The 280,878-nt window shown below is 45.3% G+C and overlaps 2 protein-coding genes across 2 annotated transcripts; both read right to left on the reverse strand.

Annotated features, from left to right (window-relative positions):
- Positions 1–3,226: 3,226 nt before the first annotated feature.
- Positions 3,227–209,418, reverse strand: XKR6 (XK related 6). Its single transcript, XM_054061314.1, has 3 exons — positions 208,677–209,418; positions 26,824–27,020; positions 3,227–4,526 (listed from the first exon to the last, which is right to left on the reverse strand). Exons 1-3 carry the CDS (start codon positions 209,369–209,371, stop codon positions 3,562–3,564), a joined length of 1,857 nt encoding a protein of 618 aa, XP_053917289.1. The 5' UTR covers positions 209,372–209,418; the 3' UTR covers positions 3,227–3,561.
- Positions 209,419–244,828: 35,410 nt separating this feature from the next.
- Positions 244,829–246,361, reverse strand: LOC128851825 (cygnin-like). The gene is made up of 2 exons (XM_054063589.1): positions 246,173–246,361; positions 244,829–245,056 (listed from the first exon to the last, which is right to left on the reverse strand). Exons 1-2 carry the CDS (start codon positions 246,228–246,230, stop codon positions 244,920–244,922), a joined length of 195 nt encoding a protein of 64 aa, XP_053919564.1. The 5' UTR covers positions 246,231–246,361; the 3' UTR covers positions 244,829–244,919.
- Between the last annotated feature and the right edge of the window lie 34,517 nt (positions 246,362–280,878).

The following is a 280,878-nucleotide window of genomic DNA, read 5'->3' on the forward strand; positions in this document are numbered from 1 at the left end:
GTGGTAGAGCACGTGCTTTATGTTAAGGCTATAATGGAGTCCTTGAAAGAGAAATAGTTCTTTTGGGTTGACACAGGCTCTCACTGGAAATCTTCCACTAAAACAAGATGCCAGCGGATATCATTCAAAGAAAAGACTAATAGCGGAGGCAGAATTTTTATGTAACTAAGCATAATGAAATAGTCTTAACACACAGTAGATGCACCTGCCTTCATTGTTATCCATACTATGAGCCACGAAGGAGGACTTTGGAGCACGGGTGTGTCAAGCCCTTAGTTAAGCTGGTTTGGCTGTGAGAAATTAGCACTGTATTGAGAGGTAAGGTCACTTCTAGAGTGTTTTGCCCCTCCGCCCCTTAACAGGACAGAGAGGACAGCTGTTGGTGTGGTGGTCTGGAGTAAGAGTCCCGTTCCTGAGGGCAGGCAGGCTGCAGATGCTCATGAGAGGCAACACTGAAGGGTCTCCTCCTCAACGTCTGGTGAGTGTGCCTTGGCTTGTTGACTCATTTCACTGTTCTGGTGCAAAGCAGCAGGATCTGGTTGTTCAGTGGGGCCAGGGAGTGGGATCGCATCTCCGAAACAGTCCTCAAGGTTGACAAGGTTCTCATGGTGCTTTTGAAAATGAGGATGCTATCTCTTGGAGGAGAGGTCTCTGAGGAACAGCAGGGTTGTTTGTTATCCATTCCTTCCTCAATGCTTACGCCAGTGAAATGCAGGTGTGTAGAGGACAAGTCTTCATGGAAGGACCAAGGAACGTCTTTACACAGGCCACAAGTCTCAGGGATCTGGATCAAAATAAATCTATGCTACTACTAAAGATAAGTCAAAAGAAAGTCCTGGGAGGAGAAATGCAGGTCTGTTGCAAGAGGATGGGCACCTCTGTGCTTTTATGACTCAGTAACTGGGGGCAGTAAGTTCACTTCACAAATTACCTCTTTTTATGAAGACAGCATACTGATTAGGGAAGAAACAGGGCAAAATGTTAGTAGGAAATTTGACAAAGGTCTGGTTATGGGACACAGAAAATGGAGAAGGGAAATGAAAGCTTTATACAAATTTATGTCTGTTTATATGTGTATGTATTTATGTGCATGGTAAACATGGGTTTGGGAATTTAGACAGTGGATGACAAGACAAAATCGCTCCCTTTGCATGAAAATGTGACCATCATATTTGTTGCAATAAGAGCTCAGCAACATTTGCCTGAAATAGAGTTTGACTGGGAATTACAGTACCAGTGACAATTTGGCTTCTTAGAAATTTTGCCGTGTGTCTATAGTTTGGCGTGAATTGAGTCCTGCCCTCCTTAAAAGGGACAGACACCAGTTAAATGTTTTAAATGAAACAACTAGAGAAACACCAACATTTTCTCAGAACACTGCAAAGGACCACTGACTGAAAAAAATGTTTCTCTTCAGGTATATTCAGGCGAAGAAAGCATTCAGCTTCTTTTAAACTGTTATATAAAATTGGTAACTAGTTTCTTTTAAGACTATTATAATTAAAAACCCCAACCAATTCCTCAAATTAAAAAAAAAATCATAATCATAATTAAAAATATCCCCCCCATGCTGATCTTCTTTTCAGAACAGGTCAGCATGGGAGTTTCGCACCCTAGACAGTTACAGTATTTCTGGAATAAAAAATTGCAATTGCACACAGAAAATACTACAGCATTGACTTAAAAAGATCTCATGTTGTTGATTTTTTTTCCCCTCGCAAGTAAAGGGACGGTGGGATTGAAAAGATGCCCTGAAACGGGAATATTCCTTTAAAGGAGCAATACTCTTAAAAAGGAAAAGGGTGTTAGATAGAGGCAAACCCGTGATTTAACTCGAAACAAAGAGATTCCAGCACTGAAACAGAATTCGAGCGATGTGAATGTTCAGACACCGAGCGGGTTATTTGGAAATGTCAAGAAAACCACACAGCCCTCAGCAGGTGACCGTCTAGGCTCATCAGAGGCGGCAGCATCTCCTTGCGGTGAGAAGGCTAAGCTAAACCATGATGCTTTCACTATGCTCTGAATTTCCTCTGGTGGTGTTTCTCGCCATGTACTTACAGTAGAGGGTGACACAAGACAGTTTTTATCAGCAGTTCCCCACATGTACCAAGTTGAAAAATTCTCAGCTATATCACAACAACAACATCAACAAAAATACAAAGCACCAAATCATCTCAAGACGTGAGTCAGTTTACAGGTTATTACCGTGTGAAGAAGTTTGTTGGTTGTTTTGTTGTTGTTTGTTTGGTTGTTTTTTTAATCTCAATTTTCATGTTTTGTTTTCCTTTAAACAAAACAAAGCAAAACAAAACAAAAATCAAACCCCCCCCAAACCCCTAAATGGAACGAAGGATGCTTTACAACCACTTTAAGGCTCGCACTGAATGAGACATGACAGGTCTTAACACGAGATTACAAATAATACATGTATGCCTTTCACAGCCTTAAAATGATACAGCAGGTCAAATTATTTTGCCAGTCACTGATCAAGTATTGTGCCTTTAAATTGACTCGCTTTTTGCTACTATGCTGAGTTTTATTATTACTGAAATAGTTATTAGAGATGTGAAAATGTAGTTTAGTATCATGTTTTTGGTATATAATTTCAATGTTTGGCAGATTTCTTCTGCCAAAAAACATCAAGGTGGCAGGCCTTATTCTGGGCTCAGGGGGTTGTTATCTACTCCACTGAAGACAGTGGTGCTTTAGCGTGTGCAATTGTTCGAAACAAGATCAGATACTGTATAACTGTATTCACCTGGTGCAAACCGACCATTACGCACGGCCCATTTGCACGAGGAAAATGGTTACACGGTGGGATCGCATTTATAACACGACTAGGTCAAGGCTCACAGCCTTGGCCAAATGGTGTTATAGATCCATTGGCAAATTGAGTTACAGTCCTGATTTTGTCTTTCAACTGTTGGAAAAATAAAACGCCACTGAGGATGTCTTGGCTTTGCTTTCTTATCTTTAGACATTTTTGGGGTTTTTCTGCTAAATCCAATCAGAGCAATGAGATTTTTTTTCATACGTTTCTCTCTTTTTGTTGTTGTTGTTAATTTTTTTATTTTCTTTTTTTTTAATTTTTTTTTTTTTTATTTTAAGTTTTGTTTTTCAGTTGGGTTTTTTTCCTGGCATATAATCATCAAAGAGTTTTGCATGAGAAAGGTGACAGTACTTAATGAAACTCAGCACCTAAGGGCATAAGGCAGTTGTAGGTTTGTTTGTTTGTTTTTTTTTATTTTTCAATCAGCACCAATCCCATAAATAATGTTCTACACTTGGTGTACGGTATAAAACTGATGTGGAGATGCCTCCTTCTCCACCTGTGAATCCTAGGTGTGGAAGTTGAAATACTGTTTCTTGTGTGTAAAAAACAAAAGAAAAGTTTTTCTTTTTGTTTTTACTTACAAAACATAGAGAATATCTTTTTTTTTTTTTATACATACAGCAACCAGAAAGAAAGCTTATCTGAAGGTTTGTGTTTGTTTCATGATCTGTGTTTACCGTAAACAAAAATAAGGTCCCCTCTTTTACTTTTGCTTTAAGGAGCTTTTAAAGTGAAGATTCATATTGTAGCAACTCATATAAGAGAGGTCCATCTCTATACCTAATACCTACAGCTGTGGGGGTGACATACTGGAGGATGTTGATAGTTCTTCTTAACCTCCTGTCTACAAAATGAGCATCCCATGCAGGGTATCTTTTTCTTGGGATGTCAATTTTAATGAGAGGCCCCTCAGGGGGGTAGGGTCTCCCAGATGGAGTAGATGGTACCATTGCTCTCACCTGGAAAACGGGCAAGCAAGTGTCAGCTGTGAGTTCCTCCTGTTGCTCCGTGACCGCTCTGGTGGGCGTAGCCTGGGCCCCCCGGTACCCAGGGGTTTGGGGTGCCATGGGCTCAACATCGGGGGGCAAAGGAATGCCCCAGAGCAGCTCGGCGCAACAGGAGCTGACAAGGATCTTAGCTCTTGGCCCCATGGGATGCAGCACACCATAATATAACAGCATCAAAGCTATCCCAGCAGCAAAGCTAAGAAAGACACAACACAGTGCTGGCACGGCATATGAGTCAGTAGTGTCAGGATCTCTGTAAAAATACCAAAGGAGCGTCAAGGCAGCGTTCTCCGTCAGGACTACCGTGTAATACGCAAACATTCTGTATCGAGTCCGCCCTTCCTTGACATTAAACCAGCAGAAAATGTACACAATCCCTACCACCATGTTGAAGAGGATCTCCTCCCACTTAGACATGCAGAAATCTGTCCCACCATGGATGATCCAGAAAGCCATGGCACACCAGTGGACCACTACAAAGATCCCAAAGTAGAGCTGGAAGATGGAAGCAAAGAGAGCAAAAGAAATAACTCGGGATGAGATGGTGAAGAGGCGCCAGAAGAGATGGATGAGGGCCCCTCTGTAGCTCATACTCTTCTTGTCGTCCCTAGAGTCCCGAAGAAGCTTGTGATAGGAGGCTAGCACCCAAGCCAGGGACATCAGGGAGGCCACAGAGGACACACCTGCCGGAAGACACACAGATCCACCGAGTTAGACAGGAGGTTTGGTTGAAAACATCATCTGATCACTAAATTATTGCAGGGGGAGGCTCAGTAGCCCAAAGGTTCAACTCACGTCAGGTTGTCCTTACAGTCTAGAGGAGAGAAATACAGAAATGTCAGTGTGGGAATTGGAAATGATGCTGTATTCAGGAGAAGCATGGCATAGCACACTATGTTTATCTTCATGGCTCTGCCGCCCCATCCCAGCTCTTCTCTTCTTACAGGGAACAGCTTCTCTCCCCATCCTGATTAGATCCACATTTCAGAATTTGAAATCCACATTCCATTTAAACACTGCAGACTAAGTATGAAGGTAGAAAGTAGTCTGTCTTGGAGTGCACCATTGCAAGAGTAGGACACCTATATTCCTTGTAACTCCATGGATCTTTCTTATTCTAAAACACTTTCAAACAAGCGACATTCACATTGACATGTACTTGATTCTGCCTTAATCCTTGTTTGCATTCACCTCTGGAAAAAAATAGGCTGCTGGTCAGTTTTTTTGTCACCCTGTAGTCCCGTGCAGATGATACATACAGGGCATGTTACATACAGGGGACGATACATACAGGGGACATTAAGGCTCATCAATATCCTCCAAATGGTCCTGAAACAAAGAATCCAATCCCTCCAGCAACTCCCCTGCCCTGTTTCCAGCATGGACTGAAGATCTTTGTGAGAGGCAGCTTATCTCCAGCCTTGTTTTCTGGACAGATCAGAGATCCAAGTCACAGACATGTCTCATCCTAGTCCTGGTGGGACACCCTAGAGGTACCTTGGATCTGATCCATCCCCCTTCTTTGTCTGGGACTGACGAAGGAGCCATTGCCAGCATGGAGCTCTGCCCAGTGCAGTCAGACTTTGCGGCACTACTCCCACATGTGAGGGCATTGCCTGTGTTGGGGTCACACTCAGTTCCCAGCTCATTCCCTTGTGCCCTGGCATGGGGCAGGCACACCATGATATTCCGAATGGGAGCCTGCCCCATCACAACCAACAATTAAACTATTCATTTGCTCCAATGGATTAAATAGCGCCCTGCCGCACTTCAGGACCTTGGGAAAATACAGTATCATTGATTATTGTGAGGGTAAACTGAATGACTCATTGAGCAAAGCAACACAATAAAAATTAATTAAAACATTCCTAGGAAAAGAGAAGGCCACTGACATCTCATTCTTTGCTCCCACTGCTGCTCACTGGACAACTGCTCTACAGGTGAGGGAGCAGCTGATGGACTAAGATCTATGTTTGAAAAGCTAAATAATTTGGTAGCTAGACTTTAATTGGGCCTTTGCCAAAGATTTATCTGGGAGCATTACCTATAAAATCTAAAAGAAAAATGCTAATGTTTTCAAGCAAAACAAACAATACCCCCCCCCTCCATCCCTCGAAGTCCAGCTCTATTTTTCTTTAACTTCTTTAAGAAAACCCAAGGAACAGCTTGCTGCAGCTGCTCAGGGTTAAAAACCTAAAATGTTTGAAAATTTCTTCTCTTTTTTTTTGTTCTTACTTTTTTCTCTGACCACAAGGACTTGGCTCCCATAGGGATGGAAGGAAGATTCACAAGCTCTTAAGACCTCACTCTAGAGACTTTCATAGAATCATAGAATCGTTATGGTTGGAAAAGACCTCTAAGATCATCAAGTCCAACTGTCAGCCTAACACCACTGTGCCTACTAAACCATGTCCCAAAGTGCCACGTCTACACATTTTTTGAACCCCTCCAGGGATGGGGACTCCACCACTGCGCTGGGCAGCCTCTTGTAATGCTTCACCACTCCTCAGGTAAAGAATTTTTTTCTTATATCCAATCTAAACCTCCCCTGCTACAACTTGAGGCTGCTTCCTCTCGTGCTATCACTTGTTACTTGTGGGAAGAGACCAGCATGCCCCTCACTCTAACCTCCCTTTCAGATGGTCGTAGAGAGCAATAAGGTCTCTTGACAGCCTTCTCTTTGCCAGGCTAAACAACCCCAGTTCCCTCAGCTGCTTCTCATAAGACTTGTTCTCCAGACCCTTCACCAGCTTTGCTGTCCTCTGGATGTGCTCCAGCAGCTCAATTTTTATCTTCTTTGTTTTGAGGAGTCCACTTCACAGTGCGGTGAGGTCAGATTTCCCCTTTTCCAGCCTAGCTATGTCTGGAGGAAAGGTGATGGAAAAGGTGGCCAGGAATAATGGCAGACACCCATCTCTGTCCCTCACTGAAAGTCTCCCAGCCTGCAGGTCCGCTAAAATTATGCCTTTCCACCAGCCTTCAAGTCTCTCTCTGAATACCTTGCCTTTGGGCTCACACGTACATTAGCAGTTCAGACTGAATTTTGAAAAACAACAAACCACAAACCAGAAAGATCAGTGGCCTTATCAATGGCAGAAGCTTTAGGCCACCAGCTTTAAGAAAACCACAAATTCCCTCTAGGTCTAAGTCCTCATTAGCAAAAAACTTGCATATAGGACTCTAATGCACGGAAAATTCTGAAATAACCTAAGCCCCAAACAGATAGAGATCAGATTTATCTTTGACCTACCACATCATAGAATATTTTGGGTTGTAAGGGATCTAAAAGTTCATCCAGTTTCAACCACCCTGACATGGGCAGGGACACCTTCCACTGCATCAGGTTGCTCAAAGCCTTATCCAGCCTGGCCTTTAACACCTCCAGGGACGAGGCATCCATGACTTAACTGGGCAACCTGTGCCAGTGCCTCACCATCCTCACAGGAAAACATTTATTCCTCACGTCTAATCTAAATGTCCCTTCTTTCAGCTTAAAAGTGTTGCCTCTTGTTCTATTCCTGCACTCCCTGGTAAACAACCCCTCCTCAGCTTACCTGTAGGCCCCCTTTAAGTACTGGAAGGCTGCTCTAAAGTCTCCCTGGAGCTTTCTCTTCTCTAGGTTAATCAATCCCAACCCTCTCAGCCTGTTTCATACGGGAGGTGCTCCAGCCCCCCGATCATCTTTGTGGTCTCCTCTGGACTCGCTCTAACTGCTCCATGTCCTTTCTGTGCTGAGGACTCCAGAACTGAAGGCAGGACTCCAGGTGAGGTCTCATGAAAGTGGAGTAGAGGAGAATCACTTTCCTTGCCCTGCTTGTCACATTTCTTTGGGTGCAGCCCAGGATACGGTGGCTTTCAGGGCTGTGTTATATTTTTGGTATACATAATAGTTTTGGAAGTCCGAGTAATGTCACAGTTCTTATGGTAAGTGATGCTATACCTGTAGGTATTGTGCCTGATGCAACATCTTCTAGCTATTCAGTTTAAAAACTTTCCATGATTAACATAAAAAAAAAAAAAGTCATGTATTGTGGTATTTTAGTACTTCTATACTAGAAACTTGTATGGTTTTAGTGATACCTGTATATGGAAACTCAAGCAGCACCAGGCCACGAGAGACAGATGTGTCACACTGGCTTAAAAATGTTTCTGTTGGGTTCATTTATTCTACAATAGAGAGAGGAATAAAATACACGAGAAACAAAAACCTGCTATACCTATGAAGGCTTTTCCCACTGAAACATTTTCAGTGCAGAAACCTACATTAATCACAGCCTTTGCTGTAAATTGGACAGAGCTGGCTGAGGGGTATGTGTGTTGAGTCACTTGTATTGCACAGTACCATGCCTGCTGATAGTCATCTGAACATCTCCTCAAGTCAACAGAGAGAGACAGACACCCCCAGAACGTGATTCACCCTGTCCTAAGATCCATGTGTGGGATAAGGGGTGGGGGGGTTGACTCATCCTGCCAAAGTGTCTTTATCCATCCTTTGACAGGGGAGTGCAGGGACAGTCAGGCAGGATGAGTCCTACACTTACAAAACAGTTTGTTGTCTCCTCATTCGCACTGAGATCTGAGGGGGGATATGAGGTATCTCTAGACATCTTGCCATACTCCTGCTGTTGTTTAAAAATTCACAACTCTGTGCTGAATGCGAATTTTGGCATCCTAGTGACGAGCAGGATGTGGACCTGGGAGTAAGGGGGGCTGTGATCAGTAGGTGCATATCAACGGTAGCCATGGAGCAATATAAAGACTTCTCTGGTATGTCTTACTTTGTTGCAATAGGAATTATTCCCTGGGTATTTCATTCTAGTGGAAGGTGCCCCCTGCGGCGGGGGTGGAAGTTGGAGCTGGATGATCTTTGAGGTCCCTTCCAATACAAACTATTCTATGATTTTATGATACAGACCTAAATGACAAAGCATGCCTTGGCTTTTGTAACTGTGACCATGAGTTCCCATCTCTGCTTGTTACTTCTAGCCTGTGACATCTTCATACATCTTCATAGGCTGTGGGATAAACTGTTTCTTTCTCTTCCACTTTTTCCAAGCCTTATTTCTAAGCAACTAGAGACACCTGTCCAATTATAACTAGAATAAAAACTTCTGGCAACTTGGATCACATGGGAAGTATGTTTATATCTTGATTTTGACTTTTTCACATGGTGACTGATGCACCTTCATCTAGCACGAGTGGATTTCAACTCCCTTACAAGGTTTGTTTATCAAAGGGTTGGGGATGGTTTAAAACTGAAGTCACTTCAACAAGCCCACTCCCACTCCTCCCACTTTGTGCTTAGTCTTGGGAGTGGAAAATACTCAGCATGCACTGCCATACCTCTGTGGGCATTCTCAAGCCAGAAGGACACCAGCTCCCATGGGTCTGGAAGCCCTGGGGTTGCATCCATGGGATCTGTAACCCACCTGCCTGTAACAAGTGAAACTGTCATAGACTGAGGTTATCTTCATACTCTCCACACTGAGCTGTACAACAGCCCTTGAACTCCTCTTATCACCTGATAAAAGCAATGAGTGACTCACAGGCTGTAGTCAGCACCATTGAGGAGTCAAGCCCATGTGTCCTGAATGACACATCGCAAGTATTAGTCCCCCAAATCCCTTTAGTAATGTTCCCTGAAGTCCTTACGATGAGACATCTCCTAACTTACACTCAGTATGGTGAGGGAGAGCTTTATTATGTCCCTACTTGACAAGAGGAAGCACTAAGATTTGAAGGATTTATTCAAGGTTTCATATAAAATCCATGCTAAAGCAGGGAATATATCTCTTTTACATCACAGTGCACCTTGCTTTTCATACAGGATTGAGCTCCTACTATAGAGACTCACCTCGAGGTGTCCATGGGTGAGTGATATCTCTTACTTTACTTGATGGAGAATTAAATCTTACAGCAACCCTCACAGACAGGAATCCAGCAACATTTGAGATGCTATAGGATGTTACAAACCTCCATGTGGCGCTGGCAGATGTGACAAACTCACATACAGAAGACAAGAACATTTTTAAGACAAGAACATTTTTAAGCTGGGAGCTGGAGTGGAAAGGGTACTCAGGTCATCTCAAATGGCACTAGGCAAAAGTCAAGCAAATTGTTTCCTGAGTCATTACAGCTTGTGGAGATAGATGTGTACTGAGGCGGTTGTTTAGACCCTGTCGCTGTATCGTCTATATCTCCACTGAGCATAATGGAAGCTTAGACACCCCCCATCATGTGGAAATGCCTTCATCAAAGATACCTTTGTTTAGATGTCTGAATCTGGAACTGAAATAGTCCATCATATTAAACTGCTTTGATGATGACTTCTTGGCTTAGTAATTCTTTCTCAGGGGGACTTAACACCCTTCAGTGGTAAACAGACATGGCACAAAGACTGAGAAAGCATCTATGTCAAAGGCTAAACTTTCTGAGAAGACTGTTGGACCAAGGAATAGAATCTCTGAGAAAGGGAAACAAGAGTCATTGCTTGGGATCATGAAAACATCATGTTCCCCTCACCACAATAAGGCCCCTCACCACAAGAAGGATGTTGAGGGTCTGGAGCGTGTCCAGAGAAGAGCAACGAAGCTGGTGAGGGGGCTGGAGAACAAGTTTTACGAGGAGCAGCTGAGAGAGCTGGGGTTGTGTAGCCTGGAGAAGAGGAGGCTGAGGAGAGACCTTATTGCTCTCTACAACTACCTGAAAGGAGGTTGTGGAGAGGAGGGAGCTGGCCTCTTCTCCCAAGTGACTGAGGACAGGACAAGAGGGAATGGCCTCAAGCTCTGCCAGGAGACGTTCAGGCTGGACATCAGGAAAAAATTTTTCACAGAAAGGGTCATTGGGCACTGGAACAGGCTGCCCAGGGAGGTGGTTGACTCACCTTCCTTGGAGGTGTTTAAAGGATGGGTGGATGAGGTGCTGAGGGGCATGGTTTAGGAATTGATAGGAATGGTTAGACTCGATGATCCAGTGGGTCCTTTCCAACCTGGTGATTCTATGAGTGGACTAGAGTATAATGCAGGTAGCGATCTGATACTGGAGGAGAGCAGCATGAACCACTCCGAGTTCAAGGGATGCTCCTGGAGCCTTGCTGGGGACAGGTTGATTTTCAGCCTATTTCTGTTTTCATCCTCTAGTTCATATTGATGGCCTAAGAAAAGGCCATCTCAGAAACATAATGAGGGTCATTGAAAAGCCCACTTCCAGAAGAGAGAATCTAAACAATGACCCCCCTTAAATTGCCATTTCTGGAATCATAGAATGGTTTGGTTCAGAAGGAACCTTAAAGATCATCCAGTTCCAACCCGCCCTGCCATGAGCAGGGACACCTTCGGCTGGATCAGGTTGCTCAAAGTCCCATCCAGCCTGGCATTTAACACCTCCAGGGACAGAGCATCTACTGCTTCTCAGGGCAACCTGCGCCAGTGCCTCACAGGAGAATTTTTTTTCCTAATATATAATTTAAATCTCCCCAGGAATAAAAACAGTGCATGGAAAGCCAAAGCCATCCAAGCCTATCTGGCCCATTCATGCTCTGCAGTTACACATCATTTTACAACCAGCCTAATAAAAACTTTGTAGACAAATCATACACACACAAAAGAATATTTAAAATGAACGATGTATCTATTTTTTCCCTTACTCACAGTGTTGTTCAGCTGAGGAGAGTGGATTTTCACTAAGGACATGTACAGTTTCCATCACGAATCCAGCTGCAAGTTATTGGCTGTAAGTAATCTGAACGCACTTAGTGTACCACAGTCCTTAAGTATTTACTATGGTGCCTGCCCCTTTAAACTGTAAAATGATGCCTTAACGGTGCTCTATTTCTTTTTTGACAGTAATTCTCTGAAGATTCTACTAAAACAAAATGGGGAGATACCAACATTCCTCCTGGGTGAGCTGGACAGCAAATACTCAGTGCAACGTGAAACCTTCCATCAGCCCCTGTACAAAAGCAGTGCTTGCTTAATGCCAAGTGCCACATCTCAGTTCCTCCCCGTCATTCGCTAGCTGCTCAGGCCTCTGTGCTGTGAACCCTGTTATTGTGTTTTCCCCTTGGGGTGGCACGTTCCTCCCTGAAGCTCAGTATGAATCTAGAGGCAGGCTTTCATTTTGATGCACACAGAGCAAAAATTCACTGATATACAAAAGAGAACAAGCTGGATTCTGCTTTTGTAACAACATTGCCTGAAAATTGCTCCCCCTTCCTTTGTAGTCTGTTTTTATTTATTTGCACCAGAGTAAAAGGGGTAAGAATTAGACCCCAGTTCTGTTTTCATTTGGTCCTACTGGAGTTTAATGCTTCCCTTTTTCTTTCCTTTCAGAGGTGGGAATTGGTTTTGTCTTCTTTCTTTCATTCTCCCTCTTCATTTTTCACTTTGAACATGGAAAAATACAGATCATTACCTGTATATAAATAATAAAAAGGCTGTACAGACTGCTTTGACCTTCATTTTCCCCATAGGACTTTAGGACACTTCCTCAACCAGTTTCTCCAGCGTGCCACAGTCCATTATGGCAGATCAGCATATGGTGAACATCACTCATAAGTGAACTTATGGTGAACATCACTCATAAGTGTAACCAAGGAATGGCCTGTTCATGTCTATGTGACACCTCTGTACTCCACTCAGAGCAGGAGTGACCAATGGTGAGAAACCAGAGCCTGATATTGGGAAGAGATGTGACTTGAATATTTCTGCTTGTTACACCGGTGTCCTGTCCTTCACTCTTTTCTCATGAAAAATGCTTTAGTTTCATTGGGCAAGCAGTGCGTTTCAAATCCTGAGCACCTGTAGCTTCCTAGCTGTTCAGAGAACTTCTTCCAAGGAACACCACAGCCCAATTCTCCCCAAGATCTGACTCCCACAGGACACAGCCTCACTAGTCTATAAGAAACAGAAAACTGCTGATGATTGTTTCAAAAAGGCAGGTGGCAAAGGTAAGTTACTCATCTAAAGGACCAATCTCCAAGTAGATCTGGACAACAGGAATAGCGTCTTCTACCACAGAATCCCACTGGGTCTTGCTTGCTTTAAGTATCTATACAGGGCAGTCCATGTTCAAGGTAGCACAGGGAGGGCCTTCCACATTAGACCAAAGGAACATCCATGTTCCCAAATGTTTTATTATGAGCACGCAAAAGTCTGTAGCAAGGCAACTTCAGAACAGCTTGCTCACATGGAGAGATGCCCTCCCACCCCTTGCCAGTTAAAGGCTGTCTCACACCCTTAAATGTGAATGCTTCCTAAAACCTTTTCTTTTTGCTCAATTAAGATGTCCTCGGTGACCCTAGAAACGCTGGATCTCTTTTTAGTTCCCCTACAGCCTTTGCTTTGGCACTGCCTTGAAGAACTGAGGTCCACAGGTTCATTCTGGATTCCATTTCAAAAAGACTTGCTTTTTTCCCTTTTCATCCTGCTGCCTTTCAGTTCTCCCCAAAGCCCCCTTTTCTCTACCTCGAGAAGGGATGACTGGCCACATTCGCCTGAACTATGCTCTCATTATCTCGGCTGCTTCTGTCACGTTTTCTCCTATTCATCTCCTCTGTGAACTCAGGAGATGCCGAACTGGCTCAGGCCCTGGGGCCACCCGCTCTTATATCTTCTCCTGGATGCAAGCCAATGACTGATCCTTCTGCAGAAGGCACAAGCACCCTAGGCCAAGCAGAAAAGGGATAATCTGTCCTCTATTTTGGATTGTCTTTAAATACCCTCAGTGAAGTGTCAAATCCCCTGTTGAAAATGTTGGCTATCCCTCACCGCATAAGGACTGGCAAAGCTTCCCCTGGTCTTCCTTGCATCATGTGCCTCAAGGTAATCCCACTCAAGGAGACCTGTCTGAGGCATGGGATGAGTTGCCCTCTGGAGGTGCCTCTCTGTCCCTCCATTGACTCCATCTCGTGTATGCATGATCAAACTGAAAAGAGAAAACTAGTGAAAGTGGGTAAGATGAAAAGTACCATAGATAACAATGGTTTAGTGTCCACCAAATCCTTACAAGAGCTCACAGGGGAGCCCAGAGTCCCAGCAAGGTAAGAAGAGAAGAAAGGCAGCTTGAGAAACCTGTTCCTGGCTCCAAGATCAGCAGAATAGCTGGCATTGACTTCTGCAGAGTAGAAGTTGCTAGATCCAACATAACATGGGCAAATTCAAGTGATGCAACACAACAATTTTATTCCACTGAAGGCCAAGGAAGGGGGTTGGACTAGATGGCCTTAAAGGTTCTTTTCAACCCAAATCATTCTATTATTCTATTAAAACAACCCCCTAAACAATGACAGAAGGGTGCTGTGACCAGTCAGAGGACATATTTAACTTGCATTTCTCTGAACAGCCAGACAAGGTTATTGCCATCCTCAAGAAAGTGGCAGCAGAAAGTCACTATCCCCCTGCTACATCAGTGAGAAGAAGGCTGACTCCGACACACATATATGCACACAGCCCGCACAAGCATCTAAGGTCACTATTTACTTTCTATGATTGCCTTGCCCTGTTCTTAGGATGCTGATAGCAGGTATCCCAGGTTTTACCTATTTATGTAGGCAAAAAGCTGCTGACATCCACTCCAAAGCTTAAACATATCTGGCAGCACTTTCCTGAAGCTGAAATCTCAGTCCTTAAAAACCTCATCTCACTTAGCTAACTGAGATCTTTGATCTTGTATAGTAGCTCGCCACCAAATAACCACTCATAACAGTAGAGAGAAGGGAACCCAGGAATCCAGGCCTTGAGAGACCCTGGGTCACTGTGGTGGCATCTGAAGCAGCAAACGAGAAACAGAGCCAGAACGACTCACCGACCTTGAGCCCAGCTGGCACAGCCTACCATGGCCATACTATTAAGCTCTCACAGTAGTTGTATCAAATCTGCCTTTTGGGAACAGTTCCTGGACTATATGAACCTATTTTCCTCATGCTCTGAAAACTTTGGGAAAGGGTGAGCTGGCCAAAACTGTACCAGAGACCATGTTAACAGAAACACTTGAGTGCCATCACTGTTTGCATTACAGATACAGAGATAAACCATGCACAGTCCTCTGCTTATCACAAACTTGATCATATAATCCCCTTCATCACTTTAAAAATAATGTGAAAGATCTGCAGTTCAACTCATGGAGGTGAAGCCTCTCATATTGCCAGATATTCCAGACTGGGCTTTTGGACAGAGCAAATTAGCTCAGGTGGCTGTTGTGTCGAGCCCAGGTGGCTCTGGGGAGTCAGTCATTGCAGCTAGAGCTTAGGCAAGGCATAATTCAGCAGTGTAGACAGCTTTATGCTAGCAAAATGTTATTTTGGTAGTATAGGTTAATCCTCCTAGAAATCTGGTCTCAGTTATGCTCTCAAAGCTATGCCTGAGGAAAATGACTCAATTACTACAGCTAGATGGGCAAACCTTGCCTTACAGAGAAAACCCCTCCTCTGAAGGTCTTTCCAGCTGGTAGAGTCTTTGACGGAAGTCTACCGGTAGAGTTAAAGGAAAATAACTTCAAAATCATACTTTTCAGGGGCAGTAATGCACAGTAGGTGTCCAAGCCCACTCAGGAACCTGGGCTGAGACTGGTCAATAGTTTCAGTCCTAAAGAATCTGCAGGCAATCATGGAGGAAAGGAAGGACATTCAACAAGACTAATCTTTCCTTTTCAGTCCCTTTTTGGTGTGACATTATTATGACATTATTATCACATGCAGCTATTTATTTTGAAATTATTCCTCCAATTTGAAACTTCCCCTAAATGCTAAGAAAATCTAAAGAAAGGAATTCACTGTCCCCCTCTGACCAAAAGCAAGTTCCACTTCAGTAGATGCTATTTTGTGGGTGTTAATACAAAACAGTTCTTTCCTTCGTGAATTTTGGCCAGTAAATCAGAAATCTCATTAAATTTGCTGCTGGTTTTTGATGTTGGTGTGGGGCTACATTTGACTGTTTCCAACTAGAATAGCTGCTATTACCACTTAAATCGGGGGTTGTGTAGCCTGGTAAACCACCCCCCTGCACTGAGGACTCAGGCTATCTTATGCAAGTGCAAATATCTCTCTAGGAACTTCCCTGGTGCATCCTTCCCCAGTGCATCCTCCAAAAGGTGTGCTGAAACTTATGTGGAGTGTCTCAAGGTTCTTTGAGATGCTCAGCACCAACAGCTATGTGCATCCCTGTTTTCTAAAGCCACACATACAGGAAAGAGAGACAGTTGGTCTGAGCCCGGTCTAAATTTATCCAGGTGCCAATCACCTGGGATAAATCTGCAGTGGAAATACGCTGGGAGAGTGCAGCCAGGGTTTTCTGGGCATAGTTTAGGGTGTTTGGAAATAGAGCACGAGAACTCTTATACATGTCTATTTTTGTCAAAGGTTTAATGAATTGCTGCTCTATTCAGAGTGAGATACCTTCTGCACAGTCATCACTGTAATTACAAGACTTCAGCTAAATTCCTGTTAATCCGAATGCCTTTAATCATTGTGTCAGAATCACACTGAAAAAGAACCCCATCTGAATCCCCAAAAGTCAACAGCCACAGAGAAGAGGATTTGAAGCTCCTTAGGAGACCCCAAAAGATTCCCCTTGCAATGCTCCATCAGTACATCCTGACAACACCTCCAGCAAGAACAGGTTTTAAATCATGCATGTAGAGCCAAATCCCCCTTTGTAGGCAATGTTACAGAAACCTGGTTCAACCAGAAAGTAACACAGCCAGCCAATAAGTGTACAAGTATCTCTACAGACTTCCATTGCTTTTTCTTGGTGCACTCTTTGGTTCTTCTTGTGCTCACTTGCTTTTGACCTCAGTTCAGAAATCAGAGTAGCTTGAGCAGAGCCTTTTATTCACATGGCCATCAGTGTGGCCCAGATGCATCCAAATCCTACCAGGCACCTGAGATGGAAGAAAAATCAACCTAATCTACCTTTATAGTTAATATGGAGAGCTAAGCATCACCATTAGCATGGACCTACTATGGATTTCTAGAGACTAAAGTCACCCAGTTATCACTGTGCTGTTCTTGTAGCCTCGGTTAGATGTGCAGTATTGTGTGGTCGTTGACTGCTGAGATCTAGGTTTTTTCCCTCTGTTTGAAACAGTCCCTCCCAGAGTGACAGGACAAAAACCCTTGAACACATGATTACTTTAGCTGGGAAAAATAAGATGGCACAACCCAAGAAGAGCTACTCTTGAAGGAAAAAAACATACTGCACATTCAACAGCTGGTCCTTTGTGAAGGAAAATTTAGATACAACTTTTAGCGGCCGGTTATTTGCTCAGATTCTTGAGCATATTGAACATCTTAACAGACTCCAGCTCACAATTTACACTCTGCAAAGATCAGAACAAGCCTCACATACTGAGATTATTCAGACCTAATGATATTTGAAATCTACAGCTAGAAACATTTAGAAGAGAAACACACCTTATGATATTACTAAAATGAACTGAAAAGCAGAAAACCCCATTTGCTAAGGAAAATAACACATAGCTTGATTTAGAATAAAATCTCTTCCCACCCATTTCTGTGTTCTGACTGGGGGTAGTTGGAACCACAACTCCACAAACATATGCAATATATTTGCATTTTTGCACTGTATGTTTGATATTTGATACAGCCACTTTATCCTGGCACTCTAGTTTAAGTCAGATGAGAACCACAGTCATTGAGAAGAATTTAAAACTGCCTAGCACAAGTTGAAAGGATGTTGTAATCATGCGGATGGGACTAAAATACTCTGAAAAATAAGAGACCACATCAACACTGGAAAGGAAAGCCCTAGGAGTTCTGCTGTTTGCTTCTAGAGATAACCCTGAGAATCTCTTTACCCTTACACAGGTCTGGGGCAGCGTTTGAACCTGGGACCCTGTGCCGAGAGATAAGCAACTAAGCAAAGCCTAATTCTGTTGACTGCTATATCTATGTCACTATTCTATCTCAGCCTTTAAAACACAATGGCCCAATCCAGACTGCTTTTTGGGCATCATCCTTGGCGTGTGCTAACACTTGAGCCCAGCCTGGAAATTGTTTGGGTCTGTGCTAGCTGTCGTGGACTAAAACTATGCCAAGGATTGTGATGGTAACTGAACCACGTAGATGACCCAGATCGGGTGGCTGTGCTCATGTTCTGATGTGTTTCAGTTTATTAGCACAGATGAAACCCAACAGACTCATCACCAGATTGAGGAAGCAACATCTTCTGCCAGGGCTTAGTGAAGGAACTTCCTGTTATAAATACAGCTCCCACTGCCAATTCCTTGGAGATGAGGAAACATCAGGGCATTGTTTCAAACAGTCTGTGACAATACCAAACATGGATCCTGCAAACTGCCTCTGGTTAATGGTTTGGCCTGGACACAGAAAGTTTGTAGGCCAATAAATAAACCCAGCTCTGGAAATGCTTTTGACCTGATGAGGAAGAGGAAGGAAACCAAACTTTGTTCAAACTCACTGGCCGAGGGAAGACGTCTTCATTCAGTGTGTTTTGAGGAGATGTGTCAGCAGTGCACGCTTTGCTAACCTTATGGTTTATAAATCTGTTATTGTGTAGGGGTCATTGGTGTAATTATCTTAGCATGATTTCAGGTGAGGGGACTGGTCACCTGAAAAGAAGCAGCATCTCAACACTTCTGAAGAGTACACAAGGCTGGCATCATTAGAGCGAGTACGGCAGAGCACTTCTGTGAGTGACAAAGTGACAAAACCAGATGTGGTACAGCTGGTGCTGTATTGCAGTGGGGTAACTGAAGTCACCAGAGAGACTGACTTCCAAAGATTACAGCAGGAACCCGTTTCTTCCTCTGCTTCACATGCTTTGTACACTCTGCAAAGGTCTAAGCGATGTGTAGTAGGCCAGAATGCAACGACATGCCAGCAACCACCAGTTAAGTCATGCTTAGGTTGACTTATCTCTCTCCTGGTTCTTTTTGCCTCCTCAGAAGTTCACGCGTATGCAAGATGAAGTTGAGACTGGCTCTCCAACAGGTTAATGAACATCACCTTTCTCCAGGGCAGGCTGAGATGAAACCACATGTCCATTCCCCTACTGCAAACATCTGTTTGCACCTTTGGGTATACAAGATATGGGATCCTGTGACAGGGAAATGACCGTGCCTGGTGGACATCCTCCATCAGTGAGCATCCATGCAAAGACATGAATGTACTGAGGACGCTGAGAGCATGAGGTTGGTCAAATGCCACTTAGGACAAAAGTCATTTCAGGAGATTTCCACTGACTCAGTAAATCTGCTGCACTCCTATCCTCTTGACTGTCACCCCAAGCTAATCATCTAAAACAACTGATAGTTCCTGAAACAAGAAAGTTCTTTCCTCAAGACTCAGCAATTTTGCACCAACCTGAACCACTCCATCTACATCAGGGTTAGAAACACAGAGAATTCCCTGATCAGCACCTGCCCTTCATCTTTCCCAGTTTTTTTTCACAAACCTCAGCGGCTACCTACTCTCTGTTTATCCAGAATTTGCATGCTTTCATGAATGGCTGATGTGAACACCAGGGCTGCGCACTAGAGCAACCTAAAGACGAAAACAATTGAAGTCTCATGTATTTTACTAGCCAACCACATAGCAGTGTGCAGCCACCTCTACCTATGCTCTAATCATGAATCTGCTGTGAGAAGTATGTCTCCAAGAAAGTCTGCATCATAAAATTACCTGAAAAAAAAAAAAAAAAGCCTTAATTTCCTGCCTGGAATCTGGCATGAACTTGCTCCCCTGGAGCCTTCAGCCTAGAAACCTTAGGCTACTCAAACCTCTCCATCTGTGCCTCAGTTTCCCAGCTGGCCTACAACTCCTAGGAACAGCATGGGCTAATGTTTGTGCAGTGCTCTGATGATGTAACCCCCTCCCAATGACTACCATGGTTCTACAAAGCCTAAAATTGGCAGCACTGGCTATCTGCCAGTGCTGTCCCATGAATAGTGACTCATCTTTATTGGCTATGGCATGCCATATGCATGATGGTGGCACGTGATATGAACAGAAGGGTTTTTATCAGCACTCCAAAGTAACAGAGTGAGTGCTACAACAAGGTGGTGGACGGAGAAGCTGCAGGTGGGGATGGGCTAAGGGATGACGTCTCTCTTTGGGCTTGCTCCAAAGCCCATTAGAAAACAAAAAAAGGAAGCTGTCACTGGCTTCAAAGGCTCTTGGACCTGGTCCTTCCCCACTGCGCTGGGACAATATGGCTGATGATGGGGCAAGCTTTCCCCATGCTGCTCAGTGCCAGCATGCCTCAGGCTTGGCCTGCTCTCAGCATGCCAGAGCAAGACATCCTCAGTGCCCACTGCCAACTGTGGAGATGGCTTTTTGCTGCTGCTGGGAATTGGCCTGACACCAGCAACTTACTTCAAGCAGGGCACCAAATTGCTATCTGTCATCCGGCTTTGGTGAGAAGGAGGGGACAGCAGGAACAGAGCCATATGCCCCAGTCTGGCAAAGCATTTGAGTCATATGAGTGGCCTCCCAGGAGAGCTGCTTATGTGTTTGGAGCTACCTGGGCATTCTGTGAGGTGCCTCCTTGGTCTGCTGATGAATATTTAAAGGGAAACTGTGGCTGAATCAGGATGAACTTTCAACATAGATTTCTGGTTCCTCCCTGCCAAGCCCCTTCAGCAAGCACACAACTGTTACGGTCCCTTGGCCACATGGCAACTGCTTTTCTACTCACACTTCTTCTACCACAGGGAACCAGGGCTGGGTGATACATGTTTCCCATTTCTTTCACTCTCCAAGGAATGTTGAGAGAGAGAGAGAGAGAGAGAGAGAGGGAGAGAGAATATGTCTTCAAAACCATAGGGAAAATCTTAGCATTTTTTTTCCTTATGATTTGTCTCACAGCCCAAGTCAAAGCCCAAACTCTGGTACACCTTTCAACCACCTCATCTCCTGTTATCGAGGATTCTGTGAGGTAAAGGCTTTTACATTGCATTTATCATAGAATCATAGAATGGTTTGGATTGGATTGGAAGGGACCTTAAAGATCATCCATTTCCACCACCCCTGCCATGGACAGGGACACCTTCCACTGGATCATGTTGCTCATAGTCCCATCCAACCCGGCCTTGAACACCTCCAGGGATGGGGCATCTGTCACTTCTCTGGGCAACCTGTTCCAGTTGAGTCTTGCTGGATCTAAGGAAAAATACACTGGTCAAAGGGAGGAGGATTTCTGTTTCTAGAGGAAAAGGATTTTGCCTAGGCCTGCACTAGTGTCCCTCCCATCCCAAACTGAGGATGTTGATGATGTGTTGGTCTTTTTTGTACTAAGCCCCCTGGAGTCTGATGCTTGTATAGAAAGGGCAAACCCCAGCTTGTTTATAACGGGTAGCTCTGATTATGGGACTCTGCACAAACGAGGACAATTTTGTGTAGTGAGGTCATAGGGATTTGAATTTGGGTTTTTGGATTCATGTTTCAGCATTGTTGGAATGTATATATTTAGTTACACCTAAATTGAAAGACATTTGCAGAAAACAGGCAGCAATAATTCACAACAAGCACTTTCCCCTAGGCATACTTTTCCATCCACCGTGTCATCTCCTTCCTGTAGTCCTCAGTGTCTCCATCTTTACTAAGAATCAAGTATTTGCAGGGATTGTTCTTCAGCCCTGTGGCCAGCAGGCACACCCTGGAACTATCCATACCCCATCTCTTGCCATCCAAAGGTGGCTATATCCAATGGCCTCTAGATAATGGTCCCTGATTTGTGTTTACCCCCAAGGAGATTGGGGATTTTTGGCTCAGTTAGCTGGTCCAAGACAAAACAACGTCAGACCCATGCTAACAGGGCAAGAGTAGTGATGATGGCTGCCCACTGCTGATGCCTGTCCACCCCAAAATTGCTCTCGGATGGATTTATCTGTTCAGCTCAAGCCAGCACGAAGGATCTTGCACTAACTTCTGGTGCTCCTTCAAAGTTAGCAGTGCTAACTGAAGGATGAATCTTCAAATCTAATGAGTCTCCTCTGCTTTGTGTGGAGACGTGGAAGTTTTAGTCTCTTCAGTGACATCCAGCCCAGTGTTGATCACATTTGAAAATCATACCCTTTGGCGACTAAAGGCTCCTTTTCTGACTTGGTTGCCCAGCTAAGAAGGTTACTTTGATCTTTGGGGCCTGAGTGGGAAGGGGACTGAGTAAGAAGTAATCCATTCATTTGTTGCCCTTTAGATATTACCTTCTTTTTAGATCTCAAACCATTCTGTTATGATGCCTTGGGATATTTCCTACCTTATGAATATATCTAACAGGACATTTCAGACAGTATGTACTTCATCGCACATCCATTATTCACAGCATATTATTGGTTAACTATCAGCCTGTCATTGGAGAAAATGAACTGAGAAATTTATCTCCACATTAGACTTGACTCATTATCACTCAGATAGGAATCCTCTCACTCAGGTGCAGAAATGTTTAACTTGAGGTTAACTCATCTTGAATCCACTCAGCTCAATGGGGGATGCCTTCTCTGGGCAGTGAGGACAATGACTAACTCACCCCTGCTGCTCATCTTCCAATGCCCGCAAAGACCAGTTGAGTCTTCTAAGCCAAGTGACAGAGAAAAGCATATTAGTGTGCAAGAAAGGACAGCCCTCATTATAAACAGCCTCCAGACATGGCACAGAAAGAGTGAGGCCATGGTGAAACAGATAGGACTTTGCTTTGGGAGTGACAACAAAATTTGGCTACATCATTTGCAAACTCCACCAGTACAACCCTTCACCCAACACACACCTCTAGCTGAGATGTCTAAAATCCCTTTTATTGCCTAGCTTGTATCACTGTGCTTAAAATGTGATTCCCCAGACACACTGAAGTTAATGTTGCTTTTTCTTAAATATATGAGCACCTTCAGACTACTTATTCTGGGCTGCAGAAAGCGCACACGCCTTGCAAAATGCCAGAGATTTCAACAGGACTTTGCATAATGAAGGCTTACGCTGCAAATCTCTTTCAGATCAACGGCAGGGTTATAGGGGAGACAGGAACAGCATCAGTGAATAGACAGTCCTTTTTTGTAGGAGGAAACCCTGCACTGAAAACTGAAGCCTCACACAGGCAAATTCCCAGCAAAAGCATTGCGTAAAGCACTCGTGACATGAGTGACGGAGGTTAGAGGTTTGGCTAAATCTCATTAAGTCTTAAAGTAGCCACATGAAAAAATTAAGCAAAACGAAACCTCTTTAAGAGTAGATTTATGCTGAAATACTGGAATCCCTGTTGCCTCACTAACTGCCTAGAAGTTGGTTGTCTCCTTTAAGCTGGTTATATGTGCTCCTTTCCATCCAGTGCAGAGGAACAGGCAACTCTGCAGAGTGAAGTGGGTTAAGGATGTTTTATTCTGCAAGAAGTCAGGTGGATTATGTGCTAGGAGTGATTATGAAATGAAGATTTGGGATGCTGGGCTTATTTTCTTGTCATTAATATTATGTTTTCCCCCGCAAATATGCCATGTTATTTAAATCAGAGGAGTACTCTGGCCAGTGCCATCCAGGAATCTGAGAGAGAATATTGCCTTTTCATACCATTCTCTCCAAAATCTTGTGGACAGATAAGGTGAGTGAGGGACAGAGCTGCATCGTCTTTGGATTCCCATCACCTTCTTTTGCCTAACCCTAAAGGGAAGCCCTACATACATCACCTAGGTTCTGTCTAAATTCCCTGGGAAAAGGTGCTGGTGGAGGACAGGCATGTTGTCCTACGTCCTTCATCTGCTCTGGACATGGCCTGATCCATGTTTTGGAGGCATCCTTTCTTCCTCACCTTCCACTGACTCTGTTTTGGACCCACACAGCTCTGATTGTAGCACATGAATCACTAAAAAGGAGCCTGCATACCAACACTAGCTTCTTCCACATGCATATTCAGGAGCTGATGTCAACCCATTTGTCCCAGAAGCCACAGCACAAAGTATTCTAGCTCAAGCTGTCAGCATGCACCTTCTAGGTCAGATCTGCTCACCAGATAGAGGACTTGAGTTCTTACTTCTTTTCTCTTTGTGCTATTTTCCACTCTTCCTGTGTCACCAGACGACGGCAGCTAAGCTGGTATCTGATCTGCCTTGTGATAGGGATATGATGAAGGAATCTTTGGGGAGAGGGTAGAAAGCAAGGGGGTGTCCCAAGCTTTACCAAGGCTGGGACTTGACCTCAAATTACAGCTCCAACACTTCTGCTGCTGGTTGTGTCAGACCATGCAGGAGATACTAATTCTTGGGTGAGCAGGGACCCATTAGTGAAACTGGTCAATTCTTCAAGCTCCAAAGAAGCAACAAACACAGGTTCCACCCTACACTTTCAAACCAGTACCTCTCCAACTAAATATGGTTCTTGCAAGGCATGGTGAGTCTTCACTTTCTTCTGCTCACTCAACACATTATAGGAACCAGGAAATTAAGCCTGATTGCAGATCTTTCTGTCACCATGCTCCTAAACTTCTCCGGAGGAGATGCTCTGGATCGGAGTAAAAATCTCCAGTATATTCATTCTTCTCACCTCAACAGCTATGTTAGCATACGAACTAGGAGAAAAACGCAAAATTTCCTGGTAGCTACTCTACTAACTCTCTTTCTGCATCTCCTTGAATAGGAGATAGGGATATTAGCTGAACTGTTTGGAGAAGGCAGGAGCTTGGCTTGGCTTCCTGCACTGGGCTTGGCATTGCAGTCTTAATAGGAGGGAGGACTGAAGCTTGAAGGAGGGATGTATTCCATATAAAACGTTAAACTGACCTTATTATAGCACTAAATAAATCCATTAGAGACTGTGTGAAGCATATGGAAATAGCAGGAATCTGGACATTTTAGCATGGTCTGTATCTGGGTTTATAAGACCTGCTGTGGCCTGTTTTGCTGGTGTTCATCCCTCAGTAATGCAGCTCATACTGTCCCTGTTTAGAGGCAGAACTGGTCTCTTCCTGTGACAAGACATGCTCACATAGACACGATAAGCCAGGAGAGACTTGATTTGATTCTTAAACACGCTGCCCTCCTAACAATATCCATCTTCCTTTGGTTTCTGCATGCTTTAAGGGAAATCTTTGATACTCTTTTGCTCCTTTTATAATGGCTGCTCTCAGCATTTAATTTCCTTTTACGTAATTACATACTGGCCAGGAGGAGGAGGAACAGACAAGCACTGAACGGGCATAGAGGAGCTCTAGGAAACCTTGCACCTGAGTCAGGAGCACTGGGCAAGCTCTGCTGCTTGCATCCATCAGCAAAGCCCCACTCTCAGCACGCAGCCCTGAGATGTGTGACCAGATCTCTGACACAGGCAGGGGAGGCGGCAAGAAGAGGATGCACTGGGGACCCTCTCCTGCTGGAGCGTGGCAGGCAAAGAGCCCTCCAGGGCTTGAGGAGGCAGGCAGGGACGTGCATTGCCTTGGAAGAGAGCGCAGCTTGCTCAGTGTGGTGGAGAAACCGAGGAACTGCATATCTGAAGAAGCAGGAGGGGGTTGGAAAATGATGCAGCTTGTTCAGTGGATTAAACAGCCATGCCTGGAAGTGGCAAACTGAAAGAACTGCAGATTTGAAAGCCTAGAGGGATAATTCAGCTATGTTGTCTGACTTCCAGCACAACAGAGGCCAGCAAACTTCACCTAGTGCTTTCTGAAGCGAGCCCAACAATCTGCATAACTTCCTGGCAAGCCTCTTACGTTATATTTTATACATTTTTAGTAAGGTTAATAATGTTAGAAGCAGCAGGGAAAGGGTGCTGGCAAACGTGAGCAGATCTAGCAGGAGTTGTAGAAAAACATGTTCATCATGTCAGCACTTTGGAGGCCTGGAGAGCTCATGATGAGAGGTTTCAGAAAAAGCCTGCATAAATAGGAAAAGGGAAGCCTCTATAAACAACTGTGATGGGCCTGCTCAAAGTATGGAGGAAGAGGAGAGCAGTCTGGCTTACAGATGCTCTAGATAGGAGTGACATTGGTTCAAATAGTAAAATTTAACCCTGAAGAACTGTCCAGTTCCAAGAAACAACTCAGGTCTGTCAGAATTAGCATGATACAAGCAGGCTGTCTTTGGTAAGCCGACTGTCATCCCTGGTGTATGAGTTGAGCAGGGGCTGAATAACCTATCAGCTCATCAGCTTGTACCACTGTAGGTGTTTGGAAAGAACAATTCTCCCTCAAGCTGGTGATCCTTAGGCAGACAGCATTCCCACGGGCATGGGCTGGTAGAACTGCTCACTCCAGGGCTGTGACAGGGGCATATGCCTCTCAACTGTGGTTGCCACCCTGTGTTCAGGACATCACTGCAGCCAAGGACATCAGAACTGGCAAACTCTTTTCTATGGTTGCTTCCAAGTCTCTTTTCATCTATCTACCTTTGCAATATTACCTGCACTATAACATCTCTCTCCCTACACAATCTCCTCCATTGCCTTCTCCCCTCTCTTTTCTTGGACTTCCTGAGAACCATAGTACCAATGACTAAACTTTAATTTCTGGGCACTTTTCAGAAAGGGTCCTACAGTGTGTAGCTATTAAGAAACTCACTTATACTTCACATCGTCAGAGCACTGCACATGCATTGAACTGTTTGTCTTCAGAACACAAATTCTAATCTGACTGGTTTTATCATCTTACTTATGTAAAGAAGGAAACTGAGGCAGGGAATGACTGTCTTTGCCCAGTCATGGGCAAATGAATGGTGACACCTGCCACAGCAGCAGAGACTGCCTGCCTCTTCCTCACAACGACATCATTTCTTTAGACTGGACTGGGTGTTGAAGAGCTGAATCTCATCTTTTGACTGATACTGTTGTGGTTTTTTTTCTTAGTGAAATAAGCAGAAATTTTACCCAGCAAACGCAGCATGGAGCTGGAATGAGATTTGTCCCAAGTGGCAGCCCCTTATAAGCCAGGTTGCGTAGGGCAGATGGTTTGCAAAATATCCATCGGCAGTTGAGCATAGGATCAGAGGGGGAGGCCGGGAGGATGGGGAGGGGAAGACGAGGGGGCCACTTACATGGTAATGTTTCTGCACGGTTCTTTTGGATCATTATGCAGAGCTGTAGCACCAGTTGAGGGGCGCTCTCAAGGAAAGTTTCCAGGAGGCGCAACATATTTACGTCTGCATATTCGTACATCATAGCCCAGTAGAAACGCTGCTGGTGTTCCTTCCGCCTCTGGCTCTGGATCCCCAGATACATAGTTCGGATATACCTGCAGGAAACAGGAGGAAAAGTTGAGTGTGAGACTTTGGCATGCATCAAAACCTGAGGAGGATGGGGCTGTGGGCCAGTTGTTTGAGGAGAAAGAGGTTGTCTGGAGGAAAGGGAATCTGAGGTAGATACAGATGTCCACGTAGTTATCATAGAATCATAGAATCATTAAGGTTGGAAAAGACCTCCACAATCATCAAGTCCAAACGTCAGCCCAACACCACTATGCCTACTAAACCATGTCCTGAAGTGCCACAGCTAAACATTTTCTTAACACCTCAAGGAAAGGAGATTCCACTGCTTCCCTGGGCAGTTTGTTCCAATGTTTGACCACTCTTTCAGTAAAGAAATTTTTCCTCATATCCAATCTAAACTTTCCTTGTCACAACTTGAGGCCATTTCCTCTCATCCTATGGCTTGTTACCTGGGAGACGAGACCAGCACCCACCTCACTACAACCTCCTTTCAGGTAGCCGTAGAGAGTGATGAGGTCTCGCCTCAGCCTTCCCTTCTCCAGGCTAATGTTTTCTCCTGCAAAATGTGAGGACCTCTTTTGTATTGCAAGAGTGGGAAATGTTTGACTTGTACCATCCAAATATGAAGGGGGGGAGGCGGGATAAGAAATGGTCATGAAACATTTACACAAGAAAACAACTCTCTCACTTTGTTTTCATGATGAGAAGAGGAGATACTGCTTGACAAATGCTATGACACTTGGCAGTGGCTTAACAGATCACCTAAGCCCCTTCAGCACTCTAGTAAGGAGGTTTCCTCATGGACCCCAGAGATTTGGCCCTATTTTTTCACAGGTGGAGCAATGAGATACTACCTTCACCTTCAGCATGTGTGACCCATGAATACAAAAGGCCGCAGCTCACCACTGGTCAGCTGTTGAGACTCTGGGCAGTGAAGGACCAGAAGAAGGTGTCTCACGAGTATTGTTTGAGTGTCTCTGTTTCCATATCACATATGCAAGGAGACCTGCAGACCACACTCTAGGGACACAACTTCTCTTCAGGCAACATTTGGACAAGCTTTGTAAATGGAACTGATCAAGTCAGGGTAGCACAAAGTACCCAGATACTTCAGGACTCATACCATTTAAGAAAGGAAGCATCTCATAACTTGGTCCTTCGCTAATGTTGCTGATATTAATGATCTAATCCTGAGTCCTTTTTCTTTCCATCCTGAGTGCTGGCTGCAACCTTTTGCATCTTAATTTGGGATGAGAATCATTTCATCTAACATCGACCCTAAAGTTAGTCATCTGAGCCTGTCAACAGACAGAAACATCCCCTCTGGAGACTGTTCATCTGTCCCACCTCAGATGCCAGCATGAAGACAGGATAAAGTGCCTTCTGGAGGCTCTGGGAGGGTCTCTCAGCACAAACTGGGGTTTTGCCAAAAAATTAGATCATTCGTTGCCACTCGGGGTGAGATTGCACAGCAAGGAAGAGCAGGGGGAAAGGACGTAAGCCTCAACAGCCTCTGTATCTCCAAATTACATCCAGGGATGGGGAGCTGAGATATAAGCAAAGGTAGATCTGCAAGCCCTTTCTCAAGCACCTTGTCCTTCCTTCCCACTCGCTGTTCACAAGCATCAAAGTCGAAAAACCCTGAAAGAAGACACAAGGACATAAAAAATGAAGCAGTAAAGCCACCAGATGGGGCTCGACACTCGAGAAAATGCGATGCCACTCATACACGACACTGGTAACGTGGTGTGATATCTCCATCCCCAGGGTCTGAGTGAAAATGCCTATAGACCACCTCTTCTCCCATGGACATCAGTATTCATGCTCAAGGCCACCGTTTGCACTCAACATTACCTTGAAAGACCCTAGCCCCAGGAGCTGCAGGATAACACAGGAATCCTGCCTTCCCTTCACACATGCAAGAAATTAAATGTAGTTTAGCAGGAAAGGCAAAGCTGGGGACAGTGAGTTGTAATGGCTCAAGGCGAAAACAGAGAAAAGGTGCATACAAGTGGTTTTTATAATATCAGGGAACACAGAGCCACGGAAAACAAAGGTGATGGTGCTATAAGGTGCTATAAGGTGCTGCCCATAGGCAAAGACAGCATCACCTCTGCCAAACTCTTTCCAGAGACATATTGCATGGCCTTTGCTTCCCAGGAGCTCCCAATCCTGCTAGTACTTGAAACCTAAACTTCTCTTCTGAAGTTTAAGCCACCAATTTATTGTCATCCCAGCCACAGACAAGGGAAAGAATTTATTTATTTTTGCCCTGCAGCAGACTTTTACCTTTTTGCACCTAGCTACCAGGTAAACACTCAATCTTCTTTTCTCCAGACTAAAAAAAAATCCCATATTTCTTTCAGTCCCTTCTCACGGCTCACACTTCCTAAACTTCTATTCTTTCCATTGCTGTCCCCACCAGCAGTCTCCAGCTTTTGGTTACTTTTAAGACTGTCTTTATTTTCCAAGCACTCCAGGTCAGCAAGATCCAAACCATAACAGTGACATTGAGTCACTCAAAAAGATTTAAGAAGAAATTAACAGAAGGGACAGAACATCCCGCAACGATTTCTCCTTGATCTCTAGGATTTCACCTCAATCCACACAGTTTAAGCATGAATTTTTCTTACAGGCCACAGTGAGAGGACATGCCACCTGTCCATGGAGGCAGAACGTGTAAAAGGACATAAAAATGCATTGGACTAATATAATGCCCTGGTCCTGAATCCATCAATGGCCAAAACAATGACAATGACAGTGACACTGAATTCTATTTACTGTTGAGCCCACAGGCTTTTGCAAAGGTCAGCTTGTGTATTGTGCTCTTTCCACAAATGGGGAAGCTGAGTCATGGAGCACCAAAAGGGCTCTTCCACAGTATTCTTACAGCAGAATCCACATCTTCTAGCATTGTCATCAGCCTCTAACCACCACAACACAAACCCATGAGCGGAGTAGCACTCTGCTTGCTGGTGGTCCTTCGCCCAGAGTGGACATGCTTTCTTGACAACATAAAGCCTAGCCCTGCCCAATTTTATCTGTAGTAGAAGACCCAGCAGGACAAAGACGCCCCACCCAACTGCCACATGGGATTACAACCTTGGGAAACCCTTGGCATAATTTTGGCCAGCAAACTGTCACGGCCTCCCAAGTGAACACCACATGAACAAAGCAGTTCCAAGGACCATTTGCAGCAGAAGGGAAATGAACTTCTCTTTGTAGTTTCTTTTTGGTCCATGCAAAAATATGGTGCTTTCTCTTCAGCATCCTTCAGACCCAAATCTGACAAAGAGAGGAAAGAGGGAAGAATGGTTTGGGTTGGAAGAGATCTTAAAGACCATTCAGTTCCATCCCACCTGTCATTGGCAGGCACACCTTCCAGTGGATCACATTGCTCGAAGCCTCATCCAACCTAGCCTTGAACACCTCCAGGGATGGGGTAGCCACAACTTCACTGGGCAACCAGTGCCAGCACCTCACCACCCTCATAGGAAAATATGTCTTCCTCATACCTCATCTAAATCTCCCCTCTTTCTGCTTAAAACCTCTCCCCCTTGTCCCATCCCTAATCAAGAGCCCCTCCTCAGCTTTCCTGTAGGTCTCCTTTAAGTACTCAAAAGCTGCTATAAGGTCTTCCCACAACCTTCTCTTCTCCAGACTGGACAACCCCAACTCTCTCAGCCTGTGCTCATAGGAGAGGTGGTCCAGTGCTTGGATCATCTTCGTGGCCCCCTCTGGTACATGCAAAAATATGGACCATTTTTTTCATTGCAACATATCTATGTCCTTCCTGTGCTAAGGATTCCAACAGTGAACATAGGACTCCAGGTAAGGTCTCATGAGAGCAGAATAGAGGGAGAGAACCCCCTCCCTCGCCCTTCTGGTGACACTTCTTTTGATGCAGGCCAGGATATGATTGGCTTACTGAGCTGCAAGTGAATGTTGCCAGCTCATGTTGAGATTCTGGACTACCAGCAGCTCCAAGTCCTTCTCTTCAGGGCTACTCTCAATCCATTCGCTGCCCAGCCCATAACTGTGTTTGGGATTGTCCCATCCCAGGTGCAGGACCATGCACTTGGCCTCATTGAGCTTTATGAAGTTTATTGTCATTTCATGTGCTTGTTTGAGGCCTTTTTCCTACCTTCACTAACACTGTCTAAGTGTAGACAAACTCTGAAGGAAAAAAAAAAATCAATTTCACCTGAAATGTATTGTTCTTGGTCAAGCTGGTAGCAAACAGGTTTCTATAATTAGACTTTCAAATCCATATTCAGGTCTGATCTCCAATCTTTAGCAAAACGATGCTTCCTCTTATGTCAGTGAATGCCATTCACTGCTTCTGTTCTTTTGAAAATTAGGCTAATTTGTTTATTTAAGAGCTTCATTTTGGATACAGGAGCCTAACTTTGAGCTTTTTATTTTTTGAATGCTGCCTATTTTTATATACGAGTGTGTGTATTTGTGTGCATGCATGTATTTTTAGTTCTATGTCCCATCATGGCTTCAAGAGATAGAACTAATTTGGGGTTCGGAGGGGGATTCAGGGTGATTTTCTTTAAATGCACAAAGGATTGGCTATCCCCTCTGTTCTGGCAAGGTTCCCAGAATTCCTGTTGGTATAATTACCCTCATGCTTATTTACTACGTATGTCGCAGTAGCACACAAACTGCAAGGGGCAAAGTCACTGCTGTTCCTGCGCCAAAGCATTTTTTTTAGGAAGCCAAAGCCATCAACTCCAGGAACGTGGTCAAATAACCTCTGGGGAGAGCCCCAGGATGCCATGAGGAGGAAGAAGAGGAGATCCTCTAACCGTAACCTCCCACACCCCCCGCACCACCTAAGTGCTATGGAAGAAGATGCTTCACGTGGATGACAGAGGTTGCTCAGCTGTCTCAGCAAGGGCTGCAGCAGAAAGCTGCAGAGACAGGATTACAGAGTCATAGACTCTGTCTACACCATTAAAAAAAGCAGACCAAAGACCAGCCTTTGTTCTCAGCCACTTGGCATGGCTCAACTCTTTGTAGCTACATCCACGCTAGTTGGCCTTGGCCAAAATTGCCAGAGACTGTGCTGACAATTTATGGTGTCTGTGCCTTGGCACTCTTCGTTTTACAGAGGTGGTTCTGAATATCACCAGCAGAAAGTGAAGAAGGACGCCTCAGCCAATGCGCTGGCTTGAAGAGAAAGGACACTGATGTGTAAGAGGGTTGCAGGAGCATGGAACGATATGTCAGCACAGGCTCTGGGCTATGTTTCGAGGAAAGAAGAATCCTGATGGCCTGTCCCACACAAACACAAGCTAACCAAGGTCAGGAATCTCAGACTGTATCAACAATAGTCAATAATGGACAGTGACATTGTTTAGCCCACAGAAGAGAAGATCTGGGGAAACCTTATACCAGCCAACCAGTACTTAAAGGGTGCATATAAGAAAGCTGGGGAGGGGCTCTTTATCAGGGATTGCAGGGATGTATGATGGAGGGAAGGGTTTAAAGCTGAAAGAGGGGAGATTTAGATTAGATATTAGGAAGAAATGTTTTCCTGTGAAGGTAGTGGGGCGCCAGCCCATGTTGTCCAGAGAAGTTGTGGATGCCCCATCCCTGGAGGTGTTCAAGGCCAGGTTGAATGAGGCTTTGAGCAACTTGAGGTGTCCGTGTCCATGGCAAGGAGGCTGGAAGCGGATGATCTGGTCCCTTCCAAATCAAACCATTCTATGATTCTATGACCTGACCACTCTTCTTGAAGCCAACAGGCCCAGACTGACAACAGAAACAAACTCTCTCACCCTGATTTTGGAATCAGGTAGCTGCCTTCAGACTCAGTACTGGTAACAATCTCTGATCCCTATGAGTCTTGAACCCTGCCCAGGTTATGATTACTTGGGAGAGTGCTAGTAATCCCTGGTCAATCTAGTGATTATACTAAGAACTTAGCAGCATCATGAAGTGCCCATGAGTAGGCTTTGAAATTACCTAGTTTGCTAGTATAGGCATATGGAAAGAGGGAAAGGAATAGAACTTGATCTACTCAGACCACTCCCAACTATTCCTGACCAAGCACAGCCAAGCCTACTACTGCTTTCAGAGAAGCAAACCCTGGCTTGAAAAACGAGAAAGCATGCTTGAAAAGCCAGAAACACATCTCTAGGGAAAGCAGGAGCTTAGAAAATTACCTAAGTAGGTTGCAACTTACAACTGTAGCACCTAACACGCCCCTTTGGAAGAATAGGATTTCACAGAATCACAGAATGCTTTGGGTTGGAATGGTCCTTTACAGGTCATCTGGTTCAGCACCCTTGCAGTAAGCAAGGACATCTTTAATCATATCAGGTTGCTCAAAGCCCCATTCAACCTGAATTTGAATGCTTCCAGGAATGGGGCCTCCACTACCCCCTTGGACAACCTGTGCCAGTGTTTACTACTTTCATTGTAAAAAATTTCTTTGTTATATACAGTCTAAATCTACCATCCCTTAGTTTAAAACCATTACTCCTTGTCCTGTCACAACCGGCCTTGCTATAAAGTCCATCCCCATCATTCCTACAGGAAAGCTGCTACAAGGTCTCCCCGTAGCCTTCTCTTCTCCAGGCTGAATAATCCCAATTTGTCCTTATATGGGAGATGCTCCAGCCCACGGATCATTTTTCTATCCAACTGCTCTAACAGATCCACATTTTTCCTGTGCTAAGGGCCCTAAGGCTGGACACAGTACTCAAAGTGAGGTCTCAAACGAGCTGAGTAGAGTAGTTTATCAAGATGAGGGGGGCCACAGGTACAACACCGTCCCCAGCATCTCATTAACTATCTCTGCTTCTCTCTGAACAGCTCGACTTTGCCATGGCACTATGGGACTGTGATTATGTCCTAGATGTCACAGTAGCAACACACACAGTATGGATGGACACCATCTCCCTCACCATCCCATGCACCGACCTTCTTCCTGGTGCTCAATACTGGAAGAAGATGGGTGGGATGGGGTGAGTTATTCAGGTGATGGCTCATCCTCCTGCTGTCTCCTCCACAATCACTCCTGATAACTCTTGTGAGGGGCCATTATCCTTAAGCACTAGAGGGTGTTTACAGATTAAAAGCCCTCTCCTTGGAAGGGAGGAAATGAGGACATGTGTAACTGCTCGACTGGAAGGCTTGCAGCAAAGGCTGCCTGAACATACCCTTAAAATGAGGTTATGTAAGGCCAGATCTCAGCTGGAGCGAGCTGGCATCCACAGGGCTCCAGCAATTTACACCAGCTGCGGCTTTGGCCCGCTTCTTTAATTTTAATGAATTATTTTCATTCTAACAGATATAAAAGGAATTTAAGATGTAGCGCTCAAGCAACAGGGGAGCATGAAAGTAAAATGCTGTCTATTAAAAAAATCAAAACCCAACTTACAGTTGCCATCACAGTTAACAGGCTCAATATCAACATTTGTTAGCAATTTTTTTTGTTATGATGTTGCAAGTTAGTGATAAGGATTCACAGATGGGTAATTATTGTTCCTACTTCGAGCATCAAAAGTAGTAACTACGGGGCCCCATCCAGGTGCTGACTTACCACAGCTTTGTCTATCTGCTTCCAGAGTATCAAACTCCTACAGAACAGTCCGCATCCAAACCACCTCTGCGGAATGGTTCCTAGCCTGGGCTAATCCTTGAAGGAGATACAGGACTTATTTACACCACTGCTAGTTATCTTGGGCCAAAACGATGCTGTGGACCGTTGCTAAACCAGGAAAGATCACTTCCCATCTCAAAAGTGCAAGAAAGGGAACCTTAAATCTTATGGGACTAAGCAAGCACTGTACAAACACTTCCTTTAATCCAACATCCTCAGACATCATACCAACCACATATGACTAAATGATCATTTTGATGAGCCTTTATTTTCAGAACTGGGATTCTCAGAGCCTTCTGAAATCTTACCACTTTGGGCATTTCTTGATATGGTTTATACATAAGAATGAATGCCTTGTCTTGCTTATTGGAAGAGAATGTTGCTGAACACAAAACAAGCTTATTCTTAACACTTAAAAAACTTGAACGTGCAGTATGACATCATTAGTGAGTTCTGTAGACTAGTAGTTAGTGGAGGACAGTGTCTTTCCTTGGATATTTCGTTTCAGTGCTGAACCTGTAACTCCTGTATGACTTTATCACAACATCACTGTGATCCAGGGTCAGGCTTAGGAGTCACAACAAGATTACACAAGAGTAATTTCATCAAGATGAGAAAATTGGATTACTTGTCTCATATTAACACTTTTGAGTTAAACTGTATCAGTACCTGCTTCAACATTTTGCCATGTTTTCTAGCATCCAGGCATTCCTGTTGGCTTATTTCCTTATCCCTGCTTGAAAAAGTCTCCATGAGTGAGATTCTCAAAAGCACTAGCCAAGACCTGTTCCCTTTAAAGCCAAAGGGTCAAGTCAAGCCAAACTTTCTGAATACCCCTAGTTCATAGCCATGATAACCACCACTTCAGGGAAAATAGTGTCTTTATGTGAATACAAACCCCTATTCTTTAAAAGCACATATTTGAGAGATGATGATACTGAAGCATCCATTTATATTAGAAAGTCTTGCTTTTTAGAAAATACTACTGGCAACTGAAATATCTACTATAAAGAATGATAGCCTTCTGCTGCACAGAAGAAAATGTAATGACTTTGTATTCTAAAGATTTAAAGATGTTTTAAAGCACAGGTGGGTTTATTATACATCAACCATGAAAGAGGCATCTGATTTGTTTTGTAAACCGTACATTGGGGAGGATCACATCATAGAGTGATGGAATAATTTAGGTTGGAAGGGACCTCTAGAAGTCTCTGGAGCAAGCCTCCCCTCTAACCTGAAGTCAGAGAAGGTTGGTCATGGTCTCGTGCAGTTGAATTTTGAAAATCTCCAAGGATGAAGATTCCACAACCTCTCTGGGCAACCTGTTCCAGCACTTAACCACAATCATTACTGAAATGATTTTTAGCCCAAGATGATTGTGACTATTTAAAGAAAGTCTACAAATCAACTGCTCCTTGAGAAGTGTAAATTTGATCAAATAGTTAGAAAGAGGCAATAAAATAGTGAGGCTGCAGCATTTTAAATACCCACTTCCTGTATCTTTGATGTATGTAGGCTGATACAACTTGTAGCTGATAATTTGGAGGCTGACACACAAAGCAGGGAGCTATGATTCATAATGTTACCAGCCTCTCTGAAATTATTCCTTTAGTTGCAATGTCACACCAATGGGACATGTATCACCTCCTCCAGGACACTGTCCATGGTCTTCGCTCAATTCCCTTTCTTTCTGATGGTTTAAGAAGATATTTGGGGCTGCGAGACCATGTGACAGGGCTGCAGGTGTGCATTTCATCCTGCTGGCAGATATGGGGGTCATAACCTCCAACAGATGCATGGGGCAGAAAACTGGGGCAAGGGCATCACTGCAGGTAAAGCACCAGAGATCAAAAATACATGAGCTGCCTGTACCCATGTTGCTCCGCCTGGGAAGTGCTTCTGGCATTCGTCTTTGTAACTATTCTCTTTCCTAGATGGCAAGCAGTTTTCTCTGACTCACAGACAGATCATAGAATCATACAATGGTTTGAGTTGGAAGTGACCTTAAAGACCTTCCAGCTCCAACCCGCTCTGTCATGGGCAGGGGCACTTTCCACTCGATCAGGTTGCTCAAAGCTTCATCCAAGCTGGTCTTGAACACCTCCAGGGATGGGGCATCCATGACTTCTCTGGGCAACCTGTGCCAGTGCCTCACCACCCTCACAGGAAAAAAAATCTTCCTAATATCTCATCAAAATCTCCCCTCTTTCAGCTTAAACCCATTCCCCCTCATCCTATCTCTGCACCCCTTGATAAATAGCCCCTCCCCAGCTTTCCTGTAGACCCCTTTAAGTACTGGAAGATCTTCCCAGAGCCTTTTCCAGATTGAACAGGCCCAACTCTCTCAGCCTATTCTCATGTAGGAGGTGCTCCAGCCCTCTAATCGTCTTCATGGCCCTCTAATCATTTTCATGGCCCTCAAATAATCTTTGTGGCCCTCCACTGGACTCATTCTAACAGATCTATGTCTTTCTTGTGTTGAGGACACTAGTTTTTCAAACCTTCCCAAATCTAGGCTGTTACTGAAATATCCATGCTTAGCCAGAACCTGGCCAGTATATCTTTATTTGCAAAACCATTCATGAACGTGTTATTGGCATATTCATTATGACTGCATTTTGCAAGCAGCTCTGCCGAGGCAGCCTCTCCTTGCCTGTGTCCCCATGGGATACGAGGTATCCAGGATATCCAGGTTGCAGAATCCCCATTTCCAGATCTTTGCCCAGTAAAGCAATACAGCATCAAAGATTAGCTTTGTAGCAGGAGCTACAGTTTTGGCCCAGGCTCATAGAAATCCTGTTTGTGTTTTTACTTGTCAATTATTTTGTGAGGTGTAGAGTCCTAAAACAGAAAAAGACACAAAGACCTCTTCAGCAACAGGGTATAAATGCCCTTTCTTGCTCTTAATGTGGGAAGCATCTCTGTGCTGTGTAAAGGAGCAGGCAGAGTAGCAGGGGCTGCTGGAGAGGGTATCAAAGTGATGGGTGCTGCACAGACATGGCACAGCATCTATCACACTTGGATGGTCTCATGTCTTAGCACTGAGCCAAATGCTCTCTTTTATCACAGACTCCCTTCCCCCAAATTAGTTATGAATCCTTAAGCCCCAGTCCCTTTCGTATTTTACACATACTTATTTACTTAAAGTATACTCTGACACCTAGTGCTATCACCTCCAGCAAAGCCTTCTGTTTTAAATCAAAGCTGTTAAATAGCTTTACACAGAAAGAAAGAAGTTGAACTCACACTGAATTTTCATTTCCAGTGTGTTTCAGCTAATAGGGTTTAATGTCAGGGCTCTCCTTTTGGAAATAAAACTGGTCCTGGTCCAATAAGCCTTACAGGAACGGATGCAGCCGAAGGCCTTAAAGTAAGCGGAGGTCTTTCGATTGACTTGTCTTGGCTCCAAGCAAGGGAAGTTTCAAGGCAAATGCAGAGAAATGCCTGAGGGCTCCCAAAATATGTGCATTCAAGGGCATGATGTTACAGGGACAAATGAGAGTAGTCACCTTCCCCTTTTTATAGGACCGGCCACGTTACAATATTTAATCTGAATTGTTTTGAGAGGTCATTTGACATCACATTGACTCACCAGAAGCACAGGATCTCAGGAGAGAAGTTTGCATTGCTTTGGGAGGGCAGCCAAGGGCAGGGACACATCTTCATACCCTCACAGCTCTCTGCAAGTCTCTAAGACCCCTTGGTGGAGGATATAGAGCAGCAGAAGGGAAAGCAATGGCCTTAACCAGCTCTGAGTCCCCTGGAGATGGAAACATAATGTGGTGGCTTTCACCCCAGGGCCAAAGAGGAACATGACTTGGAGCTGATCCTCACTCAGAGGGCAATATTTCCTGCTCCCAGGCTCTGGCTGCTGAGGAAGATGAGGGTGTCACGTCTCCTGTTAGGAGATAAGAGACTGATACAAGGACTGATATGGATTCTAGGATAGTATTCACTCAATTTACAGTATTTACTCTCTCTCTGTCCATCAAGGTCACTGATGCTGAAGCAGGACCTGAAATCACTGGACAAGACTTTTCTATAGAGCAAAGCCTCTCTTAACCCCCATGGATGGTTGCGTTGTACAGCTGAGAAGGGGAATGTTCCAGGAAAGACTCTTCCACTGAGAGGGTTTTTTTCTTTTTACCAGCATGCCAGTAGAACACCAGCCAGGAGCAGTTTTTAGGGAGAGAGGACCCTGCCTACGAAAATGGAGGCTGATTCTCAAGGACCTGGTGAGCCTGAAAAAAAGCCCCTGCCTGCTGCAGAGCTGTAGGCTTGCTGCCAGCTGCAGCATGCTCTGTCCCCTGCTTGCGTCTCCTTCCCAGCGCTACCACTGCAGAGCAAAGCACCAGGCCTCCCCAGGGCCAGCAAATCCTCCAGACGCTGCTCAGCAGTGATTGGGAACACTGGGGTCCACCCAAGCCTTGCAAGGGACTGTCACAGACCTGGGACTATACGCTCAGCAGCGCATCTGTGCCGCACGGGTCAAAGGCATCCCTGGAGTAAGTCTCCCGAAGCAGCATCTTTGCATGAGGGCTGAGACTGTCGCCTTCGTTTTGCCATCCGCTTGAGAAGAAGGAGCTAAAAATTGGGTGAGTGCCTGTGAAATCCTGGAAGAATGGCTTCAGATCCTGGCTATTTTTAGTTTCACAGAAGCTGCGCATACATTAGCAAGGGCCTGCCTTCCTCTCCTGGTGCACACGGCTCTGAGAAATCACACGCTGTCCTTCCAGCCTGCCAGGAAAGAGTTTAACCCTTGTTGTCTAGCTGCAGTCGGCCCCATCCATCTGCACCTTGATGTGGACACTGATGGGGACCAGAAAAGGGAATAGAAAGCACTTCATGGCCATTTTGGCTCTAGCCAGGCTGAGGAAGAATTGAGAGGGGGTGCTGCATGGTCCTTATATCATTATATCTGGTAAGAACAGCAGAGATCTTTAGTATCAGCTGGGAACTGGAAGGAAACTCCAGCACAGAAATGGCATATGACTCCCATCACTATCAGCTTTTGCCAGGAAACAGACACACTACAGGCTGAGAGGGGCAGGGATGAGTTCAGAGCATTTGCAGGGCCCAGGAGTTCATGTCTCAACTCCAACGACCTGTCACGATGGGCACGTTGGATGCTATTCATGAACCACCACATGCCATCTTCAACACTCACACTGTGCAGTGCTTAATCCTAATTTGCAATCTTCTAGCCATGCAGTCTCCAGGGAAACATGACCTCACCACATAGGCTCTTCAGATGTTCAGTATTGCATCTCCTTCCTCCCACTGGCTGTGTCTCCACTGGTCCAGACACATCATACCAGAAAAATCATTGCTTGGACCCGTAAAAGGGATGAGGCCAGGTATGGAGCATGAGATCACAAGTTCACTGAAATGCAAAATGCCTTTCAAAGCACTATTAACAGAAAATAATTACAACATTTATTTCTACACTGCTTCCTTCACGAAAGGATGAGAAGCAATGTCTGCACAAGATGCACACAGACGATCTCCGCACCTCACACTTATAGTGCATGTCAGCTTCGCTGCCCGTGCACTTTTTTTCCAGCTCTTCAATATTTATTACCTCTGCTGCTTTGTATTACTCATCAGCTATTCCTGGCCAGAGAAAATGTACTGGTGGATTCTGAAGTGTGTATGTACTCTATTCTTTAAGGGGGCTATAAGTACAACAGTAGTCTAGCAAACACGCACACGCTGCACTGCATTTGGGCATCAGAGTCTCCTGAGGCTTTTGAGGCACTGGGTAGAAGAGATTCAAAAAAGCCTAATCAACCTCTCGCACTGACTTTTCAAAGGCCACAAGGATGTAGTAAGCGATCAGGAGAGGAGACACAGCACTTTTGAAAGGGATAGGAGCCCTTACCTCAGCGTATTTGTGCCGTTCCCTGCAGAAATGCCCCTTTACCCCTTGGCATACTTAGGAAGTTCACACGAACATCCTTCCCTGCTTTACTGACAGTTTTTTTACAAGTCTCCTCCCAGTCCCATGATTAGCCACCAGCCTGCCAACAGCTTTGCCTACTTGCAATATTTCTTCCAGCTGCTGGGGGCTCGTGGGCCCCCAGTAAGGGTAGAACCCAACAAATCAAGTCAAGATACGCAGAAGCCTATGGGTGGCTGTACTCGTGATTGTTTCATTTAAAAGGTAACATCTAATTAAGACTGACTCTAAATAACATGACAAAAAGGTCTACTTTCTAGTAGTCGTGTTAAGGAGAAGAAACAGCCCAGGTACAGTGTTACCCGGTATTACAGTAATTTTTCTTTTTTCCTCTTCCAAGCTTTCTGCTTGGAGCTTAATAAAAGTGAAGCCACCTGATCACGTCCTTGCTCCACCACCCTCTGGGTAGAGCTGAGTCTTCTTGCTGCCAGCGGACAGTTTATCCAAGTGACACTAATGTGGTCACAGGAGCTTTCTGCCAGTGAGCAGCATCTGGGCTGTGAGGTACAGGATCCTGCAGCCCAGCCCAAGGGACGGATGTTCATGCATAGTTAGGTGCAGAAATGGAGGCAGAGAGGTTAAGTGTCTGTCCCTGAGCTAGTGGAGGAAAACAGTGTGTGGGGGTGCGTTTTTAATTTGGGAGGTCCTTGTCTCTCTGGATAAGCTCCTTGTCATCTTTTCGAAGTGCAAGGTACATCCCTAATGCAAAAGAATATAAAATCCTTCATTTTCACACATATCCTTTCGATCTCCTCTTTACTCAAAATGCTTCCCCAGCCCGAATGAATGCCTCTTGCATATCTGATACAGCAAATGCAGCTGCCCTACACTGTGTGGAGGATGTTTGCATTAACATTGACTATTGTAAATGCTTAGGCGAGATATATCCCAGATCCACCAAAAAATTACTGAACACATTGATCTAGACATGACTCAGGAGTCACCACTGAATAATCTCTTTAGGCACCTTCCTATGGCTGAGCTCGGGCAGAGTTTCTGCTCTCATCAACAAAGCAGTAGAAGTCTCTTCCATCTTGCACTTCTCCAGGGGAAGACTGGCTGAAATCACACATGGGGGTTATTGATTTCTGGAATGAATGAATGAATGGATTTTCCCCTTCTGCCTTCACACTCCCCTCCCTCTTCTGTGGAATAATTCAGTGTCTCTGTCATTTACTGCCCAAATGCCTCTCTGAAGTGCAAACATGCAACCTTTCCCTGCTGGCATTGCATGTTGTCTCCAAAGCCCTGGCTCTGGCTCCTCTGTGTTCTCCTGCCTTCTCTGATCTGGCTGTGTTGCCTCCTGGAGGGAGGATTTAACCTCGTGCATTGAGGGAAGGATCCCAGAAATGAATAACACAGACATTTTAAGGAGGAAGGTGTGCGGCCAAAGTGGTTGGGTAAGCTTAGGCTGTATGTCAGATGCTGAAGGATTGGCTGGGAAAGGTGGTGCAGCTGCCGCTTGGGATGAGCCTGGAAGAGTTTCCTGCACTTCAGGGATCTGCTCTTAAATAGGAGCAGAGCAGATGTCATGGTTGTTGAGGAGCTGGAGGAAATACAGCTGGTTTTTGCAGTTAAGGGTTGCAGAAAAAGAACCACCATGTACCCTGGGATTAGCTGAGAAGGAAAGAGGTGTCCTCTTTTGGCTACAGGGAGTCTCACTGCTAGCCCAAAATGACCTTTCTCCCTGTTTCCCTCAGCTCCTCCCTACATAACCCCCTCACACCATCTGCTTCTCTCAAGCTAGGTCTCCCTAGCTTATCTGCTTTTGAGACCCTGCTTTTTTTCATGGCCCCATGTTCAAGTGACCTGTCCTCCCTGCAGTCTGCTGCCCTGCTGCTGTTTGCCACAGCTTATGGGAATTACTCTGCAGCTAAGGGTTGTGCCAGCTACATGTGCACATGTTCAAAAGAGCCCTTTTGCAGGCACAGTCCATTGAAGCAGCCTGACATTTTTAGCCCTCCTGCTCCTACAAGTCCTACCTTGCCCTTGACAGGAGTTAGGATCTCAAACATCATGGGACACAGCATATGTCATCTGCTACATCTGCAGAGAAGATGTTGGAGACACCTGTCATCAGCAACCAGCTTGAACAGGCTCTGAGAGATGTCCTGTCCATAAAGCAGAGCTCAGCATCCCACCTGCCACATTAGGGAGCTGGATTTGAGATAACCCCTCCATTACAAAATCTGAATCTCACTCAGGTGGCCCTTTGCCTCCAAAGTCTGGTTAAGAAGTTGTAGCTGACTCTAAGCATCTCAGTCCAGGATGCAGAACCCTCAAATTGTGGTCTAAAACTTAGGTATTTGAGTCTTCTAAGCAGGTCAGCTATAGTAGGCAGACACAGGAGGGCCTGTCCAACACCAGTGACAGATTTAGGCGCCCAGATGATTAATCATTTCTTCTTCCATACTCTTCTTTCTCCAACACACCATCCCATCTGTTGGCCCAGAACCAACGAGGAGGAAGAGTCCCTGTGCCCTCTCCTGCCACCCAGAAGGATGCCGAAGTGGGTACGGATCTGTTCTTCAAGGCTCAAACCTACTCTTGTGGGTTCAAATCCCAAGGAAGAGCTTGACTGTGGCCATTGAACATCACAGGTGAACACATAAACCATCCCCAATCCAACCAAGAAAAGAAAACACTCAGGCTCCTGTGTTGGGGCTGTTGTACAGGATAACTAACACTTTAGCATCTCCTGAGACATGGCAGCATGTCAGGAAGAGTCTCATCCATTGGATTGAAGGGTGACCCAGAGAGAATAACACTGAGGCTTAATTCCCTGCAGCCAGAAATACTTCCTCTGCTGCACAAGGTGGCCAGGTGCCAGCGGGCTGGGTTACGAACATAGTCTCATGTGGACACCCTGTTGGAAAGAGGATGCTGCAGGTTTGAGTCATCTCCAGGCTACTCCCATGCCTGTATGTTCTGCCTCTTGAGGTGACAGCTAGAAGTGGGACACCGATCCTATGCCTTTTAAAGTAGCTTTATGAATGAATCCCTTTTGCTCTTGCTTTCCCCACACAACCCTTTTCTCTGGGCTCTAAGGAATATTTTGTGTCAAGTGTTTCATCCCTCTGATTCGCTGAAGCCTCTGGGATGGCCCTATATGCAGTAAGAGTTTGCTCTGGTTGTTTGTAGCTTTTTGTTGAAGTACACACAACTAAAAATCTTTTCTGGAGACACAGAAGTAAACACAAGACTCCTTGAATGGGATTTCTTTTCTTACTTCAGCTGCCTAAAAGTGGGAAAGCTATTTTAAACTCATCATCTCGTCTCCATCTTTTATCAACGGAAAGAGAGATCCCATTCCAAGATAAGCGTCTACAACACCTCCTACAGATTTCCTGTCTCCTTCTCTTGACTATAGAAGGGTCCAGATAACTAGCTGAGATCTGATGGCTGATACCACATGTCTTCTATCTCCCTGGCATCACTTCCTTGCCAGATGCCTCTCACCTCCTTACCATCATTTAGGTGTGCCATTTTTAGGAGTCACTTGCGCTGGATGCAGATACTTCCCCACAAAAAAGATGACAGGCGCATGGACTCTGGGGTAGTGCCAGGGACCATGATAACAGGTAGGAAAGGAGTTTCCTGTGGGAAGTGAAGTTCACACTAAAACTGAATGCATTCCCATCTGATAGCTGGAGTAGGAGTTCCCAGAGCTGGCTGGGATATTTTTTGTTCCAGCCATCTCTTAGCTTGGCCTTCTTTTTCTTTATGGAACAAATATACAGTCTTGGGAGGATGTCACAGACCATGAATAGCTCTCTTATAGAATAGACTCTGCCTCACAGCTTTCATGTCCTGCCCTACCCACAGGAGAAGGCTTTCCTTTCAACAGAAGTTCCTGTGGAGCACAACGCCATGCAAAATCCCCCAGCTGGCTACTCCAAGGTATCCCTGAAGAAGCTGGAGACCAGAGGCAAGACTCACAGGCACCTGGGACTGTTTCAGAGGGTACCAAAGGTATTCATGGACTGCAAGCTGCAAGTAGGTGGGTAGGACACAAGGTATGTGGAAAACCTGTGCCCTGATAGACTCACAAATGGGTGTGCATTGGGACACCCACAACATCTTGAATGGTGTTGGGTGGCAAGTTTGGACAACTGAACAAAGCTCCTGTGTCTCAGATCAGAGGGAGACTATGACAACAGGCCACCAAGCCAGGCAAGCTAACTCCACCCTGCCAGACAAGAAAGTAGACTCCTCTCCGCCCCATATTATTTGTTTATCCATCTACAATTTGCCAATGGGGAGCCCCCAGTGTACTTGCCCCATGCCTGGGGATTTTGCCCTTCCCTGGCCCCTGTTGCCCACTGCATGCACCAGGTGGAACAATTCCTTGCTGTGAGACTGACAGCACAGTCTGCATGTCCCTGCAAGTCACAACTACCGGAATCCTCTGTCCCTGTAACCTTCAGGGCTGCTAGTCCTCCTGCCACCAGCTATGCCCTTTGACAAAGATGTCAGTGCTCAGTGCTTAGAGAAGAGAAGCAGCATATAAAGGAGGTTTTGGAGCTCACTCAGTAGGTTTGTAGGCAGGAGAGTGTTACATAGGCAGAATAAATCACTCCGAACAGTTTTGTTTATTAAGGCAGCAAATGGAGAATGCTGGGAAGCATGAGGGAGAAGGATACCAGTCACACAGTAGAACCAAGACACCATTCCCAAAGCCATTTCTCCAGTACTGGATCAGCTCTAGGATTAAGCTCAACCCATTTCATTTCATTCCTTAGTACTACTGATCAGTTCCGTAGGAAGCTAAATCTAATTCATATTAGTTATTCACTACTAGTTATTCAGCTCTTGCACTCCATCAAACCTACATTAAAGATATTCATAGAATCATAGAATCATAGAATCACAGAATCACAGAATGGTTTATGTTAGAAGGGATCTTAAAGATCATCCAGTTCCAAGATTCTTGCCATGGGCAGGGACAACTTCCACTGGATCACTGGATCTCATCCAGCCTGGCCTCAAACACTTCCAGGGATGGGGCATCTCTGACTTCTCTGGGCAATCTGTGCCAGTGCCTCACTGCCCCCAAGTGAAAAAAATTCTTCCTAATACCTCATCTAAATTTCCTCTCTTTCAGCTTTAAGCTGTTTCCCCCTCATTCTGCCCCTGCACTCCCTGATAAAGATCCCCTCCCCAGTCTTCCTATAGGTTCCCTTCAAGCACTGGAAGGCTGCTATAAAGTTTCCCTGGAGCCTTCTCTTCTCCTGGCTAAAGAAGCCAAGTTTTCTCAGCCTGTCCTCATAGGTGAGGTGCTCCAGCCCTATGATCATCTTCACAGCCCTCTTCTGGATCCTCTTTTAACAGATGCATGTCCTTCCTATCTATTCATAAATAGATATTGTTTTTCTCTGCCATTCAGTCAGTCCTTCTGACCACTATTTTATCGATGCTTTATTCTAGCAAGGGGTAAAGTCTCCAGCTGCAATGAAGGGTTGAGAGACCTGGGCAAGAAACCCAAGAGCACTGGCTCCCAGGTATCACTGTTATTTATATTACAGCAATGTTTAAAGGCTTCTGCTGACATCAGAGTTCGATTGTATTGAGTCCGGTTCATACACATAGTAAGAGACAGTTCTTGCCCTAAAGGATTTACAATCTAAACTGACAAGGACAGAAACACAGCAAAGGAAAGGATGTGTTATTAACAGCAGGAGACTGAGGCACTGAGAGATGCAATAAATCACCTGCGGTCACAGAGGAGCCTGCAGAAGAGCCAAAACCTGACCCTTGATTTCCCACCAATGTTATCTTGTCTCAACCATTAGGGGAGGTAACATGCCAGGAAGGTGGGTGAGTCAGGTGAGACCAAGACCCCTGCCAAAAGAATCCAGCCCAGCACAAACACTTTCTTGCCCCTTCTCTCTCCTTATTTGTGCATGACCAGGAGGAAGAAGAAAAGCCCGCTCTGACACTGCCCCCTCTAGTATCGTCACCATCCCCTGTCAGCTGGCTTTGGTTTACTCAGACAGATCCCCTCTGAGTCCTGTTAGAGAGGTCAGGACAGAGAGTGATAAACAAGTCCAGGTACTTCTACAGACTGGCAAGAAAAGAAGGTGAAGCTGAAATCCCTTTTCCTTAGGGAAAAACTGCCTGAAAGGGCAGGTTTCAGGGGATTCCTGCCTGAAAGAGTGACCCTAAGCTTGCCACATTGGGCCAACAACATGCTACGAATCTGGTGAGACTTGTTGATAATTTCTGAGCCTTGTCAGGACATCTTCCAGCACAGTGAGGTTATCCCACCTGTCTGTGCATACAAGCTCTACAATGCTTCATGTCTACATGTGTGTGAGAAAGCCTGCAAAAACAAACAAATTTACCCTGTCTGCTTAAGCAGAGGCTGGTAATCATAGAATGGTCTGGGTTGGAAAGGACCTTAAAACTCATCCAGTTCCAACTCCACCTTCTTGTAGATTTGGCCTCTGACATCAATGCCTTTCCCAATAGCCTCGCACAGCTTCTTGACTTTCAGGGATGGATTTGAACCATAGCAGTGATGCAAGGGAGATTTATATTGAACAGCTATTCAGTAGAACCCCCATATCTGAAGAGTTTAAGATTAGGTATGGAAGTAATTGATTTCTGTTGATATGCACCAGTAAATGTAGGTTTCCATCTTGTCACATCCAGCCCTGCGTCTCATTTAGCTCCTTGTCAATCTGATCAGTTTTGGCCTTAAAGTGCCAAACTCACTGTCCAGAAACTGTAATAGTCAGATTGCAAGGCAGAAAAAAAGCAGGGAAGAAGTGTGATGTGGATGAGGTTTGGACTCTTCAAAAACGATGAAGACCAATAAAAATGGCAATCAAAATACAAATCATGGTGCTAGCAGTTTTACCTGTTTTTTAATAAAAATAAATGTCAGGTCTTACCAAGAAAACTTAGAATTTCAGTTGCTGAGCCACACAGCATGGAAGCAGAAACAGAAACAGAGAAACACATAGGACTGTATCTGCACCCCTCTTGGCTATGTCCCATCATACCTGGCCCAAACTGTACATTTTGTGGTCGTTACTCTGGTTTCTATACTGAAGTCATAGTCATCAGGGGTCTACCCCTCAAACAAGCGTAGGTATAATGTAGGAATACAGATCAATTTACCCATGGTCATATGCAGCAAAACTCGTATTTCTGAGATTACCCAGCCTCTATTTGGTCATAGCTTTGCCCTGTTGTGCAACTGCTTTTCTAGACTCCACACAGGATTAGAAATGGTTATGTTATCAATAAATAGCTTACTGCTGTGGGTGCTCTCAACATCTGCATGTAAGCCTTCGTTCGCAGCCACAGCAACAGGGAATTCAAATGATCTGTCTCATTTCATCTTCTCCTTGCAGTGTGCCGTCGCGGGAGCAAACATTTCTATGAATTATTCGTGTCAAATCATAGAGTCCCCGTGTGCTCCTGAGTGCAAACAAGCACTTTCCTTACACAATGTTTATGGAGCAGAAGCATTAGTTGAGGAACGAGCAGTTTTAAGGCTCATGTCATTTATTGGGCCAAGAAAAGGAATTTGGTTTTACACCAAGATTTGTTCCAGCCTCTGAGACCTCATATAAAGTAGTTAAATAAACATTTCAAGGTCCTTCTCTGGCCCTGAGGCCATCAGACAGAATCTGGCCACATCCATGCCATTGAACCCTCTGAGCCTTCCAAGCAGGGTGTGCACATCCAGCGCCTGAGGGGAACAGGACGAGCACAAGGACTCCACATAGCAGGGCAGCTATGTCGTAGCTGCAAGAGTACAGTGTTCTCATAAACAAGGACGGATGCCTTATGTAGATTTATTGTAAACATTTTGTATTGTCAGTCTTCTCCTGCAGGGAGGCATCTCTGACTCAGTGAGCTTTCACCAGTCTGAAATAGCTGTTGCCTCTACAAAGCCTTAGTCCAGCGAGGATCTTGTCCCAGGGCACTGACAGCCAGCTCATTCCTGGACAATCCCCTGAAGAAGGGTAAAGTCTTCAGGATGGGACCCCGTAATTCATTACTATGGCCTCAGGAGTGTCCTCAGCAATAATTTTCTTCACTACACAGATCGCTTATTTGTGCATTACACTCCTGATGCATCCCAGCATAGAAAAACATCACCCTGGCTCAAGTAAACTTTGCGTTTGGTTTTGCAGTCTGCCCTGTCCCTCTTGCTTAGCCTCAGCCCCTCTTGGTGAAAGTTGATTTAGGACACCAACCTTCAAGTGAAAGATGGTATTTGTTTGGGAAGCACCAGACTGAAGGCAGCTGTTCATGCACAGAGGCAGTCACAACGAAGAGGCAAAGAAGTCAAAAAAGAATGTCAAAAGCAAGTCCCCAGGAAGCAAATTTGCATCTGAAACTCCTGCTGTTACACCTATTCAAGTCAGAGATCTTGGTGATTGCCACAACACCATCCCCGGCAGTGTAAATTCATAGAACCATAGAATGGTTTGGGTTGGAAGGGAACTTTAAGTCCATCCAGTTCCAGCCCCCTGCCATAGGCAGGGACATGTTCCACTGGATTAGGTTGCTCAAAGCCTCATCCAATCTGGGGCAGCCACAACTTCTCTGAGCAACCTGTGCCAGTGTTTTATTTCAATAAAACACAAAGCAAACTAAGTTATGGTAACCAATCTTTTCATCATCGAATGTGTTGCTCTCAATCAAAGTCTCTTAATAGCATGTTCCCTAACAATATGAGTCCACCTTAAGGGTGTCACCAAAGCCTGGCAATACTCCTCAAGAGCCCATGATCTTAAAAAAACTGTTTTCCTTCACAGCTGTGAAAACCACAGTGCCTTCGCCCATTCTGCTGTATAATGGTAGTGTTTGCGCAAGCTTGCTATGGTAATTTAAAATCAAATTTACTTTTGTATCCCATTATAAATTTTGCTATAGAAATTAATGCTTTAGTAAATCATATAATGTCTGCAAAAACAACAAAGCACATTAATTGGTAGTACTGCAAGGCTGTTGGTTTTCAATTAAAAAACCCCAATAGTTATATGCATTATAATTTAAATATGTACTTTTGTAGCACATCAGCTATGAGAAACACAAGGAAGTTAGGTGATTCTAGAATGGACCGCTACATCTGCTCAGTGATGGAGAGGAACATGCCCTGCCACTTAAGAATAAAGGTACATTTTGAATTATCTTCTTTGATTCATAGATGATTTGAGTTGGAAGGGACCTTAATTATCATCCAGTTCTAACTCTCACTGGATTGCAGAAAATCAAGGGATGGCACAACTGGGACTTCTCACACCTCAGCTATCACTTGTAATAACTTTCATTTAATGTTTTGCAGGAACTCTGTGACTACATCCATGCTAGTAAACTCAGCAGCATGTGGGAATGCAGAAAAGGAACTAGACCAGACTGTTCACACTTAAATTGTTAGCATGGTCCTGGCACAGTTTTGTGCTAAGAGAATTATCCCTCTCCTGACAACTCCCAGGCACGGATGACAAATTAGCTGAAGCCAGGGACCATTTACAATAAAACATGTGGGGTGTTGCCACACCATTTCGGTTGCAAATATGATAGTGCAAATATGAGCAGATCACGCAGGTTGGTCTCAAGGTCAAAGAACAGTCACTGATAACTTCCCTGGTTTAAACATAGCCACAAAATTTGGGCTTCAAGTCCCATTTTTAACTATTTTTCACTTGAAAGCCAACAGACAGTGCTCCTTTTTAAAAGGTGTGAAGTTTATTATAATAAAATTCCATGGATGGCTCTAGAAGATGGAGATCTTTATCCATAAACCAAAGAATGTAAGTAGCAGACAGTAATGTATACTTGGGTTGAAAATCAACTTCTCTTTTAATCTTCCAGTGGGTTATATGATAAGAATCAGAGAGAGTAGTGAGAGATGATACTGTGTCTACTTAGATGGTAGGCAATCCCAACTACAAATACAGACTGGGCAGAGAATGGATTGAGACCCAGCTCCGAAGAGGCCTTGGGGGTGCTGGTGGATGAGAAGCTCAACATTAGCCGGTAATGTGCACATGCAGCCCAGAAAGCCAAAATGTATCCTGGGCTGCATCAAAAGAAGTGTGGCCAGCAGGTCACAGAAGGTGATTGTGCCCCTCTATTCTGCGCTAGTGAGATCCCACTCGGAGCCCTGCATTCAGTTCTGTAGCATGTGAGGGTGGTGAAGCACAGGAACAGGATGCGCAGAGAAGTGGTGGAAGCCCCATCCCTCGAGGTGTTCAAGGCCAGGCTGGATGAGTCTATGAGCAACTCGATTCAGTGGAATGTGTCCCTGCAGGGGGGTCGGGATTGGATGATCTTTATCATCTCTTCCAAACCATTCTATGATTCTACGATTAAAAAAACCTACTAAAATCATTATAGTGTTCTTTCTAGTAAAGAGAGGTGTAGTGAAGCACTGCATATAACTTTATGGTTTTTTCAGTTCACTGGTGGAAACAAAGAAGAAACTAAAATAGAAGTGATAGTGGAGGCAGATGGTGGGAGCAGAACCTCATGTGGTAGCGCATGGTGGGCAAGGGCTGGAGTTCAGATCCCTGCTCAAAAATCGGAATGATGTAGCAGGGATGGATACAGGCCTTGGGGGCAGCATGGGCAGGTCTAAAGTTGTCTCCAAACAAAGCCATGCACAGCCTGCATATGTGGGCTGCAGGAGGTTAGGTACCACCTGCACATATGTGCCCGTTGGAGGAGCCAGAATGGCCAAAGTATCCCCCTGCTGTCTGCATGATGGTCACCAGCCCAATAAGGAGTGCTGGGGAGGGCATGTTAGTGGGTGGAGGTGACAAATTTTACTGCATTTGCCCTGCAAATCATGTTGGATATGATCTGAGCCCAGGCCTTCTGCTGGCTGACAGTTGGCCTCTCCAGTGGATTACAAGGTATGGCAGAGGACTCTAATCACCCCCCTGTATTTGGGGTGATGCTTAAGTCGTCTGGTGACACTGTCATGAAAGTTTTTGCACTATCATCTATGGCAAATGAACCGCTCCTGCACTTGGTGGGCTGGAATTAGACGATCTTTAAGGTCCTTTCCAACCCTAACTATTCTACGATTCTATGATTCTATGATTCTGGACTTCTGGGTCTGTTTTTCTGCCTGTTTTCCCACTGATGAGTGGAAATTGCAGAATGTATTGGTTACCTCCAGCCTTTTCCACAACCAGCACTTGAATAAAATATATGCTAAAAAGAAGAAGAAAAAAATCACCTATGAATTCCTCTATTTAAATTGCCACAGTCATTCAAAAGCAATGTGCTTCGTGCTGTCCAAACCTCCAAATTGCCCAGCCCAGCTCTTTAAATGCACAGGACAAAAAGAGGAAGAAAAAAGGCATTAGGCCGGGCCTTCATCTCCTCTCCTGATGATGGCTACTTTCAGCTCTTGCTGTCAGCAGTCTCCTCCTACCATCAGAAGAATCAAAGGTGAAACTGGCTCCGACATGACAAATAACAAAAGCGCCAGCTCCTTGCTCCTGAGCCGTGAGTCATTAGGAAGTTCCTGCCTCTCTCCCAGTTGCACATTAATGAGCGAAGGGAAAGCCAAGGATGGTTTTACTCTCTATTTGAGAGACAGCTTGGGAGATGAAACCTGCCATTCAGTGACTTTCACAGGAAAACTGCTCCCCTCCCAGGTTCTAAAACATCTCATCAAACCTGGTGTGCACAGGCAGGCACAGCCTGATCCAAAGGAAGGAGAAGGGCTGGGGATGGATGGCTCCTGCAGAGCTTGGTTGCAGAAAGCCTCTCTGATTGACCCATGCATTGGTCTTGTTTCCTTGGAGGCATTTCATAGGTGGGGGGTGGGGGGTGGTGGTGGGTCGATGGGAATTTTAAATGCAAGATAACTTTGGAATTAATGCCGAGGATGCACAGTACAATCAGTGAGTTGATAAGCCAGGGTGGATTTTTAGCATGGACTTGACAAATCTCCTCAGTGGTATGGAGACACTGGATCCACATCAGACAAGAGATCTGGTTTGCTTTTCTTAGTTTGGCAGCATTTGTAAAACAGTTACAGATGGGACAGAGAGGCTATGACTACAACTGAAAAACTGCCTTCAACCTCTTGGTCCCAATCTTCACCATAAATACTAGGGTGCGGGAGACACATCCCATTCCCATACAGACATGCTTAGCTACTGCAGAAGATCAGGTATGGAACACTTGCTTGTGCTACTGAGTATTTTGCCCCAGCACAGGCATGCAGGGATCTCCATCCTTGTCACATCAGTTGGTGAAAGCACACTGTAAGCTAAGAGGTCTGTGCTCTGTAAAGCCTCCTTGGAGCTGGCAGGGTGTCTCATAGGCTGCCTGGCGTACAGTAACTCCTGGAAGATTACTCATGTGATGCCGCACCACTACAAAGTTGCGTGGACAGGCATGTGGAGAAGTAAGTACAGTAAAAAATAAAGCCTTCCTTGCCCCATTCTCTATCACCCCAAATCAGTGAGAGGCTGCCCGTGCCTGGGGTGCAACGTCTAAGACAATCACGGCTGACAGTGCCTTCGAGGGATGCTGTCAAAGACTTTTAGGCTCACCATTCAGTGAGGGAAAGATTTCATGACCGACTTCATGGGAATGAGCCCCTTTGCAGACATGCTAGGAGCACAACCTGCAGCCGATGTGGCTTAACCCCTGGTTTCCATAGTCCAACACTGCTGCAGGATGGTACCACCACACTTGAAGGGGAGGGTTGGATCAAAAAGGCAGTAAAGACAGGTTGGGTGAGGAGTCAGGCAAGAATGAGGCGGTCTACGTGGAAAGCTCTTAGTAGATGGATGGTGGCAAAATGGTGTTGCAGCCTGGTGGGATGCGGTGATGCCCTTCACTTTTCCTTCTGGTCTATGTTTTTTTAACAGTTTGGACGCTGCAGGTCACCAGCTTGACATGAAACATTGGCAGCACCTTGGAATTTGTGGTAAGCGGATGTGCAGTGCATGCTCAGGGCGTCAGGTTATTTGTGTCTCCAGCATCAGATGTCTGATGTCAAGCAGGCTTCCTTGCAGCCAAGGGAGAGCAAGGGGCAACTGCAGAGGGTGACTCATCTCACGACACCAGCATCCTGCACTGAGTCATCCTCCAGAGGAACCTCTCTCTTGGAGGGAGAGCGGGAGGACAAGGTGGTACACAAAACTCTGTGCAGAGGAGCAGCAACGGCTGTCAGTGATTCTGGTGGCTGCAGAGGATGGGGCTATTTCCAGGTGGCAGGCAGGGATCCATTTCCACACGTCCATTCATGCTGGTAATGCACAGTGCACTTTATATTCAACAGAAAGAAAAAGTTGTGGTTTTTTCACAGTGAGTGCCATTTGATGTGCTTCAGAGGCCTGCTTTAGGCTGAGGTGAATGATGAGTTTAATTACAAATTATATAGCTCATTTGGAAATATTTCCATTGCCAAAGTATCCAGTCAGGTGAGGTGAATCCTATCCTTCTGGTCCAACACTCTCCTATTTAGAAATCATCTACGTATTCACCCAATTCCATTTTATGGCACTAGACTGTTGCCCCACTTTCATCTTTCCTAGGATTTTGCCCACAACTCTCTTTATGTAATGACTCCGGAATGCATTTTGAAACAGCTCTGATTTTTTTTTTTAACTTTATGAGCACCACAAAGGACTACGTATCCCAAGGAAAAATATATGATGGATAAATAAACCACACATATATAGATTCATAAAATCGTAAAATCATAGAATGGTTTGGTTTGGAAGGGACCTTAGAGATCATCCAGTTCTAACACCCCTGCCAAAGGCAGGGACACCTTCCACTGGATCAGGTTGCTCAAAGCCTCATCCAACACCTCCAGAGGTGGGGTAGCCATGACTGCTTTGGACAACCTGTGCCAGCGCCTCACTGCCCTCACAGGAAAACATCTCTTCCTAATATCTCATCCAAATCCCTCCTCCTTCAGCTTAAAACTGTTACTCCTCATGTTATCCCTGCACTCCCTGATCAAGAGCCCCTCCCTAGCTTTCCTGTAGCCCCTTTTAAGTACTGGAAGGCTTATAGAAGGTCTCCCCGGAGCCTTCTCTTCTCCAGGCTGAACCACCCCAACTCTCTCAGTCCTCCTCGAATGGGAGGTGCTCCAGCTCTCGGATCACCTCTGGACTCACTCTAAGAGATCCATGTCCTTCCCGTGCTGAGGACTACAGAACTGAATATACTATTATATATATCCTTTAATATAGATATATGTTCATACATTTTCAAAAACCTACATGCATACATATCTATAGCTTATTTATTCATTACAGGTGTATATACAAGTGTATATACATACACATAGAAGTACATGGTAAATATAAATGAATGAATAAAATAAATTCATTTATGACCTATATATTTATATGAATAAATAAACAACATGTATATATATATCATTTATACGACCACATACATTGCTATTTATATGAATAAATAAAGAATATAAGTGTACATATGTCATATATAAGGCCACAGACCTGTTTTATTTATTAATTTATACATCTATACAAACAATCTCCTGGTGGTAGAGTAGGATAAACCAGGAATTCCCGTCTGATGTAAATATAGGAAATCAGCTTTGAGGTCAAGCTGGAATAAATAAATGAGCACTTTGAAGATTTTGTGTAAAAGACCTCTGAAATGAATTGGGAAAGCTCTTTTTAGAAATCTAGGAATTGTCACTTCTTGGCATTTTTTTTCCTAGTTCTATTTCACTTTTAAAATTCATATTCAGTGTATGTCACCTGTAGCGTGGGATGGGATGACCCATTAGCATGTAACAGCATGGCAAAACGCTATTTCAAAATAAATCAAACTAAACTAAGCTAAAATAAAATAAAATAAAACAAAACAAAATAAAATACAGAGTGAATCAGTGCCTTCGGAAAGGCAAAGGGTTTCTCACTGGTGATGCAAGGAAGAATCTTGGCCTTGGTACCTTGTAGCAGCTAAAGATAAGGAGAAACATCACTTTTTTGGGTTCCTGTTCCACATGGAGGCATCAAGAGACCATGGCCACCCTCTTGCTGCCCTTCCCCTGTCCCCACGCTCTCCAAGGTGTTACATGAGCTGAACTTTGCTCACCATCTGGCACCTCTTTCAATTCTTCTATCACTCCCCTGCCTTTCTCTGGTTTCCCTCCTGAGCTGCAGACAGTGGGTCTGGACAAAGTCTCCCCAGAGCCACTGCAGCAACGTCAGCAGCAGAGATCATATCCCTGCTCCTGGCTGCTCAGGATGGATGGAGGAGCCTCTCCTGCTGTGGCCATGCAATGAGGACTGGTTCTCAGCTGCCGCATCCCTGTGTTCCGGAGCTGCAGTCTTTTCACCACAAATCCAATCTCCTTGTCTTTGTCCTGGGAGGTGTGACTTTATATCTGAAATGACTCATTTGATGATATACATACACACACGCATCCTAGCCCAACGTACATATAAAGTAATCTCTTTCACATTAATTCATGCATCAAATCTAAGCTCAGATGTGGAGCTGGCAAACTCAGTGGTTGCAGAGACATTACCCTCCTGCAGCTCCTTCCCTGGGATTTAGTTCAGCTTTTAATAAACTCAAGGGTAGCTGGCCAGAGGGGCTCATTTATTAATGCCTTGATGCCTTGAGGGGGGGGAGCAAACACAGAGCACAGCTCCCGACTGAGTGTAAGCCAGGGCAAAGAGGAACTGCTCTCCACCACGGTGAAGGATGGACGTGCCATCCAGGAGAGCCACAGGATGATGCTGCGAGAAGGGGTGAAAACTCGCTGCAGAGGAAAGAGAAGCAGCCCTTTGCCTTTCCTGGAAAATCACTAAAGCAAACAATAGTAATTGGAGAGCTATTTGTAAGCTGGGCATCTTCTCCTCCGCTAAAAGCTTTGCCTATAGCATTGAAGGAGCGGCTTGTGATAAAAATATATATATATTAAAAATATCTGCTCTGACAAGCGTGAAGCTGGAGAGCAGAGAGGGAGGGGAGGAGGTAAAGTGGGTAGGAATCATAAATCAAAATGTTTTGCTGCTTCTAATTAAATCCATCTACCTGTTTGTAACAAAACCACGCTAAATCAATGGAAAGAGATAGGGACAAGAAGCTGCTACTGCCCAATGGTTGCAGTGGCCAACCAGTCCCTTCGTAAAGCTAAGCCTCGCGTAGGAACGCAGCGGCCACAGTGTTCTTACGCTGTCTTTTCAGCTTCAGAAAAACCTCCAACCATCTGCGCCAGGCAGAGAAAGCCGGAGAACGCACAACGATTGCAACTAGGCAGAGCGGAGGAGAGGGAGAAAAGCGTTGCAGGCTGTAAAGGGAGAGCTGGAAACCTTCTCACAGCACCGCGTCCTCTCCAGCCAGACGGCTGCAATGTGCTTCTACACGCCCTGCAGCCACCGCAGCTTGTACAACCCACACAGCCCAGGAATGGGTCAGAAGAGCAAAATCAGATAAATGGGAGAACTGAGAGAGGACGAAAGTGAACAAGAAATCATGCTATTACTTCACTGTCCAGGATGCTGCGTGCTGTCTGTTTGTGGTCCCCAGCCATCACCAAAAGGATGCAGCAGAACCAGAAAAGGCTCAGACAAGAGTCGTAAAGGCGATCAGAAGGATGGAATAATTTCTATAGGAAAAGCTGCCATATAGACCAAGAACTTTCAGCCCAGAAAAGGGAAAACTGATTTAAGATAAACAACTGTAAAATCATGACTGCCCTGTAATGAAAGATTTTCCTAGCAAGATCTAGAAGCACCATATGAAATGGTTCAGTAACAGTCCAATCCTAGCAAAAGGAAGGGCCTTTATTTTCTATAGAGCACAGTTATACTGGGCAACTCCTTCTCATGCTGCCAGCCATTTAGAAAAAAATAATAGATAAATTCAACCACTGAGGAAAATTCTGTTATTCATAGAATCATAGTATCATAGAAAGCTTTAGGTTGGAAGGGACAGATCGTCTAGTTCAACCCCCACAGCAGGAGCAGGGGCAGATCAGGTTTAACCAGATCAGGTTACTCAGAGCCCCATCACGCGTGACTTTGAATGTTTTTCAGGGATGTGGCCTCCACTACCTCCTCGGGAAACCTGTGCCAGTGTTTCACTACCCTCACTGTAAAAAATTTCTTCCTTTTATCAAATCTAAGTCTCCTGTCCCTTAGTTTAAATCCATTACTCCTTGTCCTGTCACAACAGGCCTTGCTAAAAGGTCTGTCCTCATCCTTCCTGTTATGTCTCCTTTCAGTACTGGAAAGCTGCTATGAGGTCTCCCGGCAGTCTCCTCTTCTCCAGCAACCCCAACGCTCTCAGCCTGTCCTCATATGGGAGGTGCTCCAGCCCTTGGATCATCTTTATGACCACCTCTGGACCTGCTCCTTCAGCTCCATATTATTCCTGTGCTGAGGACTCCACAGCTGGACACAATATTCCAGGTGAGGTCTCATGAGAGCAGAATACAGAAGCGTAATAATAATATACATTATTTAATTTACAATATCGCATCTAGCTCAGGAATGCTTTTCAAGAGCAACCTGGGATGCAGCTGTGTGTGTTTGCCTTGTTCGTACAACAACCATCCTACTGTTGCTCAACCTGTGCTTGGTGGACTTCAGAGCTCGTTGGCCGAGCACAACTGTTATTTTTTTCAACGCCAAACTTGCTCATTTCAAGTTTCTCAAGCAAATTCCACCCACAAGTTGAGTTAGTACCTGCAGGTCAGGCTCTGCTGAGCCTGCTGCTTGTGACTGCACCAAAGATACCCAATGCACTGAAATCCTGGACAGGAATGGCTTTGCCTTAGCTTTCCTAAGGCTCCCTCAGAAGCTGCCCCAGCTGAAGCACTTGAAGCCCCAGAGTCAGAAGGCAGAAGCTGTGTGGGCTGAACTGTGATTTGTCCACATCCCATCTTATGCTTCCAAATATCATCAGACACTCATTGCATGTTGGGGCCGCATCATGGGAGAAAGATGGTCTGGGGCATCAAAGCCATTTACTAAGGTCTCTTCAGGAGGGAGGTGCAGCTGGTCCAAGATCTTACCAACAACCTACAACTCTTTCCACTTTCTCGACCTTTGCTTCCTGCCTTTCACATTGGCTACTGAATGGATTAAGGGATCTTTATTGGAGGCTAATGTTTTTCTAGTGCCTGTATTGACTGTGAGGAGAAATCTGCTGACCTCTTGGAAAGAAAGAAGGAGGAGGTTAAAAGAGCAAGCTCCAGAAAAACACACTAGGTTACGACTACTCTTCAATTACCAGACAAAATAAACACTGTGAAATTTCCACAGGTTGGTTGAAATGCTGCGTTAGTGCTAAATACTCCTGTGAAGTGGGCAAAGTGAAAGTGACAATTAAGTACTTAATAAATAGCTGTTTAGGGGTTTTGTTTCTTCATGGATGCAGAGAGGTGCCATAAAAGGACAGTAATGAGCTTCTGGAGTGATTGCCCTTAGAACCTGAGGTAGGGAATTTCTCTCTACCGCACCCTGAAAGAAAGTTGTAGAGAGGTGGGTGCTGCTGTCTTCTCCCAAGTAACAAGGGATAGGATGAGAAGAAATGGCCTCAAGTTGCACCAGGGGAGGTTTAGATTGGATATTACGAAAAATTTCTTTACTGAATGAGTGGTCAAGCACTGGAAGAGTCTGCCCAGGGCAGTGATGGAGTCATCATCCCTGGAGGTATTCAAAGAGAGTGTAGTCAATGGCACTTCAGGATGTGTTAGTAGACACACCTTAATGATCCTATGATTCCATGAATTTAACTTCAGAACATCATCAGATCCCCATTCTGGGTTTTGGCTTCCAGAAAGCTATCCAGGTTTGACTTAGCCATGCAAATAATAGAAGACAACTCTCACGGTCCCTGTTGGTGATTTGTTCCCATTACTACCTACCCACCCACGCTGTTCAAAGATGTGAAACTTGCTTCAAGTTGGAATTTGACTGACACCACTCTCCAAACACAGGAGTCACTAGGCAATTTTATCTCCTACAGTAGATATTGCCTTTCTGAGTGAGAGTAACTAGTGGTGCCCATTCAAGACATGGCTGTGCTTTTAGAAATCAAAAGTTCACCCACTGAGGCTATTCTAACTCAGAAGACAGGAGCCATGGGAACCATTGTTAGCATTTTACAGTAAAGTGGGTTGATATTTTTTAATCAACATTTGCATACTTTAACTTCACTTCCATTTTATTTTTACCCATTTTCTTTCTTGTCATATTTTCAGAGGACAAAAGGAAAGAAAGAAAGAGAACTTTTTAATTAAATTTTTGAAGAAAAATATAGTACAAAGCTGTTCTTTATATTACAGGAGATAAATCAATGCAAACACTGAAAAGCCCTACCCAATCTACCGTCTGGCATGTTATGTCAGTGCAATTATAGAATCATAGAATGGTTTGGGTTGGAAGGGACCTTAAGGATCACTCAGTTCCAACCCTCCTGCCATGGACAGCGACACCTTCCACTGGATCAGGTTGGTCAAAGCCTAATACAATCTGGCCTTCAACTCCTCTAGGGATGAGGCAAATCACACCTCACAAATGAACTGGGATTCAAGTTTGGCCCTAGATTGAAAGGGGCCACCAGATGAACTTTGCTGTCACTACTTACTTATCAGACTGAAGAACCAAGCCAAGGCAACATGATGCTGGACACATCTTGGGTACCTCTGGGAACTGACAAGCATTTCACAACCATCCTATCCTGATGAGCCACACTGGCACACAACAGACCCTGCATTTAGGCACAAGATCTTCTGGATAATCAGGTTAAATCTGCCTTAGTAAATCAAGCTCTTAAGCCTGACACTTTTTCATCTAGTTTTTGCCCACTGTTAAAAATTTTTGGCAAGTTTTAAGAATTAATATGGGCAAGGACAGCAGCCCTGCTACAGCCAATCTGTTTTGGAGGGTAAAGAGATTTTAATAAAATGGATGTGGCAAAAGTCTCTGTTTTATTTATTAAGTATATACATAGTCAGAATTTCCTGATCTGCAATTCAACATGGCTGGATTTCTAGGAAATATCTTCCTTTAGTGACTGGTAGAAATTTGAATCATAGAACACGTTGGATTGAAAGCAACCTTTACAGACCATCTAGTCCAACCCCCACTGCAGGAGCAGGGACATCATCAGGTTGCTCAGAGCCTCATCCAACCTGAATTTGAATGTTTCCAGGGATGAGGAGTCCACTACCTCCCTTTGCAACATTTTCCAGTGTTTCACTACCCTCATTGTAAAAGATTTCTTCCTTCTATCCAGTCTAAATCTACCTTCCCTTAGTTTAAAACAATTACTCTTTGTTCTGTCATAAAAAGATCTTGCTAAAAAGACTGTTCTCATCTTCCTAACATCTAAATTAAATCTCCCCCCTTTCAAGCTTGAAACCATTTCCCCTCATCTTATCCCTGCACTTCCTGATAAAGAGCCTTTCCCCAGCTTTCCTGTAGCCCCGTTAAGTAGTGGAAGGCTACTCTAAGTTCTCCCCTGAGCCTTCTCTTCTTCAGGCTGAACAACCCCAATTCTCTCAGCCTGTCCTCACAGCAGAAGTGCTCCAGCCCTCGGATCATATGGACTATAAGAGGAACCAGGAATGGGATACAACTTTCAGTTACTAACACTACTAAAGATCAGATAGAAATCTTTCTAAGGAAAATTCAACTTTTCAGAACAGAAAGCTTAAACCCTCACAGGAATATAGAAATATTATGATTTTTATTTATTTATTTTTTCCCTAGGAGCTGTGATTCAGATATTCCATGTTTACAGTCTTGATAGAATAAGGTTTCTGGGAAGACTTGCACTTCCAGGATGTACCAGCCTTCTTCCCCGTATACGAGACTTTACAGAGACAAAATCTAGTGTCGTTTCATGAAGATGACATGGAGACATCTAGAACATGCTTCTACTCTTGGTACATCCAGCCTTTGTTGTTTCTGTCTTTGTACCTCCAAAAGCAACTGCCAGGATAGTCATTTTGGAGCCGATCAAAATTCTTGTCGGGAAAACACTGGCCTTGATGTGCTTCTTTGTGCAACCAGATGGAACAGTGGCCATAGTCTATCCCTAAGCACAACCCCACACTGCAGTCAGAGGCAGGGATAAATAGGAAAATGAAGGGACTCTGCAAGAACCTCAGGGGGAAGATGTGAAGGCAGAGTGCTGCCATGGGGTTGGAGCTGAGCTACCTTTAACCACACCACCAGCTACTGTCGACAAGAAGAAAGCTCTGACTGGCCTACCAGTGCAGAAACTTGCCCTGTTGGTGGGTCTCAAAACACACTCCTGTTACACACACGCAAAGGGGCATCTCCCTGAGTGGTCTGCACTGTACACTTGGAGACAGCTTAGAGAATGCCACCTAACCTCTTCCTTCTGGTCCAGAAGGACATGGGGCTCCTACGGGTCCTACATCCAAGTCACTCTCGCCCACATGGATGTCTCTGGGAATCTCAAGTGATGCTAAGCACCTGTATTCAGGCAAAATGCTGAAGCTGAAAAAGCAGTTAAGTAATGAATAACACAACAAGCTGAACTGAACCTTAGGTGACTAAAATATAAGTGTCTACTTTTGAGCTAGTTGCCCCAGGTTTTCTGTAATCAACTGAGAGAAATGCATTTGTGCTACTTTAGATACATGTTTCCCTCCATTAACTGTAAAGGGGGTCACAGTAACAACTCAGAAATAAGTATCTACATTGTGGAGGTTTTCTTCTGGGTAGATGACTTCCACCATTTATATCTTCTTGTTTTTCCCAAAGTTAAGTGGCCCTTTGCTCTGTTTATGTTGTCTATCCAAGAATCCCAGTTCCTGAAAGTTGTAGGCACCACTGCCTGTCTTTCAAAAATATGAATGCCCTGAGATTTTATAAACTACTCAGAAAACTGAAGCCTTGTTCTTGCCCATAGTGGAAGGGATGGGTTACTACACAAGATGAGAAGACATTAGCTATTAATAATGCCTTACTCTGTATTGCTCCTCTCACTAAAGATCACCACTTGGAGCTCCTAATGCTTTTACTCTGCTGTTAGTGATGGGCAAAACCTACATGAGCTGAACCAACACTACCCAGAACCGGGACAGAGGGCTAGAGCTCTCTAGATAACAGGATAATGGTTTTAAGCTGAAAGAGGAGAGATTTAGATCAGATATTCGGAAGCAATTTTTTACAATGAGGGTGATGAGGCACTGCTACAGGTTGCTTAGAGAAGCTGTGGATGCCCTGTCTCTGAAGGTGTTGAAAGCCAGGTTGGATGAGACAATGAGCAACCTAAACCAGTGGAAGGTGTCTCTGCCTATGGCAGGGGGGTCAGAACTAGGTGACCCTTAAGATCCCTCCCAACCCAAACCATTCTATGAAAGATATCAAAGAAGTATATTTCAGGAGAAAACAACCAAAGGAAAAGAAATAAAGCCCTCTGTTCTAGACTAAACAGTAGACTAATGATAAGGGCTTCCTCAAACCCTCCTCAGTTGGCTCATTAAACATCACTGAACACAATGAACTGACAAAACACTTCTTCACCAGTGCCAGTGAGGGTCTCGTCATGCTTCCATGGACTTTGGAGCAGCGTTTTGGTCACCAGACCCAATTCTCCTGAGCAGTTTGGCAGCGGCAGCCTTGACAGCAGTCAGTCTAACTAATGGGCAAGAAAGGGAGGGATGCTCCCCATCTACATCCTGGCAAGGAAGATCCTTGGATCTAATGGTTCATATCCTGGCCCGCTCCCCCTTGTGCAGGAGCATTTGCCTGTCAGATTAATAATGCAGTCAATGCAGCTTGTCACCACGCATAAGGTGAGCTGTGATAAGCCCAGCATCCGATAAAGCTGTCTTCAACACTGACAGCTAGTGTAATTTCCCAGACTGTCGGCAGCGAAGGAATAGAAATTTAATGGGACTCTTCCAAAGTATTTCTTGGTCTGGCTGATCCTGCCACAAGTGGGAGGAATGCAGGCAGGTGAAGACCAGGATCAGTAACAGGGTGCAGTGTTCAATAGCATCCTGGAATCCTCACAACAAAATCCTCCCGTCTGTCTTTGCTCAGACACTAGGTTTGGTTGGTAAGGAAAACTGCAAAGGACTCCTGTCAAGCACTTGGCTTTGTGTCATGCAATAGGCAGATGCACACCACCAATATAACCAGCCCAACACTATATCAACACAGATCACACTACCTGGCTTCACGTGGTCCAGTTAACACCGTTTCCTGGGGTGCATCAAGCACAGCATTGCCAGCCAGTCGAGGCAGGTGATTGTTCTGCTCTAAACCCACACTGGTGTGGCCCCACCTAGAGTACTGGGTGCAGTTTTGAGTGCCACAGTAGAAAAAGGTTATCAAGCTACTGAAGAGTATTCAGAGGAGGCCACAAAGTTGGTGAAAGGTTTAGAGGGGAAGCTGTATGAGGAGCAACTAAAGTCACTTGGTCTGTTCAGCCTGGAGAAGAGGAGATTGAGGGGAAATCTCATTGCGGTCTACAGCTTCCTCACAAGAGGAGGAGGAGGAGCAGGTGCTGATCTCTTCTCTCTGGTGACCAATGATAGGACTGAGGGAATGGCAGGGGAGGTTCAGGCTGAATATTTGGAAAAGGCTCTTCACCCAGAGGGTGGTAGAGCACTGGAACAGACTCCCTAGAGGAGCAGTCATAGCGCCAAGCCTGACAATATTCCAGAAGCATTTGGACAATACTCTCAAACATATGGTGTGAATGTTGGGGTTGTCCTATGCAGGGAGAGGAGAAAAGAAGGCTCTGGGAAAACCTTATAACGGCCTTCCAGTACCTGAAGCTGGCCTACAAGAAAGCTGGGGAGGGAGTTTTTACAAGGGCATGTAGTGATAAGACAAGGGGGAATGGCTTTAAATTGGAAGGGGGAATATTTAGATTAAACATTAGGAAGAAATTCTTCACTATGAGGGCAGTGAGGCACTGGCACAGGTTGCCCAGGGAAGTTGTGGATGCCCCATCCCTGGAGATGTTCAAGGCCAGGCTGGATGGGGTTTTGAGTAACCTGATCTAGTGGGTGGTGTCCCTGCCCATGGCAGAGGGGGTTGGGACTGGATGATCTTTAAGGTTCCTTCTGACCCAAACCATTCTATGAGTCTATGATCCTTGTGTGAGCCCTTCCAACTCAGGATATTCTATGATTCTATGAAGTGATGTATGAATCCTGGCAACAGTTTTGCATTACTACTAAAAGAACATCAAAGAGCAGGAAAGTATAAGAATTCTACTCTGTCATTTTAAAAATCAAGTGTTTCGATCTCCCATGTCAGCAGTTAGCTCAAAATAAAATGGAAAATCACCCTGAAACAAAGAAACTCTTTTTTGTATATATCAAAAAGCAGAGGGTGAACTGCATTGGGAAAGGGGAGGGGGGGGGGGTGTCCGTCTGTCGAACACAGAGAGCTCAAAATCAGGTAGTAAAACCAGAGGTGGATCCCCCTCCATTCAATTTTCCTCCTAAATTTCCATCCCTGCTTGAATCCACCCACCACTCTTATCTGATATATGGGAGTACCTCTAACCACGCTGCAGCAGACCCCTCCTCTGCAAACCATGAGTTCAGAGACCACACCAGGCATTATGTCATCCTGCAAGGAGGAGCTGGGCAATTCTGCAATGACTTCTTTCCTAGCCCTTTTATTCAAGCCCTCCTCTAACAGCACTGCTGAAGAACTGGTAAAAAAAAAAATAAAGAACCCTGACCACAGGGGACAGGTATTACAAGAGGAGATCCCATGCCAGGAGATCCCAATCAGCATCCCAAAATTAGAAGTGCTGCAATACAGGGTTGAGAGTGGTTAAACTGCCTCCCTGGCTGCTGTTCACCTGCTGCGTGTAAAAGCCATCTCTCTCTTGCTTGCAAGAAAACCCGTGTGCAGCAAAAGGTGATGTCATCCTTTCCCCGCTCCTGAAATCCAGCTCCATGCTGAATGGAGCTCAGGGCTGGTGTTATTAACAGTCCCTTTTGATACATACCGTGCTCTGATGATTTCATTCTTTTATTTTTTATTTATTTTTTTAATTTTCCTCTCCACTTTTCTCTATTTGCTGCACAGTGACCAGGCTCCTGAGAATCAGGTTGATTAAATTTCTATGCCTAGTAGCTTCCCTGGAGTCCACGTAATTTATGTAAATATGAGAGATAAGAAACAAGGGGGAATCGCAAGAAAAATGGAGCATTAAGCCGCCAAGATCCATTAAATTCTCCACCACCCTTTTCAGAATCTCAATGTTCAGCCATACCACCCCCATGTTTTCCCCTTGCCACAGAAGCATGGATCAAATTAACACTTGTTGGGCTGAGGAAATCCACAGTATCAGTCCTATCTCCTGTCTAATATTTGGATTTAGTCCTGCCTGCAACGAATCAGTGCACAAAATGAGCCCTATTTGAAAAACAGGTGGTGCAGCTGGTTGCAGCCTTCTCGCCTAGATGCACTGTGATGCAATGCCGAGCAGCTGGAGCTCCATCCAGGCAGAACCGATGCAGGCCACATCCCAATGTAGATACGTATTCGTGGATAAAGCAAGATCGTAGAATCATAGAACAGTTTGAGTTGGAAGGTAATTTAACAGTCCATCCAGTTCCAAACCCCTGACATGGGCAGAGACACCTTCCACCAAATCAGGTTGCTCCTAGCCCTATTCAATCTGGTCTTTAACACCTCCAGGGATGGGGCTTCCAACACCTCTCTCGGCAACTTGAGCCAGTGCCTCACCACCCTCACAGGAAAAAATGTCTTCCCAATATCTAACCTAGAGCTCACCTCTTTCAGCTTAAAACCGTTCCCCCTTGTCCTGTCCTTGCAATCCCTGATAAACAGCCCCTCCTCAGCCTTCCTATAGGTTTTAAAATAAGAAGCCTTCTGCGTTTTAGGGCATTTTGGAGACCCTCTGCACGCCTTTGGGATGTAGTCATGCTGCCAGCTAACAGAGGATTAGTCTGAGCCCACTGTCACGACCAGCTCTAGCAGTCCCTGACGTTTGTTCAAAATCAGCCCTTCAACTCCAAACGCTGGAGAACTGTGCTGAGAAAGAGAGGGAATAAAGTCAGCAAGCTGTTGCCCTCCTCTACACAGGCTCTGCCCTTCTCAAGCCCTTTCTAAACACCTTGCTGAGTTTAAAATCCCTTCTTCAAACCGTTCACCTCTTAGTTGTGTAAGTATGGCTTCATAGCCAGCAAACATCTCTATGAAATAGTGCCAAGACATCAGCAGTAAAGCTCAGTGGTCCATCTCGTTAAACTGTTCCTTGCACTGTTTTGGCCCACACCAACAAACAAAGACTAAAAATGATTCCCCGGGGCTGTTTTGGGAGGTGGCCTGGATGGGAGACAGTTCCCAGTCAGTGGGCTGGATGGAAACACTCTGTTTAGAGAAGGATGCAAGGACAACAGGGACAAGAGACATGGTAGTAAGGACATGCCCAGAATGCACCAACTGGCCTCAGGGCCAGAAAACACATCTAGAAATCCATTCCTAATGTGCACAGACACTTGGTAAATGCCATCTCAGACAGGGGTCAGTCGTCCAGGAGTACACACATGCACCTAACCACCACTGCCTGCTCCCAAGCTAGGCTGAGCTCAGTTTGTGGATGAGAGTCGCTATGATGTCCACAATCAACAGTGGTGTTCAAACTGTTCCTGCTTTCACAAAAGGCGGTTGAGACTACTTCTGACAGCACCGGGAACCTTGGGGCTGGCTGTGCCGTCTGGAAGTCACTCACTGCCAGACACTTTTAGTCGACAGAAAATGGCCTCAAGTTGCGCCAAGGGAGGTTTAGATTGGATATCAGGAAAAAATTCTCTACTGAAAGAGTGGTGAAGCACTGGAAGAGGCTGCCCAGGGAAGTGGTGGAGTTTCCATTCCTGGAGGTGTTCAAAAAAGGTGTAGATGTGGTACCTGGGAACGTGGTTTAGTAGGCACAGTGATGTTGGGCTGAGGGCTGGACTTGATGATCTCAGAGGTCTTTTCCAACATTAATGATTCCACGATTCTACCTTCTCTTACACACAGCTTTCTGCTTCCCTGGGATTTTCAGTCCTTCACAGAATATAAAGTTAACCCCAACCCTTCAGAAATACGTATCTTCCCCTCTCCAAATAGATGACATTACTAATAATAACAGAGACTTTTTATTTTATTTTCAAGGTCATGGGCAGCACTTGAATTGCTTTTCTTAACAACACTGACAGAAACATCTTTTTGATGGAAGTGAAGACACTCCAACAACTATATGATTTTAGGGTGCTGGAGCTTGAGGAAAAACATTGCAAACCTTAAGTGTTGATGAAGTCCCAAGAGCAGGAGCCATCAGTTTTCACTCAGCCCAGTCCCTAACCTGGATGCTGCAGCATTACCTTGGGTGTTTCTACTTACAGTGCTAACACCAGAGAGGCAATCCCTGCTACCTGTGCCCAGGGCACGATTAACTACTTCAATAATCAAATATCAGCTTATAGATCGTTCAATAGCCATCAAGGATTAAGATCTAATTAAGACTATAAATGAGTTAATCATAAGTAATGACGTCTTTTACAAAAATTACACTCAAGACTTACATTCTGTCTGAGCTGCAGATACTTTTGACAAAGCCTCAAAGCAGAGGCAAAAATAATGAAGTTTAGATGGAATGATGAAAAGCAAAAGCTGCATAGGTTTCAAAAAAGGAAGGCTACCTATAATCTGCTTGGAGTGCTGAATTATATAAGACAAATTTGATTTGACGTATTCCCTTGAAATATCCAATAATTTTGCAAATCACTTTGCTCCAGCACCCAGGGGCCAGCAATCAAAGGAGGCCTGTTGAACATCTCCCTTTGCCTGAGCAAAACATCTAGTTTTCAGCTGTGGACACACTCTCAAAACCATCCTTGATTACAGCCAAAAAGGCCAAGAAAAAGTGGCAAACTGTTTGAACTTCCAAACCAACAACACAGCATAGTCTAAAGCTCTCTGTAAATAGTATGTATGCCTGACATTTAACAGGTTTTGAAAGGTCTGTTCCTTGGCTTCATCCTGTCCCATGGATGCATCATTTGCTGTGCTATCATGCTAAAAATGACTATGGTCATTAGGAACAATTTATGCTTGGGAAAATAATTACTGTCATTAATGGAGCCGAAAGCAGACACCATTAGGAAGAAGGAACGGAGTTGTGACAGTCAACCATGCATGCGATGTGATTGACGTACCCAGCAGTTACGGTGTTCACGTGATTAGGCATCCTGACTAATTTAAGTTAAGGCTCAGAAGGGAGCCAATAAGTGATATGCCCAAAGGATGTCTGAGAAAGGCCATCAGGATCACAAGACAAGCCACATCAGTGTCTTGGAGAGCTGGCTGGAAACACATCATGGGTGGTAGTCACCAACAGTCACTGTTGACCACCATAGTATACAAACTGTGCCTGCAGTTTCAAGTCTATTAAAAATACTTAGTGAGTGGTGTCAGTCATTCATAAAGAAGGTCATGTCTGGCTAGTGGACCATATCTTCACGGAAATATGATGTCTGCAAAGAGATGCCTAAGCCAGATGCCTAAGTCTTTGGCTGATGGCATAGGTAGGACTAAGCACAAGTATCTGCATAGAAGAGATGGCTTATCCTCTGGTGTAGATCTCCCACAGGAAAACAACGGTGAAGTGACATCTATGACCATCCAACTGGGATCACATTTTCAGGGCAGGTCACATGCTGTTGCCCAGGGGACACTGGTCGAGAAAGAGAAAGTCCTGGATTTCCTTAGGCTCTCTCTGTGAAAGCATGGGATTATTGGCAGTTAGTTAATAAAGATCATTTAGATTATCTGGATAATCTCCTGAAGATTTAATGTGCTATTTAACAGAAGTGAGAATTTTGAAAAGATACTGGTCAGTGAAACTGGACAATGATTGTTCTACACCAGTAATACAAACGTGCGTTGTTCTCCTTGGGACTAGCTAAGAAGGAAAGAGTGACCCAGCACATGGCTGTTCATTCATAAGGCAGATCACTTGCAAATCAAACACAGTAGCCTGAAAACACCCTTGCTGGGTACCCAGGACATGGATGGCCACAGTTTTGCTCCATGAAGGACTGCAGTGATGTCCCAGATCATTGTGCAAAACTCTAAAGCCACCTTCTGATACAATACCCAGCACCAATCATGCTCATCCGGGTACTCTCCACTTCTTTACTGCCCCCTAGTTCAAAACACCCTCCTCTCTTTTCATTAACTCCGAATTCACAGACCATCTACTACGTTCCAAGTTTAAATAATAGAATGAGTCAGAACAGTTTGGGTTGGAAGGGACCTTAAAGGCCATCCAGTTCTAATACCCCTGCCATGGGCAGGGACACCTCCCACTGGACGACACTGCTCAAAGCTCCACCCAACCTGGCCTTGAACACTTCCAGGGATGAGGCAGCCACAACTTCTCTGGGTAACCTGTGCCAGGGCCTCGCCATCCTCATGGGAAAACATTTCTTCCTAATACCTCATCTAAATCTTTCCTCTTTCAGGCAAAAATCCTCCCCCCTTAACTGTCTCTTTGCCGTCCCAGGTAAAGAGCCCCTCCACAGCAGCTATACTGTTTGGGGAGCAACCTTCCAGCTGCCTCTATAAATTGACTGAAAAAGTCTTGTCCCTTTAGCAGAGAAATGACTGATTGTGTTTGTGCCCCTGCTCAATTGCACTGACAAGTCACATAGGCCACCTCAAGCTCCCTGCTCTGATTATGTTGCTTACAAGATGGGTCTTTCATGGACTTCCAGATTGAATTTTGCCAATTCAGCAGAAAGGATCTTGTTGCGATTTAACTTGATAAATCAAGGAGCCTTTTAGTACAGGGGATGTCCCTGGCACTTATTTACTGAGTCAAATTAAATCAATCTATACCATTATGTGCAAATATGTGATTGAAAGACAGGAGCACAGTCTGAGAGCCTAATAGGGAAACTTCTGCTGTCCCTGTTTGCCTTGGGATTCCCCCTGGTGAGACGCAAGCTGTCATCAGAGAGGGAGAAGGAGGGGGACAGGGAGAGAATGGGTTAAACCATCACAAAAAATACAGCCCTGTCAAACTTCCTGTTCAGTTGAATTAAGCATGGCACAAAACAAATTAACCGTGCTGGAGCACCTGCCATATGAGGACAGGCTGAGAAAGTTGGGCTTATTCAGCCTCGAGAAGAGAAGGCTCAGGGGAGACCAAAAAGCAGCTTTGTAGCACTGAAAGTGGCTACAGGAAAGCTGGGGTGGGGCTTTTTATCAAGGAGTGGAGGGACAGGATGAGAGGGAACAGTTTTAAGCTGAAAGTGGGGAGATTTCAACTAGATGTTAGGAAGAAATATTTTCCTGTGAGGGTGGGGAGGCCCTGGCACAGGTTGCTGAGAGAAGTTGTGGCTGCCCCATCCCTAGAGGTGTTCAAGACCAAGTTGGATGGGACTTTCAGCACCTTGATACAGAGGAAGGTGTCCCTGCCCATGGCTCCAGGTTTGGAACTGGATGATCACTAAGGTCCCTTCCAAGCCAAAACATTCTATGATTCTGTGATTCTATAACTGAAGACATGCTGTGGCTGTTTGTTTCCCAGGACACCCTTTGGGAGGGAAGATACAGAAATGACCAGGAACACTGAGGTCCCACCATCAGCAAGTTCCTAAGTGTGAGGAGGATAAAAACATTAAGGATGCAAAGTGCTCAGACATTAGGAAAATAAATATGGTGGTGCACTAGACTGCAAGGCTGACTGGACGGGAATTACCATGGCCATGGCAGGCATCATGTAAAGCACAATACAAAGGTTAAGTGGATACTCAGGCTTTGGTCCTGCCTTCCAAGTTTCAGTATTTCTATAAATAGTACATTTAATAAATAGGTCATTTAGTTTTTCAAACATGGAATCCCTTCATTCTGCATTCCAGCAGGCAGTACATGAAACACAGTGGCAGGAGACAGAATTGCCAGACTTGCAACACTGGAAAGATTAATTAACAAGCAAATGATCCAGCATCCAAAAATCAAATCTGAACAGGCAGCATGGAGAGATTAAGGCAGCCAGGAGTATGACTTTGCCAGGGAGAAGAACCCCTATACAGGCATGGGAAGAAGAACTGAGACCAACTGCAGAGGTGAACATGGATAATAAGAATGCATAAAAGAAAAATATTTTTATTGCTGCATTATAGAATAGTAATCATAGAATGGTTTGGGTGGGAAGGAACCTTAAAGATCACCCAGTTGCAACATCTCTGCTATGGGCAGGGACACCTTCAACTGGATCACGTTGCTCATCTAACCTGGCCTTCAACACCTCCAAGGATGGGGCATGCGTGACTTTTCTGGACAACCTCTGCCAGTGCCTCACCACCCTCAGAGGAAAAAAAAAATCTTCCCAATATCTCATCTAAATCTCCCCTCTTTCATCTTAAAACCATCCCTCCTTGTCGTATCCCTGCACTCCCTGATAAAAAGCCCCTCCTCAGCTTTCCTGTAGGCCCCTTTTAAGTACTGGAAAGCTGCTATAAGCTCCCTGGAGCATTGTCTTCTCTAGGCTACACAAGTCCAAGCATTGTTGGGGACAAAAGCCCAAGCATTGTTGCCTGATAGCAAAGACAAAATGAAGACAAATTGCCCAAACTTTCTTCCCACAGGGAATTAGACAACAGCTCACCACAAAAACAGGCCAAGAAGAAAGACTCCTTCTCATCAAGCTTGGTTGCTTGTAACATGGCAAGACTCTCTCATCAAGGCTGGTTCCTTGCAGTGTGGTCACAGAGCACAGACAGTTGACAAGAAGAGGTAAGAGAAAGCCAAAGCAGCTAGGTTTGTATTTACAACCTCTGTCCCCTCGCAAGCCAGTAATGATTTGCAAATTGAAGGATAAGAATACAAAAAAAATATGAAAAAGCAAGTTAACAGCCCATGCAGAGCACAGAGGTAGTCAAGCTGTAGAAAGAAGTGTCCTGAGGCTGTTTGCCTGCCTGAGCCTGGAGGACTGTGTTCACTCCTAGCTGCCCTGAAAAGGCTACGTTTAGAGATGAAGTAATTTCATTTTAGAAGCTTTAAGCATTTTGCCATGTTGGTGCTCAGGGCAGACCAGGAGGTGGTCCTTTGTCTATGCAGGCTAGGAAAGGCAGGTGAAAGTGGCATCTTCATAAGCCTTGTGGGCAGGAGAAGTTGGATGACTCCTTACTTCTCCACTTTGCTTCCTGTAATGATGTAAAGAGTGGGAGGCCAAATGACCTACTTGTGTCATGCCCTGACTGCCTCTTCTTGCTCCAGCCAAGGCATCTCCAAGCACCACTCTTTCCAAGGCTCTCGTTCTGTCTGTATACACTGTCTAAAAAGACTGTTTTTTCTCCTTCCATCCCCTCCTGTCCCCGACTCATCCCCCTGGCTCACATGGAGCTTGGAGCTGCCCTGACTTAGGAAGATAAAAATGGAGATGCTGTTACAGATTTGTCCACATTTTGTCCACTAAGACTTGTCAAGACACATGGCAGATGTGTCTGCACTTCAAGATGCACGCTGATAGAAGGGCCACAGCATCAGCCTCCACAACCACCAGCTGAACTACAACTTCTCTTCCACATTGAAGCCACAGCTTTCATGTTTGGCCAGTCTCACATCAGTTCATGGGACAGAAGAAAAACAGTGGTTCTGGGCTGCAGAGGTATAAGGTACAGAACTTCAGCGCAGAGGGAGAAACAGGGGAGAGATGACCAAAAAATGCAACTCTGCTTGCGAGAGCTCATGTGAAGAGCTGCTAAATCAGATAGTCTTGTCTGAAAAGCACCCATGAGAGGTGGGTTCCCATCAAAGGAAGCTACATTTAAGCACTACATCTCTGGAAGGATTTAAAAGACATGTATATGTGGTGCTTGGAGACATTATTTAGTGGTGAATTTGACAATGTAAGGTTCATAGTTAGATTTGATGACCACAGAATCATAGAATCATAGAATGTTTGAGTTAAAAGGGACCTTAAAGAACATCGAGTTCCAACTTCTCTGCCACAGGCAGGGACACCTTGCACTAGATTAGGTTGCCCAAAGCCTCATCCAACCTGTCCTCGAACACCTCCACGGATGAGGCATCCATAATTTCTCTGGGCAACATGTGCCAGTGCCTCACCACTCTCTGGACTCACTCTAACAGCTCCATGTACTTTCTATGCTGCTTAAAGGTCTTTTCCAATGTAAATGAATCTGTGATTTGCAGTGTGGTCTCCCCACCACCTTGGCGTGCTTCATGCTCAAACCTCCACCCCTTCACTCAGCAAGCATGGCTCCTCTTCTTGCTGCAGACCTGGCTGAGAAAGCCTGGCTAGTATCTTCACATTAGCATCATCCCCATAATCATTCCCTCAAGGAGCACATCAAGAGGAAGCTAATGTGAGGAGATGGGCCTCACCATCATCTGTTCCAAAAGTGACAAAGATCTCTGGTCATTCTAATCTCTTGAGGATTGAGTCCCACGGCCAAAGGGCAGCTATGCAAAAGGTCTGACCTCACTGCACTTGAGAATTTCACCCGAGGCCTCCTTAGTGCCAGTCTGCCTGGGGAGCTGAGCTGTCTCAGCTGATCACATCACACGGGCAGAAGAAAAACGATCTTACAGTAAGTTTCCCCTCCCTGGATTCATATATTTTGTATTTCACTAATCCTGGTGCCTTCCCACTACCCTAGAGAAACCTGTGTAACAGCTCCTACTGTTTGTTCAGAGCAAAACTTGGGTGGGGTTTCAAACCATGAAGAAGTCCCTTCCTCTTTGATCTTCCATCTTTAAAGTACCATGTTGGAACTATCCCTGCTCTGGGCTAATTCCAAAAGTACACCTAGGAATCACTTGGTCCAATGATATTTGCCCCACATCATGTCCTGGCACTGCCTAATTCACCCATACAGCTGTAGACTGCAGGTGGCCTACTGAAATGATGGAAGAGTTGACATCTCAAGCTACTTTCCAGCACTTTCAAGACTCAGGTGTGATGCACCCTAGCCACATGACTGCTGGGGGTACAATTCTTGACTCCTTGCTGGTTTTATACCATAGTCATCGGAAGCCAGGAGATCTGAAGACAACAGAAATAGAAGCGAGCATCTCATTCACAAAGCACTTTAGGGTGGCAAAAGTGACATATCTTAAAGGGCTGTTAAGAATATAGAAAGCACATTTTACATCATCTGGGAAGCTTGCAGGAGCCTGATGGAAACAAAAGCAAGTCCAAATAATTTAGGAAGCTCACTTGCTACCAGTCTCAAAGGCAGAGGCGGGTTGCTTGTTTTCCTGTCATCGATGCCCCACAGTCCCACTCTCACACAGTAATTCTCACTTCTCTCTTTTTCCCCTCTTTTTCTGATAGCAGAACTCTTTTCTTTACACTGCTCTGGAACCAGACACCTCCGTGGCAGAGCAGGGGGTTCTATGCTTAAACACCTTGGATTGATTACTGACGGGACTCCTTCCTCCATGGATAAATCAGGACTCGTAGTCTTCTTTGGGACTGTTCAAAAGGCCCCCTCCTGCACTTAGGCAAGAATTTGTTTAATTTATGCCAGTGGGGACTTTCCAACATGCAATATGACAATCCCATCAAGAAAGCAACATGAAAGGGAAGACTCACTCCCCACAGTGGCTTGGCACACTCCTGAGGTAGATGATGGAGATCACAGGTCCAAGCTGTAGTGTCACTCACCAACATGACATCTGATGCAGGGTCAGAGAAAATAGAGATTCAACATTGTCCCTTCTGGTTCTGCAAGTGAAATAGTCCCAAGAAAAAGTGGTTCCACCTTGGATATGCACTCGGTGCACGCGATGCTCTGATTTTCTAGAATGATGCCTACACAGAGTAGGTGAAATAGCACTGACCCAAGCAAGTATTCACTTCAAATACTGTGTTCAGTTTTGGGCCCCTCACTGCAAGAAGGACATTGAGGTGTGTGTCCAGAGAAGAGCTGAGGGGGCTGGAGGACAGGGCTTATGGGGAACGGCTAAGGGAACTGGGACTATTTAGTGTGGAGAAGAGGAGGCTGAGGGGAGACCTCACCACTCTTCAGAACTACCTAAAAGGAGGTTGTATGGAGGTAGGTGCTGATGTCCTTAGTAAAAAGTGATAGGATGAGGGGAAATGGCCTCAAGTTGCACCAGGAGAGGTTTAGATTGGAATTTCTTTACCAAGAGAATGGTCAAGCTTTAGAATAGGCTACCCAGGGAAGTGATGGAGTCCCCATCCCTGGAGGTGTTCAGAAACGTGTAGCCGTTGCACATTGGGACATGGTTTTTAGTAGGCACAGTGAAGTATGTTGGACTTGCTTTTAAGAGCTCTCTTCCAATCTTAATGATTCTATGAAGGTCCCAAACACCATCCCCATCAGAGCTTAGATACCACAGAGTCACAGCTTATACCAGCCACACATCATTGCTATTAATAGCTTTCATTTAACAGCTCTGCTAATGACAGCAGAGTAGGCTCCCTTTTAATTTTTTTCTTTCCGCATTTTTCACCTAGATTGGTTCTTAGAACACATGATTTGTTCATGGCATCCAGGATGAAATTTCAAATTTAATAATTCTTCCGATACAGAGAAAAAAATCAGCAAAAATACAGAATAGTTAAATTAGTGATACATTAAGTTGTAAACCAAGTGTTTAAAGAACCTGTAAATGATCAGCGTTACACCCAGAACAAAGCTCTCAACTCTTTCTCTCAGTCAGGCTACCGATCTATGAAATTTTCTCTGCAGATTTATTTTCAGGGGAAAAAACCCACTCTGATTACAGCAGGGAAGAGTTTTAGAGTGGAAGAGCTATTTCCTAGCAGTGCTGGGGGCTCTTACAGTATAGCTCATCACTGCAATCTAAGATATCACTGTGCACTGGCTGAGACTTGGTTATTGCTCACGTGTGTGTTTTTCACTCAGAGGCAGGTATAGCTGTGTGTCTTTATCCTCATTTCCGATATGTAAAATTAAGCTGAATTCCTTTGCATTTTCCACGGGTTTCCCTACCTATCCAGCTGGTTACCAAAGCTCAGCTCATTTGTGCTAATTTCTTAACCTGGTTTTGCAGCGGGGTCCCAGGTGGATTAAACTAATTTGGAATAAGGCATGTCTGATTCTGGAATAAGAGCATCAACACAGGGAATTAATTACGAACCACTAATGTCAAGTACGTTGTCCAGAATAAGTCCTTGGATAAATGAGGCTTAAGGCCCCCTCTAATTTTTCTCAAAAGCAGATTTTTTTTTCTTGCTTTGTCTCTTGATCTGTCCATCAGGAAACAGTCACACAGATATTCTGCCTTTGCCTCAATTCAATACCAGAGCCTTCAAGATCAGCTCTGTGAATGGGATGCTCAGTGCGCAAAGTCCTTCATACACTCGGGGCTTGATCTTGCTCTGTAAGTCACTAGGCTTATTTTGTCTGAAAGAAGTTACTCAGATCACAATCCCCACCTAATCAGAGTTTGTCAAGCTTTCGTAAAAACTGACTGTATGGGAACACCCTGAAAAAATGAACCGAACCAATGGAAAGTGTGATTGTCAAAGTCAGTGAATTATTCTGCATTCAATTTGTCATGTTTATTTAATTTCATTTTGAGCCTAATGGGGCCATTTGTTCAGAACATGACGGAGGAAGGCCACAAAGATGATCAGAGGGCTGGAGCATCTTCCATGTAAGGACAGGCTAAGGGAGTCAGGAGCGTTCAGCCAGGAGAAGAGAAGGCTCCGGGGAGACCTTACAGCAGCCTTCTGGTACTTAAAGGGGGCCTTCAGGTTCTTTATCAGGGAGTACAGGGATAGGATAAGGGGGAACAGTTTTAAGCTGAAAGAGGGGAGATTTAGACGAGCTATTAGGAAGAGATGTTTTCCTGTGAGAGTGGTGAGAAACTGTTGCAGGTTGCCCAGAGAAGTTGTGGATGCCCCATCCCTACAACCCAGGATGTCCCCACCCTTCCCAGTTCGGGTGGCTGCGGCTGAACTTGGAGGCTACTGGTGCTTTCCACCTTAGTGTAAGCCCATTTGAGAATTTTTATGGTTGGAGAGTTTGTATCATAGAAAATAAACCAGGGTAATTAAAGACAGTTGAACTTCAGTAGGGGCTTAAGAGGTTAAATTTAGGTGGGGACATAGCAGAAAGTCTGTCTTAATGTCTTCTAAGAAAGGTGACTTAAAACCCCAGATATCACAGAATCATGGAGTGTTTGGGGTTGAAAGTGACCTTAAAAATCATCCAGTTTCAACTCACTGCCATGGGAAGAAACACTTCCCACTGGATCATGTTGTTCAAAGCCTCATCCAACCCAGCCTTGAACACCTCCAGGGATGGGGCATCCACGACTTCTCTGGGCAACCTGTGCCAGTGCCTCACCACCCTTGCAGGGAAGAATTTCTTTCTAAGATCTAATCTAAATCTCCCCTCTCAGCTTAAAACCATCCCCCATTCACGCTATCCCTGCACTACCTGAGAAAGAGCCCCTTCTCTACCTTTCCTGTAGGCCTCTTTCAGTACTAGAAGGCCGCTAGGTCTCCCCAGAGCCTTCTCTTCTCCAAGCTGAACAATCCCAACTCTCTCAGCGTGTGCTTGTAGGGGAGGTGTTCCAGCCCTCTGATTATCATAGAATCATTAGGTTGGAAAGGACCTTTGAGATCATCAACTCCAACTGTACCTGTCCACTACTGAATCATATCCCTAAGCACCTCATCTACCCGCCTTTTAAACACCTCCAGGGAAGGTGATTCAACCACCTCCCTGGGCAGCCTGTTCCAGTGTTATCAACCCTTTTTGTGAAGAAATTTTTTCCTAATGTCCAATCTAAACTTCCCCTGACACAGCTTAGGGACATTCCCTCTTGTCCTATCACCTATCACTTGGGAGAAGAGACCAACACCCACCTCTCTACAAACCTCCTTTAAGTAGTTGTATTGAGCAATAAGGTCTCCCCTCAGCCTCCTCTTCTCCGGGCTAAACCACCCCAGTTCTGTCAGCTGCTCCTCATAAGACTTGTTCTCCAGTCCCCTCACCAGCTTTGTCACTCTTCTCTGGACACGCTGCAGGACCCCAATGTCTTTCTTATACTGAAGGGCCCAAAACCGAACACAGGATTTGAGGCGCAGCCTCACCAGTGCTGAGTATAGGAGGAGAATTATCTTCATGACCTTCCTCTGGACTCACTCCAACAGGTCCATGTCCTTTCTTTTCTCAAGCTTGCGTCACTTTCCCAGTTCAATGGAGCACCCTAACCTCCAGTAGTTGAAGGACAATGAGCTATGACCCTAAGTAACACCAGCAGGCACTGGTCTCATACAAAGCTCAAGTCACCAGGAATCTGGAGAGCATTCAGCAGACTTAGATGAATATTCCTGGAAAGAGATAAATCCTCATTTTGGCTGTGAATTCTCTGACGTGAGAGCTCTGCAAACTTTGTTTTCTCCTGCTTCCCATTAATTCCCCCTCTTTTTAAGAACCAAAAAATTGACAGAGCTTAAAAATATGAATTACCTGTTCTGCACAGTCAATGAAGCTCAAATACTTCATAAATGTGACATGAGTTTTAACAGTATTTAATGATATGCATTAATTAATATTTCTTTAAAGATGTCAAACATTTGTAGATTTAAAAACTTTATAACTTTCAATAAATTCAGTGGGGCTTACTGAATTCCTCCAGATTTATAGAGCTTCTGAAACATACTCCATCTCAAACAAATTAATTAAAGTGTGCAGTTTTAAAAGAAAGGAGTGAAGAAAGAAAAAGGTGGGAAGGAGACAGTTTGCTAAGTCTTGATTTAACCGGAAATAGATGTATTAAATCACTTCAGCATTTTCTTATGCTACATGATTGATTTTTGAGCAGTTCTGTGGAAGAATTCTTGGGTGGGGAGCTCACAGGTTGGGCAGGCAGCTTCTGTCAAAACTTTGGGGTCACTTTTTTAAATGTGGGTGGAGTAAAACAGTTCAAACCAGGATTTCATCCCCAAGGAAACAATAGAGACCTGAAATGGTCAAACTGCACCCTAGGAAGCCACGGGGCCAAGGTGGGAACTGATCAACACTGAGGTGACCTGGGACATACTGATTATCCAAAATGTGAAAAATCCTACTTGTCAAATGATTTGCCACAAAAAGCATGGTTCTGTGGAACAAAGAGGTGGAGGATCTCAACTTCCTTCTTTCAGTCCAGGCAGAAAAGAAGAGATGAGATACTAACATTTACTCTTTGACGAAGATTGATTTTCTGCCATTTCTGGAAATTTTACTAATTCAGAAGATGTCTTCTTTACATCTCATTTACCAGAGCAAACTTAATTATTTGTATTACGATAGTAGTTGCATCTCCCTCCTTAGAAAGGGGATAACACGCAGCAAGAGACAGTCCTCCCCAGATGATTTTTGGTTATTAGCAGAAGAGTTTCATTTACATCTTCCCATAGCTCAGCAGCACCGGAGGTCTCAGCCTAGGTCCTACAAAGGAATATCTTCCAGCTCTGATCGTAAGTGCACTGTGGTGACTGGGAAGCAATGAATCATGTGAAATGGTGTCAGACCCCAGAAGAAAATCTCAACTCCCATGTCTCAGCTCTGTGCCTCGACCTTGAGACTGCTACTCCTCACCAAGCTCCAAAGGTCGCTATGGCTGGTGAGATTTCATTTTCCAACTGGGTGGCTGTCCACAGGGAAGGATCATGTTAAAATCAGCTAGTTCACTAGAATGTTCCCATCTTCAGAAATATCTGAAATCTTCTGTAATTAAAATAGGAGACTGCCTTTTTCTAATTAGGACTATTAACTTCTAAATGATTGTTTTTATTTTACAGGATGATGTTTTGATTTTTTTTTTGAATCAGCAGGCTGCAATAATAACAACAAAATAGCAGCAAATTGCTCCAAAATGAAGCCAGGATATCAATTAGAATATGTGTATGTATATGCCTCTACATACATCTATGTCTCTACATACATCTATGTCTCTACATACATCTACGTCTCTACATAGAAGCACAGAATCATAGAATGCTTTGGGTTGGAAGAGACCTTCACAGGTCATTCAGTGCAACACCCCTGCAGAAGCAGAGACATCTTCAACTAGATGCGATTTTTCAGGGACCCATCCAACCTGAACGTTTCCAGGGATGGGGCCTCCACTTCCTCCCTGGGAACCCTGTTTCAATGTTTCACCACTCACACTGTACAGAATTTCTTTCTTATATCCAGTCTAAATCTACCCTCCCTTAATTTACTGTTCTCCCTTGTCTCATCTCTGCACTCCTTCACACAGGGCCCCTTCCCAGCTTTCCTCTAGCCCCCTTTAAGTACTGGAAGGCTGCTCTAAGGTTTCCCTGGAGCTTTCTCTTCTCCAGGCTGAACAATCCCAAATATCTCAGCCTGTCCTCAAATGGGAGGTGCTACAGCCCTCAGATCACCTTCATGGCCTCCTCTGGACTTGCTCTAACAGCTACATGTCCTTGCTGAGGACTCCCAGAGCTGGATGCAGGACTCCAGATGAGGTCTCATGAAAGCAGAGTAGAGTGGTAGGTTCACCTCTCTTGACCTGCTCAGCCACACTTCTTTTGATGCCCAGGATACAGTTGGCCTTCTGGGCTGCGAGTGCATATACATCTATGTTTCTACATATATCTATATCTGTATTTGTATCCATATCCATACAGTTAAGGATACACATACACACCCTTTCTCTAATATATAAATTTTGTTAGAATTATTTCTGGTGCAAACTATTTCAGAAATCCAATTCTGCAAGCATGTCCTAAAGGTCGACTTGTTACATCCATTTGGTATGAACACAAAGTCTGGATATTCCAATTCCTCCCTACACCTTTGGTAATTACACATTTGACAAAAGCTCTTTGCACAGAGGAAAGCAAAGTGAGAGAGAGGGCAGGGGTGAAAGCAAAGCATGGAAAGGAAAGAGAAAATAACTCATCCTTACGGGTGAGACACATGTACAGACGGTCTGGGATTTGTCCTAAAACAACTTCCTGAGCTCATGTCAGAAGGAAGACAAGAGGAACTGTAAAACCAATGAGTTTAGAGAGGGGAATCAGCCTTTGCTCTGGCTTGTTCAGGGAGTTATTGATTCTCCCATGCATCTCAGCAGCCTTCTAGTCAAGATCACTCATTCCACTCCTACAACATATTGGATACATAAATCTCAGGGGACGGTCACTGAAATGCTGTCACTGTCTTTACAAAGTCCACTCTGAAGAATAAGCACGTCATACCACAGGACATGTTGGCTGCTCTTAGATGATGGGGCTGGCAAAGGAAACACAGGGGCACACCAAGCCACTGCAGTTTTGATAGAGGGTTGGTGTTGCCTTTACTTGGTCATAATCGTCTCGTGGCAAAATCAAAATGCCACAAAAATCAGAGCAGAGGTCCCACAAAGATGCAGTAGTGGTAATGTAGGTCAGGTTCTTCCCACAGATTCACCAGCAGGGACATGCCCGTGGTCCCTCAAGGTTTTCCTTTTCTTTCCTCCAAGGTGGTGGATGGAACCCAGTTGTGCATCTGGCTCACTCACATCACACTTCTGCTAATGCCAGTCAGTCACTGTACTCGCAGCATCCTGAGAACTTCCTGGCTATCAGCTTTACTGGGCAGGCTGAGTTAGGAGACAAACAGAGGAAGCAAGTCTATAATTGCAACAGAGGGGAAAGCTGCAGGGGAGTTTGTCTCTGAACAACAAACAGGAGCTGTAAAGGCAAGAAGAGGCAGAGGGAAAAGGATAAACAGTAGAGAGCATGGCTTGACTTCCTTTATTACGTGGGCTACAGCCAACTGCCCTGGAGAAGGCCTCACTCCTTGTTCCTGACCTGACACAGCAGAACCAAAGCACTTTGCTGTCGCCACCCACTCACCATGCAAATCAGACCTGGACTTGAACTACTATGGAAGAAGATCTTCCCAAGACTAGAGCACCCTGATGGATCATTGTGATAAATAACCACTAAAGCAATGCTAGAGCCATGATTAGGGCTGCTGACCAAGACCAGGACAGAGAGGAGGTACTCTTGACTTGATGCAGTCAACTGAGCCTACAAGTACTGGGAAACTGAGCTGCAGAGCAGTGACCTAACTTGCTCAGTGCTCTTCTAGCCTGGATGATGCTATCCTCAAGGAAATCAGCTTTCAATGTACTTGTGAGATAGGATGGTACTCTCCCATGAAAACATAGAAGTGATGGTCCTTAGAAACACCATGAACTTCATCTACTAACTACAGGTGGGAGCAGTCAGACACCAGACCAGGTAGATTTTGGGTTGCTCATCTTACCTAAATTCAAAAGGACCACCCTGAAGAAACACAACTGTTTGGAAGCACCTAGGAAAGGAAAACCTGAAGAGCTTTTGGGAAAGTGATTAAAATTTTCCTTGTTTCTTCTTCTGCCCTGTGTTCCCAGCCCTGCTATAAGGCTTGGGTACTTTTCATTCTGAAGCTGGAGTGATAAAAAAAAAAAGTCTGTGGTCTTTTCGGATAATACAATAAGGATTTAGATGCTTTTCAGATGTCAGCTGCTGCCATTAATCAGCAAAATAAAATAATAATAAAATAGCAAAATAGTTTGTAAAATATTTCCAGTTCTTGTCCTCTTGAGAGTTAATGACAGAATGGTCATTCTTAAAAAAAAAAATTCCCAAATTACCAGAATAGCCCCAAACATCTCTTTTATTACTTAGAAAGTAATTAGAAACAGATTACTTAGATGCCCATTCTAGATTATCTTCAGCTTGTTGCCTTCTCCTCAATGTTCCTACCTTCTCTCTTTTCCCCAGACATCCCACATGGTTGAGAAAGGTCATTCTTCTGCCCCTCATCCTGTCCTTGTGCTGGTGACAAATGTGGTCCTCAACCTCCAAACCAGCCCCATTCCCAGCATCTCGGGACCTGTTTTTCTCCTGGCTCTGCCATTCTGTTCCCTTCTCGCACCTGCCCTGTCCCTTCTTAAAGTCTGTCCATGCCAGATAATAAAATGTTTCACTAAGCAATAAAGGATTTTTTTGCTGGTTTTGGGAGCTTTTTTCCATTTTTCATGAAGAATAAATTTTTCAAGTCACGCTTCAAACCAAACATAAACCTTTCGCTGTATGCAAGAGATTTTACCCTGGTGTCCAAAAGGGTCCTCCAACTTTGTCTTAAGCTTGTTCAAAACTGGTTTAGCAGCATTACTAAGAAAAAATAGAAGAAATAACCAGCTCCTTCATGACACTTTTTTTAAGTGAATGCCAAGCACGCTGTGAGAGTCGTCATCATTAATTAAGCAGAAAAAAGGCCAGATGAAGCCAACATGAGCGTGTCCATGCAGCTGTTTGCATAATTTTAAATAAATATATATATGTACATATTTTAGCACTCTTTATCCAGCTCTGGCCTTAAAACTACTTCCACACCACCGAATTCTCACTCAATAAAGCAAGGTGGTTGCACTGGAACTGCCTGTTGGGGATGTCCCCTGGCCTGGGCTGTGCTAACTCACAGACAATCCAGCAACTGTTTGGGTTGGTCCTCTTCAGCCAGTTCAAAGCTGTGTCAGCAACTATAACATCATTTTAGTGTACAGATGATTGAGTTCCCTTGCACCCTTTAATTTGCTCATATAAGTGGGGCTGAAGCTGAGCTCCATCTTTCATGTAGGGCAGGAGATGCCAGATGCACTTCAGACCATCACAGCCCCATGTTATCACAGTGGAAACCACACCTAAGCCACTTGGCCACAGTTAATGTCTAATATGACTGCATAGGTTGCTGCCTCCCATTTTGGAAATGGCATATCTGGAATTGCATGGCCCCAGTTAGGCTGAGGCTGCCCCGAGGCGGGAAAAATGGGAAAGTTCAGCCTTTAAGTGCAGGTCCATATTACTAAATTCTCATGTATCCTGAAGGAGGGTGGCTGCATCCAGACCACTTCATGGGAACAGCCATGTTCCCTGCTCCATGCCTAGGCATTAGTGAGTAGTGCTTGTTGATCAACCGGTGCCACAACAAATGAGCAATGTAGACAGTCAAATGGCAGACCTTGTGTCAGGGTCCCAGCACTGCTGCATTTACTGGTACAGACACCGTATGGCTCTCCCTGCTTTCCTCTGGATGACCCACTGCTCTTCCCTCTCTACTTGTAACCCCAGTTTTTTCTCTCTCAGGACACCCCCAGTTTCAGAAATCTCATTCCCCTTCTCTTTGCAAGTACTATATATTTCACGTAAACCCAGGATACGGCAAGACAAGAGACATCCACACAGAGCAAAAGCCTCTATAACTCAGCAGAGGATATTTTTAACATTAAAAATAATAACCGGATAGCCTGGCCTACAAAATCCTGCTACAGGGCATCCATCCCAACGTGGCAAACCTCCCAAGTGGCTGCTGGGACTCTCTGAACTAAGTTTAGCCCTGAAATGAGCTCAGACCCCTTGCTGAGGTTTCTGACTCATGGTCTCCTAGCTGAGCCGGTGGAAGAGGTTTGCTGCTTCCTCTTCCAGCTTTCGGCGCTGATGACTCCTTTGCCACGGGTGGCTTTCTCTACGCAAAAGCAGAAGACGCAAATGCACCCATGGGATGTGGCATGGACTTAATGTTCCACCCCCAATGGTGAGAGCACGAGGCTCTGCTTGTGCTGAATGCTTTGGCTCCAAGAGATCAGCAACTGCCCTGGGTTGCTCCCTGCCCTCTTTTTGTCTTTTTTTTTTTTTCTCAATGTTGCTCCTGGTTGCCCATTGAACATTAAAAAAACCCAAACCACCAGCGGCCAGAACCAGACAATGTGGACAGCTTGGGGCTGGGGTTTTGCCTGTTATCGTGCACTGAGGATCATCAGATGTCCTCATCAGACCCCTTCCCCAGCGCTCACAGCCAGCCCCAGCCCAGGAAGAGATGACCAGGAAAGGGCTTTGGCATTCCCCAGCAGTGCTTCTGGGTGACATTCCAGCATCACCCCAAGAGTGGGGACACCCATACTGTGTTTGTCACCCTGTGGCTGCCCTGGACGTGATTTTCCCCAGGGAGTACCAGCTCCTCCCAGTCCTTCTCCGGCTACAAATGCAATGGTCAGAGCTAAGCTCTGTCCCTGCCGCAAGCTAAGTGCTGACCGGGAGGCCTTCAAGGACATCTTTATGAAATATGACAAGACAGGGATAAGAAGGAATAAATAAAGAATAAATTGGATGGGGGGACACCCCAGGAATCTCACAGCCATTGCTAGGAATAAGCACAGGCGAAGGGGAAGGGGGGGCAGCGAGGAGTGAGCTTGCTATTTTAAGGACAAGCTCCAATGGTAAAGTAATCATCTCCCGAGCAATGCTATTTTCTGGATCTGTGCCCTCAAGTCAGCACGAAGCCACCGTGCTTTCTATTCCAGTCACACCAAACACTTCTCATCAATCTATCCATCTTAATCTGAGCTCCAGCAGCTGCACAGCCCCACCAGGGCGGAGGGGGTGCCCAGGGATGAGGGGTGCTGAGCTGGGTGTATCCGTGCCAGCCCACCAGTGGGCACCCCAGACCATCCTTGCCTTTGCCTTTCCCCCCAGGCAGGATGCTTCTTTCATCTGCATCCTTGCTGCTGCTGCTGGTGCTGGACAAAATGCCTCCCACGTAATCAGTTCCCAGCCTTCCTCTCCTCCTCCCCTCCAACGCTCTCCTCCTTCCATCCCCTCCTCCAGTGCACCACTGCTACAGATAAAGGGATCTTTCCTGTGGTGACGGGGTCATTTCAGGAACTGTCGCCGCTGGAATGGCAAATATTTGCATGCATAAAAATCCTGCCCCCACTGCAGCACTGAGAGACAGGACCAGCTGGCCATGGAGCCAAGGAAATACCAGGATGCTTCACCCAAGTTATGCTCCTGCATCCCTCCTCACAGACACCCCAGCACCATCTCCGGCTATTTGCATGCTGTGTCCCCCGTCTCATGGGGTCGAAGAGTCTGGTCTGCTGTGCAAAAGGCGCATGGATAACGTGAACCCCCACTCAGCACAGAGGAACGTGTGGCACAAAGCCACCTTCACCCCCTCCACAAGAACCAAGGCCCCTACCTCCCATCCCCTCATTCCTCCCTACTCCTTTCTCCCACCCAGGGCATCCAGCCCCAGCCAGCCCTCAGCATCACAAAAAGCTCTTCCTCTCTCTCTACAGCGGCGTGAGTGCACTGCCTGTATAATCAGGCAGGAGCTGCACTTCATGCTGCAAGGATTTCCCTGCAAACTTCACCTTCAAAAGCCCAAGTCCCCAAAGCCCTGAGGCACGAGGTTTCCTTCCGTTAAGCGCTAACAAGTGGTCAGGAGCTTGAGGCTTTTGCATTATTTCCTAAATATAATGTTTCTTTATAAGCCCAAGAGATTAAAAAGCCCAGCTGACTTCTAAAAATGATGTTTATACGGAGCACGAAAGGATCTGGAATTTAAGTAACTGTATATACATATGCACACATGCAACACACTTACAGAAGGACCTTCCCAGACAGAAATTAACCTCTATTTATGCTTTAGGAGGAAACTTTCCCTGAGGCAATGCATATCCTATCTACCCAGACAAAACCTAAATGCTAATCACTGCAATAAAAAATGTACGGCATCGAAAAGCCTGATCTACACAGGCAATTTTGGTGCCCTTTGCTCTCAGACACTTACTTGGATTTAAACCCCCCTTTTTTTTTTTCCATCGGAGTGACTAAAAGCCCTGAGCTCTAAGACATGCCTCCCTCTGTGCCTCAGTTTCCCCACATGCCTCATGGGCTCAGCACCGAAGTCAGATGGCACTGAAGTTTGTGGCATGTTCAAGATCTGTTCCTGCTGAAAGAAAACAACTGAAAATCAAAACTCAAAGCTGAAAAAAGGCTCAGGGCAAGATGGTTGGCGTTCTGGGAGGGGGGAAAGAAATCTTTTATAAGAATATATTTGGATAACTTTCTAAAAAAATATATTTAACAAGATCAAAAAAACAGCCAGAAACCAGTCACAAGAGATGTAAAGTTTAAAAACATGACCTCATAATTTCTTCCAAAACCATAGACCTACTCAAATAGGGGCATTAATCAACTACCTTCACCAAGACCTTTGCAGATCTCCAGCTTCAGAATGAAAAGTACCCAAGACCTGAATCAAATGATTCAGATTTGATCTTTACATTCATTCTCACATTTGCACCTTTTTTAGCCCACTTCCCACCTTTTGTCTCCAGCTCAGCACAGCAAGGCAATGCTCTTTAAATTTATCTATAAACAAATATTTATTTATACACTCAATAATTAGTTTGAGTGAATGAAGCTGAGGAGGAAGAAGAGGAAGAGAGGATGGGCAAGGATGGCTCTTCCCAAGGGGCTGCACCTGTGTGGGAGATGCACAGAGGTTAAAGATCTACTGGTAATATCAGACCTAGGGTCCTTTCCTTGAGCCCACTTGGCCCCAATGGGCTGTATCCAGACTGTTCTCAACTCCTGTCAAAGCGCCTGGGTCAGGTCTTCACCCTGTGAGTGAGGATTTAGGTGCTCCAACTGACAACGTACAGATATGTACACTCACAAACACTCAAAATGGGATTTTTTTAGGTTCTCCCCCCCTTTAAAAAGGGGGAGGAGGAACAAAAGAAGGCAGAACAACTCCAAACCTCTAACAAAATAACAAAATGCGATCCAGCTATGGAGTCATTCCAGGTCCTCGGGACTAAATTGGAGCAGGTCCCTGGGAGTCACTTGAGAAGCAGAGAAGAGGCAGAGTGCTGCAAGAGCCAGTTATACACCCTGCAGCTGGCACAATAATAATAATAGTAATAATAGTAATAATAATAATAAGCCATGTCCAATCAGCCCTAATATCCATCACCACCATCAGGTTCAATGCAGGAGCAAGAACTGGAAGCAAATAAATATTCTTGTTATTTCCCTTGCATTTAGACTGACTGGAAATCCCAGCAGAGGCATGTTTGCAGCCATGGATGCCTTTCAGCCACTTTGAGCTGAAACTGCTGTGGCTCTCTCTTGGCTGCACTCTTGTCTCTCCTGGTATCTGACCCTACTCTTCTTCTTCACTTCTCACTTGAGTTCTGCTTCGTCTGTAGCTGGGGTCATGCTGGGTCATAGACCAAGCTAGACTGACAAAGCTAACCGCCTCATGCATTAACAAAAATAAGGACTTACTCCACCCTGTGTTAGTGACCCCACTGCCTCAGCTTGGATTTATCCTGCCTAAATACACACACACACCAGAGGGCTCAGGTTACCACCTAGCATTTAGTAGGTAAACGAAGGCTCATCCTCCTGCTCATGAAATATTTCTCCTAAGCCCAGACAGGGATTAATTCTTTGAATTGGTCAAGATTTTGAGTTGAGTCCACAACTAAGAGATTGTGTTGCTCCATGTGGAGCAGCCAGGAAAACGCAACGCTAAATCTCCCACTGCTCCACCCAGTCCGTCAGGAGGACTTTCAACCCCACAGTGATACAGTAAGATCATATAATTTCATTTCCTCATGGTAGTCTCATCAACTCTCCTAATAAATGCAATGCTCTCGTTTTGCCTCTTGGTAGCCAAAGGTCCGCTTGCAGGTTTAAGCAATCTGCCCCCAGAAATTCATAGAGAGCAATCAGAGACCCATAGAATCATTAAGGTTGGAAGGAACCTCTGTGATCATCATGTCTACTATGTCCCAAAGAGCCACATCTAAATGGGAACATCTTCAGCAAGGCAATGTAGGTATGGGAAGATCTGGAGAAGCTGGGCCAAGGGGTAGGATCTCACTGAGGAGAGTGGCACCTACCTGCAGGAACCTTCTTTCCCACCCCAGTCACATGGTCACCATGGCTTCATCTACAGCCATGAGCTAAACACAGCCATGCCACTTGGACTTGACTGTTCCCACTGAAACTCCTAAAATGCTCCTTGGAACAACTCATACTGGCCCAAACCCACCCAGGGCTCAACATGAGAACTAGCACAGCCCAGGGGACTGCCCAAAGTCTTGCTCCCATGGATACACTGCAGCTTTCCTTCCACACGCCTCTGTACCCACATGTGAACCTCGGCTCCCTGGCATCATTACCTTTGAACTGCAGCAGAAAACAAATTGTGGCCTTCAGTGACGCCCCTGCAGTCTCCCCAGGAGAAGCTGGTGAACATCTGGATGTCCAACAGAGCTGCAGAGAAGGACAGAAAAGTGATGGGGCCCCTTGCGCCAGGGCCATGGCCTGCATGCCATGCTGGTGGTCCTGCATCACCTGCTTGGTATGCCACCTCCCAGCGCTCCCCGATGAGGTGCAAGGTGGGGAGCAGGCTATTTTCTGGGGAAGGCAGAGGAAGAGGCCACTGCATTTGCCCTGACCCACTCAACTATTGATGGATGATACTGTTACATCGATGTTTTCCAGTGCCTCGCTTCAATGCAGGAGTTACAGGTATGGTGACACTGGTAATTTGGTGTTACTCCACACACCTCTGGATCCTCTTTCTTTCCTCACCAAGAGCCTGCTTTTTTTTTTTTTTTTTTGCTTTTTTTCCTTTTTTATTATGGTGCTACAGGGAGGAATGGGTGGGCTCAGAGAAGGAACAGTGCAGACAGATCCATCAATTTCATCCTTGCCAGCAAGGAGGAGCTGAGCCAACAAGCTGCTGAACCCTGATGTGCAAAGCAGCAGCGAGATGTCTCTACTTTGGGGGGATCTCTTCATTGAGGAATGATGGGAGAGCCCCTCAGCCCTGCCACCTCCCCGAATCCTCTGTACTCTCAGCATCCCTTCTCTGCCTCCACACCAACTCTTTCGTTACCGTGACAACAGTTGGCTCACATGAGCCTCTCTGCAGTGCCGCACTCGCCCACCCCAATGCGAAGTGCAGCCCGTGTTGTATGTACATCGAACATGGGATTTTGCAGGGCTGCCATCAAGCTAATGCCCTTGGGCTGGGTGCCTGGAGGAAGCTCAACATTGTAGTTGAGTCTTGGAGCAGAAAGAAGCCTGGTAGGTCGGGGATCATCTCTTTTACCCAGCTCCTGGGAAAGGCTATCAGAAGAGATGGATGCTGCGAGCAGTTGGGATGCAGGAAAGGCAAAGTGACAAACCCTTGCAGTGCTTGGGGCCAGAGATGACGCTGAAGTTAAAACTCTGCAAGGGAAGAAACCCATGCTGGATCCTAGTCTCCAGCCCTGAGATCCTGGCCATTAGTAATCTTTCTCTTCCTCATAAGCAGGGTGGCTGCATCCCACCCACCAGTTGGGGATGGCCCCAGGCCCATGCCACCTCAGGAGTTGTGCTAGGAATGGTTTGGCTAAGTCTGAGTTGGCTAGGGCTGAAATGGCACTAGGAATGATGGTGGGAATATAAGGGTAGAAAAGACTGAACCTCAGCTCTTGTGCTTTATTTACAACTTATAATAATCAATCACTCAATCATGGCAAGGCCTGGGCAAACCTGAGTGCATCTTCTGGCTGCTGGCAGCGCTTTTAATTCATTGGTGCCCTGGCTCATGTCAGGGCAGGTGCCCAAAGCAACAGTAGTGACTTTCATCAACGAATGAATTTAGATGGTGACTCACAGAACACCCTTTCAGTTGCTTGCCCTCTGCTCCAGGGGATAGATTCAAATATCAACTACTTTTGCTAAAAAGCCAGTCAAGGGAACATCTCACTCTCACAGGTCTTCTCCCCATAGAATCATAGAATGGTTGGGTTGGAAGGGACCTTAAATATCATCCAGTTCCAAGCCCTCTGCCATGGACAAGGACACCTCTCATTTGATCAGGCTGCTCAAAGCCCCATCCAATCTGAACTTGAATACTTCCAGGGAGGGGGCATCCACATCTTTCCTGGGCAACCTGTGCCGGTGCCTCACCACCCTCATCGTGAAGAATTTCTTCCTAATGTCTAATCTAAATATTCTCCCTTCCAATTTAAAGCCATTCCTCCTTGTTCTATCACTACATGCCCTTGTAAAAATCCCCTCCACAGCTTTCTTGTAGGCCCCCTTCAGGTACTGGAAGGTCGCTATAAGGTCTCCCTGCAGCCTTCTCTTCTCCAGGCTGAAGAACTAAAACTCTCTCAGCCTGTTCTCATAGCAGAGGTGCTCCAGCCCTTGGATCATCTTCGTAGCCCTCCTCTGGACCCATTTTAACAGTTCCTTATCCTCCTTATGTTAAGGATTCCAGAACTGGACACAATACTCCAGGCTGGGTCTCACAAGAGCAGAGTAGAGGGGCAAAATCACCTCCCTTCACCTGCTGGCCACGCTTCTTTTGATGCAGCCCAGGATACGATTTGCCTTCTGGGCTGTGAGTGCACATTCTTGACTCATCAAGTTTTTCATCAACTAGCACCCCCAAGACCTTCTCTGCAGCGCTGCTCTCAATCACATAATTCTCCCAACCTATATTGAAATAGAGGATTGCCCCGACCTCGCACTTGGCCTTGTTGAACCTCATGAGGTTCGCACAGGTCCACTTCTCCAGCCTGTCCAGGTCTCTCTGGATGACACTCCACCCTTCTGGTGTGGCAACTGGACCACTCAGTGTGGTGTCATCTGCAGACTTGCTGAGGGTGCACTCAATCTTGCTGTCTATATCATTGACGAAGATATTAAACAGCACCAGTCCCAGTATGGACCCCTGAGGGACACCACTTGTTACAGATCTCCATCTGGGCATCGAGCTGTTGATCACTACTCTCTGAATACAACCATCTAAACAATTCGTTATCCGCTAAACAATCTACCCATCAAATCCATAGCTCTCCAATTTAGAGAGAAGGATGTTGTGGGGGACCGTGTGAAAGGCTTTACAGAGGTCCAGATAGATCACATCCATTGCTTTTCCCACATCAATTGATGTCGTTACCCCATCATAAAAAGCAACTAGGTTGGTCAGGCAGGACCTTCCCTTGGTGAAACAACGCTGGCTTTCTCAAATTGCCTCCCTGTCCTCTGGGGACAGCTTAAGCATGTCATCTGTTCCTATGAGGGTGGTGAAACACTGGCACAGGTAGCCCAGAGAAATCATGGATGTCCCATCTCTGGAGGTGTTTAAGGCAAGGTTGGATGGGGCTATGAGCAACCTGATCCAGTGGAAGGTGTCCCTGCCCATTGCAGGGGGGTTGGAACTGGATGGGCTTTAAGGTCCCTTCCAACCATTCTATGATTCTATGACTTTGCCTGCATAGTACTTACCATGGTTCTGGCCCAGAGGAACAAGAACTGTCTCATCATATGAGCGACCAGATGCTGTACAAAGCTAACACAGACAGGTTGTCCCATTTGTTCCTAATCTTACTTCCCTACAACATCACAAAAATAGTCAGCTGGGTAGAAAAGAGAAAGGGTGTCAGAGACAGGTAAAAAGAGGGCATGCATTTAATCCTCTTCTTCTCAAGGAAAAGACTCTCCCATGGTCTTACCCCACAAAAGACAACAGTGAGTCCAAGAGGGGTGGACAGACCCAACCAAGCCACAGTCAAAAGTCACACCTTTTGAAACACTTATTACAGTGAGTCTGGAAAACCACACTTTCTAGTTCGCTTTACCAGAAATCTGGGACAAAGTTCTGAACTCTGCTGTAACAAACAGAGGAAGAGGAAAGGAGCAAGAGCAGAGTATAGAGTCATGAAATTGTTTGGTTGGAAAAGACTTTTGAGATCATTGAGTCAACTGTAACTGTCCACTACTAAACTGTATTCCTGCACATTTCATCTACCTGTCTTTTAAATACTTCCAGGTCTGGCTACTCAACCACTGTCCTGCGCAGCCTGTTTCAGTGCCTGGTAACACTTTCAGTGAAGAATTTTTTCCTAATATCTAACCTAAACCTCCACTGGTGCAACTTCACAACATTTCTTCTCGTCCTATCTCCTATCACTAGGGAGAAAAGATCAATCCCCAGCTCACTACAATCTCCTTTCAGGAAGTTGTAGATGGTGATAAGGTCTCCCCTTGGCCTCCTTTTCTCTCGGCTGTGGAAAAAACTAGGAAAGGCGGTGAGATCCACGACCAACATAAACACATGGATATAGGAGACGGTGTGATGATTTATTTTCCTTATACCCATTAATATGGGCAAGACTAATCTGGAGACACATCCCTCTGCTTTCCAGTTAGGGCTCAGAGTTGTACACCAGCAATGAGGCAGTTACATATACTGCTGCCTGCCCTGGCCTATGGAAACAAATCAATGGAGGGGAAAACACAGCTCAGTGTGAATCTTGGACCATTGGAAAGGGAGTTAATTAGACCCCCTGCAGCTAATTATTACCATGAGATCAAATGTTTTGTGCTCTTTGGAGAATGCCAACCATTCAATGAGAAGACAAAGAGGGGGGAAAGAAGTTAAAAAAAGCATCTCACTGAGATGCTGGAATTTGTTTGCAAGACCACTTTATCAGCAGTGAGGAGAAAAGCAGTCTGTTTTACATCACAGGGTCCAAATTGCTCAACTTACTAAAACCAGCTTGCTGGCAGAGGAGAGCCTGCTGCTACCAGCTGAAGTTGTTCCTCACAGGGCCCAAAGGTGATGGAGATGTTAATTAGAATCACAGAAATCTTTGTGTTGGAACGGGCCTTTACAGGTCATCCAGTCCACATCCCCTGCAGAAGCAGGGACATCTTTAACCAGATCAGGTTGCTCAGAGCCCCATCCAACCTGACCTTGAATTTTTCTAGGGATGGGGTCGGCACTACCTCCCAGGGCAACCCTTGTCAGTTTTTCACCACCCTCACGGCAAAAAACTCCCTTAGTTTAAAGCCATTACTCCTTGTCCTGTCACAACAGGCCTTGCTAAAAAGTCTGTTCCCAGCTTTCCTATAGGACCCCCTCAAGTACTGGAAAGCTGATCTAAGGTCTCCCCACGGCCTCCTCTTCTCTAGTCTGAACAGTTCCAGCTCTCTGAACCTGTTCTCACATGGAAGGCGCTCCAGCCCCTTCATCATCTTTGTGGCCTCCTCTGGACTCGCTCTAACAGATCCATGTCCATGTTCCTACATTGAAGGTCTCAGACCTGGATGCAGAGCTCCAGGCCAGATCTCACCAGAGCTGAGTAGAGTGGCAGAATCATCTCTCTTGGTCTGCTAGCCATGCTGCTTTTGATGCAGCTCAGGATGCAGCTGGCCTTTTGGGCTGTGAGTGCACATTGCTGACTTGTGTCAAGCTTCTCATCAATCAGCACCCCCAAGTCCTTCTCCACAGGGCTGCTCTCAATCACGACGTCCCCCAGCCTGTATTGAAACAGAGGACTGCCTCAACCCAAGTGCAGGACCTTGCACTTGTCTTGTTGAACCTCATGAGGTTCATGTGGGTCTACTTCTCCAGCTTACCAAGTCCCTCTAGATGATATCATAGAATCATTAGGTTGGAAAAGACCTCTTAGATCATCAAGTCAAACCATTCCTATCTGCCACTAAACCATGGCATATCCTGGCCTTCTGCCATGTCAAATGCACCACTCAGCATGGTGTCATCTGCAGACTTGCTGAGTGTGCTCTTATGGGCAGCAAAATTCCCATTGCGTGACAGAAGGGACTGTTGCGGGTAAACCTTCCATATCACAAGGAGTCATATATTGGGTTGGGAACAGAGTCCACGTCAAGAACTGGACCCTTGGTGGGAATACTGGCATCAGTGAAATATGGGATTGACCTCATCGACACTGAGAAAAAAATCTGATTTATTTGGTTCCCAGAACAAAAACTGAACACTTGTGCTTAACAGCATGAAGACACAACTACATCTTACATACATATATGCACACACAAAGTTGTCTGTATCATCAAAATTTCATTACAAGGAGTGAATTAGGAATAACCATTATCAATTATATATTACACACTCTTTTAGTTTAAAAGAACTCTAATGGCTCAGGGGTTCTGCTGCAAGAAGGAGTCTCTCTTGCAAGGTCTGCAGCTGGTTGTGTTGAGTAGCTTTGTAAGTCCCACATTGGTACGGTGGGGAAATCTAGCCCAGGAAGTGCTTTACTCACTGTTTCTGCTAGCTTCATGCAGGTCATGTTTGATTATGGATCTCTCTGTGGGATGCCCAGGACAGGACAGGAGATGAGGACTGGATGTTATGGCTTCATAGGGGTTATTCTACAAAGCCCTTACTTCTCTGTCTGGCTAACACCACTGTGCCACAGGTCTCCAGCCCTAGTGCTTCCTCCATGTAGTCATTCTGCACCCTAGTCTTCATGGATGGCCTTGCTCTCAGTTTGTCATTGTACTAGTACGAGAGCCCCTTACATGAGCCACCTGGTCACCTGAGATGTCATATACAGCCATGGTCACCTCCAAAGCTGGCTGATCCTGTGTGCCTTGGACACCTCTTATGGATGGGATGAATGGAGGTGTCTCCACTGCTGACAGAAGTCTCTGTGGTGACCACAATCTCCTCCTGTAGATAATTCAGTCTAACCACGACACAGGACCAATGTCCCCAACCTGCAGTGTATCCATGATGGAGTTTGCCCCATACTGATTCCCTCTGAAAGCAGTGATAGCCATAACTCCACTGTTTGCAGCCACTCAAATCTCCTCTTTCCTCCAGCGTACCACACCTGAAGGCTGAGCAGCTTCTAAAAACCAAACCAAAAGATACAACCTCCCCTGTCTCAGCGCTCTCCTCATCCTCACTCCTGCCTTCACCCATTCAGCCCTAAGCAGCCCATGACCTGACCCTATGGAAAAGACCAGCTGGCCTCCACATCCTCACATTGAGGAACAAATGTTTGCATTGTCTGAAGGCTTTCCAGTTCAATGATTTGCAGATCCTCCTTTGTCGATGTCAGACAGGAAACAATCCCAGCATCCTGATAGATGTCGTCTAATAAAAGATAATGACAGGAATGCTAAACCGCAATGGGGCAGAGGGAGGAGCTGCAGTGCTTAAGTCTTAACACTGATATTTTAATCCAATTAGTGCCCCTGTGAGTACTGAGACAGCAGCTCTTGTGGAAACCTCAGTGTAAAGGCAGCTGAGTGGGTAACAGGAAGGTCAGGGGAGGTCTGCAGGACTTTGGCTACCCCCTCAACACTGTTGGGGGATGACAGGTGCTAGAGAAGGAAATTAAACTGCAAAGCCAACTAGACATTTTCTAATGATCCACAGCAAAAAGGAGTCCGCCAAAATAAGGCTCAGCAGGTAAAAAAATTATTTCATTTGTTTTGGGGAAACCTGGAGAGTCACTAGGCTGGTAGAGAGCGTACAGCAAGCCCAAGCCCAGTTCAGGAGGCAGGATAAAACAGGCAGTCACAAAGGAAAGAGATCTGGCCACCCTGACGGATGGGAGACAACAGAAACAGAGACATCACGCTAATGATAAAGCAGGTCCTCGTTTCTCTACTGCCAACAAGCCCACTGCTGCATTTTGAAAGCCCTTTTCCCCTTTCTCATTCAGTAGATCATGCCTGAGAAAGTGATTTCTCAGGATGCAGATTAAAGCAGAATAGCAGAGAGCCCCCAGTGCAATTATGAAAAGGAAGTCATAAAAAATAGTAATTAAAAGTCGTATTTCTGCTGGGTAAATGCCTGGGCAGGGCTGGGAGTCGTTGGAGAGAAAGATGCTTGAAAGACAGAGCATGCAGCAAAGGCAGAGCTGGGACAGAAAGGCTTTGTCTGTACAGTGAATGAAAAAAGGACAGGGATTGCACCAAGTCCGCTGTTACCTGTTAGCACAGCCTCTTGCACAGTTTTAGAATCACAGAATCATAGCTTGTGTGGGAAGGGACCGTGAAACCCAGCCAGTTCCAACCCCCTGCCATAGGCAGGGACACCTTCCACTGGATCAGGTTGCTCACAGCCTCATCCAGCCTGGCCCTGAACACATCCAGGGATGGGGCATCCACAACTTCTCTGGGCAACCTGTGCCAGTGCCTCACCACCCTCACAGGAAAACATTTCTTCCTAAGGTCTTATCTAAATCTCCCCTCTTTCATCTTAAAACTGTTCCCCCTTATCCTATCCCTGCACTCCCTGATAAAGAGCTCCTCCCCAGCTTTCCTGCAGGCCCCCTAGTGTAAGGCTGCTATAAGGTCTCTCCAGAGCCTTCTCTTGGGTCCTGGTCTGTGTTGTGACCTGTCTGGGTCTCAGTTTCCTGTTGTACCACCCAGGGTTGACAGCACATCCGTTGGGTGTCCTGTGTAGACAGTGTGGTGGTGGGACATAAGGCTTTCCAGTGCAGCTGCTGAACTGGATGTGAGGAAAAAGCAGAGCAATTTGGGTTGGATGGAAGAGATGTCTCCCACTGGAAGTAATACATGGAAAAATTTCTATTGGTTCAACCCTGAACTGAGCATATATTCATATATAACTTCCTGGAGTTGCAGATAAGGTGTAGTCCAAGGGCATCTCAGATGGCATTTGGTACCTTTCTTTGGGCTGGGGAATTACTGCTAAATTCCCAAATGTAAAGGCAACATCTCCATTCCAGGCAACATCTGCATTCCAAGATTAACCAGAGCCTCTTCTCTGAAGTCCTGAGGTGTTTTCCGTGGGTTGCCCAAACTGCAGACACTCTTATAGGTCCTGATTCAGCTGTACACGCAAGAATCTTGTACCAGCCACGATGCCTCCTGTAACCCCGCAGGAGATGGGATACTTCTGCCCAATCCCTGACCTGGTGGTAGCCCCTCAGACTTGGGCAGAAAGTGACCTCCTAGCAGAGGGCTTTGCAGTTGATTGGAGTCTCACTGTGCTGCTCTTGGAAACTGAAACCAAGCTCCTGTCCCGGCTGTAGAGACAGGAGATGCTGCCAGTGGGATGACTGCAGCTTCCCAGGAGGGGTTTTATGCACCATCTATCACATTGTTTCATCTGCAGTGACAAGGCGCCAGCCCCAAAGGTAACAGATAGGCCCTGACCATGATGAACCTCTTGGGAAACACTCAAAAAAACTCCAGAGCCAACAACCCTAAAGCCCAGTGGGACTCTTTGCCTTCCTGCCCCTGAATCACCGGTGGTGTGGGCAGCAGGAATTAAACAGCGCAAATAGGAATGGAGCAACAGTAAATGGAGACTGTAAACATGAGCCAGATTAAAAATTTAATGGGTCTAAGCAGGCACTGGGGGAACGCAGGAGTGGAAGGGAATGCGGCTGAGAGGGAGGGTGGGCTGGTTTTGTCTGACAGGCAGAAAAGGTTGTGGGAAGATCAAGCAATTCTGCTGCACTCAAGGGAGGGGAACCAGATGCTTGGGGAGCAGGAGCTGGAAATGCAATTACTCTCCCAGAAACACAGCTGCACTGGGCTCAGTCACATCCAAGAGCTTGGAGGAAATTTGGAGAGAGCTGTGTGCAAGAAAAGGCAGAGGTTCATGACCTCCACCATCCTACCCCTGGCTGGGATCCCCACACGGGGCTTGGGGCACAGACTGGCAGAGGTTATTTGAAGGATGATGGGAAACCATGTACATTGAGGATAAAAAGGGTTTTCTTTTTCTGTGAAAATGTTCCGAGGATAAAGTGGAGATCTGCTCATGGTAAACAAACTCTCCCATTCTTCCCAGAAAAAAGAAGGGTGTTTAAGCCAGCCCAGCATGAGCCTGGTGGATGAGACACGTTCCTCAGATGTTGAAGACTGAGGCTCACATCCCTGCTGCACTTAACTCTCCATGGTGCAGATGACCATCCTAGGCAGGATCTTCCAGAAAGTCTGCTCCAAATGAAAAGAAATGGCACCTCTGGGGGCTGACACATGACAATCTTCCCACAGAAGAGCCATTTTATCCATGCTTCTCCACCTGGCTTTGTGTCATCAATGACAAGTTCAGTGGCCATGTTTTCTCTGGGTAGACCTGGAAGCAATGCACTCTAAAGCCCTGTTCAACCTGCCATTTTCCAAGGATGTCTAGAAACTGCTGGGGGTCTCAACCACCTCATAACTGAAGAGCTCTATGACTACTGTTGGAAGAGGTAATATATTCTGGGCCAACAATCCGACGAATTTCCAAAACTCACACTTCTTTACAAGCCATTTTGAAAAGATTTTCAGACCAAGGATGAGCCAGATCTGATGTTAAGAGAGTCCTTCATAAGATCAGATACGAGGGCCAAGGTCCTCATAGCTCTCCTGAAAACCCCACAGCATGCTAAAACAAAGGTTTTCCTGACATGACTCTTCCCACTCCAAAATGCTCTACACCAGCTCCCTCGGTCTCTGAAAACCTAAACTTTCTGGCTGGAATAAGAAATTCTTACACAAAAAGCACATACTCTTGTTAGGGTATGTAGGATTAAGACCCACATTGCAAGTGCTGCTAGACCCTCACGCCTGGGTTTTTGGGAGATGGTCTGAGCTTGCAGATCACAGAATGACAGAATGGTTTGGGTTGGAAGTGGTCTTAAAGTCCACCCAGTTCCAACACCCCTGTCATGGGCAGGGACACCTTCCACCAAATCAGGCTGATCAAAGCCTCATCCAACCTGGCCCTGAACACCTCCAGGGACGGGGCATCCCATCCAGGGCCAGTGCTTCACCACCCTCATAGGAAAATATTTCTTTCTAACATCTAATTGAAATATCCCCTCTTTCAGCTTAAAACTGTTACTCCCCTCATCCTATCACTTCCTGATAAAAAGCCCTTCCCCAGCTTTTCTGTAGCCTCTTTCAGTACTAGGAAGCTGCTAGAAGGTCTCCCTGGAGCCTTCTCTTCTCCTGGCTGAACAACCCCAACTCTCTCCGCTTGTCCTCATATGGGAGCTACACCAGCCCCCTGATCATCTTTGTGGCCTCCTCTGGACTCACTCTAACAGATCCACGTCCTTCTCTTGCTGAGGACTCCAGATCTGCACACAGTACTCCTCAGTGCATGGCATGTGCTGAGCATCAGGTTTAGAAGAGCTCCAATTCAGTCTTCTTGAAGCTGTCTGGCTTTATTAAAATTCAGAAAGGCTGACCAGACATACAGGCTTAGAGTCCATCCCCTTGCTGTCTTTCCCTTGCTACATCAGCTGATGTAATAAAATCATGATCCTTTCCCTACAAACTTCCCTTCCTGTACAACTTGTACAACCATACTTTCAGTGCTGAGCATAAATATACTTTAAGTTTCACTCTGCCATCCACAAGAGGTGATTGAAATTGAAGCTATAAACAATCAAGGCAAGATCAACTTTATTATTATTATAGCTGTTAGGAAATTTCAATGTTCTTGCAGTATCTCAGGGTTCAAAAAAAACCCTGGCTTTCCCATTTGTTTTCCAAAGTGTGTCTTTACATGCTCTAACATGAAATCATCACCAGATATTACCTCTCATTACCTCTTCCTACACTACGATGCAGTTAAGAAAACAAATTGCTCTGTGAGGAAAAGAGCAAAGCATAGAATCATAGAATCATATAATTATTAAGGTTGGAAAAGACCTCTAAGATCATCAAGTCCAAGCATCAACACAACACCAACACAACTAAAACATTTCCTGAAGTGCCACAACTACACATTTTTTGAACACCTCCAGGGAAGGAGACTCAACCACTGCCTTGGGCAGCCTCTTCCAATGCTTCACCACTCCTTCAGTAAATAATTTTTTCCTAATATTCAATCTAAACCTCCCCTGGCATAACTCAAAGCCATTTCCTTTTGTTCAATCACTTGTTACTTGGGAAAAGAGACCAGCAACCACCTCACTTCAACCTTCTTGCAAAGAGCTGCAGAGAGCAATGAGCTTCCCATCAGCTTCCTCTTCTCCAGACTAAACAATCCTAGTTCCCTCAGCTGCTCCTCTTTGTGATCTCCTCTGGACTCACTCTAAACAGATCCATGTCCTTCCTGTGCTGAGGACTCCAGAGCTGAACACCGTGCTCCAGGTGAGGTCTCATGAGAGCAGAGTAGAGGGGCAGAATCCCCTCCCTCAATTTGCTGGTCCCACTTCTTTTAGGCCAGGATATGGTTGGCTTTCTGGGCACACATTGCTGGCTTGTGTTGAATTTCTTATCCACCAGCACTTCCAAGTCCTTCTCTTCAGGGCTACTCTCAATCCAAAGTGTGTTAATGCATGCAGGTGCGTGCACAGGCATGTGCATGGCTGTTACACCTGTGCACACACGTCTGAGTGTGTGCAAGCCAGTTTTTGCAAGTGTGTGCACAGTGTACTCATGCAGTGGCGTACACACAAGCATATGGATATATTGGAGGTATGTTTGAGTACACAGCCTTATGCCTGTGCCTTGAGCATGAAGGGTCTGTTGGCCCTCCACAGCATGCAGCAGCGTCCACATCAGTGCAAGAGGATGCACAGCTGTATGCACATGCATATCCAAGGGTGTCGAAGCAAACCCCTTCCATGTAGATCTCTGCCAGCGCTGGGCTGAACAGCAGCTGCAGCCAGGGCAGGCTGACCTGCACTGCATGAGGTATTAACCAACAGTAACGGGATCTCGCTGTGACTCATCATCACAGATCTGACAAACTGTTGATCCCATTGATAAAAACCCAGAGGGTTCAGGCACCCAGCCAAATCCCTCCACTTCATTCATGGAAAGGAGGGCCGAGGAGGGATATCGGCTGGGCTCAGGTCCAGGGAACAGAAGCACAAGCAGCTCTGGCTATTGCGCAGGGCCCTCCAATAGCCATGGATGGAGGCCAGAGGCATGGACAGGAGCCGGGAGCCATCCCCATCCCTACACAATACAGCTCCAGCCAGAAAATAGCAAGGCAGTAGTGTCCTGAGATAGAAATTCTCCTCAGGGTTGAGGGGGAAGAGGAACAGACCCTTCAGCAAAGCCCTCTGCCTAGGAAAGGTCCTTTCCTTCTGCCCTTGTACAAATCCATCCATCAGCGGAATTAACCCAAGCAGTGCTGGTTTCCCAGTTGGATTTAGAGGCAAGCTCTAGTCCTACATGCCAGCAGCAAAAGAGACCCCATCAGTGAGAGAAGTAAAGGCAAGGAGGGACATCCCATGAGTGGGATGCCCATGCTGCAAATATTCATCGTGCAATCCTTCACACATTGACAGTCCCCAAGCTTTCCTAAATGCACCCAGTGTTGGAAATTACATGTGACAGTTTCTTGCAGTTTTTCCTAATTGCTGCTGGAGAGGAAGAGACACCTGGAGCAGCCAGCCCATTCACCCCTTAAGAATGAATCCCCCAAGACCTTTTCTTGCATGGCTGGGTAGTCTATACACAGAAACACAGAATAGTTTTGGTTGGAAAAGACCTTTAAGATCATCAAGTCCAACCATAAACCTAAAACTGCCAACTTCACCACTAACCCATGTCCCCAGGCACCACATCTACATGTCTTTTAAATACTTCCAGGGATGGTAACTCTACCACTTCCCTGGGCAGCCTGTACCAGTGCTTGACAATCCTTTCTGTGAAAAAGTATTTCCTAATATCCAGTCCAAACCTCCACTGGCACATCTTGAGGCCATTTCCTCTTGTTCTATCACTTGATACTTGGGAGAAGAGACTGACCCTCACCTTGCTATAATTTCCTTTCAGAGAGCTGCAGAGTGAGGTTTCCCCTCAGCCTCCTCTTCTCCAGGCTAAACAACCTCAGTTCCCTCAGCTGCTTCCTATTAACTCCCATGCTCCAGCTTTGTGACTCTTCTCTGGACACGCTCCAGGCCCTCAATGTCTTTCTTGTACTGAGTGGTCCAAAACTGAACACAGGATTTGAGGTGTGACCTCACCAGCACCAAGTACAGAGGGACAGCCACCTCCCTGCTCCTGCTGGCCACACCATAGCTGATACAAGCTAGGACACTGTTGGCCTTCTTGGCCACCTGAGCTTATGTCCAGCTGCTGTAGGCCAGAACTCCCAGGTCTTCTTCCACCGGGAAGCTTTCCAGCTCTCAGCCTGTCCTCATAGTAGAGGTGCTCCAGCCCTCTGATCATATTCATGGCCTCCTCTGGATTTGCTCTGACAGATCCATGTCCTTCCTGTGCTGAGGACTCCAGAGTTGAACACAGGGCTCCAGACGGGGTCTCATGAGAGGAGAGTAGAGGGGCAGAATCACCTCCCTCGACCCGCTGCTCACACTTCTTTTGATGCAGCTCTGTATATACAGATGAACTGCAACATGGGCTACTGGAGTATATTGCACCCATGGGGACACCCATCACAGGGAGAAAACCTGTAAACAGCAACCTCTAGATAAGCACCTAGGCAATCACACTATTAGTTCAGAGGGGTCCTTCCTGCCAGAGACTTGACTGAAACAAGCACCCTCCCTAAAAAAAAAGGGGTTTTTTTTTGGCTAAACTGGTGTGTTCCAGCAGGGAAATAAAAGTCTGCCTTGAGAAATTCCTGGTCAGGTTTCTCAGGAGGTTCAGGAAACAACACGAACAGGGTCCCTGAAGGAATGACTCATGGTTCAGTGCAATCTGCTTGGAAAAATGCTGAAGAGGCAGGATACTCTCCCAGTTGCCTCAGGTGGTGCTGGTTACACTGCTCTGACCCATCAACAAGGAGCTAAGGAATTGCTGCTCCATGTAGAGTTCTACTAGTGTAACTCTGCACAGCTGCTCTCAATCTGCTCTGCTGAAAAGGCTGGTGCAGCTCCATATGCAAAAGAGTGTGTTTTTTTAAAGCCAGGGTATTTTCACAGTCCAGCCCAGGAGGCTGATCACATGCAGTAGTGCTTGCAGATCTCAGGAAACGATTGCTTCAAATAGGGATTCTGGTAACTTCTCCAGGCGAACCTTTTTCACATCTCAGGTGCAACCAGAAAGAGACCATGTCATGTTCCATGGGCTAAATGCACCATCTTATGTCGATACCACAGAAACTTCTCAATAGGTTTCTTTTCAAGTGTCAGTTAAAGAGACCTGACAGCCAACCGTATAATATTTTAAGCTGTGGGGATAAGAACTGAACCACAATCCTCTCTCAGAAGGCAATGCACAGAGGACCCAGGCTTGGATAGGCTGAACACATTGTGCTTTCACTGATAGCATCTTCAGGTCTTACGGATGAATTGCAAAGAGTGACAACCTATCAAGGACAAAAGACTATTCAAAATGACCCCACCTGCACTTTGATCCCTAGCCAAACCTGTTGTAAGAATAAGAGAGATGACAGCTGGTTTGCTTTGAAAGCTGCAGCAGTGGCTTAAGTCAGTCCAGCCACTAGACTAGTGTTGGATTAGTCTCACTCCACTGCTTTAATGTGTCTGTAGAGGTTAAGTGCTGATTCCTGAAGGTGTTAGCAATGCAATTGGGCTATTCTGGAAGGGTAAGTAGAAATGATAGCTTTAAGGCAAGTAAAAGGGAAATTTAAAGGTCTTTTTGAAGAAAGGTTGGGCTGTGGCACAGTGTCCAGGACCAAAGGGGACTCAATCCCACCACCCACTTCATAGAATAAGAACGATAGAATGGTTTTGATGGGAAGGGACCTTAAAGCCCATACAGTTCCACCCCCTCTGCCATGGGCAGGGACACCTTCCACTCGATCAGATTGCTCAAAGCCTCATCCAGCCTGGTCTGGAACATCTTCAGGGATGGGACAGCCATGACTTCTCTAGGCAACCTGTGCAAGTGCCTCACCAACCTCACAGGAAAATATTTCTTCCTAAGATCTCATCTAAAACTCTCCTCTCTTTCAGCTTAAAATTTTTCCCCTTCACCCTATCCTTGCAGTCCCTGATAAAGAGTCCCTTCCCGGCTTTCCTGTAGCCCTTTTTTAAGTACTGGAAGGCTGCTATAAAGCTTCCCTGGATCCTTCTCTTCTCGAAGCTGAACAAGCCCAGCCTGTAAGGGAGGTGGTCCAGCCCTCTAGTCATCTTCATGGCCTTCCTCTGGACACGCTCTAACAGATCCGTGTACTCCCTGTGTTGAGGTCTCCAGAACTGAAGGCAGGACTCTAGGTGAGGTCTCGCAAGAGCAGAGTAGAGGGGGAGAATGACCTTCTTCACCCTGGTGGTTACATTTCTTCTGATGCAGCCAAGGATACTTGGTTAGCCCTACTTGGAGCTGACTTCACTTAACCATCATTCTTGTTGGGGACAGAAAAGTAACTGGAAAACACTTGACTCTAATGCAAGGCAGACATGCAACAGCAAGAATGAAACACCTACAAAGACCCCAATCCCACTACTGAACCAAAGCAAGCAAACCCTCAGAGAGTGATCTACACCATCCCCTCTTATCCTCACAGTACTTCCAAGCTTTGATGCAGAATTCAGAGAAGCACCTGCCTAAGGATTAGTGACTAACTACATCAAGCTGAGAAGAAAATTAATACTGTAGCTGCATATTGTAGCATTAGTCACGAGTTTCTGTGCGTGAGGAAAGTCGATCCCTGCGTTGTGCTCTACCCACACAGCAGTCCCATTGAGATCCAGAGTTACTCAAGCGGGGAAAGACAAGCGAAGTGAGGATGTGTGGGTATCTTTCACAGTGCTTTTAAGGTAACATTGCCATCCAATTTTTTCTCTTGAAATTCACTGAGCAATTTTCTCCCTCTTGTAATGCTATTTTTTTTCCTTTAAAACCAAATCCACATTACAGAGAAAAATGGCAAGAAACTGTAATTGTAGAGGAGGGGAGCGAATGCAGAGAAGGGAGAGAAGGCAGCTGTATTGACCATCTGCTATACCGCTAAAACCACCCACTTAAATATCTGTTTACAAATCAAGTTGCCTGTGTTAGTAGAAACAGAGGCACTTGCTTCAGAAGTATCAGACGATTGGCTGCAAACATGCTGAGTTTATTAGGTAGCAGACTGGGTCTTTGTGAAAATGTGTGGCAGGAGGAATAAAACTAAAAGCTGTTCTTAACAAGGAAATATTGAGAGGCACACATTACAGTGCCTGCAAGGAGCTGCAAAGTGGGTTCACCCCGAGCCAATTGGGGTTGTTAGGGTTGTTAGAGGAATCCTAAGCTAAACATGAGGTGAATCTTAAAAAAAAAAAAAAATCCTAAAAATGAGGTGCATCTCAAAAAAACTCCTAAAAATGAATTATAGTATCATAGAATCATAGCATGTCCTGAGTTTAAAGGGACCCACAAGGGTCACTGAGTCCACCTCCTGTCTTTGCACAGGACAACCCAAACATTCACATCATGTGTCTGAGTGCGTTGGTCAAATGCTTCTGGAATATTGTCAGGCTTGATACTGTGACTGCTTCCCTGAGAAGCTGTTTCAGTGCTCCACCACCCTCTGGGTGAAGAACCTTTTCCTAATATCTAATCTAGTCCTCCCCGGCACATCTTCCTGTCATTCCCTTGGGTTCTAGCATTGGTCACCAGAGAGAAGAGATCAGTGCCTGCTCCTCCTCTTTCCCTTGTGAGGAAGCTTTAGATAGTGATGAGGTCTCCCTTTAGTGTCCTCTTCTCCAGGCTGAACAGACTAACTGACTTTATCTGCTACTCATATGGCTTCCCCTTTAAAGCCTTCACAAACTTTGTGGCCCTCCCTCTGCCTACTGTGGCACACAAAACTCACACAATACTCAAGATGGGGCAGCACTAGTGCATCATAGAGCGTGATAACAACGTCCCTTGACCAACTGGCAATGCTGTGCTGGATGAAGCCAAGGACGTCTGGCATTCTTAGCTGCCAGGGCACACTACCGGCTCATGTTCAACTTGCCATTGACCAGAACCCCCAGATCCCTTTCTGCAGGGCTGCTCTCCAGCCTCTTGTTCCCAAGTCTGTGTTTATATCCAGGGCTGCCATGTCACAAAATCTAGCACTCGATGAGATGTATTTTAGAAGAAAAAAAAAAAAAGGTAACGATGTTGCCCAGGAACATTGCCAGGAATTTTCTCTTAAGAAACTTCCTATGAACTATTACCACATCAATGTATTTGTTACATTTTCTGACTGTTGCCATAAGATATGGCCTGATACCTGATGGCATCAAACTAGTCTGGCAGTCTGGATTCAGTTCCAGCAAGTGGAAAGAAAGACTCCTGAAACCATGAGCCTGAATGCTCTCAGATTAACTAGCCCAGAAAACAAGGTCCCATTTTCTTCTTTCCACAGAAGGTCTGATGGTGATCTGAAGACTGGTGTGATAATACCGTAAAGCTGCCGGTGGATTCAGGGCTGGGCTATCTGATATCACCTCAGCCTCAAAAGCTGAGACTCACGTCGTTGCAGGCAGAAGCACATAATGCAGTTAATTTGCCTTGGATGCTGGATCCCTTCTCCACAGGTGGCAGTGAAAAGTATGCTCTCCCATTCCATGGAGTTCCCATTAATAGCCTTAATTTCAAAACACTTTGGTGGAGATTAATGGTGGAGCGTGACTTTGAACCTCCCACACTAGCTTTATGTGGAATTAAACCTGTGGTTTTAGGAGCATGGGAAAACTGCGAATGAGAGCAAGTATATGGCGCTGCACAGGCATCTGGGAACAGATGAGTAGAAGACATGTGGCAACGGAGATCAATCTGTATAGCCTGTGGATGTTGGTACACGATCAATCCCTCTAATGTAGAAAAGTCACATGAACTGAATTTATTCAGCACCCATTCATGCCTGTTGCATACAGAACATAAGTCTTGCCTAAAGACTACCCAAAGAGGTTCTCTCAGATGGAAACAAATGTGGACGCTAGCAGCACAGTTGACTTTTTCATACGTAGCTGCCTCCGGGCATCTGAGATATCCTAAGGGATGTCTCACACTCATGCATACCATGCCTTCCTGGAGCAACACCCAGTGGCCAGATGGATCCTGGTGCTATCTCAAACCTCTACCAGGTACTTAATGGTGGGCAATCACACTAATCCCCAGTAGCGACAGTCAGGTCTGAGTCCAGAAACCTACATTCATGCAGTCGGTGGCTCCACATGAGCTGTGTGCCCAGGTCTTCACCACAGTGAAGGAAGAGTGGTCAGTGACTCTAGTTGTCCCACCTGCCTCAAGCTGCTGCTCCAGCCTGCCTGATGGTGTATCTAGTAGACTTAGGAGGATGTTCAGATAATCCAGTGTGTTTTTAATGGCAATAGTTGACAATGAGTGGACAAACACTGCTCCCTTAGTGTCATCATAGCCAAATCAAACAATCCTAGAATCATAAAGGTTGGAAAAGACCTCTAGGATCATCCAGTCTAACACCACCATGCCTATTAAGCCATGTCCTGAAGTGTTACATCTACACATTTTTTTAACACCTCCAGGGATGGTGACTCCACCACTTCCCTGGGCAGCTTCTTCACTGCTTCACCACTCTTTCAGTAAATGCTGAAATGCTTCACCACTCTTTCAGTAAAGAAATTTTTCCTAATATCCAATCTAAACCTCCACTGGCACAATGTGAGGCCATTTCTTCTCATCCTATCGCTGTTACTTGGGAGAAGAGACCAACACTTACCTCGCTACAGCCTCCTTTCAGGGAGCTATAGAGAGCTGTAAGGTCTCCCCTCAGTCTCCTCCAGAATAAACAGCCCTGGGTCCCTCAACCAGTCTTCATAAGACTTGTTCTCCAGACCCTTCACCAGTTTTGTTGTCCTTCTTTGGACATGCTCCAGCAGTTCAATTTCACTTCTTGTATTGAGCACTTAGGTGAAGAACGAGAGGAGTGATTTCTGGGCGATACCATCTACTTTGCTGTTCTTCTCCCTTTGGACAGGTGTTGCTAATCCTTCACTGCAGAGGAGCCTGAACACCTCTCAGATGGCATTGCTTGGAATGTCATATTCATTTCATATAGAAATGTTAAACAAAGAGCCCCCAAATACCTTCTAGAGATGTGTTTAATCATAACAAGAATAATGAAGCATCCCGACCCCTAAACTGTCAGGTCATTACTCACAAATGACTAATGATGCAAACGGAGTTTAAAAATGTATTGCTAACAGATTCATATTTCCATCTTGATTATCACTTGAGAAACAGGTGCAGGAGGACACAGCTGCATTTGTGGAAGTCTGCACACACAGCTGAGTCTTCCTCAGTTTTGAAAATGAGGAGGGCTGTGCACTTCTGACACAGCCACTTCTTAGATGATGCCCTTCAGAAAATTAAAGTTGGGTCTCCAGAGGCTATTTTACCATCCCATTCCATCCTAAAAAGGGACTTGGGGTAACAGTAGTTTTAGGGTAAGCCAGCAATGATGTCCTGAAGTTAACTGAATGAAACAAAACTTTTCTCTGATAACAAAATTCATGGGCTAGGACATAAAAAACAGGGAACAGTGCAGGTAGAGTTGTCTGATGACTAACTGCATGTAACTCTCCAAAGATTCTATAAAATAGGGAGCAAGATATTTGCTGTGTTGGAAATGTACCCAACATAGTCAAGAAGTCCCAGTAGAAAGACAATTTAGGTGCCAAATATCAGTCAATGAACCTTTAAAAGTATTTCCCTGACACAAAGCCTGGACATTGCTTGGCACACTTGGCAACAAGTGGAAATAAGACCTAAGACTAGCATTTATTTCATGAAACAGGAGCCATTTGCCTTCTCCTGAGGTGGCTGAGTGGTATGGACATCTTTGCTTCCTATGCAGTACCATCAAAACTGTCACTGATTGCAGTCTTTGACTCCATCTTTTCACCAAAGGGGTTGCAAACGCAATATCAGTCTGAGTATTTCCACAATTTGGATCAACCAGTGGTCATGACCTTGATGACCAAGGCAACCACAACTGTTGTAAATCAAAACTTCTCCATCAAGGTTAGTCAATATGTGTTTCTTTACATCCATGGGAGATCTGGCTTGTGCTCCAGCTTAAGCATAAGCAAGGGTCAAAGTGACACTACGAAAATATTGTTAGGGATACTTAGAAATGTCAAGGCAGATGGCAAACCTTCATCTTAACTCTTGCCCACAGAAGGCCCTGGTAAACTCCTCTGAAATTGTGGCTGACCTGTCTGCAGCAACTGCACATTTCAGATCAGATAAAATCCTGCCAATATGCCAGGGAGCTTCTCTCTGACAAACGGTCTCACCAGTAGCCCATCACACCTCTTCAGGAAAGCGCTACCTGGCTTTCCTCCCTTATGCTCCCCTATACAGTAGTTTCTTCTTGTTGAAGAGCCCAAGGAAGAAAAGCCCACGCAGATTTGTAAGCTGTAACAATGGGAGAGAGGAAGCCAGCCCTCTCCTGCAGCCCACGGTAGGCTGGCAAGCCTATGCGACAGCCAGTTTCAGCAGCTACCATCCATTCATCTCCTGCAGGAGACAATAGTCCCCGTCTCTTTGAACAACTGTATTTTACAAGGGAGTGAAAAGAGCAGACACTGTCAATCAGCTGTTAATGCTCACTCCAAAGATGAAAACATTTCACATGAAATCAGATCTTAGGGGATAGGATTTTTTATTATTATTCTCTCTCCCTTTCTTTTTTTATTCTATTTTCTTTTAATTCTCCCCTTTATCTCCCAGGCCTTGATAGTGTCAAGAACTGACTGATAACTACAGAGTTAAGATGCCTCAGGTTAAATCAAACACTGCTTCAAGCAGCAAGTATCTGGCTAGGAGCAGTTCAGGAGTGATGGGGAGAAAGGGAACAGGCTATGCTCTTTAGATGGGTGGAAGGAACCATGCTCTTACACTGATGGAGAGAAGAAGAATATATCCCTGTGCTGGTTACCCTCATCTTTTGGCACAACAGAGCTACCACAGTGAGGGTTCAGATAATTTGGGGAAGTAACAGGGTCTGTGAGGCTCATGCAGGAGAGGAGAGGATGGTCAGAGGAATAAAGTGGAGGACAACATCTTCAATGTGGAGTGAAGAGATGGTCTTGTGCTTTGTCTTCTCAAATCAAAGGCACATAAAAAATAGCCCGATGCCTCCTACTACAGCAAAGCTCTGTGCAGGAAGAAATTGCTGGGAATGTTAGGCAGGGGATCTCTTCAGAGGGCTGCTTAGTGACTGAACCAGCATCATCCAGTTGTGCGTACAGGTGCACACAGTATAACCCACTGCAATACCAGCACTGAATGCACTGTCATTATCAATACAGAACAGTAATGAAATGGTTTCAAGTTGCTCACAGATGTCCAGATCTGAGCTGAGTTTTCCTCAAGGTCAGTTCCTGCCTCTGCTTGCACCAGGTGAAACTTCTCTGAAAAGCTGGTGCGTTCCTCCCGCTCCACATTGTGCCATTTTGTATTAGCATCAATGCCACTTAGAGCAGCAAAGCACTGCTCTTTATTAATTCAGCAGGGCTTTTCATCCACCTTATGCAGATGAACACTAAATGCATTCTGTGAGCAGCACTGGGAGTCAGACCCCCCCACTTAAAAGAGGAGTTTGGGTTAACACAGTAAGCTGAAAAGTCTGGAGAAAGGAGTAATTTTCGCAGCTATGTGGTCTGCAACGTGCTAGGTATGAGCCAGGCTCCCTATAGTGAAGGCTGTATTTATATGGACATGTCCTCAGGGATTGAGATATGGTCACCTTGGTGGTGAGGTAGAGTTTCCACACAGCTCCGAAGACGCTGTCTCAGGGCTATTATCAGCCCCTTGGAGCCCAGACACTTCTCCCAAGGCTGTGTATAGTCTTTTGTACGCTGTGCATTATCAATTGTTATGCTATCATATAATTTAAACATTCAAAAGACATCCAAAGTGGGGTCAAAAATCACAATACCCTTTAAGTGCCTAAACTGGATCAAATCGCATAAGGTTTCAGAAAGAGTTGGACTCAATGGTCTCAAATGTCTTTTCCAACCTAAATGATCCTACAAATGCAACTGCTGTGTTGGGTCAGACTCGTCCATTCTGTCTCCAACAAGAGCCAATACGATTCCCCAGGAGAACACAAGAAATGGGTAAGATGTTAGTATCTCACCACACCCTGAATCTCCAGCAATCTCCATATCAGGTACTATCTATAAGGGTTTTTTCTGGTTTTCTAATTTTAAGCACTTTTCAAGCCGTGTAAACCTCTAGAATCCACAGCCCTCTTCAGCAATGAGTTCCACAGCTTAACCTACATTCCACCACATGAGGATAATGTAGTGGACAGCAGGATGCTGAAGGTAGGTATCTGAGCTCAAATACAGTGATATTACTGCTCTTGACCAGCTCCCAGATCAGGGTTGATTTGCACCTGGTAAGGCAGGTAGATCCCCATCCGCTCTGGGTGCTCTCATGAGTTGCTGCATGACAGGAATAGGCAGGATCGGATGATACCTTCTGAGTTCTGATGTATTAATATTTATGCACCAACCTGGTCCTGACATTGATATTACCTTGATTTGCCTAGCCCAAACTGTTCATCCACATCCAAATAGCAGCTCTTTGGTGGTTGCTTCCAGAGTATGTAGATCCAGTATCTGGATCCTGTGGGATCCCAGTAGGTCAGAGTCCCATGCCTGTTTCTCCTGTGTTTTAACTGCAAAACATCTAGATTTGGAGCTATTTCTGCTTGGGTACACACACAGGAAACACTGAATGTTGGAGTGCATCACGGGTTTCCCAGGGAGGGGTGGCAGCCGGTGGGGCTTAGTTCTCTCATTAGCAGTCCCTAAAATTTCCAGACACCTGGCAAAGGGCAGCTTTCCTTGCACAGTCTGACAATGCAGCACACAAATCCAATGCCCTCCGGACACACGTACCACGTCCCTGGTAGGAAACAAAATGGGTCACAGCCAGTTCTCTGAGGGCAAGCAGCATGGCACAGCTCACATCCATATGGCTAAATTCACCCATCCTCCAAAACAGGCTGGCATTGTGCCGGTTGGAAAGCGTCCATGCTAAAACCTCGAGCATGCCCAGATACTGTCTGGGAGAAGCATAGTTGGTCTGTGCCAAAACCATACTTGGGACTGTGGTACAGATCATGCCGGACAAGGATTCAGACTTGTGCCCTTCTCCTGGCTAGTTTACTAGGGCAAACACAAAGAAACAGCTCTAGTGAGCTTTCAGACTGAACACACAGACCATGCCTGCAAGGACCCACCACCTTGGGCTGCCTGGCTATGTCCAGGCATGTCAAACAGTAGAGGTACCTATAAACACAGAATCACAGAATCATTTAGGTTGGAAATGACCTTTAGGAAAATCAAGTCCAACCCTTAACCTAACACTGCCAAGTTCACCACTAAATCATGCCCCTAAGCACCACATCTACATGTCTTTTAAATACCTCCAGGGAGCATTACAGATAACTGACCTCCCGTATCCAGGTCCTGGCAACGGTTAATTTGCTTGTACATACATATCATCACCACTTGGGTTACATCTTCCACGTGCCCACCTCCCTGCCTGCTGTTTCCCAGAAAATATCAGAGGAACCAGAGTCAGCCTTTATTGCATCCCACAAGATGCCAAAGGCATAGGCAGCCATGTAATCCACACACATGGGTATGGGTTGTTTCTGCTCCAAGCTATCCTAATCTCAAAGATTTGAGACACAAATACAGGGCAAAAATACCAGTACTGAATCCATGGCAGAGCTGAAACATATTCGAAAGCCTGGCTCTGTTAGGTGGCTCCCACAGCAGCATGCCACTGCAGGAGGAGACCCACTCTCTGCCACCCCTGTTGCAAAACCCAGGTATCTCATAGGCACAAAAGACTAAAGAGCAGGCAGGGGGGAAGGATCCAAAATGTGGTTTTCCATTTGAGCCAAGCAATACTCCTTCCTCTCTTGTTGTCAAAACCAGTTAAAAATATGCTTGAGTCTTAGCCTTCACCATCAAGCTATTTACCATTATCTACAATGCTGTACTATTTTGTGAATTGGGAGAAGCAAGCTAGTAAGAAGAGATTTTTCCTTTAATAGTTTTGACAGTAGGAACCTCTCCACACAGTCAAACTTCTGGAGAGATAAAAATTAATTCGATTGGGGGAGGGGTGGAAATAGCCGGCATCAGCCTGATATATCGACTTTAGAAATGGCCTTTTGATAGCTCCATTTCATAAGCATGCCCAGTCAAAACAGAAACCCTGACAGCCTCTGAGGCAAAACCTTGATATGGTCAAGTCTTCAAGCCTCAGTTGTTTCAAGAACACTGGTGATGCCAGATGTGGTACTGCGGTACCTTCCCTGCCTCTAACCAGAGCTGAAGGCTCTTACAAGCATAGCTGCATCTGGATTCCTCAACATAGAAAGGACATGGAGCTGTTAGAGCAAGTCCAGAGGAGGCCACAAAGATGATGAGAGGGCTGGAGCACCTCCTGTATGGGGGCAGGCTGAGACAGTTGGGATTGTATAGCCTGGACAAGAGAAGGATCCAGGGAGACCTTAGAGCAGCCTTTCAGAACTTAAAAGGGGCCTGCAGGAAAGCTGGGGAGGGGCTCTTTATCAGGGAGTGCAGGGATAGAATGAGGGGGAATGGTTTTAAGCTGAAAGAGGGGAGATTCAGATGAGCTATTCGGAAGAAATAATAGTAGGTGAGGGTGGTGAGGCACAGGCACAGGTTGCCCAGAGAAGTTGTTGATGGATGCCCAGTCCCTGGAGGTGTTCAAGGCCAGGCTGGATGAGGCTTTGAGCAACCTGATCCAGTGGAAGGTGTCCCTGCCCATGGCATGGTGGCTGGAACTGGATGATCTTTAAGGTCCCTTCACACCCAAACCATTCTATGATTCTATGAAGGAACTGTGACAAGGTGGGGAGCAATGTGATTATTACCTGGGTGATGCAACTGCTCTGACACGAATATTCCAAGGTTTGATGGCCACCCCAAGGGGGAGCAGACTTGGGTGAAAACACTACAGCAAAAAACACAGCCGTCCAACTCTGAAGGATGATAACTACAAGCAGGGTGATGCTGGAATTCATGTTCAACTTCCCCCTCGATCATCAATCAAGCACATGAATTGCAATACCTACAAACCATTCTCACTCCACGAGACGGTCTCCGTATCAGTGGCTATGTGTACCCCTGTACATCAACCAGCAGACACACCACTCCCTGGTCCCGAGAACTTGCTGCAGTTAAACTCTCTTGCCCAAGAGCAGAAAGGTCCACCCAAACTTCCTCCTGGTCCATGGTACAGGCCCATGGCTTTTCCTACCCCCTGAGTGTGTCTGGGAACTGTGCTAGCTGGCTTGGGTCAACCTTGTGTGCTTTGAGATCATTCCTTTCCTTCCCATCGAATAATGCTGTCTGTGCATGCATTTACACAGATGCTCACCTTGTTCTTTGAGTCCAGGAGCAGAACAGCTCCTACAAAACAAAGCATTATTCTGCATGCTTCATCATGCAACTTCTTGTTCACATCCACTGTGGCTCTGCAAGGAGAGCTTCAGTTTTGTGCGTGTTACTGCTTTAGTTCTGTGGTCTTCTGCCCTGGCTCCACAACACATCTGAAAGGCTTCAAATCAATCCTGAGGGGACATTTATTACTACAGCTTTCACATTTGTATTTTTAACCTCCTTGAAGAGCTCCCAAGGATAGCCAGAGGAGGGATACTATTTTAAGTGCATGAAGCAGATGAAAAAAACCCACAAAATTAGCACTTAGAGCACTTAGCAGACTGGCAAGTGGAGTGTTTGATCTGATCCTCAAGTTGGAAAGGGTTGGATTTCCCTGTACAAGAACCAAACGGCATCCTCTACCAAATAAAATTTCATCCTCCAGTACTACCACCTTGCAGGCAGTGGTTTCAGAGAATGTTTTTAAGAGCCCCTGTGTTAGATGGACACACACGCACACTGCAATTGGACAATCACATTAGCTTAATTATGAGCAATGATGCTAGCAAAGCTCCAGTGCATGCTGGCAAAATGTTAGCAATCCAGACTTGCAACACCATCCTTTTTAAGGAGCTCAGGGGCAGGCAAGAAGCCCACGCAGAAATGAGTGCTTCTTGCACGCAATCTTTTTCTGGCAGGGACGTGCTATCAACCCTATGGCACTGGAAATAGCAAAAGGAAGTGAGAAGTCTCCCTAAAGACATCTAGGAGGTCTGGCGCTGAGCAAGTTATTGAATACACTCTATCAGGCTTTTCTAAATCAGAGGGCACTGCCTTGTGAGCAATGAAAACTAATGGACATCTAAGTGATGGGAAGAAACGGTACCAGGCAAGCTACTTGACAATTTACCGTAAAATGTCTTGTGTTTTCCTCCAATCTAGCTGACAGTGGCTAGGTTGTGACAGAGGGAGGGTTATAAGCCAAGACAGAGTGGGAGGTTGTTTCATATCACACAATATAACAATTTTCTTCTCAGATTCTCCTGCCTAGGCAGACCCACCACTTGCTGCCAACAGAGACCTTCCTTCTGTCGGGTGTCTGGGTATTATGCTGTGTGGCTTTTGGATCTGAACCCTTGGAAACGGAGAACACAATCCTCCCTTTCTAAACGCTTTTCTTAATTTTGAAATCTACTTTGTTGCGGTTCCCAAAAGGTCTCACAGGAAGGACACGAATCTGTTACAGCGAATCCAGAGGAGGTCATGAAGATGATCTGAGAGCTCAAGGACCATATGCGTACAGGCTGAGACAGTTGGGCTTGTTCAGCCTGGAGAAGGTTGCAGGGAGACCTTATAGCAGCCTTCCAGTACCTAAAGGAGGCCTGTAGGAAAGCTAGAGATGGGCTCTTTATCAGGCAGTGCAAGGATAAGATGAGGAGAAACAATTTTAAGTTGAAAGAGGGGACATTTGGATTAGATAACAGGAAGAAATGTTTTCCCGTGAGGGTGGTGAGGCACCGGCACAGGTTGCCCAGAGAAGCTGTGAATATCCCATACCTGGAGGTGTTCAAGGCCAGGCTGGATGAAGCTTTGAGCAACCTGATCCAGTGGCAAGGGAGTTGGAACTGAACGAATTTTAAGGATCCTTCCCACCCAAACCATAATATGATTCTATGACTCTATGCACTATTCATACACACCCGCAAGCAGTCAAGACCAGAGTCTGCACCTCCGCTCCAGATTAGGGTATCTAAATGCAGGTGACTATCTGTACATGTCAACATTTTCAACACAGCCGTGGGACACCTAACCCATACAGTCAGCAAGGCTGAGAGAGCAGATCAGCTCTCCCTAAGGGAATTGTCTCCTTCAGGACAGCTGAATTGCCATCTCCAAGCTCCTCTATGCTTGAGTTTCCCTCCCACAGAGAGGCATTTAGCACCAACTGTGATGCCCAAGGTATTTCTCCCGGCCTTACACTATTGTTTCAGAGAAGTGCTGCAGTCCCATAGGCTCTATGTCACATTGCCAGTCCTGTACATCTTCCTATAGAAGAATAATCATCTATCATCAGATGCAACATTCCTTCAGAGCAGTAATGATCTTGTAAGATGTGCAGCACCTTTGTTGCTTCAGCTAGGGCCTCTGGGTACCACTGCAACACCACTTCTGGAAGGGAGAGCAGGCAAAAATGTGACTGTGGGTCTGCACATGCTGGGGAGCATCAAGGCAGCGTGCAGTGTGTGGGCTATGCTTTCCTTTTGTTGTTCAGGTCTACTCTTCAGTCGTCGTAGCTCCAGCTGTGATTAATTCCCTGAACCTTTCAGGAATGCTAGCATTTTTATTACTGTGCTGCTAACAAGGCAAGTTAATTAGTCCCTCCTCTTTCTCAGATGTTTGGAGGTGGCAGCTGCCTTGGTACAGTTTTAGCCACCACCTGCAGTGATGAAAGAGCCACTCCTGGGAGGGCAGAGCCACAGACAGTGCCTGTGCACCAGGTCTGGAGCAAGAGGAGCACCAAGTTGAACCCTTGGATTTAGCTAATCCCCGGTGTTCTTGCAAAAACCCAGCAAAGGGAGATTCTGGCCCCCAGTAGAGCGGTCTCCTTGCTTGTGGCTTCAAACCCATGGGGAAACTCAGGCTGCTTCCAGCTGACACCCCAAATCTCTTCCACTATCCCTCCAGCTGATGCATTTGTGATGATCTGGGCACCCCATCTGACCTTGTCCTGTCTTCTGGACTCTGCCTATGAACTCTGCCTCAACCCAGCCTGGACTCATCTGTGATGTACTGGAGAGACAAGAAATACATGCAGTGTTCCATCATAGTCTCCAAGACATGATAGGATCAAGCTGGTCTCTACCAGGAATATTTCCGACCCCTCCTCCCTACTCTACTTCCATGCTACCTTTTCTACCCTGTGTTCACACTTGGGTTTTTTTCTTTCTCCTGCCATTTCTAAGACCATCTCTGCATCTTGGCAGGAATTACTGCAGTGAATCCATGGATGTGGGTACATAAAGGCTACCAAGTCCACCTGCTCCATTCACTGCTCCTCAGGGCCAGCCAGGCTTACCTGATGGCCGTCTACTCCTCTCTCTATACCCATGTTATGGCAGCTCCAGGGCCAGGTCTATAGACCAGTCAAAGGTTTAGGTTTGTGGGGCTAACAGGAATAATTTCATTAATGTAGATTTGCAATAGAATTATAGAATGGTTTGGGTTGGAAGGGACATGAAAGGCCACCCAGTTCCAACCCCCCTGCCACAGGCAGGGACATTTTCCACTTGATCAGGTTGCTCAAACCCCCATCCCACCTGGCCTTAACAGCTCCAGGGATGAGGCAGCCACGACTTCTCTGGTCAACCCGTGCCTGTGCCTCACCACCCCCACAGTTAAACATTTCTTCCTATGATATAATCTAAATCTGCCCTCTTAAGAACATTTCACGTCTTCCTATCCCTGCACTCCCTGATAAAGGGCTTTCCTGTAGGCCTCCTTTCTGTACTGGAAGACTGCTATCAGGACTCCCAACAGCCTTCTCTTCTCCAGGCTTAACAACTCTCAGCCTGTCTTCGTATGGAAGGTGCTCCAGCCTTGTGGTCATCTTCATGGCCTCCTCTGGACTCACTCTAAGAGATCCATGTCCTTGCTGTGCTGAGGACTCCAGACCCAAATGCAGGATTACAGATGAGGTCTCACAAGAGCAGATTAGTTGGGGAGAACCACCTCCCTTACCCTGCTGGTCCCATTTCTTTTGATGCAGCCCACTATATGGTTGGTTTTCTGGGCAGCAAGTGCACATCACCAGCTCATGTCAAGCTTCTCATTCACCAGCACCTTCAAGTCCTTCTCTTCGGGGCTACTCTCAATCAGCTCTCCACCCAGCCTGTAATTGCACTTGAGATTGCCCCAACCCATGTGCAGGACCTTTCACTTGGCCTTGATGACCTTCATGAGGTTCACACAACAGGCCCACCTCCCAAGCCTGTCCCTCTGAATGACAGATCAGCCCTTGTCCAAGGATCCTCCTTCTCCAGCCAGCACATCCTTTTTAGCTTACAATACAAATGCTTTTTGCAGCACAATATGATGATAATGCCAATATCTGCTAAAAGATCCCCAAGGAGCAATAAGAGCAGCACCAGCCTCACTGGGAAGTGCCCCATTTCAGTAGTTCTCCTGCGACGGAGAATGTGCTGGTGCTTCCACAGTGGAGTAGGGCCCTGGCTTTTTCTTCTTTGTTTTGGGGGAGTCTGAATTTGTGTGAATCTTTTTCGTTTCCGCTTCTCTCTCCTGGTGAAGCAAGAGCATTCATCCTTAGCTCCAGCAGCATGCAGGCTTTCTTAGAAAAAAATACATTCTCCAAGCAAGGATTTTTCGGAAAATGAGATACTTGATGAAAACCTATCCCTTTACCTTCCCTCACAATTATTTTTTAAGTAGTATAGACATGAAATAAAACATTTTTATTAAAATGCCAGCAAGCAAACAAGAAGTCTGAACAGATACTCCCCACCAAAGCCAAAATCAACTCCAAAAAATTGCTAAAGCAGAAAAGTTAACTCCCAGACTGTAATTTCTTTCCTAGCAAGAGAGCAAAGCCTCTAGAGCTCTCTGTGCAGAGGGACTACTGCAAGGGATGGCATTATTTGATTCTATTATCTTCGCTTCACAGTAATAACAGTCCTTCTGTAAGACTGGGGACTGGATTTGTCCTTATAATATGACCTTTTTGTAGCCTACAAGTAGAAGGAAAAGGACAAACTGGCAACAAATGGACAAGATCTCTGGCTTTCAGACAGTGGAAAGTCAAGTTTTGTTCAGACTCTGCTCCAAGCTGTGCAGTGATCTCCATTTATCCGCTATGATCTGCCATTTCCAGAGCTCCTGCTGTGAACCCAGGCCTAGTCTCCGAAATGTTTTTGCTTTTCTTGCAGTGGTTAAGCAATCCCTCCTCGCTTTCCAGGAGCAGAAAGAGCCCTTTCTCTTGCTAGATCCCTGCAGCAGCCACACAGCTTTCCAGTGGATGCCCACAGCGTTCCTGCGCTTCCTGTGAGTGGTACATTCCCATGCCAGGTGAAGAGAACTCTTAAGGTTGCATCATTCCTTCTCCTGTAATCAGATCCACCTCATTCTTCGCAAAAAAATGAAGAACATCATTGCCACTGATGCTCATTAGCTTGGTGTAATACCCGGCAGCTGTGATCATCCTGAACGCATCCACAGAGGCAGCAGCTTTCTCACAGATTATGTTCTTCCCTGTTCACAGACCCTTCCCAGCCATTTGCCAAGTTAGTAGCGGAGGTGTATTGATAAAAACCAAATCTATGTCCTGGTGCAGCAAGACACCATCATTCTGACTCATGCAGAAAGAGATGTTCATTTCCTCTGTCAATTGTTTGGGTTCCTCATCAGTCTTCCCCACAGCACTTCAATGGAGAACCCTTCTGCTTTCAGCAAGGATACCAGTACCCAGGCAGTGATGCCAGTTCCAAACACATCCACTCCAGGAAGCATTTTCATTCTGCATTCATTCAAGCATCAAGGTCTACACGTACACCTTCGACAAAATGTTCAGCTCCTCAGCTTTCTGTCCCATCCACAGTTCCTACCTCTGGCTGGCACAGGGTGCTGCCACTGCTGCCTGCCTTGCCCCATGCATCCTCCTGTTGGGTGTGCCTCTGCGCCCTGCATGTTCAGAAACATGATGGTTTGTTTTGCAAAAGCAGAAGAAATCACAATGCGCTGGAATATGCCAGTGTTACATTTCTAGTAAATCTACCCAAAGTCCTTCATTTCCTGCAAAGCCCCAACTAGAATAGCAGTTTCCAGTGAGAGGCTTTCTTGCTTACTCCCCTGATGGGATTTAATTTCTCCCCTAGTCAACTGATCCTTCACGTCCCCTAAGAAAAGCCCTGGTAACCATTCACTGCCTGTTTCAAAGGGGAAGACGTGAAGGAAAACGGTCGTGTACTGTAAAAGGAAGGATAAATTGCTTCCTTGGGTAAATTAGAGCAGGTCAGTGCAGTCGGGTCTACCACAAACCCCACCCCTTCACACAGTGCTAAGGTGATGTGGGGCTTCACTGGTGGGACTGCTCATCTCTTAAATGCTACTAGTGAGAAAAAACTTATATTTGTTTTCAAGCACATTTGAGAAGCAAGAATAAAATATCTCTTCAGTGAAGAGGAATGGGTCAGATAAAGCAAACTTGTTTCAATATGCAGGAAGCACGACATTCCCATGCAAACCAGCTGGGCCTGAAATCATAGAATCACAGAATCACAGAATCATTTGGTTGGAAAATACCTTTGAGATCATCAAGTTACACCGTACCTGTCTACTTCTAACCCAGATCCCTAAGCACCTGGTTTACCTGTCTCTTAAATACCTCCAGGGATTGCGACTCAATCACTTCCCAGGGCAGCCTGTTCCAGTGCCTGAGAACTCCATCAGTGAAGAAATTTCTCCTGATCTAACCTGAACCTCCCCAGGTGCAACTTGAGGCCATTTCCTCTCATCCTATCATTTGTTACTTGGGAGAAGAGAACAAAACACACACCTCGCCACAACCTCCTTTCAGGTAGTAGACATTGATAAGGTTTCCCCTCAGCCTCCTTTTCTCCAGGCTAAACAGCCTCGGTTCCCTCAGCTGCCCTCTCACAAGGCTTGTTCTCCAGCCCCTTCACCAGCTACATTGCCCTTCTCTGGAAATGTCAGGCAGATCTTTACTCAAGGAGCGCATCAGTAGGTACATCAATCAGACAAGCCTTTCTTGCAGCGTGCACATGAGTGAACGCATACTTCAATTACGGCTTTGTGTTTCATTGCACTTGACCTTAAGAGTCCAATGGTTTATATGAAGGAGTTTAATTCAATTAGCACACCCATGGGGTTTGCAGCCAGCCTACTAACTGACCCATTGATGTAGGACATTTAAAGGTAGCACAGGGCACTGAAGTTCAAATGTACCAATACAAGTCTTACCAGGAATGACTGAGGGAAATGGGATTGTTTAGTCTGGAGAAAAGAAGGCTGAGGGGAGACCTCATCACACTCTACAATTGCCTGAAAAGAGGTTGTAGCAAGGTGGGTTTTGGTCTCTTCTCTAAAGTAACAGTGATAGGACGAGAGGAAATAAACTCAAGTTGCACCAGGGGAGGTTGAGGTTGGATATCACGGAAAATTTCGTTACTGAAAGAGTGGTGAAGCACTGGAACAGGCTGCCCAGGGAAGTGGAGTCTCCATCCAAGGAGGTGTTAAAAAAATGTATAGATATCACACTTCAGGACACGGTTTAGTAGGCACAGTGGTGTTGGGCTGACACTTCACCAGCTTCGTTGTCCTTCTCTGTGGTTACCCTTCAAACTGTGGCCAGCATCCTGACATGTTGCTCTGCCACCAGCTATCTAAATTTCTTGACTGCAAAAGTGCCCCTACAGCCAGTGAAAACACGGCCATAGCACAGGCTTCACCTCTGGGGAACTGATTGCCATCACTAATGGTTAACAGAGTTTGTGACATAGTTTTAGCTGATGGAAACTCACATTGACCCAAACAATTCCCAGGCAGTGACCATTCCAAACAGATTGCATTGACAAATTGCAGCAGGTCAGTTACCTTCCCTCATCCAGCACAGTCTTCTACCACCAGCCCAGCCACTTTCATGTCCCCTGGGAGATGCAGCACAGCGCTTCAGCTTCACTCAGACCTTCACTCTGGCAGATTACAAGACAGCTGTCACCTTATTCCACACACTGAACAGAAAAGACCACCAAGATGACGATTACATCACATCATGGCTACTACTTTATCATCAAGGAGACCTAGGCCTAGGACTTTGTTGTGTGGACGTGGCCAAGTTTGTGCATTAAATTGCTGCATCTCTTCTGGGAAGAGGGAGGCAGACCCCACATTCATGCGAAAACACAAACCAGGTCACTTGAGCACAAGAGCATCTGCACAAGCAACACTATATCTCTCCCTCTAGCCCATCAGAGGATGACTTGAGGGGGTAGGCAACATTTATTCTAATTTTGGAACACAAAATTTCACCATATTTCAAATTAAATTCTTAAAAATTCCCGAGCCCGCATGCAGGTGTGTTTCTTCTTGAGATGGGAAAATTTCAGACTGGAAGGTTGAAGCTGAAAGAGGTGAGATTTAGATGAGATAGTAAGAAGAATTTTTTTTACTGTGAGAGTGGTGAGGCACTGGCACAGGCTAACCAGAGGAGCTGTGGATTCCCCATCCTTGGAGGTGTTCCAGGACAGGCTGGATGAGGCTTTTAGCAACCTGATCCAGTGGAAGGTGCTCCTGTCTATGGCGGCGGGTGGGTGGAATTAGATGATCTTTAATGTCCCTTCCAACCCAAACCATTCTATGATTCAAGGTCAAAAACTTTTTGAACACCAGTGACACCACAAACTCCATAAAATTGGTGGCTGTGTTCCATCTCTCCTCCATGCAAGATATGGGTAAGACTGCACCCCTTCTCCTCAGGCGTGAAATGCAAGCACAAAATTATATGTTGTGTCTTTCTGATGTGCTCATGCAAGTGGCCAACAACACCTTTTGCACTTTAATCCTTGTACAGCATCGTAGTGGCTGAGCACTGAGGTCGTGCACCGATGGTCAGTGCCCAGGGAGATCTCTGCTTGCAAGGCTGTGAGCAAGAAGAGGCAGCGGAAGGGAGTGGAGATCAGATCTCAGAAAGCACTAAGGAAATTCAAGAAGCGGTGGGAATTGCCAAGGCAGATGTGAACCGAATACCTAGAGGAATGGACAGATTGGGAAAAAAACAGTGAAGCTTCAAAAACTGGAGGCTGGTTCCCACTACTTTTGCTCTGAGGATAGCAGGGATGTAGCAGGAGAGCATGCCTGGTGAAGCAAGGGGAGGCAGGGGCACTGACAGCTCTCATCTTTCTCCAGGGTATCTCAGAGCTGCGGTAAAAAAAAAAAAGGAGAGAAACCATCTAGCGACCTCGCTGAAATTAGAAACTTAACAATGAACACGCTCCACATACAACTTGCCCATCTCTGTAGCCATGGAGACGGTTACAAATCTGTGTCAGCCACAATCCGCTCTCCAGTTCCTAAAATTTAAACAAAAAAGGAAGGAGAGAAGGCTGGGAGGCAGGAGCGGGAACAGGGAATTCCTCTGCACTGTTTGGCTTTGATGTGCATCACGTTTAAAGGCACAGGGCCTGATGTCGGATAAAGCAGCGGCTGTGTAGTAGCTGATGTGTCCTGGCCACGTTTCCCTCCAGCAGAGCATCTCCCCACCCTCTGTAATGGCCATGTCAAAAAGCCTCAGTGATGCCAGGGATGAACTCAGTGCCACAGTGTTCCCCAAAGGCTGCAGAGCTTCAGCATCCTACTGGAGGCAGTAGGCTGAGGCAGCATCTCTGAGGGGATGGAAGAATCAGGAGAGCCATGAAAGCAGCATCCAAGCGGTCAGTACAGGGCTTCAGAGAGGAAACACCCAGGAAAGGGTTGGTGGTCTCTGCACAGCAAAAAGGGCAGAGTCAGAGATGAATTCCCGTTGTCAGGAGGGATGGAGAGAAAATGAAGCAGGAAGGAGAAGGATAGGCACAGAGACTTGTTTCTATTGGACTTAGAGATCACAGCTGGGTTTTAGGGCATGACAACACAGCCCAAGTTAGGCAGTGTGTTGGTTGGCTCTGTCTGCAAAGCAGCAAAAGTGCAGATGTCTCTATGGCTAGACAAGACTTACAGCCTCCTTACCTTGTACGTAGGTTCACAAATGAGCAGGATTGGCATATTGAACCTGTGACTATATAAAACAGTCATGGAAAGTTGCCCTTTCATCTAGGTAGGAGAGAAGCCAGGGTATATATGGAATAATGAATAGCCAATCTGCAGCCCTTCATGGAGAAATTCTCCCCCAGCAAATTACAAGCAAACAATCAACACTCTCACCCACTCAATTACAACCACTAACACTTACTGGGATTTGGGTCATTTTTACCTCTTCCACATTTCCTTTCATTTCTTATTTTGACTACTTTTGCTTTCTTTGGCTCATTTTTGCTAGTATGCATCTCAATCCTATTTCTACTGCTACATGGAGTTGGAGGCAATATATTGTATGAAACTAAAGGGCTGCAGGAAACTGTTGAGTATAAGGAGAGATTAGAGGATTGAAGGCTACACCACCAATGCTATTTTATACAATGCTATCTTCAAATTACTCTGTGCCACGTATGGATCATCTACTGAGCTGCAAATCAGGGAAGAGTTCAGGGTCATTCTCAGCTCTTCATTTGTGCCAGGGGAGGTTTAGGCTAGATAGTAGGAAATATTACCTCACCAAAAGGGTTGTCAGGCATTGGAACAGGCTGCCCAGGGAAGTGGTGGAGTCACCATCCACGGAAGTATTTAGAAGATGTGAAGATGTGGTACTTAGGGACATGGTTTAGTGGTGGATTTGGCAGTGTTAGGTTAAGGGTTGGGCTCAATAATCTTAAAGGTCTTTTCCAACCTAAACTATCCTGTGATTCTGCCTTCAAAGACTCCTTGGGGAGATGCTGCAGGGTTTCCCATCAAAGTCACTAGGGAAAGCTAGAGGTGTCCAATCAGAGAGGCAAGAGAGAGAGATTATTCTGAGCAGCTCCATTTGTTTCAAGGGCTAACCCACTATATTATCCACAGGTGACCAGTGCAGAAGCAGGTTGCAAATTGAAGCTACGATGATGGAGAAAGCAAGCTTTTGATTCCCATCAATTTTTGTATGACTGGAGGATGCTGTTGGCCACAAATTCAAGATAACCCACCAAAAGCAACCTGTTTTCCCACTGCACTCTTTCCCTACCCCACCAGGTTCCCACTAATATTACAGAAAGATCAAGCAGAGGAAGACACTTGGACAACTATCTCTTGGGTTTGAATGCAAGAGAGAAACACACCTCACAGTGACCAAAACAAGAGAATAGCCTACAACTCCTAATTCATTAACCACCTCTATGGAATAAGCCTTATTCCAATAGGGGGAAATTACCCAGCTCACTGCAATGCCCTGTCAAATAGGTTACCACTTGATTAAGGTCTAAAATGTGCATGGAGGATTTATTGAAATGGTCTCATTTGCTGCAATGTAATTAATTAGAGACACATTCCCAGCCAGGTATATTTCTAATGCTAACTGATCAGTCTTCAAAAAGAGAAAGGAAGAAAAAAGGACAAATTTAACTCATTTTAAATCAGTGAATTAAATGCATCCATGTCAGTCATCTTTCTAGAGCACAGAGGTTCTCCTTTCCCTTTCTAAGAAAAATCCTTTGGAAGGCAGTTTTGCTGAATTTTGGATTTCCCCCATCAGCAAAGTGGAGCTGAAAGCAGTACTTGGAGTGAAAGGAAGAAAGTAAACATGAACATTTGAAGTAGCCTGTTGAACAGACCTAAGTGAACATCCCACCCAACTAATTAGCAGGGCTCTACTTGTTATGTGCACTGCAGTAACTTTCCAATTAATTCGTTCATATTCAAAAAGCCATTGAAAGAGGCAAAGCATTAAATATAGATGCTAAATAAAAGGGAATAAATAGTAACCGACACTTAGCTCTCCAGGTTTTCAGGCCCTGTCAACAGGGACATTCACTCACTGCCCAGAGCAGACTCCTTAACTAAGAACCGTTAAGTGCATTATTAATTTTTCAGTAGCATCTACCAGACCTAATGAAGACACGCTTATGCTATGCATCTGGGCTCTGCCCAGAACAGCTTTAGATCTCCATCCTTATGGTTGGTTAGGGTCACTGTTGACCTTCATCTCGGCCATAAAATGGTCTGGATACAGACCAGTATTCCCTTTGCAGCCTCCAGTTCTCCTGCTGCCGATTTTGTGTTCCCAAACCAGCTGCCTCTGCCAGGACATGGGCATTGGATGAATCCAACAGCCAACATCCATCCTAGCTCTCCCACAGAATCATAGAATGGTTTGGGTTGGAAGGGACCTTAAAGCCCATCCAGTCCCAATTTCCCTGCCATGGGCAGGAACATCTTCCACTGGATCAGGCTGCTCATAGACTCATCCATCCTGGCCTTAAACACCTCTCAGTCTGGACTTTTCACTAAATGGGTTTATTTTTTACTGACCAGAGGAGATCTCCTCCAGAGGAGGTCTCAGCTTCCTGACATCCCCAGAGTGCCTCACGTGAGTTTCCAAACTGGGCTATCCACCCCTCACTGACATCACCCACTGTTATTTCATCACATATGATGATCAGGGGGGCAGCATTCAAAAAATATCCACTTTGCATGTCACCCCATGACCTCCAGGTGTTGAGGAGACAGGCTTATAATCTGTGCAGTCAGCTGGCATGTTTCCTTGGTTTAGGACTACACCAATTATCCCTATTTTTAGGCTTGAGGGTAAAGTCCTGTAGTCCATAACAGAAGCAAACAACTCCTAAAGAAAAGGTATTAACATATCTTTATATTCCAGTCTTTGTTGAGCTCCATGAGGGAGCCATCAAGAACCAGAAACCTACTGATTTCCAAAGCCTGGAGTATGTCCAAGATTCAGTTCTGCTTCAACACAGCTGTTTTCTTCCCCCTTCTTTTTCTTTCCTTGTTCTCTGTTTTCTGCAGGAGTTCGTTTGCCTCAGAGTACCTCCTTGTATTTCATCGAGCTTGTGCCGTCATTATCCTCCCTAAAGAAATTCTTGTATAGGAGGTTTAAAATGCATGATGCATTTCTTCATTTGTGGTGGCATCCCCATTGCTAACAGCAGTTCAGAAATCACATCATCTTATTAGAATCTGCTCTTTGATTAAGCCTGTATGCTAACCATTTCCCTGCTGACCTGCCCCCATGACTTGCCCCAAGACTCCTTGTGGAGATCTCCTGATCTATCAAGTCATTATAATTCACAGAATCATAGAAACATTAAGGTTGAAAAAGACCTCTAAGATCATCCAGTCCAACTGTCAGCCCAATACCACCATGCCTACTAAAACATGCCCTGAAATGCCACATCTACGTGATTTTTTAATACCTCCAAGGAGGCGGACTCCACCACTTCCCTCGGCAGCCTGGTCCAGTGCTTCACAACTCTATCAGTAGAGCAATTTTTCCTAATATCCAATCTAAACCTCCCCTTGCACAACTTGAGGCCATTTCCTCTCATCCTGTCATTAGGGAGAAGAGACCAACACCCATCTCACTCCAACCTCCTTTCAGGTAGTTGTAGATAGCAATAAGGTCTGCCCTAAGCCTCCAGGCTAAACAATCCCAGTTCCCTCAGCCTCTCCTCATAAGACTTGTTCTCCAGACCCTTCACCACATTTGTTTGCCTCTGGACATGCTCTAGCAGGTCAATATCTTGCTCGTGCTGAAGATCCCAAAACTGAGCACAGGATCAGAGGTGCAAAATCAGCACGTGTTGTGAACTCTGCTGGATGCCACAACATGGAGATGCACTGTGATGCAGAAACAGGTACACCATGAAGTAGAGCTAAAAAATCTTTGAATGATGCTCTGGACTATTCACATCCTCCTTTTTGATACATCATTACCAGGACTTGGGATCTGGGAATGTGGCAAGGCGGTTTATGCAATTACTTCCTAAACTCAGATGTCAATGTCACACGGAGCTTTCTCATGCCTTCACCTTTCCTCCATGACATCATTTTGCCTTTCAAGGGCAAAAGGCAAACAAAAGAGGCTTTTAAGCCATTCCATCACCTGGCTGTCCTTGCTTTGTTTCCCAAGCCTGTGTGACAGGACAGCTCACAGCAGAAACAGAACAGCAGCCAGTACAAAGCCAGCACTTCAAGCACTTTTGGATATCCATTCCAAACGCTGCATAGGTTGGGGGACTATGAGAGGCTGTGAGAGCCCAAAGGCATTATTATTTCCATTCTGAGACAAGCTGTGAAGTAGGACAGGAGAGCAGGAAGGTCGGTGGTTGGAAGGCGCCTGGGACACCTGCCTCAATACAGGATGATTAGCTCTCTGCAAGTCACTTTCTGCTAAATAAGTCACTTGGTGGAGGGGCTTTTTATCAGGGAGTGCAGGGACAGGATGAGGGGAAACCGTTTTAAGCTGCAAGAAGGGAGACTGAGATGAGATTTTAGGGAGAAATATTTTAGATTAGATTAGATTAGATTAGATTAGATTAGATTAGATTAGATATTAGAAGTGAGGCACTGGCATAGGTTGACCAGAAAAGTTGTGGCCACCCCATCCCTGGAGGTGTTCCAGGCCAGGCTGGATGAGGCTTTAAGCAACCTGATTCACTGGAAGGCGTCCCTGCCCTTGGCAGGGTGGTTGGAACTGGTTGGGCTTTGAGGTCTCTTCCAACCCCAACAATTCTACGATTCCATGAAATGCATGTATAGGTGCGTTCACTAGTGGAGGCATAACAATGCCATTTGCTTCTAGGATTGCACCTGAGTGAGTTCAGGACTGCAGGTTTTAAGTAAAGCAAGATGATGGGTTCTCTAGACTGCAGGGCAGTGGCTGCCCAGTATCTATCTCTGTGCTTTGCAACTCCACAGCCTCTGAGCATTGAAATGGAGAAGAGCTGTAGGGAATGGGTGGCACAAACCACCACCAGAGTCAACAAATACAAGTTCTACATCAAAGACTTGTTGTAATTTAAAATAGAGAAGTGATGTTGAAATCAAGCACAAGTTTCAGGGATCATATCTGTTTGAAATAAATATTTTAATAAATAAAAGGCCAACATATCCTTGCAGTGCGGAACAGTTTATTTTACGTGAGGAAGAATGCTTGATACCACAGCAGTGAGTACTGCATAAGTAAGGAAGCAAAAGATGACAGGTCAGAGCAGGCCCCAAGAAGCAACTTGGCTGATGCCAGGGAATTGCCATGTGCAAGCCACCCATCAGAATACATCACAGAAGACCTGTGGTGATTAAGGGGCATGGACTCCACTTGTGGTACAAACAAAATCAGTTTTCTCCCATAAAGACCCTCTCCATGCTTGGGCCATCACACACTTGATGTGAACTTCGGTTTGGGTTCTCAAAGCTATTCTGGAGTCTACTTTCAAAGAGAACTTAGCTGCCCAAATGTGTAACCCTTCACACTCAAGATGCCCAGTTCTGCAAGTTCAGAACAGTCTTTTCCCATGTCTCCAGGCAGCACCTTCTTCTAGGAGATACTGCAACCAACAAGTCTCATGAAGAGGCTCATTTTGTAAAGCATTAAACCATTACAATCCCTCCTGTAAGCATAGGCACAAGTTGCTACCATAGCTGTTGGGTAGGATTCATCTAAACCAAAAGTGAACGTTTCCAATGAACATGTCTATTACTGAAAATGTCTGTGGAGATCTGCCCAACACCAAGACATCAGAGGCAGCAACAAGGTTGCAGAGCACCACATCTCCTGTATCATATGACCCTGAACACGGATAATCCACTAAGTCACACTACAGAGGGCCAACTGCTTACTCTTTCCCTCCTATGTCCAAAAATTTGCACGCAGAGTTATTTAACGTTGTTATAAAAATAACACCCAGACTGCCCTGCTGTGCCAGACAGAACACAAACATCTAATAGGCAGCGGATCCTGTCCCTAAGAACTTAGCAGAAGGTTGCTGGATAGCTTAATGCAAGATCCATACGTCCTGGGACCCAGTGAAGTATTTTCTCCTCTATTCTCCCAGCAACATGGAAAAAAGATATTCATGCCCACAAACTAACCTGGTAGGAACTTTAAGCACAGTAAAGCATAATGCCCAGCCTGACTTTTTGCACTCAGACATGAATAATCAGACACTGTACCTGAGTTTCATGAGTGACACTGTTAAATGGGAAATTAATATAATAACTAAATGCAAAACAGCCCTTTTAGCGGAATTAATTCCTGGAGCAGAAGGAAAGCGGAGGCTGCACCATCACTCAGCTATCTCTACTCTCCTGGCTCCTTTCGAATTCAGAGTTGGTAGAAAAACAGACTCCTACTCAGGTCTTGCTTTCTTCATGTCTCACCATAGCTGCAAGGCTCAACAGTGGTTCCCAACGTCTCAGTTAAGTCTGTCCTGCATGCAGATAATGGGCTGCACATGGTTCTTGCAGGATGCTCCTGGCTTTGCACCAAAAATCACGTTTCAGACAGGGCATATCTCTCTGCCACCTAAATCCATCATGGGAGAAGCTTTGTGTACATGGCTTTACCAAAGCAAGCCAATGTAACTTCCTGGGAAGGGTCACAGCCCACTGAACTGCAGGTAACCAAGTCCCCTCTCAGGGCTCCTGTTGCAGATAAAACTGCAGATGTCCACGTCAAGTCCTCTCCCCAGGTTCCTGCTGCAGCTAGTGGAGATATCTGCATGCAGCCAGTGAAGACTGCAGAGGTTTCCTTCCCTGGCACTGACTCCTACGTGTAGGCATAGGAGGAGACGAACACCATCCCAGCCTGGCTGAGTGCCTTTTTTCTATCCTTACTTGACCCCTAAACTCACACACAGCTCTCAATCTATGGGAGATTTCCCCAGCTGAACCAGTCCTCACTTACCTGTCTGCTCTCTGTGATGGAGATGCACCATTTGGGATCACGGCACTACCTGGGTTTGCAGCAGGTCAAATGCACGGCATGCCGGTTGTGACAGCAGCTGGGGTATCCGCAAGCACCATGGCATTTCTTCACTGAAAACAAACATTTTGGTGTAACAAAAGCACGGGAACAAATGTCTGAGCACAGCAGCTCTTCTTGCAGCAAAAGCAATGACCTCAGCAAAGGTGGGAACAAGTTGGTGCTGAAATCCAGCATGATGGGTCTCAAATTTCAACAGTTAGTGATATTCTCCCAAGAGGCCTCAGAATCAGAAAATTCTGGGTCTGAAGGGACCACAGGGACAAAAATCCTCTTGGCAACTCACTGACAGCTAGGCTTGCTCTGGCATCAGCTCTGGCTGTCATGTGTTCCTGGAAGAGCTGCTGGAGCCTGGGCTCCACTTGTGTCTGCTTGTATTGATGCTCCAAACTGCGTTGCAATGAAGCATGTGCTTTCTTAAGCAATGCTGATGAAAATCACCATGCTGTTCTCTCAGGCCAGAAGAGAAAAATCACACTCCTAGAATCATTAAGGTTGGTAAAAACCTCTAAGATGATCAAGTTCAAATGTCAGCCCAACACCACCATGCCTACTAAACTATTTCATGAAGTACCATGTCTACGCAGTTTTTGAACACCTTCAGGAATGGTGACTCCACCATTTTCCTGGGCAGCTTCTCATGTCTCCACACTCTACTAAATGGATGCAGTGCTGGAAATTACACATGCCAGTATCTTGCAGCTTTTCATAATTGCTGCTGGAGAGGAAGAACCATCTGAAAGAACCAGCGCATCCGCCCTTTAAGAATTAATTCCTCAAGCCCTGTCCCTGCATGGCTAGGAAGTTTATACACAGAATCAGAGAATCATTTACGTTGAAAAAGACCTTTAAGATCATGAAGTCCAACCACAAAGCTAACACTGCCAACTCCACCACTAAACCATGTCCCTAAGCACCACATCTACATGTCTCCTGAACTCCTCCAGGGATGCAGACTCCACTACTTCCCTGCGGAGCCTGTTCCAATGCTTAATCACTCTTTTAATAAAGAAATATTTCCTAACATCCAATCTAATCTCCCCTGGTGCAACTTCAGATCGTTTCCTCTCATCCTGTTACTTGTTACCTGGGAGAAGAGACCAGCACCTGTCTCACTACAACCTCTTTTCAGGTAGTTGTAAAGAGTGATGATGTCTTCCTCTGCTACAGACAAAACAATCTCAGTTCCCTCAGCTCCAGACCTTTTAGGCTGCTCCAGAACTTCTCTAACCTTAAAAAAATGTGCACACATTGGGCTGCTGGCAAAATTTGAAGTTGTCTTGTCTGCCCATCGCCTCCCACTCAACTGCAAGCTCTTATAGGGACACAGTCTGTCAACTCTTGCAAGATCAGCTGGAGACTACTAAGTCCTAACATAATCCTGAAAGGAATCAGAGATGTTCCCAAGCTGTGAGCAAGACTTTGGAGCTGCTACTGCTCTCCTCTGAGAAGCTGAATATCCCGACTCATCGCTGCCAGGCAGAGAGGAGCCCTGCTGCTGTGGCTTGTCCTGCTCTTCAGCAGACAAGAAGTGCTTGAGTTTTACTACAGGCAGTACAGTTGGGTTTGGCGTACTGTCTGGACAGCTGTCAGGTCTCTTCTCTTGTCAGCGAGACTAAGCAGGTTTTTTCACCAGTTCCAAGTCCCACATGCTCTCATGTCTTAATCTGCTTGACCAGAGACGTGGGGACTGTGAATCAAAGCAGCTGCACAAAATGACACCGAGAAACATTCCCTTCTGCCACCATGGCTGGTACTCACTAATACTTCTCTCAGACCATAGAAACATAGAATAGTTTGGTTGTGAAGGGACCTTAAAGCCTATCCAGCTCCAACCCCCTGCCATGGGCAGGGACACCTCTCCCTGGATCAGGTTGCTCAAAGCTTCATCTAACCTGGCTTTGAACACCTCCAGGGACAGGGAATCCATGACTTCTCTGGGAAACCTGTGCCAGTGTCTCACCACCCTCACAGGAAAAAAATTCTTCTTAATATCTCATCTAAATCTCCCCTCCTTCAGCTTTAAACGGTTCCCTCTCAACCTATCCCTTCACTTGCTGATAAAACTCCTCCTCCCCAGCTTTCCTGTAGGCCTCATGGGAATGCCAGATGCCAGAAGCCTATGAGAGTTTCACCCCAGGAATTTGTGTTTATTTATTTATTTGAGAAGGTAGCACATGGAAAGGCAGGTGGTGGGAAATGGCTGTGTAGACCAGACTCTAGAAGTCCCCAAGCTGTGGCACACGTCGCAAGAGGTGCTTCAAGCCAGGCCAAGCAGCTCCCCAATCTGCTCTACATCCTCTGCAGCTCTTGGGCACAACCGGGTGAACTACGAGCAGGGTATATTTGGAATCCCTGAACACTGGGAAGACCCCAGCTATCATCACAGCTAAGAAAGTAACATGAAGTTTCTTTATCAAGCTGGATCACAGCGCTGGTGGCTACATGCAGGCCAGACTATTTCACAACACCATCAGAAGGGATGACCGGTTTGAAGGCTATCTCAAAGCCCTGAAGGATTTTACAAAGAGAAGCCTGCCTGGTTTTGAGAGGAGAGAAATCTTCCCGCCCACACATAAGGAAAAAGTGCTGCAGAATGCTTTGAAAGCTGCTAAACTTCCCTCCTGGGAATTTCTCCCCAGGTTTGAGTTTTTCCTTTTGAAAATAAAAAGCACATTTTTGTGGCCATGGAATCACACGATGAGACTGTTCATACATCAAAAGGTTTCAAAACACTTAAACACTTAAAAAAGAAGGTTCATTTAATAATCACATTTGCAGTCTGCAAAGCAACTCATTTATAGTGAAGAAGGGAAGAACACAGAGCAGAGAACATCCACAGGAGAGTAAGCTTCACACAGCAGAGAATGGGTCAATATCTGCCCTTGATTTTTAACATAGAATCATAGAATGGTTTGGGTTGGAAGGGAACTTAAAGATCACCCAGTTGCAACCCCCCTGACATGGGCGGGGACACCTTCCAGCAAATCAGGTTGCTCAAAGCCCCATCCAGCCTGGTTTGGAACGCCTCCAGGGGTGGGGCAGCCATGACTTCTCTGGGCAATCTGTGCCAGTGCCTCACCACCCTCACAGCAAAAAATTTCTTCCAGCTGATTAGATCTCCCCTCTTTCAGCTTTAAACCATCCACCCCTCATCTCATCCCTGCACTCCCTGATCAAGAGCCTCCCCCCAGTTTTCCTAGAGTCCTCCTTTAAGTACTGGACGGCTGCTGTAAGGTCTCCCCTGAGCCTTCTGTTCCCCAGACTGAACAACTTCAACTCTCTCAGCTTGAGACCGGTCGTCCCACCTTTCCCTTTCACACCACCACAATCAGCTTTCTGAGGCAGAAACTCTCAGCATGAGAGCAACAGCTTCCACCACCACTGCTGACCCTCTATAGGCCCTACAGTCCTCCCCCTAAATGATCAGCTTAAAATCTTCTCTGTAAATTCTTCATCACTCCTCATGGCACAAAACCTACTTGTCTTTTGAACCAATTATTCTGCGCCATTAAGGATTAGGTGAGAATAGACTTGTCTAGCTGAAAAAGACGCACCACCTTTTTGAAGTACAAGATTTTGTTGTAAATCTACCTTGAGCTCCTGGAGCTGTTAACTCAAGTGCTTCTTCGTACAAATAAACTCTCGCGTCAAAAGTGAAGCTGTTTTTAAACTGAGTTGACTGGTAGGGCTGAGGCTCGCAGAGGAAGTGGGGGAAAGCAGCCTATCAATTTGACAAGCTCTGCTCTAGAGTGTGGAAAAGGTAGATGTCAAACCTACATTTCACAAACCTGCAAGTATCTGCACTGTGCTCCAGCTGCTATCAGCGTTCAAGTCATGGGATCTTGATACAAATTCAGTTTCAGGTTGTCTTCAACTCAATCAAGACTTCTACAGCTCCCTCTGCTGAAGCACCCAGCAAAAACTCAGCCTGATGACTTGAATTTATCAAAAAACACCACAATTTCATGCCATGTCCACCATCCTCTCATGGACACACAATGCTGACAAAACTACTGCATTCTTGACTAATCTGACCGAACTAGAAAATTTTTACAGTGAGCATCATCTCTTGAGCTTGGCCAAGTGAAGGACGGTACCTCAAGCACAGATGACCCCCAACAGCTCTGTAGGAAAGCAAAGAGATATCAAGCTGACCAAGTGAGGTCACTTCTGTTCCCTCCAGGAAGATGCTCCCAGCTCAGTTTCCAAGGATCCAAGTGCCAACACCACCAAGGGGCAGGTAGCACAATGCATTTCTGCAACACGGTTTTTGGATGGGACACAACCTCAGGTGATCCCATGGGGGGATCCAGAAGCCACATGCTGAAATGAACCTCTGGAGATCTTGCACCTTCCAGCGATCAGTGTGCTCCAGCCTCTGCTGCTGTGATTCCTCATGCAGCACATTTACAAACCCACCTCTCCAACTGCTAAAGCCAAGGAGTTGAGACATTGCCTCTGACAGAGAGACAGGATACAGCATTGGCCCATAACACTTTAAGCTGCCACATTTGGAGGCATCAGCCCTTTCCTGTAAGAGTCAAAAGAAACAGGCACCTGGATGGGTAAGTGGCTTCTTATAAACATTCCCCAAATAACCAACTTCTTTTCAGTACTCAAAGCTACTACTATTATTGCATTTAGATTTTTTTACTCTCCTGAGCCACATCTGTGGCTTAAAGAAAATAAATACCTAAAAGGCAGTGAGGAAACAGCCTTGATCTTAGCATTATGATTTCACAGCATCCTTGTTCTGCTCTGTGTGCCTTCATTTCAGTCAGCATATCCAGTCTGAATTTCAGTGCCTACATATGCTTCTACAAATGCTCTTTCTCATATAGGGTCTGGTATACACTGGATTATTGCTGTAGAAATCAGGCTAGGCAGCTCTAAAAGGCACAGGAGCATATGAAGGAAATGATTACACCTTAAAAGCATGCTACTAACCATGAGAGTCATTCAGTTCAGAGAAGAGGTTGGTATTGAGGCTGCAGATGGAGAAAAATTATGTCAAGAGCATGGTTCAAACCACTGCTGTTTAAATAATTTCTTCCAGGCAGCATTGGTAAACATAATGCCATAAATGAGCCCTTGTGCTGCCCATGGAGAGACTCTGGAGTTAGTCTGACAGTAAACGGTCATCAGAACTCCTCTGCTCCTCTTGTAAAGGGGAAATGCTCAGAGAGAACAAAGCTTGGCTGGTACTCTCGATCCAGGAATGCACTGCTGTAAATCCCAGACAGGATTCCTCAACAGCTCACCGATGTCATGAATCATTGCTCAGGTCCTGCACAAAAGAGGCAATAACCTCTAAGTGATGCTTAGCCCTTACATGCTCTTGGTCCCTTTATTTCTCTTCCCACTCCTTAGCAGAAGGAGCAATAGCCTAACCAGAAGCTCTACAAGCAGGCCTGGATGCATGCCCTAGTACCTACAAAGCACAGCTTTGGTCTCATTAGGTCCAGCATATCATGATTGTTTTAATTGTCTAAACTTGAGTGCCTGAAATACTTTTATTTGATTACACTTGGTTCCCCCCGGCACCATACGTGACAGCCTGGTTTAACAGGTACAGTGCTGAAATTATGAGTGGCCAATGCCTGCTGTAGCACCATGCAGCCTTTTTTATTACAGTCTCACTTACTGGAGCTATCTGAAGATATGTCCTGTTGATCCAAAAGTTCCCATGGCCTGGAGTGATGCTAGAGAAGGGAGATGAGGGAAATGTTCAGGCTCTGAGCAGTGAACACAGACAGGTTAACATGCCAGCTGAACAGCTTGCTGCACGTCTGCCCATCCTGGAGGTCTCTACCTTTGCTGCAACCGATCCTTCACTAGAACAGCTGGCAGAAATATGGGAGACTCCCGAACACACGACTTGCAGCAGCAACTCTTATTCACCTTGATCTTTGCGTTTCAGAGTTGAATTGAACTGGATTGGACTGCCTGGTGCTATTAAACTACCTCCCCAGCTCACGCATGCCCACGTGTGCAGCATATATTTGGATCCTCAGGGCAGGGAAACGTTAATAGTACTGAGCTGGTGCCTAAGGGGATTGGAGTGGCGTTTAAGGGGAAGTGTTAAGAGCCCACACAGGGGAAAACATGGTTTAAAAGCCAGTAGCTCGGTCAACTCATTATTCTATATTTTTAAAACAAAAGTGCAAAAAGGACCTCCATGCTTGCTTCTGAAAATTACAGGGAGGCAGGACACCCTCCTGAGGGGCTGGAGCTGTGGATGCATCCTTCATTGCCTTGGGCTTAGGCATCTCACTGGAGAGCATCAGTTACTACTAGGGCAGATACTGGACAGCACTGCACTGTTTCTACTCTGTAAAACTGCACTTAGACAAGCAAGTGCCAAAGGGTGTTACTGCCTGTACCCTAAAAATCATTACAGATGCCTTGGCTTAAAAAACGGCTGCATGCAGGCAAAAGTTTCAACTTTTCTTCCCCAGGCAGATGACAGTGAGCTGTTCGACGCAGATATATGCTAGATGGAAGACTGAGCACCTCCACAGCAGCAACCAGCTTCACACAAGTGAGAGATCTTTTAATCCATGTTTAGGAAAGGAAATACTGGAGTATGTGTTCAGTTCTGGAGTCCTCAGCACAACAAAGACATGGATCTGCTTGAGTGAGTCCAGAGAAGGCCATGAAGATGATCCGAGGGCTGGAGCACCTCCCATTTGAGGACAGGCTGAGGGAGTTGGGCTTGTTCAGCCTAGAGAACAGAAGACTGAAAAGACCTTACAGCAGTCTTTCAGTACTTAAAGGAGGCCTCTAGGAAAGCTGGGGAGGGACTCTTTATCAGGGACTGCAGGGACAGGACAAGGAGGAATGGTTTTAAGCTGAAAGAGCGGAGATTTAAGTTAGATAATAGGAAGAAATATTTCACTGTGAGGTTAGTAAGGCATGGGCCCAGGCTGCCCAGAGAAGTCATGGCTGCCCCATCCCTGGAGGTGTTCAAGGCCAGGCTAGAAGGTGTCCCTGCCCATGACAAGGGTGTTAGGACTGGATAGGCTTGAAGGTCCCTTCCAACCCAAACCATTCCATGATTCTATGATTCTATGATAACAGCATTGCAATTTTTGAAAGCACTATAGCCTCACGCTCTTCTTGCAATAAACACCATGGTCAGTGCCTATTTTAGAGCATATTATTCAGTTTTAATACTTTCCAAGACTCATTTTCTTACTTTTCAATTGCAACTCCACCTTTGGGATTAGTGATTTTATTTTATGATGGGATATCAGTAGGCAGCCAGTTCTTTTTTTTTTTTCACCAAGACAGTATTCAGAAGGAATACATTAAATCGTTTAATACAAACAAGCACAGGAAACACTGGAAACTCTCACCCATTATCCTATGAAGAGAACGCCAATGCAAACACTGTAATAAAATATTCTTCACTGAAATCAACGCTAATTTTCCAAGGCAATCAAATCCATCCCCACGATCCCTCCTCCTGGGGAAACCAGCCAGCACAGCTAAATTCAGATCTATGTGGCTCCATGCTTAAATTTGGCTCAGACACACTGCAAATCAATGACTCCAGAAAGGTTTTCTAAGGAAAAATTCCCAACGGGCAGCATTTAATACAGCACGTGGCACCTCTCCCAGTACAGCAGCAAACAGTATAATGCTACATAGATCTGGGGCTCCACATCAAGCTACAAACTTGTTGAGGCCATCTTGACCACCATTTGGAGATGGCTGCATGTCATCCCAGGGGACAGTCCCTAAACAGAGTTCAGCCACAAGGAAAGACTCCAAATGCTGCTGCTCCACCAGCAGCCCAGGAACAGCATCAAGTCTTGCACAACACCTCCTAATTCCTAGTCAACTGACAGAAGGAAAGAAGGATGTGCTGTTAGAAAGGGCTAGAGCAGGTCTGATCTGTTTATAGTTGAACTTAATGATCTTGAAGGTCTTTTCCAACCTTAATGATTCTGTGATTCTGTAATAATGTGATCATCATCATCACAGGAGGAGGAGAGGATGCATCATAAAATCACAGAATCGTTTGGGTTGGAAGGAACCTCAAAGGACATCTTCAACAAGATGAGGTTGCTCAGAACCTTGTCCGGCCTCATGTTGAATGCTGCCAGGGTTGGGGCACCAATCACCTCTCTGGGCAACCTGTTCCAGAACCGCCCTTTCAGAGATATCTGCAATCTGTGGGCTGCCAGTGCCAAGGGCTGCATTCATTTTTTCACACAACAGCCACTCCTATTTCTGGAAAGCTGTTGGTACCTCTCTTTGACATCCCTTAAATCTTCTACAATAATACAATGAATGTATATTCCAAACAGGCATTTTACAAAGGGTGCACAGCCTCCATAACTTCCGGTTTCTATGGAGGTTGTTACATAATCCTAGAATCATTAAGGTTGGAAATGGCCTATAAAACCATCAAGTCCAACCATCAGCCCCACACCAGCATGCCTGCTAAACCACACTCTGAAATGCCACTTCTACATGATTTTTTGAACACCTCCAGGGATGGAGAATCCACCGTTCCCCTGGGCAGCCTGTGCTTTACCACTCTTTCAGTAGAGAATTTTTTCCTAATATCCAATCTAAACCTCTCCTGGTGTAACTTGAGGCAATTTCCTCTCCTGCTATCACTTGTTACTTGGGAGAAGAGACCAGCATCCACCTCACTACAACCTCCTAGTTGTAGAAAACAATAAGGTCTTCCATCAGCCTTGCCTTCGCCAGGCTAAACAACCCCAGTTCCCTCAGCTGCTCCTCTTAAGACTTGTTCTCCACACCCTTCACCAGCTTCACTGTCCTCCTCTGGATGTGCTCCAGCACCCCAACGTCCATCTTGCAATGACGGGCTCAAACCTGAACATAGGATTTGAGGTGCACCCTCACCAGTGTCGAGTCCTGGGAAGCAATCCACTCCCTACTCCTGCTGGCCGCACCATGGCTGATACAAGCCAGGGTGCTGTTGGCCTTCTTGGCCACCGGGACACACTGCTGGCTCATGTCCAGCTGACTCTCAACCACTACCCCTAGGTCCTTTTCTGCCAGGTAGTTTTCCAGCCACTCATCCTCAAGCCTCTAGTGTTGCATGAGGATGTCAATAAGACTTTTGGGTTTGGATGGTGACAAGACAGTCCCCTGGCATACTCTGTATGCAGTTTTAACCTTCCACGGTTAGCACCTACCATAGGTTAGCACCTACAGTGTGTTCTGGAGATCAGGGTAGTGTGGCCTCATGCCCAAGAGCTCCAAAAACATGGTACATCAGCACCATCCCACTGCATGGATACACCAGCCCCATCAGACCAGCACAGGAGCCCATATACTGTGTTTAAAACATAACCAGACTTTTTACAGCTCGATGCCCCAAACTCTCTCTGAGCAGTGATGGGTGATGGTCTCTTGGCTGTGCAGTGAAAGCCGCATCATCAGGCTGAGAAACAGCAAAGTGCTTCCGTGACGGAGACTGAATCATTTCTCCTTTCTGGCTCCATGGCACAGGATCAATTAACCTTTGCTATGGCTCCTCCTGTGAATCATTTAAGAGGAGTCATAGTTAAAGTGCTTCATAGGAAGTGGTTTTAAAAATGCCCTGCTCTGCTCTGCTTAAGATGAGAGAGTTTGACACAGAGAAGGGGGAGGAAATTCAAGCATGTTCAGCATCTTATGGATTAATCCTAGGCCCAGAGCCAGGATAATTACTGCCAGAAGGAACAAAAGTAACATAAATATAGGTTAACGCACAAAGGATCCTGTTTGCAAGGTTTTATACATCACCAGCTCAAAAGAGGATTTGTAAATTTAATTATAGAAAGATTATAAAAGCAGGTAATACCCAAAGGGTTGTAAAAATAATTTTACTATAGTGATGAGAACAAAACAAAAAAAATATAACCCAAACATTTTAAATTAAGTAGGGCAGCTGATAGATCTCCTGAAGCCCTTCTGCAGGATTTGGACCAGACTGCTTGCTGGGGTTGCGCACATGGCATCCTGCTAAAGCTACATCCGCCACAATTTTCCAGAAATGCTGTTTCCAAGGGAGAAGAGATAAGTCACTCTGACAGCCTTGCAACCTTCTAGCACTGGTTTACTTACAAACATCTTAGTTTATTTTAGAAGGTGCTCCTGGTGGTGGGAGCACATGATGGTCTGGTCAAAGCCATGTTAGGGTGCAAGAGGGCACTTCCAAATCCACCTTTTCTGCACGGGTGATGTGAAATCCCTGAATACACTGGTTCCTGTAAGGACTAATAGCACTCCGTTACCAAGAACTGCTCTGGGGAAGGAGGGCAGTTTATTAAATGCCATGGAGACGGATTTGGTTTCTACCCCACAACTGCACGGAGCAAGCTGTTGCCAGTGAAGAAAATGGCAACAGCAGGGACTATCCATGAAACTCAGCTCAGAAAAGCAAGAGTATTCTCTGCCATCCAGGCTGCAAGAGTACATCGCTCACCCTGCTAAAAACGGTTTGAAACACACATCTATTTCCAGGTGTCTGCACACACTAATTCACTGTGATTTCATTAATCCTGTAGATGATTTGAAAAAAAAATCCATCTCAGTCTATGCAGCACAATATTTAGGCTACCTGTTATATCCATCCTCTATCATAATTCTGCTCGCCCTCTCTCCCTTCTAGAAACACTGCAGGATTTTTGCCTTGTGGTGCTACCTGGACTTTTCAAGAAAAAGGGAAGGTGTGTGCAAAGGGCGAAGGCACAGGGCAGGAGTGAAGATGAGGATTCAGCCCTGGGGTCTCTCAGGCTCACCACTACGGTGCAGATACCCTTAGCAACTGGAAATTTTAACTCTTGACCTATAAAACACATTTTTGTTGTATAAACCATATTCTTGACCTATCCAGTCCTTTCTACTCTGGAAGGCAGTTCCTAAAACAATCCTGGGACTGATCTGGGCGCTAACCTAATGTGGCTTCAAACAAGCCTTTGTCAGTCCAGCAAAACATGCTGTCATTTCTAAATGCATCGCTTGCTTACTTAAAATAGATCATACGCTTAAATGCTTTGCTGGTCTGCTCCCACGATGCCCAGTGTAAGGAGAAAACGTCCTAAGCTTGCCGCCAACACTGAATGCCTGTAAAACAGCACTTCAAAGGATCACAGATGAGTATTTTTTAAGCCTGAAAATACACATATATTAGAAAGAAACCTTATGGTTTTACAAAATCATCATGCATAAAATACAGTGCACTAAAAAACCCCTTCAGGACTGATCATTCAAACCTTCCACTTTGCTGGAATACAGTAACATGACCCTCCTCTTTGCCTTGATTAGCAGTACTTTTGCACGCATGACGATTTTAATGTTGTTTCATGCCAGTGGTTTTCATGCACTATGATCCACTCTGGACAGTGCAAGCCTTCTGTACGTGAATATCACAGAATCATAGTTTGGGTTGTAAATGACCTAAAAGCCTAGCCAGTTCCAATCCCTTTGCCATGGGGAGGGACACCTTCCACTGCATCAGGCTGCTCATAGCCCCATCCAGCCTGGCCTTGAACATCTCCACGGATGGGGTATCCACGACTTTCTTAGGCAACCTGTGCCAGTGCCTCGACACCCTCAGAGCAAAACATTTCTTCCTAATATTTAATCTATGTTCAACTGTTCGAAGACCTACACTCAAGTCACGCATGGTTGTTTTTAAGACTGGAGTTCATGTAGAGTTAGACTCAGTGTGCAGTGATCATATAAAATAGCATGAGCACGATAATGATCCATATGCCTCTGAAAGCCATATACCACGAATTAGCAACATTATGTATATGGCACAGGATTAAATGGGATGCAGTAATGGAAATGCAAATTCAATCTCGGTATCAAGTACCTCTAAATCAGAGGCTACGCCACACAACTGTTTCGCAGAAGAAGTCGTAAGAAGCCCAGCCTCCCGAGACGTGTAAAACTGGATTAGACATGAACTTCAAAACCAGTATGATGTGGAATAATCCTGTGCTGGGAGAAAGGGATCAAAGCCAATCTCTCTAACTTGCTTAATCTTCTGCAGAGACTTCTGAACTCTGGATACACACCAGGCTATAAGTTAACAACCTCACTCCTTTATAAGGTTCAGCAGTGGCTAACTGAAGACACAGTAAGGTAAATATCCAAGAGTTATTTTTAACAGGCTTTTATAAAGGAAACTTGTGGCTGGGGACAGCAGGTCTGCAGCAAAGGAAAAGTATCGTTACACAGCTTTGCCTACTTGGTTACTGTCAGGATGTCAACATCTGAATTGCATCGTATCAGACCTCAGTCCAGAAATCCTAGGACGCTTTTATTTTTTTTTATATATATATATATAAAGAATTAAATCCTTTTTTATTTTTCCCCTCTAACGTGGCTCATGAAATCCCCAAAATAAAACTCATGCAGCTCATACTCCTAACAGCTCCTAACAACTCTCACACTGTCCTGGCAGAGGACTGTGAGTGCTCAGGCAGAGGATTTAGTGCTCTGCTGACCAGTGACAGACCTGAGCAAAGGAGGAAATTAAAAACACGCTTCAGTTCTCTGGCCAAGGGGTGAAACCCTGGCAATACTGAAGCCAACAGCAAACCTCCCCATTGTTCTGCGTAGTGTTTGGGACCTCGCCTGAGGCTTCACAACCTTTAGGGTTGTGAGATCACACCGTTCCAGGAGATGCTGCTTCAGCCTTGCCTGCCAAGCATGGGAGAGAGATTTTGTTCTTCTGCATTGTTCACACCATAGCAGAACTCTTGCTAAACCCTGGGCTAAGGTGAGCTCCAGCTGATGCAGCATTGCTGGTGAAGTAAATCCCTTACATCCCCATTTCTTACGTGGAAGTCAACTCCTGTGGTAAAAGAAGCTGCATTTTGTCCATACGTGTATTCACTGCACTTCTGATATCAACTGAGTTTGAACAACCCCTCAGCGAAAGCCTCCTCTTTCCCTCTACTCTTCTCCGTGGCACCTTCTTGGGGTCTTTTTCTGCCCCACGATGGTTTCATTTGCTCTGTGCACATATCGTGTTGTACGTATGTCATGGTCTAGCTCTGTCCCAGCCTAATTTAGCAGCTAAAACTGAGCAGTTGTGAACCCAGTTCTCTTCCCCTCCCAAGGGAAAGGGGAAAAGGAAATGAGAAGAAAAAGACTTGTGGGCTGGAAAATATAAATAAAGAAGCTTTAATGAAATAATATTAATAATAATGAAGAAAATACTATTAATAAGAAAATAATAAAATACATACAAATATACGAGATTGCCCCCCACCCCTCAATGGCTATGTCACCACAAATGCTGCAAAGCAGACATGGGGAAAAAGTCAGCAGCAGAAGGCAGCTGGACTCAGGAACTGGATTCAGAAATGTATATAGGATGAGGGGCAAAAAGACAAACTAGGTCCTCGATGGACGCTGGCCATGGAAGAAGAGAGATTGACCCTTGTGATCTCTCAGTTTCATACTGAGTATGATGTATATGGGATGGAATACTCTGTTGGTCAGTTTGGTATCACCTGTCCTGTCTGCTCCTCCCTGCAGGTGTGACCCTTTTTCACCCCTTTCACTTATGGGATCCATCAGCTTGAGAATGGTCTTGGTTTTTAGAGGAATAAGTATAAGCAATGGCTTTTCCGCATACCAGGGCCAGAGAGAAACATTGTCTGAAAAACATGCAGTCAACTTTCAGAAAACGAAGTTACTTATGACAAGACTTTGCTGAAGTTAGGAAATTGATTCTACTTTAGCTTAAACCACGACAATGTGTTTCCATATGTAAATACACCTCACTTGGATCTGCTATGCACCTATAACCACAACAACTTAAAAAACCCAACTAAACAACAAAAAAAATCCACTTCTTCGCAACATTAAATGAAATGCATAGATCCAAGCACTGGAACATCTCACCACACATAAAAACTTTTCAGACCTAAAAAAAAAAAGAAAACAAAAGAATTAAATAAATAGCAATGCTCAAACATCGACTATCCTATTATAAATAAATCATAACTGAAATGGTGAAATAAAAATAATGCTTTAGACCTACAGGAAACTGGACCATCTGACAAAAACCTGCTTCTAAGTATAATGGTATATTATATAAGTATAATTTCCACTTGGTGTACTCTCACATTCCCATTTATTTGAGATAAAAAATCAGCAGAACTGGAGGAATTACAGTATTTTCTCGACAACATAAAAGTAGGGGAATTCTTGGCATCCCAACAACTCTTGGTGAAGGGTTTAGAAGGGGAAGTCGTTTGAGGAGCAGCTCAAGTCACTTGATCTGGTCAGCCTGGAGAAGAGGATACCAGGAGGAGACCAACTCAAACCACAGTGTGCTCCTGTCATTGGCATGTAAAGCTTTCCATATGGCTCCCCAACTCTGGAAAGCCCAAGCTGTTTAAGGGTATCTGCAACCATGGCTTTTGTGGACATGGCATTGCACAGAAGAAAAAATCCCCATTGCAAGTCTCCCTTGGTAAAGGCAGGATGCCAGCAGATGGCTTTGATTAAAGTAAATATTGACACATATCCTCCACCTAGGACTACTGGCCACATGGCTCAGAGCCAGGGCAAGGGTTGCATGAGGATCCGCATACCAACTTCCCTGCTGTGTGGTCAACACCATTCTGCTGCAGGAGGCACAGTTTTGCAGTTCTCAGTGGGATATAACAACTTACCAAGGAAAGACATTTCAAAGGCATCAGAGAGAGATCAACTCCTGCTGATGAAGAGGCAGAGTTACTGGCACCAAACGTCAGCTGTCGGAGGTGGTTATCCAGTCAAAGCTGGAGCGACAGGATTCATAGAATCACAGAATGGTTTGGTTTGCAAGTGACGTTTAAGATCATCCAGTTCCAATGGATCAGATGGCTTAAAGCCTCATCCAGTCTGGTCTTGAACACCTTCAACAATTGCTGGGAGAGGACACACTGTGGTGTCAGAACTGCTGACTCAGAGGCAGCCAAGACAAGCAGCTCAGACTGGACACTGAACTTCTAGACCAATGTAGTGAGCCAAAAACCCAATCTGAGCACGGTAAAGTAACCATCCAAAAGCCTTAAAAAAACTACATAATATAGGCAGGTGCAAGTATGATGTGTTTGAGAACATCATATTTCTGCACAGAAGGACTTGGGGGTACCAATAGACGAAAAGCTAGACATGGGCCAACAATGTGCACTTGCAGACCAGAAAGCCAACCCCATCCTGGACTGCATCAAGAGAAGTGTGATCAGCTCTCATGAGACCACACCTGGAGCCCTGCATCTAGCTCTGGAGTTCTCAGCACAGGAAAGACATGGACCTGCTAGAGCAAGTCCAGAGGAGGGCCACGAAAATGACCCGAGGGCTGGAGCACCTCCCATGTGAGGACAGGCTGAGAGACTTTGGGTTGTTCAGCCTGGTGAAAACAAGGCTCTAGAGAGGCCTTATAGCAGCCTTCCAGTACTTAAAAGGGGCTACAGGAAAGCTGGGGAGGTGCTCTTTATCAGAGAGTGCAGGGATAGGATGAGGGGTAACAGTTTTAAACTAAGGGAGGGTAGATTTAGGCTGGATATAAGGAAGACTTTTCTTACAATGAGGTTGGGGAAACACTGGCACAGGTTGCCCAAGGAGGTGGTGGATGCCCCATCCTTCAAAGTCAGGTTGGATGGGGCTCTAAGCTACCTGATCTTATTGCTGAGATGTTGGACTGGATGACCTGTAAAGGTCTCTTCCAACCCAAAGCATTCTATGATTCTAAATAGATCAGTGTAACTATACCGTACACTGGAACAGGTATAGGAATATCTAGTTTGGGATGAGACATCCTTCCACACTATGTGCACCATTACTAAAGGATACTGCTAACTAATAAACCTAGAAGTACTCCTAAAGAAATTGTCTTACACTGTCATCTAAAAAATATCCTGGTAGATAAAAGGCACAAAACTTAAGTACAAAAAGGCTAGAACACATCAAATCATGATTAGACATAATCAGATACTTTATATCACACACGTATCTTTGCACTGTTGAATATTCGTTTAAATGGACACATTTAAAAAGATATATTTATAACATGGATAAGCACTTTTGATTAGAAAAAAGCAACTTCTACTGAGTAAGAAAGGATGAGAGGCAGAGAAGAGTAAAATGAGGCATTTCATGCAAGGAGTAGTCCAAGATTAAGAAATATACAGCATGGTAAACTGATACATACAGTCTTCTGGTTTGGACAATAAAATTAGATTGGATGTTGGGAAAAATTTCTTTAGTGAAAGAGTGGTGAAATACTGGAAAAGGCTGACCAGGGAAGTGGTGGAGTCATCATCCCTGGAGCTGTTCAAAAAGCAGGTAGATGTGGCACATTGTGACATGGTTTAGTCAGCACAGTGGTTTTGGGCTAATGGTTGGTCTTTTGCAACCTTAATGATTTTATGATTCTATGAAAATCCTCATGTGCATACACTTATATGCACTCATTATGCCTTTTATAAATTAAATCCTTTTTATAAGACTCTTTCTTTTAATCCCGAATTGCACGCTACCTCATATGATATATTGCTGCCCTCCAGAAGCATACAATTACTCCATTTGAAAAGATGACCCCAGCAAGGATTGAGCAATGCTACGCTAAAACATCTGCTCTGTGCAAAAGGAGTACTCATTGAGCCACAAGTCAAACTCGACAGCGTTAGCTGCATGCGTCACTTTAAAATGTGAATAAAGTTCTTTCAAAAACTTCACACGAACCCTCTAAATAAATCCTCTGCCAAAACACAGCAAATAAACCGACTTGTAAGGCAATTCTGTTTTTTTTTTTTTTTGCTTCCAGCTTCAAGGACTACTTGGGCACAGTCTCAAACGTGCACTCAACTGTGAAGTGAAATACTGGCTTAAGCACAATGCCTATGTCATTAATTTGCAGGCAAATTTGCTACGTTTGCCAATTATCTGCCCATGCAAAACTTTACATCATTCTTAAACCTGCAGGTTTTTGCTCAGCTCACCTTCCCTCTGCTCCCCAAGCACTGGCTTTTCTGGGAGTCACAGGATACCCAGGACTACACCAAAAAGCCAGTGGCACAGAAAAGTGAAGAGATGCGGTGTAAAGAAGCAGTAGTTGTGTCTGAAGACGAAGAAGCAGAAGGATGACAGCATAACAAAAGCCCTTCTTTTTCTCATTACCATTTTGCTGGAAGTTTTGCAGCACGAAGATCTCCTACAGCACCTTCTGTGATGAAATCAGGTGATGTCAAAATAAATCCAATTCAGCTTTAATGCTTCATGTATTTTGCTTAGGCTAAAAATAAAGATACACATGGATGATTATGAAATGGTAGACACAAGAAACTGTAAATGATGCATTTTTTACAATTTTGGATTACCATGAATTTTTAAAAAAATAAAAAAATCAAGAGATAAAAAATGCTTTATCCTAAATGACAGATATGATGTATATACATTAAAATATATATACATTGGAACAACAAATGGTTCATGAAAAGCACATAATAGCAATAACAGGTAAAAAAATGTATTACGTTTCTAACAGATGTTAGGAACAAATAGAAATCTGCTTACAGGAGTGGAAAACACATTTCATGGAATCATAGAATCATGGAACGGTTTGGGTTGGAAGGGACCTCAAAGCCCACTCAGTTCCAACCCCCCTGCCATGGGCAACCTTTCTCCAAATTAGGTTGCTCAAAGACCCATCCAACCTGACCTTCAACGCTTTCCGGGACGTGGCTTCCATGACTTCTCTGCGCAGCCTGTGCCAGGGCATCACCACACTTACAGGAAAACATTTCTTCCTAATATCTAATGTAAATTTGCCATGGTGCATTCCTGATTTAGGATAAAGGCATTTCACCAGTCACAAAGCTACAATTAAGACGATCTTGGGTCACAAACAAGAGCATTGGAGGTGGATTATTAGTGGCTTATTTGTTGTACTGAATTACCCGTCCTATGTGTGTCCAGAAGCACCACCTTAAACATCCAAACAAATCGCCTCCAAGAAAAGTCATCTTTCTTTTCATTGTCCACAATTTCATGCCCAGGCCAGCAACATGTAACGTACGCATGTCAGCATGAAGCCAGCAGTTTGAGGACTCCACACTGACACGACAAGAACTAATCCTATTATTTCCTTAACGGCATCTGAATAGGCATTTCCCAAGTACTGCTTCTTATTGTAAGTTTAACCCATGTGTTAATTCTCTTACTGAGATCTCAAGCTGCTTTCTCTAGAATCAGGGATTTAAGGGAATCAAATCCCTTCTATTCAATTCTGTACTTAAGAGACAAACCTTTCAAAATTAAGCGGGGGCTCGCAGACTGTTTGCCTTCAAAACATCGCCGCTCTTTCCAAAGCATTGGAAAAGATCTCTAAAGCTCATTTTAGCACACAGAAAATAAGTTTTTAGGACATCTCAAGTTTAAACTTGACAGCAGTTTGGACAGCTGCCTTTATGTAAGAACCAGAACTGCAGAAATACAGCATGGAAAAGATGTTCAGAATGATTTTAATGACAATTCGATGAGTGAACAACCAAGCAGCGCTCCATTAGAGTGAATTATTTCCTACAACTCCAATTCTTCTCTGACAAACCGCAATATTCAAAGTGGGAAAAGACTTAGGCACAAAAGATTCCAAGCAGTCCCTTCCCTTGTCTGAAGGAAGTTTGGAGCACATTGCACTCAGGGGATTTTTCCTTTCTGTAATCAAATATTAAAATATGAAGCAGAACAAAAACAAACATCTTACTCTATACTCACACACGCTTTCTGTGCTTTCCAGCAAAGCTGTAATAGCAGATTTGCTGTGGGTACACAGGAACTTATAGGTAGCGTATTAAATATTGATTAAAAATAAATCCAAATAATGAGGCTTAGGTTTTAATACCCGTGTACATTTCTCTATAATTCATCACGAACGGAATTTTGTAAGGTTCCACGACAGTCTCTAGGTTTAATTTTAATTATGCATAATTCACCAAATTCAGTAATGTGCAATGAGTCTCCCAGCCATTCAAATAACTAACAAGATTTATCAGCCCAGTTTGTCACACAACAAACAGGATTCAGCACAGTTCTAAGGGAGGGTGATGAAAGATACATGGAAGGAGGGAAGAATCATCAGCAGCTTTATTTCCATGTAATAATGCTAATAATATGCAAATAATTCCCCATCTTAATGAATACTTCATATGAATGCCATGTTAAAAACGGAGATTGCACGCTGAAAGCTTGCAGTGAAAGAGGAAACACAGCAGCTCAGCTGCTGTGAGTTTTCAAAGCTTTTTTGAAGCCACGAGGTTACGACTGCCAATACCACTGAGCATCCATCCATCTCCATGTGCCTGAGATGATGCTGTCACACAGCAGAAGGCATGTAAGGTCTTCAAGCTCCTTATGACCTGTTTTTAAAAAGTGACAATCACATCAAAGCCACCTTAAAAACGTGTGTAGTTTTTAAACTATGCAGGGATCTACACGCTCCTCTAGGAATCTGAATGCAGCCTCTAGAGCATAGCTCTCAGGGTGCATACAAGGATCTTAAATGCCCAAACTTCCAGTGGACTGGGACTTGCTCTCTTAAATTCTTTTGCTGACTTATCAAATTGGCATTTGGAAGTTTCCCCCAGACTCCTGCTGTTATAAGAAGATTGAATCATAGAATGTCCTGAGTTGGAAAGGACCCACAAGGATCATCAAAGTCTAACTCCTGGCCCTGCATAGAACAACGCCAACATTCACACTATGTGTCTGAGGACATTGTCCTAGAATACAGTCAGGCTTCGCACCACGAGTGCTTCTCTGGGGAGCTGTTCCAGTGCTCCACCACCCTCTGGGTAAAGAAACTTTTCCTAATATCCAGCCTAACCCTGCCCTGGCAAATTTTCTTGCCATTCCCTCAGGTCTTCTCATTGGTTGCCAGAGAGAAGAGGCAGCACCTGCTCTTCCTCCTCCCCTTGTGAGGAAACTGTAAACCATGATGAGGACTCCCCTCAGTCTCCTCTTCTCCTATCTGAACAGACCAAGCGACTTCAGTCACTCCTCATACAGCTACCCCTCTGAACACCTCAGCAACTTTGTGCCTCTCCTCTGGATACTCTCCACTAGCTTTACAACCTTTTTATACTATGATGTTCAAAACTGCACCCAGTACTCAACGTGGGGCTGCACCAGTGCAGCGTAGAGTGGGACAATCCTCTCCCTTGACCAGCTAGCAATGCCATGCTCCATCCAACCCAGGACACAGTTGGCCGTCTTGGCTAAGTGGGCACATTGAGTGAGTCTTGCTGTCCTCCCTCAAGATTTCTCCAAACTTTCAGCAGGCATCATCTCCTCTGGGACAATGGGCACGTGCTCAGAAGTAGGTAATACCAGCCAGTATAACAACCTTGAGCTACCATGCTTTTGCATGCCATTCTCTTTCCCAGTTATTTTATTCTCAATTATTTTCTGGGAAGTCAGGTATTTAAGACTTACTCACAAAGCAAAACCACCCCCCGTTTACAGCATCCCTTCCCACACTCTCACTTGAAACCCACTTCTTCTTTCCTGCTTAGACATCCATGTCATTCAGCTTCCTGCATCTACATGTGCTTTCTCCAACTTCTAGCCTATCGCTCCCTTCAACCAACTCTAAGGAGAAGCACAAACCTTCAGACTGCCTCCTGCCTCTGCTCTCTAGCACCCAATTCAAGGCTCAGGCCCAACATCCATTTCTAGAGACACTCATGGACAACATAACCTTGCGTCCTCCTTACAGCTGAGATCCTTCCTGCTTGTCTTCAATTATTAGACATCTCAGAAAGGGACAACTCTCCGTAATGGCCAACTTTATGCAGGACAACTCTACACAGCCAGATATGTATGGGCAGGCTTAGGGTTACAGTTAGGGTTAATGCTTGGAGCTCCACATGTAGAGTTGTCCTCAGAAACACTTTGTGGCGTAGAGTTGTCCTGCGGAGTGCTGTCTGACAGAGATGAAACAGCACCATTTAGATCATTAAAAGACCTTTAATATCATTGAGCCCAAACATAAACCCAACATTGCCAAGTCCACCACTAAACCATGTCCCTACGTCCCACATCTACACATCTTTGAAATACCTGCAGGGACAATAACTCAATCACTTCCCTGGGCAGCCTAGGCACCTCCCCATCTTGCCTTCAGTCTTCAAGTCTATCCATGAAGTGGTCCAAATTTACCCACTGCCTTAATACACCAAACACACAAATTATTATCACTGCAAAGTCCTTTTTGAGTTTATCAGAAAGATTAACCTTTGGAAGCATGTTTCTCCTCACACCTCCACAATTTAAAAGGCACTTCAGAAATAGAAAATCATTACTGCTCTGCTCCAGCTGGATGGTGGCCTCTTCACCCACTACTAAGACGACTGGTCAGCTTGAATCCTTGAACATGGGATTCTGTTCCCCGTTTCCATAACTGAAACGTTCTTATAAGCAGAATTGACAAAAATGTTTAAAACACAGGATTTAAAAATATATAAGCATACATGTCTGGTTTTTACTTTTCACTTCTTGATTTACAGCACTTCAGACTCACACTCTCCAGCTGGGTTTTTTGGCAACTAGAGTCAGGAGTGCTTATATACATTTCTGAAGCACAAACTGAGGGTTTTTTTTCACAGCTGATCACCACATATTGGCAGCTGAAGCTCTAAAAGGAATAATAAATGCTTCCCAAATAATAACATTCGCAGTTAGCAGCTCTTAGAAATCCCAAGCACAAATACAGGCTGGGCGGAGAACGGGCTGAGAGTAGCCCTGAAGAAAAGGACTTGGCGGTGTTGTTTGATGAGAAGCTCAAAATGAACCGACAATGTGCACTCACAGCCCAAAAAGCCAACCGTATCCTGGCCTGCATCCAAAGAAGTGGGACCAACAGGGCAAGGGAGGGAATTCTACCCATCTACTCCACTCTTGTGAGACCTCACCTGGAGCCCCGCATTAGTTCTAGAGTCCTCAGCACAGGAAGCACATGGTGCTGTTAAAGCAAGTCCAGAGGAGGACACGAAGCTTATCACAGGCTGGCGCAGTTCCCATACAAGGACAGGCTGAGAGAGTTGTTACTGTTCAGCCTACAGAAGAGAAGGCTCTGGGGAGACCTTACAGCAGCCTTCCAGTACTTGAAAGGAAGGGGGTGCTTTTCATCAGTGAGTGCAGGTATACGACGATAGCAACCTGATCCAGTGGAAGGTGTCCCTGCCCATAGCAGAGGGGTTGGAACTGCATGATCTTTACATTCCCTTCCAACCCAAATCATTCTATGATTCGAACTTTCTGCATGGCTTCTGAATCAGCAATCCCACTCTCCATAACACCCACCTGTACTGTTTCCTTTCCTATGTTCAAGGAAGGGCACGATAGCAGAGATGTCTTCTATGGTTGCTACATGGGTAACCGCTTTTGAAAATACCAACAGATCCATGTTTTTATGCATGTATACATTTTTACATTGTTTTTATATATTTACACATGTATATACTTACACATCATTTATATGTACCTCTCTATATATTTATCTATACATCTATCCCATCTGACATTTATTCACTTCAAGTTTAATCCCACACTGCAACTCCAGTTTTAAGTGCACAACATCCAACACTGTTTTTCCCCTAACAGCTGCATTTGCCACACTACACCTTGGAGGCAGCTGCACAATAAAAGAACAAGCTGGAACACATAAACTTTGGTTGTCACAGAAGTTGTTTTAATTTTTGTGGTTGCTTTCTTATGGACAAGTATCTTACAGAACCACAGAATTATTGAATGATTTGGGTCAGAAGAGACCTTAAAGCCAATCCAGTTCCATGGGCAGAGGCCCCTCCCACTATATCAGGTTGCTCAAAGCCCCATCCAATCTGGCCTTGAACACCTCCAAGGATGGGGCAGCCACAACATCTCTGGGCAACCTGGGCCAGGGCCTCCCCACCCTCACAGGAAAACATTTCTTAAGACCTCATCTCAATCTCCCCTCTTTCAGCTTAAAACTGTTACGCTTTGTCCTGTCACTGCAGTCACTGATAAAGAGGCTCTCCCCAGCTTTATCTTACAACGCTCTGTGTGTGCCACATCTGACACAGCAAACTATGGATAATTTGTGCTTCTAGAGGTTTTACAGAGACAGAGGGAAGAGAAACTGAGTGAGGAAAGACTATAGTATGAACCTCTCTGCTCTTAAGCCTCAAAAGACCGGCACAAAACAAAGCCCTATAAATGACAGAAAAACCTCCCACAGGCCTGCAACACCCTCCTGGGGTCCAGAGCATCCAACCATGAGACACAAGCCCCCGGGGTGCCAGGCTTCATTAGGTCTGGCACTCTCAGTACTGCTCATGAGACATGTAAACTGGAAGACAATGAAACAGGCCTTTAACAACCACCTCCTTTAACAACCACCCTGCTCTCTGCAACACTCAGCACCAATGCTATCATATGACTTTACAGTAAAATCACTGGCCCTTCAAATATTTTGCTTATTTTGAATTCAAACACAGAGGCTAATCTGCTGCTTTCACTGTGAGGTGGGACCAGCAGAGACGTGATTTCAACACCTGATCCAGCATCAGCAGAGCTCCCCACTCACTGACTGCACAATACACTTTCTGGTGTAAAAAAAGAAATTCAAAGAATCATAGAATGGTTTGGGTTGGAATAGACCTTAGGGATGATCGAGTTCCAACCCCCCTGTCATGCACAGGGACACCTTCTGCTGGATTACACTGCTCAAAGCCCCAACCAGCCTGGCCCCGAACACCTCCAGGGATGGAGCATCCACAACTTTCCTGGGCAACCTGTGCCAGTACCTCATCACCCTCACAAGGAAAGCATTTTTTCCTGAAATCTAATCTCAATCTCCCCTATTTCATCTTAAAATTTTCCCCCTCGTCCTATCACTATACTATCATTCCTCGTCTTTCACCTAAAGGATGCCTTCAGACAGCATATGATAGCAATCTGTTCACAGATACTTACTGCAAAATATCAAAGTTACTGCAGGAAAGAAGAAATCCTGAGCCAGGAGAGACCCAGACACTGTATTGCACCCACCAAAATGCAGTTTCCAAAATACGGATTTGACCGTCCTCATAACCCATCCAGCACCCAGTCTTTTGGTCAGCAGAATTACTCAGGGAAGCTACTGAGTCTGAAATAAGTCAAATTACACTTCACCATTCCTCTTCCACGTCTGTCATGAGCAACACAAGAGTGAAGAAGAGGTGGCAGCTTCAGCAGCTTCTGAAACAGCCTCATCTAGAAAAAGACACAACAGTGCCAATTAGAGCATCATGAAATTCTTCAGACTGCAAGTGATACCACAGATTTCCAGTAACCCATGAAGCCCCTCTTCCACAAATCACCACTGAATAGATACACGCTCACAAAAGAAATTAAGCAGGAACTTAGCCTAGAGAAGATGAGGCTTTTGGGAGACCTTAGAGCAGCCTTCCAGTACTTAAAGGGGGCCCACTGGAAAGCTGAGGAGGGGCTCTTTCTCAGGGAGTGCAGGGAATAGGGCAAAGGGGAACAGTTTTAAGCTGAAAGAGGGAAGATTTAGATGAGATATTAGGAAGACATTTTTTCCTGTGAGGGTGGTGAGTCACTGGCACAGGTTGTCCAGAGAAGTCATGGAAGCCACATCCCTGGAGGTGCTCAAGACTAGGTTGGATGAGGCTCTGAGCAACCTATGATCTAGTGGAAATTGTCCCTGTCCATGGCTGGGTTTGGATGATCTTTAAGTTTCCTTCCAACCCAAAAACATTCTATGAGTCTAAGTCTCATTGTAGGTCTTGAAGGGACTGCTTCAACCCCTTCACTGACTACAGAACCCAAATAAAATAGAGGAAGGAAGTTGGACAAAGAAGCAACCAGAGCAGCACGTCTAAGCTACCAGCCAGGCAAATATCACATAATAAAGAAGTTTTGTGTGCAGTATCAGAGCTGGAAACCTAAATTTACTCTGGCCTCTACAATCACCACTTGAAGCACTCTGTTGACATAACAGAACATGGCTCAATTTCAAGCACCATTGAGGTTGAGTAATTTCAAACATCTATTAATGTTTGTAGATAGTCCAGAGGGAAGTTGGCCGAAAAGATCCCCAAGGCAGCCACATGAAAAGAGATACAAAACCCTTCAAATCATTACAGTGCCAGGCAGGAGGGAGGAACAGAGCCTGAGAGGGAAAGGGGGAAAGGTGAAGAACCAGACTTCCAGCTAAACTGCTTAAAGCATTTATTTATGTCCACTGCCTCCATTACACATTTATAGTATACCCTGGGGAGTAGTAACAGACCCATTCCATCAACCCAGATTGGTACTTCAAAAGTAAGATTTTAAGTGTAATCCATACTCTTCTTTCTTCTCACAGTATGAATACTCACATTAGAGGGAGGTCATTCTCCTGTTTTCTTCTGGGTAGCAAAAATGTTGCATTAGAAATCAGATAAGAGATTAATACAGCTGGACTTAACCAGAACGTCACACATTGAGGCCCTGCTGCTTTTAACAGAAGACTGAGAAAGACTGCTGATAAAACTGGGTTAGAAACAAAGTGTGCCAGTGAAAATAGACAAACAGATTCACCTAAACAGACCTTCCCCTAAACTTGTGAGGTCAATGGAGAGACCTTTGAAAGTCTTGATTATATTTACAAAGGACAAAAGTACCCACTCAGTGTTATAGCTGGTATCACAGCATCTTCTGAAGGGTGATCCAGCAGCAGGACTACCTTGTGTTGAGTGGTGGTCAGGCACGTTAGAATGACATTTAGGGAAAGATATGGGGAAGCTGAGGCATGGGAATGTAAAGGACCTCTAACATATCAGAATCTTTTAAATCCAATTCAAGTCTTAAATCAAGTTGTTTGGATAAGCAAAAATAAGCAAGGAGAGGAGCAAATGGGCCATTCAGGTACCAGTGGTCACTGAACTCCTCAAATCTTACCATTTTTGTCCAGTTCACAGGCATTACATATATATTACCGACATATTACCTATATATGACCTATACAGCCTAGACAAGAGAAGGCTCTGGGGAGACCTTCTAGCAGCCTTCCGGTGCTTAATGGGGCTTACAAGAAAGCTGGGGAGGGGCCCTTTATGAGGGGGAACAGTTTTAAGCTGAAAGAAGGGAGATTGAGATTAGAAGTTAGGAAGAAACATTCTCCTATGAGGGTAGTGAGGTACTGGCACTGGTTGCCCAAAGAAGTCATGGATGCTCCAAGCCTGGAGGTTTGCAGTGCCAGGAAGGTTTTCCTCTATGGAAGCAGACAGAGCACAAGCTGCTCCCCTAAGCACAGGTTAATTTGCCATTTGCTCATACCCAGCAGAGGTAGGGAGTAATTCAGCATCTCTTTAGTTCTGTGATTTCCTAGACAGACATAATATTAGTGCTGCACTGCTAGGACACTGCCCTCCACGTCAACAGCACTTAAGAGGATGCTGATCCCAGCATTAGTTGTGTGAATTGCTACCAAAAAATAGCTATTTTTCAAGCTCAATCTCTCCAAGCTTCCATTATTTCCCATTTTGATGTGGTTCTTTACTGCAAGCACACTCATTGCTGCCCAGCTAACTTTGACCCAGACACCACATCTGTCACACAAGATTGTGACATGTGGACTTCTCCTTCAAAAAACTAGGTCAGCATCTTTGTATCACTCTTCTGGAGTGATCCATTGGTGCTTGAGACGAAAAGATGCTACCACACAGCACAACCATCCCATGCAGCAGCTGCTCTGACTGACAGCAGAGCAACCTCCAACTACTTGTGATACTTCTCAAGCCTTTCCTTATAAACAAACAAACAAACAAAACCCAGACAGAATTCACCTCCTCTGCCCCACACAGGCCCAAATATGCCAGTCAAATGCTCCATCTTGTGCTCAGGCAGCCCCAGCTGTTCAACATGCTTATCAAGATGCACTTGATGGTTTTGATGAGGCCACGCAGAACCAAACTGAAATCACAGAATATCCTGAGTTGGAAGAGATTCATGAGGATCATCAAGTCTAACTCCTGACCTGGCACAGGGAAACCTACAAGCTAAACCATGTATCTAAGAGTATTGTCCAAACACTTCTTGAACACCAACAAGCTTGCGGCGATGACTCCTTTCCTAGGGAGATTTTTCAAATGCTTGACCACTCTCTTGTTTGAGATCATGCATCGGAAGAACTGTGTGATTCTAGACAGAACTCGTTTCAAACAATACATTGCTGGCCACAGGTCTGGGATGAGAGAAAACACACAAAGAAGCTGTCCCTCACCCCAGGCATGATGTTGGTAGACTCCTTAATTACCCCCTTCCAAAAGCAGGAGCAACTTTCAGGAGAACCCCACTTTGTCAGGACATGGTGAAGTCACAGATCAGTCTGGCAGGTGGAAAAGCAGTTTTGAAATGCACTGTTAGTGTCAACATCACTGGCAGAGCAGAAAAGGATCCCTCACATGTTCAGGCAAAGTTGGGTTCTGCAGCAGCTCTCTATTGCCAGAATGCAAAGTAGTCTCAACAGAATCTCACTAATTCTTTAGAAGGCTCTCTTACACTCATCTCCACAGATTATACAGTAAATACTCTTCAAGAAAGCACTCTCTAACCCTGACAAGGCTATTAAAAAAATAAGGCTTAACCAGCTGACCTCTGATTATCTTCAGTACTTCACCGATCTGTCTCCAATACACAAATTTCAGCCTCAAGCAACATCCTTAAGGTGTTCCAACTGGATATTAATAACTACACAAAGCCATTCCATGGCTTAAAATCAGCACCATCCAATCAGAATCTGGTCCACCCTTCTGCAAGTCTAATGCTTGCACAAGATTAGCCCACATAAAACGAGATTAAACCAAATCTTTAAATGTTAATTAACTCCCATATGATGACTTAAATAAGGAAACTTTCCAGTAACCCTGCATTCTGTAGTGACAATGTTTACAAAACTTGGGAGCTGTGAATAAAACTGGAATTGCTGAACAGCAGCTTTCATCAAATACAGCAGCCTGTAAAACAAGTGAAATTTAACACACACTAAAAATTAGCGCATTGTTTCCCTACTGGCTTCTCCAGAGGCAATGGTGCTGGCATCTTCCTCCAGCTTCTTTACACCCTCCTCCTTCCTTGACACCTCTATAACTTATCCATCTGTAGCCTGTGGGCTGCAGGAGAACTGGGACCATTCATAGAATCATTAAGGTTGAAAAAGACCTCTAAGATGACCCAGTCCAACTGTCACCCCAACACTACTGTGCCTACTAAACCATGTCCCAAAGTGCCACGTGTACATGCTTTTTTTAACGCCTCCAAGGGTAGTGACTCCACCACTTCCCTGGGCAGCCTCTTCCAATGCTTCACAACTCTTTCAGTAGAGAAATTTTTCCTAATATCCAACCTAAACCTCCCCCGGTGCAACTTCAGGCCATTTCCCTGTCAACCCATTTCTTGTTACTTGGGAGAAGAGACTAACACCCATCTCATTACAACCTCCTCTCAGGGAGCTGCAGAGAGTGATGAAGTCTCCCCTTAGCCTCCTCTTCTCCAGACTAAACAGCCCCAGGTCCCTCAGACGGTTCCCATAAACCCTGTGCTCCAGACCCTTCCCAACTCTGTTGTCCTCCTCTGCATAGGCTCCAGCCCTTCAGTGTCTTTCTTGGAGTGAGAAGCCCAAAACTGAACACAGGATTCAAGGTGCAGCCTCACCAGTGCTGAGTCCACGAAGACGATCCCTTCCCCACTTCTGCTGGCCACACCATGGCTGATTCAAGCCAGGATGCTGTTGGTCTTCTTGGCCACCAGAGCTCACTGCTGGCTCACGTTCAGCCCCTCTTCACCAGTACACCGAGGTCCTTTTCTGTCAGGCAGCTTTTCAGCCACTCTTCCTCAAGCCTGCAGCACTGCATGGGGTTGTTGTAACTGAAGTGCAGGACCCAACACTTGGCCTTGTTGAATATCATACAGTTGGCCCATCGATCCAGCCTGTCCAGATTTCTCTGAAGAGCCTTCTTACCCTCCAGCAGATCAATACTCCCACCCAATTGGGTGTCATCTGCAACCTGACTGAGGGAGCACTCAATCCCCTCATTCAGATTATCGACAAAGATGCTAAAAAAGACTAGCCCCAACACTGAGCCCTGGGGAACACCACTTACAACTGGCTGCCAGCTGGATTTCATTCATCAGCAACAGCACAGATGATCAGCAAGGGTCATCTCCAACCTACTGGGCTACCAAAAACTTGTCCTTTTGCCCCGCCTCTTCCAGGTTATCTTTAAGGCTTACCCATCTCTAATTGCAGCCAGGAGTTCATTCTGCCACCAAATACATATGAGGAGGTGGCGGGGGCAACAACTCAAGGCTTTTTTAATGGTAAGCTTGTTTTCCAGTCTTAAGTTTGTTGGGGGTGCGCTGCCAATGCTCAACACAAATGTGTGTGCACAGCAAACCCTCCTGATGGCTGTAGACACAGAGAGCAATTCCAGCTGTCACGAGCCTCTAAAAATGGTGTTTCACCCTTTCAGCCTGGTATGCATGCTACTCAACATCTAATACAGACTCTGTAAGCAGCTTTTGCATTTGAATGCCTTCCACTGAGTGAAGATTACAAGTTAGATCTCTTTAGGACAAAACCTGTTTCAATGTGCATTTGAAAGCATCCAGGGAGATTCTGATCCCACCAGGGCCTGGAGATCGTTTCAATTACAAAAGGAGGGTGGGGGAAAGCCACAAATACATCTTAAAGAAAAGGGGAAGATGAAGCAGGAGCCTTCAAAGGAATGCAGCTTTGTTAGAAACAGGAAAAAAAAAAATCACAGGAAGAGGAAACCACAGAACATCAGTTTGGAAAACAAAAGACCTGCAAGAGGTTTATTATGGCCTTGATTAGCTATCCCTGCTCAGGGCTGGAGCAAAAGAAGCATCAGTGAGCAAAGTGTTCCCTGGGAAGAGGTGTAGCGAGGTAGGTGCTGGGACAGGTTGCTGCTTTCCAAGAAGGTGAGCTACAGAGACTCTTCACACATCTGTTATACGGAGGAGAGAGCAAGAGCATCTTCTTGCCCGTGGAAATGAATCTTGGCTCAGGAGTGAGACAACACTGTTAGAGTCGAAGAAGCGCCTACGTGCAATTACACTGCCTTAATGAGTCGAAGAATAGATGAATATTTTATCGGTTTTCACTCTGAATATTTGGAGGGTTTTTCATTTCAGAAGAAAAGGAGGATGCTAATTCACAGCAATGGCACAGTGGAGCATCCAGCTGTTTCAAGAGCTGCGCATCTGGTCTTGAACCTCTGAATCCCGATGATGTAGCTGGACCATGATAGAGCAAACCACGTGAAATGTCACCCCTCAGCATGAGACCACCAGCAGCATAAGGTCAGCTGCAATTTTGACATCCCTTATTTTAGGAAGGATGGGATAGAGGGGCATTGGGTGCAGCAGTAGGCATCGCCTGCGTGTAGGCAACAAAATTCTCTGTTTGTGCTCATGATCTGCCCTACTGCAAAGAAACCAGTCCTGTGCAAACTGCATGAAGATCAAGAACGCCAAGTGCAAGGTCCTTCACCCGAGTCGGGGCAATTCCAAGCACAACTACAGTCTGGGCAGAGAATGACTCGGAGGAGCCCTGAAGAGAAGGACTTGGAGGTGCTGGTGGATGAGAAGCTCAACAGGAGCGGGCAATGTGCAGTTACAGCCCAGAAAGCCAACCATATCCTGGGCTATATCCAAAGAAGTGGGACTAGCAGGGTGAGGGAGAGGATTCTGCCTCTACTCTGCTCTCCTAAGACCTCACCTGGAGTCCTGCCCACAGTTCTGGAGTTCTCAGCACAGGGAGGACATGGATCTGTTAGAACAAGCCCAGAGCAGGCCACAAAGACGATCAGAGGGCTGGAACATCTACCATACAAGGACAGGCTGAGAGAGTTGGGCTTGTTCAGCCTGCGGAAAATAAGGCTCTGGGGAGAACTTAGAGCAGCCTTCCAGTACTGAAAGGGGCCTATAGGAAAGCTGAGGAGGGGCTATTTATCAGATACTACCGGGACAGGATGAGGAGGAATGGGTTTAAGCTTAAATAGGGGAGATTTAGATGAGGTATTGGGAAGAAATGTTTTCCTGTGAGGATGGTGAGACACTGGCACAGGTTGCCCAGAGAAGTCATGGCTGCCTCATCCATGAAGGTGTTCAAGATCAGGTTGTATGGAGCTTTGAACAATTTGATCCACTGTAAGGTGTCCCTGCCTATGGAGTGGGGTTGGAACTGGATGGGCTTTAAGGTCTCTTTCAAGGCAAACCATTCTATGAATCTATGATATAAAAGAGCATACACCGCTTTCTGCAGAAGGATCTAGTAGTCACGGCCTAACATGCTCCTCTGCACACTCACTGATCTGGATCCTTTAAGAACATCTCTCCTTACAGGATGGTCAGACATACATACACTGAGCTAACAAAGACCTGTCCATAGCAATCAATTTGGGGGCATACACTAGGCTACCTCATCTCCCTGGACAAATTTGCTCCCTCCATCCTGAATTAAATCTAAGCATGATGCACAAGTAGCTGCATTTCTGTAGTGATACAGGAAAGTATCTGTAAAGCATCTTATGATCCTTTATGGAAAATGTTAAATATCTGTTCAGTAATTCATTGCACGTTAATGTATTCATTGCTGATTTCAACTCTCCAGTTGCACAGAAAGAACAAGAAAATCAATGCTTGCTGAAATGTTAGGATTCCAAGGGATGAAAATGCTCCCGGGTCTCAGAATATTCAACCAAGTCTTATACGGGGTGCAGAGAATGACTCCATCACAATACAGGCACAGAGCCTCCACGGTGTAGGATAAGGAGTAAGCTCTGTGCTCAAGCACGCTAGGTTTGACCTGCAAGCACCAAAGCTGCAAGATGGATGCTGTTTCACATTTCTGTGGTTGCCAAGATTAAAACCAAAGCCTGCCTCGGTACTGCTCCATTCCTCTGCTGCTTACCAGGCAGAAAGACAGGTTAAGCATTCTTTTTGCTAATTTTTCACTGTGTCCTCTTCTAAAAAGCTGTACCTGAGGTGCCTATATCCGCCACCAGCTTTTGCCTGACATGACCTCATGAGGACAGGGCTTCAGATCCCAAAGCAAAAGCACTTGCCCTCTTTTTCCATAAATACATGCCATTAATTGCTACTTCTTCTGGACTGTAACATATTTTTGTTCACTGCTTGGAGCAATTCTGAGGACATAACTGCCCTCCATTGTTCCTGCTCGTCAGCATGGATGCGAATGAGAGAACCTACTGCTTTTCCAATGTGCTCAAATATAAAGACTCCAAGCAACATCATACATTTAACAGACTTAGCGCTATTTTAGTATGTGCTAAATTAGGAGTGCGTTTGAAACACACTCACCTCAGTAATAAGTACTCACACACCACCTGCTTCTACACCTTGAGAAGAAAAAAGTACACCGCTGCAGCCCACGGCACACAGGAATACTCTCCCCTACAATCCACCTTCAATCTTCCCCAAGCACTTGGCAAAAGCTCTGCAATTATTTTTCTACCCCAGCATCTGGTTTCTCAGTGATCATGTAAAAAAGTCACTTGTGGACCCCAGCCCTTGTTTTAATTCTCTTCCTGTTTTGCTGGAGTGCATCCAGAGGACCACAAAGCTGGTGAAGGGGCTAGAGAACAAGTCTTAAAAGGAGTGCCTGAGGGAACTGGTATTGTTTAGCCTGGAGAAGAAGAAACTGAGGGGAGACCTTATTGCTCTCTGCAACTACCTGAAAGGAGGCTGTAGTGAGGGTGGGCGTTGGACTCTTCTCCCAAGTAAAAAGTGATACCACAAGAGGAAATGGCCTTGAGTTCCACCAGAGGTCTAGACTGGAAATTAGAAGCATTAGAACAGGCCTTCCGGGGAAGTGGTAGAGTCCCCATCACTGGAGGTGTTAAAAAAACGTGTAGAAGTGGCACTTCAGGACATGGATTAGCAGCCACGACGGTGTTGGGCTGATGGTTGGATTTAATGATCTTAAAGGTCACATCCAACCTTAATGATTCTATGATTCTAACAAAGTCACTCCTGGACCCCAGCCCTAGCTTCAAACCTCCTCATGTTTTGCTGTGGTGTTAATAACAATACATCTCAGCATTACAGGAGAAGCACTTTACAGTGAAAGTAGCATTCTCCAGCAGTGAGGCACCCTTTCCTCTACCTTGGGCAACAGCAACCATTCCGTGCCTTTGGTTTCTCACAATACCTTCCACCTGCTGCAGAGTTACAGAAGGCTCAACTTGAAAATCAGCTATTAAAAGAACTGTCAGCAGTTTATTAAAACCATATGAAGTAGTACACAATATATAATAGTACAGAAAATACTCTATACTGGGAGGACAAGGGGAAACACCTCGCCTGGGAGGCAAACTCCAGTTCAGCTTCACTTACCTGAAGAGAGCAAATACAAATGTGTAAGGTCCCATGCGAATATCATGAAGTTAAACAAAACCAAGTGCAAGGTCCTGCACGTGGGTCAGGACAATCCCAGGCACAATTACAGGCTGGGCAGAGAATGGATTGAGAGTAGCCCTGAAGGGAAGGACTTAGAGGTGTTGGTGGACAGACTGAGACAGTTGGGATTGTTTAGCCTAGAGAAGAGAAGGCTCTGGGAAGATCTTAGAGCAGCCTTCCAGTAGTTAAAGAGGGCTACAGGAAAGCTGGGGAGGGGCTCTCGATCAGTGAGTGTAGGGACAGAATGAGGGGGAATGGTTTTAAGCCGAAAGAGCGCAGACTGAGATGAGATCTTAAGAAGAAATGTTCTTCTATGAGGGTGGCAAAGCACTGGCACAGGTTGCCCAGAGAAGTCATGGAAGCCCCATTCCTGGAGGTGTTCAAGGCAAGGGTGGATGAGGCTTTAAGCAATCTGATCCAGTAGACGGTATCTCTGCCCTTGGCAGGGGTGTTGGAACTGGATGGGCTTTAAGGTCCTTTCCAATCCAACCTATTCTATGATTACAGGGCATAACACCACCCCTTAAACCGCAGCAGTTGCCTTAATCAGGACCTGGAGAGGCTCCTGGAGCCATGAAACCCACACCCTTGCTTACTTACAGCTTAGTCCTGACCCCCTGGAGAACCTGTCAGGTCCCCATCTGTAAAACCACTGGAAGATGACACAGGAACTGGACGCAATCGTTAGAAGTCTTTGAAGACAGCGCATGCAGATAGAAAATGTATGACCAGCAGAAGGTAATCATGCGCATCTGCAACAAGACTGTACAGCGCCAGCAGGTATGCAAAAGCATACACTGCATTCGTTCTGCTCTGAAGCAGAGAGGGTATCCGTACGTGTGCCATCGACAATGCATCATGGATTTATTTAATTTTAATACACTCCCCGTCAAGGATCCAGTGATAGTTCTGTGACCTTCATTTTCTCATTGCCCAAGTGTGTATTTCACAGACTAACGTATTATATACCTCCAGGTAATGAAAGCACATTTATAATCTGATAAGCCACTATCCCTAGCTAGGCTCAGACGACAATTTAAGAAGTCTAATGTCACCATTGTTTTGGTTGGGTTTTTTTTCAAATGGAAGATTAAACCAGGAAATCATTGTTTACTCTCCTTCTTCACCAAGTACCCGTGCATATTGCATTCAACAAGGGTTTGAAAATCCGAATTCCTGAGAAAACTGAGAAACCTGTCTTAGAAATATTGCAGTGTTACAACATAAAATTGCTTGGTTGGAAAAGACCTTTGAGATCGAGTCAAAACATACCTGTCTACTACTAAGCCATACGCCTGAACACTTCATCTACCCTTCTTTTAAATACCTCCAGGAATGGGGACTCAACCAACTCCCTGGGAAACATTTTAATACTCATTATTAATGCTGCTCTCAGAAAACGTTTGTAGAATGGCCATTTAGAATCCCACATTTATTATCTCAATGCTATCAATACACAGACTTTGCCTCGTAGTAAATGCAGGGTAGTATTCAGACGCCTTTGAATTTCAAGAATGGAAAGCCAGTTCAATGTGAAGAGCCTTGAGAAGCATAGCAAATCATAACATTTCAAAATGGAGTCGTTTCGGACTCCCGTATTATGGACCTAAATTACTTGTACCATTACAGAAAAGTAATTCCGCATGTGAGAAACGAGCAGTGGCACTTCGGTGATAAGGACAGAGAGATATTTGTACTAATGAGGAAACCTAAGCTCCATTTTAATGCTGCAGCCATAACTCTGGAGCCGTTAGCAATGTCTCTTCGGCTTTCTCCAGGGACCAACTCAGTATCACTATCACATCCTTCTTCGAAGTGATGAAAGCACATTATAGGCTGATAAAAGGCAATCCATGGTATTTCTTACAGGCCTCCAAAGATGAGCAATTTATTAAAAAGAGCTTTTCAGGAACCTGGCAAAACCAAAACGTTCTTTTATCAACACCTCACACCAAATCCATCTTCCCTTAAATAAATTCCTAGAGCCGGAGCTCCAAAGTCACTCTTTCCTAATTGCCGCTGTTTCACATTTGCAAATTACAAGTGGTAATGTCTCTTCATTTGTCAGCAAAGATTTATCAACCTTGCCCTGTGTCAAAAGGTCACATGAGCAAATTTGAGTGCAAGCAGTTTGAGCAGGAACCCCTCCTCTCTGCTTGATGTCCCACTGCCAAAAGAGCACAAACCCAGGATGACAAAATAAACAATAAAATAGCCTAAAAAAAATAAAAACAAAGCTGTAATTATCAAAGTAAAAGAACAAAGCAGCTCTGAGATGTAACAAGCCTTGCTTTTCTTATTCTCCATTCACTTATTTGCAACAGGTCTCCCAGGCACTACTGTTAGAATAATGAAGAGATGCTCCAGGGTTTGGTTAAAGGCTACTGCATCCAGCTGTGTGCCGTGCATCAGAACAAAAAGAAACCACCCAAAAACTCAGGGTCTGTTTCTAACCTACCATTTTAAACCACTCCGACAGTGTAAATGCAAGAATAAATTACCCCCACACCTCCTCTAACAGCTGTATAAATGACCTGTAATATAAACAATGATCCAACTTAAGATTTCAAATTAAGAACCAAAGGAAATACAGAGGCCAGATGCTTTGTTGACTCCCATGCCTTGTGCAAATGCTGCTTTCCGCATGTGGTGGAGTTGTCCACCTCTCCTTTGAACCACACTTGGGAACGGCAGCACCATGCAAGGCACAGTAAAAATTAGGCACAGAAATCATAGAATCATAGAATGGTTTGGATTGGAAGGGACCTTAAAGATCATCCAATTCCAACCACCACACCATGGACAGGAACATCTGCAACTGGATCAGGTTGCTCAAAGCTTTGTCCAATCCGGCCTTGAACACCTCCAGGGACGAGGCATCGACAACTTCTCTAGGAAATATGTGCCAGTGCCTCAACACCCTCACAGGGAAACATTTCTTCCTAAGATCTCATCTCAGTCTTCCCTCTTTCATCTTAAAACCATTCCCCCTCGCCCTGTCTCTGCACTCCCTGACAAAGAGCCCCTCCCCAGCTTTCCTGTAGGCCCCCTTTAAGTACAGGAAGGCTGCTCTAAGGTCTTCCCAGAGCCTTCTCTAGTCTCGGCTAAACACTCCCAACTATCTCAGCCTATCCTCATATGGGACGTGCTCCAGCCCTCAAATTATCTCTGTGTCCTCCTCTGGACAGATCGCTCTAACAGTTCCATGTCCTTCCTGTGCTGAGGACTCCAGAACTGAACACAGGACTTCAGGTGAGGTCTCATGAGAGCGGAGTAGAGGGGCAGAATCACCTCCTTTGACTTGCTGAACTGTCCCAAAACCCCATTCCTGTGCCTGCACCTCCACATAACCAGCCCACATGCTTCTGTAAAGCTCTCCAACTTCACAGCTGAGAAAAGCTTAAGCCAAGCCTCTCCATATGAAATTAGGTAAAATCAGCTAAATCATCCAAGTCAAGTGAAATGAACAGGGCCTTGCACTGTGTGGGAGGAACCCTGTTCACCGGTGCATCGTTCTTCATCAAGGGTTGCACCACTTGATTCCAGGCACATTATTCGTTTGGCTTGATGAGGGATTACGCAGACTGAGTGATAACTCGTCATTTGCACTGACTGAGGTCGCCACCTCACAATTCATCGCGTGTGGCAATGTGTCATCCTCAAAAGCCCTGAACAAGAGGTGAACCTACTATGATGGACTGACAGGGATACAGGATACAGGGCAAAAGGAGAAGCCTAGAACAAGCACCTTGCCCTGAGCTTTTCCCATCGGAACTCGCTCCAACACCTGGCTGACCTTACCTGCAGCACTAACATCAGGTTTTCCATTCTGTTATTTATTTAAAGATAGAAGACTGAAAAGAGACAATATACCTATGCGGCTCAGACACAACATACAGACATCTTTCACTGGATCAGGTTGCTCAAAGCCTCATCCAATCTGGCCTTGAACACCTCCAGGGATGGGACATCCATGACTTCTCTGGGCAACTATGCCAGTGTCTCACCACTCTCACAACAAAAATTTTCTTCCTAGTATCATCTCATCTAAACCTTCCCTCTTTCAGCTGAAAATCATTCCCCCTTGCCCTATCCCTGCACTCCCTGATAAAGAGACCCTCCACAGATTTCCTGTAGGCTAGCGGGGTTCTACCTCACCACCTGATACTTCAGAATACAACATCTCAGTCTGTTATAGTGGACTGAGAGCAGAAAAACATCAAATTACACATTCCAGGATTCTGCTATCAATCTGGATTGGATGGGGTCAAAATATTTTGGTAGAGAAACATTTTAGAAGCTCATCTTTTAAATTACACTGCAGTGCTGAAAGCGAGTAGTATGCAGCATTTCAGTCAAGGCCTAATTCAATTTTACTCTGACTCAAAATAAGAAAATGGCACATTAATCCCAAATCTCGTAAACACAGACTTGTAAACACTCTCCACTGTCTCCCTCACCCATGCCATGTTTTCAAAGCCTGTGTGAAAGCAGATGGCAGCCACACAGTTCGGGTTTGATGCAATCTGTTGCTGGTGGGGAAAAAAATCTTTAGTGCCACTCCTGCAAATGTAAAACCTGAGAAGTTCAACCCACTTCTTAGTTTTCTTAGATTTTTTGTAACAGTTTTGCCAACAGACACAGCTACACTCAGGAAGAACACATGCTTTGCATTCTCAGCCTGAACTCAGCAGCAAAAAGCCCCTTAGATAATTCTGGGAACAGTTTATTGTCAATTTCATAGAATCAGAGAACAGTTTGCATTGGAAGGGACGATGAAGGTCATCCAATCCAACCCTCTGCAGTAAGCAGGGACATCTTGAACTTGACCAGGTTGTTCAGAGCCCCATCCAACCTGGCCTTGAATGTTTCCAGGGATGGGACCATTGATCACCTTTCTGGACAACCTATACCAGTGCCTCACCACCCTCAGCGAAAAAAAAATTCTTCCTAATGTCTAGTCTAAACTTCTCCTCTTTCAATTTAAAATCATTACTCCTTATTCTATTGCTACGGGCGTTGCTAAAAAGTTTTTCCTCATCTTTCTTATAAGCCCCCTCTAAGTACTGAAAGGCCTCAGTAAGGTCTCTTCGTAAAGGAGGTGTTGCAGGCCTCCAGGCCTTCAATCATTTTAGAGGCCTCCTCTGGACTCACTTTAACAGATCAACATCTTTCCTGTGGCAAGGGCTCCAGAACTGAATACAGGGCTCCAGCTGAGGTCTCACAAGAGCAGAGTAGAGGGGCAGAATCACCTCCCTCGACCTTCTGGCAACACCTCTTTGGATGGAGCCCAGGATATGGTTGGCCTTCGGGGCTGCAAGCGCACATGGCCAGTTCATGTCCAGCTTCTCATCCACCAGGATTCCCAGGTCCTTGCCTGCAGGGCTGCTCTCAATCTTCATCCTCCAGCCAGTATAGATACTGAGGGTTGCCCCAACCCAGGTGCAGGACCTTGCACTTCACCTTGTTGAACTTCATGAAGTTTTCACAACCCACTTCTCCAGCTTGTCAAGGTCCCTCCGGATGGCATCCTCTGGTCCCTCAGAGGTGTCCACCTCACCACTCAGGTTGGTGTTATCCGCAAACTTGCTGAGGATGCACTTGATCTCATTATCTATGTCATTGATCAAGATATTATAAAACCACCAGTCCCAGAACAGACCCCTAAGGGACACCACTCATCACCGCTTTGCTTAGCTTATTCTTAGCCTGGCTTTGTAACCTGCATGTGTACCACTCACAACACAATAGAGACAGATACAGCTTATCCAGCTCATTTTTTACCATAGCATCTAAGATCTTACAAAAAATATAAGTAAATGCTTTTTCTCAAACAAAAACCACACTGGTGGCTTGCTGATGAACTCACTCCATTTTGTGGAAGTATTTGTAGTACGTGGGGCACAAAACTGGATGCAAGATTTTGTGAATGCTGAGTAAAGGAGGTCAAAGTCACTTCCCTCTATATACTGGCTCTGTCTGCTCTTCCTCTTTAAAGAGCCTGGGATGCTGGTGGCTTCCTCTTACTGTGCCTCTGTACTCGGCACTGATGAGGCTGCACCTCAAATCCTGTATTCGGTTTTGGACCCCTCAGTACAAGGACATTGAGTTGCTGGAGCACATCCAGAGAAAAACAATGGAGCTGGTGAAAGGTCTGGAGAACAAGTGTTATGAGGAGCAGCTGACGGAATTGGGTTTGTTCAGCCTGGAGAAGAGAAAGCTGAGGGGAGACCTCATCACTCTCTACAGCTCCCTGAAAGGAGGTTGTACGGAGGTGAGCGTTAGCCTCTTCTCCCAAGCAGCAAATGATAGGATGAAAGGAAATGGCCTCAAGTTGCATCTGGGGAGATTCAGATTGGATAGCAGGAAACATTTCTTTACTGAAAGAGTGGTGAGGAACTGGAGCAGGCTGCCCAACGAAGTGGTGGAGTCCTCATCCCTGGAGTTGTTCAAAAAATGTGCAGACATGGCACTTTGGGACATGGTTTAGTAGGCATGGTGGTGGTGGGATGACAGTTGGACTGGATGACCTGAGAGGTCTTTTCCAACCTTAATGATTCTACGATAGTAGTAGATTCCTGCTGCCAGTATCCAAAGGCAGAACCCTCAAGTCCTTTTGAGCAAGCTGTTCCCCAGCAAGTTCATCCCCAGTCTGTACTGTTGCAAAGCGATCTCCATCCCAAGTGCAGGACTTCACATTTGTCCCTTCCACATTCTATGAGCTTCCTTTTGGCCCTTTTCCCCAGCACACCCAGGACCCTCTAAACAGCAGCCCTGCCTGCCAGCGTATATAATCTGTGACATCTCCAGACTTGGTGAGCATAGTCCATCAGGTTTATGGAGATGCTAACAGGACAAGTCCCAAGATAGACCCTGTGTTGTTCCACTTCTACACTATCCTCTGGATGAAGTATGATCCTCTAAGCCAGACCATACAAGCAATTTTTTAACATATAGTTGTCCACTAGTTCTCACCATAACATCCCACCTTGGATTTGGGAAGACAGTGTTGAAAGCCACAGTCGAGGTAGATGGTATTCACTGTTCTCGCCCTGCCCACAAATCCAATCATTTTAACCTACAAGATACACAGGTTGGTCAGACATAATATATCCTTGGTAAATGCACGCTGACTGTTCCCCAACTCTTTCTTTTCCTGCACATGCCCAGAAATTTGTTCCAAGAGGATTCACTCTATGATCTACCCAGGGATGGAAGTGGAACTGATTGTCCTGCAGCTACTTGGGCTGTCCTTGCAGCCTTAGCAAGGTGGGTGCAATATTTGCCTTTCTCCCATCATTGAGGGCCTCCCCACATCTTCATGAACTTTCAGAGATAACAGTGGTCCTGTTTTAGAATCACAGATTCACAGAATAATTACAGCTGGAAAAAAACTCTGGGATCATAAAGTCCAACTGTCAGCCCAGCACCATCATGCCTACTAAACCATGTCCCAAACTGCCACGTCTACACACTTTTTGAACATGTCCAGAGACGGAGCCTCCACTGCTTCCCTGGGCAGTCAACATCAGCCGCCTCTCTCAGCACCCACAGATGGAGCTCATCAGGTCTCAGGGTCTTGCATGTAATCTCTAACTCAGCCTGTATGCGCTGCTGATGTTTGTTTGTGTCCCAATCCCCTTCACTAATCACAGAGGCCTGGGAGACCTTGCTTGGGAAGACCAAAGAAAAGAAGGCACTGAGGATTTGAGCCTTCACTGTGCCCACTGGTCCTAAATCATGCACCTCGTTCACCAACAGGCCACAATGCAAAAGAAAATGATCACCTGTCTTTGACATCCTCTTGCAAGTGTCAACTCTAGGTGAGCTCTGACTTTCCTAACACAAACCCTACATGCCTGGACAAGGTTTCTAACCTCCACCCTTGTAGCCAGACCCTGCTTCTACCTCCTGCATACAGCTTTTTTTGCATACTGAAAACAAAATTAACCACATTGCCCTGTTGTGCCTCTAGCAGAGGTCATAACATGATGCCTGGAAGTGAAAAACCTCTGTGACCTCACGCAGAACTCAAGGATTTGACAGCCTTTCTCTCCAACAGATCAAAAACTGGCTAATGATGCTAGTGATTAGTTAAGCTACTTCACAGCAGTCTGTAAACCCTGGCTTGACACAAATGCCAGTGGTCAAAAAGCTTCAAAGTCCTTCTTCAAAACTGAGCAATTTTATGTGACTGGGTTTCTCCATGCAGGAATGAATTTTGGAGATTGATTCTATGTGATACAATCAGGATGTTTTAGTTCCTGGAGATAAGATGACACTTCTCCTCCCACACACAGCTATAAACTTTAAAAGTATGACACAGATTTCCTACAAATGTTTGCTTCACTGTTTCAGCAGCCCCAAAGAGCATTAACTGTATTTAAAAGAAAATAAGAATAACTAACCTGAAGTTACAACATTTCTGTGATCCCTGATGTTTTATAAACATTAAATGAACCTTCCAATGAGCCCATTTGTATTCTCACTAACACAGAGCTGCTTTGCTCTGGTTTTCTCTCCTCGGGGAGAAACACAGCTCTGAATCCCCCCATGATTAAACGCAAGAGTAAAAGCAGGAACTGGACAACCACCTTATGAGTCAGGTTGAGCTGGAAACTTTAGCAGAATTCCAAAAAAATCTACCAAGACAAGAAAGTTCTACTAGCCATTCCTTTTCTTCATAAAACCACTTACTTATGTTTGTGTTCCTCTTTCCTGACCCTCATCCCAAAACAACACTGTTTAATAACTTTGTTGCAGACATGGACAGCAGATAACACCAAGCTACATAGTGCAGCTACACTGGACAGAAGGGAAGCCATCCAGGGATAACTGGACAGGCTGGAGAGGTGGGCCTGTGTGAACCTCAGGAAGTTCAACAAGGCCAAGTGCAAGTCCTGCATCGTCAAAGCTAACCCAAACACAATTACAGGCTGGGAGGAGAATGGACTGGGAGCAGGTCTGAAGAGAAGGACTGGGGGGGTGGGGGGCCGGGGAGGCTGGTGGAAGAGAAGCTCAACATGAGCCCCCAATGTGTGCTTGCAGCCCAGAAAGCCAACCATATTGCATGCTGCTGCATTCAAAGAATTAAGACCACCAGGGTGAGGGAGGAGATTCCGTTTTCCACTGGCAGAGACACCTTCCACTAGATTAGGTTGTTCAAAGCCCCATACTACCTGGTCTTGAACACCTCAAGGGATGGGACATCCATGATTCCTCTGGGCAACCTGTGCCAGTGCTTCACCATCCTCACAGGTAAAAAAATCTCCCCATTATCTAATCTAAACCCACCCTCTTCCAGCTTGAAACCATTCCCCCTCATTCCATCCTTTAACTCCCTGGTAAAGAGTCCTTCCCCAGTTTTCCTACAGGCCCCTTCAAGTACTGGAAGGCTGCTATAAGGTCTCCTGGGGGGCCTTCTCTTCTGTAGGCTGAACAAGCCTAACTCTCTCACTGTCCTCATGTGGGAGGTATTTTAGCCCTTTGATCATTTTTGTGGCCCTCTCTGGACCTGCTTTAACATCCATGTCTTTCCTGTGCTGTGGCCTCCAGAACTGAACACAGAGATCCAGGTGAGGTCTCATGAGAGTAGAGGAGGAGAATCACCACCCTTGACCTGCTGGTAAAGGGACTGTAACTAACTTGCTCCCATGCTAAATACAAAGCCACAAAGACATTTACATCCACCAAACCACTTAAAGACTTCTCCTCTGCAACTGCTTGTCATACTCCTCAGTGAGCAGAACAACAACATCCTTTCTCAAGCAATCCAAGGTTTTGCATGTTCCAACTGCTCTGCCTTGGAAAAGCTTCTGTGGCTGAACTTCCCCTGAATCTACTGCTGCATACAAAGCAGTGCCATTGTCTTACAGCCTCATTCACCACCACTTGTCCTGGATTAGGAACTTTTGGGGCAGGATCTCAGCCAGCAGCTAGCACAGATGGACCATGCCAACATTTAATCGAGGAAGGGTGCCACGAGGTGATGCTGCACTGGTGCCAAACCTTGCTCTGCCAAAACAACTCTGGAGACCGTCTGCAGCATTAACAGCATGGAAAGAGCTGAACCAGGGTCTGTTTTCTCCTTTGGAGATGGTCTCATTGCTTTTCTTGATTTGTAAATCATATGTCAGCACTTCAGGGATTGTCCCTAGATGCTGGACTGATGCCCACCCTCAGGGTCCATCAAAGTGCACCAGTTCAGTCCCTGGCAAACCAAACATACATTAAACCCAGCGCAGTGCCGTCACTGCACACACTGCAGGCTTGGAATTATGTGCCAGCTCTTGAAACCATCAGTTTATCTCTTAGACAGAATCAAGATCAGGGGCTGAGTTTCTATGCCCTGGAACCAAGAAAGAACCTTAACAGTGTAATTTCACAGAATACACCTCTCCAGAAACACAGCCCATCCCAGTGCTTCACCACTCTTTCAGTAAAGAAATTTTTCCTACTATCATGTGAATCATACAAAAAAACTATGGGAAAGATGAAATCAAAGGGCTAATTAGGAAGGGACCATTTCTGAAAAGTGACTGATCCAACTGCATAAAATCTGTCAATATTCGGTCTTAAGGTCTCCTTCAAAAGAGCTTTCCACTTTGAGCCTCTGCCACTTTGTTGTTACCTCTCACCTGGTAGCAATGACAAGTTTGCCTGAAATGGCTGTAAAACATACAAGGGGGCTCCTCCTGCCTATGCACGTGAGCAATTGCCCCACTGCTAGTCACAGAAATGCACTTGTGTTGGATCAATAACAATAGTCACCGGTGATGTAACCTAAATGCAAAGCCAAACATCCTTTCACTCCTAGACCTAGAAGACTTAGCTTTGATATTAGTTTTTTTCCTCTTTACTCTGCTTCTCATGAGACCTCACCTGGAGCCCTGCGTTCAGTTCTGAAGCCCTCAGCACAGAAGAACATGGAGCTGTTAGAGTGAGTCCAGAGGACGCCACAAAGATGATCTGAGGGGTGAAGCATCTCCCATAGAAGGACAGCCTAAGAGAGTTAGTTGGGATTGTTCAGCCTGGACAACAGAAGGCTCTGGGGAGAACTTAGAGCAGTCTTCCAGCAATTAAAGGGGGCCTGTAGGAAAGCTGGTGAGGAGCTCTTTAGCAGAGGAGTGCAGGGACAGGATTAGAGGGAACAGTTTTAAGCTGAAAGAGGGAAGATTGAGATTAGATAGTAGGAAGAAATTTTTTCCTGTGAGTGTGGAGAGGCACTGGGCACAGGTTTCCCAGAGAAGTCGTTGATGCCCCAACCATGGAGGTGTTCAAGGCTAGGTTGGATGGGGCTTTAAGCAACCTGATCCAGTGGAAGGTGTCCCTGCCTATAGCAGGAGAGTTGGAACAGGATAGTCTTAAAGGTTCCTTTCAATTCAAACCATTCCATGATTCTATGAAAGAAGGAAAAATTAAGAATATTGAGAATATTGCACTAAAGTTCAGTGAAAAGGGACAGGTGACTAGTCAGACACGGGGCTTTCCTCCTAAGCACAGATCAAGTTCTCAAACCTTTTAAAGCAAAGCAGAGCTCTCCAGACCTACTCTATTTCCAATACATTGATCTAAGGATACGAAAATCAGCAGCTGTAATTATTACAGGTTTCAGAAGCTGAAAATTTGTTGTAACTTGGACAGAAATGACACATCAGTGAGCAGTAGGTGAGATATTATTGTACCCCTGACTACTTGGCCTCAATAGTAATAAGTCTGTGTGCATTCATAGTGAACCAGGGAAAACCACAGTTGTCTAATAAGAATGCAATCCGCTGCTTCAGAACTCAGTTTTGGCCAGATCTTAATGCTGTGGAAATTACATTTGCTTCAGCAATCAAATCTCCCTCTCATTACCTCACTGCTACCAGGCTTCTGATATAATTGACATGATCACTTGTAACGGTTAGGAAAGTTTTGATTTTTGAATCACCAATCTTGCCCTTTTTTTCTGTAGTACTTTAGTCTCATCCATTTATACAATCAGACTGTTTTCATTTAAACACTCCTTTACAGAGAAAGAAATGGAAAACAGTTTCAATTTCCCAGTAATTAAGACCATAAATAAAGTGAAAGTCATAGAATCATAGAATGGTTTGGGTTGGAAGGGCCCTTAAAGACCATCCAGTTCTAACTCCTCTACCATGGTCAGGGACACTTTCCACTGGATCAGGTTGCTCAAAGCCCCATCCAACCATAAACACTTCCAGGGATGGGGCACCCATGACTTCTCTGGGCACCCTGGGCCATTGCCTCACCACCCTCACAGTACAACATTTCTTCCTACTATCTAATTTCAACCTTCCCTCTTCCAGCTTAAAACTGTTCCCCCTCATCCTATCCCTGCACTACCTGATAGAGAGTCCCTCACCAGCTTTCCTGTAGGCTCCTGTTTAAGTAGTGGAAAGCTGCTATAAGGTCATCTTCAAGACTTCTTTTGACTCTGATGTCTTCTCTGCACAAACTCTTCTTCCCTTGAACAGGGATACTCTTACTCCAGCAAGAGTTATACATTCCTCTGTGCTTGCAGGCTCACTCCTGGGCCTCTCAAAACCAGGCTGGCTGAAGAGACAGCAAAATGTTTTAAAACAGAAAAAACCTTTAAAGCTTATACATCTGGCATTTCCTCTTAACACCTCTTCAAGCGTTCACCGTTCATTAAGCCTTTCATTTCCTTCTCAAATAACCTCCTACTGAGTTAAACCAACACAATCAAACAAAATCTCAGTAACCAGGCCAACACATGGAGCTGGCATACATCTACAAAACACATTGACATCTATCACATACCCTGACATAGCAGCATGCCCTGCGATGTCTTGGATGCCAGACTGACTTGTACAAGGGCAATGATCCTCTGAGGTGTCAAGATCTACAAGCAAAGGGTAGAATGAAGCTCAGAGCACTATCAAAGAATCATAAAATGGTTTGGATTGGAAGGGACCTTAAAGCCCATCAAGTTCCAACCCCCTGCCATGGGCAGGGACACCCTCATTTGGAAAAGGAAAGAAGCTAAAGATCACTATAGAAAACGCTAATGAGATTTTCTCCCATGTGTTTTAAGTAGGAGCATAAACATAAACATTATTTCTTCTAAATATTTGTCACCCTCTTCTCCAGGTATCTGAGGAAAGCTAAATAAAATTGGCAAGGACTAGCCTTACTTCTCTTCCCGGACTGGAAGAAAATATGGGTGTACTAAAGCTTTGATGACAGCAGAATGACACTATCAGAGCAGTGACAAAGCTCACACCAGCTCTAACCATTGTGCTGGGTTCATTTCACACCACAGCTAGCTTTATGCTAGTCAGCAGCAGGCTCAGAATGAGTCAGCAGTGTGTTCTGACAGCCAAGAGGGCAAACAGCATCCTGGTGTGCAGCAAACATAGTGTAACCAGCTGGTCAAAAGAGAGGATTATCCTGCTGCATTCAGCATTGGTGCAACCTCAACTTGAATGTTGTGTGCAGTTCTGTGCTCCACAATTTAAGAAGGATGTGAAGGTCCTTGAACATGTCCCAAGAAGGGCAACAAAGCTGGTAAAATGGCTGGAGGAAATGTCCTGTGAGGAGCAGCTGAGGACTTTGGGCTCGTCTAGTTTGGAGAAAAGGGTGCTGAGGGGCAACCTAATGGCTCTCTACAGCTTCCTGAGGAGGGGACAGGCAGAGGGAAGCGCTGACCTCTTCTCCCTGGGATCCAGTGGTAGGGTGTGTGCGAACAGTCAAAGCTACACCAGAGGAGGTTTAGACTGGACATTAAGAAACATTCCTTTACCAAGAGGATGGTCAAACCCTGGAACAGGCTCCCTAGAGAGGTCACTGATGCCCCAAGCCTGTCAACATTTAAGGAGGCATTTGGGCAATGCCCTTAACAACATGCTTTAACTTGGTCAGTCGTGGTCAGGCAGTTGGACAAGATAATCATTGTAGGTCCCTTCCAAGTGAAATAGTCTGTTCCATTCTAATTCTTGTTACATAACTTTTTATTCACATGACCACAACACCCTCTCCTTCTTTTCCCCCGCCACATTCCTCCTTACAGACCCTTTCTGGACATTTGAGCTCCACCACTGCCCCATATCTTGGTCTCAGCTCTGCAATCCATCCTTTCCCAGAGTTTCAGTTTGGGCATACTTCACCATTTACCTCCTCAGGAACATGAAACCTGCAAAGCACTTATTTTAAGTAACTCAAAAGCTGATCTATGCAAAACAGCAAGCCAATCCTCCACTTCACTTTCCACATCAAACTAGGGCATCCCTGGGCTTTGTGAAAGGAGCAGTGAAGATCCCACCTTCTCCTTCACACTCCTCCATCCTTCTCTTGCATTGCTAGCTTTCTTAAAAGCTTGCACAATCAAAGAGAACAAAGTCATGGATGCTCCCTCCCTGGCGGTGTTCAAGGCCAGGATGGATAAGGCTTTGAGCAACCTGATCCAATGGAAGGTGTCTCTGCCCATGGAAGAGGGAGTGAAACCGGATGATCTTTAAAGTCCCTTCCAACCCAAACCATTCTATGATTCTATGATACCTGTATCACAAGAGCATAGTCTTTCCTCTCCCGCAGCCTTCATGGTGGCAAAGTTAGACATGCACATTTTCTAGTGAAAATTTCTCTGCCTTATGCACTAAGCACAAAACCACAGAACACAGGCTGTGCCTGAGGAGCAGGTAAAGCCTCTTTGGGAAGGGATATGATACGAGCATGATCTCCTCTCCACAAGGATGTTTGGTGATGAAGCACTCTTCTAAGAACAACCAAAGTTCACATGCAGTGCATACAGGGATGCCCAAGCAACCCTACGTCAACATCATCCTTTGAATCACAACGAACAGACGTTATCATCCCAGCACATCAAACCCATATGCAAACCCAGGTACAATTCCAAAATACTACTGCAGGTTTCCCACTTTCCTTCCACTCCCTGAAGTCTCTGCAGAAGATGGTAAGTGAAAAAATACTAAATCCACGCAAAACCAATTACAATGAGCCCCGGCTTTCGTTCTACTGACATAACGATTTCATATTCTGTCTCTAAGGTACGCAAGTCTATGTGCTCTGGACTCTGCCAAGGCAACACATGGATATCACAGGGACCCTAACAAAAGCTGACAGCAGACACTTTCCTTATATTCCCTGCCAGATCTTCTGTGTGCCAGAATATTCAACTGTCTCCACCCCCACCCCTGAGAAAACATCCTCCAGCTCTGCCTTACACTCACTGATGGGTGAAGTCAATTTGCAGAACATCGATGGACAGAAAGCTGCAGCCCAAGCTACTCTAACCAGCACAGGTGATCATTATTTCCGGGGTTTAGATGCTCTGAAGTCGTTCAGCAGCCATTAGGTACAAAACCTGCAGAGTCTGGCATTCCGAGCTGCATTCCTGCTTTCTCAAAAAGCCAGCAGTTAATGGCATTCAGACTGAATCTAGAATCATGGAAATATCTTTATTAAGTATGACAGAAAACGTAGCAAAATGCTATGTCGAACAATTGGCCGTAGCAATGCTACTCAGTTCTGCAAAGCGAGTCTGTATCACATCTGATGTGTTACATAAAATATGTCAGCATTTTCCTGGCAATAACCATACAGCAGCTTCTGAAAACCTTAACACGCTGCAAATAAAATATTTGCAATGCACTTGGAATTGTGGTCAATATAGCTGAACACACTCAGCTGTATTCTCACATGTCTCAATTGCCTGAGAAGAGCTCAGAATAAGCCCACCTTTTTAAGGAGTAAACACAGTGCTGAGTCTTACGTCTTCTTATATATTTCAGGTATAAAATATATATATATTCTATTTAGCTCTATTTATGCGTTCCTGCATACAGGAATACATCCCTTGGGGGAAAAAAAAAGGAAGGAAGGAGGGCCAGCATAAGAAGGAGACACGAAGTTCTTTTACGAGGCTTGAAAATTGCTGTGATTAGTCAAGCTAAGAAAGAAAATGGAAAGATTGAGAAAAAGACGGATGGTTCATAGATATTAGGAAGAATTTTTTTCCTGTGAGGGTGGTGAGGCACTGGGCACAGGCTGCCCAGAGAAGTCATGGATGCCCCATCCTCGGAGGTGTTCAAGGCCAGGGTTGATGGGGCTTTAAGCAGTGTAATCCAGTGGAAGGTGTCCATGAGCATGACAGAGGGATTGTAACTGGATGATCTTTAAGGTCCCTTAGCACCCAAACCATTCTATGATTCTATTCCATGATCCTCTATGATTCATATAAGGACAGGAAGGAAAATATAGCAAGGCAATGGGGAAATGATAAAAAAAAAAAGCAAACCAAATACCAAACAAAAAAGCAGAGGAGGAAGGACTTTTAAATAAGACATAGTACGTCTGGAGTCAGAGATGAATATCAGGAGCCAGGAACGCACCCTCAGAGTTCATCTAGTATGTGATTTCTGCCTGGAAATCTGTTCAGTTGGAGCATGTGTTGCTGTCCGTTACCAGGATTTTTTAATTCATCCACTGCTGCACGCCCATCAGCACCATCTCCGCAGCATGCTTTCAGCAAACCAGAAGCTGCTGTCAGCACTTAGGATGGAGAACCCTCCAACTTAAACCAAGCACCAACCCGCAGAGGTGGCTGCCTGTGACTTCTTGTGATCCAACCCTATGGAACATTTCCAGTTAACACTATTGTTCTCATGGACCCGAGTTGGGCTAGGATTCCACCTCCTGTCACTCCAGGACCTGAGCTGCACTGGCTCTTCCTGAACAGAGGTGCTGAATCCTCACCCCCGAGCTCTGAGCAGAGAACTTCTCTTCTCAAACACGCATCACAGAATGACACAATGAGCTGGGTTGGAAGGGACCACAAAACCCATCCAGTCCCAAACCCCCTGCCATGGACAGGTATACCTTACACTCCTCAAGATGCTCAAAACCTCATCCAACCTGGCCTTGAACACCTTCAGGGATGGGGCATCCACAACTTGTCTGGGCAACCTGTACCAGTGCCTCACAGGTACAGGAAAAAATTTTTCACAGGAAAAAATTTCTTCCAGCCATCTAGATCTCCCCTCTTTCAGCTTAAAATTATTTCCCCTCACCCTATCACTGTGCTTCCTGACGAAGAGCCTGCCCACAGCTTTTCTGTAGGCCCCCATTCAGCCTCACTTGTCTGGAGAAGCCTGAGAGCTTCTCCTGCCAGTCGGCAAAATGCGCAAGAGAGATGCTGCTGCAATGTCACTAAAAATCCCTCTGGCACAGCAAAAAGGACCACACAGGCACATGGCACTGATTCTGCACTGATTCAGGTTGAATTCGGCATTTCATTTAGGTCAAGAAACAGCAAGAATTTACAACTTTTCACCCCACAATATTCCTCAGGGTTGGAACTGGATGATCATTAAGGTCCCTTGCAACTCAAGCATTCTATGATCCTATGATTCTAAGATCGTCACATACACAGCACTGAGCTAAAGCAACTGATAAAGGAAGAGCTGTGTGTACAACCAGTCCTGTGATGCTCAAGACCTACAGCACTGACCAAGAGCAGGACTGGGTTGACGGCTGCACCATGTTTCAGCCACCTTTGAAGAGATGGACACCAACAGAAACAAAGCACTTGCTTTTTGGTGAGTGCAGTCATCCCAGGTGAGCACTTCTGAAAGGTTTAGGAAGCCTTTTGATTAGAAGGGAAATTGGAAATCCTAGCTACAGATCCTAGCACACAACAGGCAAAAACCTGCTGTCACCCAAACTACCCATTTAATCTTTTTCTACTGCTCTCCCAGAAAATGAGCTACACAGAAACCAGATCAAGGAGAACGAAGAACAGGAAGGGCTGTTAGCATGGTCTCACTACCACCTCCCTCCATGGACGTTCCCTGCTCCAGGAAATTCTAGCCTTGTCTAAGCCCACAACAGACAAACCACCGCACTTACCTGTTTTAACTGTGATTTCTCCTTAGAGGTTACATGGCTGGGTTCTGATTTTGATGCATTTCGACACCTATCAAGGCTCCCAGTCCTACAAGTAGCACAAGGTGCCTTTCCCACCCTTTCCAGCTTTGCTTCTTCCTTGAAAAACTGTATCAGAAGAGGACTTAGCCCCAAGACCAACAGCTTAAATTAGTCAGAACTCCCAGACAAGGATGATATCCACATACATTTGGTGGCAAACATCGCTATAACTCCTTTGCTACGGCTATAAATAAGAAAAAAACTCCAAATAACTAGAAAGCTGGACCAGTCTCGAGCCACAACAGCCTGAGTGTCTGACCCTCCTCCCCAGGTCCTCCATCTGCAAGGCTCTGCAGTATGCGGAACAGCATCCACACTGTGGCATCCACTGTGGCTGGCATGTTAGTAAACCATCTTGTACAAAGGGAAGAGTGTTTTCCAGGCCTGTTTGTAGCATACTGGGCAGAGACCCAGCTCATCCTGGGATCTGGTAGACCAGGTGAGGACAACAGTGGGTTCCACAGGCAGAGAAACCAGGCTCGAGGAGGCAAAGCCTTCTAGGACCAGGAGGTCTGGGAAATCTGGCAGGCCCACTGGACAGACAAATTTGCTTTTCTTACGTTATTTAGGGTCTGCCCCTAAATCTTCCTTGGCCCTATCTTGTCTAACGCTGGCCCTGCCAGAGACACTAATTTTCCCTGCCCCATCTGTTTGGATTTGCTCACTTACTAATTTATACAATGTCTAGCTCCATGGTGGCTAAGCATTTTAATCACAATGATTAACACACTGAGCAAGAACAAAACAAAAATGGTTAATCAAAGGCTATTAGCAGTGTTTGAATGTCTAGACGCTGCTTTTTACACATGAATGCTGGTTAACGATCATCTCCTCATAACAGTCATACAGTAAGCACTGCAGTTTGCCACAACCACATCAGGGATTTTTGACCCATTTGGCACCAGGAGAATACAATGCACTTCTGCAGGAAACACTCATGCTTTTCAGCCTGCCTGAAGTGCTTGATGTCATGAGCAAGAGAAAAACCTCATGAGAACAAGCATAGTCTGTGTCAGAACATGACAGTGCCCTGGAGTTGCAACCAGCACTGTGATGCACCGAACTCCAACATAAAGAGGTCCATTCCCCAATCAAGGAGTAGCACAGATCTACAGCAACAAGAATTACCAACAATTGTCATTATTTGATGCACTATATCCTAGTGTTTGCCACAGGTGTTTTATTTATATACGTACATATGAAGTTTGGTATTAACGTAAGCCTGGGCTTGCTCCTACAACCACCACTTCAGAGCCGGCAGCTCGCCTCCAGGGTGCAGTACTTACCACCCCCAAAATTTGCCAGCATCAAAACGGATATCGGTGTCCAACTGGGAATCAGAGCTCCCTGGATGAAGCAATGTACGTACACAAAACACAGGCTCAGGCTTAAGGACCACTCACAGACGCCAGGCAGAAGGATCACAAGGAAGTGAGGAGATGCCCTAACAGAGTCATGGAATGGTTTGGGTTAGAAGGGAACTTAAAGCCCATCCAGTTACAAATCCCCTGCCCATGACATCTTCCTCTGGATCAGGTTGCTCAAAGCCTCATCCAAGCTGGTCTTGAACACCTCCAGGGACAGGGCATCCACAACTTCTCTGGGCAAGCTGGGTCAGGGCCTCACCACTCTCATAGGAAAAAAATTCACAAAGAGAGTCACAAAAGTCAGAAGCCACAGAAAGAATTTCTAAAATACAAAGTATGACAAAGTACTAACTTGGAAAGCCCAACTCTCTAAGAATTAGTTACCAGGGCAGGGAAAGCATGTCTTATCTGTGTTTGTAAAGCCCTGTGTAAATTAACAGCCTTACACAAACAGGATTTAAAACAAAAATACAAGGACAACTACAGGGTTTATTGCTTTAAATACATCTCTAGTGGTTTACACTGCTAGCACAGAGCTGAATGGCTTCATTTACGAGTCAAGGCGGCCTAAGGTAAATTGTAAATATAGGTTTGTTTTGGGGCTTCTTTAATAGTTAATAAAACTAAAAGCAGCCAAAAAATTTAGGTCACTCTTCCATGCTGTCAATCCAGCCGCCTTCATTCCTGCCTCATATGTTCTTCTGAAGCCCCTTTGGCCAAGTAATAAGTTTTATTTTCCTTATGAAAAAGTGCACCATGGCTACAGAATCGGGCTCTAGGCTGGTTCTGGTTTCAAAGCCCTCCAGTTAAAGCTGAATTTTGGGTAAATGTCCATGATAACCAGTAAAGTCAGGAAAGCTATACCATTCCATGCCTGTGCACAGGAATTTGTCTCTCTTACGAGAACAAAAGGTCTATTCAGAGGTAAACCAGAAGGAACAGTTCTGCTCTGTTTTTTACCTCCATTTTCCAACAAATCACCACTTCAGGGATATTAATTGTTTTAGAAACATCTTTGCTTCTTTAGAAGAAGTATATGATTACAGTAAAATATCAGGTTTGAGGTCTTTATCTCTGGGTGAAATCCTGTGGAGACAGGTACCAAAAGTCACCGAGCTGTGTAAGAGAGAGGAAGAGCACCAAGAGGACTTTATAGCAGCCTTCCAGTACTTTAAAGGGGCCTACAGGAAAGATGGGGAGGAGCTCTTTATCAGGGAGCGCAGAGATGGGACAAGTGGGAACAGTTTTAAACTGAAAGAGGGGAGATTTAGATGAGATATGACAAAGAAATGTCTTCATTGTAAAGACATTTGTGAGGGTGGTGAGGCACTGGCACAGGCCACTCAGAGAAGTCGTGGCTGCCCCATCCCTGGAGGTGCTCCAGGCCAGGCTGCATGAAGCTTTAAGCAACCTGATCCAGTGGGAGGTGTCTCTGACCATGGCAGGGGGTTGGAACAGGATGATCTTCAGCGTCCTTTCCCACCCAAACCACCCTATGATTCTAAGAGCCACCCCAGGATGGACCTCAGTTAGCTCAGTCAAGATACACCTTTATTCACTTAGGTCCCTTAATATAGCATTATCAGCCACATACTGAACGTGCACGATGACCATACTGAATGTGACCAATGACCATACTGAATCTGCACATTATTAATTTAAAAAGGCTGGCTGGTAGATCCTTATATTGTCCATCCAAGCTTTCCACCAGTTCCTTCACCATTGATTGTTTATTTATTATTTACTATCTAGGTGTTTCTGGGACAACTTAATACAGCCAGTCTCTCATCTCTTCCCTGCTAATGACTGTAATAACTAACTACAGTAAGCATTATAGTCAATATTACGCTCTGCTCACATCCCAGAGAACACAAGGTCCATGGCCTACAGTCCTGCTGGAGATGAAAAGTCTCCATGGGATGCAGATCTGTTTAGTGGCCAGACAGAGCAGGTGAATTAGCAGTGGTGGGCTGGGATACCAGGGGATGACTGTGCCCTCCGCAGGGCTGGGAAGACATCGTGTAGCTGATGGCTTCACATTTCACATAAAGTATGAAGCAGAGGTGCCTGCTCGCTTGTGCTGACTGCAAGCAAAAATCAAAAGCAGCAGTACCAGTGGTAGTGCCTCACAGCAAACACAAGATGAGGTCACTCAGAAATGTAAAATATGATAAAAACAAAGACAAAAGGGTGGGAAGAGACACCAAAAGTTTATGCACAGAGTAAACCTCAGCAAAGAATCCTACAGATTCACTTGTGTTTTCAGAAACTAAAGTACTGTAATAGGAAATTACTATTAATTGAAAAGTAAGAACAGGCTGGAGCTACTTGGAGTTTTCCTTCCTATAAGCCAGGATCATGGAAAGCTCTCAAGATTCTGAATTCAACTGCTTTTTCACTTTGTTTCCTGCTTTTATTAATTCAGAAGAAACCTACACAAGATTTCATGCTGCCATGTGCTGAAGCAATGATATTCCTCAATTCCTCCACCAGCCCTTCACCTTCTTCCTGACCCGCTCCTGCGCTGACAGTTCCAAGGCATGAGCCAAACCACATCATCCAGAAGCCAAAAGCAGAAACAAGCTTTTCTTTTTAAAACAGCTATCACCTTTCAGATTAGTTATTACACCACTTTGTAGCCTCACAGAAAGTATTTAGCCAACCTATCCGGCAATGCCTATGCTCCCTTCTCACTGCTTGCTGTCTCCCAGGATTTTTCTTCCAACGAAGTTGTACATTTGGAATCTGGGATCATAAGCTGATGCAGCAAAAACAGTGGGGAGCCAGTTCTTGCTAGACCCTATGGCAAGCACTCCAAAGCAGGAGAAACCACAACATAATGACTCGGCAAAGAACACATCTCTGCTGCTCAAGCTATTCCTGGTTTCATGCCAGGGCATCTGTGTAAAATCACTCCAAGTACTCTGTTCATAAAATCAAAGAATAGTTTGGGTTGGAAGGGACCTTAAAGCCCATCCAGTTCCAACCCCCTGCCATGGGCAGGGACACCTCCCACTGCATCAGGTTGTTCAAAGCTGCATCCAACCTGGCCTTGACCACTTCCAGGGAGGGGGCAGCCACGAATTCTCTTGGCAATCTGTGCCAGTGCCTCACCACTCTTACACGAAATCATTTCTTCCTAACAGCTGAACTAAATCTGCACTCTTTTAGCCTAAAACTATGCCCCCTCTTTCTATCCCTGCACTCCCTGATAAAGAGACCCTCAACAATTTTTCCTGTAGGTCCCTAGAAGTACCAGAAGGCTGCTAGAAGGTCTCCCTAGAGCCTTCTCTTCTCCAAGCTTAACAACCCCAACTCTGTCAGCCTGTTCTATGGGCGCTGCAGCCCTTGGATCATCTTTGTGATCCTCTTTGTGACACGCTCTAACAGATTTATGCCCTTCCTCTGCTGAGGACTCCAGAACTGAACACAGGACTCCAGGTGATGTCTCATGACAGCTGAGCAGGGTAGGGAGAATCCCCTCCCTCACTCTGCTGGTCACACACCTGTGGATGCAGCCCAGGTTATGGTTGGCTTCCTGGGCTGCAAGCACACAATGCTGGCTCATGTTGAGCTTCTCATGCACCAGCACCCCCAAAGCCCTTCTCCTCAGGGCTGTTCTCCATCTCCCTAATCAAAACAGCAAGAAGACACCAAGTGAACCGAAATTTTCTAAACAGAGCTGAAGAAAATTCTGCCAAACTTCAAAAACCCTTAAAAGACTGAAGCATACATCAAGGACTATTAAATCCACACCACCTCCTGCTCAGGAGCTTTCTATGCCACAAATGCCAGCTGACGGCAGGATAACCTGGAGGAAAATCAGCTGCCTGGATCCACTGCCTTTTCCTAAGCCACCTGTGCTCTTTTCTGTTCGCCATCAGAAACACGATAATGAGCTGCACAGTGCTTTGGCCTGAGATCTCTGAAGATACTAACACTTCGGCTGCACTTTTCTACACTCCCAGAAAAGCTCTTTCAAGCATTGTGAACTGTTTTCAATAACTATTTTATGCTGAAATGGTAACTCTGTTAAAAACACCAAATACTGATGTTTCTTTGTGGCTTCTTCCTTTAATTCAGGCAGTCATTAGAGATCACAGCGAGCTCTGCACAAGACTTAGTTATAACTGTCACCCAGAGCCCTGACCCATTCAGGACACAGTTACTCCTTTAATTCACCAAAGGCATGATCGAATGGCTGCAGGACACCCCAGGAACAGCCCTTATCAAAGCCACCACAAAGCAAGAAAACCCAGTACCCAGTTGGTAAGGACAGGGTAGCAAACAGGCTCATTTAGCTAATCCTGCTGGTTTGACCCAAGGCGATACAATCTCATCAAACAACAGAACTCCTGCAGGGGGAAAATAAAGCAGGAGATTATAAACTGTCTTTGCTGTCTGGATCCAGAGGTTTTAGATGTATCTAACTCTTCACATCAGCTCCATCGCTGTCTGTGCAGCTGTGGAGATACACAAAACAGGAAACAGTGTAGAGAGGAAAATAACAGCTACTCCACAGAGCTGGGTAAACAGCCTGATTTAAAGCAGAAATTTATTTTTATAATTCTACTCATATGATTAGGAAGAGTAATCTATATCCTTCAGTGGGCAAATAAAGTAATTTCAACGTTATCATTAGACTCATCAAGCAAAGGATGCATGAGTAAATTTTATGTTTGGGATGGTAAATTTTCATGGTCATTCTCTGCTCCTACGAATATACTTTTCTGAAGTCTAACATAGTGTAGAACAGCACTTCGAGTAAAACTAGCCTTAATTTGTCAGGCTTTTAAGTTGCACTTAGATTATGAACCCTCTTTTTTGTTGCTCTCCTAGCTAGTTCTTCATTACTGATAGGAAGATGACCCTAAATGGCATAGAATCATAGAATCATTAAGGTTGGTAAAGACCTCTAAGATCATCCAGTTCAACTGTCAGCCCAACACCACCGTGCCCACTAAACCACGTCCCAAAGTGCCACATCTGCACACATATCAAATACCTCCAGGGATGGAGACTCTATCATTTCCCTGGGCAGACTTCCCCTGCAATTAATGTCTCTTTAACTTAAATCACCATTTAGCTTCTCAGCCTCCAAAGCTTTGAGAATTTATCACCTGTAAAGTTATACTCCCCCAGTTCTGGCTTAATTTTAAGGGCTCTAAGTAGGAAGGCTGCCTGCTGAATATCCAAGCTGGGACTAGCTAGGGTGGAAAAGTCTGGCTAGCAAGTCTGCATCACAGTCTGCTAGTGTTCGAGCCTCTGAGAGTTTCAAGACTCTTTGGCTAACAGAAATGACAATGATCTGGGTTTTTTTTCTTTCAATTACCACTAGTTTTCACCCATTAACATTTTCAAGGCCCGGCTGGACAGGGCTTTGAGCACCTTGATCCAACGGAAGGTGTCTCTGCCCATGGAGGGGGAGGCAGAACCCGTATGCACTTTAAGGTCCCTTCCAATCTAAACCATTCTATGATTCAATTATTATGCCTGGCTGTCTGCTGGAGGAGCTGTCTGGGCTCAGGTGGGCTAACAGGGTGCAGGCATCTGCCAGGCACTGCCTCTGCACTGGAGGCAAATAAGGCAAAGGCACCCAAAAACTTGAAACTTCACTAGGGTCAATGGCTGGATGTAAACCCAGCAGGCGGTGCTCAAGGCACAAGCACAGTAAGCCTGGAGCTCCTGGCAAATTTCTTAGGTGACCCAAGAAATCTGGACAGAACATAAGAAATACCGCAACTTAAAAACAAACCCCAAATGTTGCTGGTTCCTGCCCATCAGTCACTAAACACAGCAAACAGCTCAACTCTGGAGACAATTTGGAAAAAAAAAAATCACTACATCAATTCAGTGCGCTAATTACACAGAAAGTCTAGGTTTGGGAACAGATGAGAGTCCAAATAAAACATTTCCACCTACCTTAGCAGCACTGCTGAAGAACATAACAATATCTTCCAAGCCAGAAGTTGAATACACTCCCACAGAAGGCAAAGCACAGAATGTTTTGGGTTGGAAGGACCTTAAAGATCATCTAGTTCCAACCCCAGTGAGTAAAGACCACAAAACAGAAGACAAGCAATGCCAAGGTAGAGGAGCTCTTGACAGATACTGCAGCACTGTGCTTGCTGTGCAAACACAAATGCAAACTTGCAGTTACAGTTAACTCAGATAAGAAGTCCTACTGAAAGATTTCCTCTTGGAAAAAGGATTGGAAGAAAAATAAGTTGCTTTGAAGGTGATTGCACTTTAAGCCTAAATCAGTAAAAATGACGATGAAATTACTCCCAAGACTTCAGGCTTCTATTTTGAGTGAGTAACAGATGTTTTCACTGAGGATTTAGGACAGGGAGCATACAAATGCAACAATAATGGCAGCCTAATGAAGTTTAGTCTTCAGTTAATTCACACAACCAATTAACACTGTACCCAGTGGAAAGCATTAGCAAGGCAAGAACCCTTTCGTTGACCATAAGGGTGAAAAAGTGGTTAAGCACTGAAACAGGCTGCCCAGGGAAGTGGTGGAATCTCCATCCCTGGAGGTGTTAAAAGAATGTGTACATGTGGCACTTTGGGACCTCGTTTAGTAGGCACAGTCATGTTGGACTGACGGTTGGACTTGATGGTCTTAGAGGTCCTTTCCAACCTTAATGATTCTACGATTCTACAGGCCAGTGCTAGGCACGATATCCATTCTGGATGCATACACTTAAACTTTTTATTCAGAAAGATTAAGTGTGCTGTTAGGGGGCTGTAGTCTTTCATGAGCAGTGACTTCACAGTACTGCATAAGACCTTGGCACCGGATCCCAGCCAGAAACATTGCCCTGATCACAGTCCAGCTCCTCCAGCAGTCAGGAGGCTTCAACACCTTTCTATTCAAGCAAGCCCAATTTTCCATGTGGGAAATTGCATTAACTACTGGATTTTCAATTGGTACATCCTTGTTCATTAATTCCTACACTAAATACTTCAGGAGCTTCCCTTCAAAGTACAAGTAGAATTTCACCTTTCCTCTCCATTTCCCCCCAAAAGGGCTTTCAGTACCATAAAAGCAAACCATTCACAGCAAAGGGGAGAGATGTGACCTTCCCAGGAGTGCTAGTGTACAAATCCCCTAATCCCCTGAAAGAAAGGGGAACATAATCCAGTTCCAGGCAAAGAAGTCAGCAAAGCCATCAGAAATCAAACCTAAAGCCTGAATTTAAACTCCCCGCTGCAGTTCCATAGCTCCCAATAATTGTAGTAGCTTTTTTCTTTTTTTCCCCCTGAGATAACAGTTAAATACCAACAAGAAACCTAAAAGGGTCAGAAATAATTTGTCCTTACTGCTAAAAAATTGGTCACTTCCCACGAACTGTAAAGAGCTGGTTCCTGGTTAAAGGAGCAGCAGGGAATTACATTGAGATCTGTGTGTTCAAACAGAAAATTCAGTGGTTTGTTCCAGTCAGAGCTTGATCACAACAAGGAGAAATAATGAGAGCCTTTAACGAAGCTTTAATTGTGCAGCAAGCCATACCAGAAGAAAAAAAAAAAAGTTTTTATAAATGGAATTGTTGAACTGCAGAGCTGTAAAACAAAGACTAAAACCATGCTCTGCACAAATGGTAATAAAGCATCAATTTAGGTGATGTTTTGAAGAACAGCAACGGAAGGATTATTCAGGTAAATGCTAGGTTAAGCAGGCAGTTTTAGTATTGAAAAAGCAGTGTTTATTCTTGCTGTTTGCTCTCCTGAATTCTTGGAAGGAAAATCTTCCTGGTGCAGTGGAAGGCATCCCTGCCCATTGCAGGGCATTGGAACTGGATGATCTTCAAAGTCCTTTCTAAACCAAACCACTCAGTGATTCTATGATTTCCCTTAATTGGGGTCAATTTTTATTTTCTTATGAGATACCTGTTTGAGTTTTTTTCAGTCTACCTCTGCAGACTCTCCTGCATATTATTCTGAGATTATGGAGCATCATCAGAAAGGACCAAGCAATAAGATCAGCCGTACAGGATTCATTTGTCTCAGGTGTTCGTTTTGCGACAAAGATTACAAACAAGTGCTTGCATCCCAGTCAGGGAAGCCACACCAACTGCACAGAATCATACAAATATTAAGGTTGGAAAAGACCTCTGAAATCATCCAGTCCAAACATCAACACAACACCAACGTACCTAGTAAACCATGTCTTGAAGTGCCACATCTGCACATTTCTTTAACACCTCCAGGGATGGTGACCCCACCACTTCCCTGGGCAGCCTGTTCCAATGCTTCATCACTCTTCCAGTAAAGAGATTTTTCCTAATATCTAATCTAAACTTCCCCTGGTGCAACTTGAGGCCATTTCCTCTCATCCTATCACTTGTTACTTGGGAGAAGAGACCAGCACCCTCTTCGCTATAACCTGCTTTTAGGTAGCTGCAGAGAGCCAGAGCTGCTGAGGAAACATTCAAGAACATTTGAACTTAGGGATGCCAAGTTTTTCATAGGATAAAACTGTGGCAGATCAACCATCATTTTTGTACAAAATTATAAATGACACCTGAAGCTGTGGCTGTATTTATCTACTGAAAGACAATAACGTTGCAAATCTACAATTACTTCTAATCTTAAATAACTGATAGGATTTTAACTGCCAGCATACAGTAGCTAAGATGTGATATCACTGGGACCTTTTTGAAACCAATCAATAACTATTAAAGCTGGATCCCATCTGCTCCCACCAGGTATTAGCCACTGTCTCAATATTTCAAGGATTCAGTTATTTTTGGGTACAGTTAGAGTAGTAAAATGAAGTGGTCTCCTACTGACACTGCGATAAATACGAGATTAAATATAGAACAAATTTATTACTCCCTTAAGCCCCACTGAGTGTCCTGATTTTCCTGTATCCACAACAGTATGGTTTACTTTGATGTTTTATTATCCCAGATCTAAAGCTCACAATTGAAAAGCAAAGCGTGTGCTGGTACAAAGACCTAACTCAGCTCCGCCACTTACTTCATTCCAACCAAACTGAACCTGCAGGTCATGATGATCACCCTCTGATATCTGTTACGCCCTGCTCCAAAGCAGTGGCATGCATGCACAATGGATTTGTGCCATCATGCACCCCTGGGGTGCCTGTGGGCTGCAAAAGGAACATGCCTGCAGGAGATGACTTTTCCTAATACCCCATGCTTTGAAGAAAGCAGAATAACCAACCCACTTCTAAACCACTGTTTTTAAGGGCTCTAAGCAGTTTTAAAGTAAATCAGCTAATTACTCGGCTTGCTTAAAATAAAAATTAACCCACAAATTAAGTTCAGCTGGGTCTGGCTCAAGATAAGTGAGGCCAGGAGTGCACGTCTAGCTTTCTGCCTGTCCTGCTTTCCCAGGATCGTCCCAGATATCCCCGTCAGGTCCTCCCTGTGGAGCAACACATGCTGAAGGAAGCTGCAGGAAGATAAACTACATCCTCCTCCATCAGCACCCAAGCTGGACAGGTTCACATGGAGATGAATATTTGGGTCTCAACTAGCTAGACACGCCTAAGCAATTTTTCTTTATCCACTGTTCACCTGGACTTCATCCTTAAGCATTAATATTAAAGTAACCCATGGAATACAAATCTCCCAAAGGTGATATCTAACCCAAAGAAGAGATCAAGGCTCCATTACTGGAGCACATGCGTGAGCCACAAAATAAATTCAGAATCAAACAGGTAAATCATGTGGCCATGGCCAAAAGACAGAAGTGGATTTTCATAGAATCACAGAATGATCTGAGTGGGAAATGACCATGAAAGCCCATCCAGTCCAACCCCTGCAATGAGCAGAGACATCTTCACCCAGATCAGGTTGCTCAGAGCCCTATCCAGCCTGGTCTCGAAGGTTGCCAGGGACGGGGCATCAACCACCTCTCTGGACAACCTGTTGCAGTGTTTAACCAAGTTACTAGAGACTCTAATAGGGTGGATACACCTTTACCATCTGGGAAAAAAAACCCACATATTCTCATAAGAAATTAAAGATTAACCCTAAGTAAAGAGAATATTTTCCTTTCAAATCTGTTGCATCCTTCTGGGTTCCTTCTTGTACGTTTGCACGCTGCCGTCTCTGCAGCTCAACCACCAAAGGACTGTCCCAGGCACAATTTTAGCCCAAACCTACCAGCCCTCACTCCAGCAGCTCCTCGGCACCACTACAGAGTTGGCACAGCACCTGGAAGCAAGTCACCCTCCCCTGAAAGCCAAGAAAGCTTAACATGACAGAAATGGCCATACCACGCTAGCCCATCTCAGGGCCAGAGGACAAATCCTGCTGCTTGCAAGTGGAGACACAGCCATAAAGGGAGAGTTCCCAGCAGATAAGATGAAGAAGGATTTACACTTGGTGAGTGCACATGATAGGATTTTTCAAGACAATTACTTGAGCAAGCAGAGGAAAGCAACAGGACAGACCCACAGTGAGGCTCCTATATCATCCACAAGCTGGCTGTACCAGATGTTGGGCTGGAGCTTTTCCTGACGTCAGTAGTATAATGTGTTTACATCAACGCGTGACGATGGAACAGGACTGACAAGGACTAAGGTAAGATTAAGTGTTCAGGAGAAAAGCATGTCCTTCACAAAAACAAGGACACAGAAGTCTGTTACGCTGCCTTTCAACACAGCCACATGCCGATGAGAAAGCCTCAACCTCCAGCTCCCACTCTGGGTCTGATGCACATGACTTGGCAAGGCACTGCTGCAGCTTTCCCCAAAGAAACTGTTTCTTCCCCAGCCCCTTTCTAACAAATGCTGGGGAACAAAGCATCACACCAACCTCTTCACTGTATCACCAAGTCAACTTGTCGGCAGGACTTCACATCCTGATGCGAGTCCACATCTTGCCCCACAGCCATAAGTCTCCCACAAAGGAGGAACATACGCATTTCTGCAGTCAGTGCTTCAAGGGTTGTAGGTGCATACTGTTCCAAATTATTTCTATTGCTAATTAATATTCACAAATGAACCACAATACTGTGCCTTCAATCAACCGTCACACACTAGATGAAAGGACAACTACATGAGATAAGCAGTTTATTGGATCAAAAGTCCCTTTAAGACAGCTATTGCAGCAGCGTAACGCTGATAGCATCCCATCACGGGTGTACGTGTGCAGGAAGTATCAGCAAATCTCCCTCTTTAAACCAGAGATTCAGCACAGAGAATGCACAACACAATTATTATGTTAATTTATCTGCATCTTTATGCCTGCTTGAGGCTTCAGCTGCAGGTAGGAACTTATGTTTGAAAAGCTGGTGTTTTGTGGTACCAGAAATGTCAACTTCAAAAACCTGAATTGACACATAATATCCCACCACCAATTCTAGTTTAATTCCCCAGCTATGCTGTCCTACCAGTCTCAAACAGTTTTGGACAGGGACGCTGCCCTTCAGCTTTTACTTCTACCTGCCATCTACTTGCACAAACTAGATCCAGAAAGTATTTTTCCTTATCCTCCTCCCCAAACTCAACCTAGGTGGCAGAAATCAAGGATCTCATCCTCCCACACAGAACATGGCTTGGGAATAAAAGACTGGATGGATGCATGTGTTGAGCACTAACCCTGTGTGAACAGTAAATTAGACACTTGACAAAACCATGTCAAGCCCACATACAGTGATGAAAAACATTTAATCCATAACACTGCATTCCCCTCTCCACTACATGGGAAAAAATAGTATTTCCCAGTGATAATGGCAAGGTGGTTAAAACAACAAGAGAAATATTTACTGCCCACTGCTTTCCAGAGCCATTCTGATCCCTCAGCAAGTGCACACTCAGCATCTTTGCCGATGAAGCCAAGCTGTGTGGCACGGTTAACATGCTGGAGGGAAGGGATGCCATTCAGAGGGACCTTGACAGGCTGAAGAGGTGGGCCTGTGCAAACCTCATGAAGATGAACAAGGCCAAGTGCAAGGTCCTGCACTTGGGTCAGGACAAAACCAAGCACAATTACAGGCTGAGCAGAGAACGGATTGAGGCTAGCGCTGAAGAGAAGGACATAGAGGAGCTGGTGAATAAGAACCCAAACATGGGCTGGTAATGTGTGCTTGCGGCCCAGAAAACCAACCACATCCTGGGCTGCATCAAAACAAGTATGACCAGCAGGTCGAGGGAGTGGATTCTGCCCTTCTACTCTGCTCTTGTGATACCTCACCTTAAGTGCTGTGTTCAGTTCTGGACTCCTCAGCAGATGAAGGACATGGACCTGCTAAAGTCAGTCCAGAGGAAGCCACGAAGATGATCCAAGGGCTGGAGCACCTCCCATATGAGGACAGGCTGAGAACTGGGCTTGTTCAGCCTGGAGAAGAGAAAGCTCCAGGCTTCCTTAGAGCAGCCTTCCAGTACTTCAAGGGGGCCTACAAGAAAGATGGGGAGAGGCTCTTTATTGGCAATGCGGGGACAGGATGAGGGGGAATGGTTTTAAACTGAAAGAGGAGAGATTTAGATAAGGTATTAGGAAGATATTTTTTCCTGTGAGGGTGGTGAGACCCTGACACAGGATGCCCAGAGAAGTCATGGATGCCACATTCCTGGAGGTGTTCAAGGCTAGGCTGGATAAGGGTCTGAGCAACCTGACTGAGTGGAAGGTGTCCCTGCCCATGGCAAGGAACTGGATGGTCTTTAAGGTCCCTTCCAACACAAATAATTCTAATTTTCTATGATTCCCCAGCCACAAGGGACTGAAACTGTCTGCCCACAAAGAAGTGTACATACACCCATTGCCAAAATGGGAAAGTATAAATATTTCCAAAGCTTTATGAAGGCTAGTACTTACAGTCATGCTTTGAAAGGGAAAGAATAAAGCAAAATATTCAATTAGAAAAAATTACTATAATTGCAGGTTCTATTTTATCCCTCCATTAAAGCAATAAAGTGCCTGGAAATATTGCTGAGCTGGGATACAGAGCTTAGTGCTACTTAACATTTTAATGCACATCTGAGGGAGCTAATTTAATTTAGATCTGCATGAGGGTCTTCTTTCCTCCCTGGACCCTACTGCCTCTCCCTAAACTTAAAACATGCCTGGATATAAACTCATCTTTCTCCCCCACGCCAAGGAGACACAAGATCTGAGGCTGGATGTGAATTCCGACACGTGCTAGCATGCCTCCAAAGCCAGAGGCCGACAAGTCCACACACACGCACAGCTCCAGTTAAAGTGCGTTTGTCTTCAGGCATGTCAATCCCATAGGAAGTGATTTGCTATTGAAAGTTGCTGAGCAAGCAATGACCAAGGCTGAAGAAGGGGCTCTTCCCAGCTCTGGCTCTCACCACCCTTTCCCTGCACCACACTGCTACAAGCCACAGTTTTCCGAATATAACCTCATCCCTCCCTGTGACAGAAGATAAGCGATTCTTACTCGCTTTTTACTTCCTTTTAATTAAACAAATTAATATCACTTCTCCGTATCTCATAGCCTCTATTATCTTTTGTGAACTCCTACAATTCCGTTGTAAAGATATACTGAAAAAGCACTAATTGAGATAATCTCTGGAATTCAAGAGTTGGTGTATTTTTAGCCATGTTTTAAAACTATTTTCCCTTTGTTTCTGGAATGCCTCCCATCCCTCCTCCCCTGCCAGACTGTTTACATTATTTAAATGCCTTCTGCTTATACCACTCTTTACAATTTTTACTTCAACAACATCGGCCTCCATTGCTCTTTTTTCCCTTGCTTAGACATAACTGGGATGAATTCCAATCCCAAACTCAAAACCACTCCTGGTGCTTTACGCCTGTCTTGTGTGTTCTGCACATCAGACAGTGCATTACTGCCAGCCCTATCATCCAGGACTGTCTGTGTAGGAGAACCAAGCCCGAAGAGTTAAACTGTTCTTCTTACACAACAGAAACTGGGGAAATGGTAATTTTCCCAGACGATGGAATTCTCTGCAGACTTACAGGGATACCTGTCATCCTCCTGCTTAAGCAGACAAGCCTGAGCCACTCTGCTGAATGGACCCAGCAGCCCATTGCTCCTCTAGTTTTGTGGAGAACCATGAAGCTCAGTGCCCACCATGTAAGCTGAAGCACAGTCTATCAGCCCTGCCCCACAGAAAACCCCCAGCAGCTAAAGGAGGCTCCGGCAGCTAGCCATGCTCCTCTGTCGCCGATTTGCCTTTTCCATGGGTTTCATTAGTAAGGTGACAAAGGCAGCCCCACGTGCCATATGCCCTTTACATCATGACTCCTGAAGAGTTTTTAATAAGAGCCCCCAAACTGGTGGGGCCTTTAATGCAAATTTTTCCCACATCAAAATGACCTGCAAAGGTGGAAAGGGTGATAAAGCACAACAGCCTACTGAGTTTTTCCAGCATAAGCACAGACTTCTGCAGTGTTAATTTACTCCTGTTCACAACAAGATTCTTTCTTTTAGTCCCTATTCACAGACCATCTAAGGCACATTTATGATGCACTTCTGTCTTAGTCCTATTTCCCAGGGCAGTTTTGGGACAAGTGAGAATACACACAGGAAGGACATGAATCGAGTCCAGAGGAGGCCACAAAGATAATCTGAGGGCTGGAGCACGACCCACATGAGGACAGGCTGAGAGAGTTGGGGTTGTTCAGCTTTGAGAAAAGAAGGCTCTGGGGACACCTTAAAGCAGCCTTTCAGTAATTAAAGGGGGCCTACAGGAAAGCTGGAGAGGGGCTTTTTTTCAGGGAATGCAGAGATAGGATGAGTTTGAAGCTAAAAGAGGGGAGATCTAATTTACATAGTAGGAAGAAATGTTTTCCTGTGAGGGTGGTGAGGCACTGGCACAGGTTGCCCAGAGAAGTTGTGGAAGTCCCATCCCTGAAGGTGTTCAAGGTCAGGCTGGATGGGGCTTTGAGCAACATGATTCAGTGGAAGGTGTCCCTGCCCATGGCAGGGGGCTTAGAACTGGATGGGCTTTACGGTCCTTTCCGACCCAAACCATTCAGTGATTCTAAGCCTATCCCTTCAACACATTCCGTGCAAAAGGGAACACAATACACAGGTAGTCATTTGGGATGCAAAGATTCTCAAGTGCCTCTGCAGCAGGGAAACCAAATCCTCCTAACATGCAACTGTGCAGAGGAAGAGGAGGCTTTGTGAGAAAGGCTCTGGGCTTGAAAACAGGAGATTTCAGCAAAGCTGCCAATTCTATACAGGGTCTTCTGTGCAGCTGAAGGCAGTTAAGGACAGACTGTGAATATTTCATAGGTGAAACTGAGCTCTCGCAGAGTTCAGAAGAAAGGAGACGTGAGGAGAAGCACAGTCTTCAGGTCCCATTATGGTTTTGGGGACACACCTAAGACTGCCTTTTGCTCTGTATTTTGTCTCTTGGCCAAGAACCGATTTTGCTGTAATGGGGCTGCTGATTCAGCTAGGGCTTCTAGCCACTGACGGAAGGAATAGCACATCCATTTACACCAAAATAATGGAAGCAGACAGACACATGCTATCGGAGCACGTGTGTGCTTTAAAGGGAGTACTCAGTCCATGGGTCAGACTTGCCCATGGGCAGACAAATTGTACCTCCTGAGACTCCTCTCCAGCAACATAAAGGTGATTCCTATGCTGTAGCAGTTACGTATAACCAACCATAGGCTCAAACAGGAATATAGGATAGTGGGCAATATGAATTCCTAGAGTGGAGAGAGTTTCAAAAAAACAGAAAAATAAAAGTCCAGCTATAGTGAGCTGCAGTGGGCTGCTCCCAGCCACACATAACCTAAGGAGACCTTAGATGCATCCTGGACACTGCAGGCAGCACCAGTCCCCAAGGACATGGGACATACCTGTAGAGGTGCTTTGCAAAGATTGCACTGTTCAGCTCCACAGAGTTAGTAATGCAAGTTGTTCCTCCCGCCAGAGACTGCTGTAAGGATTGAAGATTGTCTAAAGATCGTTCTCCCCGGGAAAACTCTTTCCCTATTTTCTTGGGATCCAGTTTGGAAAAGCATCTCAGTGCTGTAAAGCAGTCATTGCAGACTAGGGTATCAATCTGAATGCCAGCACAGCAGCAGAGGGTGGGTCAATGAAGTAGCAATATTTGGCACACCTTCTTTGCTTACACCTCCTTTAATTAAAACTTAATTTTATCTCTAGATATAGTAAAGCATTACTCCAATTCATCGCATCTCCTGCCTAAAAGCTTTCAGGTGTTAAAACAGTGGCTTACACTACCACTGATTTTCATAAGGTGCTAAAAATCAAGTCAGGATTCAAGGGAAATAAAACAAAATAAAAGATACAGGGAGAAGTTCTGCGAGGAATCCAGGCTTCTCCATAGGCTCACCTTCATTCCCCAAGGAAAATTACATGTTTGACGTCCAATTTCTGTTCCTTACAGTCTCAAGACAGCGAAAGCGGCTCTTCTCCAAAGAGATGCTTTATCACCATCAGTTCTACCTCCATCCTTTTCATTAAAGGAAATGCTCCCGGAACAACCTACATTTGTACTGAAAGGAGAACCACTGCAAAGAATAAAGCTAGCTCAATGCAGCTAAAAGCAAAATGGAAGTGTCTAGAAAGGTAGAAAAGAGAGAGCTTATAATTTTAACATAAAAAACCAGATGAGCGATCTTTCCTCCTTCCCTTGACACTCTGCCTCCCCTCCACAAGGATGGAGGCACTTTCAGGTTGTCACTGGCATTAGAGATAAAGCTGTAGGGCACCTGGAAAAACAGGCAAGACTGGCTTTCCTAGAGTTCAGTGTGAAGCCTGAGCAGCTGGAAAGGGTCAAAGGCCAAGAAGGTAGTAGAATTTAGGAAAGCAGCCTGCAACCCGACCTCAAAGCAGCCATCCTCCCTTGTAGTTTTCAGACTCATGGAGATGGTCTCCTGAAAATACCTCGCACTGGTGTCCTTGTCTTGAAACTTCATGCTGGTTCCACTAAGAACTAAGCCAGGCCACCAAAGGATTTCTGCTTCTACTTCCTCCTCCCCAAATACCACAGCAGAGAAGTGACAAGCTGTTGTGACCGCAGGATCACCTTACCCACAGGGCATCTTGTACCCACTTGGGTCCTCCTCAACAGCATCTGCACTTCCAAGAGGAAACCAAATTCTAGTTTCTGCTCAAAACTCTACTCACCCACCCTCCCAAGCCATGCTGTGGATGCAGTAACACTGAATTGCACAGGAAGGCAAGCTCCCACCAGGTCAGGGCAGCAAGTTATTTCTCCCAAGTCAAGGTTTGGAGAAAACTGCCCTCCCAAGGCTGGCAGAGAAGATCTACTTCAACATCTGTGGTTTGACCCCCTCTAGTGGGTAGCAGTCAACAAGACACGGAGCCTCACCACCACCCCGAAAGCAATGGAGACCCTACTCAAGTGATATAGCCTTTTCCCGTGGTTATTACAATGATTATTTTCCCACACACACAACCTACCTGCCTTGCACTTCAGATTCAATGGTCTTCAGACCTCTACACCCGCAGCATTTACAGAGATCCAACAGAAAACTCTAAGTAGGGGCAGAACAGGTAAGGTTTTCGGAAGGAAAAAACACCTAGCTGGAAAAAAAATAAACCCCATCTTACATCCCAGACTTGATTTTGTAGGGAGAACATATTTATCATCTATCCCAGAATGTCTTCCCTCTGCCAACTTGTCAAAAGCTGACAAAACTCCATACTATAAAAGCAAGCTGTTAAAACTTGGCTAAAGGGAAAAACTTAGCTGCCAGACAAGCTAACCAGAAAAAAAAGCTGAAAAAAACATATTCGTGTGTGCCAGAGCAGGCAGTAAATTTACAGAAAGGCTCTACGGAGCTGAACATCCCAAACCGAGAAAGTGAGGCAGCGTTAGGTCGGCAGTTTCCTCTTCATCTGCCATTTGACAAGCAAATGTCTCCCACTTCAAGGGACTTGGGCAGAGCTGTAGCTGCCTGGATAGCTAAACTATCCAAAAGTCGCATGTTGTCCAACTCACAGTTCATCCCAGAACAAAGTATTTTGATACAGCCTAAACACACTCATCACATTGTCATTAAATAACACATATTCCATTTTAATCCATTGATTCATCCTTCCACCTCCAGGCATGCCGAAAGATGAACAACTCATAAATTTGGTCTTTCCACTAATAAACACAATGGCAAGGCTTTGCCTAAATATTAGGAATTTTTCTTTTAATCACAGACGTACACAAGGTGGTTTTAATGTCAAAACAGCGACAAGGGTAATTCTGGTTTGTTTAGGTTTTTTACAGAATGTTTTTCTTCTAAATATGGATTCAAATCACTTTTAAAAACAAAACCCACTAACAGATTACATTCAAGTACAGTTTAACAGACACAAGAGCGATTTCCAGCTGATCAACATTCATTTAGCTCAAAATCCACATACTGTTAATCCAATGGAATCCAATAAGGACTTCTTTATAGCATTTGACCACATGAAGGATTGTACTTCATACTCTGAACTTCTAGGACAGCAATCATGACCCACTAACCCACTTATAACTAAGGTTAAACAAAGGTACATCAGACACAGAAGTTATACTCTTAATTGTCATTATTACAACTTATGCAACTCTTCAAGATAAGAAAACTTCAAGTTAAAACTGTGTCTCTTGAATTAACACAGGTGAATGGCTTCAGCAAAAGCAACAGCTCTGGCAAGCTCTGATGCCAACTCGCCTTCAGCCCGTTTCCAGCAAAACCACAGCACAGCAATGTCACTCCTCAACGAAAAACCCTTCTGCAGCATGCAGCACAGCAGCTCAACAGGAAGCAGAATGGGACCCAACTGGCATCCTTTACTTTTTTGGGTGCTCTGGCTGAATTGTTCTAGTTTTCAAGGTAACATGGGAGATTTGAGATGAAAGGTGAAAACTGTAGATTTATAAAAATTAAAAACTCAAGGACCTGAGATTTATCAGATTACATTTCAGATCATACCACTTAAAGTAAAAACTAAATACATATTATACACACACACACACACACTTCTTTACAGTGTGTATGTGTACTTTATTTCCAACAGCCACTATAGATAGGCAGCATTAACACAGCCTTAAGTTCTCAGCTGAGCCAAAACCAACCACAAAAAAACAGGAGTACCACTAAGCTCCTTCCTCAGTACAAGCATAGCCCCCCCCAGCATTCCCACCTGGTCACAATTCACTCTCTTAACAGGACAACAGAGGATACGGACAGAAGGCAAATCTCCCACTGTATTGCTCAGAAAGAAACAGCTACTTCTCCCACAATCCTAACAAAATGAACAATCTTGTTAAAATAAGAGCCCAATGTAGATTTGTATTTCTGCCATAAAATGTTATTTATTCACACCCTTATTGGCAAATCTTCCCAACATTTAGGAGTAGTCCTTCCAGGAACTGTACTATCCCCCAAATCAAAACCCAGATTACCTAACACTCGCCAAGCAGCAAGCCCTTGGGATTCAGGATAAGGATTTCTGTACAGCTCTAATCTGCCCCCTCTATTCTCTACGACTTCGCTTCCAGCTGCTGAGCAACAGCTCCGATATACTCTACACAACCTACAATCCTGATTACGCTACAGGCAGTCATAGCGCGTATCCATGAGCACGCAGGAAATCATGCTTGCTGCATTATGCACTGAACTTAGACTGTCCTAGGTCTTCCTCCTCCATCCCCACGTATAAACTTCTTAACAGCATGAAGCAATTTAGCTACAGGCAAACAGCGCTAAAACAGCGCTTTCCAGTATTAGTCCCATCACTACATTCAAGATTAATTTTCATGGCGTTTGCAATAGCTATAGTGGGAATGCAAAAAGACACCCTTGTGGAGGACAGCCCAGTGATCCCATGAAGTTAATTCCTGCTCCAGTCAGATATTGGGAGCCAGCTCCATGCCGACCACATTGTCCAGCATGCCTTAAAAAGCATGTGTGTGCTAGTGAGACTGGCGATGAACAGGAGAGAAAGCTCCCTTATTTCACCTAACATGATCCGCTCTGCAGAGCTCCTTTTTGCTCCCTTTTGGCAGTCCCAGCCCCACACAACCTCGGAAGCAAACATTTGTCTCTGCATTAACAAAGTCTGGGCAATCTGAGCCTTGCTTCTTCATGTTACCAAAAAAAATCCCCCTCCACATGCACCACATCAGTCTCTGCTGGCATCGCTTTGGTGTCCCCTTCCCCACCGTGTGCAGGAGTAGGGGGTGGTTTTGCAAATGCCGGCTTTCACCACGGCTAACACACAATCATTTCTATTTGCTTGGCTCCAAGAGGGGAAAAATCCCAACTTGCCGGAGGAGCACCTGTATCGAGAACTGGGGATCAGCACTCAAGAGTAGCAGGGAAAGCAGGAGAAAGGGTCGCGTACCAATTCATCATTCTCGCATGCATCATCCGCAGACATCCCCCTCCCGCCGTCCCCCAGCACAAATCTCGACTGCAAAGCAATAATAATAAGCCCCTAAGCAGATATTGAGCACAAATGTGCTTTCAGCACTACACAAATGACATTGAAGATGCAGAAGAAATATGTATTTGCTGTTGCACGGCACGATTCCATAGACTCGTTTCCTAGGTATGGGTTTCAGCCACCCTTCCCACACAGATCCCCTCCCCTCCACTCCCTCAGCTTCTTTAAAGATAAACAAACTATCTTTGATGTGTGTATTCATTTCATCCGGAGAGAGGGGTGTCCTCGGCAGAGGTGTCAAGGCCCTCCCCTGCCTCCACCCACGCACCCCTCCCCCAGGCTCAACCATGCTGTCTCCATCTTAACTCCAGCCACTTCTTCCCCGATTTCATTAGGCAGCAGGGTTAACCCCTTCGGCTTCCCAGATGTAGGGAGGGGGGAAAGGATCTCCCCATCCATCACTACTCTCTGGGCCCCCCCCTCCCCGTATTTTTTCTCATCCATACCCCAGCGAAACACTCCTACAATCCACCCGCGAGGATTTTTTTTTGCCCCGTTAATTCACCAGGGAAATACCAACGCAGAGATATTAACGCTTCCTGCAAGCCCCTTCAGGGCTTCTCCATGACGTGCCATCTTTTCCCTCCCCTTAAAACAATCCAGCGTCTTCTCCCTAAGGATTATTTTAGAAGCCACAACCCCAAACCACCCTCATCTGCAGCTTCTACCCTTCAGTGTAACCCATCCACGGGGTGGAGGGGTCACTCGGATACTTCCCTCCACCATCTGTCACCCACACCTCACGCCCCTTCCATGTCATTATTAACCTGAGTCCCATCTCGAAGGACCCTGAGCCACAGCCGTCTTTCCAGTTGTCCTTACAACACCCCTTTCCATAAGACTGACATCTCTCTGGAAGTGTTAGCATCTCCAGGCTTTTCATCCTGGAGAATCCCTCCCTGCCTCCTCCTACATCTCTTTTTCGGAAGTATAATGCAATTTCCAGCTCACTCTGGTGGATGCTTTTTTATTCCCACTGAGCCGGGGGTGACCTCCCAGAATGTTCCCTGTCCAGTGTCTCCCTTGCCCCAGGACCTCCACCACTGAGGTGGCACAGTCCCCATTCCTGACCTTCAGTCTCATACCGGTAACCCCAACACTGTCCCCACTCTCCCCAGAAGGTTTCTTCTTTGGCCAAAGCCACAGCCCAGGCATCATGCTGCAGTTTTCCACTCCCACAACCTTCTCCTTCTATACGGGGTGGGGGACAGTGAGCTGGGGGGCTTCTCCTCCACTGGGTGAGAAGAGGCTCTCAGGGATGGATGCGACCCTCACCCCTCATCATCTACGGGGGATTCGATCCACATCAGGAGGACCCCAGCCACCTGCAAACAGCACATCCCAGCACTCAGCGGCTGGGGGTCTGCTGTCCACCCATCTGCAGACCCTCTCTGGAGCAGCTCTCTGCTTTCTGTGGGATTTTTCATTTCTTCCCCCCAGCACCAGAAGGGAAGCGGTGGGGTAAGCCTTCCCCAGGACTTCCCTCCTCAGTGCTGCTGGTGCGAGGGTCAGCCCCAGTCCTGCCTCCAAGCTGTCACCCATCAGGGGTCCCCTCCACCAGCTCCTGCAAGAGAACTGAGCCCCCAACTCCCCCGGACCATCCTACCCCATGTCTGTGGCATGACAAGAGCCAACCCCACCCCTTGAGGCGCTCAGGCTTGTAGGGGGCACCGACCCGTGTTCCCCCAGGCCACGAGGTGATAGCAGCCCCACTCCTCTCACCCCAGTCCCACAGACTCATCTGAGGGGGTACCTCTCCTCCCTTCAGTGCTCTCCTCAGTGAAGCAGGGGTTACTCCAAATCTCCACATGGAGAGCACCAACCCACATCCTGCTTGAGACAATGAACCCCACTCCTCCCACCTCAGCCCCACAGTTACATTTTTGGGGAACCTTTCTTCACCTTAAAGACCACTGGGTGCCACTGATCCATGTACATCTCAGACCACGAGCTGACAGCAATTCCCATCTATCCCATCTCAGCCACAGGACAGTGAGCCACCTTCGCCTCAAACCATGAGGTGGCACTGACCTGCGTCCATCTCAGACCATGAGGTGACACTGACCCTCACTGCCCCATTTCAGCCAGGGGACACCAAACCCAATTCACCTCTAACAATAAGGCGACAGTGATGTCCACCTGTCCCATCTCAGCCAGGGGACAGTGACCCACATCAAACCATGACATGACACTGAAGAATATCCAACTCAGCTCATGAGGTGACACTGACTCCCACTGGCCCCACCTCAACCACAGGACAATGACCCACCTCCACCTCAGATCATACGGTGACACTGATCCACAATCACCTCAGCCAAGGGACAATGATCCATCTCCACCTCAGACCATGAGGTGACTCTGACCCCCATCCACTCCACCTCAGCCACAGAACACTGACCCACCTCAAACTATGAGGTAACACTGACCCACAGCCATCTCAAACCAGGATGTGACAATGGCCCATGGTCCTCTCAGACCAGGAGGTGACAATGGCCCCACCTCAGACACTGACCCACAGCCATCTCAAACCAGGAGGTGACAATAATCCATGTCCACCTCTAACCACGAGGTGACACTGACCCGCAGCCATCTCAAACCAGGATGTGACACTGCCCCGTATCCACCTCAAACCATGAGGTGACACTGACCCATGTCCACCCCACCACAGCCAGAGGACATCAACCCATGTCCACTTCTAACCAAGAGGTGACACTGCCCCACATCCTCCTCTAACCACAAGCTGACACTGACCCACATCCACCTCAAACGAGGAGGTGACAACGGCCCACATCCACCTCTAACCACGAGGTGACACTGACCCGCAGCCGTCTCAAGGCAGGAGGTGATACTGACCCACGTCCATCCCACCTCAGCCAGAGAACATCGACCCACCTCTAGCCACGAGGTGACACTGACCCACGTCCACCTCTAACCAAGAGGTGACAATGACCCACAGCCATCTGAAACCACGAGGTGACACTGCCCCGTGCTCCCCTCTAACCAGGAGGTGACTCTGACCCACGTCCACCTCAATCCAGGAGAAGACACTGCCCCGCGTCCCCCTCGAACCAGGTGACGCTGCCCCACGTCCACCTCTAACCACGAGGTGACCCTGCCCCATCCCCCTCGAAAGAGGAGGTGACACCGCCCCACGTCCCCCTCAAACCAGGAGGTGACACTGCCCCAGGTCCACCCCACCTCAGCCAGAGGACATCGACCCACCTCTAACCGCGAGGTGACACTGACCCACAGCCGTTTCAAACCAGGAGATGACCCTGCCCGGCGCCCCTCTCTCCCCTGCAGGTGACCCTGCCCCGTCCCCGCTCACCTCCAGACCTGCCCCATCTGCAGCAGGTGGATGACGGACTGCCAGACCCAGACGGAGATCCTGCAGAGGCGCTGCGCCCCGGGGGTGGCGGGTCCCCCGCGGCGGCCGACGGCTCCCATCATGGGCGGCCCGCGGCTGCTGAGCCCCTGCACGGCGCCCAGCCCTCCGCCCGTGTAGTCCTGCACGAACCATCGGAAGCTGAGGATCTGCACCAGCACCGAGGGCAGCAGCACGAAGGCCAGCGTCAGCCCGCACCACACGTAGTCCCGCCGCCCGTAGTGGTGCAGCGCCAGCCACAGGTCCGTGCCCACGTCCCCCAGCAGCACCAGCAGCGCCAGCACGATCCACAGGCAGTCCAGCCACGGCCGCTCGACCCCCGCCGCGCCCTGCGGACCCTCGGCGGCGGCGGCGTGGGGGGGGCGCGGGGCCAGCGGCTCGGCGGCGGCGGCGGCGGCCGCCCGCCCGAAGAGGCTGCGCAGGCAGGCGCTCCGGCAGCCCCAGTAGCAGGACGACGTGTTGCAGCAGTGGCAGATGTGCAAGGAGCTGCTGCCGCCCGGCTCCTCCGCACCCTCGGCCGCCGCTGCCCCGACGCCGCCGCAGACGCCCGCCGCCGCCGCCGCCGCCGCCGCCTCGTCCAGGTTGTGCAGCTGGGCGAACCCCACGCCGCCGCCGCCGCCATCCGACTTGGCCGCCATCTTGCTGCCGCCGCCGCCGCCGCGACTCCGGCCCCTTCGCCGGGCGCGCTCGCTCGCTCTGTCCCCCCCCCCGTTCCCGCTCCCGGCGCCCCCCCCCAGCCCCGCCGCCCGCCCGACTGCCCGCCCGCCGCTTCCGGGGGCGGCGCTTCCGCGCCAGCGGCCGCCTGGCGGACGCGCGGGGCATCGCCGCGGCAGCGGGGGCGGAGGGGAAGGTCCCAGACCGGCCCGTGGCACCGCTGCCATTGCTGACCATAGCTGCCCATGGCACCGGCGCTCGTTGCTGCCCATTGCATCGCTGCCATCGCTGACCATCGCACCAGCTCTCATTGCACCTGTTCCCATTGCACCGGTGCCATTGCTGTCCATTGCACCAGTTCCCATTGCACTGGTGCTACTGCTGCCGATTGCACCGGTGCCATTGCACCAGTTCCCATTGCTGTCTATTGCACCAGTACCCATTGCTGTCTATTGCACCAGTACCCATTGGACTGGCTCTCACTGCTGCCCATTGCACCAGTACCATTGCTGCCCATTGCACCAGTGCCATTGCTGCCCATTGCACCAGTACCATTGCTGTCCATTGCACCAGTACCATTGCTGCCCATTGCACCAGTACCATTGCTGTCCATTGCACCAGTACCATTGCTGCCCATTGCACCAGTACCATTGCTGTCCATTGCACCAGTACCGTTGCTGCCCATTGCACCAGTGCCATTGCTGTCTATTGCTCTGGTACCACTGCTGTCCATTGCACCAGTTCCCTCGGCTCCATCCCCATTGTACCAGCACCTGGCACTGCCTTCTGCCCTATTCCTGTTGCATCACCACCCAGCTCTGCCCTTTGCCCTGTTCCCACTGCCCCAGTACTCACTGCTGCCCTCTGCCCCATTCCCATTGCATTGGTACCCACTGGTGCTCTCAGCGCCATCCCCGTTGCACTGTCATGGTGTCCTGCACCATTCCCATTACACCAGCACCCACTGCTGCCCATTGCAGCCGTTCTTGTTGCACCAGCATTCCCTGCTCTTCTCCCTGTCCCCTCTGTCTTACCACCCATAGGATCCGTTGTGCTTCTTCCACGAACCCCCATGCACTGACACCAGTATCCTCCAAACCATCCTCAGCTGGGTCCCCTTCTGCTGACCCCATCCCACTCCCAGATCCACTCCCTAGCCCAGCCTCTTGACTCTCAAACCTCTGTCCTGCAGTACAACCTCCCTTTCCCCATGACCTGCTCAACCTCAAATCCCAGGATTACCACTCTGTCCCCCAAGTTTTTCTCAGCCCATCCTCAGCCAGACTACCTCCCCCTTCCCACCACCAGCAGCTCCCTGATACCTACTGGATCCAGGCTCTTCTCTGGGTTTCTCTTCACCTCTTCCCTTCCTGTGTCTACACTGGAGAAGGGGGCACCTGTCTCACCCCATAGCAGCAGTCTCTAAACACCCTGACATCACGTGGACCCAGTGCCCTCCCAAATTCCCCACTGCAGTGTCCTCTCTGTCTTTGTCTCTTCCTTACCCTCATGGGGGATCCTGCTTCACCCGTTCTGTTCTTACAGGGTCAAGCAAACCGTCCAGATCCCTTCCATGGGTCCATCTCCTCACTGCGGGAGACACACCTCTGGCAAGCTGAGGAAGCAGCTCTCAGCTCTGGTTTTGGGATCTGCCTGGATCTAAGCTGCACCCCAGGCACATGTTTCATCGAGGACCTGCTGTCAAGATGGGAAAACACAGAATGATAGGATCATAGAATGGTTTGGGTTGGAAGCCTATCCAGTTTGATCCCCTTGCCATGGGCAGGGACACCTTCCCCTGGATCAGGTTGCTTATAGTCTCATCCAACCTGGCCTTGAACACCTCCAGGGATGGGGCAGCCACAACTTCTCTGGGCAACCTGTGCCAGTGCCTCCCCACTCTCACAGGAAAACACTTCTTCCAAATATCTCATCTCAATCTCCCTTCTTTAAGCTTGAAACCATTCCCTCTCATCCTGTCCCTGCACACTCTGCTAAAGAGACCCTCCCCAGCTTTCCTGTAGGCAAAGGAAACAAAATTCAAGGACCTTCTCCCCTGCTTCCATTTCCACCTGTTCATGTTTGTTCATTCATGTCTGTGTCTTTTCTGTGCTGTCTTGTGCTATCCTCTGTGGGTTACAATCTCCCCTCTTTTCTGTTGTGGTTTGGGTTTTTTTTTTCCTGTCAGATAAGTGTCCTCCTTCCAGATGCTCCTTCTCCAGCTCTTTTACTCTCCCATGGGCTCTTGCTTCTGCCTCTTGCTGCGGGAGTTTGAATTCTGCCCTTTCTTTTCTTTTTTTTTTTTTCTGTGCTCCAGAACTGACTGCAAAGTTGCTGCTTTGCAGAGTCTAAATTTCAACAGGAAAAAAACACTCAAGCAGGTAGAAAGCTGCACAAATGCAGATAAAATACTTCCAGGGAGGGAAAACGAATTTCGTTTTGAGAAGAGTGGGAGGACTTGCGTATGGGAAATAAGCTGTCTGGGAAGCATGTGGTTGGCCTTTCTGAGTGATGTCAAAGGAGTTCAAAAGTTTTGCACAGTCTGAAAGACGCTCTTGAGTTTGAAATGATTGGATCCTCTTATAGCAGTGAAACAGAAGAAAGGAAACAGAAAGCAAAGCTTTGTGCATTGTCCGGATGAATGCATTCCGATATATGCCTGTGTGTGGCCAAATCAAAGCCATTTGTAGTGCGTGAAACTTTGGCACAAAGTTCTTCAAAAGGAGAAAACTGGTATTATAGATACAGTGGAATTGGAGAGGACATGATCCCACGGATACCCATATTCTTAGTTCAAATGTTGCAAAAAGTCCCTTATTTTCTGCTGACTTACGCTCTGCAAGAAATATGAATATGGAAATAAAGGAGACGAATGCCAGCCCTCAACTTGACCAAAATGAAGGCATGTGCATGAAACCTGTGTGATAATATAGATGTGACATAAAATGACTCTTATGTTTGGCATTTCAAAACCTAAGCAGTAAATACACGTTAATTCTCACAGGCACTAAGAAATAAGGACTCTGGGACCTGTATTCCTGGTTGAGAGGCACCCGTATTAAGGTTAAACTTTTGTTTTGCAGTGCAATGAGATATAAATGGAAGCATTCCTCATTTGTTCAAAGTTTTCCATGCAGCAGATTTGCTACATAAGATTTGGAAAAAAAAGAAAACAGAAAAAACAAACCCAAACGAGCACAGAAGTAATAAAACTATTTGGTCTTATTATTTAAGTAGAAGTGTAGGTGCACATTGCACTTCATCAACCAGTAAAAGGGCAGAAGAGTCATCTGTTTTGATACAAAAACAACCCAAACTTGTGTGATGAGACATATGGGTGGGAGAAAACAGAAGTTAAAGATTTTAGTGTTGGCACGCTAAATGAGAAAAACAGTTGCTTGGGAATTAGATAGCATGATACGATGCATGTTGAGACTGCCTCTGGATTTCTTGGTGCAGTTGTGGCCACCTGGGTATTAGAAGGATGAATTCCAGCTGGAATACATGCAGAGAAGAATCAGGAATTGATCAGAGGTCAGGACGCTCTGTCTTTCTACTCTGGACTGAAAGAATTTGGCTTCTGTTGTTTAGCAAAATGAGACTTGAGAGGGAATAAGATTTCTGTCTATAAATACATCCCAGGAAGTAAATTCGAGCCAAGGGAAAGGCGTTGTGACACTGAACAGCAGCAGGAGAAGAGTAAATGAGTAGGAACTGGCCATGAATATATTTAGTCTAGGAATCGGAAGATCCTTCCAGTAGGAGTAACAGAGACTAAAAAAAAAAGTAACTAATTTTAACACATAGCTTTGTATTTTTATACAGGAAATTTCATACCAGTATAAAACAATAAACAGTTGGGATCAAAGCCCTTGAAAAGTTTTCCAGCCCAGATCATCTCTCCTTGGAAAGATCTTGTCCATTTTGGCGCATGGTGCGCTACATTCCTTCCTGCATCAGGCAATGAGTCACAGATACATGACTCTGTGGGTGGCCAGAAGTGATATCTCCACCACTTATATCTCAGTTCCTGGTTATCCAATGATGTTCTTCATCTCCTGTTCACTGTTCACACAGCAGAGATGCGGCTGTGATCAAAGCAGCCCATCAACCCCTCACTTCCCTGATACTCACAGACAATGCTTCTTGGTCACTTCAGTCACGGACACGGGAAAGATGCTTTGCCCCTTCAATCAACAAGAGCTGCAATCATAGCATCATAGAATGGTTTGGGCTGGAAGGGACCTTTAAGATCATCTGTCCCTTTCAGAGAGCTAGAAAAGACGTTAGTCAGAGCCTGTTTCTTTTATTAGCCAACACTCTATATTTTTAAGGGCTTTTTGGAAGTCGTGAATGTCAATCACACCCATGTTGGTATCTCTAGTAACTCAGATGTTTGAGAGGAGAAAGCTTTTCTCTGTGCTAAATGTTGACCCATGCTTCCATCATGCTGGAGGCACCTGTGTCCAGCAGTCTGAATAGACTCTGGGTGACCCTTAGTACTGCAAGCATTTATAAAAAGTGTTTAGCAATGGGTTTTCCCTTGCAGCAGTCAGAGCTGATCTGTCTATCCCGTGCACATCATGTTTTTTTCTGTTCTTCAGAAGCATCAGAGATACACTAGGAAGGGGATGCATGTTTGGTACTCCAGCAGCATCCAGCCAACCAAGGCATAGGATTATAACCTTATTGCACTGGTTGGTTAAAGGCTTTTTTTGTCCTGATCAATATACTAATTGAGCTGTGTGGTCTTCCATCTTCCAGGCATTTATTCAGATCAGAGGAACAAACACTATTTATAGAGAAGTACATAAGCCAGAATCAGAGTTGTGTAAATCTGGAACTACCGCATTTAAATAACTGGGGGGTGGATCCAGCTGAATGTTTGGTGTATGTGGAGTAGTCTGCTACCAGCACGGATAATTACTATTAATGGGGATTTACTTTGAGCAAAGTAGGTCAGAAAAATGACATCTTATTTTGTCATTAGTTTCCATCAATTACTTCCATGTTGTTTGCTCAGTTCCCAAGTCAAACGAGTGTGGGCTGACAGCCTTGCAAGCTCAACTTGGTATTGTCTCTGAAAATCAAACTGCATTATTTCTGCCTCATGCATCATCACTAACGATAAAGCATCTACCGCTGGAATATAGCAGGTGGCTTTGTTATTCATGCATGAGGCAGAAAAAACTCCAGCTTCCCTTGCCATGACATTAATGTCTCCACAGTATCAAAAGTTGGATGTGTTGGTAAAGTTACTAGTTATTGTATGAGCTTGACTTGGAAGACACACTTTGATCAGTCCTTCTGTCAATTAACTTCCGTACTTTTATTAGACTTGTTGAATGCTATGTGTATAGCACTTCCCCATCCCTGGAGATGTTCAAGACCAGGTTGGATGAGGCTATGAGCAACCTCACCTAATGGAAGGTGTCTCTGACCATGGCAGTGGAGATGGAACTGGATGGACTTTAAGGTCCTTTCCAACCTAAACCACTCTATGATTCTATATATTGAGGGGGGGGGGCATTAACACAATGCTGGGTTTGCTGTGATTTCTCTCCCTGTGACAGCAGTTTGTGACATGAGGCTCTCTAAGAAAGCTGCAGAAGGTGCCAACGTTATGTAGTGAAAAGCCAGCTCACAGTCACCCTAAGAAATACCTGTAAGGGAGCCTGAGAAATGTTCTAGCACTTAGTGTTGAGCTTTCAGTTTAGCAATGCAATCAACTGATCAGTGTTGTGAGTGACCATCAATAATCATGTTAGTCCCTATTGATACCTTGACACAACTCAACGTGATGTATTCTAATAGTTGGACCAGATGCTTGACTTCTAATCCCAGTTCCTTACATCGCTATAATTTCACAGCAACCGAATAGTTTTGAATGGCTTTTGCATTTCCCAGGAAATAAATTAAAATTAAAGAATGTGTTTAGGCTCCAGTAGCCCAGCCAGGGGCAAGTCCTTTTCAAAGTAAATATCCCTGTGAGCTACCCTAGTTTTGGTCCCTGAGGTTCTGGCAGGATGGGGCTATCACATCCGAAGGTATCTAAAACAAGAGGCTATTCCTTAAAAACAGATTCCTCATTCAGGCTTTATTTTTGGCAAAATGGAGTTGTTGATATGACCTACAGGGGCTGTGAAGCTTGATTAAAGTCCCAAGAACATATTCAGGTCCTCAGGTGTTACATGATAAAAGCCAGATAACAATTCTCTACTAAGTGGTGAATGAAAAGCTCAACATGAGCTGGCAATGTGTTCTTGCAGCCCAGAAAGCCAACGGTATCTTGAGCTACATCCAAAGCAGAGGGACCAGCAGGGTGAGGGAGGGGATTCTGCCTCTCCTCTCACAAGACCTCCCACAGAGTCCTGCACTCAGTCCTTAGCACAGGAAGGACATGGATCTGTTAGAGTGAGTCCAGAGGAGGCCACAAAGATGATGTGGGGGCTAGGGCACCTCCCATATGAGGAGAGGCTGAGAGAGCTGGGGTTGTTGAGCCTGAAGAGAAGGCTCCAGGGAGAACTTAGAGTAGCCTTCCGGTACTGAAAGAGGCCTGACAGGAAAGCTGGGGAGGGTCTCTTGATTGGAGAGTGCAGGAATTGGATGAAGGGGAACATTTTAAGCTGAAAAGGGGGAGATTTAGGGTAGGTATTAGGAAGAAATTTTTTCCTGAGTGTGGTGATGCCCTGACACAGATTGCCTGGAGAAATCATGGGAGCCCCATCCCTGGAGGAGTTCAAGGCCAGGCTGGATAAGCCTTTGAACAACCTGATCTGGTGGAAGGTATCCCTGCACATGACAAAGGGGTTGGAACTTGATGGGCTTTAAGGTCCCTTCCTGCCCAAACCATTCTATAATTATTGTATGATAAATATGTAAATACATGAATCTCAAACTTTTCTCTGTTGGACAGTAATATTATATTTAAATCACCTTACACCTACTGAGAAATTTAAGAATTAGTATGGTCTTTGGAAGTGTTTATTAGCAAACTTCATCCTTCCTGTTAACTACACCTTACCTGCAGTGATAGGGTTTATTCACCAGGTGATATAATGTATTCAGCTCTCCTCAGGCTTCCTTTACTCTCCTGAGAGCTGCAACTATTTTAATTTATTACTGTGTATCTAAAGAAACCTCCCTTTCCTCTTTCAGAAACACACCTTTGCAGGACATATTTTAGGCACAATCAGCTAACCTCATGATGTCGGATGCATGATCATAGGTCTACTTGAGGACTGGCCTGTGTGGAGAAGGGTAACCACAAGAAGCTTTCCAACTGCCTGCCTTCTCTTTGCAAACCCAAGCTGTACTCACAGCTCTCCTGTTAAACAGAGCACAAGATAATCCCTTCGGTCATGCTCTTCAAGATACTGGTTAGCCAGCAGGAAGAAGTGACATGACTTCATCAGCCAAAAAAAGTGATGAGCAGTACAGGGAACTGTATATTTCTCCCCTTGGAAAAGCATCAACAACTAAGACCTCCAGTTTGATGGACTTGCTTGGTGCACTTCCAAGCTGGGATTTAGGAAAAGCAACTACACAGCATTTCCTGCTTCCCCCCATGGGGCTCCAATGATTTAATTGGCTATGAAGGGCAGGGACGTATCTCATAGAGTAGCTGGCTGCTATTGTCAGCATGCCACACTGCTTTTCGAAGCTCAGTGAAAAAAAAAGTTATCAGGCAATGCGTCCCCTTCTGAACTGGATGCATGGGGAACCTGGCCGCTGTGCCAACAGGAACTGTATCAGGTACCTTTTCTGTTCTCCTAGGTTGCTGGGAAAGCCAATGTAAAGTCATGAACCACTGGAGGAAATGGAGCTGTATTTCACACCTTAACTAAGGTAAAGTGGATTCCCTGTAACATGACCTTAGCCTTGGCTCCACTGCAGCAACCATTTCTGCCACTTTCATACTAAATAAAACTGGTTGATCTAGAGCCCCTGTTCTAAGTCAGTGGGAGGCTGGATTCAGTTCCAAACCAAGACATCTAAGTGTATGCCTCCATGAGTGAGTTAAGTGTCTGAGTTTCCATCACAGTCAATAAGAAGTACGCCAATAGCTCTGTTCAGTTGCTCACATGCAGACATCTAGTGATATTTGGAAGGTCACAGGCAATCGCACCTGGTTTTCTGCTGATGCTCCAGAAGTGTGTGGGTCTCCCATACATCCTGCATATTGGAGCAGGATGTCCCAGCCACCTTAGGGAATCTCAGATGGCAGTAGACATTCAGAAATCACATCTAGCCCAGAGCATTCTGCCATTACTTTTGGCAGGAGCAGGTTTAGGTGCCTGGTGCACATCCACATATACCTAACTGATGTTGGTTCTAGGCACAGACAAGACCTGTTCTCCATAAGAGTGGTCAGCTTTTTGTCAATGGCAGCAGAAGTAACAAGCTTTCTTCTACAGGGATTTTCCCAGTCTACACCCCTGTCCTCTCCTTACTCATCCTCTCTTGGCAGGAGCAGACTCTAGTTTCAGACAGCAGCATGGGCTCTTTTACCTGTTTTGAAGAGAACAACACATCTGGCTTTGCCACTTGGCATTAAGTAATGTAAGGAGATGGAGCATAAATACTGTTTATTCTATGACTGAGCAAAGATCTCTTTTATAGGATAACAGAAACACGTTATTTCTTACTTCCTTTTATTCTTTCACCATATTAAAAGCATCACCATTTCCCTTTCTCTATTTTTAAATGCATTTAATTAATTTGGCTTCACACAGGTCATTTAAGATCTCAGGGGACAGATTTGCCCAGCTTGAAATGGACACTTAAGGTCTTATCTGTATGGCAAAAATGATCACGTCTATTTCAGACACCATCTGAAAAATAAGTATTTGTTATTCTGAAGTCTTGGTTCAGGCACACACTGTGCTTTCTGATGTGTGCACATCACCAGCGCATCCAGTTTTGGCAAGTGCTCTTATCATTTCTTCCATCTGCCAGCGCACAAAATATTTCTGAATCTGTTAATTAAGGAGCTGAAGTTTTGCCCTAAGATACCAGAGTAACTGGTTTAGTTTCTTTGCAGCAAAAACTAATGCCTGCCTTGTCCATAATTACGTAAATTGTTGAGAAAAATGATTCTGCTTTCATGTTGATTCACTTTTGTAATTTCATTGCTGAGGCTAAGTGTGGCACCCATTTAAATTATCTGCAACTCTCATTTGACTCAAGACATGTTATTTGCTAACAATGATTCAATATGGAAAAATGGGAAGGTGACAACTACCTCCTTCGTCAACACAAATGACAATAATCTCCCCTTTCCCACTGCTTAAAAATAAACATTGAATCATCCCAGACTGCAATACCCTTCTGCATTTAGAAATATGGATACAGAAAGGCAACACCTGCTCCTATTTACTTAGTAGTAAAACTGAAGTTTGTCTAGTGATTCCATGGCAAACACTTCAGAAGACCAACAACAGTGTGGACTCAGACTGAAAGCATCCCCAGGAATATGCCCATCCTTAACTCCTTGGTTATACTCGCACTTGAAAATAGAAGATTGATTTTTGTTGCTATTAAATCATTGAAATTATTTATACTAAAAATCATCCTATACAGCAACTCTGCTATAAATTCCTGCTTTTGATAGCTCTCTGATACTTTTACCACCCTCTGTACACCTTCTAAAGCAACATTAAACCTCCCACAGGTGATTACCTCTTGTGATAAGCATTGTTGGGTGTCCAGAGACTTGTGGTGAGGACAGGCCCAGGGTGATGGTCCAGTAGAAAGACTTGGTTGAACACTTAGCCACTGGTAAGAGCACAAAGAAACTTTCACCATCACTTTTAGATGTGCAGTTCTGAAAGTTAGTAGTCATCAGGATTTGAGCTGTGTCTTTGGAAACACTTAGTAATAGAGTCATAGAATCATAGAATCATAGAATTGTTTGGGTTGGAAGGGACTTTTAAGATCATTTAGTTCCAATCCCTTTGCCATGGGCAGGGACATCCCACTAGATCAGGCTGCCCAAGGCCCCATCCAACCTGGCCTTGAACACCTCCAGGGATGGGGCAGCCATAACCTCCCTGGGCAACCTGTGCCAGTACCTCACTGCTCTCATGGTGAAGAAATTCTTCCTAATGCCTAGTCTAAATCTGCCCCTCTCCAGTTTATACCCATTCCCCCCACTTTTTCAGAACATGGGAGCATTTACTCTTGAGAACACAAATGGGAGTTTTTTAATCTCATGTTTGATTAAAGAGAAATCCCTGACCTGCCACAGAAAATCACTTTCAAGATTTTAAATCTTGACTGGTGCTAGACTCTGTGGTCATAACCTGAGAGAGCAAATGGGTACGTGTCTTCAGGGAGCAGGATGAGTCAGCAGAGGTTCAGATGTGATAGTATGGTTACCAACATGAGGGTGTTCAAGAGGATGAAAGTTTGTAAAGAACTTGGAACTCTGCATGATAAAATGTGGTGTGATTGTTAGTGTTATGGCTTAACCCCAGCCAGCAACTAAGAACTGAGCAGCTGCGTGCCTAATACCCTACTCTCTAGTGGGATGGAGAGGAGAATGGAAAAAGGCAAAACTCGTGGGTTGAGATAAGTACAGTTTAATAGGACAGGAAAAGGGAGATGATAGTAGTAGTAGTAGAAGTCGCAGTAGCAGTAGACTATACAAAACAAGTGATGTACTATACAAAACAAGTGATGTACTATACAATTGCTCACCACCGAATGACTGATGCCCATCCTGTCCCTAAGCAGTAATCAGCAACCCCCCTCCTTCCAGCCAACTCCCCAGTTTAAATACTGAGCATGACATTATATGGAATTATAAGGACCCTTTGGTCAGCTTGGGTCAGCTGTCCTGGTTGTGCTCCCTCCCAGCTTCTTGTGCGCCTCCTCCCTGGCAGAACATGAGAAGCTGAAAATTCCTTGACTTGTTTTAAACACTACTTAGCAACAACTGAAACATCATTGTCTTTGCAACATTATACTAAATCCAAAACATAGCACCAGCTACAAGGAAGAAAATGAACTCTATCCCAGTGGAAATGAGGACAATTAGATATATTATAAAGGATATAACTCCAGTTATTGAACACGCATTTCTTTAATCGTGTGCATGACCAAAACCATCCACCTGGCTTCAGATGGAGGTAGACCAAGTTTTGAAGGGGATTATGAAAGTTTAGATTTCCAGAGGATCGGCTAATTACAAAGACCTCTTTGCCTCCTAGATCCCCATGAATCCTCTCACTGGGACTGACCAAACCTCTCCAAGAAAGATGGATTTAACAGGAGTGCTCCAGGAGCCACAACACCCTTCCCCTCCCTGGCAGGCTCGCATTGCACAAGAGCATCCCTATGGCTTCACAGCTTCACTCAGCCCCACTCAAGGCTGTCAGAAGAGTCTGCATGAGTGGGTATCTTTGTGGGACCTGGGTCTGAAATGAGTTTTGATAGATGTGAAGGTTCCAGTACTGTGTAAAACATCCATGGGGACGAGAGAGTGCAAAAATTTTGTCATAATCCTCAAATAAGATGGGAAAACACCGTCAGAAAATCACACTGGGTTGGATTTGGCTGCATTGCGTCATAACCCAGCAAAGCAGAACAGAGAGGGACGTCCTGGAAAGTTATTAACTTTTGGAAGGGCCAAAAGCTTTTTTCATAAGAATCTCTAAAGTAGCTGTATAAAATAACATCATGCTTCTTCTCAGAGATTATACTCATCTTAAGATGGATAAGAACAAGTCTTATGAGGAGCAGCTGAAGGAACTAGGATTGTTTAACTTGTAGAAGAGCCTGAGAGATGACATGACTGCTACCTACAACTACCTGAAAGGAGGCTGTACCCAAGTGGATGCTGGTCTCTTCTCCCGACTGAAAAGTGATGGGATGAAAGGAAATGGATTCAAGTTTCTCCGGGGAAGGTTTAGATTGGATATTAGGAAAAAGTTCTTTACTGAAGGAATGGTCAGACATTGGAAGAAGCTGCCAAGAGAAGTGGTGGAGTCACCATCTCTGGATGCGTTAAAAAAACGTGTAGATGTGGTGCTTCAGAACATGGTTTAGTAGGCACAGTGGTGTTGGGCTGACATTCGGACTTGGTGATCTTAGAGATCTTCTTTAGTGATTCTATGATTCTGTCTTGATAAAGCAAATAATATTTATCTTGGAAGTTGGGTTTTTTTGCAAGATTTTTTTTTAATTTTTGGAGGGTCAGATTTTGTGGACATGATTCCAGCAGGCCAGCTGGGGCCAGAAGAAGATCCTGGTGCTGTTTGGCTTACAATACTTCTGCTGTGCATGCCAGGCCTGGGAGGTTCCTGGGGGCTGCCATGCACAGGCAGCATGGGCAGAACGAGCAGCTTCTTCTGCATTGCTCCTCTTTGTACTGGTTTTCAGCCTTATTGCAAATATAGGACATATCGTGCCACTGTTTCCCAAACAGAGCTAATAAATAAAACTCGCACACGGCTCCATGAAACTTGCACAGAAGAAAAAGTAAACTACTCCAAAGGCAACACTTCTCTCACCCTATTGAAAACACAAGTTCTCCAGGCTTTGCTGGCTTCTTGGCTTCTCTTTTGTTTTTTTCCTTGTGCTTTCAGCCGGTTCTTTTCTCTGCAAGAATGGGTGTTTAGATGCTCGCCTTCTAATCAGCTGCAATTAAAGCCTTTTCCAGTATTTTCTGTTGCCAAATTGGAGGGGGAAAAAAGAGAAAAGGTTTTTTTCAAAAAAGAGAGGGAGGCTAATGCTTGAAAAGACATATGTGTTTAGTGTTGTTGGCAGATTTGTAAACTTATTAGTGCCTCCACACACCATGTAATTAAGATCTACTGGTAATTAGTCAATAGTTAAAAATAGGGGTTGATATTGCGCTACTGAAAACGCCTACAAAATAATGTGTTCACTCTGCTCAAGATGCAGTTAGTGTCTCTAAAAAATGTTAATTTAAAAAGCATGTATTTGTCTTAGAACCAGATTTTTTAGCAAAGTAGATTTCGATGTGTGTTATGTGTGTTCAACTTATTTATCTTCATGCATTTATGCATCTTTGTGTGATGTCTCTTTGTCCAAAGAGACTGACTGCATATTTTTTCTTGGATAAAAATGTTAAGCTCTAAAACTGCAGACTCGACACAGCCATGAAGGGAACAGGACCCTTTCTCGTTTGTAGATTTCCATTGAAATAAACCTGTTCATCAAAAGAAATTGTTCAAAAATCCACAGGAATGGCAGATGTGCAGCACCATGAGGCAGATGTCTGATGCTTGGAGAGTCGTGCATGTATGTTCTAAATATTCGGGGATTACCACAGTCTATGGATATAATCCTTTAGTAACCTGAAATGTCAAAGGCAATGGAAAAGCTCTAATGCCTTGTAGCAGACGTTTGGCCAAACTGCTCTCTAAGAGCAGGCATTCCCATGCATGTTTGAAGTCATTTGTCCTTTATCCTATGAAAGAAGACCCTAAAGAGGTGATGTGGTTTTTAAATTTCTTACCTCCTGCTTTAGAATGTGGTCCAGAGCTGTGTGAGAATTGCTGGGTGATGTTCTGAAAGGACATCTCATTTGGCTGTCATAAGCAATCTGCGATGATTTGTTGTGCAGACAGGCATTTGTCTCCAGTAATCCAAAGGGCTTATTTTGATTGCTTGATAGATCCGAGGAACGTATAGTCATCTCAATGGGGGATTCATTTATTATGCTCCCAAACTGCTCCTAAATCTTTTCTTATGTCATGTCAATGGATCTGTCAGGCCACTCTCACACAGCAGTAATGTACTGGTGGGGGAATTTTACCCTTGCCAAACAGAGTTAGTTGCTACATTTATGGACTAGTTTGTGAAATACCCATGGTGACTGGAATTCTGCTGCGGGAAATAAACAGGACTTTGTTTCATGCCCTTGAGAGAAGTATCTTCTGTTGATCTTAGGAGAATAAAACTCTACTCCAAAACCATAGTGAAGCAGAAAAGACCAAACCTAGAGCATCGTAGCAAGGGCCAACAAAGTTATTTCACAAGTTTTTCAGGCTACAGACATGAGCTGACATCTGGAAAATCCTCTGAGGATGCATGCTACACAGACATGAGGTATTGCTGCCTTTCAGGTCACAGAAGGATTTACAGTAATGTTTCTTTGATGCCGAAAGTGAATTCCAATTTCTTTATGTTCAACTTTGGATTTTATGGGGTGAGGGTTTTTTGCAAACACATGAATAACCATTGAAACTGATTTTCAACTAGCATTTTCAGGTATAAATGTGTCCTTTGTCCAACCTATTCCAGTGTCCTCTTAGGTTGTCTAATTAGATATGGTAGTTAACCATACTTTGGGAATGTCCTAAAGTTAGTTGCATTGAACCCACAACCAGAGCAATAATATATGATGATAATTAAAATGTATATATGCGCATAAGTGATGCTGATTAGTTTTAACCAAACAAAATTACTGATTAAAAAAAAAAAATCCAGATACATAAAGTGAAAAAAATAGTCTTTGAATGAGGAGTATTTTTAAGAATCCCCTTCCTTTTGAGTTGTGCCTGTCATCTGTAGCTGTGACTGGGAGAAGACATTGATAGGATGACTCTCCTCTCCTTGGGATCATGTAGAAGGAGGCCAAGGGATGAAGGAGGTTCTGGAGGGGGCAGCAATGATAAGGGCACAGAAAACCAGAGATGGGCACTCTGAAGATGCAATTTCCCAAGCCTTGGCTCCTCAAGAAACCAGAAAGACATAAAAGAGTCTTTATTCCCTTTGCTCTCTCCTGCTTCACTGCATCAAGCTCTTTTATAAATCACCATTCTTAAGTCTCACTGTCCAGCTTGGGCTCACTTGGGACTCAAAGTCAACACATTTCTTTCAGAGAAAAGCTTCATTCTTCAGCTGATCAGTTATCACTGAGGACCACCAGTTGATCACTGGTCATGCCAGTGCTTGGAAAAAAGTCACTGCATGCAAAACTGCTAGAGCATGAGAACCTCTGGGACACCCAGCCACTGATGTTGAACAGTGACAAACCTCTCCAGTGGGACTCCTGACATGTTCTGCATGGAATGACCCAGAGCTCTGTGCAGCAGAGACTGCAAAATCCTGGAGGAATAGAGAATCGTGAATAGGGACCAACTGTTAACTGCCTCTTCCAGAATAAAAACTAGGAAGAACAGCCCATTGGAGACAAATCATAGAATCATGCAATGGTTTGGGTTGGAAGGGACCTTAAAGATTATCTCGTTGCAACTCCCCCCCTCCCCTCCCCCAGGCAGGGACACCTTCCACTGAATCATGTTAAGCCTCATCCAGCCTCCAGGGATGGGGCTTCCATGACTTCTCTGGGAAACCTATGCCAGTGCCTCACCATCCTCACAGTAAAAAATTTCCTCCTAATATTTCATCTCCCTCTCCCCCCTCTCAGCTGAAACCTGTTCCTCCTTGTCCTATTCCTGCACTACCTGATAAAGAGCCTGATAAAGAATAATGACCAACTGTTCACCATCTCTTCCAGAGTGAGAATTAGGAAGAACAGCCTATTTGAGACAAATAGCAACAGGTTCACAAATCTAGTGAGCTGATAATGACTCAGAAGTGGGAAATTAGAAAGGGTATTGTACGTGCTTCCCTTGTTCTTACTTTTCTCTTAGGTTCTTGCTGTGACCAATAGGGGGGAGAAAACACTACGTGAATCCTTGGTTTGAACCAGTCCAGCTTTTTAAATGCTGTTGGGGCAGACTGCTCCCCAGGATGATGCACGTCACAAGCCCATCAGTTTGGCCTACTGTGAGACAAGGCTGGAGCAGACCCCATGCTTCTGTCTCCACAATATATAACCCCTCGGTGTTTGCTTCACAGTGATGTCTCTTCTTTTCAGTCAGAAGTTTTGCTTTGAAAGGCAATTCAGATGACTCTGATTTACAATGACAGCGACTTCAGTGGCATTTAAAGAGACTGGAAGGAAGAGATAAATAAATCTGAAGATTGCTTAATAAAGCAATAGAAGAAGCATAAAAGCTCTTGTTCTTTCCTATAAGGTTCCTAAATACTAAGCCAGGCATGGGAATTAGTCTCATCTTGTTTTAGCCACGTAAAAGTTGGGTCTCTTGTTCAAGCTGGTCCTTCAGAGTCTCTCTGCAGGACCTGGAGAGGATACCAGCACATCTTGAAGGCAATTCCTCTCCCTGTTTTAGGTATGCACTTTGGGACAGGATGAACCATGCTCTGGAGATGCCTGTTCTCTTTCTGCTGACTGCACGGGAAACTTAACTTTCAGATGGATTAAGTTAAACAAGAGGAACAAAGACTACACAGAGTGGGCGGACGTGTTCAGAGATAGAGCTATGTTCCCATAACTCTAAGTGCTTTGATTAGGTGACACTTCCAGTCTTACTTCCTGGGTTACCACTGCCTGAGAGCCAGGAATCTTGTATTTGGTGTTCGGGTGGTACAAGTGTCACAAAGTGTTCCTTACTACATCTTCTGTAGGAAGCCCAGCCGGAGAAACCTATCTCCTGCCCTCCTCAAGGGATGGTCAATGCAATACAGAGGGAAATATGAAGAGGTCAAACAAAGCAGAATTGCAAGGAGTCCTCAAAGAGAAGCATGAGGAACTCAGTTATCTGCTAGTTAGGCTGATAAAAAGGGGCACGGGGGATTCAGCAGCACAAATGCTTAGGTTGAATCTCTGAGAGGATAACAAGCTCTGGCATTTTTAGGGCAGAATGAGAAAAAAAAAAAAAAAGAAGCTGAAACAGCAGCAAACAATAACTCTTGATCCAAATCTTACAGATTACTGTACTTGCAATGAATGCAATGGGGCAACCATCCAGGTAAAGAGTGTAAAACTAGGCCTGTTGAATGGGACCTACCTTGACCAAAAAAAACCTCTTAATTGTCCTTCTAGCTCCAGCTGAGATTGTTCAGCCTTGACTAGTGACTCCTCAGCTTGTCCAGTATTTCACCTGGAAGAGAGGGAAGAATTCACATTCCTTTGAGACAGAAAGAGACACTTAATTCATAGACCTGAACAGTAAAAGCAGCTCTGCTGATCCTACATAAGACAGGTCAGAAAATCCCACCACAGAATCTCTACATTAGAGAAAACACTTTCTTCATGAGGAATGGCATTCATTGTGCTTCCAAGTAGCCGCTGCTTACTGCTTTGCAAGGTGCTGTGAAGATGCAGTGCATCTGTTGTGCTAGCTATAAATTAATTAAGATTCAAGAGAGAAGCCACTGTTCCACTTGTGCTAGCAGGTCGCTCTCGGTGCAATGTGCTGCAACTCATGGCTGCCAGGGACTTCCATGCTAGATGGCAGCTGGACTGGGCTGGCTGGAGGCAAGACAGCAAAATGTTATTTCAGGAACCGTGGTAGTGTCATGACACACCAGGGACTAGGGCACACATCCTGGCAGACAACATTTTTTGCCCCCATTCCTCACAAGGAATGCTAGTACTATCCCATTGCTTGCATGTGCTTTCAGTACATAAATGTACACCACTGTTTCCACCTTTTTGTCAACAACTTTTTTATCAGGTCTTGATTAAACAAAACATTTAAATCATAGAATCATAGAATCATAGAATAGTTCGTGTTGGAAGAGACCTTAAAGGTCATCTAGTTCCAACCTCCCTGCCATGGGCAGGAACACCTTCCACTAGGTCAGACTGCCCAAAGTTCCATCCAACCTGGTCTTGAACTCTTCCAGTGGTGAGGCATCCATGACTTCTCTGGGCAACCTGTGCCAATGCCTCACCACCCTCACAGGAAAACATTTCTTCCTAATATCTCATCTCAGTCTCTCCTCCTTCAGCCTAAAACCATTCCCCCTCATCCTGTCTCTACACTCCCTGATAAAAAGCCCTCCCCAGCTTTCCTGTAGACCCCCTTAAGTATTGACAGGCTGCTCTAAGGTCTCCCCAGAGCCTTCTCTTCTTCAGGCTGAACAATCCCAACTCTCTCAGCTTGTCATCATAGTGGAGGTGCTCCAGCCCTGTGATCATCTTTGTGACACTTGTCTGGGCTCGCTCTAACAGATCCATGCCCTTCCTGTGTTTGAAATCTTTAAATACTTATCCCTATTTAAGCATGTGCCTGAGACATGCCTGTGTCACACAATATTTAAATACTAGCTTTCAGTGCCACTTCGAGGAGCACAGACAAGCTTCAGATTAATTTTGACTGTAATGCTTTGCTGAATCAGAACCTTACCTTTCCCAGTGCAAAGGACATTGTTCTAGGTACAGAGAAGTGCAGTGCAATAAGGCACCCCATTTCTTGCACGAAGCACAGGCTAGTACTGTCTTTGCAGGAGAAAATGTGGGTGGAAGAACCTCACAGGTTCCTCCTAAGATTCAAGTCTATCTTGAATTGGTTATTATTGTAAAGGGTGACTTGGCAGCTGGACCTCACTTGAGAGTCAAAGTCGTGTATGTACTTAACTTTAGGACAGTTATCAGTGCTTTCAGTCCTGGGACACGTATTTTCCATCCCTGTTGTTCATTCATCTTCGTTGTGCATTGGCCTCAGCACATCTGCTCTGGATTTTTCCTGATGGATGGAGTTGTATTCATCACTGGTTTTCCAGTCCAAAACACATAATTCAGAGCTTGGATCTCAACAGACAAGTGTGTAGACCCTGCCACACACTCCCTCAGGAGTACCACCACTGGGATAAAAGGATGAGCGCTCTCCCACCCAGGTCATTACTGATCTCTGCTGAGGACTGACCTATTAAAGAGTGTGAAGTACATAGAGCTCCTCTGTGGCAAGGCTTTAAATAAGCAGGGACCTTGGTGTAGGTTCTTGCAGCTTTTTCACAGCAATGGGGACACAGATCAGTTTAAACCAAGGAAACATCAGTGAGAGAGTCCTGAGGCTTGATGATCTCCAGATCTTCCCTTCACTGGGACAAGATGGTTCCATCTAATGCCTCCTTCATCAAGTTTAACTTGTTGTTCAACATTCAGGAAATACTATTGAATAATCTGTGGCTCTCCAACCATTTCCCAGGACCTATCTTTTCTTCTTCAGAAGAGCTTGGATGTGTCAACAGAGAACTGACACCAGGGAAGGATGCTGGACTGAGTAGGCTGTATGGGCTCTGTGAACAGAAATGATCAGTTGGGCTCTGTGAACAGAAATGATCAGTGAATATTGCAGCTGACTGCCAGCACTGCAGCAAAGCTTGTTTTCCTTAGAGCTGTGTGTACTTTAACCCCGTGCTCAGTGAATGGCGAAGCCAAGTGCATTTGACAGTGTGAAGGCAGTGTAACAGTCTGGCGGCTGGTACCCCAGTGGGAAATCCTGTGCCTGGCTTGCGTTGGTTCACTACGTTAGGGAGCTGCAGTCATGACCAGAGGTGATAACTTCATTTTCAGGTGCAACTGCTCTTTCAGCTATTTGCCTTCCAAAATCACTCTTTATTGCTATGTGTGAAAACCTTCACCACTGTGCAAAATTACTGTGTATCAGATGGGAACAGTTTCCTGGTGCTGGTTTTCAATAGAATATTTCACAGCTCTCTGCTTGCTGGGAAGCATCCATTTCTACTCCAGTCTGTGCTGACCCACAGAAGTTGCAGGCTTTCACAGCCTCCTGAAGCAGACCTTGGATCCTTGTAATCAAAAGTGCAGCTACTCAGACACCTAGATTTGAAAAAACACTAATTCAGTGTCCCCTGTTTGAGTCACAGTGGGCATTTTTATCTGACCTGTGTTCACACTACTGGATGACGCCACTTTCTCCAAGATGCTGCTTGTCAGTACTGTCCTCTTACTTTCAAATATCCCAAATCTGCAGTGCCTTTTCCACATTGCAATGTCAAAGAATTGTCTTATTGCCACTTTACTTTTTTTCTTTGGCATATGGTGGAAAGTTTAGTTGAGGCAGGCCTGCACAAATTCTGATTTCCAAGATTTATCCATGTGAATGTGTGCAAACCACAATCTTTTACACTCAGAATGATAACTACTAGAGTGTTACGTCTCTTCTCTGGTTTGCACCATGTCTGGTCTTTTAATTAACGTTAATACCAATGGCTTGTCGTAAAATCATAGAATCATACAATGGTTTGGATTAGAAAGTACTTTTGCAGATCATCTAGTCTAATCCCTCTGAAGGAGCAGGGACATCTTTAACCAGATCAGGTTGCTCAAGGCGCCAAGCAACCTGACCATGAATGTTCCCAGACATGAGGCCTTATATCCAGGCTAAGACTACCCTCCCTTACTTTAAAGCCATTGCTGCTGTCCTGTCACAACAGGCCTTGCTAAGAAGTCTGTCTCCAGCTCTCCTGTAGCCCCTTTCTGTACTGGAAGCTGCTCTAAGGTCTCCTTGCTGCCTCCTCTTCTCCAGACTGAACAACCCCAACTCTCTCAGCTTGTCCTTATATGGGATGTGCTCCTGCCCTTGAATCATCTTTGTGGTTTCCTCTGGACTCCCTCCAACAGCTCTGTGTTCATCCTGTGCTGAGGGCCCCAGAGCTGGATGCAGGATTCCAGGTGAGGTCTCAGGAGAGCTGAGTAGAGTGTCAGAATCATCTCCCTCAACCTCCTGGCCATGCTGCTTCTGATGCAGCCCGGGATATGTCCAACTTTCTGAGTTCCAAACATGCGTTGCTGGGTCATGTCCAGATTTTCATCCCACAGGTCCTTCTTGGCAGGGCAGCTCTCAATCACATCATCCCTCAGTCTGTATTAAAACTGTGGATTGTTCCAACCCAGGTACAGGACCTTGCACTTGGCCTTTTTGAACCTCATAAGGTTCACAAGGGCTCACTTCTCCAGTTTGCCCAAGTCCATCCAGATAACATCCCCTCTTTCTGGTGTGTCAACTGCACCACTCAGCTTGGTATCATCTGCAAACTTGCTGAGGGTGCACTTGATCTCGATGTCTACATTGTTGATGAAAATATTAAACAGCACTTATCTCCATATGGACCCTCTGTGGGACACCACTCACCACCAATCTCCGTTTGGACATTGAGGGATGGGAAGAGGGTTATTAAGGTCATGGGAGGGAGGTTATTGAGGTCGTGGGAGGGAGGTTCAGTGTTTATTGTGCTCTAAGAACTAAGGGCTTCTTCATCAGTCCTCATTCTTGAACTGGGCAAAGTGCCACTTGCAGTCTCTGAGGATATTTCAGACTCCATTGCTTAAGTGCCCTCTGGTCCTTTCTTGATGTTTCAGACTATGTTTTGCTGTTGAGGATACCTCCTGAACTGCATATATTTCCAAATGTGGCAGTAAAATGCCTCACTGTAGCACATTAATCGCACACTTCCCCTTTCGTGATCTCCCCAGCTCTTGTATAGGAATTGCCATACCCATTTAGACCACCAGCTCATCAAATCCTGCTTTCTGCCTCCAGCAATGGCCAAAACCTGAAGCTTCAGAGGTTACCTCCATAGCACACTAAACGAAATGCACAGTTCTGGGTGTGCGGGTGGAAAACCTCTTTCCTGGCTGCCGCAGAAGATCCACTTATGCACTGAAGCATGAGATTTGATTACCTTTATTACAGGATCTTCGCATGCAGAGCTACAAATGTTCCTGGTCATGCAATTATCTAGTCACAGCATTTGACTCAGTGACCTTCTCTGGCAGTGAAATCCAGAAATTGGCTAATATACACTGGAGGAACCTCTGATTTACTGCACCTCCATTGAACCTTACCTTCAACAAGTGACATCCAGTTTCTTATATTATACATGGCAGAGTAAAATAGAAAGAGTTTCAGGCCTGTGGTTCCCTTTTTTGTTCAAATATCCTCAAAACCTTTTCTTTGTTCTTTACAAAATATTTCTGGATTTTTGATCAATTTGACCATTTTCTTTCCTCAAACTTGCACTGTTCTTCAGGCTTTTCTAGCAGAATGGAACAAAGGTGAATATCACCCATGAAATGTCCAACATATCCTTTGGCTTCTCTGGGTAAACATCTCAGGTCTGTTTGGGAAAAGAACATGGCTATTACATTAAACGCAAGAAGGAAGGTCTCCCAAAGTCTGACACTATGTGAGACCCAGCAGAAGAGGAAAGATGATGAGTGCACCCAGTTAAACTTTTTGGAGGGAATTTATAGACAAGAGGAGGTCAACGAGGCTGGTGCGGGGTCTGGAGCACAAGTCTTATCAAGAGTGGCTGAGGGAACTGGGATTGTTTAGCCTGGAGAAGAGGAGGCTCGGGGGTGACAAAGGAGATTGTAGTGAGGTGGGTGCTGGTCTCTTCTCCCAAATAACAAGGGATATGGTGAGAGGAAATGGCCTTAAGTTGTGCCAGGGTTTAGACTGGGTATTAGGAAAAATTTCTTTCCTAAAAGTGTGGTGAAGCATTGGAAGAGGCTGCCCAGGGAAGTGATGGAGTCACTGTCCCCAGAAGTGTTAAAAAATCGTGTAGTTGTGGGACTTCAGGACATGGATTAGTAGGCATGTTGGTATTGTGTTGATGGTTGGACTTGATAATTTTATAGGTCTCTTCCAACACTAATGATTCTATGATTCTATGAAAAGAAAGTCAGAGATTCAGAGGATTTGGTCATAGGTCACATTTCTGAATGAAACTATACTAAGTATCACAAGCAACAGGAGGAACCACTAATCAGGGAGAAGAAAAAAGTTAGTTTTAAGCAAAACAATACCACGAAAAAAACATTTAGCATCTCTTCAAGCACATGCTACAGCAGCCTTGAGTTCAGGGAACCGTAAAAGTGACTAAAGCAGAAGTCTGAAGAGCGGATTGCTCAAGTGAAAGGAAGCTGGAATGAAATGCCAGCCAGCCCCGTCGGTCTCTCATTCTGTGCTGCTCAGAAATGCTTGATGCTTTCTGACTGGATAGCCAGGGCTGGAGTAATTATTCAGTTACAGCAGTTTTTGCTTTTACAGGGAAAAGGAGGCTTCTTTTATTTGCATGAGTTACAATTTTGCCTCATAATTTATAAGATGACACTGTTAGTGAAAGTCTTGGTTACACAGACCTTCTGCTTTGCTCCTGGCCTGGTCATCACGGTCACACGGCCAATGTACTGCTCTACCATACTTGAAGCTAAACTCCCTGAGGCTATATCAATACCTGGGAATTAAACAATTTGGGGCACAGATAGTTGCACATGTTGCTGAATCACCAGTTTCAGCCCAGGTACAGACCATTCCCAACAGATCATGTGAAGGGACCACCTTGTTTTGAAGACTGAGAGAGCTTAATAGTGTGGACATGGCCAGGCTGCACCAAAGGGCCTCTGAACTAGAGAACTGGCATGACCCTGCCTTTTTGACTAGTACAGGTACAGACCAACTACCCACTCTGTCTCAGCTTTGGTGCATGCATGGGAACATTCTTAAATTATAAATCTCTTAGGAGATTTCTAAGTCTCTGAAGAGAGTCTGGTGAGGTGCTCTTGCTCTATACACATCACTATGACTGGAGTCATTGCTCACATCAACCTTTCTGGAGGGATCTCTGTGAACTAGCACAGCCACAGCATCCAATACCTGGTCCCTGCCTCTGTTCAAGAGCCCAGGATGCTTGGGATCCAAAGTACCCAGATCAACTTAACAATGAGCTGCACAAGAGCACAGGGCATGAAACAAAACAGTACACAGCTGTGACACTACCATAATTTTCCTTGGATTGCTGCCCTACAGCCTGCTTGTTCCTGTCATTCTTCCTAGTTGAGCCATCATGGTAGAATCATAGCATCATACAATCATAGAGAGGTTTGAATTGGAAGGGACCTTAAAGATCATCCAGTTCCAACCTCTTTACCATGGCCTGGTCATCACGGGCATCACCATGGGCAGGGACACTTCCGACTGGATCAGGTTGCTCAAAGCCTCAACCAATCTTGCCTTGAACACCTCCAGGGATGGGGTTTCCATGACTTCTGCAGGCAACATGTTCCACCACCTTCACAGTAAAAAATTTCTTTCTAATATCTAATCTAAATCTCCCCTTTTTCAGCTTAAAACTATTCCTCCTCATCCTGTCACTACACTACACTGTAGAGGTAGCTATGCCTGTAGGCAAGTACAAACCTGGGACAAATGGGCCAAACAGTGGTTGGTCTGGTCCAGGGGAAGCAGAGAAGAAAGCAGATACTCCTGATGTTTAGTCCTTTATGCCTGTTCACCACCCTATGTGAAGAGATACTGAAGTAGCTCAGGTTGTTATCCCCCGGGGTGGCTTACATAGTGAGATCTGAGAATATTGGGGCCCCTCCTCTGGACATCATCATCCTGAGCTCCCTCTGTAGTCAACAAATATGTGCAAAGGGAGATCCATCTCCAGCATAGGGACTGGAAGCCTGAATGACCCCTCCAAGTGTAGAGCAGGACATGGAGGGCTGAGTGGTGAACCCAATACCAGACAGCCCACATCAAACTCCAACCAAATACTGGAAGAGCCATCCCAAGGATGCTGGAAGAGCCATTCCAAGGATCCTGGAAGGGCTGGGAAATTCCCTGAGGTGTGCAGTACGTGGACATAACAAGAGCATGGTGGGGACAGCAGTAGTGCCTGCAACACAGCTATGAACAGGCCTGTCAAAGCAGGCTTGGAACTCCCACCACAGATAGGTCCTTAGTGAGGAATGAATATGTCTGTGCTGAGCCACATCTTCCATGAGACTGAGCCTTGGAGCTGATGAGAGTGGACCCCTGCTTACCCAGGGTACATCTGCCTCTCTGAGCAGCTTGGGATACACTTGATATCTTTTTTGCTTCTCTAGGCAATGCTAGAAACATCATATCAGACCAGCCCCCAGGACTACCTCTAAATCCTCTTGGTCATACAGGCATTGGATGAAGTGCCTCCACTCCCTGGCACCATTCCTCCCTCCATTTATGCCCTTCTTCGAGCCACAGGGTCCAACACCTTTCCAAATGTTCCCTGTGACAAATTCTGAGACTCTTATGAAGTCATCACATCACATTGGTTAATGTAACCTCTCCGTTTCAAGTCTCTGGTGATGTTCTGTACCTAAAACCCCTCCTGCCTATCTCCCCGCTCTTGCTGGCTATCCTGCTTCCCCTCCCCCCTCCATGTCTCCCTTATGCCACTGTGCTCCTTCCTGTGGACCCATGTGCTCTCACCTGGCCTTTGCAGCACTATGAGTGGTGGGAGCTGAAATACTGGTCTCTAATGTTACTACCTGCAGAGCATGCTTCCCTTGGGATACCCTACACAAGAAAGGCATCCTATGTCCTAGTTGAAAAGCAGAACCTATTTCTGGGCAACAGCATCACTTTGCCTCTTTTTTACCTTCCTGTGCATCTCATGAGTCCTTCCCTCCTTCCCTCCAAGCAGACCACTCTCTTCTGAAGGAGATCAGAGCCACCAGCCCCCATTATACTCTAAAATCTGGCAATGCTAATCTATTTCCCATCCCTCTATTCCAGTCACTTGCCACACACAATTTCCTTCTCTAATCCTCAAGGAGCCACGGGTTAGAAGCCCTAGCTTAGCATCGCGTGATGTTCGTGTGTCATTGTTCCCCTCTAATAGCCTAAGCCCTGCACAAATCTCCTTGATTTTAGGGCACAGAGTGTCGCTGGAATTTCTTGCCTTGTTTCTAATGCTTTTAGTTCTGTATTGGGTCTTTTCTATTATTTCTTTGCTGTGTAGTCAGAGCCTGGTGAGATGCATTATTGTTTAGATTTTAGAGGAAGTGCTTGCTTTCAACATAGATAATAAAGCAGTGATGCAGCAAAGGGGCAGTGGTCTATATCATGCATCCACTGGAGGCAAAATTTAGGCAACAGGTTAAAGTTATCAGGATCAAAAGTTCCCCTGGAAAAATAATCCCAGATCTTACTCTCTCAGCCAGAGAGCTTGATCGTCTTTACATGCTACGTATCATCAAAAGAAGAGGTTGATCTGGCTTTGGGGCACTCTTGCTTCATTTGGATTTGATGCTTTTCGGGGAGCTACCTGAAGGTTTCAGCTTGCTCAGAGATGGCACAGGAGGTCAAGCAATGGAGGTGTAGAGCTGCCAGGCTTGTTGGGGTGGAAAATCATGGAAGCAAATGGATATTTTGACTATGATTTGATTTGGGTTTTGTCAGGCATATTAAAAAGTGCTGTGCACTCATACATGGATAGATCCTGATGAAGATGAAGACAGTACAGGACTGGAGGAAGAGGCTTGCATTGGGATATCCCAGAGAGATGGGACAGGGTGGAAAAGGGACACAGGCTTGAAGAGTCTCTTTGGCCAGAAGGGCAAGAGCAGTGAGGCAGATTACCTCCCTTTGTTGGTGATGGGGTAAATTCTTGTCTCCTTTGTGAGCCAACTAGATGCACAAAAGCGAATGAAAACAGATGACGCATCCATAAGAAATTCTTTGGTGTGGGGCACAGCAGTGGTCCCAGCAGGGAACCATTTATTCTTAGGGCACTCACAAAAGGGCTTTGCCCAAGACATATTTAAGCAGCTTATGGCCATTAGATGAATGTTTAATCTGCAGGAAAGTGGGCCACCAGGCAGGCAGGTGCTCCGATGCGTTTAAGTCCATGGAGCAGCTGGGCCTGTGAGAGAGAGCAGTGGAAGGGACACAGAGGACAGGTTATCAGAGAGTGTAGGACTGAGTTGGCTGGTGTTGAAGCTTACACCTCAAGGGCTGAGAAAACAAGTATAGTAAGTGCAAATGCAGAAAAGCTTTCTGCGGAAAGATAAAAATCACCTAACAGCAGCAGGAATGAGCAGAGACAACCCCCAAAAATGATTTACCAAGCCTAGTTGCTCCTTCATCTGCAACTTCTGTGTTGTTTGCAAGACCTGAGCCAGCCAGGTAGAAGGTAGCTTGAGTATTGTTCTCCCAATGTGCAGTTCTGTCATTGCAGATGCAGCCACTGCTGAAGGGCATGAAACACCAGACAGAAAATCTGCCGGATAATTTCCAGATCTGATCCTAGTTTGCCCTAAATAAAGATCTGGATAGGTCTGTGGGAGGCGAGAGCGAAGCAGGAGTAGCTTCAGTCATCTGTGGCTGCAACTTGTCCTCCAAGAGAAAGGCTTGACCTGACATCTCTCGGGTCTGTGAGCAGCATTTCCTAAGCAGGTGCCGTTATTTTGCAGTCATCCAAAAGATGGCAGCCTTCCCCAAATCTTTTTCCTTGCCTGCTGGCTGGACTCTGACCAGGAGATATGTGTCTCACCTTGGCTAGTGACACTGCAGCCGGCAGGGCCCATGGGAGACAGAGCTCAGAAGCTGCAGAGAGCTGTTAAAAGACATGTCTCTTGGCCTTTTGCTAGTGCTGGTCTCCGCCTGGTAAAGTGATCATGTCTGTCTCTTCCTGGAAGAGCAATTTGGATTTCCTCTTGGTTGTATGGGAGCCAAATCACTTTTATGCTGGCAGACCCAGCAGCTTGGGTTGCTCCTGCAGCATTTCCTCACCATTCGTGGTGGCCAGAGCAGATTCTTTGGTAGGGGCTGGGTGGATTAGGAATCCAGGGAGGAAGAGGCTGTAGGATCCAGGAATGCACTGGCTTGCGATCTCAGCATTCTGTGTTCTCTGTTCCCAAATTGTTCTTCCTTGCAGAAAGACACAATAAGGTGGTCGGATGAGCTATACCACTTGATGCCTTCTTCATGTGGCAGAACACACCATTCTGCGAGTCACCCACTCACAAAAAACCATTGTGTCCCCTCAGCACATCCCCACTTCACTTCCCAGAGCTTTCCTCTCCCTCAGTTTCCATTTCAGGAGATCATCAGAATTGGAGACAAGGTCTCCTGAATGTCCCCATCCCATGTATCTCTGTTCTCCAGGCTTTATCTTTGGAAATGGAAGACTGGGGACACAAACATAAAATCCTTTATTTTCATAAAATCACAGAATGGTTTGGGTTGAAAGGCACCTTGAAGCCCACCCAGTTCCAACTCCCTGACATGGGCAGGGATACTTCCCACTGGATCAGGTTGCTCAAAGCCCCATCCAACCTGGCCTTGAACACCTCCAGGGATGGGACATACACGACTTCTCTGGGCAACCTGTGCCAGTGCCTAGCACCCTCACATGAAAACATTTCTGCCTAAGATCTCACCTAAATCTCCCCTCATTCAGCTTAAATCCTCTTCCAGCTTTTCTAAGCATTCCTTTTCTCAGCTCACCCTTCTCCTCACATTTTATTTGCAACCTATGAAAATCTACAGACAGACCCAAACAAAAAACAACAATCACAGTTTCATTTCCCCCACTTTTATTTCTTTGAGTTCACCAGTCCATGGAAAATAAGCAATGCAGCATATTCCTGGCTCTGTTCCTGTGGCCTTGGACACACTGGTGACATCTCTTCCAGTCAATTAAACAGTGCCAGGGCCTATTTTCTGGCCCGAGGCCAACTGGCACTACTTGGCCATGTCCAGACTATGACTGCTGTGTGAGCAATCCTTCACCTCTCTGCCGTCACCATCCCTCAGTCCCTCACTACTGGTCACTACCTTGTTCTTGTCCTCACCTGGCCCTTGCAGCCTCCCTGCCAGACAGGAGGTGTCTCTGCTGAGTAACCAGGGAACATTTCTCTCCTGAAAACAGACAGCTGTAGGCTTAAAATTTTGGAGGTCAGTATAACTTTTGGAAATAAAATAAGTTTTTTCTGCTGAGCTGGCTTTGGTGATGAAGACTGTAAGTCTTCTGCTTTTGGTATTTTTTGCTGTCTCCTGCTCCCTGACTGTCCAGCCCCCAGTATAACAAGGGCAAAGAGAAGGGTACCATTTCTAAGAGTGATAAAAGCAGTAACTGCAGTAATTATATTTGTGAAAACCCTAGAAATAAGCACTGACTATGGGCAGCTGCAGCATCCAGACTGTGTGGTGGTCAGGACATGTGGAGAATCCTACAGGGGGAGTTCACCAGCACTGGAAAGGCTGGAAATGGCCTTCATGAGCATCCTTAGTATTTTCAAAGAGCGAAGTGAACTGGCGCGTCTCAGACAATGGGAAAAATTCATCACTGTTAACTGCAGCCAGGTTAGACCTACAATATGACCTGCTGGCCCCTGTTGATTGCAACCTCACTAAAAGATGGAATTTTCTTAATCTTCGGTGTGTTTCATGTTACCTCAAGGCACACTAGAAGCAAGATCCAGTAAACTGGGCAATACACAAGCTGCTGGTATGGCTCCCACTCAGAGTTCACTGAGTAGATGTTCCTGCCCCTCTGAAAAGATCTCACTACAGCACCAGGAATCCAGAGGGGAACAAAGGACAGCAAGAGCAGCATGGCAATGTGATAACAGTATTACTGACATTTTTCCATAGGTATGTTTCCATAGAAAGAAAATAATTTCTTTGATTGAATATCTCACAAGGTCAAATTGGGATGGTTGGAGGACAGCCATGGAAGGGAAAATATTTGGGTTCAGCTGAAGAGTTTTTTCAGATAAGGTGGTGATGGTGGTCAGATAAGATGGAGAGTGGTGAGGCACTGGCCCAGGTTGCCCAGAGAAGTCATGGACATCCCATCCCTGGCGGTGTTTAAGGCCAGGTTGGATGGGGCTTTGAGCAACCTGATCCAGTGGAAGGTGTCCCTGCCCATGGCAGGGGCTTAGAACTGGATGGACTTTAGGATCCCTTCCACCCCAAACCATTCTGTGATTCTATGATAAAGCTCTGGTGATCCATTTTTATTTTGAGCTTTTGAATCCCTTACCTTGCTGAACACTAAAACTGAGGAAACCCATGATTTCCTTCCTCTCAAAGAGAGATGGGAGACTGGTTCCATCTATGCTTAGGCTAGCTCCCCTGTGCCCTGCAGGAGGTGACACTGAAGTCCACAGCTGAGGACACTTATTGGAGTGAAAGGAAAAAAAAGTCTCAGACATCTGCAGAAAGCAATACCCTGAGCCTCAGTGAATTACTCTCCAGAAAAACTACCCAGTATCTCCTTGAACCCAGATGAAATTTCACCATCCACGATACCCTGCGACAGGGATTCCTGAGTGGGGACGTTGTCTGGAAAGGAAATCACAGTGATGGAGGGGAGCTGGGGTCAGCAATGCATGAAGCTGACTTGAATTGCTTTATGCTTTACCTTGCAGGAGCAAAGAAGAGCCGAGGATATTTCCTTCTCTTCTAGTTTGTGTGCTCTGCTTCCTGCGGCAGCACTGGTGTGTCCCCCTGTTCTCCGAACTGGAACAAGGTGTACAGTAGATTTTCTGACTCAGTGGCAAGCCCCAAGAATTGAAAGATAATTGACTTTGATCAGAAAAGAAATGAAGTTTTTGCTTCTTCAGTTTGTCCAAAAAAAAGGAAGAAGAAAGGATTCCTTTGAGATCAGACAAAATATTTCTTTTAACTTGTGGGCATTTTAAATTCTTATTTAAATAAAAGCACAGGACGAAAAGAGGAAAGCAAGAGGCTGTGAGTAGGAATTCCCGATTCATCCAGCTCAGTCCCACAGCAATGAGGCTGGATAATTCACAGGGAACATGCGAGACAGGAGAAAGCTCTGCTGCTTTGATGTGGGAGAGAGAAGCTGAAAGACGCTGCAGAGGATGTCCAGGATGTGCCTTGTGGGAGGCAGGTTCAAACCTTTGCATTCCCTGCACATTCCTGGTTGGATTTCTTCAGCAGTGTGAGATATAAGTGAGTGTTGGGAAGGCAAGTGCCTCAGGGCTGTCATTTAGCAATTTGGTAACACATGCCTAACTTATGGCGAGACCCTCCAAATTTTTTTCCAAGCAGCCTATTTCTGCGGTCTTCCTTTTGGAGGGCAGTGAACCACACAGTACATTTCAGGGTGAGAAATGGTCTTTTTTAATGTGAGAAGCAAACTCCATTTCCACCAAACAAGAAGAAACTGGTGCAAACACCACTGTTTCCCACCTCCTCTCATCATTGAGAGTCTCTACTTCTTTTTCCTGTGTGTCAGGCAGCAGCACATCCTCCTGCAGTCTTCAGTATGTTCCTCCTTCTCTCCTTTAGCACATATCCTGGAACAACACCCACTGCACCTCTTTTTCGACTGGCTTTTGCCTGTGGAAAGAAAGAAGGAGAGCTACATCTGCATTGACTAATTCATCATGGTCAACAACACAGAAATCCCACCACCACCCAGTAAACTCTTTCCTTGAGACAAAGTGTCCACGTCCACACTGATATTCAAGAATGGACCCTGGCTGCTGCCAGCCCTTGCCTCAGGTGTGGTTTGAGTCCATGCTATTTGGTCAAGAGCAAAACAGAGCCAGTGATGGTGCTGGCAATTAAATGGTGTGGAAGACTTAATTCAAAGGTCAAGCTGAGACCTCAGTCCTGGTACTGCTGAATTTATCAGTGTAGTCACACCCTGAGTGTTTAGCTTGAGATGAACTGTACTGCTCTCACTCTACTGAGTAGCGTCCAATGACCACAATGGGACTCAGTTTACATGAAGACTCTCAGATGGCTGATGTCTAAATCTGGGATGGTGGGATTATGGAGCGTAACTCCACCCCAAAATTCTAGTGAGCCAAACCAAACTAAAATCTCTATACAAGACTCACCACCCACACCTACCTTCCTGGAAAATTTTTTTTTAAACCTTAATTCCTTTATGTTTCACTATTATCTCTTATTTCAGCTTAACATAATTTGTTGCCTTACCTGGGGTGGCCATCAAGGCCATTAGAAAAACAGCAAACACAACATAGATGAACCTCATGACTGGATATCCACCAGGATGATAGCAGGTGTGGGATGCAGCCTTGCAGAGAGATCTTGAATCAATTGCTAAGAATTAGCCTGGAGATCCTAATATTTATAGTAATTTCTTGACAGAGAGGACAGTGTTAAGGAGGAGTATGACTTCACTGTTGTCCAAGGACTCATTGTTTGCTGCTTAGCAGGATATTATGTCACTCCAACCCAGTGGCCATCTGACAATAAGACGTCCACTCTGTGCCTGTTTAACACTGGCTTTCTGAAGGCATCTCATGTGGCCTGTACAGGCATGTCTCCCTTGGGTTCTGGCCTCCTCCAGTTAAAACTGCCAAAAAACTTGCCAAAGTTTTTAACATAGATAATTGGGACAATCAGGCTCTGGTCAGAGGACTTGGTTTGTAGGAATGGTTGTGGTGGACAGCATTACTGCAACAAGTTTGAGAACCCTTGTTTATCCCCTGCAACAGAGAGACATGAGGGGACTGGTATTACACTGGCCAACACACCATATGCATTCCAAACTGTATGTCAAGACCTAGATCTTCTACTAGGATCCCAAGTGCTGTGACAATGGGTATATGTTATGCTGTTGAAATATAGCTTCAAACAACCTATAGCTAATCATCTAGGACTCAATTCAGTTGTCTGAATGCAGGCAGCATCATTTGAGACCTCCTGAAAATTCCCAATTTTCTCCTACTTATGAACCATGTCCAAGAGATTTGGAAGCCACTTTCTGCAGACAGGATTAATAACAACTCCATTCTAGTTTACTAGTGTTGAACTTTGTAAACATTAATGTATAGAATATAGCAAAGAACTATGTGCAGAGGTGACCAAAGAAGAGTGGCAAGTAGCTTATGCTTTTATATGCTTTTATCTGAAGTCTCTTTCACTACAAGCTGCAAAGAAGTCCTAACACCTACATTTACATTAGCTCGTGATTGATGTGTTGTTTCCCTCTTTTCCTTCTCCCTTGAGGAGAAGGAAAGAAAGAGCTACCACAGCACCTCCAGTCCAAGAAGAAACAGAACCCAAGCAGAGATACTGTAGGTTGTGTTCCCTGGCAATAAGTGAATGTTTCAGACTGAACAATATTGGCACTGCGCTATATCATTCCCTCCAGAACTGCCAGAAAGCAGGTTGGGGCTGCCTGCCCTGGAGAGCAAAAGTTGCAGAAGAACTTGCTCCAAGACTGTCCACTTCAAGCAGGATTAATTTCTAGATGAATGCACCTTCATGCTAAGTTCTCATGTGGGGGTCTCCTTTTGTTCTGGATGTCTACATTCCTTTGATAGTCAATGGAGATCTACTCAATATAATCCACGAGGCTGGGAAAGTCACTGGGATTACCAGCCTGGAGGTTTTTATCTAGGGTGAGTTAAACCATGCTCTAAACTCTCTCAAGACTATTGACTGGACTAACTATTTCCAGTGACTCAGGTGTCCTAGGTGCATATTTGAGATGTCCCGCTTGGTCTTCAGCTGTGTTTCTAGAGGATAGTCTCCCATAGCTGCTGTATCGTACCTGCCAGTCACATACAGATGCCCCAGGCAAGCATCGCTGCCTCAGATGGCACTAGACATCTTCCTTTAGGCAACTCAACCTCTAGCATGTCTATAGAGCCTGGTATGTAAACACTTCAGTTTAGCTCATCCAAATCTCCATTTTAATCTCACACAGAGACTGCCAGGAGGATATAGACTCAAAAAGGCTGGGACCAAGTGGGTTCTTTCTACTCTGTCCTTCACATCCAACTTGAACAGCACAGGTCTAAGATGCTGAGCAGATCCCAGTCCCTGTGGCCCATATGTAGTTGTTCTCCTTTCTGCATTGAGTATGTCCATTGCATTGTAAGGTAAGAAAGCAGGAGACAAGCAAAAGAGAAGATAAGGCAGAAGAAGGATTAAACTGCACCAGATTTCCCCAGTGGACCCCTCTAGCTGACCTCTTTAAATTATCATTCAGTCCCTACAGGTCTTCTGGTCCCTGAATTGTTTACTAGTAACAACCACTGCATCCATTAGATAGCTCAGTGATGCCTGCCATTAACTCAGAACAAGTTACCACCTGAGGAACCTGAATATATGTAAGTCTATGGGACCTGATGGGATGCATCCCAGAGCCCTGAGGGAATTGGTCAATGTAGTTGCCAAGCCATATTTGAAAAGTCATGGCAGTCAAGTGAAGCCCCCAGAGATGGGGGAAAGAGTAATATTGCACCCCTTTTTAAAAAGGTAGAAAGGAGGAGCCTGGGAGCTACGTGCGAGTCTCACCAGTGCTGTTTAGTATCTTAATTAGTAATGTAGGCAGCAGGATTGAGTGCACTCTCTGCAAGTTTGCAGATGACACTAAGCTGTGTGACATGGCTAACACACACAAGGGACGGGATGTCATCCAGAGCGATGCGGACAAGCTTGAGAATTGGGCCCACGTGAACCTCATGGGGTTCAAGTCATGCACCTGGGTCGGGGCAACTACTAGTGTCAATACAGCTCACGGAGAAAGAGATTGACAGCAGCTCTGCCTAGAAGGACTTGGGGGTACTGGTAGATGAAAAACCAGACGTGAGCCAACAATGTGTGCTCACAACGCAGAAGACCAACCATATCCTGGGCTGCAGCAAAAGCAGAATAGCCAGCAGGTCAAGGGAGTTGATTCTGCCCCTCTCCTCTGGTCTAGTGAGAACCCGCCTGGAGTCCTGTATCCAGCTCTAAGGTCTTCAGCACAGGAGGACCAGAGGAAGGCCACAAAAATAATGAGAGGGACTGAACACCTCTCCTGTGAGGAAAGGCTGAGGTAGTTGGGGGGAGTGAAAAGCTGTGAGAGAAACAACTCTGCAGAAGATCAGTGAAGAAGGAGGGGGAGAAGGTCCTCCAGGCACTGAAGCAGAGATTCTCCTGTGGTGCATGGGGAAGACTATGGTGAGGCAGGCTGTTCCCCTGCAGCCTGTGAAGGTGAGTGATGGAGCAGATAGGCACCTACAGCCCATGGAGGTTAGTGGTGGAACAGATGTCCACCTGCTGCCAATGGATGACCCCATGCTGGAGCAGGGGGATGTCCAAAGGAGGCTCTGACCCTGTGGCAAGCCTGCACTGCAACAGGACCTGCAGGTAGGACCTGTATACTTGTGGAGAGAGGAGCCCACACTGGAGCAAGTTTGCTGGCAGGACTTGTGACCCTGTGGGGGACCCACACAGGAGGAGCAGTCTGTTCCTGAAGGACTACAGCCTGTGGCTCTTCTCCTTACCTTTTCTGCTCCAACACACCCAGTTAAAACAAGGAAAAGCAGAAACTGAGCCCTAAGTATGATATTGATCTGCAAACAACACAGAAGCATTGACTGACCAGTCTTGAGACTTCGGCACAAAGAGGACTTAAAATCCATTACACAAGGTCTGCGAGGGTTTATTCCCTTTTTTTTTGCCCACCTCTGGAAATTTTCATGGAAAGAGGGCTGTCCTATGCTTAAAGGGAACATTGCTGAACTACCCACAGTTTTCAAGACATCTGCAGGTAACCTATAGCCTGAAAAGCAATAAGGGATGTAGAGATTCTCTCTTGTCTCTAGAGGGTTGTCTTCAGTGCCATGGAGAAGGCAAGAGGGAAAATAATACCCTTTCTTCCCAAATCCCTACCCCATAAGACCACTGGCAGCTTTGCAGCTTGTTGTTGGTTGATTTTCAGGCTTTCTTGGTGCTGATGATCTCTTGGGCTGGGTCTGGGGTATCTGTTTTAATGTGCAATCATGGGAACACAAATAACAACACTGCAAACACCAGAGTTACATCTCTTTTTTTTTCTCTTTTTAATTATTGAGAGGAGGTAACGGCGATTGGGTGAGACAGTTGAGAAGCTGCTTTCAAAGCCTCCATGGTGCCTCCTCTTCCCCAGGTCCTTCCTCTTTGGCTCCTATTTCCCCTTCCATCTGGGTGGTGGGATGCAGCAGTAGTACTTGCAGTCAGCAGAGAAGGTCCACGTGTCTGCCTTGCCGCACTTGCTGGAGCAGAACCCTGGCTTGGGGCAGTGCTTCCTTACCTGCCCGTAGCCTGCAAGGGGAGACAGGGGGAGACTGGTTAGGTCTGGAAAGGTGCCTCTGTGGCCCACTCTCATGCCCTCCCATCACCCCCAGGTAGAAGGGTGGCATCGGTAAGAAGGATGAGACTGTGCTTCTAGGGAGGTCCCCATCCCTTCTCCCACACATCCATGCTCCTGCCCAAGCCCAACCCCAAAGCAGGAAGAGACCTTGAAGTGCACAACCCTGAGAAACTCCTTGTATATCCTCCTCCCCTCAGATAGTGACTACAGGGCCAGATAATACACAGGTGCAGACTCGGAAAGAGATGCTCCCAGAGAGAACAGATTCACTGTTGGCATTGAGAGATACCCCATAAGCAAAAATTCATAAAGATGCTCATCTGTGCACATGTGCCCTTGCCTTTTACTTTTCCTTGAGGACCAGGACAGGTCCTCTAAGAACGAAACAGAAAAAGTCGCATTAAGCTGATTTAGAAAGCTTAGATGTCCACTCTAGTTCTATCATGCTTTTTAAAATTGACCCCTTACTCAGAAAAAGCTGCAATGATGCTGCAAGGTTCTTGATACGGGCCCTACAGCAGAATCGAATATTAATCATGGTGGTTAAAAGCAGACAAAGTGAAAGGCCTTGCCTAAATGGACAAGAATCGATATCCGAAGGGAAGTTCTAATGCCTGTCTGGAGAGATTTCAGTCTTGAATCCCCTTTTGACTCTGAAAGCCTTGGAGTCTCAGAAATAAGCATTAGCAGAAATAGCTGTGTCATATAAGTAAATGAAACATATCCAGGACTGAGCCTTGACATAGAAATTGAACTGCACAGAAGAGTACCTTCTAGTACTGTGAAACTCAGACCTCAAGAAAAGTGGCCACGTCCAAACTCTTGTTTGGCTGTTACATGGCCTTGGTTCAGCCCCAAACTGGTGGCGAAGTTTTAACCTCAGTTATTCCTGCCCCAGTCTCTCTGAGACAGTCCTTATTTCATTGTCCCTTGAAAGAAATCATTAAAGTACCTGGCTACATTATAGCAGTCATCACAGGTGGTAATCACTCTGTTTTCAAGAGCTAAAGTTACTGTAAAAGAATCATAGCAAATGTCAGCTCACCTTGCTCTGTTTTCCATCTTACCTGGAGTGGCCAGGGATACCAGAAGGAAGACAGCGAAGACAAGGTAGAGGAACTTCATGGCTGGAGTTGAGCTGGGATCTCAGCAAGCCTGGAGAGAGGAGCCTTGGAGAGAGCTCAAAGGGAAGAGGTGGTATACAGGGAGGCTTCTGCTGCTGTTTTTTATAGAGCATTTCCCTGCAGAACTGAGCATGCTGGGGAGACATGGGAATTCATCCAAGTGTTGTTTCTGGCTGGACATGGAGTCATGGCATGAGCAGCAGAATTTCCCATGTTCACCCAAGTGTGTGGGCAGCCATGTCCTTCCCTCATATCTGGTTGCCCAATATCAGATATGATTTCAGCACGCTGACTTTGATGAGAGCACAAACGAATAGGGGATGTCAATAGTAGGGTTGTTAGGACTTGGCTAGTGGGTCAGAGGGACCTGATGGAGATCTGCGTGTGTAATGATGAGGGGAGAACAAGATCAGTATCACAGAGTTTCGAGTCTTTCCCAACCTCTGGCAGAGATACAACTGCATGCAATACGGCTGAATTATGGCCATTATGCGCTGATAATTCACTCTCCATTGTCCAGACTGGTCACCATCTGGGTCTGTTCGCTTGGATAGGACGCATGTTCCCATCCTCACCTGTGAAGGGAACAATGTCTGCAAAATCTTTATGATAAATTTAGCAAACATCACGTTCAATGTAGTCTCTTTTTGTTGTTCCCTCTCACCCCTCTGATGAGTGGGCTGGAGCACTGGGGCTGAGAGCTCCCATGAGCCTGGATGAGCCGACCACTTGCAGACACTTTGATCATCATTTGTTCCTCACAAACCCTTCAGATAGATCTCAGGTTTCAAGTATGAGCAGAGCTCTGCAAAGGAGCTCTTCTATCACCAGTTAGAAGCCGCTGGGCTATTTAATAGCTTTATAAACAGACAGAAAAAAAAAGAGTCAACTGGTGAAGAGACATAAGGTGCTGCTGGTGCAAAATTACTGAATACCACCACATGGGCATCAGAAGGATCTTACAACACTGAGTTACAGGGCAGAAAAATGCCAAATGCTGAATCAGTGTCAGTTGAGAAGATTTAAGGTTGTGAATTTGGAAAAATATATAATCTCTGTACAAATGATGGGTCTGAATTACCTAAAGCCAGTTAAGAAGAAGATTTGGGGGTTCTTGAAGAGATTGCTCTTGAAACAACAGACAAGAACCAAAAAGTGGAAAATTGTACATTAGGAATTTTTTAAGGCAGTTATTAAGGCAAAAGAAAACATGGCATCACTGCATCAGTCTGTGGGGTATCATGCTGTGGTGTGTGCACTGCTCATATCCCCATCCCTGGTGGCCTGCAGTAGAGCAAGAAGAGGTAAAAAGAAAGGACTTATTTCCATTAAATTAAATATACTGTTATACTGGAACTCTTCAGCTCGGGAACAAATACTTATTGGAGGTGCATCACAAGGCTGTAAAAACATTAATGTCCTAAGGAAGAGGGAATCCAGTTTTCATAACCCAAGAAATGGGCGAGATGAAATGATAAATCATCCATTTATTGAAAAAGTAACCAAAAAAGTCCTCTTTCACACTCAACATAGCTGAAATGTGGAACACGTTGCCTCAAGTTTTTCAAGAGGTTAAAATGACAAAAATATTGAAAAAACAATTTATAAACTAATGAAGGAAGTACAAACCAAAAACTTAGATATAAAATCTTCTTGAGGAAGCCACCAAATTTCATGTTACTGGAAGGTGGGGAGCTGTACTGAGTGAAAACATGTTCCTGGACTCCTTCCCAGGCACTTGCTTCTATTCGAACCAAGCTCTCTGCTATGACTTGGCTCAGCCTTATGTTTCCCTTTGTGATCCTATTTGAGTACATAAGCTGGGTAAAAGTCAGTGAGAGGGGGCTGTGCACATCATCTGTTTTCCCATCACTATTTCTAGGTGTTATTCTCTGTAGTTTGTCCATTTTTTTCTATAAGACCGTCAGCAATGGCATTTCCACACTTCCCCCATCCAATCCTTTCTGTTGCTGTACAATCCTGTCATTAGAAAGTTTTCCTGTATTTTAAGTGAGGACCTCTTGATGCAACTGGGAACACTGGCTTCTCATCCTGACCACCAATGGCAGATCACTCCTTTCTAATGTTCTGCCTTTTCTGGATTTGAAGTCTGTATCGTTTTCAATGTCTTCTCTTTCCTGATCAATGTTATTCCACTTGCTTCAGGTTTATCTTACAGATCACATCTTCCTGATCTCTTGCCATGTTCTGAGCTCCCATCGGCCCTTTCACTGCTTTCTTGAAGCATGATGTGCAAAACTGCATGGATGCACTTCTCAAGAGGTGCACAGTGCAGTGGGTACACCCCGTGTTTTACAAACTTAGCTTGTGTTTAATCATAAAATAGTTTGGGTTGGAAGATGCCTTAAAGATCATCCAGTCCCAATGCCCCTGCCATAGGCAGGGACACCTTCCACTAGACCAGGCTGCTCAAAGCCTCATCCAACCCGGCCTTGTCTTGCAGGACAATTGGTTCTGATTTCCTAAAACCACAACATTGCTTATTTGTGCCTACCTATGATCCACTGCAACCTAAATTTTCCCTGCAGATCTGCCATACAGCCAAATCCTCCTTGTTCTGTATTCTCCTGCTAATTATTCTTGTCTATATAGAGAGGGTAACTTCCTCTATTACATAATTATATCGTTTTTCATTCTGTCTTTAGCATGAGAAGATCCACTGGAAAGCTACTCCTGTCCTCTAATGCTTTGCAATCCCTTTCAACATCTTACATATCAATTTAGTGAGCACCCTCTCTAGAGAAACATGCAAATTATTACACAGGATAGCACTGGACTCACAAGAGATTTCTGATCAGATGCAGTGTGACAATTCATTACTTTATCTTCATTTACATATTTGCCTACATAGGTGTAGGCACAGTCCTTTTTGAAAGATTTAGGGCACCACAGTCCTTTTTGAAAGATTTAGGGCAAAATACTCAAATAGGTCTTGGGTCAAATGAATGTGATGAAAATCTGGCCAAGTGTGAGGTCCTGCCCCTGTGTCAGAGCAACCTGTGATATCAATACAGGCTGGTGGATGAACAGTTTGAAAGCAACCCTGCTGAGAAGCACTTGGGGGTACTGGTAGATGAAAAGTTGGACATGAGCTGGCAAAGTGTGTTCTCAGCCCAGAAGACCAACCATATCCTGGGCTGCATCAAAAGCAGCGTGGTCAGCAGGTTAAGAGAGGTGATTCTGCTCCTCTGCTCTACTTTTGTGAGACCTCACCTAGAGCCCTGTGTTCAGTTCTGGATTTTTTAACACAGGAAAGACATGGATCTGCTGGAGTGGATCCAGAGGACGGCCACAAAAATGATCAGAGAGATGGAAACCTCTACTACGAAGAAAGGCTGAGAGAGTTAGTATTACTCAGCCTAGAAAAGAGGCTGCTCCAGGAAGACTTCATTGCAGCCTTTCACTACTTAAAGGGGGCTGATAAGAAAGATGGGACAGACTTTTTAGCAGGGCCTGCAGTGATAGGACAAGGGGTAATGGTTTAAAACTAAAAGAGAGGAGATTCAGGCTAGATATAAGGAAGACATTTTTTATGCTGAGGGTGGTGAGGCAGAGGAAGAGGTTGCCCAGAGGGGTGGTCAATGCCCTATCCCTGGAAACATCCAAGGTCAGGTTGGATGGGGCTCTGAGCAACCTGATCTGGTTGAAGACGTCCCTGCTCAGTGCAGGGGGGTTGCACTCAACAGCCTTTAAAGGTGCCTTCCAACTCAAACCATACTATGATTCTATGACAATGTTGTATAGCTTGAGACCCTTGAGGAACCTCATTGCAACGAGTCAGGGATGGATGCACCCTGAAAACTATTACCCATGACTGTTTTGATGCCCAAGTGTTGTGCATTGTGTTTGTGCTTTGATTACAGTGTCAGAGCTTATCTGAACAGCACTCAGACTTAATTAAAACTCTGAGGAGCAGTTCTGTCAGCAGCCCTAGCTGGCTCTGGGTCAAGCAGAGTTTTGCCCAGCGGCTCCATGTGGTGGTGGAGTCCTGGCAGCCATATCTGGGGGAGGAATCGGCCCTGTGTGTCCGGGTTGGTGAAAGCGGCCGGTGAACAGTGAGGAGAAGCCCACTGGAGCATGGATCTGGCTGCCAGATGCCTTTGTGAGTGGGACCAATGGGTCGGGGTGACATTGCACATGCCGGCAAGCAAACAACACCTCACTGGAGATGGACTTGCTCGTTTCTCCTCCTGCTGTGCTGCTTGTGACAGAAGTCCCTCTATGAAACCCAGGGCCTTCAAGGTCCCCTAATGTGGCCATCTCAGACTTGCTTTGCTCCCAGTGTGTTGAGACCTCTGGCCTCCAGGCATGAGGGTGCTCTGTGTGATCTTTACTGTGCTCCTATTTTTCTCTTTGGCCATCCCAGGTAAGACAGCAATGCATGGAGGGAAGAAAGTGTGGCTGACCCCTGAGGCTGGGAATATGCGTGCCTGTCTCATCTCCAGCCTTTGTGCCTTGAGGTAGAGGGAAGCGGTTCATCTCATCCAGCTTTGGCAGTGAGATCAGCTCTGTGCAACTGGCTCTGACTCATGATTTACCCAAACTAACTTGCACAGCTGATTTGGGATGAGATGAATGCTGTACTGCAAATGCCTGTCTCTTGTGCTTATGCAAAGGGATCTTACCAGCAAACTGCAGCATGGACAGACAGAGAGATGATCTTTAAGAGTTCAGTGATCCCCAGCTCAATGGGGACAGAAAGCATGGGTCCCATCTCATGTGGGTTTAAATCTAAATATGCCTCGTGTGCCTGTACCACCCCAGAGCCACCAAGGAGGTAACTTTGGGGGCTCCGCACTCCGATGGTGTCTGACATTTTCTCTTATAACCTATCTCTTTCTTCCATCGCAGGGTACGGGCAGCCTAAGGGTGCATGTGGTACAGAAGGGATGAGTGGACTTTCAGCTACTCCTGCGGGAAGATGTATTGCTGCATCCCTCCACCCACAAAGGGAAAATGATTGTGAAAGAATCCAGCCACAGAGGAAGAGCAGCACTTGCAGTGGGGCTTCTGGTGTTGTATTCACAGTGTGACAGAGATGGTGTTCACTGCTTTGGAGTAAAGATGCATGGGTATGATTTCTGTGTGGTGTGCGGTTCATTTACTCCTCGGGAGGTCAGTGCCAGGAGAGGTTCTTGAGAGAGATCTTCCTGGACTATGACCGTGACACACCTCCAACAGCCCCAGGCATTTCTGGCAGTCCCAGACCTGTGACATGAAAGCGGCACATTGAAAGAGAAGAGGCTCTGAGATTTTTCCATTGCTTCAGAGGAGAGTGGTCACAAAGGTTGGGAGAGGACAGATTGCCTAATATCATATCTCACTCCTCCACAAGTTGAATCCCAGTTTAGTTTTAGGAGGCACAACAGCCCCTACGGCCCCATCAGTCCCATTCAGCCTCTATACTGGGGAACTCAGTCCCATTGTGTGAGTAGAGACCAGAGGCAAATAGCCACCACCTTCCCCTTGCACACCCAAAATCCCTCTCCTGAGGTGCCTTTAGAGCATCCTCATCCTGTCCCCTCCACTGAATGATAAACCATTCACTCCAGGCTTTCTGCAGGGAGACAGGGGACCTTGTGGTGTTGGGTGGCTCAGAGCAGCCAGCCAAGCCTCAGGAGAAATATTGGAGGGTGAGATGTTTGTTTCAAAAAAGGGTCAACTTCCTGGCTGGCTCGTGAGACAGAAAACAGTCTTGTTCCTCTGAAACGGTCGAGGAAAAATAAAAAGTTGCCATTCGTGGGGCTTTTCAAACCCAGACAAGGGCTACTGCACTGGTATTTGTCAGACTGAAGGATGCTGCAAGAGAAGGGAAGAGATATAGACCTCTCCCTTGAGGAAAGATTGTTTAACTTCTGCAGAGGGAAGGTCTATGTCTCCTCTCTCCTGCAGCATCCTCTGAGGTCAGCAGAGTTCCTGGCATTACAGCTGGTACATGGAGTTGTGGAAAAAGGAAAGGGATTGATACCACAACTGCTTGCAATTGGCTGCCAATCAAGCCGTGTGGGGCTAAACCATGACACTTTCGAAGGCTGAATCTGTATTTGCTCATACTCCTCTGAGTGCCAGGGTAGTGTGAACAAGTCGTGCCCGCAGGATGTCTCTGCTGGCAACCAGAGAGATGAATTCTTGTTTTCTGTCCATATGTGCATCACAAACTGCTCCAAGGGGCTTGCAACAAACAACTGGGGTGCAAATGTGTACCAGGCAATTTTGGGGCAAATAGAAACAACCTAGTAAGCAGCCACGTGCTCTGTTATGTTATCCTCAAGACATGGAATAAATTTCCTGTACTGAAAGGGGGCCTACAGGAAAGCTAGGGAGGGGGTCTTTATTGGGGAGTGCAGGAACAGGACAAGGGGCAATGGTTTAGAGCCAAAAGAGGGGAGATTTAAATTAGCTATTAGAAGGAAATGTCTTCCTGTGAGGGTGGTGAGGCGCTGCCACATATTGCCCAGAGGAGTGGTGGCTCCCCCAATCCTGGAGGTGTTCAAGGACAGGTTGGATGGGGCTTGGAGCAACCTGATCCAGAGGGAGGTGTCCCTGCCCATGGCACAGGGGGTGGAAGTGGGTGATTTTAAGATCCCTTCCAACACAAAACTTGTTGCGATTCTATGATTCTGTGAAATGTGAAATCTTCTAACTTTAAAAAATGTATCAGTTTAAAGACTGACCAAGGATTCAGGAATCCTGATACAGCTGTGGCAATAGTGGGATTTTTTAGGATATCTTTTGTGGTAAGAGGAATGTCTCTTTCTAAACTAGGTGCATACTGTGAGATACTGAGCATGAGCAGGTTAATATCTAGTCCACGGGGCATGAGATCAGGCAGGGATAGGCAGTAGGTAAAGGTTCACAGAATGGCCCATCAGGAGACACAGACTGTTGTCTTTGAAGCAGTAATCTGGAAAACTCCACCTGACCTCAGACAACAGAATATGAAAGAAGGAAAAGCCACCTACAACGACCATGTGCAGGTGACGAGACTGCATAGACACAGCAAGTTGAAAGTTTCACAAAATAATAACAATTTCAAAAGGAAACTTTGAGCAGTTAAAAAAAAAACAACAAAAACAAACAAACCACAACATTTGTTGTTTCTCTCATATTTTTCCTCTAAGAAAAAAATGAGACTGGTGTGAGGAGTGTGAAAAGAAAAGCCACGTGAAAGTGAATGAACTGCAAAATCCATTTTTGAAGTGGCGTCTCTTGCTTTGCTGCATCTCCAGCTTTCATGATGCTTTCTGCAGCTAAAGAAAGTAGTTTATTTCTAATTTTTGTTATAGGAGAATGACTGTCACCACTCCCCGACCCTGATCCTGTTACTGCCTCTATCATCTGCGGCTCTGTAACCTCTTGGGGCACCTTGCTGCAGCTTCCTGGGGAGCAGAGGGATTCTCCAACTGCATTAAACAACAGGAGAGAAGGCATAGATCCACTTTGGAGGGTTTCAGCCTGGAATTTGACATGTGTGATGTAAGGAGGGAGGGAGACAGGCTTTCTGCATCATCAGATCCCACCTCTGCTGGTGGCAGAAGGCTGGACCTGGGATCCTCAAGAGTAATCCAGTGCTCCCTGCAGTAGAGAAGCTCTCAACACAGAAAATGCGGGAATTTTACTACAAAAATAAAACTGGCAGAAGGAAATTGCCTGGCCTCTTCTGCCCAGGTGCCCTAAATGCTAACTCTTCATTGCCCAGCCACAGGAACTGCACATGTGGCAGTTTAGGGGTTCATCCACTGCAAATGGCTCTTTCGTCCACTGACTGCACAAGTGACGAAGGCAGATGGGACACAGCTCTATTACACAAACCAGTTGGTATTTCATACGCACACACTTTGTGCTTATGTTAAATATGGAGAAGAGGAGGCTGAGGGGAGACTTTATTGCTCTCTGCAGCTCTCTGAAAGGAGGTTGGAGTGAAGCGGGTGCTGGTCTCTTCTCCCAAGTAACAAGTGGTATAATGAGAAGAAATGGCCTCAAGTTGCACCCAAGAGCACTTAAACCAGCCTTACTTACACACTGAAAGCAGGGAGGAGAGAGATGCTGGTAATGACAGGTATGAAAGACAAAAAACCCAAAATGGCAAGGATTGTGCTCTGGCGTATGAGAAATCAGTAATAACAGACTGCCATTATGAGAGACAAATATTCAGCAGTTACACTAACAAGAGATGCTTTTCCAGGACTAAACCTTCCTCTTAGATGTTAGGAAATATAATTTCACAGAAAGGGTTGTCAAGCATTGGAACAGGCTGCCCAGGTAAGTGGTGGATTTACCATCTCTGGATGTACTCAAAAGACGTGTGGATGTGGTGCTTAGGGACATGGTTTAGTGGAGAAGTTGGCAATGTGACATTTATGGTTCGACTTAAAGGTCTTTTCCAATCTAAACAGTTCTGATTTGATGATTTCTTGGACAAAGGTATCCAGGTGTGAACAGATACTGAAGAAAAAGAGGAAACATATCTTCCCTAGTGTGATGAGTCACAGTTACTGCTACTGCTAATAAAAATGGTCTCTTTCTAATTTCAATCTATTCATATTATAAATTCTAGCTATGCAAAGAAGCAGATTTATGTATTGAAAAGCACTTTTTATTGAACAAGTACTTGAATATTTACAGCTTAAGAAGCCAGTACCAATAAATTAATGGATTCTAGGGTTTTCATACATTTATAGGGAGGAAACTGCAGCTACAGGCTCACTGACCTAGCAGCAGGAGACAAAGGCATAATAAATGATTTCTCAGTACTGCCTTTGGTACATTAAATATCAGAGAAACAGCACTTATTTCTCACTAACATACTGGGCTTGGTTCAAAGTTTTGCCCTGGGAGAGCTACTCTGCAGCACAGATCATACAGTGCTTAGCACTCCACATCTTTCCAGGGGCAAGAAGGGATGAAGGGTCCACTAGTTTTGCACTTAATTTCAATAAGAGAGCCACATAAAAATGGCAAAATTGTTAAAAAGAAGACAAAAGGGACAGCTAAAAGAGTTAAATTCTTGCAAATAGATTCTTTGCAAGCACCGTGGGAGCTATGCAAGTCCACTATATTGGAAGCTTAGAGAAAATGTACGACATCTATTAAAAAAAAGTCTTGAGAAAGAGCTAAATGAAAAGGTCATAGCAGAACAGTGGGATAAGAGAGGTTGTTAGAAAGAAGCAGCTGAAATTGTGTCCAAACATGGAAAAGAGAAAAGATTATAGAGTGTGCCTGACAAAGTGTAAAACACAATAAGGCAACTCAGCAGAGAACTGCAGGAAGAATTTGCAAAAGGCAAAGAAATACCTTAAAATAAGTCTTTTTATCCAAACACATCAGGAACAGGAAGCCTGATGGTGAGTGTGTAGGGCAGGAGATGGTCAGAGCAGTAAAGTTAATAAAAGCTAAGGCCACTCCATGGAAGCTTAATGAAATATTTGCAGCTGCATTCAACTTGCAAGAAAGAAGGGAGGTCTTCATGCTGAACTCTCCTTTGTGGGGACTCATCAAAGGACTTGTCTTAACTGTAAAGGAGGTGGAAGAGGGGAAATAAGCAGCAATAAATCACCAGCACCCAGATCTTTTTGCCCCACAAAGTCCTAAGAGAATTCAAGGATGAAATAACTGCCCTCATGACTGCAGCCTGTGATCTATTGCTTAAAAAAGATTTATTTATTTTTTTATTGTGTGAAGATGAGGAAATGCTAAAAAACAACTTAAAAGGACCTAGAGAATTGTAATCCAGGATCAGTTATAAATATAATAACACGAGGAAAAAAAAAACCCCACAAAACAGTGGAAAATCCTGTCCTAAAAATCTGCTAGGGCTTCCTGAAGGAGGCAGAGGATTTGAGGACTGGAGAGACTGGGATGCAGAAGGCAGTGACCAGCGCCAGGGGGCTCTGCTTGCAGGAGATGGAAGTCATGGGGAGTCATAAAATCATGGAATTGCTGTGGTTGGAAAAGACCTCTAAGATCATCAATCAAGTTTAACTGTCCCCCCAACACCACTGTGCCTACAAAACCATGTCCTGAAGTGCCACAACTGCATGTTTTTTGAATACCTCCAAGTATGGAGACTCCACCACTTCCCTGGGCAGCCTCTGCCAGTGCTTCACCACTCTTTCACTAAAGAAATTTTTCCTAATACCCAACCAAAACTTCCCCTGGCACAACTTAGGCCCATTTCCTCTCATCCTATCACTTGTTACTTGGGAGAGGAGACTAACATCCACCTTTCAGGGACCTGCTGAGAGTGATTAGGTCTTCCCTCAGCTTCTTCTCCCAGCTAAACAACCCCAGTTCCCTCAGCCACACCCCATAAATCCTGTGCTGCAAACTCTTCCCCAGCTCTGTTTTCCTTCTCTGGAGATGCTCCAGCCCCTCAATGTCTTCCTTGGAGTGAGGGGCCCAGAACTCAACTCAGGAATCGAGGTGCAGCGTCACCAGTGCCGAGTACAGGTAGATAATCCCTTCCCCACTTCTGCTGGCCACCCCATGGCTGATCCAAGCCAGGACGCTGTTGGCCTTCTGGGCCACCTGAGCTCACTGCTGGCTCATGTTCAGCCACTGCAGACTAGCACCCCAAGGTCCTTTTCCACCAGGCAGCTTTCCAGCTGCTCTTCTGCAAGCAAACACTACGGTGGGTCACTGTTGGAGCTACAGTGGTACATTTGATAATAAAAGATCTAGAGAAGGGGTTGACTGGAAAAATGGCAAAATTTGCTACTGGTGCTGCATTTTTCAGGGCAATGAAGGTTATGACTGCAGACCTCACTGGTTTGAGTGACTGGCTCTTAAACTGGCTGATGAAACTCAGTACAGATTGATGTAGAGTGGTGCACAAAGGAAAAATTAAACTCATTTTATATGTTGAATAAATGGCTTTCTGTTGGTTATTTCATTGCTCAGTAGAGACCAGGAATGCAAGTAATTAGGAGAGGAAGAGAGAACAGGGAACAGCAGCACTATGCTGTATTGCCTGATAAATCTTGGGAATTTTAGGAAGAAATTTTAGGATCTTTTATTTGCTTTTTGATTTTCCCATTTCAGGGAGAAAGTGTTCACCTCCTTTTAATGACAGCTAATATCCCTGTGCAAGACGAGGGAAGCACTGAAGGCAACAGGACTCATATATGCAGTTCAGAGAGTGAAATCGGGGATCTGGAGAGCCTTCAGCCCCTCTCATATCGGAGAAGCATTGATTAGAAAGAGCCCTGACGAGTTGTCACTTTGCTATTTACATGAACTGCACACAACCAGAAAGGTCCATGTTCTGATGCAAAGAAAGTGCAGACTCTGCCCTGATTACTGTCTGCGATTACACGTAGGTACAAGTGACAGCAAAACAGATGGGCATATTAACACGAATCATTGGACCAGACGTTCTCATTATGCCTGGCATTCCTCTTTCTTCCAGGGCAGATGTACTGACTGTCACTGCAAGAAAAGACAGATCTTTAAAATGTATAGCACCAGACAATATGGTAACTCCAGATTTGTGTGGAAAGTGTTTTTTTCTGCTTTATGCAGCTTGTTTCCTCTAAAACATCTCTGCAGAAGTCATTGTATTTCATTGAAAATAAGATACAGAGGAAAGCAGTGAGGAAAAAAAAACAAACAAGGATGAGCAGGGTGCAATCTATTATCACCCTGCAGCTTCCAGAAGCAGGCTCAGAAAAACACCCTTTCTTTTGGAGCTGCAATTGATGTTGTTTTAAATGTCACTTATCAAATAATAAAGTTGCCAGATACAAAAGACAAAGAGGGTTTGTTCCACCAAATCCCTGTCCTTTTAAGATGTGGAACACCATGAAAGCTTCATGTGTGAGGGATGAAGAGATGGGGATGGGCTCTTTATCAGGGAGTGCAAGGATGGGATGAGGGGGGAATGGTTTTAAGCTGAAAAGGGGCAAATTAGAATAGATATTAGGAAGAAATTGTTTACTGTGAGGGTGGTGAGGCACTGGCATGGATTGTCCAGAGAAGTGGAAGCCCCATCCCAGACGTGTTCAAGGCCAGGATGGATGAGGCTTCGAGCAACCAGATACAGTGGAAGGTGTCCCTGCCCATAGGAGGGGGTTTGGACCTGGATGATCTTTAAGGTCCATTCCAACCCAAACCATTCTATGATTCCATAATTCTGTGAATGACTGCATTAAAGTGAAGTGGTTTTAGGCAAAAACCAACAGCAACTCATGATCACTTCATCATTCCACCCCTGCATATGCTCTATAGCAGACTACAAATATGGGGGTATTTCTGCTTTGTCACTGAAAATATGTTTTTTTTCTCAGGTCTGTCTGGACCCCTGTGAACCTCGAGTCTTAAGGCTCCTTGTCATTTTGCTTTTCTTGCTAAACTCACTGGTCAAAGAGAATGTATTGCAGTGGAAATACAGATGATGACTGGGGAAGGATCCTCTGCTAAAATACTGAGAATTTCCGCAGTGGCTTCAGTATGCCAAGACACATGGGTGATTCAAGTCTTTTGAAATATTTGGGCTCATATACACCAAACCAAGTCCTGGATCAGTGGCATAGACAACATCCTGAAAGAGATTATTAACAGTGGCTAAATTTTACAGCATAGAGAACTACGCTTTTCTACACCACCTGAGAAGGTTTTTGACAACACCAAACTTCACTGGGAGGTCAGAGCTCATGCTGTAGAGATGTGTTATACTCCCCAAATTGTTTCTTTTCTAAGAGTGACCAAGTGGGCAAACAAAACAGGAACCTCGCAGTGCCTTTTCTAATGTGCTGCAGAGACTTTTGTTGTATTACTCTTCACCTTTCCATTTATCCATTCCCCATCCCAGGTCCACAGAGATCATCAGAAATGGTATTGGCTTTACTGAAGCTTGCTAGATATTTACTGAAAGCAAAGGAGGTGGAAGCTTACCACGAGCCAGTGTAGGTTTTTCACGCTTGCAGGTAACTCCTTGAATGCCTTTGGATGCTGAAGGGAGTGTGAAATTCTGTACCCATCCCTTCCTACTCATTACTCAGTCATGGAAACAACAGTCTTGCCAGAATGTTAAATGGATACTGACTTTTTGAGCCCCAGGACTGAACCAGACTCCCTCCCATCTATGAAACACACGTTTTGCTATGAGGCTCAGTGGGGAAAGAGACACCCAGGAGAGTGTTATTCAAACAAGACCTTTTTCACTTACCATTGACTGAATTCAGTGTGGGAAACAGAGAGGAAAACTCCATATGTTTAGGACTTTTGTTATGAATTTTGTGCAAAAAGAACAATGAGATGTGCTGCTAATGGTACTTTTGGGCTGAACTTGGAGAACCTCTCCTAATGCTTTAACATGGGATCACGGGGACAAAATAACAACTCGGCAAACACCAGTTACATCTTTTTTTCTCTTTTTAATTATTGAGAGGAGGTAACGGCAATCGGGTGAGACAGTTGAGAAGCTGCTTTCAAAGCCTCCATGGTGCCTCCTCTTCCCCAGGTCCTTCCTCTTTGGCTCCTATTTCCCCTTCCATCTGGGTGGTGGGATGCAGCAGTAGTACTTGCAGTCAGCAGAGAAGGTCCACGTGTCTGCCTTGCCGCACTTGCTGGAGCAGAACCCCTGCTTGGGGCAGTGCTTCCTTACCTGCCCGTAGCCTGCAAGGGGAGACAGAGGAGACTGGTTAGGTCTGGAAAGGTGCCTCTGTGCCCCACTCTCATGCCCTCCCATCACCCCCGGGTGTAAGTGTGGCAGCGGTCAGAAGAATAAGACCCTGCTTCTAGGGAGGTCCCCATCCCTTTTCCCTCACATCCATGCTCCTGCCCAAGCCCAACCCCAAAGCAGGAAGAGACCTTGAAGTGCACAACCCTGAGAAACTCCTTGTGCATCCCCTTCCCCTCAGATGGTGACTACAGATGGTGACAGTTGATGATACAGGTGCAGGTGGGAAAGAGGTGCTCCCAGAGAGAACAGATTCACTGTTGGCATTGAGAGACACCCCAAAAGCAGAGTTCATAAAGATACTTTCATGTGCAAGACTGCATAGATGTCTTGCATCTCTCATAAGAGACAGGATCAGTGTACTCAGAGTAAAATACCAAAAACAATGCCAAAGTAGTCTTGAAAAACTGATTTGCTGTTCCAGAAAATACAGAGGGTTTCACAGGTGGCAGTTTCTGTGGTAACCAGAAATCTGACCTGCACATGTCAAGATAGATTCAAGTGCCAAACAGGAGGCACCAGAGTGGGAGACTATTGGCATAAAATAGCTTGGAAATTATGTCCAGAGTAGATGGATATTTGACCTGGAACTCTTTTGAGCCCCAAATCTCCTCTTCATTCATTGAAGGTGGAGGTGAGACCCAGAACTAGAGGGATACCTGTCAGCACTGCACACTAAAAATGCAATGGAACTGGACACTGAGAATATACTCAGGGCTGATTTAAACAAAAAAGATGGCATCATCTGAGCAGAGGAAACATCCAGGACGCTGGTGTATCTGAAAAAGACATCCAGCACTCACTTGGTACTCCATGGCTAAAATAGTTACACCGGGACACAGCTCACCTTGACCTAGAAGGTGTCAAAAATGTCTAAAACATCCCAAATGTGCCCCTTACAATACTTCAAGGTGGATTTTTATTTAAAGACTCGCTTGTTTGCACGTGAACATAGAGCCCTCTTAAAACAATCTGGATAACTAGGTCATATGCACATTTGCAGACCAGCATCAATCTGCATACCCAAAGGACTAGACACATTTACGTGGGCAACAAAATCACAGTCTTTAAAGACGATAGAAGTGATATTTGTTCAAGCTAGAACTCTGACCCTCATTACTCTGATTCTCCCACCCTTGTCCAGAGAGGCTCACCTTCCAACGCAATTCACTCTCTTACCTGGGACAGCCAAGGAGACCAGTAGGAAGACAGCAAAGACAAGGTAGAAGAACCTCATGTCTGGAGTTGAGCTGAGATCTGAGCAAGACTGGAGAGAGGAGATCCAGAGAGAGCCTGAGCTGGGCGCTGCTGAGTGGCAAGGCTGGGGATCCTGGTATTTATAGTGTGTTTCTGAGCAGAGAGTAAGGTTCTGGGGGAGGTCCTGTTGCTCACGGGACCTCTCATGGTTCACTGCACAGCACAGCCTCTGTCACCTCCACCATGTACCTGGGTGCATTGGCAAAACTCTGCTCTCCCCAGATCTGGCATCAATACTCAGTTCAAATGAAAACCATTGAGTGTGACAGGAGTGAACGATGAGTAGATAGAACAGATCTGCTGGGGCAGAGGGACCTGATAGGAAACAAGATCAACATCAGAGGTCTTCAGGCCTTTCTCAATCTTTGGCAAGGATGCAATAAGGGTGAGATCTGACCATAATGCATTGATAAATCCCCCGCTGTTGGCTAGGCCTGTCAGTGTGCGGGGCTGCACAAGCTAAGAGGATCCCTGGTATGAGCAGCCTTGGCTTGGGAAGCACCATGTATCACTATCTGGGGAACCATAACTGCAAAATACCTCTAATACATTCAGAAAACACTGTGTTCAATGTGCCTGTTCTGTTTTCTCCTCTCACCCCACTGACAGGCAGGAGTACAGGGGCTGAGAGGCTTTCCCCAGGAGCCTGGATGAGCAGATCATTTGCAGACACTTGGATGATCATCTTTTCCTCACCAACCCTCTCAACAGAGGTTTAAAGTGTGCTTAATTTCTGAGATGGAGATCCCTGATCCCTGTTGCCTGCGGAGCTCTGATGATGACAGAAGTTAGTTATTCAGGACACTGAAACAAAAGCTGAGTGCAAGGCAGTAGACAGCACTGAGTGGCAGCATAAGAAAACGGCACGTGAGACATAGTGATGGCTAAACTTCCTTTCACTTTCAGGAGAGAAGTGATTCCAAAGACCACTTCAGGAAAAAAATTATCTCAGTGTCTGGAGGCAGTGAAAAAAGAAAATTGAGTGCTAGGGTTTGCTAGAATAGGCAATGGTAAACATCAATGGGCCCTGTAACAGCTTTGAGGGTACTTCATGCTGCATATGGTGCATGCTGCTGGTGTCCTCATCTCTGCATATGTAGAGCAGGACAAGAAGATGTCTAAAGAATGGTAACTAGGAAGGTGAAAGCTGAGGACTTATTTTTGAGACAATAATCATACTGGGACTCTTCTAATACAGGAGGAGATGAGTATTTGGGGACATATGCCAGCAGTGTCAAAACTCTAAGTGTCCTACAAAGACAGAACTATGCTTTTCCATTTCATAATTAGGAGATGACATACAAAAGTATGATGCACTGAACAAAGAAATTCTTCTGTCACACTGCACATAGCAGGATGGTGCAACTCATTGCCATGAATATTGTGGAGGAAGAATTTGTAGATGTGCTCAGAAAGCAAGTAGAGTAGTCAATCTAACTTCAAAGTTTGCTCTGCTCTGAGCAACTGACTGGACCAGATGACTTCCAGAGATCCTTTCCACCCTGTGTTATTCTGTATTTCCATGAAACCCCAAAACTCCATTGAGAGGCATTCAACACAATTATATGGATCCATATCCAACTCAACAACCCCCAAACCTCAGACTGCTGGAATTTGATGGGTTTCCAAACACATGCTACTGTATGCTTGCCATGTTTTTCCACCCTTCTGAGCATCAGTTATTCGCCACTAAGGCTGAAGACACTTGGCTAGACAGGTCCCTGCTGCACGGGAGGGAATAAAGCTGGTGAAGGGTCTAGAGAACAAGTCCTGTAAGGAGCAGCTAAGGGACATGGTGTTGTTCAATCTGAAGAAAAGGAGGCAGAGGGGGGACTTTATCACTCTTTACAACTACCTGGAAGGAGGTTGTAGTGAGGCAAATGTTCATCTTTTCTCCCAAGCTACAAGGGATATGATGAGAGGAAATGGTCTCAAGTTGAACCAGGAGAGGTTTGGATTGGATATTAGGAAAAGTTTCTTCACCGGAAGGGTTGTCAAGCACTGGAACAGGATGACCAGTGCAGTGGTTGAGTCACCATCCCTGGACATATTTAAAAGATATGTAGATGTGGTGCTTAGGGACATGGTTTAGTGGTGGACTTTGCGGTGTGAGGTTTATAATTGACCTGCATGACCTTAAAGATCTTTTCCAACCTAAATGTTACTATGATTCTAAAACACGGTTTCCACTTCTGTAGCTGACTTATACTAATAAATAAACAGTGCTGAAGTCTGATGCAAAAATCTGGCTGTTCCCGTTAGTAAATCTTTAACAAAGCCCTGTCCATGCTTATTTCTGAGGCCACTTTATACTCTGTCAAACACATTTCCCGTGACATTTATGTGTCTCCATGAGACAGGTATGATTTCCAACATAACTGGGATGTGGTCATCCTACTTTGAGTAGAAGAGAGTTTAACATTATGGATGTGGCCAGGGAACTCCCACTGGCCTCAGGACCATAGAGTGGGACCTGGTACTGTACAGTTTACCAGCAAAGAGGCAACCAGAACAATTTATTGTGTGTTGTTATGAAAAACGCATGGAACCCTAGATGTTCTGGGAGTCACCGTTCCACATCCCCCTGGCAGAGCTCCTTATTACCTTACATTCCCTCTCATCAAGGTGTCAAGCCTCTTCATTAATACCACCACCAACTGGCCTCCCCTATATTATTTCTGCTTCTTCAAGACACTGTTTTCCATTCCTCTAGAAATGCTGTCCTATATACAACACTGAACTGTCATCACTGCAGTTTCAGCCCACTGTTTTTCATCTGGACCACTCTAGTGAAGGGGAACATATTATTACTTTCCTACACACTCTTTATTCCAAATTCATGGGCATCATGGCACTCGTGGTTTTTTTCTCATCGTCATAGAACTATAAAATTATTTGAGTTGCAAGGAATCTATAAGATCATCCTGTTCCAATCTCCCTGCTTTGGACAAGGACACTGAATTCAGTTCTTCCAGATATTTGTTATAGATCATATTTCCTTGATCCCCTAACCATCTCACCTTTAGGCTCTCTACAACTAATACACTTCAACTTGAAGTACAGTGCCCTAAGCAGTAAAGAGCATATTACCTGAAAGTCCAGCATTTTGGAGTAATAAACGGGTTAATTCAAGTGCCTGACACCTGTTAACAATGTTGGCTTTTTTTCAGAAAGAATGATTCCTGCCTTTTCCATAACAGGATGACATTGTACCATTACAGGCACCTTGTTGCCCACTGCAGCCCCACGCTCCTCCTACAGAACTGCTGCATTGACAGATAATGCTTGTTTCGCCTTTTCCACCCATTTTTCCTGTCTTTTGCACAAAACCCATCAATCTCCAGTGTCCTCCAACATGCTACAGTCCCTTTTATCCTGCTATTTGCAAATTCGGTAAGCAAAGTCTTTATTCCATTATGCAATTTGTTAACGAAGACCCTGGATAGTTCAGGACTCAGAAGAGCCTTCTGAGATGTCCTTCTACCATCACTATAGCAACTGGAAATTTATTAACTCCTGTTCATAAACCATTTTTTTTCCATTTTCTTTAGGCTATTATCAATACTGGGGAAAAAATAAACAAGAAACAACAAACAAACAAAAAAAATTGAGACAAAATATCCAGCCAAATGAATGAGAGGAAGATCGCAGAATCATAGAATGCTTTGGGTTGAAAGGGATCTTAAAGATCACAGAATCACAGAACGATCAGGGTTGGACGGGACCTCTGGAGATCATCCAGTCCAAACCTCTGCTAAAGCAGGTCTACCTAGAGCAGGTTGCACAGGAATGTGTCTAGGTAAGGTTTGAGTATCTCCAGAGAAGGAGATTCCACACCCTCCCTGGGCCATCCATTCCAGTGATCTGCCAGAGGATGTGAGGGCTACCTCACAGTAAGAAAGTTTTTCTTCATGTTGTGGTGGAACTTCCCATGCTCCAGTTTGTGCCCATTGCCCCTTGTTCTGTGGCTGGGCACCACTGAAAAGAGTCTGGCCCCATCACCTTGACACCTACCCTTTAGATATTTATAATCATTGATAAGGTCCCCTCTCAGTCTTCTCTTCACCATGCTAAACAGACCCACGCCTCTCAGCCTTTCCTCATAAGAGATGCTCCAGCCCCTCATCTTCACGGCCCTCTGCTGGACTCTTTTCAGTAGTTTCTTGGCTTACTTGATCCAGGGAGCCTAGAACTGGACACAAGACTCCAGATGTGGCCTCACTAGGGCAGAATAGAGGTGGAGGATAACCTCCCTCAACCTGCTAGCCACACTTTTCTTAATGCACCCCAGAATACCATTGGCTGCTTTGGCCATGAGAGTTCATTGCTGTCTCATGATTAACTAATTGTACAACAGGACTCTCATGTCCTGCTCCATAAAGCTAGTTGCAAACCACCTGCCATGGACAGGGACACCTTCCACTACATAAGGTTGCTCAAAGCCTCATCCAGCCTTGACTTGACCTCTTACAGGAACGGAGAATCTGCCCATGACTTCTCTGGACAACCTGTTCCAGTGCCTCTCCACTGTTAAGGTGAAGATTTTTTCCTTTTATCTAATCTAAATCTACCCTCTTTCAGTTTAAACCATTACCCCTTGTCCTATCACTACAGGTCCTCCTAAAAAGTCCCTCTCCAACTTTCCTGTAGGGCCCATTTAGGTACTGGAAGGCTGCTAGAAGGCTTTCCTGTAGCCTTCTCTTCTTCAGGCTGAACAAACTCCTTTAGCCTGTTTTCATAGGAGAGGTGCCATAGCCCCTGACCATCTCCATGTCTCTTCTCTGGACTCGCTCCACTAGGTCCATGTGTTTCTTAATTTGGAGTTCCCAGAGCTGGATGCAGTATTCCAGGTGGGATCTCACAAGAGTATAGTAGAGGGGGAAAATCACTCCCTTGTTAGTCATCAAAAATATTCTAGGGCACCACATTTAGGGAAGACCCTTCAGAAACCTCACTGACAAGGCACAAGTAGAAGATGAATGCTCCATGAAAACTATTCCCATGATGGTTCTAATGCTATCATCATGTCCGTGCCTTTCAGACAGTGCCCAGGGCTTATCAGAACCTCACTGCAGTGCATAGGTAGGGATGGATGCACCCTGAAAACTACTCCCCGTGATGAATTTGATGCCCCATTGTTGTGCATTGTGTTTGTGCCTTCAGGACAGTGTCCAGAACTTATCAGAAAGTCACTCAGACTTAACTAAAACCTCTAGGGAGCAGCTCTGTTGTCAGCAGCCCTGGCTGGCTCAGGGTCAAGCAGAGTCGTGCAGGCTGTGGAGTCCTGGCAGCTGGATGTGGGGGAAGGGGAATCGGCCCTGTGTGTCCGGGTTGGTGAAAGCGTCCAGCAAGCAGTGAGAAGCCCACTGGAGCATGGATCTGGCTGCCAGGTGCCTTTGTGAGTGGGACAAGCGGGTCAGAGTGACATTGCACATGCCAGCAAGCAAACAACACCTCTTTAGAGATGGGTTTACTCAAGTTTCTCCTCCTGCCGCACTGCTTATGGCAAGAGTCCATCTATAAGCACCAATGTCTCTGTCTTTGTTTTTGATGAGTATTGTACTTTGGTCCCAGTGTACCAAGATCTCCCCTGGCCTCCAGACATGAGCATTTTCTACACTTTTTTGCTTTTCTGTTGTTTTCCTTCATGCCCTAACAGGTAACACAGCAGTTAGGAAGCCAGAGGGTACAGAGAGAACTGAAAGGTCAAAATTCGACCTTCCGAGTCTCCTTGTCTGGGGACCCTGCAGTGGTCAATTTTGAATACAGTCTCCAGTGGCCATAAATTTTGTATATTCAGGTTGCTGAAGACTAAACTGGAGAAAGACTCATATGTCACTTTTTTTACCCCTTCTCCAGATTTCTCCATTCCCTCTCTCTTTTTTATGCCTTCCCTCAACGGCTTGCCATTACATGTTCATATCCTCCTAGCCCTCTCCTCCATTCCTCCCTTTTTCCCTTTGATCTTCACTCTCTTTTTTCTTGTTTTCCATGACCACTACAGGGAAATAATCTTCTAATTTCTGCAACTGACCATTCATGACCTTGTAAAATAAATATTTCTACTTAGTGGAATTTTGAAGGAAAAGGAAATATTGTTCTTATCCTAGAATCATAGAATGCCAGGTCAGAAGGGACCTCAAGGATCATCTCATCCAACATTTTTAGCTGATCTATAGTTTCAATGAGATGCCCGGCACCCTGTCAAGTTCAGCCTTAAAAGTGTCCAGTGTAGAGGAATCCACCACTTCCTGGGAGAGATCACCCAATGTTTGACTATTCTCACGGTGAAAACTTTTCTTCTGGAATTCAATCACAATCTCCCCAGGAACAACTTACACCCATCACCTCTTGTCTTTTCCACATGACTCCTTGTAAAAAGGGAGTCTCCATCCTTTCGGTAGATACTCTTTATGTACTGGCACATGGTGATAAGGTCTCCCTTAAACCTTCTCTTCTCAAGCTCAAACGAAACCAGTTCTTTGAGCCTTTTCTAATCCTCTGACCACCATCCTAAGCAACTTCTTTCTTTTTTCTTGGCAAGTTATCTTTTTCAGATGCAGAGTTTATTTTATAGATATTGAATGTCTTTGTTCCTATAAATGTTCAGGGAATATGTCATTCAAGATATTTGAATTCAAGCACACCCCACCAAGCATTCTTAATGTTGGCTCAGCACACAGATTTGCAGTGTTTGCATGGATTCATCTTTTCTGGATGCAAAACCAACAGCTACAATTTCTTCCTTTGAGTTAAGGCTCAGGGACCAGAAAGGATGAGTCTGCATGAGCCTGCAGATATGTGAAATAAAGCACTGCTGGGAAATGGTGGAGCACTCTGCACCACAAGAGAAACTGCAGAGATGGAGAAAAGCCAGCAGAGGGGAAGAGTCTTTTATGTTTCTCCACAAAACATATTTTTAGCTATATTTTTTTAATTGGATATGATCTTACCTTGATGTAATTATGTTTTTTTCCCCAAAAAATTCTAAAACCTTTATCCCTGGGCAGGTCTGTCACATCACTGAGATGTTTCCATGGGTCTTATTTCTTTCCAGCTTTTGCCTGGTAAGCATCATGACCTCTGTAATCCTTGTTTACTTTTGTTTATCATTATTTACATAATATTATTTGTTTATTATTGTTTACATAATTTACTGTACCAGTAAATTAAATATTTTCAAGACTGGTAATGCAAAAAATCTAGTCTCTCAACGTGGTATAACTCTGGCCCTATTTTCCCTTGTTTGTTACCTTGCAATTACCAACTTCTCAAAAAGCTTAGCAGCAAACGTAGACTTGGTCTAGCCTACTTCAGAGTGTTAGATATGGAGGATAGCAGCTGAGGGAAGTGGGGTTGTTTACCCTGGAGAAGAGGAGGCTGAGGGCGATCTTATTGCTCTCTATGAATACCTGAAAGGGGGCTGTAGTGAAGTGGATGTTGGTCTCTTCAACCAAGGAACAAGCGACAAGACAAGAGGAAATGGGCTCAAGTTGTGCCAGGGAGCATTTAGGTTGGACATTAGGAAAAAATTCTTTACTGAAAGAGTGGTGAAGCACTGGAAGAGACTGCCCAGGGAAGTGGTGTAGTGAACGTCCCTTGAGGTGCTCAAAAAAAAAGTGTAGATATGATGCTTTGGGACATAGATTAGTAGACATGTTGGTGGTGGGCTGATGGTTGGACTTGATGATCTTAGAGGTCTTTTCCAACCTTAACAAGTCTATGATTCTATGATTTCTACTACACAGCAATGGTAACTGCTAGATAAATTAGACTCATATGATACTACTACTGAGGTGCTCCAGGAAAGGCAAACGCAATAGATGCGATTGTAGCAAGTGGGTACCTTGATAGCTCTTTAAAACTTTAAACCCAGCAAATTAAATAATGATGGACTTTGCTGGTTTTAAGATAGACCTCTTGTTTTTCACCTGCATTAAATTCTATTATGCACATTTTTGAGGGGCAAGTAGGGCAGTAAGAAAACTCCATTCTTTTCTATCACCTCCATTCTATTCTATCACCTTTCAAGGGTATCAGATACCTCCAAGCTATCTGTGAAATCCTTCTATTGTAAATTCTCACAAAAGCAGACAAAAGTCCTCACCTAGTTCTTCCAATAAGATGTGATTTGTTTCTGTGGCTCATGTTTCTAAGAGTTATGTCCCTTTCCCACTGCTCTCAACTCATTTAGTCTGAAGGCTCAGAAGTGACCTTATTGCTCTTTACAACTACCTGCAACATTGTAATGAGGCAGATGTTGGTCTTCTCTCCCAAGTAACAGGTGACAGGACAAAAGGAAAAGTCCTCAAGTTGGGCTGGGGAAGTTTAGGTTAGGTATGAGGAAAAAATACTTCACCAAAAGAGTTGTCAAGCACTGGAAGTGGCTCTCCAGGGCAGTAGTGGAGTCACCACCATCACTGGAGGGATTCGAAAGACATGTAGATGTGGTGCTTAGGAGTATGGTTTAATGGTGGCCTGGCACTTATGGTTGGACTTGATCTTAAAGGTCTTTTCCAACTTAAACGATTCTGCGATTCTGTAATTTAATCCAGAAGAGGGAAAGACAAGAGAGTAAATGGCACAGATAGTGAGACAGAAAATGGAACTGGGATCTCTTGATTCCTTTCCTCTGGCTGTTCACTCTTGAAAATTTGCAGCCAAGTCCTTGGTATATCTAAGTCAGCTGAACCTTATGCTATGCAGAAAGGAGATGTCAAAACAATAAATTAGCTCAGCTGGGGATGCAAGGATGTTTGCAGCCTGAGTTAGTCTTATCATCTGCTTTTCTGCTGAGCTGTTCGAACATTTTCATTTGCTACAAACCAAATAGAATCAAGGCATGTTTCCTGCTACATAGACCAGCTGGTCTGGTTTGGCCATCACCATGATACTAAACTCTATCAGCTTCCAAAACAGTGCGAGTCTATCCAAAACGGCAGTTGGGTATGGTCCTTGTTCCATGGTAATTCCTGAACTTGCGCTTGGGATTTGCTGAAACTAGGACTAGCTGTCTTGGGACACATCAGCTCCCAGGACTGTGCCAACCATTTAGGAGTATAGCATTGTTAAATTGGAGTATGGGCGCACCCTAGGGTAGCTCAAGATCACAACATCTCTAAGTATTAAAGAAAGAAGGAAGAGTAAATATAATCAGATCTTCTGCAATTCACAAGCCATGAAGTTGCACTTTTGGTGAAAATTTTCCCTTGGGAAAAGTATCCAGTTGTAGAACCATGGAATCCTAGAATGGTTTTGGTTGGAAGGAACCTTAAAGCCCATCCAGTTACAAGCCCCTGCTCTGGGCAGGGACACCTCCCACTGGGTCAAGTTGCTCAAAGCCCCATCCAGCCTGACCTTGAACACCTCCAAGGATGGGGCAGCCACCACTTCTCTGGGCAACCTGGGCCAGTGCCTCACCGCCTGCAAAGGAAAACTTTTCTTTATAAAGTGTCCCCCTTTCTGCTTAAAACCATTACCCCTCATTCTATCACTCCACTCCCTGGTAAAGAGCCCCACTTTAAGTCATGAAGTTGAAAATGTCCTGGAAATGAAGACATTGCCACTTCTATTATTAATTGCTCTCATTCTGAAGAATTAAGCTTTCTTGCTAAGTTTAGTCTGTTTAAATAAGAATGTTATGCCTTCCTTTGTTCAGTTAAACAGCTATATTTATTTTCTAGTATATTCTCCCTGTGAAGATACTTGTGCCCTGAACTGAATCACTCCCTAGCACAAAGCTTTGATAAGCCACACTGCTTCAGCTCCTTATCTTCCCTCAAGGTGACATCTCCTCCATTTCAGTGTGAAAGTCCACATTCTTTTTCCAAAAACTTCAGTTCAATGTGTGTCAGCAGGGTGTCCTTGCAGCAGTGAAGGCCAGAGCGTACTGGACTGTATCAGCAAAAGTACAGACATTAGGTCAAGTAAAGTGATTACTTCCCTCTACTTGGCACTTACAGGACCGCATCTAGAGTTCTGTATCCAGTTTGGGACTCCTCAGTAAAAGAAAGCTATCAATAAATGCTCTATTTCTATTTGCATTCTCCACAGCTACATCAAATTATTGGCCCAGAGCTCTGTTGTGATCAGACTAACACAGCTCTCCTTTTCACCTGCTCTGGTGACGAGGTATTCCTTCTGCCTGACACTTTCCCCTTACATGTTACAATTCAGCCAATTTACAGTGCCTTTATTAATCCCCTCCACTTCATCTAAAGTAGTTTTTGTATTCTTACTCACCTAGTTGTTCTCAAAGCCTTGCAGAATACCTAGATCAGATAATACTCCCCAGGATGACTTCTTTTTCCTGCTCCCTCTGAACCATAGCACTGTGTTTCCCGTTCTCAAATTTTAAAGGGTCACAGGCTGAGAAGACTCCTGAGAAGTTCTTGTTATTTGGCCCTGGTTTTATTTGCCATTTTTCTGAATTTGGGGAAGGATAGTATTAAATAACGCTCCCCCTTCTGTGGGACTGGCTTCCACTGGGGCCATTCCCAGTTATTCTTGATTTTCTGACCCTACTTATTCCTGGACTCCATAGCAAAATATTCGTCTGTTGGCTATGCTGACACTCTCTGCAAAGCCATCATACTGCAACAGCAGCTCCACTTTGACTCTAATCTTGCAGCTAAAAAGACTTTTACTCTGCTTCAGCACTGTTGGTGACTTATAGCACAGCTTGACTTTTATTCCAGTGCTCACTTTCTCTGTGTCCTTTTTGATTTCCGAAATGACAAGTCATTGCTCTAAATTTATCCAACAGCCTACAAGGCAGTGGAACAAAAGGCATTTCAGCGTGCAGGAGCATGTCTGACACTACTGGGCTACCTCATCTCTAATCTCTTTGTCAAATATAAGCATGAGTACTGTGACTATCTGTTCTTTATTAAGTGGAATCATTAATTGGATTCTGAAGGAAAAGGTTTTCACTTCTGACCATCCAACAGAGAGAACATTTACTCCCACACTGAGCATCCTTTTTTCCCTGACAAGCAATGCTTCAAACATAGCCTTAAATTACTCTGGACACTCAGCTTAGTGAACCCTAATTCAGTGTATTTATATTTGATCTTAAACACTCAGCACAACCTAAGCAGTCACTGCTGAACTGACAATACTGGTGTGCTGTTCCAGCTTCTGATGTTCAAAATCATTTTCACTGGTTGTAAAGTTCATGAGACCGGTAGACACACAGTGACATGTGCAGAGGTTCTTAGGACAACCCAGTGTGCACTAATCTATGCCTATTTGTAGGAAAATGCAGCTGTGGGACGTACAGCTGATGCATAAGGATGTTTCCTCAGGCTGACTGGGTTGCCAAGGAGGGTCCACAGAGGAAGAAGATGGTCAGCTACTGCTGATCCTCTCCTGTATTCCATAAACAAGTTGTTCTCTCCGCTTTTTGAATTACACCTGAGCTGTCTTTGCTGTCTTTGTCCTCTCTCTTTGGGGAGGCCCACACTGGATCTATGAAACCTGTAGAACATAAAGTCCCCTTGCATCCTCAAGTAAAGTAAAACTTTCTATGCCTTTGACTGAGATTGCCTTGCTGATGGGTTTGAGCATCAAAAGGGCATGGTGGAGTTGATGAAATGGTTTCTCAGGTCCTACTGGTGTTGTCTGTTTAACCCACTGTGAAATGTGGTCTTCAGAAAATACGTTGGTTGGAGACTTTCCTCCCTGTCCATCAAGGCTGTGATGAAGGACCACAGCCATATCAGATGCATTAGTGGCATAACCACAGCACAGAGAATATAAAGGGGCAATTCTTAAGTTCCTTAACACAACTGTAACAAGTCTGTTCATTTTATAAGGAAGAACTAATAGTTATACAGGCTGTGATTTGTTGTAGGGCAATTTGCCAGGTTTCACCAGTTCTGATCTTCCTGAACAAAACCCTTTGAGGTTTTTTTTGAGCAAAAGCCCTCATAACGTCTCCAGCGAGTCCAGGAGGCCCTGGTTTTGAAGATATATTAATTTATACTCTTCAAGGGGCAATTCATGATGCAGCTTACTTAGGAATGATCTAGTAATTTCCTAAACTCAATCAGACTCCAAGAACCCAGCTTCGAAGTAATTAAGATTTACTCCAATGTATATGCATCTCCTAGGACTTAGACAGCCCAACACATACCCCATGGAAAAGCACTCAAAACTATGTTTTCAAAGCACCACAGCATTTAAACAATAATAATAAAAATCAGTCATAAACAACTTGTCTTATCACTTCACAAAACCCTCATCTGCCCTTTCAGAAAAAGGCAGAAGAGCCCCACTCACTTGAATGACACAATGTTTTCTTGTGGGCTCCAGAGAAATCATAGTTGTCTTTACTGCAAACTGTAGTTACTGTATAAATGTCTGTTTAATTACCTTTTCATTTAAAATCATATACAGATCAAGATAATTAATGCCCCTTTTTTCAATGCTTCTGTCTAATGGAAAAAAACTTTATAACTGCAGGGATTTCTCTTCTCTGCCAACAAATTCTCTTTCTCTCTATTTTTCTCTCTCCACATTGAGAGATCTCAGGGCCCTCCAAATTTTGAATCATGTTCAGAGCTAAACTCTCAAAAACATTCATGATTCCACCTAATAAATCAGGTCATGGCACATCAACACATGAAATATTTATCTGACCCCAATGCAGTGGCCTAAGATGTTTTCTTCAGAATTCGGTGTTTTTTGAGCCTATGAAAAAAGTTGGGGATTTCCGCCTCAAAATTCTGAAAAAGTCATATTCAGATGATATCAGATATCCTACCCTTCCCATAGGGATAGCAATGAGTGCTGGGGAAAGTTTTGGAGACAATTTGTACCTGAGCAATTGTTCTCACTCACTCAGAATAATTACATACGTCTCTGGCATTAAGCTGTTGTGTGTTTCGGATGGCCAACCCTAAAGATACTCTGAGAGCGCAGAGACCTGCAGCTTTGCCCTTGATGAGTGCCTGGCTAATTCCATGACAAGAAAGGATTTCCCCAAAGTGAGGAGAAAACAAACGCAGAGTTCCCTTTTCATTACCCAGACATTTCCCAGGTTAAGAAAGGAAAACTAAAAAACCTTGAGATGGAAAAGACAAAAAGCTTTGCAAAACATGTTACATTTCTGGACATTATGCGGAGTCCCTCAAATCTTTATGACAAAATGGAAAAGTTTGACCAGAATGAGCTATTCCCTGCAATAGATATAGATACAGTTATAGGTACAGATAACTTCTGTAAAAAAAAATAATTTATTATGGAAACTTAGACCCAAGGAACACTTGTTTCTGCAGTGATGGGTACGTATGTATGTTGTACCGCATCCTGCCAGCCTCCTTCCTCCTGTGGTCTAACTTCAGCCTTTCCCACTTCAGTTGCCAAATCCCCAGTTTGATGTTGCAGTAGTTTCAAGAGAGCTAACTGGGAAGCTATTCCATACCTACAGGCTCCCTCCTTCCAGCTGTCAAGAGGATGAACCCAGATTGTGGGAAATCATATATTTCAGATACATAAAATTGTTTAGGTCAGAAGGAACCTTAAGCCCTTAAAGCCCTTAAACCCTAACACCACCACCCCCCTCCCCGTCATGGGCAGGGATACCTTCCATTGGATCAGATTGCTCAAAGCCTCATCTAACCTGGCCTTGAACACCTCCAGAGATGGGGCTTCCACAACCTCTCTGGACAACCTGAGCCAGTGCCTCACCACCCTCACAGGAAACAATTTCTTCCTAATGTCTAAACTAAATCTCCCCTCTCTCAGCTTATAACTATTCCCCCTCATCCTATCCCTGCACTCCCTGATAAAAAGCCCCTCCTCAGCTTTCCTGTAGGCCCCCTTTAAGTACTAGAGCACTGCAATAAGGTCTCCCCAGAAATGTTGTATAAATAGAATAATTTATATGGTTCCTTACAGGAGGGTTTTGCTGCCTCCTTCTTTCTTTTCCAGACCCCCTGGCTATTTCCACATCAGTAAATGAAGCAGTGCCCGGATCAGGCTAAGATTTAGCACAGTCCGGCGCACTTTTGGTCCCGGCAAACTGGCTCCCAGGCAGAGCTCAAGAGTTAACACAGGGACTAATACCCAGCATGCTGCCCATTGTGGATCCCTTTTTGGAAAGCCAGGAGACCTTAATATCCTGTATACGGACTGGCCATGCCAGCTGGCTTCATGGCTGCCTTGGATTTGTCACTGTGGATGCGATGACTACAATCACAGATGATGTTCAGCTACAAACATCCTTTACCTTGTGTTTGCTGCTCTTTCACTCCCCTTCCCAGGAAAACATCAGAGGGTAAAGCAGATGAGTGTTTGGATTATATATTTCAGGAATCAAATCAAACAAATAGAGAGCCCTAAAATAAAGCTCATCCAAGAGGCAAAATGATTGCAGCATATGGAGAGTGATTCTCTGCTATTCTGCAGCCAATTAGTTCTTGGATTTCACAGGTGAAACCCTGCTGGTGCAAGCACATGCAGCGGAGGAGAACTCACTTGCTGAAAAGCCTAAAATACTAATAACTGCCTCTGATATGGGAGATGTGTTATTGCTGGTGAATCCAGATCAACTATGTGCAAACAGGTAAAGGAATGTCCACTTGCTGGGGTCTGCCCTATGCCTTGGAGCCCTTCAGGGAGACAGAGGAAGAGTGGCCAGAGACTCAGATGGTTTCTGATCCTGCTCTCCAAGGAAGACATGGAAAGAGCCCCTTCTCCTGCCAAGGCCAGACAAACCTCTTGGCAAACCTCTTCAAGACATGTTATGGGACAGACGGCTGGGCATTTAGGGGTCTGGCAGGAGGAATCTCCAGGCATTTGGCAGAGTTCCGATTCAGCTGCATTTCCTTCTGCTTAGACACTTTCTGGATATGCATGCTACTCCCGCTGGATGGGGATGCTGTTTCTTAGGAGACTTTATAAGAACAAGTAAGAGCTTATGGTGCACAGCAGCCGGTGAGCCCTGATTAACCCATTTTCTGTTACTATGAAGAAATGCATCCTCATATATACCTGCAAAACTTCTCTCCTTCGTGCAGGGAAGTCTCTCTTCCCTTGCCATGAGGTTACATTATAAATGTTAGTGTGCACAGCTCAATCTACATGTTGGGTGATTTCTCCTTCCACGGGGAGCAGCATTTGTGGATTTGGGGATGCAGGACAGGATAATTTGTGCAGGAACAACAGACAAAGCTGTCAAGCTGGTGGGGTTTTATTGCACAAGAGACAAAAGAGTACAAGTCTTTCGGTTTTGTCACACAGCAGTTCATTTTCCCTAAAGCACATGGAAAAAAGACAGGAAAAGGCAGACAGTGAAACCCACCTGAGTGCCAGTCACTCCTCTTAGGTGCATTTCTAAAGCACCTCTTGTTCCTTTTTGTCAGTGTAATATCTGATATGCCTCAATTTGGGGGCTATATTTAAAGCTTTTTCTTCCCTCTGTGCTGGGAGAGAGACAATCCACTTCCACACATCACCTGAGGACTGCAGAGTCATCAGGACTAACATCGGGGAAGCACTGGGTTTATAATTAGTCCTGGGGTTTGCAGCCATTGCTTAGATTTTCCTTTTCCCTCCTTCACTGTGTTGTTTCCATGCTGTCCAGGGGACTGAAGTCTTTGCTTTCTTTTGTGACCAACCTTCAGCTGAGTATGTCCAGTTACTGGAAATATTCCAGGCCAAGTTGCATGGGGCTCTGAACAACCTGAACTGTTGAAGTTGTCTGTGTTCATTGCAGGGGGTTTGGACTCTATGGCCTTTAAATGTCCCTTCCCATCCAAATCATCCTATGGTTCTAGGATTCTACTGAGGATGCTCTTAATGAAAAGCATCTTCAGCAAGATGAAGGCCACCTCACTGAGAAATCAAATCAGCTGTCCGTTGGTCTATGGGGTCTCATGATGCTTGATTATGATGGGAGCTGTAGGGGACAGAGGGACAGAAGTGATTAACGTGTGAAAGCCTAGGCAGTAACTTCAAGGAGGTCCACAATGGTTAATACTCATAAGTTGATTGCAATGGAGCTGTATGGAGACCCGAGGCTCTTCTCCTGAAGCTGAGGTTATCCCCAAAGCACCAGCGCTCCTTATGCAACCACACAGGGATCTCCAGTCCCACTGTGCATGGTGAGGGACAGTGAAGCAGCTTTTCATTTTCAGGCAGGATAAACTGCATAGATGAGCAGCACTTTAACAGCCCTGCTCATGCAGAAGCGCACATCCCATGTGGGAAAGGCTCTTTATAAGGGAGTGGAGGGACAGGATGAGGGGTAACAGTTTTAAACTGAAAGAGGGGAGATTTAGATGAGAAACTAGAAAGAAATTATTTCCTGTGTGGGTGGTGACACACTGGCACAGGTTGCCCAGAGAAGTCATGGATGCCCTAGCCCTGGACATGTTTGGAAGGGCCTTTGAGTAACCTGATGCAGTAGAAGGTATCCCTGGCCATAGCAGAGGGGGGTGGAACTGGTTGGGCTTTAAGTTTCCTTCCAAACAATTCTATCATTCTATGATTCTATGCCTCAGAAGTGGGAGTTTTTGTTTAGCCCTGGATTCATACCAAAGGCTTCCTAGTTTGTCGAGTAAAATGCAGAGAATTAGTCCTGTGCTGCTTCCAGGTCATCTCAGTGCTAGACTGAACACAGCAGTGCAGACATGTTTAAGTTACACATTGGAATCCCATGTCCTCATAGCTCCAGATCTAGGAGAGACCCCTCTTCTCTTTCAGAAGGGTTGATGAAGTGGATCAGTGTGAACCACTGTAAGGGGAGAATTAATCTTCCTTAATAGTTTTGCATACATTTATGACAAGAAAATGTCATTAATTAGACTTTCAAATCACTTTCAGATATTGAAATCACCTATTAATGCCAGCATTAATAAGATATACAAGTAACAGCCTGGACAAACTCAGAATGAACTCATCACCAGAGGTGAGTATCAAAATTCAGGTCACTGTATCTAAACATCTAAGGAATTCTTCTCATGTGCAATTGCCTAGAACAGGCTGTCATCAAAAGCTGCCTGTTTGTATCTGCACAGATAGTTCCAGGCTGTTTGCATGATGCAGGGACTGAACAACCTTGAACTTGCACCACCGAAGTAATCAAGTCCAGGATAGTGGCAAACAGCTATTTATCTCCTCCAAAGAGAGCACTAGAAATGTCTGATGACCTGATTTTCATGCTTGGTTCTTCTTCAGAGATAGAGCAGATGGAAACTAAAGAATCTGAATTTGTTCAGGTGACTGAGACCTGTGGTTCTGCATCACAGCCCGCATCCACCTGCCCAGTCCAGTGTGCCCTCCTGGGGAGCAGCCGTGGCTAATGCAGCCAGCAGAGCCCCTCTTTGGGGATGTCTGTCAATGTGAAGAGTCCTTAATCATCTTACCACGACTAGAAGTTTGGTTTTGCTTGGAAGCACAGAGTTTGTAGTCAGCCCTTCTCAGTCTCACGTATACTCTTAGGGTTAATGCTGAATTTCAGCATTGCCCACCTCTAATTTGGGTTTGAATCTCGCTAACTTACTGGTTTTGGTGAAACCCAACTGCTAGTGAACCACCTCATGTCAAGACCTCTCCTCTAGACCTCAGGTTTAGTCTGGCCATGTTAAGACTCTCTTGGCTTCCAAAATGGAGTGGGAACACTTCTGGTTTGCTCATCCCTGAGCTGCTCCCTGGCACTGCCTGGGTCAACACTAGCTGCTGCATACAACACCTCTGCCCACATCTCTGCCAACAAATTCAGTGTGGGCATTTAAGTTTCAGCTGTGCCCATGCTCTCTGACTTCCTAACAGGGAAAAACTTCACAGGAATAAGCCAGGAAAAAGCCCTTGAGCTTATGCAGATTTTACTCTGCATCCTCAGCACCGGCTGTAAGTTGTTGGCAGTGTTATGGGATGTACTGTGCAATAAAGGGGCAGCTACAGTCCACAGCTGTCCCCTTTGAGAAAAAAGTTTTGGGATGATGCACAGGCTGGTGTAACCAGAGGGGTCTGCCCTGTCCAAAGAGTGTAAGTATAAGTACATGAGATGGCAATGTGCACTCACACACCAGAAGGCAAACCGTATCCTGGGTTGTATCAAAAGCAGTGTGGCCAGCAGGTCAAGAGGGGGAATTCTGTCCCTGTGCTCCACTCTTATGAGACCCTACATGGAGTCCTGCATCCAGCTCTAGGGACTGCAACATGAGAAGAACATAGACCTGTTGGAGTGAGTCTAGAGAATGGCCACAAAAATAATCAGAGAGCTGGCACACCTCCGCTTTGAGGACAGGCTGAAAGAGATGGGGTTGTTCAGGCTGAAGAAGGTACCATGGAGACCTTATTGTGGCCTTTCAGTATTGAAAGGGAGCTGATGAGAAAGATTCGGACAGAATTTTTAGTAGGACTTGTAGCGATAGGACATGGGGGAATGGTTTTAAAATAAAAGAGAGAAAATTCAGACTAGATATAAGGCAGAAATTGTTTACACTGAGGGTGTTGAGACAGTGGCATAGGTTGTCCAGAAAGGTATCGATGCCCCACCCCTGGAAAGGTTCAAGATCAGGTTGGATAGGGCTCTGAGCAACCTGATATATTTGAAGATGTCCCTGCTCATTGCAGGGTGGTTGGACTAGATGGGCTTTAAATGATCCCTTCTCACCCAAATCATTCTATGTGTCTAAGGAAAGCTCAGGTTGCAGTACAGGCTGGGACTTACATTTGAAAGAAAAAGTGGATGCAGACCAAAACAGGGGTTTGCATCTACACATTTGCTTCTGCTGCGTGCTCTGAGCAGGCAGCGGAGCCTGGAATTCAGGAGGCCGGAACCCAGGAGCCCTGATCATCATAGAGGTGCAGCCAAAGCACTGGGGAACCTGAGAAGTGTTATCATAAAGCAGAAGATGAAAGGCAACAACTCAGCTGTGCTGGAGCTGATGAAGGGAGCTGTGAATGCTCCTTCCAGGGCTCGGTAATAGGGATGTGCGTGCTTGGAAAACTGACACATATGCTGTGTAATGTAACTGATCCTTGACGCTGGTAGAGATGCATTCTGAGCATGTAGGGAGAAAGGGTTGATGTGTTCCAGAGAGGAGTATGGGGAAGATGCTGACCACAGGAATACACCCTGTATGGACAGGGAGCTGCTCCAGTGCAATGGGCAGCCGTGATTTGGACCCTTGGTGAGGCGCAGAGCCTCCTTGGGAGCAGGAGTGCTCCTTCACCCCATTCCCCCCAAACCCAAGAACACTGGGTGGGGGCCTGGAGCAAAGGGGGATCTCAAGGGTGAGAAGCCGAGTGGAAGGGCTGTGCTTTGGGCATCAGCAGGGGTCCCACCCACTCCAAACTGGGCTCCACTCCCTGCCCAAAGTGGGGATCCCACCTGCTCCAAACTGGGGCTCTGCTTTGGGCAGGGATCCCCCTTTGCTCCAAACTGGAGCTCTGCTCCCTGCCCAAAGCAGAGATCCCACTTGGTCCAAAATGGGACTCCGCTCCCTGCCCAGAGCGGGGATTCCCCCTGCTCCAAACTGGGGCTCTGCTCCTTGCACAAAGTAGGGATCTTCTTTGCTCCAAACTGGGGCTCCGCTCCCTGCCCAAAGCGGGGATCCTGCCTGCCCCAAACTGGGATCCACTCCCTGCCCACAGCAGGGATCCCCTTTGCTCTCAAGTAGCAAGGGGCTCCACTCCCTCCAAAAAGCCTGGACCCCGCTTGCTCCAACCTGAGGTCCAC

This window comes from Cuculus canorus, chromosome 3 (genome assembly GCF_017976375.1).
Source record: "Cuculus canorus isolate bCucCan1 chromosome 3, bCucCan1.pri, whole genome shotgun sequence".
Taxonomy (NCBI): domain Eukaryota; kingdom Metazoa; phylum Chordata; class Aves; order Cuculiformes; family Cuculidae; genus Cuculus; species Cuculus canorus.

Bases quoted from the DNA above. Each gene is read 5' to 3' on its own strand.
- XKR6 (XM_054061314.1), bottom strand. From the start codon at position 209,371: ATGGCGGCCAAGTCGGATGGCGGCGGCGGCGGCGTGGGGTTCGCCCAG. The intron at 27,021-208,676 runs GTGAGCGGGGAC...TGTTTCCTGCAG, and splicing joins CAGATGGGGCAGGTCTGGAG to GTATATCCGAACTATGTATC. The intron at 4,527-26,823 runs GTAAGTGGCCCC...GTCTTCCGGCAG, and splicing joins CCGTGCAGAAACATTACCAT to GTGTGTCCTCTGTGGCCTCC.
- LOC128851825 (XM_054063589.1), bottom strand. From the start codon at position 246,230: ATGAAGTTCCTCTACCTTGTCTTCGCTGTCTTCCTTCTGGTATCCCTG. The intron at 245,057-246,172 runs GTAAGATGGAAA...CTCCCCTTGCAG, and splicing joins GGTATCCCTGGCCACTCCAG to GCTACGGGCAGGTAAGGAAG.